At 50.8% G+C, this 285,024-nt stretch overlaps 1 protein-coding gene, 1 non-coding gene and 1 pseudogene across 2 annotated transcripts; 2 read left to right on the top strand and 1 right to left on the bottom strand.

The window, feature by feature from the left end:
• Nucleotides 1–26,727: 26,727 nt before the first annotated feature.
• Nucleotides 26,728–26,837, top strand: LOC123391524. Its single transcript, XR_006606233.1, has one exon. It is a non-coding gene; the product is annotated as a small nucleolar RNA SNORA48 (small nucleolar RNA).
• A 25,737-nt stretch (nucleotides 26,838–52,574) lies between these two features.
• On the top strand, nucleotides 52,575–235,794 carry ZFAT (zinc finger and AT-hook domain containing). Its single transcript, XM_004743593.3, has 16 exons — nucleotides 52,575–53,214; nucleotides 83,949–84,125; nucleotides 96,852–97,103; nucleotides 119,426–119,614; nucleotides 121,394–121,544; nucleotides 127,385–128,832; nucleotides 129,635–129,867; nucleotides 145,022–145,109; nucleotides 146,868–147,017; nucleotides 148,389–148,562; nucleotides 166,549–166,637; nucleotides 191,853–191,991; nucleotides 202,325–202,443; nucleotides 209,203–209,329; nucleotides 211,841–211,971; nucleotides 234,909–235,794. Exons 1-16 carry the CDS (start codon nucleotides 53,196–53,198, stop codon nucleotides 235,146–235,148), a joined length of 3,726 nt encoding a protein of 1,241 aa, XP_004743650.1. The 5' UTR covers nucleotides 52,575–53,195; the 3' UTR covers nucleotides 235,149–235,794.
• LOC123391474 lies at nucleotides 132,045–132,444 on the bottom strand (annotated as a pseudogene).
• Nucleotides 235,795–285,024: the final 49,230 nt, after the last annotated feature.

The raw sequence follows: 285,024 nt of genomic DNA, 5'->3' as shown, positions 1-285,024 counted from the left end.
ATTGTCCACTTGATCAAAAAGATGTAACTCACATTTTCTTCAAGTAAAGAGTGAATTATTTACCAAACTTGGCCTTATGCTCAGTCATAAAACAAAACTCACCAAATTTCAAAAGATTAGAAGCCTTCAACATTCCCTAACACTGGTGGAATTAAGGTAGAAGCCAATAACAAAAAGATGACTAAAGAAACTCCCAACTTCTTGGAAATCATGTAATAGATTTCCAAACAGTCCTTTGGTTAAAGAATAAATCAAATTTCAAAATATTTTGAGGTGAATAATAATGAAGATACCGAAATTTTATGAGTTACAGCTGAAGCAGAGTGTGCAGGGAAATATATAACCTTAAATGCATATATCAGAAGAAAAGCAACGCTGAAAATGAATGACTTAAACTCCTAATCCCAAGAAGCTAGAAAAAGAACGGGAAATAATAGACAAAATCAATGAAATAACAGAGAAAGTCAACAAAGCAAAAAGGTCGGGTTTTTGGAGTCTAATAAGATTAACCACCATGGTCTAAATTTGAGATGCTAGCCAGTGAAATAACGCCTAGCAGGGCCACCTGGGTGGTTAAGCATCTGCCTTTGGCTCAGGTAATGATTGCAGGGTCCTGGGATCCAGCCCCACCTCAGGCTCCCTGTTCATTGTGGAGTCTGCTTCTGCTTCTGCCCCCGCCTTCCGCTCAGGCTCTCTCAAGTGCTTGCTTGCTCGCTGTCTCTCAAATAAATAAAATCTTTTTAAAAAAAGAAAAGAAAAAAAAAGAAAGGCCTAACAGAAAGTTTTGAAAGAAGAAAACACTGTACACAACTGGTTGTATGCTAAGAACTCTATAAACTAAGGGATTTATCAAGGTCATTGGATATAGTCAATATCAAAAAATCAGTTGCATTTCTAAATGTCGGAAACGTTGAAATTGTTAAGATGATACCATGTATACTAGCATAGAATATCAAATACCTGGAAATGATTTTTGAAAAAAAAACATGTTGAGAGAAATCTGAAAAGATCTAAATAAATAAATGGATATACATGTTGATGACTTGGAAGGCAGTTTTGTAAATTGTTCCCCAACTTCAGTGTGATTCTGTCACAACCCCAGCAGTGTGAGAAGAAGTTAACAAGCTGATGGAAATGCAAAGGACCAAGGCTATCCAAGGTGACCCTGAACAACAATAAAACTGAACAACTTTCACCAAAACTGTGGTTATAATCAAGACTGTAATGTTGGTTGGCATATGGATAGACAAATAGACCAATGTCACAGAAAAAAATGTTTAAGCACGAATCCACATATATGAGTCACCTGATTTGTGTCCATGGCAATGGACAAAGGGATCGTCTTTTCAATAAATAATGTAGAGTCTGATATCCATATGGAAAAAAGAGACCTCTATATCAGACAGAAAAAACAAAAACTTCCACGTGGAAAATAGTCTAAATGTGAAAGGGAAATAATGAAACATAGGAGAGTATCTTTAAGATTTGAGGCAGGCAACAATTTAAAGGACTTAAAAGCATAAAGGGAAAAAATTTTAAGCTAATTGCAGTGATAGAGTCAAGATAGAGGTTATCACTATGCTGAAAAGTTTATTTTTCAATAAAAAAGACAATTTGGTATCAGGTATCAGGAAAGAAACAAGATATGAGTAAGGGTATAGGTAATATTTTTTTAATGATAAAGCTATTGTGAATTTACATGGACAAATTTTAAATTTTAGGTATTTTAAATGTAGATAGGTGTATGTATATATATAAAAAAAATCACTGAATAAATCTGAGTCTGTTTTTTGAAATTTCCAAGTAATCCGGCAGATCTAGATGGTTTATATTGTAGTCTATTACACTGTCAAGAAACATCTTTGTAAATACTGTTCTAAAGAAAAGAAAAAATGGGAAAACCCCACTTTGATACCAAAGTCAAATGGGATATATGAGGAGGGAAAATGGGTAGGCCAGTCTCTTATGAGCAGGGCTGATTTAGCCTAAATATTAGCATTTCAAATTCATCAATTTATTCATTATGACAAAGTAAAGTTTATAGACAAAGTGAGAGGTTGGCTTAACACTGGAGAATGTCTTCATGTAATATGTCACATTATTAATAGATAAAAAAGAAAAGCCATATTACCATTTCAATGAATGAAGAAGGGGGGAATCCACAAAATGCAACACTCATTCGTGATTTTAATAAAAAGTAATTGAATGAAGCATCCCCTTGATAGATTATGAATAGACAGACAATCCCCTAATGTGGTAAATGAAAGTTTATTAAAGACCCATGGTTAACATCACAGCTTAATGATAACATTTTAGAGATGCCCCTTTAAAGTCAGCAATAGGACAAGAAGGGCTGTTGTGCACCTGTTCCACAGCCCCTGAGATCTTGGCCAGTGCAATAAGACGGGAAATAGACTAAGCATTGGAAAATAAGAAACATTTAGTGGGCAAGATCATCGGGTTTTTGTGTTTTTTTTTTTTTTTTGAAAGTCCAAGGGAAACTACAAAGTGCTATTACTAATACGAGATTTGAGGGTATTTGAATGTAAGACCAAATATGCAAGAATCAGTGGTGCCCTTTTCTACTCAAAAGTACTTGAAAGTAATATTTAGGAGAGTCTCATTCACATTAAAAACTAAAAGGTACCTAATAATACACCCAAAGTTAGTGGGGAAAAAACTCTACAGAAGAGGGCGAAGAGTCATAATATCAAAATATGTTTTTGGTCTCTAAGTAGTCAAGGAGATGTAGTTAGATGCCATGTCACAAAATATATAATTATAATCACATAATACCAAAGACGGGCACAGAGCTTGGAAAAACAGTTTACACTTCTTTTTAACTTATACTTTTTTTAACATCACTTTAGTAAAGATGAAGTCACACTTTGGTTATAACAACAGCACATATAAATATTTTTACAAAAAGTTCTGCATCATACTTAGGTTTAGAAGTCGTTGAACAGTGGAAGCTTATTATAGACGTTTGTAGCAGGGATCGACGATTGGATTGCTTTTTCCCCAACCTGGAAAATCGCATGGATGTTTTTATTGTAAAACAACATATTGGCTCTAGATAGAATGAAGTCCAATATTTTGTTTTAAATTCAGCTATATTTGAAGTTCCTAGCAGTAAGTACAGTTTGTGAACTACCATCCTCTCCTACATTGTTCCTATTTTGACTTCCCACAATTATCTAAAACATTTCATTACCATGACATTCATTCACATGAAGGTTACAGTTGAGATTAGGAGAAAACGTGTAATAAAACAGTTTTGATAAAATTCCTTTCTCAGCATATGTAATAGCAAAACACAAAGGTAATTTAGTGCTTATGATACTCAATGTTTAGTATTTATACTCAAAATTTGAAACTCAAATTTATTATTTCTTGAGACCTTTGCTTTAATATAGTATCTGACACAGATTTTATATTTAGTTCACTAGGTTGTAAATTCAGTTTTCTTACTAACAAAGGCTGAGATTTCGTAGTCCTCCATCTAAATGAATGCTTTTTAACTCCTAGTGATAAACATTATAGATTGATTTTATTTTAAAAAGAGTCACATGTTTTACATTTCCAAGTTCACTTTTATTTCTGAAGGAAGGTGAGGTACCTATGTCATTGTTCCCATAATGCATCATGTGTGTACACCGTAAAGCATGTAGGAGGTTATTTCCCTTGGCAGAGTTTGAATTAACAGGAAAAAAGAAAGTAACTTACATTTTCTTAGCACTAGAGTCTCCAGCCAAATCCAGTCCATGGTCCATGAACTAAGAATGGTTTTGACTCATGCGCAATGAAGGATTGACTTAGCAGGTCTGGCTTATTCAAATCATGCACATTCCATAGATAAGTCTGGCCCTGGACCAGCTCCTGGGAGATAACCTCTAAGCTCTTAGAATATCCCTTGTCATGTGAGTGAGTGCCTGTGTTTACTTGAGGCCTTGAGTCACACCAGATAGTTTATGATAACAATGATTTATGCAATTATGGGGGGGGATGCTGTACCATGCAGTATCAGTGTAATCTCCGGAGGAGCTGGGAACTGAGTGAGGTCAGCCTTGTGAGTGCTACATGCCTGTGAAACTGACCCCCAATAAAAACCCTGGACGTGAAGTCTCCAGTGAGTTTCCCTGGTTGGCAATATTCCATACATGTTGTCCCACATGTCTGGAAGAACTAAATTCTGTCCATGCAACTTCTCTTAGGACCATGGAGAGCTTGCCCCTGATCTCCTGGCCTCTTCCTTCTGTGCCTTTTATGTGCTGATTTTAAATCCTCTTTTTGCTATCCTAAATTATAACAGTCAGCATAAAGACTTTCCTGAGTTCTATGAGTAATTGAACTAGATGGTGGTCTTGGGGACCCCAACACAACATGTTTAAAGAATTATTATTATTACAAAAAAGAAAGAATATGCAATAGAAACCATAACGTGTCCCATGAAGCCTATCTGGCCCATGACAGAAAACTTTTGCCAACTCAGGCACAAATGCAGCAAATAAATAATCTATGTTATTTTCATACACTGAAATCATTAGCAGTTAAAATGGATGAATATCAATGTAAAAAAATCTCAAACTGTTTTAAGTGAAAAAAAGTAACAGAAGAATAATACAATATGATGCTATTTATGCAACTGGGGTTAGTGTTGTAAGTAAGTGTACATGAAAACCATACGAATCCCGTAGCGGGGATATCCGCAAACTTCAGGACAGTGATGAGCTCTGGGGGAAAAAGTGAATGGAAGGTAAAGCTTATTTGTCTCATTTTCATTCTTAAAAAGAGATTCAGGGGAAAACTCCGACCTCACAAAACAAGTGAAAGTGTTTTCTTTTACTAATTTTTAAATTTAAAATTAAAGTTTAATTTTTAAAATTAAAATTTTTTTTAAGATTTTATTTATTTATTTGACAGAGAGAGATCATAAGTAGGCAGAGAGGCAGGCATAGAGAGAGGGAGAGGAGGAAGCAGGCTCCCCGCCTAGCAGAGAGCCCGATGCGGGACTCAATCCCAGGACCCTGAGATCATGACCTGAGCTGAAGGCAGCGGCTTAACCCACTGAGCCACCCAGGCACCCCTAAAATTTAATTTTACTATTTTTTTAAGTCAGCTTAGAATTGTAGAACTGTTGTGCTAAAGACTTCAGCTGCTTCAAACAAATTTCTCAAGGCCTAAGTTAAGAAACTGGCCTTGGTAAGTGAATTGTCCAAGGTCATGCTCAATTCTTACATGTTTAAAGAGGCCATTCACTAGGAAGTATGTTAGTGCTGGCAAGGTTAGTTATTCTGAACTGTGGAAACTTGGAAGTTGGTTCTTTAAACTTAAATACATAGGGGGATGCTCTACATTCTAGAGACCTACCAAGTTCTCTTTCAGTTTTGTGAATCTGTACATTGAAGAACATTGAGAGATTCGGTGAGTAAGAAAGAAAGAGAAACTTCCTAAGAATTCAAACAACTAGCTTTTTTGCAAATAGTAAAACATCGCCTTCTCAAAGATTAATTTCCTGTGAGCTGGGGGCCACTAACTGTAGCTTTACAGTGTAGGCAAATTAATTAATTCATATTTTCTTTAAAACAAAACAAAACAAAAAGTCTGGGACTCCTGGGTAGCTCAGTTGGTTAAGCAGCTGCCTTCGGCTCAGGTCATGATCCCAGCATCCTGGAATCGAGTCCCGCATCGGGCTACTTGTTCAGCAGGGAGCCTGCTTCTCCCTCTGCCTCTGCCTGCTACTCTTGCCTGCCTGTGCTCACTCTCTCTGACAAATAAATAAAATCTTTAAAAAAATAAAAAAAAAGTCTGCACTCTTTGTAGCATAGAGATCATGCCAGAGTTAGTGTCCCATTGGTATCTTGAAGATTTTTTTTTTTAAGATTTTATGTATTTATTTGACAGAGAGAAATCACAAGTAGATGGAGAGGCAGGCAGAGAGAGAGAGAGGGAAGCAGGCTCCCAGAGCAGAGAGCCCTGAGCTGAAGGCAGTGGCTTAACCCACTGAGCCACCCAGGCGCCCCGGTATCTTGAAGATTTTAAGGGTATTAAAATTCAAGTACGTTTTAGGATTTTAGTAATCAAATCAAATCAGGATTTAGTAAATCAAATTTTAGTAATCAAATAAGAAAGTGACTTTTTAAATGCTTTGTGTGGACACCTCGGGGGGCTCGGTTGGTTGGATGACTGCCTTCAGTTCAGGTCATGATTCCAGGGTCCTGGGATCGAGTCCTGCATCAGTCTCCTTGCTCAGTGGGGAGCCTGCTTCTCCCTCTGCTGGCCACTACCCCTGCTTGTATGCTCACTCTCTCACAAATCAATAAAAATAAATAAATAAAATGCTTTGTTAACAGTAAATATGGGTAAAAGTCTTACCACTAATGTTTTTTTTTTTTTTAAGATTTTATTTATTTATTTGACAAAGATCAAGCAGGCAGAGAGGCAGGCAGAGAGGGAGAGAGGAGGAAGCAGGCTCACCGCCATGCAGAGAGCCAGATGCGGGGCTCGATCCCAGGACCCTGAGATCATGACCTGAGCTGAAGGCAGAGGCTTTAAACCACTGAGCCACCCAGGCACCCCTTACCACTAATGTTAAACACACAGAACTCAGATTTCTGGTACATAAAATTTAATGACACCTTTCGTACATACACTGGGAGTTATTGGGAGAATCAAGTGAGATAATAAACGTTAAAAAAATAGACCCTTTATAAACATTTAAATACAATGTAAATGAGACTTATAAAAAGTATTACTATCACCCTGTGATGACACTTGTGGGCTAATTATGATTGTGAACGGAAAAACACATACTCTTCTTTAGTTTCCTGAGACCGGAGGTGAGCTGTGTCAGCTATAAATAAGGAAAAGTGACATTCATCCAGCTTTTTCTTTGTAACCCAAACCAGGTTATATGAGAGATGAGAGAAAAATAAGACCTAGTTCCAGCCCTTTTTTCCCAATTCTACGTTTATTGAGCACCTACTATGTGTTAAGTATAGGGAAGCTAAGCATTTACATTAAGTGTCATCACATTTGCCTGACAAGATATTACCCGTATTTTTCATATGGAAGCTGAGGCTCAGAGAAATTATATAACTTAAATTCCAGTAGGCTCAGAACTAGCATTTGAACCCGTTGTTTCTGGCTTGAAAGCCCATGCCATACAAGAAAGCTAGTTGCCGAGTATTAACTTGTCTGGTCAGTTGTTGGTAGCAGGTAGTGGGAGGAGACGCTAGCGGGGGCCGCAGCAGGCAGGGGAGGCTTCCTGACAGAGGCCCTGAAGGACAGCTAGAATTTGGCGGGTGAAGACGAATGAACACTGTCAGCATGGCGAGGTTATAGCTGGTCACCATTTTCCGGGGTCCCTACCTCATTGAATGCAATGGGGTGTGTCTCAGAGATGAGAACACACTCCGGCCGTGCGGTCTCTGGCAGGCATTTGGTCCCAGGACAAGAAGTAGGGTTGGGGCAATGGGAGACCTACAGACACATGGAGGATGGAAGACGAAACCTGGAAATGATGGAGGATTCGGCTCCTTTCTAGAACTCAAGAACAAGACCCAACCCCAAGGCCAGGATAAAGGCTATGATGCAACATTTACAATTCTGTAAACACACCACATCAGAGAACTATTTGAATGTTTTCAGGTGGATGGCACCTGGACTTTTGAAAATCCTTTTTAAAGTAGGCATCGAGATAGGGTGGACAGCGGTTGAGGTCTTGAGACTCCAGGGATGGATTAAGAAGACTTTGTCCCCGAACACCATTTACTGATACTTGCATTTACATGAAATCATTGAGCCTCAGTCACCACCGAAAATTTTGGGTTGTGAGTATAAAATAATTGATACAAAAATTCTTTAAAAAAGACAAAAATTGGTATAGATTAAGTTTCATTTTCAAGCAGCATTGACATCAATACTACTGCGAAGATTGTAATAGGGAGTTTATCATAACATGTGCTCTAATATGGTTTTAAAAGCTTTTCCCCTAGCTTTGAAACACTTACAGAATAGATATTTATATATATAGCTTTTCATTTCTATTGGCAATGACTTTTAAAGAGAATTAAACCATATCCTTGTAGCCAGACTTTATAAATAAAAGTGGTAACAGAGCCAAGGGAAACCTTATTTGGGATACATAAGATACTGTGTTTTGTTTAATTTTCATATTTTTAATAACAAGATAAAAGCATAGATGTAAATTTCCCCCAACCTGCCTCCACCCTGCTGGCTACCAGAGTCAGGAGGGTATGTGAGGCGAGCTACCGATGAAATACGTTCCTGCACTTCAGTGCATCTCTGTGTTTAACTGCACAGCAGTGTCGGGCGGTATTTTAACCATTTCCCTCCAGCAGGTTTACTCAGCTTTCGTTTCTTATGGTCTGTATTGTTAAAACAGTACACAGGCTCTTCATGGTCTAAACTCACTCCTGGGACACCTGGGTGGCTCCGTCGGTTAAGTGTCTGCCTTTGACCCAGGTCATGATCCGGAGTCCGAGGATCGGGTCCTACATCAGGCTCCCCGCTCAGCAGGGGGTTCGCTTCTCCCTCTGACCCTCCTCCCTTTTGTGCTCTCGTAAATAAATAAATAAATAAATAAATAAATCTTAAAAAAAAAAAGTTTTTCACCAAAGCCCAACATGTAAGGCCCACGTGAGCCCACCTGCTGAGCTGTTCCCCAGTTACCCCAGTAGCACGTGAAGGGCACAGTTGGGAGGCTGTGAGGGAAGGCCATCTTCTTGACTCCCATCTTTGACCACTAGACTCAACAATTTCTCCAAGTCACTCTTCGTCATGTTTGCTTGTCCAGAAGATCCCGTTTTGTATTCCTGTGCCTTTCCATATGCTGTTCTTCTGTTGGGAAAGGTCACCCGTCCTCCTGACCCTTTATTTCAAAGGCATCTCATTGTCTTTGATAGGCTCTTTCACTAGAAATCTTCCCTGAGAACCTTGACTGGGCTTCCAGATCCTTCGTTTTATTCCTCTGTCATGAAAGTTATTACACCGTCCTAGTTAATTTATTTGTCCAACTCTCCCACACTGCAGTTATGGTCTTTCGGAGAACAGGAACACGTTTGATATTCTGCCTCCCGTGTGCGACGTGTGATTGATCCTAGAACTAATACCTCCTGGGTGGAGAGACAAGAAAGAATTTACCAAGAGACCAAGTTAATGAATACTTTGAACCAATATCTTGAACCAAAAAGGAAAGCAGGGGAACTGACAAGAGAATTCTCTTCACGCGGCTGCCTGGTTTGGAATTCGTCTGTGGGCTTAAGAGTGGACCTGACACCACTTCCCAGAAGGCAGCCATCGCTAGGTTACCCCTAGGGAACGTCCGACATGGGTCATGTGCCTGCTGCCCTGTCTGGTGCTGTGTATTTATAGCTAATGCTGGTAGGTTTTCACTTGTTAAACAGCAAAAGAAAAATGGCTGCATGAAGGCCAAACAAAACACTAATGGAAATGGTTTTAATAATTAATTTTTTAAAGGCTTATGAATGACAAATCAACTGGGAAGCTATAGAAACATTTAAGCTGAAATTTCAGCTAAAGAAACCAATCTCTGGCTTGTTCTGGGGCTAAAAGGGGGTAATTTAAAAGCTGCCAGGAAGACCAGTGATACTTTGTTTTGTTTGCTTTTTTTTTTTTTTTTTTTAAACAACAACCATACCCTTGAAAGGGAGAGTGTTTTACATTTAAGTGCTGCAAGATGATGAGAGTCAATAAAACACAGAATGGAATGAATTGATAGCTCTATTACTTAATATAATTTTACTGCATAGCACAGTTTTCAAAATCACTTTTAGATAACATCTAAGCGACCTGTCCTTCTAGCCTGGTTGGCACATTACTTCTCTCAGGTAGTTATAGCAGAGCAAAAAGTTCTATGGAGATTTTCTTACTTAAGTTTTTCTTCTCTCTATGTAATTCCAGTGATGGGCCTCAGTGAACTCTCAATAAACGGTTAGCAAAAAAAATTAAATTAAAAATGCAACAGTTCCCGTGGATAAAAGAGAGAATGGCACTTGGTTTATCGAACATCTACCATGTGCAGAAATGGCGTCGGGCACTTTTTCACATGGTATCTCGGGAAATCTTCACAATTAGCCTAAAAAACCACCCCCACTCTATAGATAAAGATACCGTCTTGGCAAGGTTAGCCCAGTGTCCCACCCACGCGACATGTGGCTCAGAGAGGGGTTGGACCAGGTCCATCTGACTTAAGTCTCTATTTTTTTTCACTTTTTCATTGCGTTCCAGTGACCATGCAGTAAGAAACCTTGTTATCAGAAGTAAAGTTAGGACATAAAGGGAAGTGCCCCTACGGGGTTCATGTCCTCCTGTCTTGTTTTTTCATTCTTTCTCCTTTTGGAGAAGATGAGCAAACCTCTATCCCTGGCTCCCCCCCTTCACTATTCTGTTGCGTGCCCAGATTGATGTTATAAAAAGATGAGGATTTACATTTGAATAGTAATTTCAGTTCACAAAGAGTTTGCAACATCCCTTTTCCTCTTCATTTTACAACAGAGAAAATTAAACTCCAAATAGATTTGTGACTTACCCAAATTCACATATCTAATTAACAGCAGAGGAATTTTAACTAGATCCAGAATTCCTGATTCCAGATACTCTGCGTTATATCCTCAAGTGAGAACATGTGTGGTTTTCCTCTACGGCTAGAGAAGATTTCACTCTGCGGAGCTCCATTTGCTTCTTTTCTTATCTTAAGAAAAGCTTATCCTTCTAAGGGATGAAATTTATTAGGGTAGGTACTCAGAAGCCTCTCCATATCCTGCTGTAATTACCCGGATATGCAGATACCACTCTCCGTTGAAAGATGTCAAAACATTCCACAAATGGGTGTAGAAAAACACATGCAAATGATTAGACCATCATTATTTATTCCAAATGATATGAGGGTGGTCCTCAGCACAGCAGCGAGAGAAGGCTTAGAATTCCACCCACTAAAAGAGAGCTTCCAGCCCACTTTTCTCCCCATAACTTCTTACATAACTGCTACAAAAGTCCATCAGCTGAACAGAGCAGAATTTTCCAGAAGATGTCAGAATAGAAGAGGGAACTGTAATGGTTATGTTGTCTCATTGTCTCAGTTTATTTAAGAAAATTAAGCTGGAGAAGGAGGGCTGGCCCTAAAACGATTTTCCCAAAGTGAGCAAGTAAAGTGACAGAATGGGAAGAACACTGGGGTTTGAAAGATCCCCAGGGCAGTCTGCTTTGCTTATCTGTATCAGGAGTACTATAATCCCATGATGCTGTTGAACATATTAAGTCAGATGATCGAGGGACAGAGGAACTCGTGTTTGTGTGTAAGCAGACAGAGTAGCGATCTAAGAAGCTAGAAACACATTTGTATAAGATCAAGAAGGGTGATCTGTCCACAGCAGAGAAGGAGGTAGAGTTGAGACTCTGAGGGGCTGGTGTAAAGATCTTCGGATTGCTGTTTTTAACCAAATGCTTTACTCAGGTTATAGCTTTTGCTCTCTCGTTGTAGTGATAAAGATGGCAGAACAAGGTGAATCTAAAATCTAGCAGCTCTTTTCTTCCAGGCCATTGATCCTCTCACTCCCTGTTGCTGCCCTCAATGTTGAACATGCAGACATTGATGTGTGGTTATACTTACTTTTTGTATAGAGAACAGTTCTTTATTTGATTTATTTAATTTTTAAAGATTTATTTATTTATTTTAGGGAGATAGTCAGGGGTAGGGGCAGAAGGAAAGAGAAAAAGTCAAGCACATTCCTCACTGAGCATGGAGCCCAATTCGGGGCTAGACCCCAGACCAGGAGATCATGACCTGAGCTGAAACCAAGAGCTGGACACTCAACCAACAGTAAGAGAAAAATAAGAGAAGCCAAAAGACACCACCCAGGTGCCCCTTTTCAATAATTTTCATCATTAAGTGTTCTGGGAAGAAATAATAGTAATAGAGGGATTTTTCTTCTTTTTGTAATTGAAGACTCATTGATTTTGACCAGTTTTCCTAGAGAAGACAAGAAAAAATCTGGACAAAAATAATGTTTAAAAACTGAAAAAGAATGAATAAGACTGTAAGGAATTCCCAGCCATGATCTGGGGAAAGGTGCAAACTTAGAATAGTAAGCTCAGTATTAATGAATGCTTTTGTCTTAGGAGTACTTGCCAAGCTAAAGAGGGAGCTGAAAGTCACAGCTACTATTCTTGGCATTCTGGGGCTACAAATACAGAGTCAATATTCAGGATTTATCAAGGTGGGCACCATCCTGTAAACACCCCACTTTGGTCTGGGACCCAAAATGTTTATATCCTAAGAACAAGAGGAAACCAGAAATAAGCAAGTCGTCAGTCTATTTAACCAGGTTAGGCTTCATGTCTGATGGGTGGCCAAGAGCACAGAAAATCTTGAAATTTGTAAGCATTCCCTCATGTCTACAAAACAAACAAAAATCCTCTTAAATATCAAATTATTTCTAAAAATAAATTTTTCAATTATAGTATACAGCACACAATCCCAAATAACCAGGTCCTAAAGCAACAGGACAGCATGAGTGAGAAGAAACAAAACAGACCCACAGGGACATATATTAGTATTATCATATATTAGTATTATCAAACACTGAAAAACAAGTGAACTGTGTTCTAAATAGAATTTTGGAAATCATTGGGTTTAGCAGCAGATTAGGCAGTTATTGAGTTAGTAAAGAGAGTTAGTGAATGAGAGGACATATTAGAAGAAATTACAGAATGAAGAATGTAACAACAAAATAAGGGGGGGGTGGGGAGCAAATAGAAGAGAGAGTGACAGTCTCAAAGATACCATGAGAAGTCTCATTACAGTTTTAATCAGAGTCCCAGAAGGGGGGGAGAGAAGAATAGGGTGGAGTACATTTCATATAAGGTAATACTTGAGAATTCTCTAGAAATGGTGAAAGACATCAGTCCACAGATTCAAGAGACCATATAAATGTCAAGCGGGCGAAACAAAAAGTAATCAATGACATAGTGAAATTGTAGAAAGAAAAACCAATGAGAAAAATCTTAAAGGCAGACAAAAGGGAGAACTTGCTTTTTAAAAAGTGAGATGTAGACATCTCAATAACAGTAAGAGAAGCCAAAAGACAGTGGACGAGGGCTACAGGAAATTAATTGTCAAACTAGCATTCAGCACTTCACAAAAATACTTTAAAGAGTGAAGGAGAAATAAAGATATTTTCTGATGATAAAATCAGGGAATTGATCACAGATAAACCGGCACAAAGGAAATTCTAATGATAATCTCCAAAGTGATAGGTTACTGATGCATGAATAAAGAACAGAGAAATTTATAAATATCACATGGAGTTAAAAATGTTTAGAGAGAGCTGAAATACTATAGCACTGGACTATAAATCAGAAAGAAGAAAAACAAAGTTAAAAGTTTTCTAAGGTCTATGCACTGAGAAGAGTGTAAAGGTATCGACCCAAAGTAGACTCTGATAAGTCAACAATGCATGTTTGACTTCACATGACCACTAAAAGGATAAAGATCATATTACTTTTAACTAATAGCCCCAAATGGAATGACTGAAAAAGACAGAATTCTAGAGGGTGGTGGAACCTAGGTAAGCCAAATAGGAAACATGATTTGTAAGAGTGGATTTAAATCTAAATATATCATTGATATCAAATGGAAATGGAATCAGGGCTCCAGTTACAGAACAAGGATTGCAAGACTAGATTTTTTTTTTTAAATAGAAGTATAAGCTATTTATAAGAGATACATTGAAAACACGTGAATACTCATAAAGTTTGAAAGTAAAACAACAGAATTATGTTCTATCAAGGTACTATTACCTAAAATAGGATCTAAGGCAAAAGGCATTACTAAGAATAAAGGTCATTTTATAATGATAAAAAGTCCAAATCACCAGCAGACCATACCATTCTAGTTTGTATCTACCAATAATATGTCCCCAAAACACATGAAGCAAAAATTGATATATCTATAAGAAGAAATATATAAATCTACAATTACAGAGATTTTAACATATTAAAATCCCATGGGCAACCCTTTCCCACTAGGGGATGAGAGCCAGTAGGAAGATTTCCACTACATGCACCCTCATGTGGCTGCTTGAGCCTGCTGTCTCTCTGAGAGTCCCAGCAGAACCACATCCCAATTCCTCTCAGCAGTGGTCAGCTCGGTAAAGCACCCTTGACCTGGATCGACCCCCTTCCCTGTTTTACTCTTCCCCATCCCTGTTCTTTTTCCTTGGGATCATAGCCCTAAATAAATTTTTCATGCCAGTACTTCTCCCAGCTCTGCTACTGAGGGACCAAAGCTGAAACACGTGGTACCACCAGTGGCCCTATGGACACTTTCCAGATGAATTCTGGTATTGGATCAGTCAGAGAGTGGTTAGGTCCCTGAATGTTGGTACGGGGGTCATGTTAAGCCAGGCATGCAATAGCATCACAGTTACTGAGATCTACACCAGTGGTGAGAGGAAGAAGGTGGACGATGAAGCTTTGACTTATGCGCTATGGCGACATTGAAAATATGTGGTTGGTGTTAATTACTAGAAGCATAGAATTAGCTGAGTTTGGTTACTGGTCTTGAGAAGTCTTGTAAAAGGAAGAGAAAATGGCCGGCTTGGTGAGCCAGCTATCAACCTCAAGAAATGCTGTGAAACCAGAGCCCTTCCTCACAGCATAGCGAACCCACCCTTCTTCCTACAACCAGCTAAGGTTGCTGAAATTCAGTCCTGTGGCTTCATTGTGCCCCAATGCTACAGAGTTACCAAGGAGAAAGAATACAGCCTTCCTGATCTCTGGTGCCAGTGTCAGGACCCAGATAAGGAAACACGAGACCTTGAGACGCTGGATAGGTATATTTGGATGGACAAATCTGAGAACCTTGAACACAGATTCCTCCGAACACCCAGAGAAGCAGAGCCCTCCCCGCTCGCAGAGGAAGGAGGACAATCTTCCTCGCCAGCAGACACCGCAAAGACCACCCAAGGCGGGAGCCTCAGGAGATGATGTTTGTCTTGAGATCGGTCTCTGCCTCCCTTACTTCCGCCAGAGCAATGGAGTCAGGCCAAGCACAGCCCACGTTGGGCAATCCAGCTCCTTCTCTAGGAAGAAAGATTGTATACACCCAGAGAATTGCAGGATTTGGTAATTTGCACTAACATGCGCCAAGAGACCTCATGGTGGAGTGGACCATAAGGAAGAGCAGAGAAAAGAACCCCTTTGCACCCATCTAGCTGACTTTACATGGTTGTAAGAGCAAATGAAGAAATTAATATTCACGGCAAACTCTCTGCTAGTCACTATATCAGACACTTCACATAAATTATTTAATTAGAATAAAATTAGATAAGTGTAAACACTCTTAGAAGTTATAATCTTGTTTAGAACACTTAAATATGTTATTTTAATACTGTGCCCTTGGAGAAACTCCGTTCAAAGGCTTGTGAAACCTTGGTGGGTAAGAGTCGAAAAGAAAAAAGACAAGAAGGAGTTGGGGGAAATCGGAGCGGGAGACGAACCGTGAGAGACTGTGGACTCTGAGAAACAAACGGAAGGTTTTGGACGGGAGTGGGGTGGGGGTTGGGGAGCCTGGTGGTGAGTATCATGGAGGGCACGGATTGCACGGAGCACTGGGTATGGTACATAAACAATCTTGGAACACTGAAAATAAATGAATAAATAAGTAAGTAAAATTTTAAAAAAAACTTTTTAAAAAAGAAGGAAAGGAATGTGACATTGCAAAATTACAGAACTATTAGAATATGGCTTTGAGAAAGTTATTTGGTTTGGGGCAGGGCGGACCACCTGAATAGTGTTTTAAGAAAACTAGCTGCTCATTGATCTTGGGAGAAAGCAGGTCAGGAGCAATTCTAATGCAGAAACTCTAGATAAGCAGTTGGGGCTTCAGTGGAGCAAAGTGAATTCCTGGGGCTGCCCCTCCCCCACACGAGGTCGCAGCCAGAGGTCCCCAGTCCGAAACCCAGAAGCCAGCCTTCTGTGGGCCTAGCGCCGCTCCACACCATGATCTTGGACTTCCCAGCCTCCAGACCTGAGAGAACTGAATTTCCAGGGTTTATCAGCCTTGGTGATATTTTGTTACAGCGGCCCACACAGACTAAGACATCCCCGTGGCCTTTGCACCTGCCTTTACTGTGGGCCTCAGTCAGAATACGTGTTTAAAACGTATGTTCCTCCTGCTGCCCTCTTGGCTTCTGAAGTCAGGGGCCTGTTTTATCCAACTTGTTTCTCCTGTGGCCCATACACAACAGCAGTTTTATAAATGTCCGTCAGTGGCTAGCTGGACGACTGAAGGAGCGAGAAAATAGATTTTTGATAAGAAAATGTGGCTGGATTTCAATTTGCTGTCCAAGACATTTTTAGGAAATAACATAGATACATAGTTACATAGAAGTCAACAACATGCCAAGGGTTGTGACACGGCAGAGACAAGGTCAAGACCTTTGGAGGGCCGCAGAGCATTAACTATAAACCAGTGTCGGGAAGTCAAACAGCAGCTGACCTATCTCTGCCGTCCTGTGTCCTGGTCGGCCTGCGCGGCCTCACAAAATCACAGCTCATTGGGTTCCCAGACACGTGGTGTTCCGGGACGCAGCTCTCAGGAGCAGTTAATGAAGCTCATTCGTTAAGCTCATTCTGATGTTTCAGAAAACTGTGCCTGTCTCGCTTTCACACTGTACCCAGGTGCTGGCAGCCAACTTTGTTTTTTCGTGCTTTTTCCTTTTTTTTTTAAAGAGCATGAGGGTGCTGGTGTTGGTAGGAGAAGGAAAATGATACAGGCTGCATGACGCAACTCACTTCTAACTTTCATCCGAGTGCAAGGTCTGAAACAGACCTGGGTCCCAGCCCAGTGTCTGCTGCTTGAACGTTGGATGATTTGAGGTCAGTTTTATAACCTGTCTGAGCTTCATTTTCCTCATTTGTAAAAGAAAGTTAATTCCAGCCTCCCGTGAACAACTGGTTCTCAGAGGAAAACAAAACAAACCAAAACCAACAACCGCCCTCGTTTGCAGGGCTTGCTGATGTCCATGGTGCGATTCTTCCCATCGAGGCCTGTTTCAAGGTGCCAGTGCAATGTCCATGGTCACAGAGTGGGGCAGAAATGAGCAGGAGAACCATCACAGAGCATTCCCACCCGGCAGGGGTCGGAGATGTCGGTGACCTCAGGGGCCTGCCTAGTAGTAAAACCTAGTGGAATAATTAGCAAGTGCTGAACTTTAAGTTCTATTACTTTTGTTTTCAGTACAAATATCTTTATATGTAATATATTAATATCTATAATTTGGTGTGCATCTATTTTGTTTTTGACAGAAATATCTTTACATAGGACATATTAAGACAATATAATTTGATTTTAATAATGGCTGACTGTGGAAGCCAGCTCACCACATTCCTGAAGTCTAACACTTGGCAATCATGAACCGTAGGTACCAGTTTCCAGCACACAACTGGCCGTCTCCAGCTCCGGGACTTCGCCAACGACACAGCAATGGCCAGATTGCTCCATGGTAGGTACCTACATCACGTGATCTAGGACTGGAATGTGACCCAGGATACCGCCACACTGGTTTTCCAGAAGGGCCATATCAACTTACCTCCCCGCCAGCAATGCCCGAGGTTCCCAGATCCCTCCGACAAAGTGCATCCGTGGAGGAGAAGTAAAATGTGGGTGGGCATCTCCATGCAGTGTTTGAAGCAGCGGCTGGGCATCGAGCCTGGAACCTGGTTGAATCTTCCAAGCGTAGCGCTTGCGGTAAGAAGTAAGAGCTGAAAGAGATTTCAAGCACAATGCTCTTCGTTTCCGTACATACAGAGCAGTAGACTTGTTTTCCAAGAACATACATGTTAAAAAGTGCACATCAAGTGTATCTGAGTGCCGCCCATGGAGGGAGAGGGTTCCTTGTGTCAACAACATTTATTGAGCACTGAGTGGTACCAGCCACCTTGTAAGCACCCAACACGGTCCTTACCATTCGGAGTCTTTTCTCATCCCTGGCCGACAAAAACTCTGCTGAGCTTATGAGCTGTATTTCACGGGTGTATTCTTATAGCCCATTGCCTTTAATGAACTGCACAAGGTTGCACGTTTAAATCATTTATTTTCCAGAAAACAATACATGGATCCTCTCTGCAGGGTATTTCTATAGTTAAGCAGTGTTTGTGGTACAGGAGCTACATACAGCACATTCATCAACGCTTAAAACCATCATGGCAGGAGCGCTCAGGTGGCTCAGTGGGTTAAAGCCTCTGCCTTCGGCTGAGGTCATGGTCTCAGGGTCCTGGGATCGAGCCCTGCATCGGGCTGTCTGTGCAGCAGGGATCCTGCTTGCTCCTCTCTCTGCTTGACTCTCTGCCTACTTGTGATCTCTGTCTGTCAAATATATAAATAAAATTTTTAAAAAAATACAAAAAACATAGTGGCCAAAAAACCCACAAGAAACAACAACAACAAAATCATGGCCGGTTTGATGCGGGCAGGATGCGTCGTAACAGCTGCAGAGAAACGAGCAGTTTCAGCTCTGTCTTATGTGCACTCTCACACTCAATCGTCACAAAAGAAAAGAAAAGAAAAGAAAAAATTGGAAGTTTCGAGAAGCCAAGTGTTTTGCCCAAGAGGAGAGAACCTGCGGGGACAAGGACAGCAGCTGCCGGGCAAATTCAGGAGTCAGCTGGGCCCCTGCTGGGACACCGTGCTGGCGAGGGACACCACAGACCTGAGCATTCCCCTCTCCTGCATTCTTTGTTCTGAGGCCAGAAGCACATGAGCAATTGTGATTAACTTATAACTGTGAATTATTTTGTATGTAAATAAAGATCAAGCGGCAAAGAACCTTGGACGTTGAAGAAATGTCCCTTGTGTTTATTGGCACGATTAGAATAACAAGGCCTAGAAAATGCAAGGCTCCTGATGTGCCCAGGCCCACAGAAAATTTTCCGCAGAGCCCGGACAGCGAGTGCTCTTTCTAGTTCTTAGACCAGGTGTGGTTTAATAGAATAAGAGAGCTTAGACACCTTTAGGGCCATTAACTAGCTATAAAGCCGATAAAGCTGCTGGATATTCCCAAGCTCCTCTGTCCTCCGTTGTTGCAAAGATCATCTGTTCATACATTTATGCCCTCACTCAATGGAGAATTATAGAGGCAACTTCTGTGTGCCAGTCACTGGTCTAGGCCCAAAGATCTAACAGGGAGTATATCAAAATCTGGGTACGCGTGGAGCTGACATACTAGTAAACTTAGAAATAAACATGTCAGTCAGTCGATCAGTCAGTGAGTAATGTAAATATATAATATTTGGGTTTTTTTTTACATGTAAAAGTATAATAAGGCATAGTAAGGATATAGAGAGTGACAAGAATGCATTTTACTTAGGGAAACCATCACTTCTCAGCATTCAGAATCTACTTTCCTGGCCCCAGGCTCTGCAGTAAGAACCAGCCCCTCCCCTTCGGATTTCTGCGGGGTGAGCCCAATGGCTGTCCTACTAGGTACCCCGGGCTCCCTGTGCCTCACATTGAACTCATTTCTCCTTCCAGTTCCCTCCAACTGCTCATTCTTCCCTTGATTAAGCTAGTCTTAGGTAACAGGACCTCAATCCTTCTGCCGAGGACAGAACATGGGTTTTGAAATCAGACTTAGGTCGCAATCGCCTAGCGTTTGGTTGCAGGAACTTTGGAAGAGTTGAGGAAACAGATCTGGTTGAGCCCCAGGTGCTCCCCGGAGCCATCAGGGGGGCTTCTGGCTCCGGAACCTCAGGACTGCGGTCCTAGCCAAGAGGGAAACCAGCCAAATCAGGAAGCAGCCACTGCCACTGCGGGTCCAGCCCCACAGCGCATCTGTGGCAAGTCACCCCCAGAACAGAACCCTGCTCCTTGTTTCATTCCAAGTGTGTGTCTCTGTTCCTCAGATCGGTGGTGCTCTGCCGCGGCCACCGACCCCACTGTCTTTCCGATTCCCGTTCTCTGCCTGCTCTAGAAGTGTTTTCCAGCAGGAGCGTGGTATCCTATCCCAGTTCACCACCAGTGGCGGTTTGCACCATCGCACCAGCACGTGCCAGGGGCTGTGAGGACATCCCCTACCTCCCGTGAAGGGGTCCTCACCGCTAGCTGGCCAGCAAGTGCTCCAGCTCGAACATCCGATGTTAGAGTCTGCTTCCCGGGAGCACGTCCCGCCCCGACCGCCCTAGACGGAGATCCCACACACACACTCGGAGGTGGGGAGTCACCTGTGGGAAGTTGGCTGGGGCATGTGTTCAGGAGATCGCTGCAGGAATTAGGGAAGGCTGGGAGGGAGAAGCTGCCCTCTGATGCAGCTGTGACTGGAGTCTCGGCCAACCCAAAGGCATCCCCCCTGCTCCCCTGCTCACCATAGATGCCTTAAGCACCTTCAGATCAGCTGGCTTCTACGGCCCACATTGATCTTGTGCAGCAGCTGTCCCCTTACAATGACCCTCTCAAACCCAGCAGATGCCCAGATTCTGCAGGGAGCTCTGGGGCTGCAGTGGCCTTCCATCTGTTCTGAATGGAAGCCAAGAGGCCAGTCAGTGGCCATGGGATATAACCTTGAGTGGGTGGGGCAGTCCCTGCTCCTGAGAGCAGTTCCTAGCGAGGGAGATGGCTGTCAAGGTCAACACCAGTGTGTACAGCATCTGGAGCAGAGACCCTGAGGAGGGGCTCTGGGGGGAGCACCACGGGATCCACGCACATGAACATGTTACTTAAAGAAGGACGTGGCCAGAAAAAGGAAGGGTGGTGGGTTTCACACGGGGGTCTGTGTTGCTGTCCTGCTTTCTGAGCTTACTCTGTTGAACTTATCTCCCCTTTGTGAACTTGTGATTCCTCCTTTGAGACATGGGTATGACGGTAAGAACACCTTGCCCCGCCATGACACAGAGCTAAACGTGAACCACACGAAAATCTGGATGTGAGAGCTCGGGGTGAAACTGTACATCCATGAGGGTCCCTGTTCGTATGGTCCGACTTCGAAGAAGCGCACAATGGCGGTGGTGAGCTCTGGAGCGGAGCTCCTTGAGGCTTGTGCCAGAGCTTTACAAGGAGGAGGGGAGAATTCCTTGTCCCTGTGCTTCAACCCAAAGAGGATCTTGTAAAGACAGGGCCCTCGAGGAAGGGGGAAACTTGGTGAGGAAAGGAACGAGGGAAGAAGAAAGCGATGGAACGTCTGTGAGGGAGAAAGAAAGGACACAGAATCCAACATTTGTTAAACCAGCTCCACAGGACCGGGAGCTCAGCTCAGCCTGTGTCCACATTCTGTCTCCACGAGAGAGGTTGTTCTATTAGGGCTCTCTGGGTAGCATGTAAAAGAAAACCAAAGTCAGACCCTCTTAAGGAAAATAGAACTCACTCTAACTTAAGACAAACAAACCAACAAAAACACAAACACAAGGACCGTCTTGGCTCAACAACCCAAAGGAAGGTCTGGCTTCTAGAACTTGATCCTGGGGCTTCAGTGATGTCTCCAAGGCCCAGTTTCTCTGTTTTTCACCGCACAGCTGGCCCTCTCACTGCGCTGGCTTTGCTCTCGTGTATGCGTCCGCCAAGATGGCAGCAGCTCCAACCTTTCCTTCTCAGCTTCAGATCCACTTTGCGGGAGGACCTGCTTCACTTTGTCCTCCATTCCTGCCCAGACCTCATCTCTCAGCACACGGGTCACACTACCTCCTGGACCCTGAATCCATGTGTGGGAGAACTTGATGTTGTCTGAGGGAATGCATGATTGAGAGAGACATGGCTAGAATGTGGTAGTTCTGGAGGCAGAGACTGGGCCCGCATGACTCTGAAGCCCGAGTTTCTCTTGCAGCGATGAACATCCCACCCCCACCGGCCCCGTACACCCCAGCTGAATCACCTCACCCCCTTGAACCTTGTCTCCTCGTCTAGCTCTGAGTTTGACAACTTCACCTTGAGGAAACCTATTACTGGGTGAGCTATAATGGCAATATCCAGTCCATAATGGCGTAACTCTTGCCAAGTACCCGGTTCTCTTTCTTTCCAGCATTTGTTTGCGATGAGCCTAAGCACGGATCGGCTCAGCCGTCATCATACTGCTCACGTTCTCTTTGGCTTCTTAGCACAGGGGCCCTCTTTCTCCTTCTGCGTTGGAGACGATGGGTACTTTGGCCCCAAGCATGGAGCTCATCGAACACACCAAGCCGCTCCTCCTTCACCCTGCTCCGCCCAGTTACCATTGTTCCGGGCTTCCCTGTAAGGCAAATCTTCTTTCCACCATACTGACCCCAAATATCTCATCCATTCACTCTCACTGAAAGCCAAGTGCTTTTTCGGGCTGTCTGCAAAGAAAAGCTAGTTGTGCAGCGAGCCAGATTACCTTTCACGGGTTGTTTTTTTGTTTGTAAAATGGCAGTGTCTTTTGTAAACATGGTATGTCAGTGCCACATAAATTGTGCCTCCCGGACTACTGGCGTGGTCGTGTCTATCTGCCGTTGCTTCTGGTTGGGCCCATCTTTGTCACTGTGTTTGTAGAGTTGCCGTGTTGTGTCATTATAATTTTATATTTTGTTTCTTTTGCCTACTTCAGTGAGTTTTCCATGCTATTAACCTGGACTTCACTGTTTTAATTGCTGCTTTATGTTCAGGAAGTATTTGTTGGTTCATTCAACGAGCATTTATTTAATAGCTACTTAAGTATTCCCCTGTGGGTTTCTCCCAGGTTTTATTATTATAGATAATGGAATAAATATCTTTGTGCATATACCTCTCTCTATTTTTTGGATTATCTTCTTAGGATAATTTCCCCAAATGGGATCATTAGGATGAGCGTCTGTATAGCTCTTAAAGCTAACAGCCGACTGCGGGTGCATGTCTGTTTGTGTGAATCTCTTTTCTCATAATCCTCCTCATTCAGAGGATGAAATCCATACATTTTTGTAATACAGGACCCTTCCACGAACTGTCTCTCCCACCATTTCCCAACACTCTCCAACTGTCCATCTTCCTCACTTTCACCCAAACAAAGTGCAGATGTTAGTTAGTGTTTTATGTATAGGGTATCTTGATTGGAACACGAAACGCCTGCTTTCACGGGCGCTAAATGCTAGACAAGCGGCTGGGTCACCCTAACAAATCATCGCCCGCTTTGCTCAGTGCTGTGGGCTGAATTGTGTCCCCCCCAAATTCCTATCTGAAACCTCTTCCCCCCTTGTGGTTGGGGGGGGGGGCATTGGGATGTGATTACGTTTTGATGAGGTCATGAGGGCAGAGTCATTGTACAGAATTAGTGTCCTTACAGGAAGAGAGCTTTCTCTCTCTCTGCCTCCCTCCTCCTCCCTCTCCCCCTCCCTTTGTCTCTCAGTGCCCTGTGAGGTCACAGCAAGACGAGGCCATTTGCCAGCCAAGAAGAAGGCCTTCACCAGGAACTGAACTGGCCAGTACCTTGATCTTCGACATCCCAGCCTCTAGAACTACGAGAAAACAATTCTGTGTTTAAGCCACCCAGGTTATGGTATTTTGTTTTAACAGCCCAACCCGACTGATATCCTCAGGATCCGTCAGTCTTAACATTTACGACATTAATAGATAATCAGTCGGTCATCTGGATTTCATTCTGGTTCTGCATCTGATTTTATTGACTTCTCATGACAGGCCTATAAATAGGCCTATTTCGTAGGAAATAAAGGTCAACAGGGACACTTGGGAAACTCTAAGTGGTTCAAGATGACTCAGGGGGGAGGGTGCTGTGGACAGGAAGTCACTGGATGGAAGGACTCCAGAGATGGTAGGGACCAAATCATGAAGGGCCTTCTCAGTCAGACGTTTGACCAACTAGGCTGGGATTTGGAAGGTTTCTAGAGAGGAGTCACATGGTCCGAATAACATGTTGGAGCGTGCTCTCACAGCCGTGGGGCGGGGGGGGGGGGACCGGACTGGAAGCAGGGGTCCCAGTTAGAAGGCCTGCACCAGTACAGTCTTTGAATGAGGGCAGCTTCCTCTAGAAGGAACCAGAGAGAGCTGATGGGACTAACAGCCACATTTGTTGTTTCCACACAGGAGCTCTGAACCATGCCCAGGCCTCTTCTAAGGACTTTAGGTTTTCCGGGAGTCCCTGGATAAAATAAATCAACACAAAATCGATAGCAAACCTTATGCTAAATGGTAGAACATTAGAAGGTTCCCTTTGAAAGAAGGGGCAGTTAGTACGTGCAGTCAACACTGTACTGAAGGTCCTAGCTGAGGCAACAGTGAAGACAAAGACATAAAAGGCACATAACTTGGGAAAAAAACCTGTCTTTTTTCTCAGATGCTACTACGTATACATAAAAAACAATTCTTGAGTTTTGGGGCGCCTGGGTGGCTCAATTGGTTAAGCACCTGTCTTGGGCTCAAGTCATGATCCCAGAGCCCCGCGTCAGGCTCCCTGCTCCCTGCTTCTCCCTCTGTCGGCCGCTCCCCCTGCTTGTGCGCTCTCGCTCTCTCTCTGTCAAATAAATAAATAAAATCTTTTGAAAAATCCTAAAGTTTTAAGCTATTACTGGAACAGAAAAATACATAAAAATTATATTTCTCTATGTTAGCACAATACAGTTAAAAATGGAATTTTAAAAGACATGAAATAAAGTATGATCTTAAAAACCACCAATTCCTTAACCATCACTCTATGAAAGATGTGCATGGATATTTTAGAATACAACTTCAAACCTTCCTGAGGAATACTGAAGAATATTGGAAGGGCAGCTATGCCTTGTTCTCAGATTGGAAAAATCAATAGTTTCAAAATGTCAGCTCTTCCCAAACTAAGCTATAGGCTCAGTGCAATCCCAATCAAAATCTTTGTATGTTTATTTTGTACAATTTGGCAAGCTGCTGTTTGCAGAAAAAGAAAAATGTAAGAGGACTTTTTTTTTTGGTCAGATAGCAAGACATCACAGTGTTTTGGTGAACAAGGTGGTGTGGCACTTATGCAAAGATAAAAAAAAAAAAAATCAGCCAGTGGGGGTGCCTGGGTGGCTCAGTGGGTGAAGCCTCTACGTTCAGCTCAGGTCATGATCCCAGGGTCCTGGGAGGGAGCCAGCATTGGGCTCTCTGCTCAGCAGGGAGCCTGCTCCCCACTCTCTCTCTCTGCCTGCCTCTCTGCCTACTTATGATCTCTCTCTGTCAAATAAATAAATAAAATCTTTTTTAAAAAAAATCAGCCCATGAAGGAGGACAGAGAACTTAGAGACAGACCTCACATGCACAGACTTGCTCGTGGCAGAGGCACCAATGGGTAAAGGACACTGTTTGAGTTGCATGGGATGTTAAAATCCCCATATTGGAAACAACCGAGATACCCCTTTCACACACTGTATGTAAAATCAGTTCCAGGTGGCCTGAAGAACTAACAGGAAAGGCCAAATACTGAGCTCTCAGAAGATACTACAGGAAAAAATGTACATATTTTTAAAGATTTTATTTTTAGTCATCTCTGAAACCAAGATGGGACTTGACATCACAACCCTGAGATCAAGAGTCGCACGCTCCACCGACTGAACCAACCAAGCTCCCCTGAGAAAACATCTTAATGAGTTTAGAGTAGATATCTTAAATAGGATTTAAAAAAAAAAAAAAACAGTAAGCATAAAGGAGACGAGATAAATTGAGTTGTACTAAAAATTTTAAGTCTCGTTCAACAAAAGATAAAAAAGAATTAAAATGCAAGCCACTAAGTAGGAGAAGATATTCATACCGTATGTGGCATTTTTCAAAAAAGGGGGCTAGTACCTAGAATATATAAAGAATCTAAAAAAATAATTGAGAAAAGGCAGGCAACCAGGTAAGGGAAAAAGGCGTGGAGATGTGAACATGGACCTCAGAGGGATAGATATCCAAATAGTCAGTAAACATGGAAAGTGCTCAACCTAATTGTTAACCAGGGTAATACAGATTAAAATCACAATGAGATGGAACTAACACCAATGTGACTGCTAGAATGAAAAAGACTAACAATACTAAGTGTTGGCTATGATGTAGAGATTTAGAAACTTCTGTTTCTGGTAACTAGAATGTGTCAGTACCCCTGCTTCGGAAAATGATGTTGCATCACTGAGGAAAGCGGAACGTTCCACGTTCCCTCCTATGCACGCTAAGATAAATAGAAAAGAATGTCCTTAGCAGGGTTTTTCCTAATTACCAAGAACCAGATGAAAACCGAATGTTCACTGTGTAGTGCACAGACAGCAAGAAAAGAAATATTTTAGAGGTATGCAACAATGTGGTGACTCTTGCTGTACTGAGCAAAAAAACAAGCAAAGTCACAATGAATAATACAATGGAGCTCCACTTTCAAACAGTTTAGAAACAGGTAAAAGTACGGATGCAGCTACAAGCAGTGAACCCACAAGGAAAATCTATACAAGTAAAGTGACCACTCTTGAGAGCAGGGTGGGGAGCGCTACCGTAAAGAATATTGAGGGGCTTCCGCCGGACCGCCAGTAGTCTACTTCTTGGCTCAGGGCATTGCGTGGGTGTTCACTTTACAGTCTTTTGTTAAACTTGTCTACATAATATATTTTAAATTAAAAAATGCTTTCTATTTTAAAAAATGCTTCATATTTTTCAAAAAAAGATTTGTAGTTGAAATTTAAAAATGCTTTCTACTTTTTAAAAAGCCTTATATTTTAAATTGAAAGAAAGAAAGAAAGACGCTTTAAAAAAAAAACTACCCAAGGTCCTTGACCTGGGTAACATGGCATCTGGTTGGTGGGACCGGCCTCATATCATCATTGTTTATCTCAGCTTGGCTTTTGGGCTGTGCCCATGCCTGGTTCATGCCATGGACATGTGGGTTTAATAAAAAAACAAACCACTACCCTAAACCCCAGCTAATTCTCAGATGCAATGAGTATTTGATATTGTAATGACATGGACAGGCTCTGACTATCCAAACACGCCTCTGGTGCCTGGCGAAAGCCCTGTGGGCTTTGGTCTTGATGAAGTCCAGAATCAACAAAACGTAAATTACAGGAATCAAAGTGTATTTCTGACAATAAGTGTGCACAACCAGAGAGGCTTCCAGTTCATCGACATCTCCTTTGGGCTGCTCGGATCTTACTATAAGGACGATGCACTCCTCAGAATAAAATGGAAGTAGGACCGTCTCATTCCAGAGCTTCAGAAACAGGAGGGGAAGATTGACTCAAAATAAGAACAAAGAAAAACAAGTGGCCTCATTTCCATCCCAGCTGACTCCAGGTCGCGATTTACCTGCCTTTCTTCTTCCCAGTTCCCAGTTCCAGAGAATATCTCACAAGCCTGGTATATTTAGCCGTCTTCGGGAGGCTCGTGGGTTATAAATACTAGCATCTGGGAACGTGGTTAGGACCTCGCTGACTTGCCGTTTTGGAAAAGTGAATTTTTTTAGAAAATCTGTTAGGAAGAATATTCATATACATCAATTATTTACATGAAGGACACTTGAGAAAGGATCTTTAAACGAGGTTCCCAAACACTCTAAAAGAGCTTCAGGAAGGGGAGGAAGGTGTATATTCCAGGCACACATCTAACAGCATCCATCTCCCAAAAACGCGAGGCTATGAATTTAGCAGACGGTTTGTGATCCTTAGTCCTGACTAAGAACCAGCAAGATTTTTCTGAGGAGAGATTATTTCTCATTAATCTCATTTCCATTTTTAAGAGAATGACTAGGTTCCGGATAGAGAGGGTGTCACAGCAGCCCATGTCTCGATTTTCACGAGGCATGGGCGCTCGTTCGAGGAAGTAAGTTCTTAAAAACTGTCAGATACTGACATTGTTATGCCAACCTCAAACACCTCAGTTCTTCAGGCTGTCCCTAAAACGCTTGATTCGTGTCTGGGTGAAAAGGAAGAAATTGTGCTTTTCAACTCTACAGATGACCCAGAACTGGAAAAAGAGTTCATGCATTATGCTGCCGACTCACTCATGAAGGGATTTAAACGCGTACCACAGGGGGAATGAAACACGATGAAAACCAGTAGGTTAAAAAGGTTCAGCAACACAAGTTCCGGATTGAAAGGATCTTGACATTTGTGTCATTGAAAAAGACAATGAAGTCCCCAGCTCGCAAGGAAGAGAATTCTGCCAAGGACCAGAATCACCCAGAGCCTCAGGTGGGAGCCCCGCCCAACCGACACCTTGACTCCAGCCTGTTGAGACCCAACAGGGGACCCAGGTAACCCACGCCCAGACTTCTGATCCACAAAAAGTGCAAGATAAGAAATTTGTGTTAGCAAAGTCACCAAGTTCATGGTCCTATGTTCTGCAGCCACAGAAAACTAATACAGGGAGGAGAAACCTTTTCGGCCCGATCCGTCAATGTCTCTTAGCAGCCTTCATTTTCTGTCACGTTGCAGTTAAATCCCCAATGCCCCTCCTTGCACAGAGAGGAGAGTCAGGTGTTGTCAAGTAGAAGCAGGTTAAGTGGACTCTGTTAGCATTACTCTGTTAGCATCGTGCGGAGGTCGAGGAAAAGAAGCAGGTTCTTAGCTCTAGACCCATATACCCTTCTAGTCTAGACCTAGAAGTTTCTGGGTCTAGACTTAAAAACAGCATTCCAGACTGGGATATGGCTTTAGGAGCCATCGGCATAGAGATGGTAATCAAATCTGTGATGAATGTTTCCGTCACCCAGGAGGAGTGTGTATAATGAGAACAGAAGATGTGGGAGAAAATCCTGGAAAACCTACATCAAACAAACAGCCAGAAAAGGGGAGCCTGGCAAAGACTGAGGGAACGTCAGGGGAGCGGAGCAGAAAACGGAGGAGACAGGAGAGTCGGTAAGGATGAGGGTGTGCCTTCAGGGGCTCAGAGCTCAGTTCTGCACCTCTTCTATTTTTTTTTCTTTAATAAATTAATTTATTTATTTTCAGAAAAACAGTATTCATTATTTTTTCACCACACCCAGTGCTCCATGCAATCCGTGCCCTCCATGATACCCACCACCTGGTTCCCCCAAACTCCCACCCCCCCACCACTTCAAACCCCTCAGGTTGTTTCTCAGAGTCCATAGTCTCTCATGGTTCACCTCCCCTTCCAATTTCCCCCAACTCCCTTCTCCTCTCCATTTCCCCTTGTCCTCCATGCTATTTGTTATGCTCCACAAATAAGTGAAACCATATAATTGACTCTCTCTGCTTGACTTATTTCACTCAGCATAATCTCTTCCAGTCCCGTCCATGTTGCTACAAAAGTTGGGTATTCGTCCTTTCTGATGGAGGCATCATACTCCATAGTGTATATAGACCACATCTTCCTTATCCATTTGTTCGTTGAAGGGCATCTTGGTTCTTTCCATAGTTTGGCGACCGTGGCCATTGCTGCTATAAACATTGGGGTACAGATGGCCCTTCTTTTCAGGACATCTGTATCTTTGGGGTAAATACCCAGGAGTACAATTGCAGGGTCATAGGGAAGTTCTATTTTTAATTTCTTGAGGAATCTCCACACTGTTCTCCAAAGAGGCTGCACCAACTTGCATTCCCACCAACAGTGTTAAGAGGGTTCCCCTTTCTCCACATCCCCTCCAACACATGTTGTTTTCTGTTTTGTTAATTTTTGCCATTCTAACTGGTGTAAGGTGATACCTCAATGTGGTTTTAATTTGAATCTCCCTGATGGCTAGTGATGATGAACATTTTTCATGTGTCTGATAGCCATTTGTATGTCTTGATTGGAGAAGTGTCTGTTCATATCTTCTGCCCATTTTTTGATATGTTTGCCTGTCCAAAACCTATGGGATACAGCAAAGGCGGTCCTAAGGGGGAAATACATAGCCATCCAAGCCTCCCTCAAAAAAATTGAAAAATCCAGAATACACCAGCTGTCCCTACACTTTAAAGAACTGGAGAATCGATAACAAATCAAACCAACTCCACACATAAGAAGGGAAATCATCAAGATTAGAGCTGAGATCAATGAGGTAGAAACCAGAGATACAGTAGAACGTATCAATGAAACTAGAAGCTGGTTTTTTGAAAGAAACAGTAAGATCGATAAACCATTGGCCACACTAATCCAAAAGAAAAGAGAGAAAGCCCAAATTCATAAAATTATGAATGAAAAGGGAGAGATCACAACTAAAACCAAGGAAGTAGAAACAATCATCAGAAGTTATTATCAACAGTTATATGTTAATAAGCTTAGCAACCTAGATGAAATGGATGCATTCCTGGAAAACTATAAACTCCCAAAATTGAACCAGGAAGAAATCGACAACCTGAATAGACCAATATCTAATAACGAGATTGAAGCAGTGATCAAAAACCTTCCAAAAAACAAGAGCCCAGGACTTGACGGATTCCTTGGGGAATTCTACCAAACTTTCAAAGAAGAAATAACACCTATTCTCCTGAAGCTGTTTCAAAAAATTGAAGCAGAAGGAAAACTTCCAGACTCTTTCTATGAAGCCAGCATTACCCTGATCCCCAAACCAGGCAAAGACCCTACAAAAAGGAGAATTTCAGACCAATATCACTGATGAATATGGATGCTAAGATTCTCAACAAGATCCTATCCAACAGGATCCAACAGCACATTAAAAAGATTATCCACCATGACCAGGTGGGACTCATCCCTGGGCTACAAGGATGGTTCAACATTCGCAAATCAATCAATGTGATACAACAAATTAATATGAGAAGAGAGAAGAACCACATGGTCCTCTCAATTGATGCAGAAAAAGCATTTGACAAAATCCATCATCCGTTCCTGATTAAAACGCTTCAAAGTATAGGGATAGAGGGAACATTCCTGAACCTCATCAAATCTATCTGCACCTCTTCTTCCCAGAGACTCTGTCTCTCGGCTCTCTTGGCCCGACTGCCCGCGCTCGCTGCCCATTGCACTGTTTTCTAACTGCTAATTTCATAGACTGGCAGCCCCCTTAGGGCAAGGGCTGTCCTCGCAATCTCCGTACCTCTCTGGAGGCTGGAGTCGGGGCACCCAGGGGTGAAGGATGCACGAGACTGACCTTCACGACACCCCTGCATGGGATTGATTTTACTCTCATTGCACAGATCTACAAACCAAGGCTCACGAAGGGGCTGTGGCCTGCTCAAGGGGACGTAGCTAATGAGTGGCAGACTCAGATCTCCCAGTCCCAAATCCTGTTTCTTCCATGGGGGGACAGCTGCCTGCAGTGTTCTCCGTTCCTCCCAGACTTGCTACCCCGACTCGAAGACAGGCCCCACCCCACGGACCTACCGTGCCTTGACTCCCAGTCTGCAGAGACTCCATACCTTTGACTGATAGCAAGGTGAGGTGATGAATAGGGGAGAGTAAGCTAACAGATATTTACAGGTTGCAAACCCACGGGGTCTATGGAGGAGGTCCTCCAGCAGCTTTCTGTGTCTCTGGACACTTGCTTCTCCCCGATGACTGAGCACAGAGTCTGGGCTTAAGTCTGAAGAGCGTCCATCTTTGGTTGAAGAAGCCGCTGCTCTGCCCTGCTTATTACCAGTACTGGGGCTTTCCCTGACCCACTGCACTCATTTCCATGACATAATAATTATGCAAAGTACAATGGAACTATGTTACTAGATTTAAAAAAGACGTTCTAACAGCAAACCCTTTTCATCAAATGAAATCTTACAGGAAACCTCGGGTTCGAGGCCAGTGAGGGCAGAACGGCTCACAGTGGAGGGTTTCCGGGGAAAGCGAGCGCTCTCGGATAATCACTTCACCCCACACATGGCCAAGCTGGTCCAGCAGAAGGGGACTCTGAAGAAACCGGGCTATCAGAGAAACAGAGCACGCAGGGTGTACCCCGAATGTCTGCTATGTGGAGCTGTCTACTTTTGCACACAGACAGTTGTCACAACGGTTGGTTTATAATTCACAGAGAAAGGACCCGTCCCCTGTGGGAAGGATACGTCAGCAAGGCCACCGGTGGCAGCTTGCTGGAAGGTCATTTGAAGGTGGTCGTTTGAAGTTTTTCTCACCCTGCATCGCTTCGCTCCCTTCGCACGATGTTCCCATCTTAATAATGGGTCCCAAGGCCGCGCCCTTCACTGTCACCCCACATCCTGAGGTGTTCTGAGGTCCGAGTCAGCAGAGCCCCGATCCCTACTCCTCAGTCTGCTTTTAGGGCTTCCTGAGACCTCAAGTTCCTTCTAGAACATGGGGCTGGGCCTTAACCTTACCTGTTCTGATGAAAGCTTGGGAACTTTTCCCCAGGAGAAATGCCCATGCTGACAAAACGCTGTGTATAATTTTGCTATGTTCCTCTATCCCCCAAGCCATGGATCTGGAAACAACTCCCGATTTAAAGTCTCCCCAGCCCCGCCCCTGGGAGGTGAGTATGAAGCTGATGTGTGAAGAACACGGGTCGGACGGCGTACCTTAATCGATCATAGAGGAGGGACAGGTGACAAGCAGACGTACCCATGTGACTTCGCTCCTACCCACGCACTCCAGCAGGTGACAAATGGCAGGACGGGGAGCTGCGGACAAACCCGAGGACAGAGCAGAGACAGGTGGAGGTGGCACGGGCCATGCTGATCTGATACGAGGGTTAGGTTTCCCTTCCCGCCTCCACCCCTAAAGCCGTCGAACTAAGCAGTTGTGTGGGCTCCCTCCTCGCTGGTAGGAAGGAAGCCGTCGCTCTGTCCAGGCAGTAGTCACGAACCCGCGCTCCTGAGCCACAGCCTCTTTCCAACATGCCGTGGTCCTTCGCACCCAGGCCCGTGCCACGCCCTCTGCCAGGAGGTCCTGCCTCAAGGTTAGGTGTCCCCTCGCTTCTCAAGAATCAGCCCTGTTTGGACTCCGAGCCGTAGCTCTGCTTCTGGGTGACCTGCCGCCTCCTGGGCCCTTCTGGCCCCGTGCCCACCTTCTCACTGTGCCCGGCACGCTGTCCTCCAGCTATCTGTCACATAGTCATCCTCTCCACCAAGAGGACCAGCTTCCTGGGGACAACGGCCAGCTTCCTCTACAGTGTCTGGCACGTAACAGTCATTTATAAACGTCTCTGGGGTGCTGCCGGTGGGTGACCTGTGGCCGACTCACAGAAAGAAAAGGGCCAACCTGCCGGCCCGCGTGCTCCCAGCCTGGAGCCTGTGACTTCGCTCCTGAGCCCTGGCAGCAGCTTTGGGGCAGGGTCCCTGCCTGTTTTCCCGAAGTGGCAAGGTGCCCACGGGGCTCCATCGGCCTTCCCACGCTGTCTAACAGGAATGAGCATCTTGAAAGTTGAAGAGTTTGGTGAAGGGGTCTCTTTTTCCAAATGCATCTTACAGACCTGCTGTTTGTTAGGCTTTTATTCTCTTTTTAGTTCAGCTTTACTGGAGTTCGCCTTACACAGTGAGTCCAGTAGGTCCAGCCGATCAGGGGAAGGAGCAGTCAGGAGCCCAGAGCTCCTCCCTGGCCCCAGCACCCCCGGGAGGAGGGCCCCGGAGGAACCCACTTGGAAAACCGTTACACTAAATTGCTGATCTTACCCCAGGCATCCCAAACTCGGAGGACCCCAAAGGCCAGATAGGCAACATGAAAGGGTGACACTGCCTCATTCGGGCAAAATTGGGGTGTTTTAGTAGCAGCAGCCCCAGAAAAAAGAAGCCATGCTTCTGGCATAGGAGAGATTGTTGCTGAACCCTAGCAGACCCAGAAAGCAGGCTTCGTGTTCCCAGATTTTTCCAATGAAGCCAGAAATCCAAACTTTTCCACAAACTCACCAAGTTCATCCCTAAAATAAATAAATAAATAAAATAATAATAGTAATAATAATAACAGACTTTATTTCTTAGCACAATTTCAGGTTACAGAAAAATGGAGTGGAAAGTATGGGGAGTTCCCATAGACTCCCAGGGGCAGCCCCATAGTTTCCCCGTCATTCACCTGCATACATCAGGCTGTTACAGGTGTTACAACTGATGTGCCAATATCGATGTATTGTTATTAACCGAAATCCCTACGTTACATTCAGTCTTGGTGTTGCACATTCTGTGGGTTTGGACAAATGTATCAGGACGTGTGTTCACCAATACAGCGTCGTCCTGAGTCCTGTCATGGCCCTAGAACTCCTCTGTGCCCTGCCTGGCCACCCTCTTCCGTAGCAGGAACCCTCTCAGACTGGCTTCTTAGCAATAAACATGTAAGTTTCCTTCATGTAACTCCCAATTTTCAACCTTTTTTTTTTTTTAATTAATTTATTTATTTATTTTTGATTTGAGAGCGAGAATGAGCGAATGAGAACAGGAACAAGGAAAGGGGCAGAGGCAGAGGGAGAAGCAGACACTCCACGGAGCAGGGAACCTAACATGGGCCTTGACCCCAGGACCCCAGGGTCAGGACCAGACTCTTCATGGACTGAGCCACCCAGGTACCGCCTTCCCCCACAATTTTCAACTCTTGAGAATGAATTGAAATGGTCAAAAAGTACTGGAAGGCAGACCTTCACCTAGTCGCATCCTCTTTGTCGGATTAGGAAATGTCTGCCCCCTGCCTTTTACAACAGGTATTGCAGGCAGAGGGCGGAGGTGAGGGACAGGAGAGGCAGGTGGCTCTTGCTGGGGTCGTGACTCCCGGGTTACAGCTCACCAGTCTTGTGACCCGTCTTCTGCATCCCGGCCTCACCCAGGTTCTCACCTTCCTCTCGCTTTGTCCTCCCCCACTCCACACCCTCCTCCCACTTGCTTTGGTGAAAAAACCCTAGGAGGCAGGTCTGTGTCACCCTGGCTGTGCCCATGCCCAGAAGCAGCCAGGACAGCCATCCCCTAATAAGATTAGCGGTCTTGGCTGCCGGCAGCGGAAGCCAGTGATAACTGGATAATATTTCTCAGCATGGGGCTTATCGTTTATTTTTACACTTGTGCCACGCTCATATAAGAACCATATTTGCATTTAAAGCCTGTGGAACAGCTTAAGAACATGGGCTCAGAATCAGACAGGCCTGGGACCAGATGACACTTTTGTTACCACTGACCAGCTGTAGGATCTTCCTTGAATTCATTTCCTCTGTGGGTCCCCATTTGTCTCAGCTGCAGAAATGAACACAGTAATTCCTTCCCTGAGAGCTATCCTGAGGATCGGTGGCTGTGTGCGGCTGTGTGCATGCTGCACGCAGGAATCGTGCACTAAGTATCAATCCCTTTTCCTTACTCGGAGCTGGGGAGCTGGGTTTCCACCCAGTTCTGTTATCCAACGTTGTAACCAGGCGCTGGTTCTAAATCAGAGACTCAAGAGCCAACAGCTGCGTTGCTCCTGTTTATGTGTAAACTTTTTATGGTGAACCTTTTCTTAAACTGAAAAAAAAATTTTTTTTAAGATTTAATTTATTTATTTGAGAGACAAGAGATCACAAGTAGGCAGAGAGGCAGGCAGAGAGAGAGAGAGAGAGAGAGAGAGGAGGAAGCAGGCTCCCCGCTAAGCAGAGAGCCCGATGCGGGGCTCGATCCCAGGACCCTGAGATTGTGACCTGAGCTGAAGGCAGTGGCTTAGCCCACTGAGCCACCCAGGTGCCCCTTGAAAAAAAAATTTATATGTACTCGGAAAGCACACATATCACAACTCTGTTCCTTGGTGAATTTTTGATAACTGAACATGCTAAGCACTGAGAACCCAGAGAAGAAACAAGGATTATCATGAATGATCTGCTGTGAACATCTCACGGATGTCTTTTGGTGAACCGGGTCCATCTCTGTGGAGTCTATTTCTAGGAGTGAATTTGTTAGATCATAAGGTAGATGTAAGCTTAACCTTGCTGGAATCTGCCGACTAACGTTTTCTGGCCTGGCTTTACCGTCACCTCTCCCACAGGCAGCGGCTAAGAGTTCCAGTTGCTCTCGATCTTCTCAACACTGGGTTTTGTTTTGTTTTGTTTTTCCCTGTCTTTATCATTTTAGTCATTTCTCCTGCCCCTGTGTTGATGTGTCTCTCCTCACTGTAAGTTCTTTCTCATTCTGTGCTTGGACATCCTCAGCAACACAGCACTCACTGCATCTAGGGGGACCCCTTTGGTCTTTGGACATTTTTGTTCTCTTAAGAAGCTCTTCTTCGGGGCGCCTGGGTGGCTCAGTGGGTTAAGGCCTCTGCCTTCGGCTCAGGTCATTGATCCCAGGGTCCTGGGATCGAGCCCCACATTGGGCTCCTTGCTCCAGGGGGAGTCTGCTTCTGTCTCTCCCTCTGCCTGCTGCTCTGCCTACTTGTGCTCTCTCTCTCTCTCTGTGTCAGAGAAATAAAATTTCTTTTAAAAAAAAGCTGCTAGGGAATACGGATCTCTATGCCCTCATCATCCTGCTTGCCTGGTGGACGTGCTTATCTTCTCTGGGCTTCAGTTTCCCCATCTGTAAAACGAGAGAGGGGACAGAATAAAAGATCTTTAAAGTCATTTTAACTCCAATATTCTGTGTTAAACGTCATCCTGGGAACTCCTGCAGAGACGCCCACATAGATCTCAAATCAGGGCTCTGGTCCCTCAGATGTCCCTGTAAACGTTTATCTGCTCACAGTAGAGAATGGAGACACTTATTCCTTTAATTTCTGCTTCTTCCAACAAGTAGCTACTGAGTACCAGGTCTGTCCCGGCTGCAGAAGGAGCTCCCGATGGCTGAAGTGGTCTGGGTCCGTCCTGCACTGAATAGCTCTGGTAGGAAGCAGAAAGGGAAAGTGGACTGCGTGCCTGGGGGACCCCGTAGCATCCACGAGAGGTTGTAACTGTGCCAAATGCATTTGAAGAAGACAAGAGTCATGGGAAATGTCCACGCTGATGCAGATCACCTGAGGCTGGAGCGCGGCTGGGGGAACGGAGGAGGTGCTGCTGTCTGTGCCCAGTCGCTGGGGGAGCGGGGCCGGGCATCGCTCCAAGAGGAGCTGGGGGAGCGCAGATTTGCCGCTCGACATTCTCAGGATTGACTTCTTTTGCAGCACAGAGCTCCCAGGCCACACTTCTTGTTCTGTTTCCTCTCTGACATAAGTGTCCATGGAGTATAAGGACCGAAGGACAGGTCAGCGGATCTGGGTGGCCAGCCCCCCTAAAATGTCCATTGTGCAGAGAGCAGCCTCACTTAACTGACCCAAACGCCGTCACCATGTGAACGCAGGGTGGAGAACATAAACATCCAGATTAAGTTTGCGAGATGCCAACTCTCCCAGAGCCTAACGGGAGCACTGCTTTGAACATATTAGAAGAAAATGTAGTATCGTGTGTTCATTTAAGCCTCACGAGAAGGCAGTGCAGCAGGGAACATCACTCTTGCTTGGTAAATGGGGAATCTGAGACACGGGAGGTCTCAGGCCTTGCCCGGGACACCCGCTTATGAGAGTGGGGCCGGGACCACGGACTCAGGCAGTCCAGCCTTGGACCTGTGCTCTTCCTCATGATGCTGCTCTAAGCCTCATAGAAAGGGCTTCCTGTTTGCAAGGAAGACCTTCCCTTGCAGTCAGAATCAGAGGCGCGACGGCTTGGCTAACTGTGGTGTTGGAAGGGTGAGCTATCGATTCTAATTTTCCTCCATTTTTACCAAGGGGCCCAGAAATGAGTGTCCCAGGGTCACAGAGTTCACGAATGCCCATTATAATGTCTATAGTCATGATATATATCTACCTATCTATCATCTATCTCTCTATCTACCTATCATATATCTATTTTTAAAGATTGGGTTTATTAGAGAGAGAGAGTGTGTGTGAGTGAGAGAGAGCACCAGAGGGAGGGGGTCAGAGGGAGAAGCACACTCCCGCTAATCAGGGAGCCCGATGTGGGGCTTGATCCTGGGACTCCAGGGTCACAACCTGAGCCAAAGGCAGATGTTTACCCGGCACCCCTGATAATCATGATATTTACAAAAATCACTCCAAGGGCAAGGAAGTTCCCTGAGAGGAAGCAGGACACTGTCACCAGGGAAAGGGACACACGAGGGAGTGAGTGCAATTTGCCCAGGGTCACACAGCCAAAATCAAATCCATCTTACATCAAAGCCCAAGGTAGACAGACTCTCACCTTTTTATAGCAGACCTGGAGTGGGAGAATCTCTGTTTTCTTCTCAGCCAAGTATGGACTTGGTCAGTGATTTAGAAAGCAAACTCTGGGGCACACTTAGTGCTGCCCTCTGGGTTCATGACGGTGTGAGCTGTGGATTGTGTCTTCGGTCCCCTCCTTCACCCTCTGTCCTGTGACTTTATCTTCTCGCACCAAAAAGCGGAGTATGTTTCCCGACCTGTGGATTCTGATGACTCTGGCCTTGTGACTTGCTTTGGTCGATGAGATACAAGGACAGACTGGGGAAAGCACTTGTGTTTCTACTTGTCCTTTTTAGCTTCTGCCATCCGCGTGACGGCGACATACCTAGGCTAACTCACAGCTCCTGAGGGCGGATGAAAGCCCCGTGGAGCAGAGCTGCCCCGCCTAAAGTGTCGCAGCCCGGCTCAGCCCAGAACAGAGTCCCCAGCCACCCTGCCCTTGCAGGAGCAGAGTGTCCCCTCCAGTCCCCCCTCTCCCCCAGCTGCCCCTGGCATCGGGCTCTCCTAACAAATGGCTGTTACTTGAGGTCACGGAGTATTGGGCTGTTTGTGTGCAGCAAAGACTAAGTGGGTCAGTTGTCCTTTGGCATCTCTTCCAGAGTGCAATGCACATATCCAGTTTCATAAATCGGTGTATCGTCCCGACCATTTCACTTGGTAAAAATCTGTCATCTGTTCCCTGTGGGGTATGGGACCCGATCCCCCCAAACTGTTCAGTGTGCATTGCGTTTTTGTGCAAATAAGCTTAGAAACACCGCAAACTGTCTCTCTTCTGTTTCTCATTTTTCATATGCCCTACATTCTTGTTAAGCTCATGTCCTGATTTTGCTGAGATAGAAAGACTGCTTGAGGTCAGTTCACCTCTTGCATTCATGTTTATAACTGTCTGTAAATTATAGGTCATCGTTCCTTACAAAGGTATTAGCTAAAATGGAGCTCTTACATGGAGAGATGTGTTTTCTCTTCTTGTAGTACAATTCTCCTATGAAGAATGTTTAAGGATTATCTTAAACTTTTAAATATGACTATTCACCTATAAAAAATTCATGGATTCCACAATTTCAAAATTGAAAAGTCATATATTTTATTTTACCTCCCATTTAATAAAATTCAATATCAGTAACTGGAAAAATGGGATGAATTTTTAAGAAACACTAATTCAATAAAAGAGAAGTATGTGACGTGTATAATTTACTGAAACTCTATAATAGGTGTGTGTGCAAGTAGATCTTAAGATAGACTAGAGCTATCAGGTTGGAAGGACTTGCTTCAGAATGACAATGTCAGGAGTGCTGCTACAGAAAACCTGAATTTCATTGATCATTGGCTCCTTTGTCACTGGTGTGAGTGATTCTGGATCTCGGTTTGGGTAGGTGTCCTGTGCAGGCGTACATGCGGGGCACGGATAGGGAACAGAAGCCCAGTGAGCCCAGCATCCACACCCTCTCCATGGTCCTACCCTGAATGAGAATCCCTTCCACCTTAGGGCAGGGGGTTTTGCTTCTGGTCCACGGAGAGGGTTGGCTAAACCTTGCTGTTCCTTTATTCATGTCTGCTTCACGTGGCCATTGCAGAGAGTCTAAGGGACAGAGAGTGGGACCTCACAGACTTTCAGGAAGAGTTTGCCTGCCTGCTTCTGTGTCTGCTTGCTTATAAATGTTTGCACCGTGCTTATAAATGCTTTGCACAATTTCATTTGAGACTTGCTTTCATGGGACACGCCACCTGGCAGAACTTCGCCTTCCTACCTACAGTTTGGAAGTCTGCCCAGATCTACCAAAGAGAACCAGGAAGTTGCGCAAGGCCAAACTGGCTTAGGCTTGGACTTTGGAGAATATTTCGTAAGTAAAAAACATTTTAATACTGGAATTTCAGATTTTATAGCATTGTACCACTAATTGTAGACACAGGTGGGGTACATGTCAGATGCTCCAGGTTCATTCCTCATTGTACCTGGTACAGCATGTCTGCTTCATACCAGGAGACAGGAGCACCCAGGAAGTATCCTGATTGTCTGGCCCACAGTTAGAGCTAAAGGAGCAATGTGTTTTGATTAATGATATTTATCATCATGAAGTAGATCAGGGGTCAGGAGCCAAATCGCCCTGTTGCCTGTTCTTGTGAATAAAATTTTTCTGGAATGTGGTCCTGCTCATTCTTTTAGATACCGCCTGTGGCTGTGGCACATACCCCACGGCCTGCAAAGCCCAGAATAATAACTATCTGGCCCTTTGCAAAAGATTGCTAACCCCTGACATAGACAGATAGCTTCAGTTTCTGGTCGTGCTTCTCAAAAAATCCCATTCATTTGGAAGTCATGGGACTAGCTTGACCTGTGTTTTTAGAAATTCTAAAATGAGTGTCACTTTTAAAAGCATTTTTGTTGGCAGTATGTTTTCATTTTCATTTGGCTTCAAATCTCAGAGTCTAGGAAACCCAAAGGAAGACATCACTCAGAAGAGGGGAGGAAGGGTCTTGTGGTGATCAGAGAGGAAGAGGAAGCCAGTGGGAGGAGACAGGGAACAGAGAAACAACAGGGCCCTTTCCTCTTCCTCAGAAAAAAACTGCCCTATTGCCTTTCTTTCTGCTGCTTAAACACATCAGCTTTCTTCTGACCTCAGGACCTTTGCACTGGCTATTCCCTCCACCTGGATCACTTTTCCCTCGGGTATCCACCAGGTTGGCTCCTTCTCATCATTCAGGTGTCAGGTCAACTGTCCCCTCCTTGGGGAAATCTTTCCTGACCATTCACACTGAATGACTCAGTCATCCCCCCTTTCTAAACATATACACATTTGAAAACATTACCGCTTATTTTATTTTCTTTATGTCGCTCCCTAACTGAAATGATCTCCTGCTTGTTTAGTGGGATCCACTCTCCACTCCAAGCACCAGGAGAGAAGGACTCTCGTCTGTCTCACACATCATGGTGCCCCTGGTCCTCCACAGTGCCTGGCGTGCCCCAGGTCCCAAAGGGAAGGAGTGTGGAGTGAATTAATAGACAATTAACAGCCATATGGTAATTACCGAGCGCTTAGTCTCTAGTCCTTTCCCCACGTGCCCAGGCTTGCGGTGGAGAGCTGAAGGCAGCGCTTTCCGCTACACAGAGAACAGAGGCAAAGGCTGAGGTGACAGCCATTCGTCACCTAATCATATCAGAAAGGGCTCTGTCCTACTAGCATCGTCCTCTTGGTCGCTTGCCTAGTCTTGTCCTTCTTTTATTTGTAGAACGTCCGCCCTTTGCCAGGCCCTTGAGCTTGCGCCCTTGGGGAACTTCCCGTTCTGGGGGAGAAAGTCATTACGCATGTAATAACAGTGTGTGGCCCGGAAACACTCAGGGAGGACACCTCGACTCCCCTGCCTCGTTGGGCAGGCATCTCTGAGAAGGGGGCCTCCTAGCAGGGAGCCAGAAGGGTGAGAAAGAAGTAGCTAAGCAGCAGCAGGGGACAGACAGGTGACAGTTTCTGCAAGCAGGGGAACATGGTGCTGCCTGGAAAGACCTGGGGAACGCCTTTGAGGACAGTGCTGGTGGAGAGGGGAGCAGGTGCCGTTGCCCAGGATCCCCGAGGGTACTGGAACCGTGCAGACTTCAGCCAGCTAAAGGAGGAGGGTGTTCACGGGGTGGGCTGGGATGGCTCAGGGGTGAACCCCCTCAGGGCCCTGCCGATCTGACTCTGCTCTGACCCTCTCCCTGTGGAGCGCTCTCAGCAGGGGAAGGAACCAGCGCCAGCCCTTGGCAGAGACAGCTTTCCGTCGAGGGTTCCCAGGTAACTCACAGGAGCACACAGGCCAGGACGGAGGAGGTTCCTGGGGCTCAGGCTGGGCCAGGCGAAAACCAGGAAGGTCCCAGATGAACTGAACCACTGAACGGGGACTGAGGTGCTCAACCTACCAGCAGGGCTGCCCTTCCAGCCTGGCACACGGGTGGTCACAGTGGTTCTTAAAGGCACGATACATTTCCGTACTTAGTGCTTCAGGAGCTAACGGTCCCCTGGAGCTCTGTGCTGAGGCTCCACACCCCTCTCAGCCCAGCCCCCCAAGATCCCCTGGGACTCCATCCCTTGAGTCCTGGCACAGCAGGGGCATTCTGTCCGACTGGCCAGCCCCCACGCTGTACCTACTGGCAGAGGGCAGCTTGTGTACCCCTCTTCTGTGGTCCTGACTTCTGCCATGCCGTGAGAGGCTTGGAGCTCGCCGCATCTCCCGTGCCTGGCGAGGTGCATGCCCTGAATCGGGAAAGCCGCTTCCCTCTCTCCTAGCGGGTTGGGGGTGGGGGGTGGGGGCTGGGTGGGGAGGGGAGTCAAAGATGCTGAATGGGAGCACAGCCCAAAGGTTTCCTCCCTTGTCCTCCCTCGGGAGCACCTACAAAGATGCAGCCTGAGCCTATTCGTGGAAAGTGGCGTAAGATTCTACACGAAGGGATGCTGAGCCGACGTGACCCCCTGACCCTCAAGAGCAGAAGTGAACAAAGACAGGTTGTAAATGCGTTGGGGAAGCAGCCCCGCAGCGCATCTTCTTGGCTGGCCTGACCCACATGTTGGAAAAGCTAACCGGCCACCTCTCTCCTGTCAGACTTTGTTTCGTAACCGTTGGCAATACTGCAGATGCTCAGGGCCACTTCTCTTTCAAGGTTCCCGGTTTTCTGCCGGCATCCCTCTCTAAGCCAGTTACCGCAGGAACTCTGTACATGTGCTCCGATGAGGAGTTTTGGTCGTCCATCCACCATTCCAGGTTGAAATACGCATTTGTTGAGCTGTTCCTTGCGCGTGAGGTTGGGGAGGTGACCATCCCAGAGGCTCCCGGGACGCACAGCACCCCCAGTACAGCGAAGGGGCTCTGTAGGGCCGGGGGAGGCGGGCATCTGTATTCACGCCTGTAGAACCCTGTTTAGCTCGGTCAGAATCCCTATTACTCTAGGAGCTAAAGAGCAAGGTTCATGCCTGGCTTCTCAGGGTGGTGTCCCAGTCTGCTGGGGCCACCATAACACAGTACTACAGACTGGGCGCCCTGAACGGCAGGAACACATTTCTTCTCAGCCCTGGAGACGGAGGTCCGAGATCAAGGTGTGGGCGAGGTTGATTTCCTTCTGCGGCTGCTCTCCGTCCCTCGAAGATGGCATCTTCTCTCTCCTCCCTGTGGCTTCGCCTGGCCTCCCCTCTCTGGGGGTCTGGGTCTTGGTCTCCTTTCAAAGACACAGTCATATTGGGTTAAAACCCACCCACATGACATCACTTTACCTTAATTAGCTCCTAAAAGTCTCCAAATACAGTCACACCCAGAGGTACCTGAAGGTTAGGGCGGCAACATATGAATTTTGGGGAGACACAATTGAGCCCATATAAAGTTGTAAGCCCCTTAAGGTTAGGGAGCGTGTCTTTGCAGCTCCATGTCTCAGGTGCCCGATTCCTGCTTCTGTCACCGTGCCATCTTAAACCAGTCCCCTCCCTGGAGGCTTTCTCATCTGTAAGGTGATAGGCAGCTCTCAGCTTGTGTCGGTCATTCAGGGGAATGAGGTGACATCATGCGCTTCTGTTTGCCTTTTGGGCCAGCTGGGCTCCAGCTCAGGCTTCAGGCACCTGTCTCCGCAATGTAAACTGCTGGTCACAAGGGCGATGGCCAGGTGTGCCTGAGTCATCTCTCACCATTGCTTGGGGCTATGGCGGGACAACTCAAAACAGCCACCTGAGTGATAGTGGCCAAGCAGAGTTACCTCTGAATGTCATAGGGTAACCTCTGCTTCCTTCTCTTCTTGCCTCCCAGCACCACCAGGCACCCTGGGTCCAGCTTACTGTTTCTGCCCCCCTGCACTTTGGTCCCAGCTGGCTGTTCCTTCTGCCCGGAGCAGTCTTCCTACTGAATGCCCCAACTCCCCTTGACTTATGCCTTCTAGGGGTCTTCTTTGACCCTCCAGGCTGGGCTGTGTCCTCCTAGTTATTAGTCAGTCCCAAGCCCTTCTTCTCTCTCTGCACGGTGTACCTATGACGCTCCTCTTCTAACACATCATTCCCTCTACTGGGTTATGAAATTCCGGAGGACCGATGCTGTGGCCACATTTGTGGTCTGTAGAGAACAATTGTGGCACTTGGTATGCACCCCGTCAATGCTTTAGGAATGAATGAATGACCTGACCTTTTTTCCTTAATGAATTCCTCCCACGTGTTACTCCGCAAACCTCCGTATGCTAAATTGTCAGTTTGCTACCAACTGAGTTAGCCCCGTGGGCTTGGATCATCTCCTGGGGGTGCAGGTGGACAGAGATGAGTCAGGTCCTGCTGCTTCGCCGTTCAACGGGGAAGACAGGTGCATTCCCGGGTACAGCGCAGCACATAGGAGTCATGGAAAAGGACTGTGAGAGTCACTGACTCTGCCTGGGGAGCAAGGACAGCTTCACAGAGGAGGGGACATTTGGTTAGGGTTTTGAAGGATGTAAGGGAGTCCGACAGGTGGAGAAATGTGGAGGAAATATTCTAGACATCTACAATGGCTGCGAGTTGTAAAAAGGCCCAGCATCTTTAAGAAATGGTGACAGGTTAGGTGAGGCTAAGTGTGTCTGGCTCAACATGAAGCCCATTCCTGGTGTGGCAAACACCAAGGGGACTAGAACTTCCAGGCTGTGAGCTTTGGGTTTGGGCTGAAAAAGTACATATGAGAATTTTGGAGAATTTTACTAAAATGGGAGGCTTCTGCCTCCTCTCTCTCCAGGATCAGTGACTGAGGTGAGGCAGAAGGCTGGCAGGCACCGTGTTGGCCCTTGACCTTGAGTCTGCCATCACTAGAAAAGCAGCCAGCCCCTTCCAGTGGGGCCCTGACGCTCAGCGGCAGGCCCAGTGGGTGCTCGGGGAAACCAAGGGGACATGTGGAATGCCCTGTGGTCGATCAAAGGCCAGCAGAGTGAGTGGAATGTGGCATCTCACAGCACAGATCTGGGCCAGGCAGCTCGGGCCCTGACCTTGTCCTGATTAGGCTTTCTCCCCCACCGCTGCTCACACACTCTTCTGGCTAAGCACACACCCCAGGGCTGCTCGTCCCACCCACCCCGCCTGCCTCTCTCTACACTACTTGGAGACTCACATGAAAGATGGCCTCACTCCACGTACCTTATGGGGCCCTTATTCCCTGGACAAGTCTTCAGAAGCAGAAGCGGGTGATAGAGGGGGCCACTCCGAAAGGCCCAATCCTGAGGTGACATTGGGTAAGTCCTTAATCTGGCTGCTCACTGTTGTCTCCCTGCCCTGTGGGATGGCAGCTGTGTGAGAGGATGAACATGGAGGGTGTGGAAAACTCTAGAATACTGGGCCCATGTAGTCACAATCATTTATTTGGTTTCATTTCCCCTTGTCTTGACAGCAAGAAGAGTCACCTCCATAGCTGTTCTGCCTGGTGACCGTATTTTCTGGGCCTTGTGAAAGTTAATAGAGAAGGCCCACCCAAGACGATGTGGGGGGCGGGGGCAGGGAGCCTGGAGCGTTCAACGTCAGTTACAGGAAGGAGCGTCAATCACAGGCCCAAGGGCAAAGACGTGTCATTGTCTCCCACGGAAGTGGGCCACCCCTGCAGTGTGGCCTTGGGAACCCCTCATCGAACCCCTGCTGCCTTTCTCCAATGGCCTTTCCTTCAACACAACCGCTTCCGACCTCCTCCTTCTCCATATGGTAGCATTCCTCTCCTTTGCTGGTGGGCTTTGCCTCTCCTTTTGCCCTAGCTTGCTCCTCCTGAAATGCAGTTCCTTGCTAATCTTGAATACTCCCATGTTTGCTGGTAAAATGTTTTACTTTGAAGGTTAACAGCCTCAAATGGATGCGGTCTGAGAGCTGCGCAGAGCAGCGGAACGAAGAGCGGCATGGAACATTTGACTCTGGGCTTCTTTGGGACTGCCAGCTTCCCACCACCTCCGCTGTTCCCTACGCGACTCCCCTCTGTGGTCAGCCTCTGCCCGGCCTGTCCTTCCGGCCGCGGCCTGTCCTTCCGGCCGCGGCCTGTCCTTCCGGCCGCGGCCTGTCCTTCCGGCCGCGGCCTGTCCTTCCGGCCGCGGCCTGCTCCTTCCGGCCGCGGTCTGCTCCTTCCGGCCGCGGCCTGTCCTTCCGGCCGCGGTCTGCTCCTTCCGGCCGCGGTCTGCTCCTTCCGGCCGCGGCCTGTCCTTCCGGCCGCGGTCTGCTCCTTCCGGCCGCGGCCTGTCCTTCCGGCCGCGGTCTGCTCCTTCCGGCCGCGGTCTGCTCCTTCCGGCCGCGGCCTGTCCTTCCGGCCGCGGTCTGCTCCTTCCGGCCGCGGCCTGTCCTTCCGGCCGCGGTCTGCTCCTTCCGGCCGCGGCCTGCTCCTTCCGGCCGCGGCCTGTCCTTCCGGCCGCGGCCTGTCCTTCCGGCCGCGGCCTGTCCTTCCGGCCGCGGCCTGTCCTTCCGGCCGCGGCCTGCTCCTGATGCTGCTCTCAGAGCCACCGGCGCACCTGTCTGCTTTGATCCAAATTCCCATCACCGGGAAGGCCCGAGCCAAGTTTCTTCTTTCTCCTCCAATAAATCTCCTTTGGTTGGAACAGCTTCAAATCCACCCAGAGACCTGTTTCTCTCATTCCCCTTTTGCTTCTGGGGAGCAAGCTTTAAAGACTCTACCTTCCCCAGACTGAGGCAGGAGACCTCAAACCCTTGGAGCTGAAGTTCAAGCTTCTTGCAAAGCAAAGTTGTGTGATCTCACGTCTGTTCCCTATTGCGGCCCCACGAAACCCTCCAATTTCTCACGATTTCCTGGGTTGAGTAGGCCTGGCTGGTGGTTCTCTGGTGCTCCATGGGGTAGCCAATGTCCCTCATGGCTGCATTGGCTAGAGACCGGCTGGAAGCTGAATGACCAGGAGAGTCTCTTGTCCATTGGATTCCCTCGCTCTGTGTCCTCATTGTTGGGTATTCGAGCTTGAGCTTCCCTACAGCATGGTGGCCGGCTTCCGAGGGGCGCACCCCAAGAGGGCAGGACCCAGTGTGAAAGTGCTGATCAGGCCTCTGCGTGTGTCCCCTTGGTCAAAGCAACTCGCAAGGTCAATGCCGAAGTCAGCGTAGGAGAGGGTTACACATGCATGGGGTGTCAGGGGGTGTGGCTCATGGGGGCCGCTGTTGTATGACTCCCTGCGGGCACCTTTCCTTTCTGCTGGCCTTTACGAGAACGACTAGAACCCAGCATATTGTGTGGTTCCAGGGTTCCTCAGCTCAGCCTCAGCTGCTCCTTTCTACAGGTTCCTCCTCTCCTCTGCCCCTGAGACCAGACCCCGTGCCTCCTGCCAGCTGCCCTGGGCAGATTTCTGCACATTTGCCGCTGAAAGTGATGGTTGTCTATCGCGAACTCCTCCAGGGGCTTTTTCATGAGTCAGTTATGAGAAGTTTCCAAACAATAGTAACGCTCTGTCATCCTCGCTGTTGACGTGGGCCTGGACAGCCATCTTGTTCCTCCCCGTTCCTCCACCGCCACACCACGCAGATCTCCAGACACTCTGTGCGCTCTCCTGCCCTCTCCTGGCTGCGTGTCTTTGCCCCAGGTGGATCAAAGAGATGTGACCCAGCACAGCCACCATGGTGTCCACAGAGCTTCTGAGCTGCTGCCCCGTTCCTCTGTCACAGTTCCCCCCACAAGCGCACATATGCAACTTGTCCAAAGCCCCAGAGCTTCTGTGTCATAGAACTAGGACCTCCCTCCCTTCCTTCTTTTCTTCTCTGGAAAGGCATTCTGTGCCCATGAAGGAACATTCAACTGTTTCTGAGGAACGTTCAGTGGGAACTCTAGCTCCTGTGAGCCCAGATCCCTCGGCTCAGACATCCTCACAAAGCTGTCCGCGGCCTCCGGCTCCCTTTCTGTCTTGCAGACTCCCTCTGCATGTATAATCGTGTTCACGCATAGCCTATAAAAAGTGTTTCCCAAACGGTAGCAAGCTCCACACATGTCCTGAACTCTGCTTTTCCCTCAGTGGTGTAGCTTAGAGTACACTCCTTATCAGTGCTTATATTTCAGCCTTATTCTTCTAATCATGCTTGGATGAATCAGCCCTCTCATCACAGATGCCCAGATGCCTGTGCTTTTTCAAAATCTCTCTCTCTTTTTTTTCCTATTATAACAGTGCTGTCCATGCAACAGCCGTAAAATTGTGATGTCGTTATGCATTGTTCCTTTTCCTCACCTCCTGGGTTCACCCCTTTCTCCACCCCCTCCCTTCCCCGCATAACTGTTTACTGGGCCCCAGTGATGAGCCTGGCACTCCACTAAGCTCTGGCAAGGCTTTTGTTTTTCCTTCTTGTTGCTGGGATCCGAGGCCACGCGCGCCCCTTCTCTCACACGGCCCAGTTACTCCTGCTTGCAGTTGGTTTCAAGAATGTTTATGGCACTTACAAATCCATTAACTTTTTTGGTAAACTATTCAAACACCACTGATAAAAACTTAAAACCTCACGAATCCTTCACCATTTATACACATAGTCAAACCACCCTGTTTCGATAGAACGATGCGTCGAATGTAGCATCTCTTGAATGCTTCCAACACCCAAACCCCCAAACTTTTTACTGCACCCAGAGCCTATTTGTAAAAGTCATAACTATTGATTTGATCCATTTCTTCGTTCTCGCTATAAAACTTATTTTTGTACTTTTCCAGGACGGCAATATCACACCCAAAAGTGAGAGAAGATCCCGTTGCCCAGGGACGCCGAAATCACAGCTTTGGGGTCATTGGCTCTTGGATTCTTAGCTGGAGCACAGAACCTTCCAAGGTGATTCAGCTGGCAGCCGGCGCTTGCTGGTTGGTACACCCAGTGTCATCACAGGTTCAACGGCCGTGTCAGCACGACTTACAAGCAAGTGCTTGTAGGCTCAATCACCATGTACAGTGGATCACAGATACCTCCCGTCCTGCCTGTTGACAACGAACTTCATGACGCATCATTAGCATTCCATTGTAATTGGCAGGGCCTGGAAGCTGTTGGATCTGTCAGCGGTCCTGGTCCTCCTAGGACATTCGGCTGATCCATTCACTTACGACACCATTTCTGAACCCTCTTTCTACCTGGTTATTTATGAGACTGCGGGTCTGGGCTAGCCCTTGCTGGTTTGGGTACGGTTTCTGCTCCTGCTGGAAAATGTTGACTTACTCCGAGTAAACTTACCCACTCTTCTCAACTTGTACAGATGTAGAGAACTTGAAGGAGGAACAGATCCCCATGTTCATCTAATGTACCTGCTTACTAAAATATTCCACTTTTACCCTTTCTCTGAATTACAATATGCTTTGTAATTATGTAATAACTTTTCCTCTTTTATGGTGAAATACTCATGCCTTTTGTAGACTCCGTTTAGAGGTCAACAGTGGAGACCTAGCTATTGTTGGTGTGGTGCAAGCTATCATAGCCTGGGAGGAGGGGGCCCCGTTCTCAGCTGACTGCTGCCTTCCAGCAACAGCCCAGCGCTTTTGCAGTATCCTGCTTTTCCGGCAAGAGCAAGATGTTTCGGGCTGTTCCAGTTTTTCCCTGCTCCCAAACACAGACTCAGCTGTTTTGAAGGAGTCCTGGCTACTGCTAAAGAAAAATATTATTGAGATCGATATTTGGGGGCTGAGGGTAGACGCGAGGGCCGAGGAAAAGACAGAACTCAGAAAAGATGTTGCTCCTGAGATCCTAATTTTGTTCACAGTGAGACTACTCATGTCGTTCTAATATTACTATCCCCTTTTCTTTTATATAATTTTAAATGGATTTTTCTCTGTGGTGTGCCTCTGTAGGTTTTTAGCACTTCACTCAGACTGTGATTATCCCCACCTCTGATTTTATCATTGCCATGTGCCTCCAGGCCCATTATTTTGAGGTCACCTGTGAATATCCTTTATCAAAACCTCCTTTCAAGAAAGTGCCTTATAAAATCATGTATATATTCTTTTTTGTCTAAGTGCGTATTTATCATGCAGCTATGAGAGGCAATTATAAAATTATTGACACAAATATATTCAATTAGAGTGTTTATTATATAACTAGAAGCCATTTCATGTTGATAAAGCTGTCGACACAAATTCTGTCACGTGCTAGCCTCGAGGGGCTGACCGCCATCAAAGGGCCAGCTGGGAAGATTGGTCTCCTCTGGGAACCACTGTAGAAGTAGGATGCAAATTATATTTAATTCTACCAGTGTACATTAGTTGAAGGCATTTTGAGATATTACAGGCAAATGAAAAGAATAAGGATGTTCGCTGATTGAAAATGTGTAAATCATTCAGCAGGGTGATGGACGAGCCAGGAGTGGACTCTGTTTCTCCATCTGCAAATCTGGTCCCATTGAAAGGGATGCTCTCTTGTCCTCAGACGCCTGTGGCCAGGGCAGTTTTCAGTAATGGTAAGTGTTCAGTGAACCTTCTTTGGATAGAGGAAGAAGAAATGCCATGGGAATAATAGAGAAAATTGTAGCTGTCCAAATAACTAACTCATGACCACCACGCATAATCCACAATTGCTTTTTTTTTTTAAATTCAACTTTGTTAATATGCTGAGGCAAATTTTAAATCGCTTCATTTCCAAAATTCATTTTGATCACAACATCCAAGAACAATCCATCTGCTAATCAATAGCTAACATTTATTGCTGCTGCAAGAAAGCAACCCAGCACAAAACCAATATTGTCAGCAACCAGAACTCTAATTTCCTGATAGAAATCGATTCACAGCAAAATAGTGATTATTGTAAATATTTATAGTTCTAAAAGGAAAAGCGCATCAATGCAGCTTTCTGGACGGCTCATTTCCAAATGAAATCTGTGATGGGCTCCACCTAGCCATCTGTTTGCAATGTAGGATGTTGTGGGTGCGTTGCAGGAACCCTATGATTACCTTGGACTTGGCTCTGTGGGAGGCACAGTGGGTCATGTGGACAAAACTCTGATGGTGATGGGGTAAAATGGGAAGAACACTGGGCATGGAGAGACCCTTTCCACACCTGGGTCTTCACTGGCTTGCTGTGTGATCTCAAAAAGCCACATAATCTCTCTGATTCTTCCTTTTCTCATCTAGAAAAGAACAATAATCTTATCTGTCCAATTTAACCTCCTAGTTGTCATGCTGATAAAATGAAACTATGGCGGTATCTCTGAACATATATCTAGTGGACTGCCCAAATTTGGGGTCTTATGACTCTATCTCCCAAGAACAGAACCAAGGAGCAAGACACAAGGCTTCTGAGAATTTCAATATGCCATCCTGAAGTGCAATGCTCTTGGGCGTTTTACTATGGAAACACAGGTGACAATGGGAACGAATGGTTTCATTCAGTAATACTACCGCGCACAACAAAGACCCATGTGGCATCTGTGTTTCTGGTCTAGCTCGGGCAGAGGGCTGTGCAAATACATAAACACAATCATGTGGGGAATGGGGCAAGGTAAGTTAAGAGCCAGAGCCAAGGGAACACTCAGGCATGAGTCCAGGCTGTCCCAAGGAGGTTACCTCAGGTTGACCAGCAACAGGGTGGAGATTGTCCCAGAAAAAAGAGACTTAAAAGAGGCAAAGACAAGCTTTTCAGAGGAACTGTGAAAACAAATCGGTGTTTCCCAAACATCTCACCTGAGGTTCCCTTTTATGTTTTTTCTCCTTATCTCTGGATATGTACCCTTTTCTTGAAAGCTGACTAGTTCTTAAAAATGTAAAGCAGTTGGGGTGCCTGGGTGGCTCGGTGGGTTAAAGCCTCTGCCTTCGGCTGCGGTCCTGTTCCCGGGGTCCTGGGATAGAGCCCCGCATTGCATCGTGCTCTCTGCTGGGCGGGGAGTCTGCTTCCTCCTCTCTCTCTGCCTGCCTCTCTGCCTACTTGTGATCTCTGCCTGTCAAATAAATAAATAAAATCTTTAGAAAAAAAAAAGTAAAGCAGTTGTGTTTATTTATTTTTATTTTTTTTAAGATTTTATTTATTTATTTGACAGAGAGAGAGATCACAAGTAAGCTGAGAGGCAGGCAGAGAGAGAGGAGGAAGCAGGCTCCCCGCCCAGCAGAGAGCACGATGTGGGGCTCAGTTCCAGGACCCCGGGATCATGACTCCAGCGGAAGGCAGAGGCTTTAATCCACCAAGCCATCCAGGCGCCCCAAGCAGTTGTGTTTAAAAACTATATTACCACCATAAATGAAAAACACCATCATTTGTTATAAACAAAAGATAGCCTTCAAAGTCCACGAAACTAATTTATTCGATAAATAACTGTCAGGCTCATTTCTAGTTTCTGGGGCCACAGGAGTGACCAAGACGAGAGGGAGATAAATTCATGTCAGGTGCTAACAGATACTGTGCAGGTAACAACAGAAAAGGGACTTAGCAGGGTTACTCTGGATGGGGTGGTGCGGGAGGGCCCCCTTGGAGATGTTAGTAGAGCTGAGATCTGAAGGAAGTGGCAGAGAGGATCCCCTTCACAACGAAAACTAACAAGGTCACCCCATCTCAAGCAGACACGCTCCCTGCAGAAGGCTGTGCTCCGGCGTTGGAGAGGCGGGCTCAGGCGCAGCTGGGACTTTCTGCAGGACAGTCAGGACGGAAGGCGTCCCCTTTCTCCAGGTGGCTCCAGGCTGCTGAATTCTGGCTGAACGACCCAGACTCGATGGAGAGCATCCCGCTTCGGGGAAAGTCTGCAGCCCTCGAGATGGAGGGAGGCAGGCTGTCCCCACCGCGACTGACAAATCAGTAAACTGAGCCCAGAGAAAGTTAAATCGCTGCCCCAGATTAGTTAGTAAAGAACAGAACTGGGACAGGAACCCAGAATTCTTGCACGTTTAGCCCGGGGAGTCCAAGGATGCGCAGGCGGGTAGATCTGCCGGCTCCCGGCCGAAACGGGAAGACTCCCAATCCTGCGATCCGTATTCCAGGCCTCTCGTTAGCGCTTTCCCGGAGTGGCTCAAAAAGTGGAGCGGTGGAACCAGCGGAGCGGGATGCAGAGCGCGGCCTCCGGGCTGGAGCATGCGCACTACGCCGCCCAGCCTAGACGCTCTCGGCGCTGGGGGAGGGTCACCCGAGGCTGACGTCCGCTACGCCGGCGTCAGCGCCCCGTGAAGAGGAGGGCGAAGACTCCATCCGCCATGTTGGATGCCGCAGATTCGCCATAACCTCGCCGGCTCTTTTCTTAAAAAAATAAAAATAAAAAGGAAAGCATCAGCGGGGCGCCTCGCCTTCGCGGTCGGCGCGGGAGGGGGCCCGGAAGGGCCCGAGGCTTTTTTTTCCTCCGCGGTGGGGGCGTTGCCATGGAGACGCGGGCGGCAGGTGAGCCGGGCTGGGGGTTGGGGTGGGGATGAGGTGGGGGTGGGGTGCGGCGCGGCGCGCGGGAACCCGTTTCGAGTTTGGAGTCGAGAAGAAGCGCGCGGGCCGCCGGGCGGCGGAGGGATCCGCGGTCCCGGGCGGAGAGCGGACGTAGCGGCGTCCTTTGACGGCACGTTCGGCCGTTGGTGGTATCCCGCCGCCTCGGGGTTTTATTTAAAAAAAGTCACGAGAATGCTGCGCTCTCAGGAGTGAGCGAGGGGAGACTGCGCGCGCGCGCGCGGGGCCGTTTCCAGGGCGACGGGTAGGGCCGGCCGCGCGCCTGCGACTGAGCGCCGGCGTCCTGGCTGGCGGGAGGTTCGAATCCCGGCCTGCCGACTCTGGCCTGCGCTCCCTGCCTGGGGCCCCCTCCTTGCCTGGCCTCGCCTTCCTCCTCTGTGAAATGGGTCGCTCCTGTGGACCCATGGAGGAACAGGATTTGATTGCGCTCCTGAAGGACATTTGTGTCCTGTGGAGGGAGCCATCACCTCCAGGCCACAGCGCTGTTGCTGCCGCCGGTGACCGGAGCACGCCGTGATGGCCTGTGCTTTACCCTCTACCTGCCGCCCTGTTCCTCACCCTTTCAAGTTAAACTCAAATGGCACCTCCTCCAGGCGGCCGTCTCTGGTTTCGCCGCCGAGCCAACCTCTCTGCGGACCGCCCCAGTACGTGTTGGACTTTCCACTTAACACCGGGGCCAGGAGCCTTGACGTTGAGCTTGGGGCAGGTCACCTGTGGTCAACAGCATCGCCCGCGCCCTGGCACTGACCTCAGGCCGTCGGCCGCTCGGTTCTCGCAGCGGCGCTAATTTGCGTCTTTCACTGACGAGGGACGAAGGTTCAGAGGGGTCAGCGTCGTGCAGTTCTGAGAAGACAGCGCCGAGGCTCCAGCTGGGGATGCAGTCCAGACTCCTGCGTGCCCGGCTGTCCTCCACCCCCCGTTAGTGTCCCCCCCAGGTCGTGCTCCCAGCTGGGGATGCAGTCCAGACTCCTGCGTGCCCGGCTGTCCTCCACCCCCCGTTAGTGTCCCCCCCAGGTCGTGCTCCCAGCTGGGGATGCAGTCCAGACTCCTGCGTGCCCGGCTGTCCTCCACCCCCCGTTAGTGTCCCCCCGAGGTCGTGCTCCCTGTGCCGCTGGGGCGTGGAGGAATGAATGAACTAACATCTTGCCTCGCCTGTCTGGGTTCCTTGCAGAGCCCAGTGACAGCTGCCCCTTTCAGCTTCCTCTTCTGAGCCTGTCGTTTCGTACTGAAGCGGCCCTAGTGAGGGTCCCCAGCCGAAGGCTGGAGAAGACACCCAGAGCTGTGTGCTGGCCGTGGGACGCCCTCCCGCTGTGGCTGGGCATGGCCCCCCTCTCCATGCCAGGCAGCGGTCAGGAGCCGTCATCCCGGCGTGGTCTCCGATCTGGCGTGTGTGGAGTGTGTGGCAGAGCGGACCCAGAGCCCTAGCGATGGGTCAGGACCCCCGACCTACGCCCGCATGCTTTCTTAAGCTAAGGATAGGCCTGATGTGCTGCCTTCCCCCTCCCGAGTAATTCCACGGCTGCTGATCCGCGGGGCAAACGGCCCACCTCTCCTCTTCGGGAGTTAACAGTTTTAGGAAAGAAACCTGGGCATTTGTTGTAGTTTCAATTTCCAGTTGGAGTGAACCAGAGATCAGGTTTTGAAATGTATTATTGTCAACTCGTGATCAGCTAATTTCTGAGAAGAGTTTCCTGTTTTGCTTGGTTGTTAGGTTGATGGAGGGGAGCAGGGTAATGCGTGATGGCAGGACAGAGTCTGTAGGGCCCCGGCGTTAGGAGGTTAGCAGCCGTGACGGTCGTCACAGCCGATTAGAGATCTGTTACCAAAGGGCTCCCTGCTCAGCCTTTCTCATTTACCTGGGAAAATGGTCCCTATTCCTTTTCTCCCAGTGCGGTATAATTTGCAGAACAACTTCTCAAAGATAGCTGTCCTTAAGTAGAATTAAGTTTTTGCCTAGGGCAAGGGCAGTCAGGAATTAGGTTTATGGAGAAGACTCCCTTAGTTGCATTTCCTTTTATAGATAGTTTCACGCACGCGTCTCCCGTCAAGCTGGGCCGATTTAATTACGTAGAGGGGACTTAGCCTAGAGTGTAGTTTTCTCTTTGTTCTCAGCTGTTTATCCTGTTAAAATTTCATGTCTTTGAAATTTCTCAAGGGCAGGTGTCAAGTTTAAGGGCTGAAAGGATTGGGAGTGTGGAGAGAACAGGTGCTCTGAGTCCAGGAGATCTGCCCATCACCAGATCCCTGACCTCCGGGACATCACACCTCTTGGAACCCCTGTGCCCTCCCTCGGACATAATCCTGTTCCCTACTGAGGGCCTGGTGGCGCTGGTGTTTATCTCTTTCCGACCTGGTCTCTCCATACTAAAGCCTAGTGTATTGTCATCTACTTGCTACTTGAAAATATTTGTGGTTGGAAAGGTGGGGTAGACTTTGATTAATTTAAAGGAAAAAACAAAAAAGGAATCCAGGAGAAAAGCAAATAGATATATTAAACATTTATTACAGATTTGAAGTCGTCTCTCTTTTTGTCAAGGAACGGAAAATATATAGATAATTGAGTTTGCTTATAAAAAGATTATGCTTGGCATATTAACATAAAAAAGGATTTTAGATCTGGTAACAGACTTTTCTTCTTTTAAGTCAAGTAACAAATGGAGCTGCAAATGTTGAAGTCTGGAAGGGTGTGCCTTTGTGCCCCAAACTGGGTCGGGGCTGACACAGGCTGGGCAGGGTGGAGACCGGGCTTCAGAGCAGCCCCTGGCTTTGCTGGGGTCCTCAGGGGGCTGTGGGGACCCGCTCAGCCATGGTACCTGGAAAGGAGGAGCAGGGGGCTCTGGGAGTGGCATTCTGGAACTGGGGGTCTTGGACGTCCTGGCCTCCTGAAGGGCCTTGTAAGCCAGCCCCACGGCTCCCTGTGGGGTCCTTACTGGCTTCCTTCTCTGTGTCAGATCTTCTCTTTGCTTTTCTGCCACCAGATCTTGTCTTCAGGGGGGCACCACCACTTTTCTGCCCCTCAGGACCTTTCCTTTTCCTTCCTTCCTTCCTTCCTTCCTTTTTTCTGCCAAGCTGATTCCTGAGTTCACCCAGATGTTTGCGCCAAACTTTGTGCCAGGAGCTGTGAATGGAAGGTCAGATCTGACACACTGTTTCCTCCTGAGGCTCTGGCACCAGCCTAGCAGTGGAAAACCCGTCCCTTAGGAGTAAGTGCCCGGTGCTCTGATGGAAGTGAGCCTTGAGAATTCAGGCCAGGGGATTCTGGGAGGGCTTCCTGAAGGAGGAGGTGCCTGAACTGGAACTTGAGGAGTGAGCAGAGGTACACTGCAAAGGAGTCCGTGGTACCAACATCACCTGTGAGCCACCCACAGGTGTGTTTTATGTGACCTGGGTGGGGGTTGGGGCGGGAGGCAGGGGTGGGGGTCCTAGGGGTCTGTGGGGATGGTCTTTGGAACAGCAGGCAGCTGTTGGGGCCTTCTTATGAAACGTTGATCAATGAGAGAGGAATAGGACCTGCCAGTTTTCCTCAGCAGCTGCCTGAAGACAGTTTCTTTGAGGTGTGCTAATATATAGACTGAACTGCCCAGGCCGTGAATGTACAGTGTGACCCCCTGTATTACCACACCCCGGCAGTGTAGAGCTCTGTTCTCGCTCCAGAAAGTTCTCTCTTGCTGCTTCCCACCCAATTCTTCCCCTCTCCCCAAGCAACCACTGGTCTGGGTAATGTTAGCATAGATGCTGCTTTTTGTAGAACATCATAGAATTCTTTGGTGTCTGCTTTCTCTCACTCAGGTAGAGGTTCTGAGATCCAGGGTTGTGTTTCTTTTATTTTCCATTGTATGGATGTTTATATGACAAACATCTGAGCTTATTTCCGGTTTGGGGTTATTGTGAAGAAAGCTGCCATGACCATTTGTGTCCAGGGTTTTTCGTGGACCTGTATTTGCATTGCTTTTGGGTAGTGGGATGGCTGGCTTGTAGGGCAGAGGTGTATTTAACTTTTATTTTATTTTTTTTAAGATTTTATTTATTTGACAGAAATCACAAGTAGGCAGAGAGGCAGGCAGAGAGAGGGGAGGAAGCAGGCTCCCTGCGGAGCAGAGAGCCCGATGTGGGGCTGGATCCCAGGACCCTGGGATTATGACCTGAGCCAAAAGCAGAAGCTTAACCCACCGAAGCGCCCCTTAACTTTTACTTTTTTTAAAGAGTGAGAGAGCACACGCACATGCGCACGGGTGTGGGAGGGCCAGAGGGAGAGGGGGAAAGAGTCTTAAGCAGGCTTCACTCTGAGCGTGAGGAGGGGCTCCATCTCACCACGCTGAAATTAGGACCTGGGCTGAAATCAAGAGCCAGGTGCTCAAGTGACTGAGCTACACAGGTGCCCCAACTTTTAAAGAAACTTCCAGATAGCCTCCTGGAATAGTTGTACTGTTTTGCACCTGTCAGCAGCGCAGGAGAATTCCACTTGCTCCACATGCTCACCCAGCTGGCCTTGTCAGTTTTTCCTTTGATCTGTCCTAGAGGGAATGCAGTAGCATCTCACTTAATTTGCATTTCTGTGATGATCAGTGATCCTGAGTACTTTTTCTTGGACTTTATCACCCATTTGTATATCACTTTTGGAGAAATGTCTGTTTCAGTTTTTTTGCCTATTTTAAACATTGGGTTGCTTTTCTTTTTTTTTTTTTAATTGTTGGCTTGTAGGAGTTCTATATATATATATATAGTTTGAATATGAGTCTTTTGTCATATATATGTGTTGTAAATATTTTCTTCCAGTCTCTGCTTGGTTATTAGTTTTTATATTCTTTTGTTCAGAAGTTTGTAATTGTAATAAATTCTGGTTTACCATTATTTTTGCTTTTATAGGTAGTGCTTTTTGTATCCTAAGAAATGTTGTTGGGGCGCCTGGGTGGCTCAGTGGGTTAAAGCCTCTGCTTTTGGCTCAGGTCATGATCCCAGGGTCCTGGGATCAAGCCCCGCATAAGGCTCTCTGCTCAGTGGGGAGCCTGCTTCCTCCTCTCTCTCTCTCTGCCTGCCTCTCTGCCTGCTTGTTATCTCTGTCTGTCGGGTAGATAGATGGAATCTTTAAAAAAACAAAAACAAAAAAACAACAAAACAGATACATAGGAGGACATTTTTTGGAGAGTAAACATGCAGGCCAGAGTAAGTCCCATCATTAGGTGCCATCATAGGAAAGCCCAGGGTTGATGGCACTCATCCCAAGGCAGTGGCTGTGGGAATAGAGGTGAGAGCAGGTTCAGAGAAACAGTTGAGAGGGGAAGCCCATGGGACTGGTGATTGATTAGGTTTTACCTTAGAGACCAGCAAGCCTTCCATCTGTGTTTGCTTTTAGGGAAGGGGGAGTGAAGAACCCAACAGGCATAGGGACCTGAAACTTCCAGGCTTCTTAGTGCATCTCTGGTCCCTAAAAAGCACAGCTCTGGTTCCTTCCTGCGGTGGCAGAGAGAAGGCCTTTGAATTCTCCCTGTTTTTATTTTACTTTATTTCTTTAAGACTTTATATATTTCAGAGAGAGAGAGACGCAGGAGCACAAGCTGTGGCAGGTGGTGGGGGTTGGGAGCGGGAGAAGCAGAGTCCCCACTGAGCAGGGAGCCTGACATGGGGCTTAATCCCAGGACCTGAGGATCATGACCTGGGTGAAGGCAGACCCTTAACTGGCTGAGCACCACGCCCCGCCCCCGTGCCCTTCCTTGTTTTTATATCTGAGCTTGGTCAAGACGCTGGGGCAGCACTGGGCAGGTTACCAGAAGCACCTCAGAAGACCCATCCTGGGGACTGAGACCCTGTCCCTGCCACTTTGAAGAGTCCCCTGGGGCCGACTGTCCGGTGCAGCCCTCCCTGAGGCCCTGTGGTTGGGAGCCTCTCAGGGCTCTGGGACTCCGTCCTGAGCAGGAGGGAGCCCTGCCCCGACATCCCTGCCCCTGGGCCACAGGTGGGGAGCCAAGCTCAGGTCATGCAGGGAGCGGGGGCCTCGGGTGGGAGAAGCAGGTGGAAGTCCTGGTCTTGCTTTCTCAGGGCTGTGGGACCTTGGCGGGTTGGGGCGTCCCTGTCACCTTGTGTACAAATCCAGCTCCTGTTGTAAGGATCCGGGAGAGGAGGCGTGGGGACACACCTGGTGTATGACAGGCTGCTTTCCCTTTTCCCACCATCCGTCTTTTCCTTCTGGCTCTCGAGCCTCGCCTTCCCCTGACCGTCTTCTACATTGCAGTAGTGTCCTTGAGAATTAAATACATAACGGAGGGATTTTGTAATAATACACAATAAAATACGTGAAACAGTGGCCTGACCCTTTACAAAAGCAGACAGTTGCTGTGGGGGAGTCAGCGGGGATCAGTCACGTGTTTCACGTCTTGTTAGTTTATTCCGCACAAAAGCCCTGCGAAGTGGCCAGGTCATCTCTGCTTTGCAAACAAAGAAGCGGAAGGTCAGGCTTGGTGACAGGGAGCTCCGTGGTCACTCAGTATTGGCACCGGCAGCCTGGCACACGTTGGGCCCTTGAGCCCTTAGGGAGGTTCCTTCTGGGCCGTCTGTTAGGACCTTGCCTGGTTTCAGAACCTGGGCTGTAGGTGTGAAGGTTTGGGGTCTGCTGTTGGGCCTGGCAGCTGGGGGAGACCTGGGTCACCCGAGATGAAAGCGTCTTCCTGCTGCTGCTGCCCTGTGTCCAGCCCTGCTGTGTGTGTGGGGTCTCGGCTGAGGCCTGAGCCTTCAGCAGCTCACACGGCACTCGAGGAAAGGTGCTCCCAGAAGCTGGACTTTGGGGGGCCCCAAGAATCCTGTTCACAGGGAACTAGCTCACAGCCATGGAGAAGACGAAATCAGTTAAAAGATGAGCAAAAGGGGCGCTTGGGTGGCTCAGTGGGTTAAAGCCTCTGCCTTCGGCTCAGGTCATGATCTCAGGGTCCTGGGATCAAGCCCCACATCAGGGTCTCTGCTCAGCAGGGAGCCTGCTTCCTCCTCTCTCTCTGTCTGCCTATGTACTTGCAATTTCTCTCACAAATACATGAATAAAATAAAAAAATAAAATCTTAAAAAAAAAAGATGAGCAGAATGTTTGAGAGAGGTTTTACAGAGAATCTGGTGCAAGTGGGTCCGACACATGGGCAAGGATGCACAACGTCATTATCACAGGCGAGATGTAACTTAGGATGTAACTTAGATGACAGGATGGCTTTTCACATCCACTAGTGGCTGAAACTGCAAAGACTGATGCCACCCAGGGTGGGTAAGAACGGGGAGTCCCCAGAGCGCCCCTGGGTGGGGGTGGGGAGGCAGGTTGGCGCAGACGCTTTGCAAATCCTTTGGAGGCAAGGTGTCGCACCACATGAGACACGCGCTCACCGTCCGACCCGGCAGTGCCACTCCTCCGCAATTGCCCCAGGTGAATGGAACGCGTGTCCATGCGAAGATGTGTGCACGTGCTCGTAACTGCTCTATTTGGGGAAGCCCCACGTTGGAGGCGCCCCAGGGGCTCATCACCCCAGGAATTGCTACACACGTCGTGTTCCAGCCGTGTGACGGAGCGTGGCTCGTCAGCACCAACGAGTGGAGTGCTGAGGCGGCCGCAGCGAGGATTCGCCTGAGAAGCCTGTACGTGAGGGGCGCCCGGCCGGCGCAGTCCGTAGAGCTGCGGCTCTTGACCTTGGGGGTTGGGCATAGAGGTTCCTTAAAAATGTAATCTTAAGGGGCGCCTGGGTGGCTCAGTGGGATAAGCCTCTGCCTTTAGCTCGGGCCATGATCTCAGGGTCCTGGGATCGAGCCCCGCATCGGGGTCTCTGCTCAGCGGGGAGCCTGCTTCCTCCTCTCTCTCTGCCTGCCTCTCTGCCTACTTGTGATCTTTCTCTCTCTGTCTTTCAAGTAAATAAATAAAATTAAAAAAAAAATGTAATCTTTAAAAACCGAAGCCAAACCAAACCACATTACGTGAAAGAACCAGGCACAAAAGAAGACCCACCGTGAGCACGTGGAGAAGCTGGAACCCTCGTGCGCGGTCGGGGGCAACGTGCAGACCGAGTGGAGGGGCCTCAGAAAGGGAAAACGAGAGTCCGTGTGGCCCAGCAGGTCTGACCCAGCAGGTCTGTGGGCCGCCCCAGAACACTCGGGCTCCAGGTCTGCGAGGTGTGCGGACGCCGTGTTCGTAGCGTTGTATACAGTGGCATCGGGACGTCCGCTGACGGGCGAGCGGCCGAACGGAATGTGGTGCGACGGAAAACCGGGCAGGATCCCTTCTTCCAAAGGAAGTTCGGACGCGTGCGGTGACGTGGATGAACCTTGAGCCCCTTGTGCGAAGCGAAGTAAGGCAGACCCAGGAGGATAGACCCCCAGCAGGTGACGGCCCTTCGGTGAGGCGCGTGGGGCGGCCAGATTGCGGGAGACGCTGCAGAGTTTGCTGCAGGCTCGGAGGAGGTCGGACTGGGGTGATTCATGGGAATGGGGGTTCACCTGGGAAGATGAAAGGTTCTGGAGACTGGAGACAGGCGGTGGGACCGACTGCCTAGCAGCGGGAATGTGCTCAATGCCACTGAGCTGTGCACGTAGACATGGTCAAGATGATAAATTCTTTATTCTACGATTGAAAACAACAGACTGATTTCCGGTTTTCAAAAATTCTAGAAAAGGCAGAACGACAGGGCTAGAAAGCAATCCACAGTTCCCGGAGCCATGAGGGGAGTGGCACGGACCGCAGGGTCCCCGGGGAGCTCTGTCGCGCGTGCTGGCCGGGGGGATGGCTCCGCAGCCACACGCTCGTGCAGCAGCTCGCTGAGGGCTGCGCGTGTGGGTGTGTGGACAGTGTCAAGGCTGCTGCTGCCTGGGGCGGGGGGAAGGCCTCCCCAGCGCCTTCGGGTGACATCAGAGCCGTGACCAGGGCGGCGGGAGGGCAGAGGGCAGAGCAGGGGTAAAGGCAGCGAGGGAGGCACGAAGGACCCCAGCAGGGTGAGCTGCCTGCGTGAGCCCAGGGTCCCTCCCTGACGGTCCACAGGGCCTTCCGTGTTCAGGGCCGGGCCCCAGTGCCGAGTCCGGACAGCCTTCCCTGGCCCTGCCTGTCCGCTGCCCGAGTCTGGGGCCCCCCGTCCCGCTGCCCAGCCATCACGGTGGGGGTCTGGGGGAGCCCTGGAGATGAAGGTGCTGGAGGGTGGCAGCAGCTGTGCGGCGTCAGAGACCTCGCCTGGAGTTGCGGCCCCACCATGCGGCCGTCCTCAGGGCTCCCTGGGGGCTGTTTCCATTTCTGTATCATGGGAGCGCATCCTCTGTGAGGAGCTTGTTCTCCGACGGGTGGAGTCCCGGGAAGGGTGACCTCTGAGGCTGGTGCTCAGGTGGGTGCCTTCAAGGGGGCCCTGAGGGCTTGGGGAGCTAGAGCGTGCCCAGCTGAGCACAGGGCCTTCGTGGGCTCCGGAGAGATTCTTGGAGTCCCTGCTGGAGACCACCGGGCTGTGCTGTTGGCCTCCAGCCCTGGATGCCTCTGCTTGCTGCCCGGCTGCCGCCTTGGCCCTGCAGTGGTAGGACCTGAACCTCACCTTGGCCGCAAGCTCCTGCCCCTGCAGTCCTGGCACCAGCAGAGGTGCCGCACTGCCTCGCTGCCCCGGAGGGGAACCGCAGCCTTCCTTTAATGGATCTTCCTGCTTTTCTGGCAGAGTCCAGAAGCGTCCACTGTTGGGGTTTTAACCTGCCCCGTTGCCTGCCGGAGTTTGCTGTTGGCCTGGAGTGGGGTTGCCTGCACTCGGGCGGACCCAGCTTTTGTCCTCACTTCCCTGTCTGCCTTGCGGGGCTGGGGGTGGGGAGCCCTAGGAGGTCCCTGAACTTTCAGGGAGATTGTGGGGTCCTGGTGGCCAGAGTGCCAGGAACCCTGAATGCTGGGCTCTGATTCTGCTCTTCTCATGCCTGTCTCTCTCCTCCGCTGCCTCTTTCTCCCCTTCTCAGTTTTTGGAAGGAAGTCATCAGGGAAACACTGCATGCTGTAATTTTCCTTTTGATTTTTCCTGAGTCTTGCTCTCTAGTCAGAGGCCACGTGAGAAGTGCCCACGTGAGAGGCATGGGTGGGGAGACCAGCTTTCCTGGCAGGAACTGGGCAGAAGGCACAGAAGGACCTCAGGGAGCGGGGACCACTGATGGAATTGGGGACGACTTCCTGCCTGGCTTTCGGGGACTGGGTCAAGGGCAAATGGGTAGCCAGGAGGGCACTGTGCCCTTGACCCCTGGTGGCCCCCAGGAGGCCTGTCCTGCTGGTTGGGAGAAGAGTCCTGGGCTGGACATGGTGCTTCCATTGACCTTTGGGGGTCCTGGCCAGAGTGGCTCAAGGGCGGAGAGAGTCTGGAATTCTCAGCTGTGAGGTGCACTGGTGGCATCAGGGTGTCGTTTGCTGTCGCTGCTATTACGTTAAACAAGAATTCCTTAGCACAGCCGCTCAGGTGTCCGAGCGTCGCACCCCGTCCCTCTGGCCGTCTCGCTGCCCCTCTTGAGGTTGCCTTCCGTCTCTCCCTCTTTCTCTGCCTGTTCTGCTGCTGCCATCAGCTGGGCGAGTCTCTGGGTCTGTTCCTGACCAGCCCCGGTGACCGCCTTATCTCCGTGGTTCCTAAACTGTGCCTGTGGGTGTGGTCAGAGCCACTGAGGGGGTGTGACATGAGGTCCTGTGGTTTAAGACTGGGCATGTTCCTGGTCGCTGGTGAGTTTCTGGACTGAGGACATCCCAGAACGGCCTCATGCCCTCCCCTGCCTCCTCCTTCCTCTCCAAAGCCCTGGATTCAAGTTGCAGCCGTAAAGCCCTTTGACCCGCTCCTAAATATTGCCAGTGTTCGTGTCCTCAAACAAGGACATTCTGCCACACAGCCGGCTTCGGTGATCAGAGGGAGACGGGAGCATCGACAGAACGCTCTTCAGATTTTGCCAATGGAAGTGCACTTTCCGCAGTTTCAACAATTCCATGTAAAACCCCTGGAGGCCGTGGCTCCGGCCCTGCATTTGGCTGCCATGTCCCTTCACCGCCTGAGCAGGGAGCGGTTCCTTTGTCCTTGTGTTGCACACACTGAGAGTCTTGAGAAGTATGGCCCCGTGATTTTGTAGAGCATCCCTCCCTCGGGCCTTGCGAGAAGTTTGGTCGTGATGGTGCTGGGATCCTGCGGTGTGGGTGTGAATACCACAGTCCTGACCCTGCCATCAGGAGGCGCCCTGCCCTCGGGCCCTGTGTGCCTGGGGTGCAGGCCAGGGGGTCAGCTTCTCACGAGGTACAGTACAGTTACTGTTCTTCTCCTTGGTAATTGGCTCACAATGCGGCATTTTGAGACCCGGTCCCTGTCCCGCCCCTCTGCATTTCTCAGACTTTGTTCTCCCCTCGGTTTAGCTTCTGCTGATGATTCTTGCCAGGCCCCGTTACCACCGACGCTTGCCAGGAGATGGGTCTTGAATGCCGTGATTTCTTCTGCATTTATTCCGTGTCTGTCTTTGTGAGCAAGAGCTTCCCATTTTTTTTTTTTTTATGAATCTGTGGACTCATGAATTCTTTATTCAGTGGTTTTTAATCCTTTACATTGTTGAATTTTGTGACCCGACTTCCTCAATATTTGGCTAGCTGAAGCCTCTTTGATGTGTCCCTTCTTTCTGTGAGAACTTCCTTGGTCTCTGAACAACAGGACATTCCCTCTCCAGCTCTGGAATCGGCTGTGTCTGGAGGAGAACGGGTTGAAGCGGAGAGTGGTATTGAGAATTGGAGATGTGAGAATAGGGGATCTCATGATGGCCAAAATGTCACTGATTGGTCTTCAGCACGGTGGGGAAATGGGCGCACGTGTGCACACGCACCATGCAGACGCGTGGAAAGTTCACACGTGGCCGACCCACATCTATTCTGTGGATCTTTTCCAATTCCAACCCAACAGCACTGGGTCTACTCTACTCTTCCCTTTCCATATCTATAACTCCCTTCTCTGACCCAAGAGACTGTCTCCCAGTACCCATAGCAAGTAACTTATTTGCTCAGTCCTAGGATCTACTAAAAATAGTTTCCAAATTGCTAACCTCTGTCTCTGGGAAAGAGACCCACTAACTCGAGTTCAGTATTTCATCAGATCTCTGTGTCTCTTTGACCTGGGGCCGAGGGGGTGTAAGCGCAGGCTTCCCTAGTGACCTGGCTGGCTCTCCCCAGCTCTTCCCTCCCATGTCAGTGCAGGTATGGTGCTCATTTTTTTTTTTTTTTTTTTGGATTTTATTTATTTGACATAGAGAGTGCACAAACAGGGGGACCAGCAGGGAGAGGGAGAGAGAAGCAGGCTCCCCACTGAGCAAGGAGCCGAATGTGGGGCTCCATCCCAGGACCCTGAGATGATGATTTGAGCTGAAGGCAGGGTTTAATCGACCGAGCCACCTCGGCGCCCCTATGTTGCTTATTTAAAGTCCGGTTCTATTCATTTGTTTCTGTTTGTATTTCATTTTAGGGATTATCCCCACACTTGCTTATTTATTATTTTTCTACTTAAATGCGTGAATATTTGAGTTGAGTGTATTTCTTGTATTTCAAAGAAAGGACTGACTTTTGCTTCTTTTTTGGCGGGGGGCACAGACCCGGGGAGCACAGAGATGACCGAGGGTGTAAGTTTCCAGGAAGGAGCTGAATTCCCTTGGAAGCTGTGCGGCTGAAGTGGGACGTCCCTTTGCTGGGGGGGGGGTGCCCTGCGCAAACCTGGACCCTGTTCTGTCTCACAGAGCATCTTACTTCCAGGCCCTTCGTCTGGGTCTGCTTTCTCTTCAAACCAGTGTTCCACATGCTGCATCTAGTCCCATTTTACAAAGTTGGAGACCAGAGCAGTGAAGTGCTTTCCCCCGGCTGGGGGCTGGCCGGTGGCTGTCCCACTTGGAGCTCATGGGTCTCTCCCCAGCACAAGGTCTTGACTTGTTTTGCCAGGAAGTGAGAATGAGGAATGAGGTGGTTAACATCCTCAGGTGAGCGCTCTGGACTCGTTCTAGTCCTCACAACAAAGGAAGTCAGCATCATTTCTCTGTTTATAGGTGAGTATCTTTATTAGCCCGTAGCATTGATCTTTTTAAGCTTATAACTGTATCTTGAATGAAATAAAATTGATGTTTTCAGAGGATACAGTCTATTAGGGGAGACAGAGGTTAAACAGACACGCCATTAAATACACGATCACACACTGTGGTAGTTGCTGCTAAAGTGAACACAGGGAGGGCGAGACTAACCGAGACCTAACTTACATTGAAGGGGTTTAAGAAAAGGCTGTCTGAGAAAGTGAGGTTGGAGCTGAGACTTGAAGAAAGGTTCTCGAACTAAAACAAGTCTGCTCGGCACACTGCAGGCACCTGCCAGCCCTCCCCACTTTGTAGAATTTCAAGCCTGCGGCCCTGAACCAGTGCTTGGACGCCAGTTCTCCTTTGCCCTTTATCGCCCCCTAGGGGACGTGTGTGTGTATAGACCTGCGGCTGGCGGTTTGAGAGACACTTGCAGGCTCCTGCAGGGGTGGGGGCTGTGGGCCACCCATCAGGTGTGGCTGAAGGGCTGGGATGCCAGCTTTGTAGGGTAGAAGACCCCCAGGACCACTGGAGAGCCTGTTCAGATATAGCTGGAGGGGCTGGCCTTGCCATGGTCACCCTCAGACTGCTCTAGCTGGAGCCAGGTCAGGGACAAGGGCAGTTGCCTGACCTGCTGAAGTTCCCAGCTGTGTGAACAGGAACGGTACCTGCCGGGACCCTGAAGGTGAGGGTCTGGTAGGGCTGTCTGTCCTGTGCAGACGCTGGCCTGGAGGCCGGATTCAGGCACCTCTCTGAGCTTTCCATAGCAGGAGTATGAAATTCGACCACAAATAAAATCATAGTCACTTTAAATTATTCTCATGAACAGAGTGGAAGGGTCTGTATCTTCCTCATTTCTAAATGTGCCCGGCATAATGTGTGACATACATTAGGCACTTACTAAATGTTGTTTTATGAAGCTAATGAACATAAGTTAAAAAGGGCTTTTTTTCCTAATAGCCCAGGCATTTGGAGAATATACCTAATACTTACTTCACATCTTAGTTCCTAGGAAGAGGGGGCTGGATCAGTCTGGTGGGGGGGGGGGTGGCTGGTGGGATTTGGAAAACTCTTTTCCTACTGGCTCTTCCTGCTTAATTTAAAGCTCTTCTGGAATTTGAAAAAAAACAAAAAGCAGAAAAACCAAAAAACAAAAAACTGTGGCATGGCTGGATATAAGAGGACAGTTCTTTCTCCAAGAATTAATTTTCAAGTTCAGACTAATTTATCACTGAGACTCGTTTCAGGCTTTCATAAGTAGCGCAGGCATTTACAATTTGAAGTTGAATTTGCATGTTTGCCCTGTCAGCCTTCAGTTCCTGTCCAGGCTTTTATTTTATTGAATCTCTTTTGATTATGACCCCAGGATCCTGGAGTAGACAGGCGGCTTCTCAGCCCATGACAGTAATAAATGAAAATACCCCTTTGTCTTCTCCCTCTCCTGTAACAATGTGGACGGGGTCTAAACGTGGTCGACAAGATCTAAACGTACTAATTTCCTGTGTAGGTTTTCCTAACTCAGTGGGTCCCAAAGATGTTGGGGTGGTGGAGGCCCTCTCCGGTCCTTCTGGATGCGGGGGAGTGCAATCCACATGCCACGATTCTCTGATCTGCAGTGGGAAAGTTGCCTGGGGTCTGGAAAGACAGTGAATCCTGGATTTGCGTCTAGTGCAAACTTCGGTACGTTGTAAGTAGAAAATAGATGCTGGGTTTCGAAAACTTGGTACAAAAAAGAAACAGAATGAAATTTCTCATCCATCTTTTACACATGGAGTATAGGTGAAATGGTAATATTTTGGATATCCTGGATTACAGGGGACATGTGGTTAAAATTGATTTTACTTGTTTCTTCTTGTGTTCCCGTGGCTTCTAGAGAGTTTGAAATCACACCGGGGCTCCTGTTCCTGTAGGCGAGCGGAGGCTTGCAGTCTTGAGCCCTGGCGGCTGAGCAGCTTTCCCTCCAGAGCCGGTCCTCGGGCAGGAAGAGTTCCTAACACATGACAGCACAGAACATGCGCTGAGCCCTCTCTAACCCCCGAGAGGCTGTGCTGACGAGCCCGCTCTACCCATGAGACTGTCCAGCCTGAGCCCGGGAAATGCAGCCGTGCGCTTCCCCTCTCCTGCCGCCTCGCACCCCTGCTTTACGTGGGCCGGCGTGCACTGAACTGAAGCCTAGCCCAGGCAGGAGAAGGGTTGGGCCAGAGCCAGCCTTTCTCAGGGCTTTGTGTTTGGGTTACCAGCGGTGGGGCGTGAGTAGGCAGCAGGAATGGGGACCGGGCAGGTGGCATCTTTGCTAATGGGTACCAGGCCGTGTACTTGGGGTGATGCTGGAGGAAGCTGAGTTCCTCTTTAGAATAATGTGGGAAGCAGAATGAGGAAACAGGGGCGGGGCAGGTCTAATCAGAAGACAGGCCCGGGCATTAAACACGGGCTGCGGTGACCCGGCATCTCCCGATTCCTTGGGTCCTGGCTCTTCCTTCCCCTGTGGCTTGGGGTGCCGCAGGGAAGACACCATGGGTAGAATCTGAGCTTCTGCCGGGGAGGGAGGAGGCTGGGGAACCCCACCAGGTTGTCTGTCCACAGCGGAGTGCACACTCTTTTATGGGATCCGCGTCCCCAGCTCCTGCCGTTCAGGTCCCCCAACCAGTCCCCCAGGCGCCGGTCTGCCTCAGACTCTGGAAGTGTGAGTCCTGGCCGCTCTGCTTCTTTCCTTGTTCGCCTGACTTCTTCTGCCCTCCTCGTGGTGCTTTCTCTTCCCAGAGCCGTGGGTTCTACTCCCTGTCATCATGCACGCGGGGTGGTTTATGTCCGTCCCTCAGAGAGCTTCTGAGTGGCCTGCATCGCATCTTTTCCTAAGGGAAGCGTGTGTGAGTGTGTGCATCTGTGCTACACGTGTACGTGTGTGAATAGCACGTGTCCACACACACATGCACGCACAGCTCATGCGTGCTGCGTGCATCTAATACATGTACATGCAGGTACGTGCTATATACACGTGTGCATGTTTGTGCCCGTGTGTGTGTGTGTAGGGCTCCCACGCTGGCTTCTCTACGGACAGTTCCAGTGCTAGGAGGGGAGCCACCGAGCACACGGTTCGTAGCTTTAGTCAACCAGCCCGACTGCCCTGGGTTTCAGAGAACCGGTTCTGTTCTGCATTTACACCGCTTTTTGCTGCCTGCAAAAGCCCTTCTCCCACCGGTTCCCCCATGACCCCCCTTCACCCCCCGCCATTGTCCTCATGAGGTCAGCAGCAGCTTCAGTGGTCCCCTTCTCTCACTGAGTGGCCTGCAGCTCTGGGAAGGGAAAGGCTGCCCCATCGCTTGGAAGCTGCGGTGTGGGCGGGGTTTGAACCCAGAGCTTGGGACCTGCAGCCCTTTCCCTTCAGAAGTGAGATAAAAGACTCCTCAGAAACACAAAGGAAGCAAAATAAACCAACACAACAAAAAAACCAAACACTGGGAAGTCAGAGGCCTGGTGGCTACCGTGGGCGTTGCTCTCTCCCTCACATGTCCTGTAAAACTCTGCAAGATGTCACACACTTCGTGTTTCATGTGGAAATGATCCCAGAGATGCAGTTGGGGCCACCTCCATCCTTTGCACGGGAGGGTCCCCGCCCCCCCGCCCCGTTCTCAGATCTTCGCACAGATGCTGGGCTGGAGAAGTGGGCTCTTGTTCACGTGTGTTACTTGTGGTGCCTTCCCAAGGAAGGGGGCCAGCTCTGCACTTCGGATTATGTTAAACGTGCATATACTCCATTGCCCGAGGCTCGCACTCGGGGAGTGCTTAAAAATAGCTTAAAAAAATTCTGCCAACTTCCAGCATGGAAGAAATGTGTATGCATAAAATTATAATGCAACTGTTGGCCCAGCGTTAATTATAGCTGATCCTGAGCATTTCGTATTTTATTTTGTTAATCCAGTTCCAGCAAAGGAGCACCCATAGGATTTCTCCCTCCCGTTGAATAAAACCTTAACTTGGTGAGTTACAGAAGCTGGTGTGTTCATCAGCATTTGTGAGAGGCATGATAATACCACAGATTAGGGTACGCCCCTATTGGAGCTTCAGTCCCCCATCCTTGGAGCTGGGAGGGCCCCTGGGAGATGATCTGTGGGTGTGGGGTGTGGGCGGGAGGGCAGGTGCCTGTAGGGCTTGCGGGCTGTAGTGGAGGCGCTGTGGGGTGGAACTGTGTTCACTCTCTTGCTTGGGCTCAGAGGGCGCTGTCATTGAGGCTCAAAGACCCCGTTTCATCTGAAGGCCACTTCTGTTCTGGACCTGTAGAGATTCACAGACTTCCACAGAATCTTTCATAGGGTCGGGGGGACCCAGTAGGGGATGGTGTATCCAGGCCCTGTCTTGGGCTGGTGCACTTCCTACCGCTGGTCTTTGAGGTGTTGGTTCCTGAACTGGTCCTGTGCGGTGCCGCCACAGCAGACGAGGAAACAGACCCTCAGGAGACCCGCAGGTGCCGGGGACGCACGGCTCCTTGGGCAGAGGAGGCTTCACGTCCGGGTCTGATCGTCACGGCTCCCTCTTTCTCACCTCCTGTGTCATTTTAAATAAGAGATCCACTTGCAAATCAGAATCTGCTTTTGTCCTTACATTTTTGTCCTTTAAATTTTGCTTTTTTCAAGTTGATACATAGCATACATGTAGAAGAGTGTTTATAGAATAGACAAGTCCATGAGTGTTCACAGAATTCCTTGTGGATCCAAGCAGAGCCCCACCATACCCAAGAAGCCCTCGAACCCAGCACCTGCCCAAGGGTAGGTAACCCCATCCTGACTCAAATAGTGCAAGAGGAATCGTGTTGCTTTTGTACACCGTGGGAATGGATGCTCACCTGTCTTCTGAGTCAGGCTTCTCCGGCTCAGCCGCATTTCTTTCACATAGAACTGTGGCTGTAAATGGGAGAGCACCACAAGACTTGAAAATAACTTTAATGCAGATTGAGAACTGGCTACGCAGTGGTTCTTTGTGATGAGGACAGAGAGTCCCTGGTTGGTGTTGGGTCTGATTCACCTGCTGGGCCGGTCAGGACTGGGCTGCCAGGACGGGTCCTCTTCCCACTCAAAAAGCAGCAGTAGATGTCACGTGGTGACTCATTTAGCCTGGGCACTGGGCCTGGGATGTGTTGGAGTGTGCGCCTGCTGCATGACCTGGCAGTCTCCTGCCCGGGCTCGGCGTACTCATCTAAAGTGGGGAATAGCAGAGGGGCTCCTGCGTGGCTCAGTCGCCTAGGTGTCTGCCTTTGGCTCAGGTCATGATCCCAGGGTTTTGGGATCGAGTCCCACCCTGGGAGCCTGCCTCTCCCTCCTGCTGCTCTTGGGCTCTTACATTCTTTCTTTCTGTCTCAAATAAATAAAATCGTCAAAAAAAAGGGGGGGGGACATCGGCCCCTTCCCTGCTGGATTTATGAGAAGATTAAGTGGGTGTGGGCAAACTGTGGTGCCTGCCAGAATTAGGGATCAGGAGGGGTTAGCCACATTTTCCTTGCGGTGCACTTCTGCCCTGTGCATGGAGGCTGCAGTGCCCTGATGGACCACCAGAGGGTGCTGCTAGCACGCGTATGGCGCCCGCTCCTTTCCTCCTGGGTGTTGGTAACAGCGCATGTTTTCGTTTTGTTAGTGTGTCTGTGAGCATGAGTGTGTGCGTGTGTGTGTGTGTGTTTTCTAAAAAAAAGCTCTTGGCCCTGCATGTGGTGGTCCCCAGTTGCCAGGCTGTGCAGCGGGCATGCTTACTACCTGTGTGGCCCTGGGCAGGGGGTGGCGCCCACGTCTGGTGCTCTTCTTTCCCAGCGTATGGCTCCCTGGAGTGAACTGCCGTGATGGATTATCACACACACACACACACACACACACACAGCGAAGTCCCCCTTTTGCTGTAGCTCCTCTTCCTAGTTGTAATTAATCCTTAGAAAAGTCTCTGTAACGGTGATGCGGGCTGTGGGCTGGGGCCCCGGGCTTGCGTTCCTCGCCTTGACTCGATGTTGTATCCCAGGAGATAAACACGTCTGTCTCAGCTCAGTGGTGGCCGCCAGGCGGGTGGCCCATTGGAAGGTCCTGGTCAGGTGTTGACTTTGTGATTTATCTGGAGGGGCTCGTTGGCAGCCCGCTAACTTCTCTGAGCCCTACCCTTCTCCTCCATAAACTGAGGATGTTGGCAATGGTGGTGGCGGCGGCTGGGGTGACACTCAGCTCCCTCACAGGTCAGGTGCCATCACAGACAGAAGGTCTTTGTGAGCGAAGGAGGCAGGATAATACTGTTCTGCTCCTAGGGAGTGGGGGGAGGCTGAGGCGGCCACTTCAGGCCTCCCCTGCTCGTGGCGGACATGTGGGAATGTTCCCAGAGCATCCGGCTGTGGGAGTTCCGGGGCCTTGTCCTGTCCGGCCTCCCCTGAACCCGGACCCTCTGCACCTGGCTCACCCATTTGAAGTTTTGGAATCTGGCACTTCATGCCTTGGCTCTCTGCACCCACCGGGCGGCTCCTTGTGGTGGGCATAGATCTTCTGTGTCAAGGATGCTTTTTCCTTATCAATTCGAAGTCTGAATCGATCTTGCTCTACTGGTTAAACCAATTCCCCCCCGCCCCCGCACCGTTCCTCCTTTTTGATCAGCTGAATACTATACGCTTCTTTTTTTAAAGATTTTATTGGTTGATTTATTTGAGAGAGAGCATGCACATGAACCGGGGGGAGGGTCAGAGAGAGACTCTCAAGCGGACTCAGCACTGAGCCTAGAGCCTGGCGCGGGGCTCGATTCCACGACCCTGAGATCGTGACCCGAGGTGAAAGAAAGCAGGAGCTGGACGCTTAACCGACTGAGCCACCGGGCACCCCTGAACACGATGCACTGTTGTTTGTGAGGCTAAGAGAACGGCAGGGAGGCATGAGGCGTAGTGACCCCAGCCGCCCTCGTCCACCCAGTCAGATGTCTAAACGCTGCTTCCAAGAGAAACACCAAAACCTCATCAGACACAGGAAACGTTTGTCCTGTGTTTGGAGTCTGTGTCTCCTGCTCAGTGTCCGCAACTGTGGCCTTCCTTCTTCTGGCCAGTGTTTGAACCAAGCTGCCTGCGATTAGTGTCTTCCTTCCCCAAGGGGAGACTTTATTTTGTCATGTACTCCCTTTATTTCTAATATCCGTTTGAGGGGGGTTTAAAAATCTCCCTTCTTTCTTGGATTACACATGTAATCACGACTGTGGAAGATTTGAAGAATCCCAAGCCTGTGAAGGAGAAAGACCTGATCTTCCTAATCCGCAATCCTCCCCCCACCCCCCGTCCCCCGCCCCAAGCCAGTCCGTGCTGCCGAGTGTTGGGGCCGGATGGTGTGAGCCTGAGCCTGGAGCCTGAGGTCTGTGTCCTCAGACCCACTCCCTGGCTTTCCCTTGCAGGCGAACAGCCGGTCCCAGTCACCCAGATGGAAAGCCTTTTCTCCAGAGTTCCAATTCAGAAGCCCTCAGGACCCACCCGTCTAACCCACAGACTTGACTTGTGTGGCAGGCTTCCATGGTGGGTTTTCCGAGGGCCAGAGGTGGCTGCCCACCTTCCGGAGGCATCCCCGTGTGGCTTCCTGCCTTGAATTTGTTCTCCCCCTTGTTACTCTCAAGGCTTTTCCGGGGTTGGGTTCTGCCCCCACTGGCTGGCTGACCTCTGCTCCTTTTTTGTGGAAGCTCCCTTTGGCCTCCTGCTGTCCCACCATCTCCTAGGCCAGATCCACTTCCCTCTCCTGAGCAGTCTTCCCCAGTTGCCTCAGCCATGGGATTTCTGTGTTCTCCATGTGCTCTCCTGTGGCATGTGGTGAGTATGTTCTTGTGTACACACATGATCACACGCATGTGCGCACAGCCTGTGATCCTTCCCAGTTTCTAAGTTTCTGAAGCGCTGACCAAGTAGCTTTGGAACCATGCAGGCCTGAATTTGACTGTCTTGTATAAGCTATAGCATCCTCATCTGTAACATGGGATAGCAGTATCTGTGTGGCTGACTTACGTAGCAGGGCCGCTTTATACAGCTGTGCAGGTTGTACACTGCTTCAGGGCAGCACATCTAAGGGATCTCTTTCACTTCATAGATTTGTATATTCCTTATGACAGTTTTTTGCAAATGGTAATAGAGTGTCTTGTTCCAAGAAAATCAGGATATTGTGACCAGTTCCTGACAGGGGGAGCTAGTGTCTTGAGGAAGGGGTGTGTTTCCCTTCCTCGAGGAGGTGTCTTACATGTTAGCGTCATCCCTCTCGTTAGGATTAAACGTGATGGAGTGTGAAAGTGCCTGGTACTCAGGAAACGTCTGCCTTTTCTTTCTGGAAAGCAGGGTTTCAAGTATGTCATGGAAGTAAGCCTGAATGCGGGACCCCCAGCCCGTGTGCGTTGGGGGTGCCAGTAGGGGACGTGGGGCCTTCTGGGATAAGAGCAAGGTTGGGAGTCAGGCTTTCCTGGGTGTCCACCCACCCTCCCCAATCCCGGGACTGAGCTGTGCTTCTCTGGGAAGCTGGAAGTGTCACCCAGTCTCACTGATTCAGAGACTCACACTGTATGGTCTCTAAAATCAGGAGGTATCCTCAATCTGTGTGATAAGAAACCAGTGTGTCTTATTTGGCAGCGTTTTTATCTTTTTGAATGGTATGTAAAATATCTGTGCCTCTTATAATAGCTGTTGTCTTAGATGTGACGGAATACAATAATAAACCTCTTTCTTAGATTGTTGTGAAGATCCAGGGCGCCCAGTGTGAGCCTGGTGTGGAGCCCCTGCCCTTCGAGGGTGTGGTTGACCGGAGCTTCAGGCTCTTCTACTTACTCCTCTTTGGAGTCCCTGTGTTTTGGTTACAGCAGGTTCTCAGGAATCGTGGTGGTGATGCTATATGTGGCGAATCCACAGCTGGCTGAAGGCTCTGTAAAATCAGCTAATTGGAAAATAATGGTTTGTCCTAACCCAGGCCCCTCTTCCTGAAGATGAATGAGAAAGGTATTTTAAGTTGCACTAAGCTGCACAATGAGACTTTTCTCATTACATTGGATGTGACAGCAATCTGGCTTTATGTTGTTAAAATATTTCCACTCCCATTGGGAAGCTGCCAGCTCTTATGAATTTAATAACTTAAGGGCAAGTGAAAAACAAGAAAACAAAAATTCTGAAAGAATTTGCCAGCCTGGTCTTCTCACGAGATAGAGAGTTTAATGGGATTAGAGCTTTGGCTGTTGGACTCTCTTCAGAGTTAATCAGTCCACGTGAAGATGGTTGCAGAGCAGAGGGGGGTGATTTGTACTAATCAAGGAGAGGAAGGACAGTTTTCTAAACTAAAGCTTTTAAATAGAGTTATCCAATAGTCTAGTAATGTAGCATTTTGTCTTCTTGTGGGTATTGGGTATTGATAAATGTTTAAGCGTGTTTGTAGTCCTCAGTCATCTAACATTTACTTATTGAGCGCCTACTGTGTCCCCAGCAGAGCGTCGCTAAGCGGGTGGAGGGGGGGAGGTGGATGGCATTGGGCTGGGGGCTCTGCAGGGGATGAGCGCATATGGTGTGGGACTTGCTTGATAGAGACCTGGGGTGCCAGCCTTTCAGAGCCCTCCTCGCTCCGCCATCCCCCAGCAGTGGGCGTGGGGATGACCTACTGCCTACTGCCTACTGCCTGCAGCGCTGCCTCACTCCACCCTTCCCGGGGCCATGTTCCTCCGCTCCCGGCAGGGCGTTTGGGATCGGATGGGGACCATTTTTAGTTGCATTGAGCCCATTTACTGTGTTGGGAGCTGTCAGCACCGTGCATCTCCAGACTGTTTTCATCGTCCCGACCCAGTGGTTACATCTCACCTAACTGTTGTGCAGTGTCCAAAGCAAGAGATCGATGCGGTATGGACGTGTGTGCCGAGTTTTGTCCGTTTTTATCACGTATTCGGATGCAGGTAGCCGCCCCCACAGTCAAGATGCGGAACCATTTGTGAACGTTTTGCCAGTTTGAGTGAGAAGTAGGAACATTACACTTTACACCCCCTTTAGCCTCTGTTTATAACACAGTTGTAAACGTTTCTTCCGTAGACATTGAGGACCGCATCAGGCAGACTTACTCTTTTTGCTTCAGCTGTCAAATAAGAGGAAAATTGGATGTATTTACCCATAGTTCTACATTTTCCTTTGTACTTTTCCCCTTTTTGATGTCCCCAGATGCATTGTTCTATCATTTCTTTCTAGTTAGAGAACTTCCTTTAGCTGTTCTTTGAGGTTCAGTCTTCGGGGCAGCAAGAGTTTGTAGTTTTCCATCCTCTGGGGATGTCTTGGTCCCTCCCTTTCTTTCTTTTTTTTTTTTTTTTTTAAGATTCTGTTTAATTTATTTGACAGAGAGATCACAAGTAGGCAGAGAGGCAGGCAGAGAGAGAGGAGGAAGCAGGCTCCCTGCTGAATAGAGAGCCCAACATGGGGCTCGATCCCAGGAACCCAGGATCGTGACCGGAGCCGAAGGCAGAGGCCTTAACCCGCTGAGCCACCCAGGCACCCCCCCCCCCCGCCTTTATTTCTGAAGACTCTTTGTGCTCGATGCAGAGATGTAGGGGGACAGTTGCTTCCTTGCTGCTCTTGAACAAAAGGCCACTTCCTCGTGGCTCCATCGTGTCTGGTGGGGAATCCGCTGTCACTCGAACGGCTTCTCACACAGAAGCTTGTTTTCCCGGTTCTCTCTTGGCTCTAGTTTTCATGTATTTGTTGCAGTGGGCCTTGGCACAGGTACCATTGGGTTCACCCTGGTAGGGGTTTGCTGACCTTCCAGAATGTGGGTTTGGGTGTTGTGCCAGATTTGGGAAATCTTCAGCCATTATTTCTTTGAATACTTTCCAGCCCCGCTGTCTTTCTCCTGTCCTGGGACACTGATGAGGTGCACGTTAGATCTTTTGTTATGGTCCCACGCGTCCTTGAGGCTCTGTTCAGTTTTTTTCTGTTTGTTTTCCCTGCTGTTGAGATTGTGTGCTATTTCTTGTTCTATCCTCAAGGTCACGGATTCTTTCTCTGTCTTTTCCATTGTGTTTTGAGCCCATCCGTTGAGGTTCTGTGATTGCATTTTTCGTTTCTCAGGTTCCCATTTGTTTTTTCCTTACATTTTCTCTTCCTTTGCTCAAGACACTGTGCCTTTGCATTTGTTACGGGTGTGTTCGTACTTGCTCATTAAACTGTTTCTGTGATAGCTGCCTTAAAGTCTTTGTCAAATAATTCTGATATCTGTATCATCTCATGTGGGTGTCTTGAGTGTTTCTTGTCATTCAACTTGAGATTTTCCTGATTCTTGAAAAATTACGAGGAATGATTTTTGATTGAACCCTGGACATTTTTGGTGTTATGTTATGAGAGTCTGGATCTTATTTAAATCTTCTGTTTTAGCAGACTCTTCTGACCCTGCCCTGGTGGAGAAGTGGGGTATGGCCTTGTCACCGCCAGGGAGGGTAGAAGTCCAGGCTCCCTTCTTGGCCTCTAGGGACGCCGTGGAGAAGGTGTCCCCAGCATGCTGGGCAGGATGGGCTTCAGGCTCCCCACGGGGCCCCTGTGATGTCAGCCCTGACTAGGAGGGGCAGGAGTGCCTCCATCACTGTGGTAAGGAGGTACAGAAAGTCCTGACTCTGTACTGGGTCACCTCTGACCCCGGCCCAGCAGGGAGTAGGAAGGGGGCTTCATTAACCACGTGGTCGGGTGGAAGTCCTGGCTTCCGGCTCGGCCTTTGCCGGCAGGGTTGGGGCTTCGGCTGTTGTAGGGCAGCTCATGTGCTGAGCTCAGTGCTGGGAGCAGGACCCCAGGGAAGGGGGTGTAGAGGGGCCAGGGCACGGGGGGCCCCCAAGGGGAGGGAAAGGGTGGGTGCGCACGAGGTTTCTCAGTCTCCCTGTCTCCCGGCAAAAGGTCTGGAGGGATACACACCAAACTGGTCAGTGATGCTCTTGTTCTAGAGGGGATGATAAGGAGGCTGTCTCTATTCTGTGGGGTTTCGTGTTATTTAGTGTTTTACGATGAGCATGTATTCATACGGTAACTTCTGTCATAAGTGATAGCAGTCACAAGCAGCAGCTCTGTTACAGGGCCCGGGGACCCGGAATGCCTGCGTCCTGCCTTGCTCTGGTTATTCCCCTTGACCTCCCAGACGAAGTGGACTTAGGAAGAACAACAGAAGGGACGGGCTGCCCTTGCTTGTGGCTGGGGCCAGGCCGCCCTGTGAGTTGGGTGGAGCACGTGGCCTCCACTCAAAGCGGAGCCGACCCTCTTTGCCTGTTTATCCGAGGGCCTGGGATTTTTTGGGGGGCGAGGGGTCCCTCAGGAGCAGGCCAGCTTCAGCTGACACATGTGCTGCCCGCTGCCAGAGGAAGGGTAGGACCTGTTGGCCCCCAGTGGCCCTCCCCGGTGGTGGCAAAGGGGCCTAACCCACCTCTCAGGACCTACGAGCCCCTTCATGACCTTCTTCAGGGAGTGGGGTCAGAGGCTCCCCCATCTCTGGGTCTCCGGGCAGGGCGGTAGTGAGCAGGCGGAAGTCAGAGCTCACGGGCAGGATGTAGTTCTTCCTGGCCAGGAGTATTTGCAAATCAGAGTTCAGAAATGAGAACTTGTTTATGCAGTTATTTTAAGATTATCCTTTTGAATAGTACAGAGTAACTGTTAAAAACTGGCAAATAGTTCATAGAAATGGAACACTCAAACTCCAAACTTCTGTGATTTTCCTTGTATTGAACATGTGGTTTTCTCTTTGAATCCTTTTGTTGAGGATGAGTGCACAGTAATTGGACCTAAAAATGCATCCAAATTATAGCATCTTTATCAGAATTAGCTGACAACATAATTATGATTATATTTCAGGGTATAAGATACATTTTTTCCATATTAGTCCCCTATAAAAAATGAAAAGAGCTCCTTTGATGTTATTTTGGTGGAATAATGATTCTTAATATTTGGGGAGGCAGACCGATCTGACACTTTCTTTGTCTATTCTGGAATTTTGCTGTTCACATCCTGCTTTATGGGCATCTCCAGAGAGTGCCCGGTTTCCCTCCTGGTCGGCGGTCTGGGGGACAGTCACAGATGATGTTCAAGGGGGGACACTGTGTATTCTGTCTGGACTTCTAGAACCAGCTGCCCTTAAACATACCAGATTGCATCGGGGGACTGGCTGGCTCAGTTGTGGGAGCGCTGTGTCTCTTGGTCTCAGGGTTGTAAGTTTGAGCCCCATTGGGTGTAGAGATTACTTAAAAATAAAATCTGGGAAAAAAAAAAAAAAACATAGAAAGCCAAGATTGCATGGCAGGTGGCAAAACAGAGCCCACCCACCCACTGGCCTAGCTCAGGGGGAGTAGTTGTGTGGTCCTGTTGGCAGTTACGTGGCTGTGTCCCTTACCAGTGCTGACCTGGGAAGGGCCACGTGGCACCACGGAGACCGGAGGCCTGGGTCCGGCAGGTCTGCGTTCCACCTTGACTTTGTGCTTCTCTGACTTCGGGGCCGGGGGGAGGCCAGCCTCTCCGCCTCCTGGGTCCCACAGGCTCACGGCCGCCCCCACCCTCAGTGAAGTGATGGTCCTCCTGGGTCACACATGTCCTTATCTCTCTGCCTGCCCCTGGGAGCTCCGGGTCTAGTCTCCATCTGCCTACTGAACAAGCTACGGGCATGGGAAGCGCGTGGCCAAGGCCAGGTGCCACCCTGGCCTTCAGGGGGTGTGGAATAGCCAGGTAGCAGCTGCCGGACTTACAGTGGCCTCCCATGCTTGCCTAGATGTAGACGTCGTCTCATTGATCTGGTCTCCAGACAGGGACTGGTGTGCCTGTCCCTGAGCCTCACACTTACGCTGTGGTCACTGGAAGTTCTGCTCTGTTCAATGTCACTGGATTTCCTTTCTCCCAAGAGCATCACAGAAGTCAGTACCGCGTAGTCTGTCAGGAAGTAGCTTCGTAGCCACATTTGATGTGGCTGGGGTGTGCTGTGTCCCTGTCGCCATGCAGCTCAAGCTGTGTCTGTGACGCGGGGCCTCTGGGGGGCCCACCCGTGGCCACTGCCCGGTACGTGCTGGAATGAGCACAAAGGAAACTGATGGCTGATGCGGGGGCTGTGTTCTTGGCGGGGGTTGTCACTCAGACGCTGTGGGCCACCACGCCGAGCGTTTTAGCCCAACCTGAAGGAGCGACGCGCCAGTGTGTAGCCACACTCAGCTCCTGTCGGAAGCAGGTGGCCGAGAGTCTGCTCCCTGCTCCCAGCCCACCGTGACTCGGGCGAGCCGCTCTCCTCTCTCAGGCTCTGTTTCCTTGCCCGTGGAAGGGGCTTTGCAAACCGTTTTGCCTTAATCGTAGAGTCCTTGTAGGGTCAGCAGGAAGCACATCGAAAACAACATGGCCTTGTATAAAGACAAGAATTGTTTCTGTAATCTCTTCGTGTTTGAACGGGAAGCCTTTCGGGTTCCTTAGGAAAAAAGCATTTCTTGGAGAAAAATAAAATATCGATCGGCAGTATTCATGAGAGATTTTCATTGATGAAGCAATGTTCTGCTTTGTTAAATTTCTGTTTCCGGTGTTGTTTGGTAGGGAGGTACTCTTGTGGGTCGTTACTCCACCTGCCTGTCCGCGGAGGAGGCCTTCCTTTGGGTCCAGAGGGGGACCTGGCCTTGCGGCCTCAGTGCCTCGTAGGGCTCTGTCCTCACTGGGGCAGCGACAGGCCGGCCCACTGCCTTTCTCTGTGGTCGGAGAGTTTTGCAGCAAAGAGGAAGAGAAAAATGGGTTGGGGGAGAGCAGGGGAGTGGAGATCAAGAAAGATTTTTGTTTTAAGACAGGAAAGATAAGCATGCAGCAAGTGGCAGAGGGGAAGAATTGGTGGTCTGGAGAGAGACGCAGAAGTTTCTAGAACACTGTCACTGGGTGAGAGGGGTTGGGGTTCTGTGCACCCAGGCCCCACGTATCCAGTGGCCATCCAGGGTGGGCTGTGGGTTCGGTCTTCCCAGGTGTAGGCACGAGGGTTGTGTTGTCTTTAGAGAATTTTAAAGCAGTAACGACATTTAAATGTTGGCCTGCCTTTTTGCTTTTTCATGTCCCTGAGCCACTGATACTAAACAGTATCAGTGATAAAAATGTTGCGTGCGGATGCCCGAGTGGCTCAGTGGGTTAAGCCTCTGCCTTCAGCTCAGGTCATGATCTCAGGGTCCTGGGATCGAGTCCTGCATCGGGTTCTCTGCTCATCGGAGAGCCTGCTTCCCCCTCTCTCTCTGCCTGCCTCTCTGACTGTTAGGGTCCGTGATCAAAGGAACGAGACTGATACAACGCGAAGGTCAAGCAAAGCTTTAATTCTCACCAAGCATCAAGAATCAAACTGACCGGTCAGGGCTGTCTCTTAGGAGAGGGTGACGACGATGACCCCGGCAAGTCCGCTCCCAACGTGGCTGCTCTGGACAAGGCCTCTCCGCAGATGAGGCCACTCCGGACGAGGCCACTCCCAGGATGAGGCTGCTGCTCGGTGGGGCCGCGCCCAAGAAGAGGCTGCTGTGGACGAGGCCGCTCCAGGACGAGACCGCTGCTAATGAGGTCGCTCCCCGGACAGGGCTGCTCCCCAAAGAGGCCACTCTGGAGGAAGCCTCTTCCCCCACGATGCTGCTCACTGGGGAGGCCTCTTCTCAGATGAAGCCGCTCCCCAGAATGACGCAGCTCGCGGCGAGGCTGCGGCTGGGGGTGGCAAGGTCCTTCGCGGCGACGTTGCTGGCGTCTAGGCAGTTCCAGGAGGCGCCGCTGCCGAGGGCCACGGTGTGTGGCGGGGCCGCTGGCGGCTTGGGGCCCCTGGCGTCGCTTATAGCTCTTAGAAGAGCTGTTACAGCTCTTCTTCTGCTCCCCCGACTCTCCTCCTCCTGCTCCCCCGACTCTCCTCCTCCTGCTCCCCCGACTCTCCTCCTCCTGCTCCCCCGACTCTCCTCCCCCTGCTCCCCCGACTCTCCTCCTCCTGCTCCTTCCTCTCCTTCCTCCGACAGCTCGCCTCCTTCCTCCTCCTGACAGCCTCGCAGACCAACCTTTATGGGGGTGGTTGAGCCCCGCCCCTACGCAGGCGGCCAATCGAATCTCAGTTCACCCCAGTGGATATACGCGCACCCCACCGATTGGCCGTCCGCACCCGGCCTGTCCCGCCCCTCCATCGCGGCCCCCAGGCAGGTTCCTCTGGGAGAGGCAGGCCCTTACACGGACTACTTGGGATTTCTCTCTCTGTGTGCCAAATAAATAAAAAAAATATTAGAAAAAATATATAATGCTTTAAAAAATAATGTTGCGCGCCCCGGGGTGGCCTGCCCCCACAGACCCCCGCCCCCCCACCTCCCACAACACACACACCTCCCGTGGCGCTGCAGGTGCGGACCCTCCTAGCAACAGGCGCCGGGCGGGGGGTGGGGAAGGATGCGGGGGTGGGCAGGCGTGGGGGAGGAGGCCCGTGGGGGCTGCCGTGGCGTGGCTTCGTGGGGCGCAGGAAGCTAGGTCAGCAGCCCGCTGGGGGGCTGGGAGGTGGGAGTGCAGCGGTAAGAAGCATTTGTCCACCGTCCGCGGAGAGCGGATGGCACAGAGCTCCTCCGGGATTGCCACGTGTCCGTCCGGCCTCCAGAGAGAGCAGGTGGCCCGGACACCTTGTGTGACTGCCGGTGTGATTCCCCGTGAGGCTGGTGAGGGTTGGGGGGAAGCAGGGAGTGCGGGTGTAGATCCCCAGCTGTCCAGCATGCTGGTGAGGTGGGCGAGGGTACGCGGTAGGGGGAGAGCTGGACTGACTCAGGGCTGTGGTGTACGGTGTTCCCGCTGCCCAGCGGGCAGGTGAGCGGCCTCTCCTAGCGCATTCCGGCAGCCCCGGGGTATTAGTACCTCCTGAAGATCACTGCACTTCCCAGCTTCTAGGGTCTGGGTTTGTTGGGCTTCAAAGCCACTGTCCCTTCCATCATCCGGTTCTCCTCTGCGCTCTTAAAAAAGAGCTAGCTATTAATTAGTTTTTTGATCCTGAATTTAATATTCCTCTATGTACCGACAATTATCTGAGACTCAAAAAGGAGCCTTTTCCCATTACGTCTTCCTGCCTAGTATAATGGGATGAAAGTAATGGGCTATTAGTAAATATTTGTGAATGGTGGTGATGCTTTCAAATAGGAATTAAGTGGCTTAAAAAATATCAACAGATTCCCATTCTTCTTGTTTTAAGTCTGTGTGCCAGCCAGTGAAAGGTGTCTTGGCTCTTGAGAAATGCTGTTTTGATCAATTTTCCCTTGTACCTAATTTGAGAGAGCCTAGCTAGCGCACTTAATTGCTGTCAGTGAGTTTCATTCACTTGAAGGTTGGATTTTGGTTTTGCAGTTTCCTACTTTTTTTTTTTTTTCCTTTTACCTTGCCATGTCATTGCTGGAATCTGGGACGTTAGGTAGATTTGGGTAACGGGGGCAGGGAGGGCAGGGTTTGCCCATACTAGACCCTAGCCAGGAGGACTGAAGAATGAATTTTCTGGTGACTGGGGCCACCTGAACTTAGAAGTGAGCTGCCTGGCCTAGAGGTGTCCACGAGAGGGACAGTCTATTGGAGGCCGGACACAGCTCAGAAGGGCAGCCTTCAGTATTTTTCTTCGGTGCTTGGAAGCAGTTGTTGTTTTTGTTAGGTTGAAATAACATAGTTTCTTTTTTTTTTCTCCTTACAGAAAACACAGCCATCTTCATGTGCAAATGTTGTAACCTTTTCTCACCCAACCAGTCAGAGCTGCTGTCCCACGTTTCTGAGAAGCACACAGAAGAAGGGGTTAATGTTGATGAAATCATCATTCCCCTCAGACCTCTGAGTACCCCTGAGCCCACCAACCCAAGCAGAAGCGGAGATGGTAAGGGGCTTTGGGGTTCCGGGTGAGGGGCCACGGACGTGCCCATTGGTGGCGATGGTGGTGATTTGCTCACGTGTACTTTGACGCTAGGTTTGTGTTTGGTGGGCCCTGAAGCCCGGAGCGCTCCCGTTTCCCACGTTAGTCCTTGTCCGGCTCTAGGCCCGCTCAGATAGGAGTGTGTGTGTGAGCGCACCGCACCCGGCCCCTGCGGGAGCCTCTCCAGCGCCTGGCTGTAGAAGGAGGAGGGACCGCGTGAAGGAAGGAGGGAGTGCACGAGAGGAGGGGTAGCCTCCCACCGTGTACAGAGCCCGAGCTGGTCCTCAGACGAGTGTGGCTCTCACCCGGCTCTGGGACCCGCGCGCTGTGTTCCCGGAAGCACAGGACGTGACTTCTCTGAGCCTCCCCGTGCTTACCTGACAAATGAAGATGGATGTGACTGTCACAGGCGGGATGTGCCTGTGGCACCAGATGACGCCCGGCACGGAAGACAATAAAGGGGAGCTATTCTAACATGCGTGATGAATGTGTAAGGACACACAACCTGAAGCACAGCGTTCCTGAATGAGCGTGTAAACCTTTGATCCGCACAGACTCCTCTGGGTCCGCAGGCAGCGTGCGGAGTGAGATCCCTCTTGTCCGCAGCATCCACATGTGTCCCGCTGGACGGCCCCTGGAGTGGTGGGTGGCTGGCCTCGAGGCGCCGTGGAGGCGTCATAATGAGGTCCCCGCAGACCAAGAGAATACGGAGTAGAGGAGGCATAGCTGCACACGGCAGTTCAAAAAACCCCCCTCAAAACCGTAACTATATGGTGGGGGACCCCCGCCAGGCCCCTGCGCAGAAGGATGGTCTGTTCCATGGCAGGACTCGTCAGCCACACGGATGACCGAGTGCTCGTGCCTGGGCGGATGCAGACTGGCGCTTCCCAACAGCCGCCTTATTGATCCTCTGTCCGACATCGTTAGCGAGGAGCGAGTCCAGACAGACAGTGTTTGGTTAATGAGTCCCTCTGGCCATTCCCAGGGAGCGCAGAGAAATACACCTGACCGAGGATTAAGTTGCTGGAGTTAGGCGAAGCTCTGTTGGTTACTGGGAATGGCGTGAGCTGAAGCTGAGGAAATCCAGCCCCGGTGAACCCGGCGGTGGTGAGTGAGGAGAAGTGGGCGTCATCCTGTCTCCTCACCTGCAGCCAGCTACGCTGGGCCCGCAGCGCTTCAGCCCTGGCACGGGCCTTGGGGCCGGATCTGTCCTCTCCCCGCTTTAGGAAAGCAGGTCCGAGGTGGGAAGTGCCACGTAATCACATCTCAAACCGATGGTGCCCATTTGAGTGTCTTTGCTTTGGGGAAGAGGAGGGGGAGGAAGGTCAGTTTGGCGTTAAGAATCTACCAAGTAGCCTGATTAAAAACAGGCAGAAGAGCTGAACAGACATGTTCCCGAAGAAGGCGTACGGATGACCAACAGGTGCATGAAAAGGTGCTCAGTGTCTCTAACCGTCAGAGACATGCAGGTCTAAACCGCAGGGAGCACGCTCAGCTCACGCCTGGTGGGAACAGCTGTCCTCAGCAGGACGAGATAACCAGGGTTGGTGGGGATGTAGAGAAAAGGGACCCTTGTGCCCTGTTGGCGGGAATGCGAACTGGTGCGACCACTATGGAGAACAGGATGGAGGGTCCTCAAGAAAGTAAAGATAGAATTACCACGTGATCCAGCAATCTCACTTCTGGAAATGTATCCAAAGGAAGTGAAATCAACATGGCGGAGAGAGATCTGCACCGTGTTCATTGCAGATTCGTTTACAATAGATAACCTAAGTGTCCGCAGATGAGTGGGTTCAGAAGATCTCTCTCTCCCTCTCTCTCTCTCACACACACAGGAATGTTATTCAGCCCTAACAAAGGAGGAAAGCCTGCCATTTGCAGCATGGATGAATCCAGAAGACATTATCCTAAGTGAAATAAGCTAGATGCAGAAAGACTAATACTGTATGATCTCACATATGTGTTGAATCTAAAATAGGTGAATTCACAGAACCAGAGAGTAGAACGGCGGTTGCCCGGGAGTTGTGAGAATGGGAGATGATAGTCAAGAGGTACAGACTCTGAGCTGGGTAGGTTCTGGGGATCTAACGCGCAGCCTGGGGTTTACAGTTCACAGTTGCTGACTGAGTAGATCATGAGTGTTCTCACCAAAAGAGAAAGATGGTTCTCCTGTCAATTGTAGTGAGCATTTCACAGTGTATATGTACATTAAGCCATCTTGTCGTGCACCTTAAAAAAACAAATCGTGTGACCTAAATATATGCAATTTTGGTTGGTTGATCATCCATTAGTAAAGCTGGAAAAAAAAAAAAAAAGAATCTGCCTAATGCCAGGGCCTCACAGTTCAGCCACCCCTCCCTCTGCCACTGAGTCTAGGGGTGAGTAAGGCCCATCTGTCCAGACCTCACTGGAGGACCCCTGATGATGTCCACGTTCCCTATGGCCACAGTCCTGCAGAGTGGTTAAGATGCATTGGCTTTCCAAAGAGTGTGGCTTAACAGACAGTTGGAACCAGAGCTTTAGTCAGGAACTTTGAGTGTTGCCTCTGGGGTTGAGCTTCTATAAACTCAGAAGAACGGATAAAATCTCTTATGTAAAATTCATATGGCAGATAGAAGTCACGTGGATTAATGGGCTGACAACGTTGAGAAAGGTGGTTACAAAGCTTTAATTCTGTTCTTATTCAGCTTTGCTTATTAAGATTTTTCTTCCAACTAACATGAAATGTGAATGAGATAAAATAATTTGAATTTTTCATTTCATTTATAAATAATGAGCAAGTGATGAGAGCGCAGATAGATCTCCTCCTGGAATTCTGCGCATCAGTGGTTTCTGGGACGCGTATGCTGACTTCCGTCCTCACCCTTGTTCCCAATGGTAGCGAGAGGTATGGCTGTCCGCTCAGGACACCACCCTGGGTCCCCTCTTCCTTGAGATCCGTCCTCCTCTTCGTCTCCCCGACAACCAGCTCACCAGGCCCGTCCCCCCTCGAACCTGCCCTGCGGCCATGGTCCGTCCCTCAGTGGGGATGGCCATGTGTTCTCTCTCCCCTTTGCTTCAGGAATGCACTGACTTACGTGGTTGGGTTTTCATACCTTGAACCACTCTTGCGTTCATGGAATACATTCCACTCAGTCATACTGCATAATCCTTTTTCATGTGCTCGTGGAGTTGGTCTGCTGGAATCTTGATGAAGAGATTAGGGCTTGTATTCAGAGATCTTATGGGGGCCGTTTCTCTGATGTCTTTGGTTTTAGAATCAGAATAATAGTGGCCTCACAGAACGAGCCGGGAAGTGTCCCTGCCTCCTCTGTTTTTTGGAGGATTTTGGAAGTGTTGGTGTTAGTTCTTTTTTTTTTTTTTTCTTTTTAAAATGACTTCCCCCTTCTCATGTAATTTCTTTTTCTTTTTTTTAAAGATTTTATTCATTTATTTATTTGACAGACCAGAGATCACAAATAGGCAGAGAGAGAGGAAGGGAAGCAGGCTCCCCACTGAGCAGGGAGCCTGATGCGGGGCTCGATCCCAGGACCCTGGGATCATGACCTGAGCCAAAGGCAGAGGCTTAACCCACTGAGCCACCCAGGCGCCCCTAGTTCTTCTTAATGTATGATAGAATTCACTGGTGAAGCCTTTTAATTCTGGTCTTTGGGTGGGAAGTTTTTGGTTTACCGATTCAGTTCTTGGCTTGCAACAGGTGTGTGACTATGTTCTGTTGCTTTTTGAATTCCTTTCAGTGGTATGTGTCCTCGGAAGTTTTCCATTTCATCAAAATTTTCTGCTTTGTTGGAAATAATTACTTGTTCACAGTATCCCTGAGAATTAAAAAAAAAAAAAAACAAAACAAACCTTTTTGTAACATGAGTGGTAATGTTCCATTTTCCACTCTTGATTTTAGCTGTTTGAATCTTACCTCGTTTTCCTTGGTGAGTTTAGCTAAAAGTTTGTCAGTGTTTTGATTTCTATCTTCTATTCTTCGTTTAATTTTTACTTTTTGTTCTTCTGCTTGGCGTGCGTTTGGTTTGCTTCTGTTTTCTCTGGTTTCTTGGGTTAGAGGAGTAGGCTACCGATGGGAGATCTTTCTGTGCCTCACACAGGCACTTACTTTTACAGCCTTGTGGACCTGTTCTCACTGCCTCCCACCTGTGTTTGCATGTCGTGTTTCCTCTTGATCGTCTCAGCGTTGTTTCCTGATTCAGTATCCTCTTTGACCTATTCATTATTTAGGAGCACCATTTAATTTCCATGTATCTTTGAGATATATAAATGTCTGTTCTTTTTATTTTTTTTTTTTAAGATTTATTTATTTATTTGACAGAGACAGTGAGAGAGGAACACAAGCTGGGGGAGTGGCAGAGGGAGAGACAGGCTTCCCATGGAGCAGGCAGCCCAATGCGGGGCTCGATCCCAGGACCCTGGGATCATGACCTGAGCCAAAGGCAGACGTCTAATGACAGAGCCATCCAGGCTCCCCTGTTTTTTCTTTTTTAAAACTAAATTTTAATTGGAATACATGTTACAATAGTGGCAGGGTGTATAAGATAGTGATTTGATATTCTTATATATTATGAGATGATTGCCGCAATGGCTCTAGTCACCATTTGTCACTGAAGTTATTATAATATTATCGATTATCTTCCCTATGCTTTACTTTTTTTTTTAAGGTTTTTAAAATTACTCATTAGAGAGCACGAGCGAGAGCAGGAGCAGTGGCGAGGGTCAGAGAGAGAGGGAGAGGCAGACTTCTCACTTAGCAGGGAGCCCCATGTGGGGCTCGATCCCAGAACCCAGGATCACAACCCAAGTGCAAGGCAGATGCTTAACCGACTGAGCCACCCAGGTGCCCCTTCTATGCTGTACTTTTCATCCCCATGACTTAGTTATTTTATAACTGGAAGTTTGCACCTCTAATCCCCTTCATGTGTTCACTCGTCCCCCGTCCCTCTCCCTCTGGCAACCACCTGTTTGTCCTCTGCTCTTGTGTTTTGTTTTGTTTTTTTTTTAAGATTCTGTATATAAGTGAAATCATATAGTATTTATCATTCTCTTTCAGACTTATTTTACTTAGCATAACACTTCCTGGGTTTATCTGTGTTGTCGCAAATGGCAAGATTTCATGATTTTTTATGGCTCAGAGACATTCCGGGGTGTGTGTGTGTGTGTTTACACAGACATAACACAACTTTTTTTCCCACTCATCTATCAGTAGACACTTAGGCTGCTTCCATATCTTGGCTATTTTAAATAATGCTGCAGGGGATGAAGATGTGTGTGTATTTTTTCAAATTAGTGTTTTCATTTTCTTCAATACCTAGAAGTAGAGTTTCTGGATGGTAGGGCAGTTGTGTTTTTAATTTTTTGAGGAGCCTCCACACTGTTTTCCAGAGTGCACCAGTTTGCATTCTTGCCAACAGTGCAGGAGGGTTCCTGTTCCTCCACATCCTCTCCAACACTTGTTATTTCCTGCCTTTTTGATAATAGCCCTTCTGACAGGTGTGAGGTGGTATCTCACTTTAGTTTTGGTTTGCATTTCCCTGACGATGAGTGATGTTGAGCATCTTTTCATGTGTCTCTCGGCCATCTCCATGTGTTCTTTGGAAAAATGTCTGTTCAGTTCCTCTGCCCATTTCTTAATTGGGTTTTTGTTTTGTTTTGTTTTTTGGGTTTTTTTTGGTCATTCACCTGTATGAGTTATTTATTTTTAATTTCAGCCCACATAGTTTGTATGTATTTGAGCCCTTACACATTTATTAAAACTTGATATATGGACTGACATGGTTTATCTTAGAGACTGTTCCCTGTGCGATTGAGAAGAATTTATAGTCTGCTACTGATGGTGGCACATTCGCATAGATAAGTGTTAGGTTTTGCTGGTCTGTAGTGCTGTCCATGTCTTCCGTTTCCTTACTGAAGCCCAGATTTTTATAACTGAGGAATATGTGGCTCAGAGACTGGGGGTCTTACAACCACCCGCTTACGGTGACCCAGTTCGTAGGTGGGAGAGTGGGGTTTGGCCCAGCTGCTCTGGCGGCTTTTGCCTGCTCTTGTCCTGCTCTGTGTATCATCAGATTCTTACTACGAAGCTACTTTAGAAATTATTTTCCTTTATTAACTAATTTACTTTTGACTTAAATTTTTCTTGAACACATTTCTTCTCTTTTTTTGGTGTGCACATATGGGAAGATTAGTTGCCTGTACAGTTTAATTTTTAAAAGTATTTAAGACTTTAATTAAATGCAGAGTCTTAATATGAGAACATTTCTTCAAAAGTCTTTCATTAAGAACTCCAAGTCCTCCTTTTTCTCTCTGTGAGTCTGTAAAATTCGAGGCTTCCAGAAGCTTAGTTTCTCTCTAATGACTTCTATTCAGGTTTAACCTTCACAATTCATTTTAAGTTGAGAGATACTTGAAATGGTTTAATTAAACCTTTAACTGAGTAGTAATTGATTTATTATTTTGGTTTCCCTTTGTAACAGGAAGGTTCCTAAATCCTTTGGTTTATTTTATAGCCTTTTAATCTTTTTTGCTCATGTAGGAAGTGGTCTGCCTAGGAACCTTTCATTTTCTCCTCTCTTCCCCATCAGATCTCTGGCTGCGGTCCAAGAAAAAATTGCCTTACAGAGAGAATGTGCATGTGTGTGGTTGTGTCTGAGAATGTATGTGGGTGTGTATTTGGGTGTGAGTGGTGGGGGAGCGTGCGTGCACACGTTCGTTCATCCCGATGGCAGCTGGGACAGGGGACCTGCTGGGGCTGGAACTCACGGGGGTCCCTGGAGAGTCTCTTTTGGGCTCTGTGATCTCCCCCTTCCAGACCTCCCAGTGGAGCTCTTCTCCTTTTATCTCTGCCTTCCCTCACGCCCCGTTTCTTTATTCAGACATCACGCACCTGTCAGATGCTTGGGCGCTCTGCTCGGTGCTGGGAGTGCGGGGCGCACGGGGTGCTCAGCCCGCCTCCAGGCTAGGGGGTCGCAGGCAGGCAAAGAGGCAGTTGTGCAGGGCAGCAGGGAAAGGACTTCTCTGGGATCAAGGACGGGATGCCAGAGAGGGGGGTCACAGAGTCTAGTCTGAGGGTAGAAGCTGATGTCCAAGTTTAAATCTCTGTGTTGTCCCTCCTGGACTGCTCCCACGAATAGGGTCATTCTGAGTGTACACAGGCATTGCCGTGATCTGTTCCAGAAACCACTGAAGCCTGAGCCCCCTAACCTCCTCGGGTGGCAGTGTGGGGGTAGTTAAAGGGCACCCATCCCGGACTCCGGTGGACCAGGTCCCAGTCCTGGGGCTGTCACCTCATTGCCTCGGCTGGGACTGACACACACTTGGCTTTCATGTGGGTTACAAAGAGGCGCCCCACTCTGGGCCGGGGAGGTAGTAGCCGGCTTGCTCTCTGGGTGAACAAGCAGAGAACGTGGTCAGGGCGGATGCAGCCGGCGCCCCAGTGCTCAGCTCAGCTTGTGGAGCATGGCCTGGGTACTGGACCCCCCACCCCATCCCCATGGTGCCTCACGCAGGGCTCTGCCTGCACCGCACCTGTGGAGGCCCTGCTTCTGTCCTCTGTCAGCAGGACACAAGATGCTTGCCTTTATTTTTTTGGAAAAGGTTACCTGATAAATGCATGTTAATACACGGTGCCTTCGTGCGTGGTTCACACGGTGCCTTAGTACGGGGTAAGCGCACGCTGCCCTTCAGAGCCCGTAGTGCCTGTTTCCTCGAAGTGGTCTGGTTCAGGAGTTGGATGGCACTGAGGCTTGTCGCTGGGGCCGCGGTGGTCCCTTTCCTGCGGAGTGTAGCGGAGGGTCCCGCAGTACTACTCTGCGCTCTGACGTGAGCTGATGTCAGCGTGAAGCCAGCGGGGGGCTCCAAGCCGAGCTGTGCCACTTACCTTTTCTGTGTCTCGGGCCGCTTGGTGAGTCTTGTCGCCTCAGCGTCGCCTTCCGTGCAGGGGCTGCTGCGGTGCTCCCGCAGGGACCGGGCGGGAGGAGCCCGGCAAGCGCGGTGCAGTTGCCTGCGCCGGGCGCCCGGTCCGCTTCCTCCGGGCTGCTGCTGGCGGGACGCGGCCGCGCCGTCTGGGGGACTCCGCGGGGAGCCGGCGTGGGCGCCTCCGGCCTCCCGGGGGCCCCGTGTCCCAGGGCCGGCTGCGGTCTGTCCCGGGGAGAGGTGCTGCGTCCCCCATAGACCTCCAGGGCGCTCTCCCTCGTTTCTGGTAATGAACTCCCCGTCTTCGCGGGGCTTCCGGAGCTCGGTGCGAGCAGATGTCGGGGAGGCGGACGCTCGGGGCCCAGCCGTGTTCGAGTCGCCTCCGTTCTCGAGCTGGAGAGACTGGATTGGGCTGCGGGGCGAGGGCTTTCTCCCTGGCCTCCAGCCTGGTGAAATGTGGCTGCGCCTGACTCCGCGCCGGCTTTCTGGGTGTGGGAGCGGCGTCGGGAGGAAGAAATCGAGGGACGAGGGTCGCGCAAGAGCAGGTGTGCATTCCGCCGCATGGCCGGGCAGCCCCCGGGGCGCAGGTGAGGGTTGCTCCAGGGAAGTGGTCCCAGGGAGAGTTTTAATGAGTGTGTCCGTAGTAACACGAGCTTGCCATTCAGTGATCCCCTTCCAAGTACTATGCTCAGCATTTTAATGGATGGCTTTTATTTATAGGGGACTATAAAACAGAGACAGTTTTGTGTTTATTTTTCATACTAGAGGCGGCTGCTTGGGGGGGATTTAACGCGGGGCGGCCTGGCTGGCAGCTGGTGTTCTCTGCAGTGCAGCACAGGCTCTTTCCACCGGTCCAGAGCCGACCCAGGGGCCACATCACCCAGCGGAAAGAGCCTGGCAGGGAGAGGGAACCTGGATCCTGGTTCTGGGAGCTTAGCAGCAGCTTCTGGAAAACGTGCCAAGCCCTTTGGACCTCCAGGTCCCTTATTTCTTTTCTTATTGAGGAAATTACATTTGCTGCATTCATCTCTGAAGGTTTTTATGGGGATAAAATGAGATAAGAACTGGGAGCGGGCCTTGCATACTCGAGTGATGTATAAATAAAGGGCTTACGTTATTAGATTTTTAGCAACGTGGAGCTGTTTTTTTGTGGTGCGCATGTCGTCTTTTGATTGAATTAAACCTTTGGCTGATTGTTCCTGTCCTTTGCCAGTTTTGGCCTTGGAACTGTAGGGATGGTTCTCTGACTGAGGAAGTTGTCCCCACACTGTGGTGTCGGGGCAGGGTTGAAAGATGTGGTGGCTTCCATCTGTCTTCCTTCTGGAATCTCTGGATGCAGGAAATGGCTTCTTTTCTTGCCATCAAACAATGTGTATTTACTAATTCAGTGTCCCCTTCATCTCCAGCTCTGTTTGTGATCCTTGGGCTCTGGGAATTCAACCTCAGGACGTGTAATGGGTGGGAAGAGAGGGAAACACGCAGGCTGGAGGCTGTGCCAGTGGCGTGCACAGCACGTGTACCTCACGCTGTCAGCACGAGACCAGCTGGGACGACCTCGTGGAGGAGGACGTGAGGGTTTGAATTGGGGCCTGGGGTCTGACTGGGGTGCAGGAGGTGGGCCCAGACAGGGGAGCAGTGCAGGTACATAAAAAGACTGGGATTATCTCTGCAAATTCAGGGAGGTCTGGAACATTGCCGAGCACTTGAGAGAGAGCACAGCTGTGTATGGTGTGTGTGTGTTGAACCATGTGAGGAAGGACCGAGAACACCAGGTCTGAGTGTTGTGAACAATGGAACGTTCTAGAGCGAGGTAGTGAGACAGGAGGAGGACGGGAGCAGGAGGCTGTGGTCCGGGGGCCATGTGTAGGGATCTAGGGAGTTTAGTGGGCAGATGTCTTTCGGACAAATCAGAGGTCCTGGACAGACCGAATCAAGGACTGCACTCAGGAGGAAGGGAACGAAGGGCAAGCCTATCCCAGGGTTTCGATTGAGAGGTTGCAAGGTTTCCCTTGCCCAGTTGCAGAGTTCTCAGCAGTTCTGTAAAATGTTTGTAGTTGACAGCAGCAACTCGTTTTCTCTGCTTTTAAATTATTCCAAGTTCATCTATGAATATTTCATTTTTTGCTAACTAATTGGTCTTGAGCATCTGCATTATGGATGTAGCAAGATGTAAGATTAGTTTTGTCACCGTCGTGTTAGAGGATTTCCAAATCTCTCAGGGCTGATTTTGTGTTTCTTCCTTGACAGCCACATTGTGCACAGCCCGCTGGTTTAATGCACCGAGATCGATTGGCATCTCCTGTGCAGGACACCAGTTTAGGTGCTGGGGGAGACAGAGAGTCAGGACCTGGGCTCTGCCTGCCGGAGTCCCCTGTCTGCGAAGAACGACCCAGACTGGGGCAGAGTCTCGTACCCTGTGGCTCCATGGTCGTGGTCACGTGCTCTGGCTCGTCTCTGAGGATAGAACGCCGGGTGTCCTGCCACAGTGTGTGGGCTGGACCCTAGGTTAGGGGCACAGTTGCCCACAAGACTGCTGACCCCAGCCACAAATTTGGGAGTCCCTGGGGCCACCCTCTCTCTGACCAGCTAGCTGCAAATTTGGGGACCCCAAGGACTCCCTCTGGTTCCTTAATTTGCTAGAATGATTCACAGAACTCACGAAAAGTACTATACTTGTGATTACCATTTTATGCAAAAAGCGTAGAGGTCAAAACCATCCAAAGGGAGAGATGCATGGGCCAAGTCTGGGATTGGGAGGGCTCTAGACGTGGGGCTTTTGGCCTTCCTTCTCCCCCTGTGCAGTCCTGGATGTTCTTGCTTCTTCCTGCTGTATTAGGTGACGGGACTCAGGTATTCCCAGCCAGGGATGCTCACCCCAGCCTTCAGTGTCCGGCTCGATGACACACGGCCACGTGGCTGGCCTTCAGTCCCTTCTCCCGTAGGTTCCGATGAACACCTTTGTTCTCCAGAGGTCAGAACGGCTCTGACTGGTCGCAGGCCCTGTCATAAATCATGTTGTTAGACTGTCGGTGGCCCCAGACCCCAGGCAAACAGGCAGTCCTATCAGGCAGGACCTTCTGGGAGCCTAGAGGTCACCCCAGTAGCTGAAGGCAGAGGCCACTGCTCTGGGTAAGGTTCCTTCTTCACGACCCAGCTGCACCCGCAGGCCTGTCTGAGGAGGAAGGCCAGTCTGCACGGCAGGGTGCAGAGGCCTTCGTGGTGGGTGGGCCCGGGCCCAGACTTCCATAACCATCACGCGGCTCAGCCAACGTGACACGCGGTAGGTGTTTGGGAGCCTTGTCGCTAATTCTGCTTCTCTGCCCCTCATTGCTGCTTCGGCAACTTGCGCAAGCACATGCCACGGGGAAGAGTAGCAGGGAGGGACGTTTCAGTGACTGTGAGGTCAGCGGTTTGTCCTTCCTCCGTATGTCCCTCTCCTTCCCCATCTGCCCTGGCCTCCCGTAGCTGTCGGCTGGGCCTTGTGTCTATGCAGCTGTTCCCCCCGCCCCGTAAAATCTAGTGTGGGCCGCGGGGTCTGAGCGTCTCGTTCCTTGTTTGTCATGTCTGGTCTCTTCTGCCTTCCTGTTAAGTACTTCCCCTCCTTTGCTCCCCCACCCGTCCCCAGGACGCCCTCAATAGCGCGGGAAGGAAGTCACCATCCGCTGTGCTGGCTGCCCTGGCCAAGGAGGGTTCTGGTTTGTCTCTCTTGGTCATTGTTGACCACCCTTTGGCCCTGCAGCTCTGCAGAAGCTCTGCCCCTACAAGCCCCCCCTCCAACCCTTTCCCCCATTGTAGTGCATGATCTCCCTGAGTTCTGGGGACCCCACGTCAAAGCAGGCTCCTTTGTCCAGAGCTCACGTGGTCCTCATTCTGGCGTGGCCCTTTTCCCAGGATGGTGCTGGAGCCCTATACCCCATCCTCTCCTCCGCTGCTCAGACTGGGAGGACTGCCAGTGCGCCCTACCTCAGCGCGTAGGCCCGTAACGCTGGGGTGTCAGCTAGATGGTGTCTCGGGGCACCTGTCAGGTCACATCGTCTGAGACCACGCCTCTCCACCTTCACACACCCAACAGCACGGTGTTCCCTGACCCTGCTTACCCATCGGAATTCCCACCTTCATTCTGGAGCTGAGTGCCTTAAAATTGAGTGCTAATTGAGAAGAAATACAAGTTGAAAAACGATTTGAAACTTGCTCTGATGCAGCTCCGAGCTTGCTCTCGAACTCCCTAGGCCACCAGGAAACGCGAAAAATACTGCTGTGCCCTTAGTCCTGTGGTTGGTAGACTTTAGGTTGTGATTATTTTTTCTCTGTTTTATCAGAACAGTTTGGCTGTGGTAATTATGGTGCTTTGAAATAATCCGAGTAGTTGTGGAGCTCATTAAGACCACGAGAAGCTAACAGCCTCGGCGAATCCTTTGCGAGGAAGTCCTTCAGCACTTTCTGGACGGGTGTAGGTGGGGTCAGCGGCTCACGAGGGTTGTGATCCATGAACCGGGGGGCTGCTGGTCACAGGTCAGAGCCATCCTCACTTTATGAGAGAAGATGTGCCCAGGTTCTCATCAAACAGTATGTCTAAATCAGGGTAGGAGGACGTTGATGACACGGTAGCCAGAGCAGCGCTCACCATACTGTTTGTAGCTGTTCATTTCCGCAGCTGCTTCAAACTTTGTTTTCCACAAAACATGAAACTGAGCACATTTGCACATTTGGAAGTGGGTGTGTGCCTTGCACCGTGGCTGTGTGTGACTACACTGTGCCCTCTTGTTTCCTCGGCAGAGTTTTCGGTCATGAAGAGGAAGAGAGGCAGGCCCAAGGGCTCCACGAAGAAGCCCAGCGCGGAGGAGGAGCTGGCCGAGAGCACCATGGGCCCGAGAGGGGACAGCCCGCCGGCCCCCGAGGAGGGCAGCGGCCCGGCCCCCGGCAGCCTGGAGTGCAGCAAATGCTGTCGAAAGTTCTCCAACCCGCGCCAGCTGAGGAAGCACATCTGCATCATTGTGCTGAATTTGGACGAGGAGGATGGAGAAGCAGGTATGACGCCCGAGGGCTGAGCACGGCTGTGTCCTAGGGAGACTCGTACGTACCGACGGCTTCATGGGGACAGTTACCCGCGGGGTGGCGCGTTTCTGTAGGAGGCTCCCCTGGCTGGCACAGTTCCTCTTTGGGCTATACGTCCTCTGTGGATTGAGGGTGTTGTGTGGGAGGTGGTGCCCATGGAGTGTGTGTCGGTGGGTTCTGCGGTTTGCAGAGAGGGTGAGGCGTGGCCTGTCCTGCGGTGCACTTCCGTTCTGGGTGGGACAGCAGGGTTGTCCAGTGCAGACTGAGCAGGGAGTAAACCCTCGGCGACGGGGAGTCGGGAGGGAACCTGGGATTAGCGGAGGGAGGATGTCTCAGCCGACGGATGGGGCTGCGTGAGCGTGAGTGCGGACGTTAGGATGCTCAGGGCCCCCGTGAGGGACCTCGAGGAGCCAACAGAAGCCGAGGGCTAGGTTGAGGCGGGCATTCTGGAAGCAAATAGAGTGTTGGGCTTCCTCCACACATGTTCTTTGCTGGACTTCAGCTCTGCAGCCGCTTCTCAATGAGGCTGAAGGGAGTGCGAAGGAATGACGTCACCGTGGCAGAGCCTGTCTTGTGGGTGACCTTCTGGGGCAGTGAAGAAGCACCACTGTCCTGGAGGGGAGGGCCTGTCCTGTGGGCTCTGCTGTCGTCTGGCGTTTGTGCTGCTTGTGAAGGGTTCAGACGGCCTGGAAGTTAAGGAAGTTCTTGCCATGCTTTGTGCCGGACTCAGGACGTCACGTGGGAGACAGTTCTGGCTGAAACTCGGGCTTTGGGATGTGGCTTCCTGCATATGAGTCCCAGCTGCTCCAGCCCTTAGCAGATTCCTTCTGCCTCCGATGCCTCATCTGTAAAATGGGAGTAAACCCAGCACTCTCTCCTATGGTTGCTTTGAGGGTTAAATAGGGCAGGACTGACAAAGTGCTCTGAACAGCACCTCCACATGAAACGTGCTCAGCAGTGTTAGCTGTCACTTCCTTCACAGCAGTGTGGAAACAGCACTGTGCTCCTCCTGCCGGTTTTATAGACAAGGGTAGGTAGACCTCCGGAAGGCAGGTCATTAGTCCAGGGTCCTTCAGTTAGCAGGGGGACCGAGCTTTTGAACCTCCATTCTCAAGTCCTTTACTATAAATACCTCCAGCGGCGAAACAAGACCATTGGGTGCAAAGTCCTCGCACAGATCGGGGGAGTAATTGAGAACTCATCACCTGATCCTTAGCGGACATCCAGGCTGGTGGCCAGGACTCATTGCCAACACCCGTGCAGACTGAGGAAAATACGAAATGTTGTTCTTTCCTTTGAGGAACTGCTCTCAAGGTGACTGTGTGAACCCTTTCTTGGCTGCATGGACTAAGGCACAGAACGGACGAGCATTCAGGCAAGAGAAGTCAGCGGGAAGGCCGCTGACCCACGGCAGGGCACGAGTCGCCACTGTGTGAGACGTGTAGGCAGGCAGTGCCGTGGTCTCCGAGCCTGATGCCCTTTGGCAAATAAAGAGACTTTAGAGCAGAGATGGTTGAGGGAGGAAGGGTGAGGATGTACCCCCTGCCCCTAAAGGGCTAATTTCCGGTGGCTTTGTCAGCACTGGCTCTGCATCACGGAGTTGCCCCCATGCCAGGCACACCCCCTCCTCCCTTTTCCTCACACAGATAGTTAATAGTGGTGGCATTTTTTTGTTTATTAAGTTTTTTACTTTAATCCCAGTACAGTTAACAGTGATCCTAGTTATAGGCATACAATATAGTGATTCGGCGAGTCCATACGTCACCCGGTGCTCATCACAAGTGCCCCTGCCGAGGACATCCCCATCCCCTCCCCGCACCTCCCCTCCCCCCCACCTCCCCTCCCCCATCAGTGTGATCTTTAGAGTTAAGGGTCTGCATCTTCATTTGTTTTATTTTCCTCCTTTGTTTAGTTTCTTAAATTCCACGTATGAAAAACCACGTGGTGTTCTTCTTTCTCTGACTTCTCTCACTTAGCGTCGCACTCCGGGGCATTGCAGATGGCGAGAGTTCGCTCATTCTGATGGCGGACACTCCGTTGTATGTATAGACCACACCTGCTTATCCATCCGTCTGTCGGTGGACGATTGGGTTGATTCCGTAGTTTGGCTATTGTAAGTAATGCTGCTATAAGCAAAGGGAGCGTGTATCCCTTTGAATTAGTGGAATTTGGGGGGCAAATACGCAGCAGTGTGATTACTGATTGTAAGGTAGCTCTCTTTTTAACTTTTTGGGGAACCTCCATGCTGTTTGCCAGGGTGGTTGCACCAGCTTGCTTTCCCCATGGTGGCTGCATTTTCATCAGGGCTTCAGCTCTAGCCTTCCGAGCAGCTCCATGGGTACCTCCCCGGGTCAGAGAATCTGACTCTCCGCTCGTTCAGTGCTGTCTTCTTGTGGATCTGCTTTATTTTTGTGCCTTTATGTGATTTATCCCACCAGACTCCTTCTGGGAGACTTCTGGGCGTTTTGTACAGTTCTGGTTGGAAATCAGGGATCTCTTTTGCAAAACTTTCCCACTGCTGCTGCTTCCAGAGGTCAGGCCTGGATCTAACTTGGACGCAGTCTGAGATGTTCACTCAGATTTGTGGGTGTTCTGCACTGTCCTCAGGGTTTCTTCACCCGACACAAAGTTTTTCAGTGTCTCCCCTTTAGAGTAAAGTGCATAGTCCCCTCCTGGCCATTCAAGACCCTCAACAAAAGGGTCTTTCCTTGGAGCTCTTCAGCATTGTTTTTCTGTGTCCTGTTGTTTGCGGTTGATGACAATTCAGTTATTTCTTGTCTTTTGCTGTTGTAAATACTGCTTTAATAAGTGCTTCTTTATGCATACGCATGTGTGTGTGTGTCTATGTATGTGTGTAGGTGTGTACACACACCCATATACATGTGTATTTGTAGACTTATACTGTTATTTTTATAGGAGTAATTCCCAGAAGTGTAACCCCTGGTATATTATATATTACCAAATCCACCCCACGAAAGCTTACACCAAGTCAGATTCTGAAGGTGTCTGACAGTGCTTATTGGATATTGACATTTTTAAATTTTTTAATGCCTGAGATGATACCGAAAATACTAAGAAGAAAGTAACAGTAATCAAGAATCTCACTGCCAAGGTATATCGACTCTTATGCTGTATAAAAAAGAGAAGAAAGATCCTGCTCAGTTGTATATTCATGCACGTTTTTTAGAAATGGGGTCATACGCATGTTCTGTACTCTTTTTTCACTCACTAACATGGCCAATAAAGTTTTCATGTCAGTATTTTTTATTCAGTGAGCTGTTCCATAGCACTTTCTGGATACTCTCCATCTTACAGCTCATTTAAGTCCCAGCAACTTGAAGAACTTGGCACTGGTGTTACTTCCACTTCACATAAGAGGAAACCGAGACACAGAGAGGTTTAGGAGCTTGCTGAGGTCACACAGCCTGTAGGCGGTGGGGCTGGGTTCGGAAACCGCCATAGTTCAGCGGCTGTGCTCTGCTTCCTGACCCCGAACAATCAGTAAGTGCAGATTTTTGTCATTTTTAAAGGCCACCCACATTTCACCATATGCACAGGCCATGCATTTTCCTTCATCAGTTTCCAGTCGATGGACATTCACGATTGCTTTTTATTTTTCTCCCTGATTGAAAAAAAAGAAAAAAACGCTACTCAGGTGACTCAATTTAGGCATGCATTTCAATTTTATTATTATATTTGTACTCCTGCTATTATTATCTTAGGCAAATACCTAGGCATGTAATTGCCGGGCTAATAAGGGCATATTTTCCATTTTGACACACGCGCACGCTGCCGAGCTACCCCGCAGTGTCTGTCGGTTACTTCCCTGACGCTGCCGCCCACCCGCCTGTTCCTCTTCAGCCTGCGTCCTGTCCTGTCAGTCCTCAGCCCTGCCAGGCTTCTGTGCCAGTGATTTCTTTTAATTATTTGAGTTAGCGGCTCTGTGGTCACAGTTAGACCTTGTGGTTATAGAGTTACCGGGAAATGATTTGTGTTTTGTGTGTAATTTGGGGTGTTTCTAGTTTGTGCCCTTTCCTTACTACACCTCTGGGTCACCGTAAATGCAGGAGGTATTTTCCGTAGTTTATCATTTGTCTTTTCATTCCATTTGTAGCCTTGCTGGAGTTTTAAATACTTGTCACTCCTGTCGAATGTCCCTTTTCATCATAGCTGGGAACGCTTGCCGATGCCCCCAAATAATAAAACACACGCTTCTGTGTGTCCTCTGTGATCTGTGTGGTCTCGTTTATAACCCTGTCTTTGGTCCATCTGGAAATCGTGGTTTAGTGAAAGTCGTAAAGTAAGATGGTTCTATCAGTAAACATGGGCAAAGGAATGATCTTAAGAAATGCAGTTTGGGAGATAAACTCTTTCAAATCCTAGGGTCCACAGAGAAAATAATAAGGGTCTGGCTCCAAGTCTCAGAAACCCTTTAAAAAGTAAAACTTCAAATTTTGAAACTAATTACAGATTCACAGCAAGTCGCAAGGATTGCATAGAGAAGTCTGGTGCCCTTAACCCCGTTTCCGCTAAGGGTTGCATTGTACGTGGCTGTGCAGCAGGACGTCAGAATCCGACACGGACAGAGGCACGTGTGTGTGCCACTCCTGTCGCGTCACCCAGGGGACACGCGCTCCTGCTGCAGAACCGCCCCACCCCCACCCTTGGCAACCAGAGATCTGTTCTCGCACTCTGTAGTTCGGTCGTTTCAAAAATTGTGTTTCCTCCGAATCACCTGGTACGTGACCTTTTAAGATAGGCTCGAAAGACCCCGTTTGCAGGCTCAGTTTCAGGGTTTTGCAGTCGCAGATGCTGACGTCCGGAGGTGCCGCTCATCCGGTCACGCACATGGCCCGGGCTGGGGTTGGGGTGCGCGCAGCCCCCCACTGCCTGCCTCCCGCCCCGTGGCCGGCCCTGCTGGGTGCCACGTCCATGTCTTCAGTCTCGTTTTCACCTCACGGACGTAGATTTTCTTCATTTCAGTGTACTTCTGTTGGTTTTTTCGCAAACCGTGTAAGAATCGAAGGTCCCACCCTGCGTGGTTACGACGTGGATCTTCTTCTCGGCAGTGAGGGAGGCGGGAGCCGTCCTGTCTCATAAGATTATCCGCTGCACCAGTAATAAGCCGTGGAGAAAATGGCCGCGTGTGCCATTGATTGGAATGACCTTAAAAGGATTTTAATTTAACAAATACCAAATGGAAACGTAGAAACTCTGGGAGTTTTTCCCTTTCAGGCCCCCGTGGAAGGCTCTAAAATAGGCAGCAGTGACCTTTTGCCCAGTTGCCTTATGGCCGCCCTCTTTGCAGTGCTTCCACGTTCCCAGGTTGCCAAGCACAACATTACAATTTGGAAAATTCTCGCATAATTGTCTTAATGCATGGTCTGTAAGGAGCAGTTTGGTGACATTTCACACAGTTGACCTTGACTCTGTAGCTTGTTAAAACAATTAAAAGAAAACAACATAAGCCTTTCCCTATGCTGAACCCTGGCAAGTTAATACTTTCGATATGTATTCAGCATTTATTTATTTTATTCTGAATTTGAATAGTAAAAGAAGCCAAGAGAAGAGATTTTTTGTGCTATTGTGTGGAACAGCTGGTGTTTCTGAAAAAACAGTTTGCAGCCTACAGAAATCAATATGTCAACTTCATAAAAGTGACTTCTGAACCTTTCCAAGCTTGTTATTTCTGGGGTCATCTTCTGCAAGGAGAGTTGCAAAAATTGGCTCTTACTATTGTTGAATCTGTCCTACAGAAGGCAAGGCATTTATTTAAGATCTTACCTAAGATGCACCTATAATTTTCATGGAGCTTTTTTTACAACAGTATTTCAAGTGCCTCACACTGTGTTTGTGTTAGCAAACAGTGGGTTTGGCTAATGCTGCTGTGACTGAAAACGGTTTGGGGCGAGCTGTGCTGGACAGTTTGTAGGTGTGGAGAAAAGGCAGTGTCAGTCTCAGAATAGAACACCTTTCTCCGTGGAGAGCTGTGTCATGGTGATGACGGTTTGCTTTTGTCACCTGTAAACCCTAATTTCACTGCCGGCCAGTCAAGTGGACGGAAGCCTGGAGGTCATGGGGTGCAGCGGTGCTCTTGCGTACCTGGCCTCGGGCCTACTGGGAAGAGTGGGCACGTGTCCTGGCACTCCCTTGTGCCCTGGGTGGTTTCCTGTCAGCCTCGAAGTGACCGCCATCATTTCTGCCCGTGTGTTTCATTGGCCAGAGCTGATGTCATGGCCCCACTGACTGCAAGGGGCTAGAAAGTGCAGCCCTGCCCTGTGCCCAGGGCGGCAGGGGGAGGGATTGCAGCTGTCTGCTTTCACTAGTGACTGCTGCCTGGCCCCTGTCCGCTTCCTTGGACTCACCCCCCAGCTGTGCTCCGTGATCTGAAGATGTCCTCCTTGGCCAGACTCTCTCCTGAGCTTGCGATTGGTAAGCGGCATGTTTTGTGTTGGGCTCATTGTCTAGCTCCTCCTGAATGCTCCCCCGCCCCCGCCATTCGACCAGCCCTACCACCCAGATGTCTTACCCTTCATGTCACTTTGGTCTCTTACCATGGTCAGTTGACTTTTTCTCCACGCTGGCTCCCGTTCTTACGGGTCAGGCCTCGTCGTGGAGGGTCAGGCCTCGTCGTCTCTTCTTGTGACTCCTTCTGGTCTGCCCTTCTCCCGTCCATGCTGTGTACACCAGTGATTTGCAGTCACATCCTGGTATGTATTCATTTAGTTACTAATAAGTTGCGTTTTTAGAATTTAGGAACTATCTTACAGAGTCCTTATTATAGGCCTACCACTATTCTGTGTGTCTTATAAATACTAATGTATTTCCTCTTCATAAAAATCCCATGAAGTAGTTACCAGTTTTGTCCCCATTTCACAGATTAGGAAACTGAGACAAGCATCCTGTCCAGTGTTAAATAGTAGTTAGTGCTGGACCTGGGCTGGGAGCTCAGGTATTTTGCTATAAGAACATGTTATAGACATTGTAAAACACACGTTAAAATCTAAAATTCCCAAGGATGAGATCAGAAAGGCAAAGAGGAATTCTGTTTACGTCCCACATATCCGGATGGTTTTACGCACGCCCTGGACGTGTGCACTCTGGCTCTCTCTCCCGTTGGAGCCGCCTCTCTGAAGAGCTCACTGGCCTCATCCCTCCCCTGAGACAGTCCCGCACACCTGCCCCGTTCACAGACATTCGGAGCTCCTCACCAACCTGCTAGATCATTGGTGTATAAACCTGTCAGCTGCCCCCCACACCCCCACGGCCCCAGGCCCATACCCCTCCCCCACTGCGCACCTGCAACTCCGGGACAAACTTTCTAAGGCCCCAGGACTCTGTGCTCTTTCTCTCTTGTGTGCTGTCCTTTGCCCGAGACTCGCTTCCCTCTGTCCTGTGAATAACCACACTCATCCGCAGCCCCTGAGCCTCGGGGCCCTCTCGTGTGCCAGCAGATTCCCACTCCCCTGCGGCTCCCCACTCCCCTGCGGCTCCTGGCTCCATCCCTTTGCAGGCAGGCTCGGAGTGCACGTCCTTGCTCTTGGCCTCTGCCTCCCAGCAGCCCAGGCTGCTCCCCCCACGCCATGCGAGTCTCCTCCTGTTAGGAGTGTCGGTCTATGTGTCTGTCTCCCTCCACACTGTTAGCTCAGCCTGCAGGGGCCCATCCTGTCCCCGGGACCTGGTGCCCTGCGCATGGCAGAGAAGCACTCCTGTTTCTCTTTTCTTTGCCAAAATCTAGAGCCAGCAGACTCTGCTGCTGTATGGGTTTGGCACAGACAGACTGCATAAGGCACTTTGTGTGGCTAGCTCTTTTCGCTGCTCTGTTCCCAGCGTTTAGAACAGTGCCCGGCACACAGGAAGTGTGGTAGGTGTGCGAATCCCCTAGGGACAGAAACTAGGGCCGCGCGGTGTCTGATGGGCAGCAGACTCAAGGTTAGTTTTTCTTGCTCCCCCGTGCATTTCTCTGTGGTGTCGGGCAGGTGACGTGGCTGAGGTCCCTGTACGTGTTGCTGACTGTCTGGCCATCCACGGCTGCTCATGGTTATTTCTGGACTTTGTGTTCTTTACATTTTGGGTTTTGTGCCCCCCTCCCCCCCACCCCAGCCCCTTTCCTGCCTGTATTTAATGGTTGCCTAAGAAAGTTACTTCTCACTTGCTGGTGCTTCTCAGTCATCAGAAATAGAACCTGAGTCACCCTGATTCCTCCTTGGATCTCACCCCAGGCCACACAAGCGGTCACCAGGTCCTGCTGGCTTTTGGCCCTGAGCCCTTCTGGGGCCCCTGGTCTCCAAGTCCTGCTGGCTTTTGGCCCTGAGCCCTTCTGGGGCCCCTGGTCCCCTCGCTGGCCGCCCTCCCTGCCTCAGGTCTAGCTTTCCAGGCACTTCCAGCCACAGCCCTTGGTTGGTCGCTCCACGTCTCAACTAGGCCCGAGGCCGCCCCTTCACAGAGAGGTGTCGAATGCAAAGGTGACCTGTCACTTTCCTCCTGCGCATCCCCCCATGGCCTGCCTGTCCTTCCCCCAGACTGGACTGTTCCTCTGGGTCGCTGCTCTGCCTGCTTGTGCCCACTTGTCTCCTGGCTCCTTTGGGGCAGGCAGCTGTTTCTTCCTAGCCCCCTGTGCCTGCTGAGCCCGCCTGCCAGCTCTCTCTTCAGGGCTGCCCCTCACCATGGAGGCAGCTGGTGAATGTCTGCGTGGTGAAAATACCTGCGCAGGACCTTCGTTGCTCTGGTAGCTTCTGATACTTGAAGCGAGGTTCTGATGGATGAGAACAGGATGTGTGCTCGGAGAGAAGAAGGTGTGGGACCTATGGCCTGGAACCTACGGGGAGCTCTAGGGGCCCCAGAGGTGGGTGTGCATCAGGCTGCTAACTTTTATAGATGCGTGTTTATGTGTTTGGAGAGTTTCTAGAGGCAAGCCAGTCCAGCACTTCCCTGCGTCTGCAGAATCCTAGACTCGGGTCAGCGGGACCGTGATGCTCACTGGCGCTGGCTGGGCTCCACGGCGATGCCGATGCGCCCTCTTCGTGGGGGCCCATCTGTGCCCAGCTGCCAGGGCGCCGAGGGTCTCCTCTGGTCCTCCCGCCAGATGCCAGGGTGGGGCCGCCATCTCACTGCAGAAGAGGAGAAAGAGGCTCTGGCATGTGAGGGAAGTTGTCCAAGGCCAGCTGGCCGTTACCTGAATCCCTTAGACCTCTGAGCTCCAGCCCTGGTCATATGGCTCGGGCTGTCTTCTTGGCTGCTGGTCCTCCACCTTGCCCCCTGCCCTGGTCCAGAGTCTTCTGAGCTAAAGCCTCCGGTCCTGTTGGGGATGATGTGAGACGCAGAAGCGGGGGGTAGATCTGACCCTGTGCACCCCGATCTCTCTGTTCCCGCCTTGCTGTGTCCCTTGGGTACCGGGGCACTCAGACCCTTCTGCTGCAGCGACTGGGGGAGGGGGCGGAATGGATAAGATCCCACCTAAGCAGGACTGTATGGCTGGACTTCTGAGTGAGGGCTTCCTTGTTCAGCACCTTGGAGGCCAGTGGGGGCCGTGCTGGCTGTTCGTGACGGTGTGGGGGAGTCTCTCCTTCCGTGTCAGGAGGCGGAGGGGGCAGCCCAGTGCTTGCGTCTGCAGTTCAGTGGGCTGCCTGCTGTGTCCTGGTGCGGAGGGCCCGAGAGGGTGTGATGGAGGCCACGGCACAGTGGGCTTTCACTCTAATGGATGCTTTTTCCCAGGACGGGGCTGCCTTGCCTGTGACCCCATTTGACAAGGAGTGCGCGCTGTCCAGTGCAAACCTGGGCCGGCGAGGAAGTTGGGATGAGATGAGTGGTCCACGGCCCACGGCCCGAAGCTTTTACAGCCACCTTACTGCTGTGCCTGGTGCTTCCAGGCTGCCAAGGGGGCTGCTTAAAGCTGAGGGCTGAGAGCCCCACAGCAGGCAGATTCTCGTCTCTTTTTCTCTCCTGATTCCTGGGCTTGTGCTGTGGTGGGGTGCCCAGCCAGAGTTGGGGGATCAGAGTTGAGTAAGGTGAGTCTCTTCCCTTGAGCAGCTGAGTGTCTGAAAGGGGAACGGCGAGGTGAATAGATAACAGAAGTTGGGGAGGACCACGTGTCTGTGGAGTACATCCCGGTGGGCTTCCTGAGGAGGGGGCCCGAGTGTCACGTCTAAGGGTGACTTGGCATTTGTGTGTGTGGAGAGAAGGTGAGATAGGCATTTCCTTCATGACAGTTGGGGCACAAGCCTGCAGGTGCGGTCAGGACACAAGAACACGGGTCGCATGGAAGACAAAGGCCTCGTGTCCCTCAGATGCTTCTTTTCATGGCTGTCACTCCCTGGGGTCACTGCTGGAAGCGGGTGCTTGCCTGGCTTTCCTTCGGAGCAGGACAGCCGGAATGATGGGAGAAGGCCTGAGGGGACAAGCAAAAGCAAAAGTGATGCGTATTCAGCAGGTCCGATGGAAGGAGCGTGGGCTAATAAGTTCCAGAAACTGCTGTCTTAGCAGTGTGGAGTGAATTGGTGCCAGAGTCCCAGAATATAATCCCTTATCCGTCTGCTGTTCTGACAACTGTTCTGAGCTTTTTATTAATGTGGCTGATAACACTTTACTCTCTGGGGTGTTCTGAGATTTAATTAGTTCTTGGGCAATTTAGAATAGGTACTTGAGAATATTAGCGCAGCGTTAATTATAAATGAGTGCATATGAGTTAATTTCTTCAAACGTCTGATTGCCTGTACGCTTAACTCTTCACCTGCCCTTGGCCGAGTCTGCCTGCCCGGCTCGAGTGTTAGTACCTGTAGGGGCTCTTGGAAGGCCCGTGGGGAACTCAGCGATACAAACGCAAACACGGATCCCACTGCTGAGTGTGGGGTCGGAAAACGGAACAGCATCCCTCCCAGAGGATCCCCTCTGAGACAGGAGGGGATGGGGAGCAAGGAACAAGGAGCTCTTTCCTCAGAGGGGCTTAGTTTTTCTTTGTAAGGTCAGAGGAGCTCCTCAGAGGTAAGGGGGGGGGGTGGTGTGTGTGTGTGTGTGTGTGTGTGTGTGTGTGTGTAGTTAGGGGTTGAGGAAAATAGGAATATTTTTGAGCTTCTGCCGTGGGTCATTCATGATTCGTGAGAAGTGCTGAGTGTGTCGACGCTGTCCGGCTGCCGGGCACATGGATGTTGCTGGCGATGTGACAGCAGGGAAGACAGTTCGTGCAGCAAAGTTGTTCAGAGCTTCGGGGTCTGGGCGGAATAATCTTAGCACTTCGAGGTAAGTGTGAGGAGCACCCGTAGTCGTCACAATGAAGTCTGAAGGGCTCGCGGAGAAGCTGCAGGCGAGGCAGCCTGGGAGGGCAGGGTGGTCTGGATGAGGGCCCACGTATCTGCATTCAGCAGTGGCCTTGGAAGTGGAGGGAAGCGGCCATATTCGAGAGCTCTGGTTGCCAGGGCCTGGGCAGAGGTTGGAGTGGGTGGGAAGCAAGAGGGAGGGAGTGGGAGCAGGTGTTGGTGTCGGCTGGGGTGCCGGCGTGGAGGGTGGGCCCTGCCAGTCTTGGGAACCCAAGGAAGAAGCAGCTTTGGGGAAGAGAGGACAAGTTACTTCTGGTCGTGTGTGGACTTTGGGGGACTGTGGGTGTCCAAAGGGATGTTATCTGCATGGACGGGAGCCCTAGGCTTGGGGCCACCCTTTGTTGAGGGCCCAAGTGGGTGGGGCATCCACTGGGCAGAGGCCCCTGCCGCTGAGCGTGCGGAGGGACAGGGAGAGCAGGAGGCTGCCTGTAAGGGGGAGCAGGACAGGCAGGCCTGGAGGTGAAGGGAATGGAAGCTGGGGTAGGGGCCGTTGGTCTTGGGAACGCGTGATGAGATGGGGGGTGGGAAGTGGCGTCATCTGGGGGTGACTGGAGGGGACTGGATGTGGGCAGGGAGCACATGGCATGCTTGAGTTGGCAGCTTGAGGGTTGAGGCTGGCGCTCGGGCAGCTCTCTTGTCCGGGCTCGCAGCGGTCCGAGACTCGAGGCACGGGAAGCCCAGCCCCAGGCCCGAGGTGGGCGTCCCGAGGGACGACTGTGCGTGCTTCATCGAGCCGCCTTCCAGTGCTCAAGCTCGCAGCATCTCGCTCTGCACGTGCGGATCGCACGCTCGGAGAGCTCTGGACTGACGCCGCTCACGCCGCCTGCTTCTGCCGTGGCTGCTCAGTGCGACCGTCTGGTTGGAGTGTAGTTGACTCGGCCTTGCCTTGGGCACCCTCAGCCGCCAGTGTTCGAGCTGTTTTCGGGGCCCTTCAGAGGTGCCTGCGGCTCAGAATGGATGGGTTGGGGGCGGGGCAGCGTGGGGAGGGGGACCCCAGCCACTTTAACCAGAGAAGTCATGCCCTTGTCACGATTGTTTATGCTGAAACTGCTTAAATGATTCAGTTGAAAAGTGTTCTGGGGCTAAAAGCATCGCAGAAGCGCCCTCCTCATGCACTGAGGGTCACACTGGGATTCCGTGATGCGACATGGTGTGAAGTGGGTGACCTCGGGCCCCTCCCTCAGTCAGGTTTCCGCTGTCCATCTCACCGAAATCACATCCTGTTTTCTGCTGGATCAGGGCCTTTTCTAGAGCTCAGTGGAGTTATTTTAGGCTTCTATTACAATTTGAAGACAAAATACTTCCTTAAAATTAATTGTGTAATTATCACTCGTACACAAAACAAGATATTTGGACGATGGTTTCCCTTAGGAAGAGGGTGTAGAAGCCTGTAGAAGCCTGGGCGCTCCCTTCCCCCAGCTGCCGCCAGCAGCTTTGTTTTCCACACTGGCTGATGTTCATTCAAAGACGCCAGCTGGGGCACCTGGGTGGCTCAGTGGGTTAAGCCGCTGCCTTCGGCTCAGGTCATGATCTCAGGGTCCTGGGATCGAGTCCCGCATCGGGCTCTCTGCTCAGCAGGGAGCCTGCTTCCCTCTCTCTCTCTCACTCTCTCTGCCTGCCTCTCCATCTACTTGTGATATCTCTCCGTCAAATAAAGAAATAAAATCTTTAAAACAAAAACAAAAAAATAAATAAAAAAAAAAACCCAAAGACACCGGCTGGCCAGCGCTTCTCATCAGGCTTGCTGTGTAGGCCCAGGGGGTCAGCTGGGCGGTCTCCGAAGCAAGGCTGAGTGGGTTATCCCAGCGTAGTCGGTGTCAGCCTGCTGTCAGCATCTGCCGTCACCGAAGGGCCACCTGTAGTTCGCCTTGTGCGTTGCCCGAGACCTTCGTCTGTCTCAGTGCAGGGAACATGTCAGCCTCTCCCTGTGTGACCGAAACCCAGACTCTGGTTTTCTTCACTGCCCAAGAATTGCCTCTCCCTGGCAGGGAGCATGGCTGCAAAGCAGGAGCCTGGGCATGTCACTGACCAGCCGTGGGGATTGTGAGTGCTCGGCCCCGGGGGCAGGGGGCTTGTGTGGCGATCAGGGTGGCCAGCTGTGTGGTCGATAGTGCAGTGGGTCTTAGTGTGGCAGGCAGGTGGGGGGCATGGGTGGCTGTTGGGAGCGGATGGCCTCTTGGCTGCCTGTAGGGTAGAGGGCAGTGGGCTAGAGGAAAGAAGTTGTTCAGGGCCAGTGTTTGCCCTGGGTAACCTGTCACCCAGCTGCTTTACCCAGGGACAGAGCAGAGGGGTGGCCACGCAGATCACTTCTGGGCCGTCTCTCCTTTCAGCCGTGGAGCCTGGGGGTTCAGGTGGGTCCTGTACGTGAACTCGGTGTAAACTTCTCTCCTGCGCCCAGCAGACGCAGGTGAGGGCAGTGGGAAGCCCTCGCTCTAACACAGACGGATGTCGGTGTGATGTTGGGTCTGCCGCCTACCGGGGGAGGGTCTCTCTGTCCTGTCGCTTCTCCGCCTCACTGAGCCTGATCTTTAGGACGGGCTGAGGGACAGAGCAACTTCATAAGTGCCCGGGGACCAAAGGAGGGGGTGACATGTGTAGCATGCTAAGGGTTGGGGCCGTGGTCTGTGGGTGAGCTTCAGAGCTCTCTGGGGGTAAGAGTGGGCCTGCTTCTTCCCTGGGTCCCAACAGCCAGACACCCAAGGGGCCTCCATTCATTCTCTGTTTAATGAAAGGCTGACTTTCCCGCCTGCTGAAGTGTGAGGTCCTGGCGGCTCACCACTTGATCGAGTCCCTAGGTTTCCTGCAAAGTGGACTAAATCCTGCGGTGCTTCACAGCACTCACTGCAGGGAACAGACGCGACCGAGCCATCAAATAAGTAAATAAGCCGCGTCACAGTGACTGTCCTCATCAGTAGGAAATGATTGTGTGAGTTGTGTTTGTTAGATCAGAACTAGAGCGCTCGAGTCCACACTGAACATTTAGACCTGCCCAGCTTCCAAGAGCCTGATTACCTTCAAAGGTACTATGTAATTTATCTGTTTATCATGTTTTAAAGATACTGAATGTCCCTACTAGCAGTACATTCCAGGAAGCATGGGTCTTTCTCTGGTATGCACAGTGTCCCCAAAGCCTAGGACAGTGCTTGGCTCTCCGTAAGGGTCTGTGGAACGAATTGTGACTACTAGAGAACCAGTACATCCTTAGTCCTTTGATAACACGAAGGAAATATTTATTTCTTTTGTGCAAAATGATGTCTGATTTAAGAAGGACGGACCCTGAAAAGATCTGGAAATAGGAGGAGAGTGAGACGTCAGTTTACAAAGAGAATATGTTTTATTAAGTGGTAGAAAATTACTGTTGAACTTGCTATTATAGAGAAATTCTGTTTTCAGAAGAGCAGTGCTTGACATGAATACTTAACCAGAGCGAGGAGGGTAACCAGCAAGCAGGCTGGCAAACTGGAGAGACAGGCTTTGAAGTCAGACCCACAGTTGCCTTGGCCCTCCCGAGTCACGGCCAAGTAGAGTCCTGGAAATAAAAGTGAATGTGGCCGCAGAGCCTGGCGGTTTAATTGGCCTCGGGTTCCAATAGTGTTGTGTCTGGAGTGAGCGTGGCCAAAGGACGGACAGTCGTGGGAGAGTTTAGGTGGCAGATGTGGACAGAGGGCTGGGACTTCGCAGGGGAGGGTCCTTAGGAGGTCAGTGCCGATTATTACTTTCACGGACTGGACACCAGACAAACCACCCCCTGCCTTGCTGCAGAATTGCCATGCACGTCCCATCCAGAAGCTCGGGGGAGGAGACTGGAGTGGAGGGGGACGGGAGACTTGAGCAGCAGCAGCCTGGGGGGGAGGCAGCGAGACACTCAGGTGTGCGTCATGCCGGGCTCCTCTTCTGTTGTCCCCTTTGCCCGAGGTGAAGAGGGGCCAGTCTGGTCACCCTGGAGTGTGGCTGTCTGCACAACACACTTCAGCTTGCGTTTCCTGGAAGACTCGTGGCAGTGGGTTTGTGCGTGGTGGTCATGGTCGAGATAGTCGAGACTGCCTGCGGTTTATTCTTTAAAGCCAACTTAGTAAGTCAGAGCTCAGGGGGCTCTCACGCATGTCCAGGCCAGACAGTTCCCCAGCAGGTCACCTCAAGCCATGTGTGGGGAGCAGGGAGAGGTCTGTGTTCCCAGACTAATTGCCCGCATAGACCGCTTGCCCTTGAGTTGGTAACGGCCTGAGGACAGGCAGCTGTGCAGTGACTCCCTACCACCATCTGCCCCTCCATCTTTAGGATCACCAACTGCGGTGGTCCCTGGACTTTCTTTGCTGTTGCTTTCTTGGCCTCCTGCTGTGTCATTGCCCAAGATGTTTTAAATTGTAATTGTTGCTAATGCTGGCGGAGCAAGTTGTGTTAGGTATTTGCTCACTTGGCATGGCAGGGCTGTTAAACGTCTTAAAAGCAAAGCCAAATCCAAAGCAGGATATCTTGGGAAGGATTCAGGTCCTCTCAGCAGAGGAAGGGGGCTGTGTTCCTTGCAGGAGCGTGTGGGTGAGGGTCTTCCTCCCATTGCTCTCCACAGAGGGCTGAGCTCTAGTTCCAGAAGGAGCCTGTGCTGAGAGGGACATCAGAAGGACAGACCAACAGATGCCCCGAGGGGACAGGGTTGGGGAAGTTTGTGCCTCAAGATTGCCTCTGGCTACCGACTCTGTTTCTTCTACAGGAGCCTGCTGTGGTCTGAGTGTTTGTGTCCCCAGGCCCCTTCCTTCCCTGGCACAGATTCCTGTGCTGAAATCCTGATCCCCAAGATGATGGTATCCAAGGGAGGACTGTTTGGGAGATGATTGGGTCTGAGGGCAGAGCCCTCGTGAACGAGGCCCCAGGTACCCCCTCACCCCCTCCTCCACGTGAGGACATACAAGAAGGTGCCAAGAACCAGGAACCTGACTCTCACCTGGCCCCAGGTCTGCCTTGATCCCGGAATTCCAGCCTCCGGGCCGTGGGGAACAGACTCTGCCGTTGGCAGGCCCCCGGTCTGTGGCGATCTGTGGCAGCTGCCTGAGCTGACTCAGACCGAGTCGTCAGAGCGGACTGTGAAGGCAGGTGGATGAGAGGAGTCTTGAGGGCATGCGGCCGTGTCCCAGGCGTTCCCAGGACAGGGTGGAGGCGATGGGTGTTTAATGTGTGTGGGGACTTGCACGTGAACTGTGTCATTTCATCTTCAAAGTCGTCTTTGTGGCCCGTGCCATTATTTTATTTTTTCTGAGGGATTTTAAATTGGAGGTGAAGTAGTTTCCCAAAGTCCCACTGGAAGTGGTCGAGTGGAGTCTGGCCCCAGGCCCCCCGACACTGGGGTGCGGGATGTCCCCACTGCCTCTGTCCTGTGTCCTCCAGCGGGCCCGTGTGACTCGCCACAGCCTTGTGCAGGACACACACAGGCACCTGCCGCGGAGCTGTTCAATTTCGGATGGAAAAAGCAACCAGGAGGAATGCAGGTGTTCGCTGGGATGAGGGGGAAAGTTGAACAAGTCAGTAACTCAGCAGAAGCAGGCGAGTATCTGCAGTGTGTCCGGGCAGGTGCGATCAGCAAGCCTCGGGAAAGCGCGCACCGGCGGGACCTCGGGGCTGAGCCCACGAGACCTTCAGTAGAAAAGAGACGTCTTCGAAGAGTACAGGGAGGGGGCCGGTGAGGCTGCGGGGAAATTCAGGCGCAGGCAGAGCTGCTCAGGTGTCACGTGGGAATGGGCACAAAATCACCAGCAAGGCTTTTCTTCAGCTCTTCTCCGTTTCCCTCCATTCTCCCTCCTTTCCAAGGACAGATGTTGAACACCTACTGTGTGCTCCTGCCATGGCGGGGCACGAAGACTCGGTAGTCGGAAGTCGCGCCGGCCGTGGGAGAGCTTTGGGGACTGTCAGGAGCTTGGCTCGCAGGAGCGCTGTAGACGGCCCCTCATTTCTCCGCGTCGACGCCTGTGTTTGTAGCCCAGAGTCTCTGGGTGGCGTCGAGGGTCACTGTGGGCTGTGTCTGCCTGTCTGTCTTCACCTTCTTGGCTCTCGGCTCTCACGCTTCGTGTTCTGCCTGGAATGATTTGCCGCTCCCTGAACGCACATGCTGCTTTTCCCACGGGAGCTTTGTTCTGTCCGTGCTGCTCCCTTGCTGAAGAGACCACGTCACACCATCTCCAAGAATCATTTCCAAGGCTGCTGAGGACAGTGCTTGCCATGTGGTGCCTGAGTCGGTGGGAAAACTTTGCACGGAGACTGCAGAAGCTCTGGAGAAGGGAGTGCAGCTGAATGGGCTGCGGTTCCACGTTGCATGAGGCCGCGGAGAATCAAGGCAGATTGTGTATTTGAGGCAGACTTTAATGGAAAGCATCTTAGCATCTGTCCCCCTGGGTGTGGCCGTGGCTGTGGACAGTTTCTGGGTGATCCGAGGAGGCAGGAGTGAAGGAGTGACAGGGAGGTGAGACAGGCCGGCAGGAGAGCCGAGGCTTCGGTATTGGCTCACGGCTGCCGTCAGCAGAGGTTCGACTCTTCTAGGATCCTGAAGGATCCTGAAGCTTCAGAATGACTTCCAGAAGTGTCCCCCAAGTCAGGAGCCCAGGGCGGTTACATGCTGGCTCCTGTCCCTCATTAATGGAGGCTCGGCCCCCATCATATTGAGTCGTCTTCACTTCTGGGCTCAGCGGGGACCCCGAAGGGCGCCATGTGCAGCAGAGGTGGGATGCTGGAGGGCATGGTCAGTGTGAGCTGTCCCCTGGAGCTGCTGCCGGAGGAGGGCAGGGGCTGAGGGGACACAGCCAGAGCCGCACTGGCATTTCTGTGGGGGGGTGGTCAGGACTGCACAAAGCACGAACTGGACTCTCTGGCCGGCAGGGAAGGAGGGAGGTGCAGAGTGGTCTGTCGCCCAGTGTCTTGCCCAGAGTTTCCCTTTACTGTCCCCTGTTGCTCATTTTCCTGGCCTCTCTTGTCCCTGCCCCCTGCTCTCCACGCCTGTTCCTCCAGCGAAGCGCCATCTCCCTGTGAGTCAGCCGAGAGTTCAGAGATACAGAGGCTGCCCAGTCTGACTCGCAGGTGGTGCCGTCTTCCCCACAGCGTCACAGATGGGATCCGAAGCTTCCTTGAAAACTGTCCTTGGAGATGCATCACTAAAGACTGCTCATCCCTCCTTGGACAGCTCTCACTGCTGGAAATTTCTTTCTCTGGCTGAAACCTGTCATGACTTGTGCCCACTGGTTGCAGCTGGGTTTCTCGGAGCACAGCACAGCAGGGCTTGTCACCTCGGATGGGCCCTTTCTCTGCTCCAGGCTTGTGCTAGGTGTGCAAATAACACGAAGACGTGGGCCCACCTTCCAGGAGATCACGGCACGGTGAGGCGTCTGAATAGAAAATTGCAAAGCAATGTGAGAAGCCCACCCATTGATACAGTGATCCGTTGGCCCATGCGTGTGCGTGCATAAATCGTGTATGTGTGTTTGTCTTTTGGAAAGGCAGGGTACGTGGGGTGAGGGTGTTGTGTGCAAGGTGAACGTCCTGGTGTTGGGTCAGCTCGTCATCCAGGGCCGTTCTAGCCCCAGGGAGTGAGCAGATGAGTAGTGGTGGGCGCGTGTGTGGGAGGCTTTCCCTTGACAAGTCAGGGGTCCTGGGAGAGAGGATTTATGGCGGATCCCCAGAGGGCTTTTTCTAGTCCTTTCTCCTTATGGAGATGAGAGGGAAGCCATGGAAGGGCTTTAAAGGGGGCCGGGACAGGGTCATGTTTCAATTTTGAACAGACTCACCCTTGGCTCAGGCCCAAGAGTGGTTTGGAGAGTGTGATAATCAGGACAACATAGCAGAGACACCAGCTGCACGTGTGTTTGAGCACGAGGATGGCTGTTCCTTTGGGTAACGGGGTCTCAGGACCGGCGGTTCCCGGGTGGGCTCAGCGGTGTAGCTGCCTTCAGGATCCCGGGGTCCACCTTTCCCTTTGAGACCCTCAAGGCATTGACTCGCCTTTCACTTTGATCTCTTGTAGTTTCTGGGTGTTTATCTCAGTTCCAAGCAGCGGACATGGTAAAGTCCTGTTGAAGAAGAGGGGGTTTCTTTCTTCTTAGGGAGAAAAACTGCTACCAGAAGACCCCTGGCCGCTTTCAGCTTGACCCGCTTCACTGCACTGAGGGTCTGTAGCCCCAGCTGCCAGGTGGGGGTGTGGGGGGTGTGGGACTGGGCAGTGTTCTCTGTCCCTGTAGCTGGACAGCACCACCCTTGAGGAGGCACGGGCACCAGCAGTGGGTTCGGTGGCCAAAGTGTGAGCCCTGCGGGCAGAGAGGTGGCATTCTCGCCCCATCTCCTCTTCTCCACCCGGGACAGCTCAGACGCTTCCAGACCTTTCTTGCTACCGTCCACCACTCTCACGCAGCCTGCTCTTCAGCGCCGTCCTAACTGACATACGATGCCTACAGCAAGGTCAAGGTCCCGTTTGTCCAGGGCCTGGCTGTGAGATCCCTGCTGCTGCCGCGGGCTGCTGCCGTGTGGATGCAGAGTTAAAGCCGCCGCCGTGTGGATGCGGTTAAAGCCGCCGCCGTGTGGATGCAGAGTTAAAGCCGTCTGGCTTTAACCGGGGTTCAGCTCTCGGCAAGCTCAAATTCTCAGGGCCCTTGTTTTTTTCTTTCCTTTTCTTTTTCTATTTTAATGTGAATGTATCTATTCCTGCTGTGTCGCCCACATACTGAATTGTATACCTGGGCGAGTTCTTTTTTAAAGTGGAACATCATTTTAAACAAAACCAAAAAAAAATCCCTTGACATGTTGTTTCTACCTCTTCAGAGCGTCCGGTATATTCTACTGCGAGTGCTTATACGCGTACCACCCACTGTCTAGGCCCCATAAAGAATTCTGTGACTCAGGCAACGTGTAGATTTCTTGAGATGTTTTAATATAGTCACCACAACATGATATAAAAAAATTCCCCCATTAGGCATAGGGCAGACCCAGCCTCACAGAACGTGAGCCCCAGCGGCGACTTTGCAGGTCACTTGTTTTGCCCTGTTCTTTAGCTCTGCAGGACTTGTCATGTTCCTCAAAGGATGGACCTGTGTGGTGGTCCTTGACTTTCCCCTTTGGCCTTGGAGAGTAGTAATGCACAGTCCATCTGATTCATGCTCTTATCTGCTAATTTTTCTATTTAGTTCAATGTTAACATGTTTCATGCTCACACTGATCGCCTGAGGACCCTTTCCAGCAATTAAATTCTCTAAGACTGTTTCCACCGGGTTTGCATATGTTGCAGGCACCCCCTGATTGCAGAGACAAGCAGCAGAAGACGTCATTGGTAGAACACAGAACGTTAGTGTATGTTTTGAGCAATCCTCCCCGTTAGCCACTTGTTTTCCTAGCCTCATCTTGAGAGAGCCTTCCTCCCACCGGGAGGCCTCCCAGAGAATTTGTGCTTCTTCATTTTATATTGTCCGTCCCCTCCCCACCCAGTTGGTCCATTATTGTGCAGGTCTGGCCATAGGCAGACCTGAATCTTGGCGAGCACAGACTTCCCGAGTTGCCCCAGGCACTCTCCCTTTGGTTTCTCCAGTCTTCTCTAGCTTCTGCCTTATTGCTGCGCGGTTCCAACTTCACCTGTGTGATGCACCCCCTTCCCCGCCAGTGCTCTCTGAACCCCACTGTCCGTCCGCCTGGCTGCGTGTCCCCCACTGCACTGTGATGAATGGTTCCTTCTGCTTGTCTGACATTCCAAAGAGGTGACTCTTGGGCAGTTTCTTTCAGGTTTGTGGTTGTGATTCTAAGACGGAAAATGCTTTTCCCCCTTCTCCCCTGTATTTCCTTCAGAATCTGGAGCAGCAGGCATTCAAAGGATCTCTTGCACTGTATTCTTCCCTTTCTGTCTTGGAGTGTTTCTTAGCCCTCAGGCCACTGCCTCGGTCTAGCCGTGTGAAGTTAGCATTGTTCCTTCTGTGGCTGACACATCCATTCTTTTGTGTGTTGATGTCTTTTGAACGCACTCAGTTCATCCTCCCCAGTGGTGGCACGGGTTCGAAGCACGGATGTAGGGTCGCCCCTCTCCCACATAACATGTTCCAGGGGCTCACCCCTGCCTCCCACAGCAGCCGGGGAGGGCTGTGGGTCAGGGCAGCCTCACACATGTTGTGCTTGGTTCTCCCATTGTTTTAAGATTTTTTTTAGATGAGTGTCAACCTTGAAAAATCAGAAGGTTTCATTTAAAAAAAAAGTCTGGATTTTCTGTCCTCTTTGAACAATCAAGAGATCTGGTGACTTTGTCCTCAGTCTTGACAGGGCGTCCTGGACTGGCACCGGGGCCTGTGCTCTCCCTGGAGCCCCACCCAGTGGCTTTGCTCACCCACGTTACTAGTCTGGTGTCCGTGAGCTCTGCACTCAGGGATGGAGGGTGCGGGCACCCTCAGGCCCTCTAAGAGCGGGCTGTTACTCCCTGCCCCAGTTTTATGTTTACCTCCCTGTGTCTCTGTGAAGCTGTTGCTATGCAGCAGGCAGAACCGATGGTTGTCAATCTTCCGTTGCTCCTCATTTCTGTTGGTGCACAGCTGACTGTCCTTGCCCGTTTCTCCCACCAGACTGCAGGGCTTTTAAGGATGGGGTCTGGTCTGTGTCTGCACCTTATCAGGCTTTATAGCCACCGTGGAAGGTAGCTAGTGGTTGTGGCTTGAATGGTTCTTCCTGGGCTGTAAATCTCGGAGGCTCTGCAGTCTGGCAGGCTTTGAGAGACCCAGGTACAGAGTTATGCCTGCTGTGGCAATGCCCCGATGGTGGCCTGTGGCGGCGGTGTGGGAACTACGTACTGAATCAGACGAGATCCCAAAGAACCAAAGACAATGGCGGAAGTGAGAGGCCCTCACAGCAGTGAGGACCGCTGTGTATGTATTCCATGTAGGTATGTCTTCTGCTGTCCCATGAAAAGGTCATGTGCAATCTCTAGTTCCGTCACTGATCTAAAAGGACACTTTATGCATCTAGGTACTGTTTGCTCTTTAGGTGATGAATCTGATCTCGAACTGGAAAGGAAGTATAAGGAAGATGATCGAGAAAAGACCCCCAGGAGGCCGCGGACACAGAGGACAGAGAAAGTCCAGAAGATCCCCTCAGGAAAGGAGGCCGGGCAGGTTTCCGGAGTGAAGAAACCCATCATAAGTGTGGTTTTAACGGCCCACGAAGCCATTCCAGGTGACCACAGCAAGCAGGAACGGGCAAAAGAGGCATCTTTTACTGAGTCTGTACTAGGCAGCCCGACAGTTTGGACCCTGTGGTCCGGGCAGCTGGCTTACCGATGGGGACCCGCACTGGCTACCCATTTGTGTGACACCATAGCGAGCCCGTTCCTGCAGGCCGGTTGTGGACAGCGTCTGAGGTGGGGGCAGGGGCGGGGTCCTGCTTCTGCCATAGGCCCCATAGGCACGTTTCTTTCCTCTGCTCCCCTGGCCCAGCCCGTGTCCCCGGGGTGCCCTCCCCTTACTGCCCTTGGCGGTGGGGTTCCTGTGGGAGACAGACCCGCTCTGACCAGACGGATGCCCCTGGTCCCCAGAGCCCGCACTCTCGTGGTCCCTCTGCCCATCTTTCGTAGGCTCATCACATATTGTATAATATTGGAGACTTCAGTCTCCGTTTCCTCTCACATAAAATAGAGTGGAGATATTATACTACCTTTTTAAAAAAAGGTCTTTCAGGAAGGGATACTTTGGACAAAAAGCAGATTATGATAGCGGGTTACAAAGTAATATGATGGTTTTTTCCCTATCCACTTGGTGTGATAGTTGTCAAATAATATTTAAAATCAGGTGCAGGATTTTAAGATTTTAAGAGCAGCTATAGCCTTTGAAGCACCTCTTTTTGATGGTAATAGTAGTCACTCCTTATTCAAAGTGGAAATGCCGGTGGGTGCCTCTTTATACCTCAGTGCAGAGTAGGATGATCAGTAGGAAATAAGGCATGGAAAAACACGTGTCTAGAACTTTCTGGAAAGTTGCTGTGTCTGCCCCAGCCTACCTCAGGGTGGTGTCGGCCCGGGAAGCAAAACCTTGGAGAAGGAACGGCTGTCTGTTCTTTGCCATCTCTAGAGGTTAGCAGTAACGTCTTTAAAATTGATGGCAGTCCTTTGAGCTTTCTGTAGTGGAGGCAAATGTGCAATTGATTCCTCTGCTATTCTAGAAATGGGGTAGACTGGAGCCTTTGCTTTGATGCACGTGTGTGTGCTTGTGTCCACTGCTATACAAGGTATTCAATCATTTGCATCCTAGAAGCGCACAAGCAGCCTGACCTTTGAGTTTTTGCACTCCACACCCTTCATCTGCTAGGGCGGAAACAGCCCCCACCCCCGCCATGGTAAGGTCATGTCGTATGTGGGACTGGACCCCTGGCAGCTGGGATTCCTGTTCACAGCTGAAGCCACTGCTTCGTAATCTCCTGATGCAGTTTTCCATTTGTTCAAAGTGGGACACAGGTGATCCTGTGGAAAACCCGCGAGTAAACAGGTGTATATATGTCCCCGTCTTGTTTTTTTTTTTTTTTTCTTACTAGATCAAGTGAAAATTACCCCAGAGGATTTTTGTTTGTTTTTTTAAAGATTTATTTATTGACTTTAGAGAGAGAGGGCAGGAGGGGCGAATCTCAAGCAGACTCCATGCTGAGTGCAGAGCCCGATGCGGGGCTCTGTCTCACCGTGCTGAGATCGTGACCTGAGCCGAAACCGAGAGTTGGATGCTCAACCAGCTGCGCCATTCAGGGGGCCCAGAAGGATGTTCTGCTAGATTCCCTTCCCCTCTGCTCCACAAACACACACAGACGCAGACATAGAAGTTAAATGTGTGAACTGCAGGAAAACCCATGCCTTGCCAGGGCGGCACATTGTGAAGACACACACTTCTGGGACTCTGCTCCTGTGTATGGGGGGGTCAGAGCCCCCTGTGGCGCCTCTTTAATGCAGGGTGCCTTGTACCTTCATCTCAGGTGCTACCAAGATTGTTCCAGTGGAGGCCGGGCCCCCGGAGACAGGTGCTGCCAACCCCGAGGCCACCACGGCTGACCTGGTGCCTCGGAGAGGGTACCAGGAGTATGCCATTCAGCAGACACCGTACGAACAGCCCATGAAGTCCAGCAGGTAAGATGTCTGTCTGTGTGCCTCCAGCCGGAGCTGGACTCCAGTGACGGCCGTAGCGGGCCAGAGGACCAGCATGTTAGTTTGTCGGGACTCTGTTTGCAAAGTGAGTTGTGGGGGACATTGGTTTCTTGATTTTCTAGGAGTCAGACCCTCTGTTATGGCTCTTCTGTGTTGACTGAGACTGTATCGCATGTGAAATGCGTGGCAGGTCCACATGCTTTTGGAACTGAGAACCAGTTGGCTTCATGGAGGCGGAGCGTTTTATTTAGGTGAATGTGTGTTCAACCTCGATAAAAGAGGCATAAACAAAGGCGTTAGTAAATGCGTTGGTTTTTAAAGCCACACATACATGGTGAGAAGAAAAATCCCCTGCCCTCCATACTTTTAAAAGTAACACCAACATCTTATAGAAAGTTCCAGCACTCCAGATGATGTAGGGCTAAAGTCATCCACAGTTCTTCTAGAGGTCACTACTATTGATAGTTTGGTCATAGGCCACCATAAGTTTTTCATGATACACTAAAATATAGCCTTTTAATTTTGTTATTGTTTTCTAATACAAAATAGCAAATGCACTGTTAGCAATTTTTTTTTTTTTAAGATTTTTATTTATTTATTTATTTGACAGACAGAGATCACAAGTAGGCAGAGAGGCAGGCAGAGAGAGAGGGGGAAGCAGGCCCTCTGCGGAGCAGACAGCCCGATGTGGGGCTCGATCCCAGGATACCGGGATCATGACCTGAGCTGAAGGCAGAGGCTTTAACCCACTGAGCCACCCAAGCGCCCCAGCAATTTTTTTTTTTTTTTAAATCTTTTCCAGTACTTATTTTCTTAAAAAATATTTTATTTATTTATTTGACAGAGAGAGATCACAAATAGGCAGAGAAGCAGGCAGAGAGAGAGGGAGGAAGCAGACTCCCTGCTGAGCAGAGAGCCCGATGCAGGACTCGATCCCAGGGCCCTGAGATCATGACCTGAGCTGAAGGCAGAGGCTTAACCCACTGAGCCACCCAGGCGCCCCCAGTACCTATGTTTTAATAAGCGTTTGCTATGGGATGGCTGCACTATAGTTTCTGTAGCCATTTTTTTCTTATGGACGGTGCCGCTCTCAAGGTTCTGCCACCTTCGTCTTTCTGTACCTCTTCACGACTTCCTGTGGCAGAAATTGCTGGAGTTGAGATTGCTGTCTCAAAGGGCATGAGAACTTAAAACTAATCAACACTGCAAACTGCCCTCCAAACACATTGGGTCAGTCAACACCCCATAGTGAATGAGTAGTTAATTTTCCACACCCTCCCCAGGGTCTCCGTCTCAGCTATGATCAGTGCTGCCCAGGTGGCTTAGCAAACTGATCATCTGAGCTCTGCAAACATTTTCCCAGCTGAGAGGAAAGACAATGAAAATGCCAGTCGCGGGTGGGGTTCACCTGTTTCTCAAAGAGGGGAAATGAGCTGTTCTTGAAGAGAGCATAGCTTTTGGTGCCAAACAGACCTGGCTTGGCTCTAGACTCTTCTACTAGGGCTCAGCTCGACAGATTAAATGCCTGTTACGTGCCAGACACTGGGGAGGAGAGCGAACAGGACAGACGCGGGTGTCGTCTGGATGAAGTTTTACTCTATTGTGTTTGACACAAGTGAGTTTGCCTCTGAGCTTCTGTTATATCAGGTGTAAGATTGTCTCTCATACACTCTGACTTCTTTTAGTGGTGAGAATAAATGATAAAATCTATGTCATGGGGATGCTTCGCTAATTTGTAGCCTCAACCCTGTATGCTTGCAGCTATAAGCAACGGAATTTATTGATGAAGTTGTAAAAATCCTCGTTCCTTTGGCAAAACTGTCATGGAATTAAATTTGAAGATATTTTGGTCTCCAGTTGATTTGTAGACCTTAGGTAACTGTCTGTGCACTCTTCCAGGGTCTGCTGGGGGCGGATTCAGCTAACTGGTCATCTAGGAAACAGGCAAATAGACACAGTATCCTAACAGCTGATTTAGGCTGTATTTCAGTTGTCATGTGTTCTGACAGTATTTTATAGTACCATTTACCAAATAGGAAAGAGACTTGATTGTACATGTTGATTTTGCTTTGTAAAATGCAGATACAAATTTCTAGGTTACAGCAACATACAAGGTAGGCTCTCACACAGGTAGGACATGAGTTGATTTTATGGAAAATTTGGAAGTCCAGGAAATTATAAGAATAAGCATCATTTGTAATCTCATGACTGTATTAGAGTCACCGTTAATATATATATATTTTAAAAGATTTTATTTATTTATTTGACAGAGATTACAAGTAGGCAGAGAGGCAGGCAGAGAGAGAGGAGGAAGCAGGCTTCCTGCTGAGCAGAGAGCCCGATGCGGGGCTCGATCCCAGGGCCCTGGGATCATGACCTGAGCTGAAGGCAGAGGCTTAACCCACTGAGCCACCCAGGCGCCCACACTGTTAATATTTTTAATGTGTCTCCTTCCAGCCCTTTTTGAGCCCGTTTATTTTATGGAATCGAGTTTGTATTTTATAATGCAGTTTTGTGCCTTGCTCTTACTGCACAGTCACTTTGCACATGCGTTCCTGCGTTACTCGGATCATTCATGGTCCTTCTGTAGTGACCTGTTACGTTGTGATGAGGATGCTCACACCGTAGCCGGTGAGATCTAGTACAACGCCTGTCTGGTTGTGCCCTTCAAGGCCTCAACCAGAGGTGTTAGGAGAACTTGGCCTGCGGAACCTCCTGGGGCCGCCACTTCTCCAGCTTTGCCTGCTCATCGGCTGCCTGTGGTCTCTGGGCTCCAGCAGGTACCCTCACCTTCTGGGCCCCTTGTATTTCTCTGCTGTCTCTTTGCAGGTGCCTCTTCCTCCTTCCCCTGCTTCCCCTGTCCCTGGCTTGCTTAACTCCTAATCGTCCTTAGCTGTCTGCTCTAATGTTCAGTGCTCAGGACAGCCCGCCCTACCCCGAGACTGATCAGTCTGCCCAGGTCTGGGGTCAGAAAGCATCATCCTGTCTTTTCCCGTCCCCACAGCGAGGCTGCGGTCCCTACCTGCCCATTTCTGTGGTGGTTATCTGGCCCGTCCCGTCCTCCGGAAGGTGGGCTCCAAGAGAGCACGAGTTGTGTTTGTTTTTGTCTCTATTGTGTCCCCAGCGCCTGGAGTCCTTTCTTAAATGAGTGACAAAAATAAAGTAAGTAGAAAAATAATAAATAAAATAAGTAGAATAACAAACAAACAATCAAATAAATAAATAAATAAGTAGAAAAAATAAACGTGCAAGCAAACTAGTTCCTTATGTTGGGACCTATGGGCAGCTTTCCACTCTTTTTTTTTTTTTTTTTTTTTAAAGATTTTATTTATTTATTTGACAGAGAGAGATCACAAGTAGGCAGAGAGGCAGGCAGAGAGAGAGGAAGGGAAGCAGGCCCCCCGCCGAGCAGGGAGCCCGATGCGGGACTCGATCCCAGGACCCTGAGATCATGACCTGAGCTGAAGGCAGCGGCTTAACCCACTGAGCCACCCAGGCGCCTGGCAGCTTTCCACTCTTAATAAGGCTGTGAGAAGTTGTGCACTGAGCACTTTTGTTCCAATTTTGTATGCTGATCTTCCAGTAGATTCCCAGATGTCGGATAACCACGTCATGGGTCTGACCTTTAAGAGCTCTGCCTGATCACTTTCTAAAATGCAGGGGCAAGAGTGGCTCTCTCCCTGCAGGGGAGCTCCCGGAGTGACACGACACAGCAGTCCTGTGGACGCTGCGCTCAGTTCACAGTCATCGCGAGCCGGGCTGGCACCTGACGGCCCGGCGCAGGCTGCTCAGCGTCTTCCTCACATTTGTTATCCTTGGCGAGAAACAGGGTACCGTGGGCTATATCAGGTATTTGCATAATGATACAAAAAAAAATACATGAGAGCAAAAGATTCTCCTAAGACCATTTAGATCTTGCATTAGAGGAGAAAATACCGTGATTTGTTTATTTAATTAACATTCTGAATCCAGAGTTTCTTTCTCCACTCTTCTTTATACCAGTGAAATCTATCACCTTCTGGGTTTCTTTGTCATTTGAGAAAGATCCAAATTAGTTTCCTGAAATTAGCCTTGGGTTTAGCATGCAGGCATAGTACTGACTTTCAGATTTGAATATTTTAATTACATTATGTGAACGGTACCCTCTGGTGTTTATGAACTACAATCGATTTAAGTATTTTTAATTTAAAGACAAAGTAACCCGTGTTGATCAAATACAGTTGTATGGATAGTTCCGTAAATATAGACTTTGCAGTTATGGAGGATACAGCTTAATGGTGTCTGATTAACCGTGCTAAGTGATGATCAGTGTTTCCAGGACCTTCGTGGACAACCTGGACATACGTCCAGAGGGAGCAGTTACAGAGGAGCGAAGCCTCACTGGCCTATCTGCTGATTCCCGTCCCTGCTGCCTGCTGCAGTACTTTGGGGACGGTCATTCTCTGATTCCAGAAACAAGGCAGGGCTGTACTGGGGCACTGGAAGCCCTGTACAGGGGGCCTTCTCCCTGCGTGCGGTCACACCAGGGAGGGCAGTGGCGGGCGTGATGTTTACAGGCCTTAGAGAGGATGAGGAGCTATGTGCAGGCTCTAGAGGCTCAGTCCACTTGGGGTCCAGTCCTGGCTTCACTGCTTACCCATTGTACAACCTCGGACAGAGACTTTGTTTTGTCATTCTTACAGTGGGTGTAACAATAGGGCTGGGAATAAATACGTAGCATAGGCTTGGTGTACCACCTGCTCAGTAATTGTGAGCTGTTCCGAGCATCTCGTACACGTTGCCATATTGAAAGGGAAAGGATCCACAAGGCAGACCATGCTTTTATTCTCCATCATGGACACAAAGTCTGACACAGTGCCTGAAACACATCAGCAGGTACTCACAAAGGACAGTCATTGATAAGTGACTTACGAGGTTAACACACGACAGTTGAACAGTGGCCCTCTTTGCCCTGTGTGAGTGCTGAACTAGCGGTGGGGAAGGGGGAAGACAATGGAGACTGGGGCATCAGCTCGGTTACTGATGACGTTGTGGGGGACGTGGCGGGGTGCACATCAACACATGCCCCACCCGCCCCAAAGTCCTTGACTGCTGCTGGCCAGACCCACGCATGTCTGCCTAGCTGAGCACGTGCCCCCACCTCTGCTCACTGCTTGCCAGAAGGGCAGACACGGAGCTCAGCACACCATGGCCGGGTCCCCAGTCAGACAGGCCAGTTCACTTGCCCTGGGAGGACATGGGGATGCGGGTCTTTCACTGATGAGTGGCAGCAAAGGGCGGCGGGATCCCCCCGACAGCTCGTTGAAGGAGCAGGCACGTGTGGATCGTTGCAGCAGTGGAACAGACCCGAGCAGATCGCATCTGGTCTGACGGAGCCATCGGAGTCATTCGGTGACATCTGGTCATATAGCCGGACTACGTCCGGGTCAGCTTTGGGGCACAGCGGGTTGTTGTGCACATTGTGAATGACGCCTCCCTCCTCCCTCTCTCTCTCCTCTTGCCTCCCTCTTCTTTTCCTGCAAGCCTTGACTCAGCTCCTTCAGCATTGCCCACCTGCCCAGTACAGGTTGGATGTCTCTTTCTCTTTGTCCCCCACGCGTGTTCCTGGCCACACTGGCCACGCGGGCATGCAGCCACGTGCTCACCTGTCTTCTCTCCCCCAGCCGGGCAGACCCTGAGAGCAGGGACCCACACTCGGCCCTGCAGTCCTGCTCAGGGCCATTTAGTTGACCGTGAGCCTTTGGTGTTTGGTCCCTAAGAAGGAACCCGAGGTCCTTAGGGAGGTGCGGCATCCCAGTGGTAACGGTGTCGTCTGTTTCTAGGCTCGGGCCCACGCAGCTCAAGATCTTCACGTGTGAGTACTGCAACAAGGTCTTCAAGTTCAAGCACTCTCTGCAGGCCCACCTGAGGATCCACACCAACGAGAAGCCCTACAAGTGCCCGCAGTGCAGCTACGCCAGCGCCATCAAGGCCAACCTCAACGTGCACCTGCGCAAGCACACCGGCGAGAAGTTCGCCTGCGACTACTGCTCCTTCACCTGCCTGAGCAAGGGGCACCTCAAGGTGCACATCGAGCGCGTGCACAAGAAGATCAAGCAGCACTGCCGCTTCTGCAAGAAGAAGTACTCGGACGTCAAGAACCTCATCAAGCACATCCGAGACGCGCACGACCCGCAGGACAAGAAGGTCAAGGAGGCCCTGGACGAGCTCTGCCTCATGACCAGGGAGGGCAAGCGGCAGCTGCTTTATGACTGCCACATCTGCGAGCGCAAGTTCAAGAACGAGCTGGACCGTGACCGCCACATGCTGGTGCACGGGGACAAGTGGCCCTTTGCCTGCGAGCTCTGTGGCCACGGGGCCACCAAGTACCAGGCGCTGGAGCTGCACGTCAGGAAGCACCCCTTCGTGTACGTCTGTGCCATATGCCTCAAGAAGTTCGTCAGCTCCATCCGGCTGCGCGCCCACATCCGCGAGGCGCATGGGGCCGTGCAGGAGACCGGGGTCTTCACCAGCTCCATCAACCAGAGCTTCTGCCTCCTGGAGCCTGGCGGGGACATCCAGCCCGAAGCCCTGGGGGGCCAGCCACTGGCGGAGGAGGAGTTGGTGTTCCAGGGGGTGACTGAGCCCAAGGGGGCGGCTGGCCCGGGAGACACACAGCCTGGGGAGGTACGGAAGGAGCCGGAAGCCCCTGTGGAGGAACCTGTCCCATCAGTGCCTTTAGCCGCCCGCCAGGCCGAGAGTGCTGTCCTGCCATCCTGCGAGCTGGAAGCCGCTGTGGACGCTGCAGACCTTCATTCCCACTCGGTGGTTTCCGATGGGTTTTTGCTGAAGAATGATCCCTCCTCTGCCGAGGCTTGTGCTGCTCCGGAGGAGACCGTGGGTACCCCGTGCGGAGCCTCGTCCCAGACTCGGGGCCCAGAAGTCCCACTGCTGCTGTCGGAGGCCAGAAGTGCAGAAACAAACCAGGACACGCAGGGTGCCGAGAGCCCCCCGAGGGTGGGGCAGGAAGCAGCTGCACCCGCCCCCGAGGGACCAGACCCTGATAGGTGCCTCAGGTCAAACCCAGATGAGGCCTCAGACCCTGCTCTGGGAGCAGGTGGAGGGGACCTGGCCCTGCCCCCGTCTGATTCTTGCACACCTGCCTCTGAGCACCGGGCTGGCATCAGCGCATTCATGAAGATCCTGGACGGTTTGCAGAAGAGACAGATGAACACCGGCTTGTGTGAGAGGATCCGGAAGGTGTACGGGGACCTAGAGTGTGAATACTGTGGTAAGGAGAGGCAGAGCGGGGCATGTAGCCGCTTGAGCTCCAGCCCTGGCAGCCCTGGCCGCACCAGCCCTCCCTGGCTTGTTTTGGGTCCCCTCGTGATTGATTCGAGCTCGTGTCTCTTTGCAAAGCGCCGCTTCTAAATGAGCTACCCTTTGTCATCTGTAGATAGCAACAGGTGGCCTCCTGCGTTACCGGTTTCCCACGTGGAGCCTCTTGGGGGCAGCCAGGGGGACTGGACAGTCAGCCACGCTGTGTGGTCCCACACGTGCAGTGGTTTATTGCACGACCTCTGCTGGACGGGACCAAAGGAGAATTGTTCTCCTGGCTCACGACAGGTGTAAAGTGTAGCTTCAGCTGTGGCCATGCCGTCTGTATGGCTCTCTGTCGGGAACTCCAAATAGAGCCCTTCTGGCTCATGGTGCAGGCCTGGCCTCTGAGTCTCCCAGAGAGCCGGTGGCCCCAGACGTAGGAGGCCCCGCTCTGGCCCGGGTGTCCGTAGAGCATAGAGGCTCTGACTACACAGGCGCACAGCCATCCTGGGCACTCCTGTTGGTCCTCAGAAAACACTGGTTCCCCCTCTCCCAGCTCTGATGTCATGCAGACGTAGCAGCACCCTTTAGGTCTACAGCCTCCTGCCTTTGGAAGGTGACTTGCAGACAGACGTGAGGAAGGTGAGAAGGTGACCTGAACAGGCTGGAGAGGGAGCTATATAGAAGAGTAGAAAAAAATCGTAACGGGAGAATTAAAATAAAATTCAATATAAAAGAGATTGCCTGGTTCTCATGTGACGATGTTTTTTTAGGCAAACTTTTTTGGTACCAGGTGCACTTTGACATGCACGTGCGCACCCACACGCGGGAACACCTGTACCATTGCTCCCAGTGCCATTATTCCTCCATCACCAAAAACTGCCTTAAGCGCCATGTCATTCAGAAACACAGTAACATCTTGCTGAAGTGTCCCACCGACGGCTGCGACTACAACACTCCCGACAAATACAAGCTGCAGGCCCACCTGAAGGTCCACACGGAGCTGGTGAGTAACACGGCCACGCCGGAGCGCGGCGCTCTCTCCGCTTGGTGCCGGGGGCGCTGACCTGCTTCCTGCACCGGCGCGTGAGCAGGCGCTGCGCCTCCCAGAACGCTTCCCCTGCGATTCCCTACGCAGGCATGGTCTCAGAGGTCGCAGAATGGTTCGGGTGAACAAACTTCCTCCCTGTGCAGATTTCTCAGCATCAGAGAGAAACTACAGAAGCCTGCAGAGCAGAAATAAAGCAGGGATTTCTTTCTTTCTCTCTGTCTTTTTTTTTAATATTTTATTTATTGATTTGACAGAGATCACAAGTAGACCGAGAGGCAGGCAGAGAGAGAGGGGAAAGCAGGCTCCTCGCTGAGCAGAGAGCCCGATGCGGGGCTCGATCCTAGGACCCTGGGATCATGACCTGAGCCGAAGGCAGAGCTTTAACCCATTGAGCCACCCAGGTGCCTCTAAAGCGAGGATTTCTTAAACGATGTTGTAGAGTGTTATCAGTGACAGAGGTGCTAGGAGGAACACGCGCTGCCGCTGGCAGTGGAGAGGCTCCGTTGGGTGGGGCATGGGCAGCGGCAGGCGGTGTGGGGTTCGCCGGGAGAGCGCGGTAAACGGTGACGGCCGCTGTCGTCCTCGGGGGGCGGTGGTTGTCGTCCGTCTGCGAGACATTGACTGCAAAGCATTTTTATTAAAAAAAAAATGATAATTTAATCCAAGAGGCTGTTAATATTCATACGGATAAAACTTGTTTAATTCTTTGGTGGAAGGTGATGTAACATAGTGAATGAATGTTTATTCTTACAAATTCTCACGTTACTCAAGGGGCCGACACCCGAGTGTGATTTGAGCCTTGTGCAGGTTCTGAAGGAGGCCTCCCTCCCACCCCGGCCCCAGGTGCCGTTCTGCCTTAATGGTGTTCCTTTTCATACCACAGCACAGAAGGAGGCTTTGGAAACTTGGCATACTTCAGCTGTGTTCTGGCACGGAAATCACTCACGTTGTGGCACTTTCTGTTGCTAATGGGTGGAGTTGGAGTGTTGCAGGTGCGGTGGGGAGGGTCAGGACCCGTGCTTCGGGGTTGGATGCCCCCCGATAGCGACTCTAGCACTTGCACGGGCTGTGGATATCGGGGCAAGTCACTTGCCCTTTCTGAGACTTGGCAGCCTTCTGTATGAAATACATATTTAAAACTATATGTTTGTCTACTACATAGACATGCCGTATATCTGCACATACATGCACAGACCCATGTACATGTGTGTGCACATGTTTGATACATGGTTGCAGACACAGTGTATGTTTATCTATGTGTATAGATCTCCTGTGGTCCTGGGAGGATAGAGTGGAATGTTCTGGCAAGAACCTGGCTCAGTGATTGTATTGTCGACCCTGTGCCCACTGCTGCCTGTCACACGTGTTTCTCTCTCTCTGAGTAGGCCACCAAGACTGGCTCTTCCCATTGCCTTACAGAATTGCTGGATTGGTAGTGCTTCCAGTATTGTCTCTGGCAGGGGAAACTGTGGCGGCAGAAATCATTACGATGACTTTGCTAGAAAAGTATATAAGGGCAAGAGGGAGGGAGACCAACATGGGGAGAGGATGCTGGGAGCAGACTTGGGGTGTGGCATATAGGACCAGGAATCCCGCTGTGGGTTTTAGTTCTCGCTCCCCCATTTGCCATGCACCTGACTTCAGGACGCGTCATGTAACTGCCCCGTGCCTCAGTTTACCCCCCCTTGGGAGGGTGAGGGGAGAGAATATTCGTAGATGTCTCAGAGCGATGCCTGACATGGAGTAAGCATCGTGTGCCGCTGACTATTAGAATCACTCTCATTTATTCCACTTACCATCTGGGGGTGTGCCGCTCTGTGTCGGGAGACTTGGGAACAGAGGCTGAAGGCTGACATGGAAGAGGGAGTTGTCAGAGCCCTTCAGTGTGCGGGACCGTGTTCTGCCACACCTGTTTTCCGTGCCCCTCGCGTGTGTCAGAGGGACCTAGGTCGAGTGCATGCATTTTCTTGTGTCTGGGTGCTGATGCTCGGCTTCCTGGCCACATCCCTGGTCCTCATGGTCATCAGGGCCTGTTGGGGATGCATCCTAAGACCTTAAGACCCAGTTTCACATGCTTTCATTTATCTTGGTAAAAGCGGCGTTTATTTATTTTTTCAGTCTTTTGTACAGTTTTATTTTCTCCCTTCAACCATAATAACATGATATCCGAATTTTGTCTTAACTGGTGGGTCTGTAAACACAGGCTCATCCAGGCCACTTACAGGCAAGGCAAATGCTGCTTCTTGAAATGGTCACCATGGAACCTCCGGTCCTCCGACCCAAGTCGCCCCCTTGCCTGGCTTTAGCTTCACTATACTGTGTGGCCACTTCATTGAATCTCCTCCCAGCCTTTAACTTTTCCATGGCTTCCATGATTTTCCCATGTTTTTCACACAGAATGTGTCTGACCTTTACCGCACTGCCACTACCTTTGGGACCCTGAGCTTTCTTGTCAGAACTGTCACTCCCAGAGGCTGCTGCCCCTTCCCCCCCTTTCCCAGAACCACTTTTTCCCTTGGGCGGCATCTTCGGAGCTTGCGGCAGAGCCCTCTAAAAGCGGCATTTAAAGACGTTTCTCCTCTCAACTTTCTGTGGTTGTGTCTGCATGTCGACACTTAAGAAGACATGCTGGGGACGGGGGGACAGTGGTGACACAGTTGGTTCTCCTCTTGCGGTCCTGGTCCCCCGTCTTAATTCTCATACCACCTCTGGGAGGTGGGAGTATTTCCTTCGCCTCAGTGCAGGCACGAGGTGGCTCGTCCCCGGTCACACTGTGGTCAGGGCAGACCGTCAGCCACGCCCTTCTGGCAAGTCTCTTGGACACCTGTGCCCTGTTGAAAGGAACGTGCTTGAGTCGACTTTGTCCCGTGAGAGCAGAGGCTGCGTGGATGCTTTCCGTGCTGTGTCTCGTGCTACACTAATGAAACGTCCCCGAGAATTCCCGCAAGAGAGGAGCAGGAACAAGGCAGTGTGACTCTGTGGGTTTCGTAAAAACAGGGTGTCCTGCTTCTCATCAACACTCACGTTTTCTTAGAGGTTGTTGTTGTGTGATTTCCCTCCTTGATGTTTGCATTTCTTCCATTGGAGGCACTTTTAAAGGTGAATGTGCTCTGGTGCCAGTGCAGGCGAGAGCTGCCATCCTCTGCGCGCAGGGCATGGTGGTTTCAGACATGGGTCTGACCCCCGGCTGCCTCCAGGGGGCTGTTTCCAGGGGGAGGGTGGGCGGCGAGAAACAGAGGGAAGTACAGCAATGAGGGAGGTAAGTGAGGCCAGCACACTTGCCCTTCTCCTCTCACACTGCCCCGGAGAGGTCAAGGTGAAGGGAAGGGAGGGCTGCCTGGAGGAGGGGTCCTGAGCTTGGGGAATAGGACTTGCCTAGGGAGAGGCGTTGTGGGGGTGGGGAGCTCGCAGGAGGGTAGGCAGCACACCCCAAGCGGAAGCCTTTTGTATTCACACCAGGATATTGAAAACGTTCCCATGAAGCACGCGGACTCTGTTGCTGATGTACTTAGATGGCATTTATGGAAGCGGGTTCCAGTATTTCGAGTTTAGACAACATTTGTCTTTTGAGCCTGTAATTTATTTCTGGAATGAAGCCGAAGTTACCAAGGAAATGTTGACCCGGTGGGGAGATCTTCCGTTAGCTAACATTGCCTCCTTACCCCTCCCCGAGCCCTAGGCAGTCGCTAATCTGCTTTCTAGTTCCATGGGTTGGCCTGGCTAGGGACTTTGTATGAAGGAAATCGTGCAATTACTAAATAATGGCAGAGTCAGTAAATACCCTGTTTTCTCAGGCTTGTGGTGAGGGTCCCACGAGAGAATCGAATGACCTTCGTGTTGTAAAGGTGCTGAGCTGAGGACTCTGGTCAGGGCAGGGTCCGCCTGACTTGGAAAAGAGGTGCTGTTGTGACCTTGGCCTTGGCCTGGGGCTTGGTTCCCTTATTTTTCCCCCCGAGAGATGGGCCAGGTGTGTGGAAAGTCTGGTTGGACTTTCACATTTCATCCAACACTTGCCTGTCCTCAACTCCAATTCCCATGCAGTGCAAAACAAAGGAAGTTTTAAATCGAATCCCTGCCCCATCCCAAATAGGTCTCCCTCCAGGTCCAGTCTAGTTGCGGTAAGGCCCTGGGATAATTTGGCTGAGTTGTTTATTTCTGTGACTCTTAACCTTCTCTTTGCTAACGATGTGCTCAGTGGTCATAAGGCGTGAGTTCACTCAATACAGTCTCTCCCCCACATCCCTCTCCTGAGGATCTAGGGGGTGTGACTTACAGTCCAGGCTGCGTTAGCATCAAGGAAAAGTGGAGAGCCAGCCGAGGGCAGTCGTTCATGCTGTTGCTGGAGCAGGCCCCCTTTTTTACAGCATTGCGCAGAGTTGGTGCGGGGGAGACGGGAAGACCATGTGAAATGCCGGGGCTTTGGGCTCTGGTGGGCTGTAGCTCAGAGCCATGTCCACCTCCCTGATCTTGGGCATTTGCCGAGTCTCCACTTTCTCATTTGTAATATGAAAACTGGGTACCATCTCTGGCCTCTCAAGGTCGTGACATATAAATTAGAAATTGTGTGGCATACCCAGATCCGCTTCTGCGGTCTGCGGGTCACGATCCATGAACTGGTTTAGTTGTGAAACAGTTTAGTTGGTCACAGCTAGTAAGTGCCTCTTAAAAAATGAAATGCCATAGAATAAAATAGAAATTACTAGCATTAGACACCTCTTCCTGAGGTTAAGTATTGTTTTCTGAGACCTTTGTTTCCATGTTTCAAGATTTATTTTAGAGAGAGAGAAAGAGCGGGCTTGGTCTGGGGAGAGGCAGAGGCAAAGGGAGAGCGAGACTCTCAAGCGACTCCACACCCCATGCAGAGCCCAGTGCGGGGCTCGATCCATGACCCCGGGATGAAGACCCAAGCCGAAACCAAGAGTCAGATGTTTAACCAACTGAGCCACTCGGGTGCCCCCGTTTCCATGTTTCCGTATGTTTCCGTATCAGTGTAGGTGCTTGTGTGTCCCAGACGGCAGTGTCAAATGACCTCCTGTGGGTCCCTCTAAACGAAGTTTTTGGTACTGACCCAGCTGATGTGATTCATGACGTCCTGAATGAGAATCACGTGGGGCTGAGAGGGCGCTGAGCTCATGCCTCCATTGTAATTCGAGGGGGACCAGGGAGTCTGCCCTTAGGTTCCTCCTGATAGATAACGTGAAATGGTAAGAAATGGACCGTAAGGTGGATGTTCACGATAGGTCAGTCTTTTCCCTTTCTCTCCAGCTTGTGTTCCTTCTAAGAAGACCTCACGGGTAACCAGCCGATCTGAGGGTACTTGTGGCTGTCACAAGCCCACCGTGGGGACAGGACATGTTTTGGTGTCACCTGCTAACTCGACCACTCATAGGGTATGGCTTCCTTTCCTGACTTCTCTGATACCTGGTCTGTGAAGCGCCTCTGGGTTGTTGGGTTGTTGTGGGAATTTAGTGAGATGGTGTTTGTGAGGGACTCGGTGCAGGTCCAGGTGCGCAGGGGAGCGGCCGGTCTGAGCCAGCTCGTCCTCCTCCTGAGTAGTGGGGGCGGCGGTGGTAGCGGGGCGTGGAGGCAGCACCCAGCCGTCCAGGGCGGCATGGTCTCTCAGCACACATTTCAGATTCCCTCTTGATCCCTGCCTTTGAAAACTGTGAGCTCTGTTTTTGGCTACAAGCGCACACACAGTTAAAACCTCTTACTCGTACTTTTTGGAGGTAAAGTAACATGTTGCCAGCAAAGCATAAAGTAGAGGGAGCTACCTCCGGTAGCTTTCTAGAAATTGACAGATTCGTCTTTTTTTCCCCTCAGTGGTCACAGATCAGTTGGTTTCTCTGTGGCCCTGTCTGGGTGCGTGTCCACAGTTCCCCAGGCCTCGGGCTCCCAGAGTTTCCTGTGTCTAAAATGCAGCTTCCCGTGAGCAAGGCCGGGGTCTAGGCTTGAAGGGGGTCACCTGGCAGAACAACGCTGCTTTCAGCGGACGGTGGGATCCTTGCATTCAAATCCCAAAGGGAGCATGTTTGGTTGTGTGTGTGTGTGTGTGTGTGTGTGTGTGTGTGTGTGTGTGGCGGGGGCAGCAGGCTTTTTTTCTAGCCTGTTCACATCAGTCCCAATTCAGTGTCCCCTTCTCTGCCTCTGTGTGGTGGCAGCTTGCAGTAGCTCACGGCTGTTGGAGGGCAGGCAGTGTCCCGTACTTCTGTCCTCGGGGCAATGCCTGGTGCATAGCAGGGCCCTTGGCCCCCATGACCATGCTTTTATTCCTGGGAGCTGGTTCAGAGTGGGATCTCCCACCCTCTGTTTTAAACTTGACATCACGTTTCTTATAGGAGTGGTACTTACGGGAGAGGTCATACACTTGGTGGCTGGGGGCAGGCTTGGTATTCTCCACCCACTGCTAATTTCAGACTTGAGAACTCCCAGTTGCTTTGGGGGCCAAGGCCCCTGACCTCCAGCTGAAGACCAAGGCGGAGTCCACCCAGACGTGAGAGCGGGGGGCCCGAGCTTGGGCCCTGGGCCACGCCCACCCCCACACTGTGGCCACAGACTCCTGCTGACACCTTTCTTCTTTCACAGGGTCCTTGGTCCTTTGTTGCTTTGAAGGCCATTTCCACGGGGCACAAACAAACTTGGCGGGCTGGGCTCCCTCACTGTCATTACTGTGCGGCCTTGTGCTCTCCGCCTCTGCCAGGAACTCTTCTCACAACCGCTCGTTTTAAGTTTGCTGTGGCAGGTTGGGTTTTCATCTCCGGTACGGAACTGAGGCTTGGGGAAAAAAAAATAAATGAGTCCTCAGAGCGCCCCCTCCTCCCACCGCTGTGTCCCACCGCCCGTGTCCTTCTGACGGTCTTCAAAGGCATCAAGAAATGAGGGCCCTGATAAGCTCTAAGATAAATTGCTTTCAGACTATCGGAGATTAAAAGAAAAAAAATCAAATAGCAAGGACTGAGGGGAGATGACTGTAAACTCCTTCAAAGCCCTGCTGAACGCCTCCATCATCTCTGCTGATGAGGGCACTGGGGGCAAGTGGGGGTGGTGAGAGGCCTCCTCCAGGACGCCCACCAGGCCCAGGGCGTCTTTCAGAAATGGTCTGTGGGCACGAGTTCCTGTGTGCAGGTTCAGGCAGTGATGGGGTGAGCGGGAAGGGTCGGGCAGCGGAGGACAGTGACGGGAGCACCTTGAGAAGGCGTGAGCCCCCGGCGTAGCCTGGCTGGAAGTCTGTGGCACTGGCTGAGCCACAGCTCAGGACAGTGTCACGAGAGCCGCCCGGACCCCTGCACGCCTGAGCTCGGCAGGAATCTCTTGGAACCCAGACGTTTTGTGGGACATGTAGGTGGACTGATGGTTCAGAGGGACTGTTGCTAGGTGTTGTTTTTGTTTTTGAATACCAAGTACCATTCTCCTAAGTGTGCTTCAGGCAACCCCCGTTCTGGAGATGTTCCGCAACAGCTGCAACTAATCTACAAGGGGCTTCGGAGGGTGCTCATGGAGACCCCCCTTCCCGGAGATTCCCGGCGTGCACTAGCCCGCAGGGGGTCTGTTATCTGAGGCCAAGCTGCATTAACAAGGCCACAGCCACTTAGCAGCATCTCTCAGATTTGTTGAGGGCTCCCTAGAGTCCAGGCTCTATGCTAACAAGCTCTTTATGTGTGTTGTCTCTTGATAAGCTTTATCTTTTAGGTTCGCTGCAGATGGACCAGAAGGTACAGAGATTTCGCTGTCCCTAGACAGGCACAACCTACCCCACTCCTGATGTCCCAGACCACAGGTGGACACTGACACATGATGAGCACCCATAGTCGAGTTTACACTCGGGGTCATCTTGGTGTTGTACGTTCCGTGGGTGTGGACAGACGTATAAATTTAGACTCGTGTCCGCCATTATTGTCATTGGAGAAGAGTTTCAGTGTCCTAAAATCCTCCTCGCTCCCCTGGTCATCCCTCTCTTCCCGCTACATTCTGGCCACTCTGGATCCTTCCGCTGTCTCCATGGTTTGGCTTTTTCCAGAACGTCATAGAGTTGGAGTCATACAGTTTGGAGCCTTTTCCCATTTGGCTTCTTTCACCTAGTTAACAGGTCCTTGATTTGTGTCTGATCTTAGTGGGAAAACTTCTAGCTTCTCAGCATTAAGTATGATGTTAGCTTTGTTTTTTAGATAATCTCCATCAAGTTGAGGACGTTCTCGCCTCTTCTTGTTTACTGAGATTGTTTATCATGAATGGATGTTGAATTTTACCAAACTCTTCTTACATTTCTGTTGATATGAGCATGGGGTTTTTACTTCTTATTCTGTCGGTGTGATAGATTTATTCTTTGGTTTTAGAGCATTGAATCAGCCTGACCACCAGGGATACATCCCATTTGGTTGCGTTGTTTGGTTCTTTTTACACGTTGTTGGGCTCGATGTGCTAATTTTTTGCTGAGGATTTTTGCATCTCTGTTCATGAGAGATACTGGCCTGTAATTTACTTTTCCTATAATGTCTGTTTTGGGTATTAGGGTAATGCTGGCCTTTGTAGAATGAGTTAGGAAGTTTAATTATTCTGTTTCTGTTTTTTAAAAGGAATTGTAGAGAATTGGTATAATTTCTTCCTTACATGGTATTTTGAAAGATTTTATTTATTATTCATGCGAGAGGAGCGCACGAGTGGAGGGGAGAGGCAGAGGGAAAGGGAGAAGCAGACTCCGCACTGAGCAGGGAGCCCAATGCAGGACTCGATCCCAGGACCTGGAAATCATGACCTGAGCCGAAGGCAGACGCTTAACTGATGGAGCCACAGAGGCTGCCCCTCTTCCTTATATGTTTGGTAGAATTCTCTTGGTACTTTTTGTTTTGGAAGATTATTATTATTTTTTTTAAAGATTTACCTGTTTTGAGAGAGAGTGCCTAAGAGTGAGGGGAGGGGCAGACGGAGAGGGGAAAGAGAGAATCTCAAGCGGACTCCTCGCTGACCGTGGAGCCTGATGCAGGGCTCAGTCTCGCGATCCAGAGTTCATGACCTGAGCCAAAACTGAAGGTCAGATGCTCAACCAACGGAGCCACTGAAGCACCCCTTGTTTGGCAACATTATTATATTGGTGCCATTTCTTTAACTAGAGATGGGACAGTTATGACTCTTTCTTTGGGGGTATCGGCAGATTGTGTCTTTTAAAGAATTGGTCTGTTTCATCTAGGTTGTCAGATTTGTGGGCATGGATATATTCATGGTATTCCTTTACTGTCTTTTTCATGTTCAGGGGATCTGTGCTTTGTCCCCCTTTTCAGTAGTATCTTCTCTTTTCCATTTCCATTTCTTTTACTAGTAACTTGTGGCCTCTCTTTTGCCTCAGGATTCATGATTTCAGTGATCTTTTCAAAGCATTAGGTTTTGGTTTTGTTGATTTTTCTCTGTTGATTTCCTGTATACCGGTATGTATTTTCAAATTTTTATTTAAATTCCAGTTAGTTAACATATAGTATGATATGGGTTCCAGGAGTAGAACTTAGTGGTTCATCACTTATGTACCACCCAGTGCTCACCCCAACAGGTGCCCTCCTTAGTACCCGTCACCCCTCTAGCCCAGCCCCCGCCCTCATCCCCCCAGAAGCCTCGGTTTGTTCTCTCTAGTTAATTGTCCCTTATGGTTTGCCTCCTTCTCTCTTTTTTTATCCTCTTCCCCTATGTTCATCTGTTTCTTAAATTTCACATATGAGTGAAGTCATATGGTATTTGTGATTTCCTATTTTTAATTTATTTGATTTCTGTTCTAATTTCTAATTTTTTTTTTCTGCTTAATCTGGCTTTAATTTACTCATCTTTTTTCCTACTTTCCTAAGGCGGAAGCTTAGATGGTTAATTTTAGGTCTTTCTTCTTTTCTAATATTACACATTTGGCATTATATAAATTTCCCTCTAAGTACAGCTTTCGTTGCTTTTCATAGATTTTGATAACTTGTGTTTTCATTTTTATTTAGTTTAAAATTAAAAAAAAAATTTCCTGAGAGTTCTTCTTCGACTTGTTCTTTTAAAAGTTTACTGTTTAATTTGTGCATATTTTGCAGTGGTCCAGCTATGTTTCTGTTACTGATGACTAGTTTAATCCATCAGGATCTGTGAACAGACTCTATGATTTCTGTCCTTTTCAGTTTGTTGAGGGGTATTTTGTGGCCCAGAATGTGGTCTATTTTGGTGAATGTTTTATGTGACCTTGAGAAGAATGTGTATTCTGTGGCTGTTGGATGAAGCCGTCTATAGATGTCAATTATTGCCAGTTGATTGATGGTGGTGTTGAATTCAACCGTGTTCTTACTGATTTTCTGCCTGCTGGATCTGTCCATTTCTTACAGAGGGGCGTTGAAGTCTCCAACTAAAGTAGTGGATTCAGCTATGTCTTCTTGGAGAATTGATCCCTTGAACGTTATGTGGTGTCCCTTTTTATAACTGGTAACTATCCTTGAAGTCTGTTCTGTCTGAAATTTATAAAGCTACTTCTCCTTTTTTCTAATTAGTGTCAGCGTGTTATCATTTCCTTTTAATCTGCATATGTCTTAGATTTAAAGGAGGTTTCTTACAGCCAACATATAGTTGAATCTTGCTTCTTGATCTATCTTGGCAATCTCTGTCTTTTAATTGGTACATTTAGATCATTGATAGAGTGATTACTGATATAGTTGAATTAATATTGATCATATTTGTTAGTGTTTTCTATTTGTTGCCCTTGTTCTCTGTTCCTTTATGTTCTGATCTTTTCTGTTGTTTGTAGTTTTATTTATTTATTTTTTTAAGATTATATTTATTTTTCTGAGAATGAGAAAGAGAGAGAGAGCATGAGCTGCGGGAGGGTCAGAAGGACAAGCAGACTCCTTGCTAACCAGGGATCTTAACAAGGGGCTTGATCCCAGGACCCTGAAATCATGACCTGAGCCCAAGGCAGATGCTTAACTGACTGAGCCACCCAGGCACCCCTCGTTTGTAGTTTTAATTGAGCATTTTATAGGATTTCATTTTCTCTCCTTTCTTAGCATTATTAGTTACACTTTTTAAATTTTATTTTATTTATGTATTACTTTTTCTAGGGGTTACCATAGAACTTGTGGTATACACTTATATATGATCCAAGTTGATTTTCAAATAGCACTGTTCCACTTAATGGATAGTGTAAGTACCTTGTAATAACAAAATAATCCCAATTCATTCTTCATACCCCTTGTATCACTGCTGATACTTATTTCACTTTTATATAAGCATATGTATACGGAAAACTTATTGAATACATTGTTGCTGTTATTATTTTGAACAAACTTTCTGTTAGAACAATTAAGATTAAGATAAATGGGGACGCCTGGGTGGCTCAGTTGGTTAAGCAGCTGCCTTCGGCTCAGGTCATGATCCCAGCATCCTGGGATCGAGTCCCGCATCGGGCTCCTTGCTCGGCAGGGAGCCTCCTTCTCCCTCTGCCTCTGTCTGCCTGTGCTCGCTCTCTCTCTCTGATAAATAAATAAAATCTTTAAAAAAAAAAAAGAAAGATTAAGATAAATGTTTTTATCTTACCTTCACTTCTTCCTTCTCTAGTGCTCTTTCTTTATGCAGATCAATCTTCTAGCTTTATCTTATTTTAATATTTTTTGTAAGACAGTTCTTAGCAGTAACAAATTCCTTTAATTTTTGTTTGTCTGAGGAAGTCTGTATTTCTCCTTCCTTTTTGAAGGATACTTTTGCAGGGTACAGAATTCTGCATTGGTGTTTTTCTTTTTTTCTTTCAGCCCTATAAATATTTCACTCTGTTCTCTTCTTGTGTGGTTTCTGAGAAGTTGGGTATAATTCTTACCTCTGCTTCTCTAGAGGTGAGGTGTCCTCCCTGCCAACCCTGGCTTTGTTCAGTACTTTTTATTTACCTTTAGGTTTACTGTCGTTCAAACAGGATAGGTTTAGTTTCTTTGGTATTATTCCTATTTGGTGTTTTCTGAGCGTTTGGGATCTGTTTTGGTGTTTGACATCTCATAAGGGAAATTCTCAGTCATTATCATTTCACGTATTTCTTCATTTCCTTTATCTCTTTCTTCTCATATTCTCACTACATGCATTTTACACCTTCTGTCGTCCTACAGTCTTTGGATATTCTCTTCTGTTTCCATCAGTCTTCTGTCCTGCCTGCTTTTCAGTTTTACAGATTTCTTTGGAGATACCTATAAGCTCAGAAATTCTTTCCTCAGCTGTGTCCAGTCCCTTACTCCTCCATCGGAGGCATTCTTCACTTCTGTGGCAGTAGTTTTGATCTCTAGCATTTCTTTGTTGGTTCTTTCTGAGAATGTTCATGTCTCTGCTTTCGTTATGGGCTATGTCTTTTGCCTCCTCTCTGCATCATCTAGTAGACCCTGAGCATGCGAATCAGAGTTGTTTTAAATGTTCAGTCTGGTAATCCCAGCATCCTTGCCTTATCTGAGTCTGGTTCTGTGCTTGCTCTGTCTCTTCAAACTATGTGTTTTGCTTTTTAGTGTGTCTTGTAATTTTTTTCTTCCTTTAAAGCTAGGTACAAAGAACTATATTAGGCCTTTATTAATGTATTGGTAAGGTGTGGGGTTGGGAGCTCATTCTCTAGTCTGTGATTAGGTCTCCGTCTCTTGGTGAGTCTCTGCCCCTGGACATGAACGTTTCCAGTATTTCTCGTTTTTTTCCCAGCTCCTTTAGGTGGGGAAGGATGGCTAAAGGGGTCTGGGTTTGGTAGTGTCCTTTCTCACACGTGGAAGAATGTAGTAGGTGGCTGGAGGTGGGTATTTCCCTTCCCCCAGGTAGCTTAATCTCTAATAATGCCCCAGCAGGTTAGGTGCTGGTTAATTGGTTTCCCCTGATGGCAGGCCTTGTTAAGAGGAACAGAATGCTGTGGTGTATTTCAAAATGCACCCCCTACCCCCAGGTCCTAGTTCTCAGAGAGCTTTTTGCTTGTGGGTTTGTGCTCCCAGAAGTCAGGATTCTCTGCCTTCTCTCCAGCTTGCGGGGCAGTGGCTTGCCCTATAATTTAATGGATCTAATGGATTAAGAAGAGTTGTTGCTTTTTCAGTATGTCCAACATTTCATTTGTTGTTAGGGTGGAGTGCAGATTTCCAAGCTTCTTATGTGCTGGGCCGGAAATTGGAAGTCCACTTTATGTGTTTTTAATTTCCTTTTTCCTCCTAGCAAGGAGGCTGTTTTTATTGCCATTTTATAAACGAAGAAACCAGGACATTAACAGGTGAAGTCACTTGCCCAAAGTTCCCCAGCTAATAAGTGGTGAAGCCAGAATTTGGACCTAGGGACTCAGAGCCGTGAGTCCATACTCCTAGTCACTGTCTTGTAGGAGCAGGAACTCTGGAGTACACAGGTCTGGTCTGGACACCTACCTCTGCTCTCTGGGGGTGGTGTGAACCTTGAACAGCTTCTCAGATGCCTTGTAGGATGTGGTGTGCAGAGCACAGCACTTTGCATGAGGAAGTTTTTAAGAAATGGTTGCTATTGCTGTCATGATTTATTGGTGTGAGTAGACTGCATTGTGGGGTGACTGACTCATTCACAAGACATGGAGAGCACTTGGTACAATGTCGAGCTCCTTGTAGGTGCTCATTCAGTGGTGGGAACTTGTCCTCCTGTACCTCAAGGTGAGCAGGGACTGTTAACGTCCTAGAACATGCAAGAGCCCGAAAACGTTCCTTGTAGCCACAGCTCCTGCCTTTCTTGTGGGCTCGTGCAGTTTAACATAGGTCACACTTCGCAGCTCGTCGTGGGTTCATGGTGTTTCTCCGCCTGGTGAGCTTGTGCTAATGCTGCCTCATTGGTGGTCTTCCCTGGTGGGGACGCTGAGGGCGGGTGGGAGCAAATTCGCACGCAGTGCCCTGTGCCGTCTGTCTGCCCCTCCCCCCATCCGAAGCACCTGTTGCCCAGGTGGAGGCTGGCTGTGTTCTTTCCCTTTGTCTGCTTGCCCCCTATATGAGCCCCTAGGGCCCCCTGCCTATGAGTGGGTTATCGCCTCCTAGTTCTGGAGGCCAGGATTCCAAGATCGAGGTGCCGGCATGGTTACTTCTTCCTGAGGACTTCCTGAGGGAGAGTCTGTTCTTTGCCCTTTCTCCTAGCTTCTGGTTTTTTCCAGCAAAATCTCTGTTGTTCCTTGGCTTGCAGTCTCGTCACCTGGATTACCTGGATTTCTGCCGCCTTCTTCACGTGGCATCCCCATGTGCATGTCTGTGCCCAGAGTTCCTTTTTTAAAAAATCGGGACACCAGTCATGTTGGATTTGCCACCACCACTGCCCCCCGCCCCGCCCCACCACCATAACTTCTGCAATGACCTATTTCCAAATAAGGTCTCATTCTAAAGTACTGGGGTTTAGGACTTTAATATGAATTTTGCAGGGGACACAGTTGAACCCATAACACCCACCCTTTGGGGGAAAATTGCCATGTGAAGTAGCCCTACAGTGAGCTGAAGGAAAAGGTGAGCAAAAGGTACAGCTTGACCATTCACAAGAGCCTCCCGTATAGTGAGAACGTAGCGTGGCAGTTAGCGGGGTCAGTGAAGCAGGGAGCAGGGCGGAATGAACTCCTTACTCGCAGCCTCAGTGGGAGGCGGGCCTTGGGAGTCGTAGGAGCTGTGGGGGTGGCGGGAGCATCTTGGGTTCAGAAACTGGCTCTTCCTCTCAGACGTGGGGCTCATCACCCTTGGCCTCCTGTCTTAATCTGTAACATGAACATCAGGATGCCTATCCATTAAAAGTGGTGCAAGTCTTAGTGAAATAACTTCTATGAAACCCCCCACACACCACGCAGAGAGCACTCGAGGACATAATACGCATTGCGTCGTGGAGCAGCGCTGGTCTGCACGGTAGACCTCGAGGCCAAGCCCTGCGCTCTGCCGGCCTGGCCACCTCTATCGGACCATCACCTGTAAGCCCCGCCCCTCCCTTCTGCTCTCCGGAGCTCCCCAGGCTGTGTGGGGCCAGGTGCAGGCGGCATGTCACTGTGTTTGCAAAGGTGCACTGTGGTCTAGCGGTGGTGGCGGCAGCCGTGGCGGTGGTGGCGGTGGTGGCGGTCTTCCCACGGAGCCCAGGTTTGAATGAGACACTCCATTGATTATGCTCTCTTTCTGTTAAGGACAAAAGGAGTTACTCTTGTCCAGTGTGTGAAAAGTCTTTTTCAGAAGACCGATTGATAAAGTTGCATATCAAGACCAACCATCCTGGTAAGGTTATGTGTTTTGGAGGGGGGATTAATTTGAAAGGGCTTTTGTTTACTTTGACACACAGCGTTCTTTATCAACGGCACGGAATGGGCATAAGGGGGGGAAAGGATGAGTGAACTCGACGGACGTGATTACGTTAGTTTAATGTTGGGAAGTTGTTGTAATTCCTTCATTTTATCCTTTCCTCTGGTCTTGGATAGATCCCCCCACACTCCCGTCTCCCTCCTCCCTTTGCGTGTTCACTGGGAATGCCTTTGGGTGGGTCACTTACAAGGAGGTCTGACCTTGACGCCACTCCCTGGGAACCCACGAGAAGTTTGGTGCCCACCATGGTGGTCCGGGAGGGGTGCGCGCTCACAGGCTGAGGAGCCTTGCTGAGCTGGAGTGACCGTCGCCTCGGGTCTCCCCACATGGGTCTCTTTGGCTACTCGGAGGTGTGAAGCACGGGCCGCTTGGGTATTCACGCCTGTCACACCTCTGTTTTCACCACCTGGGACACATTTCCTCCACTCCGCTAATTCCTGTTCATTCTCTATGTTCTTCCTTGGAGTCCCATCCTTGGGGAGGATTTGGGGGCTCCCCACCCTCTGTGCGCTGACCCTTGTGTTCAGGTCATTGGCACTTCTCCTGCCCTCGCTCCCCGTGAGAACCTTGGGGAAGGGCCGCCATTGTTATGGTCTAGCCCCAGGTCCCCAGCCTCCCATCGGGCAGGCCCGAGAGGACTATGTGTGGTATAAATGAGGAACAGGTAAGCCAAGCACCTTTCCCCGCATCCGTGTCCCCTTTGTATCTGCTCCTGGGCTAGGACACCGACTCGCTGATTATAAGTGATATGGAAGAAAAGTAAAGAAATAACAGAGTTCACCAATACTCGTGTTTTATCTGGGACCAGATGGAGCCTTAAGACCTTCATCCGTGTGGGAACACATAGATTATGGGATTCTCTGATGGCCTCATTCTGGCCTGTCACCGTGTGTCCAGTGTGAGCCCAGGACACTCATCTAAACCGGCCACCCTGTCTCAGGAACCTATGTGAGGTGTGCTTTGTCTTTGGTCTGAACTTCAAATATATACAAAACACAGAATAATACGAGGAACCCCCACAGGTGCCATACTCATGTGCATTCTGTCAGACCGGTTTCGTGTCTCAGCCCTCCAGACTTTTTGTTCTAGAATATCTTAAAGTAGGTCCTGCACTTAGATCATTTCCCTGTAAAAAGAACTTTGGGATGCTAATCAAGTTGTTTTTGGAGTATAAGCAAAACAAGCAGAATTAATTGATGGTGTTTCTTTATTACTCCCTAGCATTAGTTCATTTAAAATTTCCTCAGTCAGCACAAGACTGTGTAAATCAAGACCCAGGCATGTTGCTTTTACTTGTTATGTCACTTGAGTTTCTAATATCCTGTGGTTCACCACACCTCACGTTTGTTCCCGTGACATCCATTCCTTGGAGGGACCGGGTCGCTTTTCGTACATGATTTCGTGTCCTGCATTTGTTTGAAGGTGCCTCATGGTCTTGTTTCTCCATCCCTCACATTTTATGCTCATGGGTATTTAGATCTGAGACATGATCAGAGTCTGGTTCAGTTTTCAGGCATGAGTTCTGTCACGTGACTTGGGGGGGGCACATATCGATCGGCCACGTGAGCACTGCTGGGACCAGCCAGGGTGTTGGGGTGCGGTCACAAGGTTCCCGGACGTCTTGGGGGGACCGATCCTCTTTGGCTTCTGATGATGCCCCTTCTTTCCTTCTAGAGGTGTCCATGAGCACTATTTCCGAGGTGCTCGGGCGGAGGGTTCAGCTGAAAGGTCTGATCGGGAAGCGAGCCATGAAGTGCCCGTACTGCGATTTCTATTTCATGAAGAACGGCTCCGACCTTCAGCGTCATATCTGGGCTCACGAAGGTGAGTACTCCTCTCCCAGGTGGACCCCCATGTGCGTTTTGTGCCTCCATTCCCCATGTGGGCGTACTTGACAAGGAAGCCATCCTGTCATATGCCCGGCGGTTAGACGTCCTTCCGCTTCCTGAACCTTCCTAAGAAATGTGTCCATTGGCCGGCGAAGCTCAGGGCGTTCAGTCGCTGCCCGTTCGGGGGCAGCTGCAGTGAGCGGAGGTGTGTGCATCTCTTGGATGTTTGCTGAGCTCCCACCTATGACTTAGGAAGCTGGAGTGCTGCAGGCAGAGGGCTCCTGGAGAGGACAAAGGATGACGTGTTTTCTGCCGGGAGGACTGAAACACCTGTTCTCAGGCCTTGGGGGAGGCACCGTCAGGGAGGGAGAGGCGAACAGTTCAGTAAATGGTGGAGTAGGGACCCAGCCAAGACAGAAAGAGCAGAGCCCAAAGCCAAGGTTGGGAGGCCATGTTTATCTACCAGGACCCAAGCACCTGCCCTCTGTGCGCCAGGCACACCCCGCAGCCTCGGTGAAGCCTCGATTTCCTTCACTGCTACGTCTTGGGTCTTGTAGACAAGGGGTGAAAATGCTGGGCGCGCAGTGTGTTGGTCCTCCCCGTGCTCAGGATTGGGCACCGTGTCCCTCCTCCTGTACACGTTTCTCTGGGTCTCACGTTCTTTTTGTTTTGCAACTCCCTCTGGGCAGTGACAGACACCATGGCTTCTCATCTTCAGAGCCCTTCAGGGAGTGAGTGCTCCAGAGGAGGCCCTCAGTAGGTGTCTGTCGAGTGAAGGGGGAGCAGCCAGGATGCCTCACAGTCCAAGCCGTTAGCCTACCAGCAGCACGTGTCCTAAGGCTCTGCTCTGTTTATGGAAATGTGCTTTCCCCGCTGATCCTGGGGGCCGATCCCATTGATTTCTGCTCAGGCCCTTGTTGACTCTCACGTGGGTCAGCTTCTCTCGGTTCAGTGCGATGTCATGGTTGTGGGCTGCAGAACACGCTCTGCCAGCGAGGAGTTCCGGGGCTGCTGGGAGGGGCGGGTGCCGATGACTCACAGTGCACTCTAGCGGCTCGGCTAGCGGGGCTTCAGGACGTGGGGACACTGAGAGGGCAGCAGGGGCCTTGGCTTGGGCAAGCCAGAACAAGCTGCACAGGGGGAAGTCCTGGCGGATCCAGGAGGACAGGGCTTGGCTGTTGGGCAGAGCAGCATGGAGGAGAGCGTGGCCAGGCCCGTGTGTGGGTTTTCTAGGGACAGGCAAGTGCATTGCTTTGTTCGATGTGGGTGTGCACACACATGCACACACATATGTAGGGTGTGTCTCTGTGTGTGTCCGTGTGATTTAATTATATATACATGTATGTATTTCCCCCTCCTCTGGTAGGTGTGAAACCCTTCAAATGTTCTTTGTGTGAGTACGCCACTCGCAGCAAGAGTAACCTCAAGGCTCATATGAATCGTCACAGCACTGAGAAGACCCACCTGTGTGACATGTGTGGCAAGAAATTCAAATCGAAAGGAACATTGAAAAGTCACAAGCTCCTTCACACAGCTGACGGTAAGTAAATGACTCCATAGCATAATTAGTTTTTTTTTCCCTCTCGAAAGTGGAGTTGGAAGCTGACATTCCAAGTCTAGCAGAAATAGCGCATGTGTCCGCAGGCAAGAAAGAGCTGGGTCTTTTAGAATTTCAGTTCTGAAAGAACAGAAAGATCTCCCTGCTTCCTCTTGTCCCATGCTCAGGACTAGAGCCCTGCCTGACCTCCCCCAGTGCTGGGTGTGTGTGCACGTGTGCGCGTGCTTGTGTGCATGCGTGGGTGGGTGTGGAGGGGATGCTGCTTCCAGAAATAAGGTACCCTCAGGAGGCCTTGATCTGGAAGTTTTAGTCCTCTTCAGCCCTCCATCCCCACCTGAACCTGAGGACCTGGAGGGGCAGCCATGATCACATCTGACCTGATGTTTCCTAGTGGACGCTTATCATCCAAGCCACCTCAGGGTTTTTACTCAGTCCAGAATGGGGCTCAGTGTAAAATACGAACAATACTTGGGCAGATTTGATCTCAAGATCAAATGTGAAGTACACTTGAGTAGATTTCTAATTTCATTCATTCTTAAGAACTATTGATTGAGTTCTTACTATGTCCTAGTCCTCCCTGGGGTATGGGGTCAGTAAGGAACAGTTTCTGCCACCAAGGAGTTTATAGCCTAGTGGGGAGGAAGAGAAGTATGCGAGCCATGATTAAGGGGGTTGCTGCAATGGAAGGGGCTCACCAGCCTTGGGGAGAAGGGTGTGAGTTGCTGGGGGCAGGAGGGGTGGTGGGCAGTGGTGACAGTGGCCAATGGAGCAGGGGCAGGATGGAGGAAAGGAAAGCAGGATTATTATAGGAAGATAGGCATTTAGGTTTCTAAGATCTATGAAGAATTTATCAAACTCAAGACCCAAAAAGCAGATAATCCAGTCCAGAAATGGGCAGAAGACATGAACAGACACTTCTCCAACGAAGACATGTAAATGGCCAATAGACACCTGAAAAAATGCTCTGTATCACTAGTCGTCAGGGAAGTACAAATTAAAGCTACAATGAGGTACCACCTTCCACCAGTTAGAGTGGCTAAAGTTAATTAGACAGGGAACAGCAAATGTTGGGGATGTGAAGGAAAGGAACCCTCTAACACTGTTGGTGGGATCGCAGTCTGGTGCAGCCACTCTCGGAAACAGTATGGAGGTTCCTCAGGAAGTTAAAAATAAAGCTACCCCATGATCTCACAATTGCACTACTAGGTATTTACTGCATAGTTACGATGTAGTGAAAAGAAGGGCCATATGCACCCCAGTGTTCATAGCAGCAATGTCCACAATAGCCAAATTGTGGAAGGAGCTGAGCTGTCCTTCAACAGACGAATGGATAAAGAATATGTGGTCCATATACACAATGGAATATTACGCAGCCATCAGAAAAGATGAATGCCCACTGTTTGCATCAACATGGATGGAATTGGTGGGGATTAAGCTGAGTGAAATAAGTCAAGCAGAGAAAGATAATTATATGGTTTCACTCATATGTGGAACATAAGGAATAACATGGAGGAACGTGGGGGAAGGGAGGGAAATCCAAAGGGAGAGAAATCAGAGAGGCAGACAAACCGTGAAAGACTCTGGACTCCGGGAAACAATCTGAGGGTTTCATAGGGGAGCCCTGTGGTGGGTATTAGGGAGGGCACATGTTGTGATGAGCACTGGGTGTTATACACAACTATTCAATCACTGAACGCTACATTAAAACTAAAGATGTGCTGTATGTTGGCTAATTAAATGTAAATTAGAGAAAAAAGGAAGACAGGCAGCTAAACCATAAAAGCTGTTTTAGCATTTTTTATTTTCCTTTAAAAACCCCAGTTGTGGGAAGGTCTGGTTATTATTTTATGTAATAATATTAGTAAATCATATTTATAAATCTATTTCTATTTTAGCACAATTATTTACAAAAATTGGAGTTCACTCTAAAAATTGGATTGATTTCAACAATTATTTGTGATTTTAGAACTTACAGGATGATAGCCATTAGGTCATACCTGTATTTTAAGAATGTTCTAGGGAATCCATCCTGTTGTTTGTGCATCTGGGTGAGCTTGAGGGGCTAATGGAGAGGCTGCGCGCTGAGCTAGGCTTCGTTAGAACTAAAGATCCAGGGCTTGCCTAAGGCTCAGGAAGGCCAGAGCTGTAACTGTTCAGACCCAAGCAGTGTGCCGTAAATAAGAAAATCTGTAAGCAAAATAATTAAAAATGCAGTGACAGTAAAGCAGTCTTACCCTGAGTAATGAAAGCATTAAATCATGTAATTGTTCATGAATTCTGTACCTCCACAAACAATAAGGCTTACTGGTATTTCTTGACTTGGAAGCAATGATACACTGAAATCCCAGATAATACAGTGCCGCTAATGGGAAGTAGCAGTTGTCAGCGCCAGGAAGTCTGGGGTGTCCCCTGGGCTGTGGTGGTGGTGTCTGGGGGGCATCTTGGGGTGCTGTGGCCTCATGCCTGGCTCAGAGGTCTGGGTTCTGGCCTGGAGGGATTCAAGAAGATTGTGTGTCTAATCGGGGGCCTGGACTGACTGCTGTCAGATGTGGAGGGAGGGCTGAGGTGACGGTGACACACGCAGCCCGTCGACCTCTCACTTCACTTGCTTCCCTGAGCCCTTCAGCCGGGAAGGGAACTCAGATGGGCACTGATGGTGTGTCCTCGAAACGGTGAGACGACCCTCCAGAAGGAAAGGCCTTGCAGACATGAAATTTTTTTTTTAAGATTTTATTATTTATTAGACACAGAGAGAGAGAGATCACAAGTAGGCAGAGAGAGAGAGAGGGAGAGGCCCCCCGCTGAGCAGAGAGTGGATGCGGGTCTCCATCCCAGGAGCCGAAGGCAGAGGTTTTAACCCATTGAGCCACCCAGGCGCCCCAGACATGAAATATTTTTAACAAAACAGGAAATTTGGATTGATTCTTTTCTTTTTTTTTTTTTTCTTCCCCTGACATTTTTTGGAGTTTGAGGCATCTATAACGTCATGTCTTGTTTTCAGACACTCACCAGTCTGGCAAGAAAGGCATCATGTATTAGGTGCCATGAGAATAGCACCAGGATGGGGGAGTCCTGCTGCCTTGGTGCACCCCCTTCCTGCCCCACGTGCGTCCGAGTTTGGTGGGACAGGATAAGGATGCGAGATCTCGACAGCCCCTGGGTCTCTCTCGGCCCATGCTCTGTGACATGGGGCATTATGGCTTCACCCGGCGGTACCGGCTTCCCCAGGGCTACCAGGACTTCCCTTGGTCTCGTGTTTTCTCGAAGGCCAGCTGGATACGTGGTTTGCCAGCCCAGTGTTCCAGCTCCAGGGCGATCTGCTCTTCAGCTGTAACTAAACCGCTGGCCCTCCTTTTTCTTTCCAATTTTAAAAAAGCTTAGAACAAAAGCTTAGTTCCATCTCCTACCCACATTTTTGGTAGCACTCACATTGTATTTTGAGGATTCCTAAAAGCTTTCTGTATCTCAGGGGTTTGTCATATTGTGTAAATATTTCCCTGTAACTTAAAATTTGCCTTTACGTTTAATTTGACACATCTTTTTATAAAAAGAAGTTAAATAGCCTTGCATATTTAAGCTTATCAGTCCTATCCTTTATTATTGTTATTTTACATAAGACAGTCACAATTATTTTTTATTTATTTTTTTATTATGTTGTGTTAGTCACCACATCATTAGTTTTTGATGTCGTGTTCCACGATTCATTGTTTGCATCCAGTGCTCCCTGCGATCCGAGCTCTCCCTCGTATCCACCACCAGGCTAACCCATCCCCCCACTCCCTCCCTTCTAAAACCCCCAGTTTATTTCCCATGGTTTGTCTCCCCCTCCGATTTCCCCCAATTCACTTTTCCTTTCCTTCTCCTCATGTCCTCCATGTTATTCCTTATGCTCCACAAATAAAGCGAAACCGTATGATAATTGACTCTTTCTGCTTGACTTATTTTACTCAGCATAATCTCTTCCAGTCCCGTCCATGTTGATATAAAAGTTGGGTATTCATCCTTCCTGATGGAGGCATAGTACTCCATAGTATATATGGACCATATCTTTATCCATTCACCTGTTGAAGGGCATCTTGGCTCTTTCCACAGTTTGGCTATTGTGGCCATTGCTTCTGTGAACATTGGGGTACATGTGACCCTTCTTTTTACTACATCTGTATCTTCGGGGTAAATACCCAGTATTGCAATTGCAGGGTCATAGGGAAGCTCTATTTTTAATTTTTTAAGGAATCTCCACATTGTTTTCCAAAGTGGCTGCACCAACTTGCATTCCCACCAGCAGTGTAAGAGGGTTCCCCTTTCTTTGCATCCTCAACAACATTTGTTGTTTCTTGGTTTGTCGGTTTTTGCCATTCTGACTGGATTAAGGTGATATCTTGATGTGGTTTTGATATTATTTTTTTTCTTCATGATTTTCTGTGTTTAAAGAAACCTCCCTCATCTTAGGAGAAACTTCTTTTGTACTTTTTCAAGTTCTACTTTTATAGTTCATAACATTTATTAAAATTAATATTCTTCAAATTTAATTTGGTATGTGGTGTGTGGTTTTGATATATTTTTTAAACAATTTTCAGTTGATTCAGCGTATTTGGTAGGGAAGTCAGTCCTTTTCCTTTTATTTTGGAGCCAGTCTCTCAAGATGCTGGGCATGTTTTGAGATTTTGGTCTGTTCAGTAGTATCTGTTCTAGTATATTGTTTTATTAGGTGCTTTTTTTATAATAAATGTGATCATGTACACATGTTACTCCTTTTTGTTTTTTATGGACATTTCTTAGTTTTTCTCATTTATCTCTTACTCCTTTGGATAAACTTAGAAACTGGTCAAGTAAAAAACAAAGCAAAACAAAACAAAATAAAAACCTTTCGCTCCGCCAAAGGAGAGCATGATCACCCACACGGGGATGCCCTTGTGAGCTGTGTGACCATCACATGGGCCTTGAGTTCCTCAGGGACAGTGCTGGTGCTAGGGGTTTGGTTGCTTTGATGAGGCTGTTAGCCTCTAAACGTAGAATTAGCTCTTTATTTGGGAGGACTTGGTTTTTAGTGGATCTGTTGTACTGGTAACAGTTCAACAGCTTGTCCCACAGAGAAGCGATGTGGGGTAGGCAAGGTGACAGAGGCCCGAGTTTTGTAGTCTTGCTTGCCACTGCCTCATAGGGTGGCCTTGGTCAGGTCACTTTGCTGAACCTCAGTTTCCTTATCAAACAGGGATCAGTATGGCCCTGTGCCTGACGGCCTTGAGGATCCAATGACAGGAAGTGCCCCCTACTCGCTTGGGCTCCGCTGCCGTTTTGGCTGTTCCTTCTTGGTCTCCTTTTCTGGGACCGCCTTAGCTGTGACCTCCCGCTCTCTGAAGTCCGCACACTTCTGTGCTCGTCCGTCCTCTAGCGCCTGTCCGCGTTCCCCCCGTGCTCACACACTAGTTGCGGGGAAGGCTTCCCGGCTTCCGCTGCCAGCCCCGTCCTCTCCCCCAGGCTCCACCAGCCCAGCTGCCCATTCAGCATCTGCACCTGCACGTCTAAAGTCACCTCAGACTTAGCCTGTGCAGCGTCAGCTCCCCATCTGCCCCAGACCTGTGTCTCCTGCGGGCCAGGGGTCACCAAACTTGGGGAAAAAATGTAAGAAATATTTGAGATTTTGACTGCCACATGTGGTTCCTGCTGTATTGCCTTCTTTTTGATTTGTTTTTTTCCCATAAACCTTGAAAAATGTAAAAGCCATTCGGCACTCCCAGCTGCACAGAAACAGGCTGGGTTTGGCCCTGGGGGTACCAAGGTTGGCTGACCCCTCCCGTCCACGTGTCCGTCAGTGGCCACTCCTTGACGGTCACCTGGGCCAGCAGCTCAGGTCATTGTTGACTGTCTCACTCACACCCTGCCCATGGCCTGCCCGTTAGCCCCTTCTGCATGTTCTCCTTCAGTTTCCCCTCCCAGCGTCCTTGTGGAGTGACATTTGTCAGTGCCGCCTCAGCCTCGTGCCTCCTTTCTTGCTGTTGCCGCCCGATGCTCTCCCTGCTTCTGGCCTTGCCCCCACGGTCAGCTCCCAGACCGCGGCCAGAGCGACGGGCCTGACTGAGCCTCCCCCTCACCCCTCAGTCTCCACCCTCCTCACTGTGGCTCTCCTCTGACTCTCTCCTCTCCAGAGGCGTCCACCTCTTTGCTGTTTTCATACTCGCCAGGTCCATGCCCTTCTCTCTTTCTCCTTAGACCTCTCTGCCTCTCCTGGGCATTGTAATTTCCTTGTTCATGATTTTCCAGGTCTTCACTCGACTGTAAGCTCGTCACGTGGGGACTCTTGACCTATTGCATTTGCTTCGTTTTGTACCCCAGCACTTCGAGCGACGCCTGGCTTACAGTAGGTGCTCAATAAATGTTTGTGGGCTGAACGAGTGAAGAAAACGTAAAGTGCCTTGTAGACAGTCGTTGGAATGTGGAAGCTCTTGAAAAGTGCAAATTCCTTTTCTGCCTCTCCGCTTTCAGATATTGTATTACATCATATGCCTGTGAATTGGGTGTTTTAAAATATGGTGGAGGAACTCACTATTAAATGAATCTTCCTGCTCTCAATTAAGTAAAAAGGAACTGAGTGACCGTCCTGTCCTTTCGCCTGCGTGTAGATCCGTGTTTTCACATTGATGGGCTTCCTTGAAGGGATGTGCTCCTGTTTATGCACGCTTGTTTCCCAGAGGAGCTCATTACTCTGCTTTAGAGGGGAGAGGTCAGGATGGGCGGAGGTTTCCATTAAAAAGGTTTGCTAGTCTATATGTACAAAGAGACGCATAGATCTCGTAAGGGCCTGATTAAACCCTTTGCGTGTATGCCAGCAGTGTGAGAGAATTTCAAGCAAAATCATGCTGTAGCGCATTTTTCCCTTTTTGACGTTAAAGAGGGCCTCTGCGTGTGTGGTGTAGAGGCTTTCCCAGGATTCTGCTGCCCCCAGCACGTGGCGCAGGTGAGATGGCGCAGTGTTTTCCTGTTACGTAATCCATCGAGAATCCCCTAGTCATGAATAAAAAGCTCTTTAGCTCAGTGTTGATTCCTGTGGGTCCTCCCCGGCCCCATCCAACCTGCCCTCATACACTTGAGTTAAGTTTTCTGGTAAAACTTACAAAGAGGAATTCTCCGAGCTTCAAGCACTCTTGTGTGCATCATAATTAGACAAGTGGAGAGTCGAGTGTGGAACTTAGGTCTGAGTGGAGGAAGTACCATTTTTCCCCAGGCTCCTTCAGTTTCTAATAAGAGATCCTATGGCTACATATGGAAATATTCTAGGTGTAAGTATGGTTATTTTTCTCCTCCTTCCTCTACAAGCAGAGTCCTTGTCAGATAAAGTAGCCCCACTTACCCGTGGTCTTTTTACTTCTAAAAGCATGCACTCTGGAGCCAGGAAGCTCTTCAGTAGAAGATGGTATCTGAGCAACCAGGTGGTCCATCCTTCCAAGTTCGTGTATGAGGCTTCAGCGAGACTGGTCTCTGCACAGCATCCTTGTCCCTCTTACCCTTCGGCCAGCTCACCCTGGAGTCAAGGTGAAGGGGGCATGGACATGGTGGATGTCTGAGGCTCACCGTCCCTGCAGGTGTCTGGGTGATGGACAGCAGGGGGCGGGCTGATGTTTGTGCCACGCTCTGGGTGGCACCCTGTCTGGGTCTACCTGAAGTTCTTCTCAGGTCTTTCTAAACCATGAGAATGACAGCCCCTGGGATAAAACGAGCCATGCAGCTTCCTGAAGAGTCAGCTTAGACTATAGATCTGACTGTCGCAGAAGGCTGGGTGACCAGAAACCTCACCGGGGTGGAGGGCTCTCAGCAGCAGGTTGCAGACGCCTGGACCAGCATCTGTAACCTCGGTCCTGTTCTTTTCTCTGGCTCTGGGCTGCCTTCTGTCTCTTTCCATGCCTGATGTTGATGCATTCCTCCTTGTATCAGAACTGATGGCTAATTACAGAGAACCGTCTGTCTCTTAAGTCTGCTGTTGCCTGAAGTTCAGCCCTTGAAGAAAGCATGGAGGCTTCTTTAACTGTATTTTTACTGCCGTGGCTATTTCTGTCCTGATTTGCCATTGTACAAGTCCCTGCAGATGGGAGGGCTGTGCAGACGGGGCTCCGCAAACTGCCGGCTGCTGCGCGTCACGCTTCCTACGGGAGCTCTTCTTACCTTCGGCAGCACGCCCCGGTGGGCTGGGCTCTGTGGAGAAGCGGCAGACCCAGGTTGGAACCGCTTCCTGCCTGTATGACCTTGAACCCGTGCTGCATTGTCCCCGTTTGTTTCCCGTGGCTGCTGTAACAGACGACCACATGTTTACTGGCTTAAATCAGCACAGATTTGTGATGGGACCGCTCTGAACTTCAGAAATCCAAAATCAGGTTGTCAGCATGGCTGCCTTCTTTCCGGAGGCTCTAGGGAAGACTCTGTTTCTAGCCTGTCGAGCTTCTAGAGTCTGCCCGAATCTTTTGGCTCTTTTGAACCCCTGCCTCCGTGTGCAAAGGCAGCGGCAAGGCCTTTTGGACCTGGCTGTCCCTCTGCTTCCATTATCACATCTCCTCTGTGACATGACCCTGACCCTCCTGTCTGTCTCCCCTAAGGATCCTTATGATTTCACTGAGCCCACCTGGATCACAGAGGATAATCTATCTCAAAAACCTTAACCTGGTCACGTCTGCCAGATCCCTCTTGCCATGGAAGGTAATAGGCTCTGTGGACTGGGACCTGGATGTCTTTGTGGGGAGGGTGTTACCTACCATAGTAGGGTTGTGGGAAGATTACTTGGGGTCATATTAAGTGTGTTCATTCTAAGTGTTGGGTAGATGTGCCTGTCTCCCCTGGGGTCGGTGTTCTCTTGTTCTCAGCAACTGTGGACACAGCACAAGGATGGATGGTTATAGCACTTAATCTATGTCATCTACGTCATTTAGGAAAGATCCGTTTCTTTTCTCTCCGAACTCTCTCATTAGGAAGACACAGTGCAAGAGTCAATGCTTGAAGAATATCGGTGTTGAAAAAGGTGAAGTCAGTGTTCTGATAAATTTACTTATGCAGAGTGTCACCTTTTGCCGTTAAGGCTGGATCAGCAGTCATCATGAGATATTTTCACTTTAATGCCTCTAGATATTATTACTAGTAATAGTTCCAATTTATGCACATTTGTTTAAGTATTTTAGTGTTCCTTCAAGTTTGAGGTCCATGTGAAATTTGATTTGGCAGGAGTGATTTAACAGGTTTTTCCAACAAGGTGCCTTAAGTCAGAAGCAGTTGTCCGTTGCTCTCTTTCTTTGTGCCGATGGACTCCAAATGCCAGAAGACAAAGGGCGTGGTTTCGTTTTCACAGGATGGTTTGTGATTTTCCTACCATTGCACCTGCTCCTGCTATCTTGTGGAGCTCTAGAGTAACTAAGCAGCTGGAACAGTCCTCAGGGAAGTTTGTCGAGCAGAAGAGGGTGTAGCGAGACACAAAGGAAGCCGACAGCTGCTGTGCATTTTCTTTTTTTTTTTTTAAGTGTATTTTTCTAGTTTGAGATGTAATTGACATAACATTATGTTTGTTGAAGGCGTGCAACACAGGGATTGGGTATAGTGTATATAATGTGCATTGGTCGCCACGGTAAGTGGAGTTAACCTCCATCACGGCACGGAGTTATAGTGAAGGCGTCCGACGCGTGGTCTGCTGCGGAGTGACACTGCTGTTGTCGTGACATTCATCCCGTTGCATTAGAGTACAGTGTTGTGTGTTTACATTTTACTGTGCATTCGCCCACTGCGGCTTATTTACTACTACTTGTAGGTTTGAGCCCTTTGACACCTGTTTTTACCCCCCCATCCCCCGGTAGCCACCATTTTACTGTGTTTTTTGTTTGACATTTTTCAGATTCCACAGAGAAGGGAAGATAGCACTTGCCTGTCTTTATCTGACTTACCTCACATTGCATAATGCCCTCCGGGTCCATTTCTGTGGTGGCAAACGGCAAGATGTTCTCCTTTCTCGTGGCTGGGTAATATTCCGTGGTGTGTGTATGCCACTTCCTCATTATCCATTCCTGCATTGATTGCATTGGCTGGGTTCCAGGTCTTGACGATTGTGAGCAATGCTGTGATGAAGCTGGGAGTGCAGATGGCTCTGTGAAATCTTGTTGCTTTGGGTGTATACCCAGTAGTGGAATTGCTGGGTAGCCAATAGTAGATGGTAGGGAAGATCTGTTTTTAATTTTTTTGAGGAACCTCCATATTGTTTTGCATGGTGGTTGCAGCTTTTTACATTCCCACCAACAGAGCATGAGGGTTCCCTTTCCTCCACACCCTCACCAGGGTACCGTGCATTTTCTAAGGGCTGATCAGCAGGCTGGGGGTCAGCAGGAGCCCCCCACCCCCCAACAGCTCCCGGCAGGTGTGGGGTAAATGCTGCCCCCGTGTCCTTGGAATGGCTTCTGCGTGAGCACAGACTCTGCAGCAAGGCCGCTGCTCTGCTGGCTCTCCTGGCCTCTCTCTTGCACATTCATCTTTCCATCCAAAGCAGAAAGAACTTCAGCAGGGAGGGCAATCTCATGTCCCTTGGGGCTGGTGACACCTCTCTCCTCGTCTAACTCAAGGCAGAGTGGCAAGGACCTTACTTCCCACTAGCTCCCCCCCTCCAGATCCTGTCCTCTCTATGCTGACATGCCAGGCTGAGTAAGACCTCAGTAAAGGGTACAGCTCAGGGTCACTGGACACCAGACCCAGTTCTTTCCTTTCCTGTCTGGTGCTACTTGCATTCAGGCAATGTCCTGGTCCTGTCACCAGGTCCAGCCAGGGCTCCAAGGTCAGGGGTCAGCTTGTTCCATCAGCCTGTCAGTTGTGGAATGAGGGCCGAAGAGCTCACGTTACCAGAGAAACAGACTCCTGCCGAGAGAAATGGGAGGACGGAGGGCTGTCTTTGAAGGGGAGCTGTACGGGATGATACCTTTTGAGGAACTAGAAGCTGGTGGTAAAACATGGTGCTTCCAGAGCAAGCCGCAGTGTCTGCCATGGGAAGTCTCCAGCCAGCCTGGCTCCCAGAAAGATGCCGAACTGAAAGTCTCAGGGGCAGGTGATTGGGTGGTATCTTCTTCCTTACGGCCTGCAGCCGCAGCCGGGTAATCCACGGGCGGTGCTCAGCAACCCCTGACTTTCTCTCTGAACCGCCTGATGCGTCTTTTCCTTCTTGAACTCATTAGGCACCAGTTCCTGAGCCCCTTCTTGGGAAGGTAGCCTTTTTTGTTCTTGGGGTGGTGGTTTTCTTTTCTTTCCCCCCCTTACCTTTTTAAAATTAAAGTATCATACACATGTAAAAACACACAGCTGACCGGTTGTCATAAAGGCAGTTCACCGACATCGCCACATCCCAGGATCAGACACAGGACACTGCCAGCCCCTCTGCAGTCTGCCTTACCCTCCCCCCAGCCATCTCCTCTCCTCCTCAGGGTGGCAGCTGCCCAGATCTCTAATGCTTTAACTGGATCTTGCCTGTCTTTAAACGTCATGTAAACTGATTCACATAATACGTGTTCTTTTGTGTCTGGCTTCTTCCCTTTAACATTATTTGTGAGGTTCATCTAGGTTGTTACGATTCTGACCTTTAACCTCTGGGCCTCAGGGTCAAGTAGGAGTGTCCTGCATAACAGGGATTGTAAATGCTGTGGCCTGTGGCCGGGAAGACTTTGTCCCTGCAGTTTGCCTTCTTCACCGTGGCAGTGTTCTTGTGGTCGCTCGGAGGGCTCTCCTCAAGAGTGTTTCTCGAGAAAGTGCTATGATTCTTCTCTCTCTTGCCCTCCTCGCTCAGAATGACTTCTGACTGTTGGCAAGAGTTCAGTCTTCCCCAAGAAGATAAGAAATGACCACCTCTGAGATTAGCCACCAAATTAGGCCACTGTCTTGTCTTTGTGAAGAAGATGGGCAAAGATGCCTGCCCAGAGGGAACAATTGTAAATCAGCGTACAGCTAGGCAAGGCTGGGGCAGCACTTTAAAAGACCATGAACTCTCTTGAACATCAAGTTCAGGAACCGCTGATACCATTGTATGGCTCCATGTTGAAAGATCTGTCTTGGTAATTGTATGTCATAGGAGATGGGCTGGAACATCCCAGCCTTTCAGAGATGGTTGCTGATTTATCCAAAATGCTATTCTGTTGCACAGAAAACATTAAAGCAACAGTTGGAAAGATCTAATTCCTTTCTGTAATTGTGCCCACAATTCCATCACCCAACATAAATTTTATTCTTTTAAAAATTATTTTTCGGGGCACCTGGGTGGCTCAGTCGGTTAAGGCTGCTGCCTTCGGCTCGGGTCATGGTCCCGGGGTCCTGGGATCGAGCCCTGCATCGGGCTCCCTGCTCGGCGGGGAGCCTGCTTCCTCCTCTCTCTCTCTATCTGCCTGCCTCTCTGCCTACTTGTAGTCTGTCAAACAAATAAATAAAAAAATTAAAAAAAAATCATTTAAAAAATTATTTTTCGGCGTGCTTGGGTGGCCCAGTCCATGTAGCGTCTGATTCTTGATCTCAGCCCAGGTCTTAAACTCAGGGTCATGAGTTCAAGTCCTGTGTTGGGTTCCGTGCTGGGCGTGGAGCCCTACTTTTTTAAAAAAAAATCTTTTTCAGGCATTATTTGTGTTCCTACGAAACGATTGTATAGTTGTAGTTAAAGCATCGCTCACATTCTTCCAGCCTTAAAATTAATGATTGTACTTGTTGCCACAGGGCCCATGAATATTACATTTGGGGGTTTGTAATGTCTCACTAAGGTCGTGGGCCATCCATGAGCTGCATGACCAGTCCCTTACTTTTGGACAGTGTATTATTTTCTGTTTTCTCCTCATTAAAACTTACTCGCAAGGAGCCCTTTCTTGAATATGAACTTCTAGTTGCCTTTGAATTAATTCCTTAGGACACATTTCCAGGAGCAGGATGGCTATTTTGTCTCGGTGGTGTTAATCATGGGTTATATTGCCAACTTACTGCTTTCAGGAAATTGTGCCAGATACATGGAAGCACTCCAGCTTCGCTCGTTCAACGTTTGGTGCCTCATGTTATTAGAGACGGTCCGTTTCTTGGTGTAATGTGTGTCAGATCTCACCATGTCACTGTCCTTTGTAGTTTTCTGATAACTCGCAATTGAACAGGTAAATTCGAGGGTTCAGTGGATGGATGGATTAATCTGCATTTATAGAACATTGGCTGGTTCATAGTGTTCGATGTAAGTGTTCGATCTGGTGGACTTTTGATGAATGAAATTAATTAATCCCCTCTCGATGAGTTGTTGATGTGCTGTTTTTCTCTGTTTGCTTTCTGGGGTCTCGGTGGCTCCCACTCGTGCGCTCACTGATTCATCCAACATCTGTTGGGTCTCTTTCGGCTGCACTTGACAGAAACCCTTTGGCAGTTGCTGGAGCAGAAAGGGGGCCTTTGTGATCACGGTACTGTGGGAGCTCCCAGAGAGACTCAGGGTCTCCGTGTGTCTGCTTACTTCTTCCCAGACTCTTCACCTCCTCTTCATGTGGCTTGGTCTTCCCCACTCTCCCGTCTTACCTTGACTGTCACTTCCTCACAGATGCCTGTTTTCATTCTGTTTCCTCTTGCGGTGGCTGTTACGGGGAGAGAGGGGACGTGGCGGGGCAGTCACCCCATTGGGGCTCTCCTGTCACTCACCGCTAGCCCTGCAGCCAGCGTGTGCTCCCTGCTGGACCCAGGGAGGAGACCCAGGGACCAGAAGGAGAGGTGTGCCATCCCTGTCCCCAGGGGACCCACAACCCAGCGAAGGTGCCAGACCGACCCGCCAGAGGTGAGGCGATGAGTCACTTGGAGACAACAGGAGAGGAAGCAAGACCAGCAGAACGAAACTGCAAACCCCCGCTGTTGTGAAGCTAAATGATAAGATTAATCAGTAAAATCTGTGGCACGGTCCAGTTGAGATGTGAAAATAGCTCATACTGAGAACCTTGAGAAAGGCAAAGGAAAATAGCAATATGAGACAATTCAGTCTCAACGTGAAAACGTTACGAGGTGAGGAATTCTGAACGTGAGTCTCTAAAAGCGACTCCGGTTATAAACGGGATGGTGGGGAGTGGGCGGGGATTTGGGAAGGCCTCCCAGGCCAGGGGGCAGCCGGTGCCGAGGTCTGAGTGGTGGCCTGCTGTGTCCTCAGAGTGGAGGGCGGGGGCAGGGGCATCGCTCGGGAGCTTAGAGAAGGAGCCGGGAATCCGCCTTCAGGGCGCCTGCCGGCCGTTGCAGGGCCCACAGCTTGCTGCAGTGGAGGGAAGGCCAGCGAGATTGCTGGGGGGCGAGATGAGGAGGGCCTCCCGTAGCCTCTTTGCCGTTATACTTGGTCATACTTTATCCCTTTCCCCTGTTCTTAGTTTCCCTGGTTAAGGTTTGTTATTTTAGGCTGGCTTAATTAGACTCATCCCTGAATTGTCCCGGAGAACACCAGGGAGAAACCAGAGATAGGGCTGGAGGGGCGCTGCCACAGCTGTGCCGAGTGGCCTTGGTGGCGAACCCCCCCCCCTGCCCCCTGCTAGGTCACCTGCATGTGCCCTGGCCTCATCTCTTCAGGGCTGCTTTTCAGGTGCTTGCCACCCGCTGTCGGAGTCCATACTTGGAGCATGACCTCCCCATGCTGAAGCCTCCGAGCTGCAGAGAAGAAAGCCCAAGGTCACTCAGATCCCACTTATTCTCCAAGTCTGAAGTGTGGGGAAAACGTCCCGTAGCCTGAAAGAACGCACTTCCGTCGCCAGTGGCCCTTCTTGGGCACTCCTTTCTCGTGGGTCACCATCCTGTGCGATGGCCTTTATGGTACAGACCCATTCACACTGTTATAAGTTGTTTGTTCCCTTTGGGACATTGATGTCGTGCCCTTACGAGCTGAAGGCTTGTTACATGGCTCTGAATGGGGACTTGTCCGCATCCAGGCTCCGCCACGGATACTTCATAACCCCGCGGTTACTCAGATTCACGGTCCAATCTTGTTCCTCATCTGTAAGAGGGCTTAGCACGGCTTGCCCCCCCAGGCTCAGGGGTGTGTGGCTGAGGTCATGGATGTCAAGTCGGAGCCCAGCCACTGCTGGACAGTAGCTCGCTGGGTGGAGCTAGCCAGATAGGTTTGTGAAAATGGATTCACTTCTTACCAGGACTGCCTCTTTTTTCTTTTGTAATCATTCTTCTCTTTTCCTGGGCTGCAGTGTGATCCGGATACAGACATGGGTCGGCCAGCCCTTGACGGTCACTCTAGCCTCGGGCCAGTGCTGCGTTTCCTGGTCCTCTTTCCCTGCCGTCCTCAGGAGCGTCCTGACAGAGATCAGCTGACAGTCACCAGGCATTGCTCGTTCACGACGAGTCACGGGTCCCCATTGCATTATTTTAATTAGGCAGCTAAAGATTATGTCAACTCTCCCAGGCCTGTTTGATGGGGGCTGGCAGGTTGCTGAAACATTTGTAGTATTTATTGCCGGGTCTCTGAGGCTTCTGGCGGGGTAGGAAGCGTGGCTTTTAGAAGCTGTGTTCTTACTTTGTGTGTCTATAGAAGGCTGACTCTGCATCTCAACTGACGTGATTCCATTTATCCCTTGCAGGGGACCTTTTTAGCCCTTCGTCTTTTGCTCATTGAGTGATGTGTATTGGTAATGAGTGAAAATATTTATCAGTTTGGAGAATAGCTGTGTCGGCCTTTCTGCCCCTGCTAAGACAGTGGGGAGCCCAACACCGTTTTCCTCAGGCTCCCTGGCCCAATGACGATGCATGCGTGTGGGTCAGGAATTGGTGAAGAAGTGGGGGGGGTGGGGGTGGGCAGCGGTTATCTCTAAGACATGCGGAAATGTGTGGCCCTGTGAGAAAAGATGAGACTCTATTTATAAACACAAGTGTCCCTTGGTCTGTAATTATGACGCGTCTGCCTTACATGTGAAGACGTTTTCCCCACACTTCGGACTTGGAGAATTAGTGGAATCTGGAATTTGGGGTTCTTTTATCTAGAATGATGGTTTCATGGTATTAAAATACTTTAATTTCCATTTTGCTGTTAACTGTTGAAAGTGTTATTCATGTAAGATACACAGAATTTCCTTTCTGTTCCTTGCCCAGGTCAGTAAAATGCACAGGATACGTTCAGCGTGAACCATGCCTTCAGGCGCTGAGGATGTGGGGATGAATGAGATGCGGTCCCTGTGGGCAGCCGAGGCAGCCCCAGGCCTGTGAGCAGGCAGGGGCGATGCTGCAGAGTCGGGCACCGACAGGAGCATGTGGAGAAGGTCAGGGGGAGCACGCAGAGGGCTCACTCTTAGCCCAGTTGCCAGAGATGTCATTTAGCTTGAGTTCTAGTGAAGACGGGCCAGATGCCGAAAGCCAGTGCCCACCAGTCGTGCAAGATGTTAGCAAAGACTTGCCAAAGTGTCGCCCGAACTGAAAGATTTCTGTGTTCCGGAGCCTGACAGAGGGAAAGGCAAACCGGAAGTCAGAGAGAAAGGTCAGGTGCGGGGAGTTAGTTCAGTTCTTCAGGGCCTCTGGATCATGCTCCGGCTTCGTTCTGCGGCTGGAGTCCTTGGCGGGTGTGCAGGCAGGGCTGTGGGAGAGTTCACGTGTCAGATCATCTGGATAGAGCATGGGGCATCCGCGTGGATGGACGGATGATGGACAGAGGGAGCGGGAGGGAGACAGAGCGGGCAGGCGAGTGGCTGGGTGGTTAGTGGGTGGGGATGCATGGTTGGGTGGACAAGTGGCAGATGGATGGGGGAGTTACCTGAAGGTGAGCAAGCCAGGCCACAGGCTTTTGCCCTTGTCCAGAAAAGAAATGAGGAGGGCCTGAACCAGTGTGGAGGTATTGAAACCGAAATAGGGAGATACCTAGGAGGTGAAATCAGGTGCTGAAAAACCGAGGTGACTGCAGTTGGGGTCATGGGGATGTTGAGGAAGGCCGTCAACTCTCCGACTTCACGATTGGGTGGCGAAGAACTGGACGTCTGGAGGTGGGACCCGTTTGGTGGGGAGGATAGAAAGTCCAAATTAGTACATTTGGGTCAGCTAGGCAGAGGCCCCGCAGATGGTTGGATACTCAGTCCCAAGATCAGGGAGGGGCAGAGGAGGTAGAAGAACGAAGTGGTCAGTGGGGGAAGGTACCGATTGTGGCATTAAAGGTTTACAGAAGTCCACAGAGGAAGGTTATATGCAGGGATGCTTCTAGAAGGAGAAGAATGGAAGTGTTGACCACAGAACTGTGGAGTGCCCGGGTATGACAGGTTGTATAGCACAGTAATACCAACCCCGTGTGCTAGCCCCTGTGCTAACCAGGGCCGGGGGAGTATAAAATGCAGCACCCGCATATGTCCGTTCATTTGTTTTAACAGGTGAATTATGGGTCTGCTCATCCCAGTAATGGATGTGCCTGTTGCTACCTCACCCTCCCAGAGAGCCGTGTTTTCCGTCTCTGTTAGTGCCTTTCTAGCAGCCCCTCACCTCTGCAGGTTCCACGCCTGCCAGGGTCAGGCGTGCCCAGCGCAGATCTGCCGCCTTGCTGAGTGGTCTTCTGCCTTCCCCTGGCTCTCGGGACTGCGCAGTGCTCTTGGAGAGATGGTCCAGCAGCCTCTCCAGGGCCAGAGCCTGCCCCTCTCTAGACCTCAGGCTGCGGGTCCCAGAAGGAAGCCGCAGCCGCTCCAGTCCCCACCTCTGTGCTCCCCAGATGGGCTCCTCTTTCGTCCGGTCAGTGGGCCGCACCCTGGCTTACTCTCAGAGCCTGCTCGGTGGTGTCGTTCCTGGGGCCTCCCCAGGCAGAGCTGGCTGCTCTTCTCTCTCCGTGGCGAGCCCTCTTCTGTCACTGGTTGGCAGGGGTCTGGGCGTGGGCAGGCCGTTCCCCTAGAGCTTCTGGACTCGCACGTGGCCAGGGGATCGTTGTTCCTCTGGCTCCGGGCCTGGCACCGCATTCACACGCGGGAGCTGCTAGCCCAAGGACGCTCACCTTCTCTTCTCTCCTTTCCAGGGAAGCAGTTCAAGTGCACGGTGTGTGACTACACGGCGGCCCAGAAGCCCCAGCTGCTGCGGCACATGGAGCAGCACGCCTCCTTCAAGGTGAGAGGACGTGGCGCATGGCGTGCAAGGGCGCGTTGGAAGGGCATCGCTTGTCCCAGTGAAGCTGTCCTTATTTTGGGGTGTTCCCCTCACTTCCGGGCCCCTTAGCTAGTGTGCACAGAGTCCGAGGTGTAGCGCACTTGGTGGTGTGCTCTCTCCTTCCAGAAGGGTGGGATTTCTCTGTCCTTTGGCAGCCAGGTCCAGGGACCATGCATGACTAGAGAGGCGCTTACTGCACACACCTGGAGGGCATAGAGGAGAGGATGTGAGCTCTCGGGACAAGGGGTGCGCTTCCGCATCCCAGATGGCCTCGGGTCAGTCCCCTGGTACTACAGGCATGATGATGCCCAGCGAGAGACCTGGAGATGGTGGGCGCGGGGTGCCCGCTCCAGAGGCGGTGGCTGTCCGTATTCATGTCATAGCCAGAGCTGAGATCCCCTGAATGTGGATGCTGAATATGTCCTTGGCCGCGGCTTCTGCCACAGTTACTGACAGTAGGACCTGTGGGCCAGTGACTGTGTTTGCTAGAAGCTTCTGTCGGCGCTGGCAGCTTGCTGCTGCTGCTGCTGCGTCTACACGTGAGAATGGAAGCTCGGTGCTCTAGCACGTTTGTCGAAACTGTGTCCACCGCTGTACCCCAGAGAACGTAGGAGGGGGGTGGGCTGTGGGTCACCACACTTGCAAGTTGCATTTATTGAGCACCTACTGTATGCCTGCCCCGTTCCGAGAGTTTCTCTCCTGTCAGCTCTCCCCTACCCCATAGTAGATCCCATCATCCGTCTCTGACAGATGAAGAACTTGAACCCCAGAGAAGGTAGCCGATCCCCTATTAGGCTTGTCTGCCATGCCCACAGCTGCAGCTTTCAGTCACTGTTGGATTACCGACCAGGCCATGTTGTCACCACTTTGGAGGGGACTTGGACTCCACCACCAGCAAGCTCTTTTGAGGCTCAGAACAGCTCTGTGTGAGATGACGTCTCAGGATCTTGCCTCAGGTGGTTAAGAAACCACATGGCCCAGAGGGTTAAGGGTTTATGTGCTTTGAACATCGAGGAAGGTTGACTTTGCTCCGAGTCCGAGGTGTGGCCTTCTCTCCGCGTGTCTGCTCCTTACTCCTCGTGGGCAGGGAGAGGCTCACGGGGAAGACTGAGGGGGCTGCACCTGTTGCTTGTGTTGTGGCTTCAGTATTGCTGCGGCGGATCTGTTTCTCTGTCATCTTGAGGGAGTGGTGGTCTGTCTGTGGGGAGCTCTTCGGATATCGTGCAGATTTTTACGTGATGAAAATGAAGAGCTTTATGTCGCGTTGCACAGCCACAGGCGTTTCTTCGGGGGAGCGCAGACTTCGGCAGACTAGGGCAGGTCGGGTGCTTGGGAACAGTGAGCCGAGGCAGCTCTCGCTTCGTCTATGAGGAAGGGGACCTGCCAGTTCTTTATCGTCCTCTCCGTCCCCCGTCCCCGGACTGGAGCTAGACTTCCCATTCATTCCTGGGCTTTTAGCGGGAAGCGTCTTCCCTCCCCAGCAAGACACAGCCCTACAGTCCCTCCGCTCCCAAATCCTCACTGTTCTCTCTCCCAGGTTTGTGGAACCTTCGGCTTCTGTGCAGGGGAAGTGGATTTGGGGGTGGTTTGAGCTGCCATCAGGCTGCTGCGGTCTGCTGCTGGGGTCTCAGGAGCTCCCGGGCGCAGCTGTCCCTGGGGTCATGTCTGCCTTCTCACTGGCACCTTCCGTACCGAGCGGTGTCGCGGCTGGAGTGGGACCCGCTCAGTCCGACCTTGGCCTCTCACCTCCTATGGGTCAGGGTCTCTCATAGCATGAGTTAGTAAGTGACACGACACATGACGGGGACTGACAGAGCAAAACGAAGTTGGTTCCCGCCAACCGCGCGCATGCTGACAGGTGAGGACTCTTCTCTTCTCTCTTTCCTTCTCTTCTCTTTTCCCGAATCTCCATCACTTTCCTGTTGCTACTCTGATACCACCAACTCATAGCTTCAAACTACACAAGTTATTACTGAACACTTGCTAATTCCAGCTCGGGTCTCATGGAGTTCAAGGCAAGGCGATGGCAGGGCTGTGTTTCATCTGGAGGCTCGAGGACAAAATCGATCTCCGAGCCTTTTCCGGCTTCTGGAGGCTGCCCGCGTTCCGTGGCTCTTGGCCCCAGCCCTCCATTTTCCAAGGCAGCAGCATAGCATCGCCTCTCTCCCTCCGCTGCCTCGCTTCTGCCTTTCCCCTGGGGGGACCCTTGTGATTTCACCTGTGGGCCCATTGGATGGCGCAGGAGAACGTCCTTACCTTAAGGCCAGATAGTTAAGAACCTTGACTCCCCTATAATTGCACCTTTTTGTCATGGGAGCTTCCAGGTGTGAGGACGTGGACGTGTTTGTGGGGCCGTTACTCCGCCCGCTGCTGCTCCTTCTTCTCTTCCTTTCACGTCTGCTCTGTGGCAGAAGATTCTCATCAGAATCCAAAACTACATGGCACCCACGCTCGCACGCTCCCTCTGCATACCAGTGGCAAATATGACTAAGAGTCTAGCCTCTCTGTCTTACTGATGCTACGTGAGACCCCACAATCATCGCACAGACACGGCTAGTCTGTCGCCGGCGGCTTGCCAGAGGAAACCAGTCTGCTTTCCGAGATGCAGATATATAATTTGCAGTTTGTGTCAGGAAGCACTGTAATAAGGACAACCTCTTGTATTGCCTTTTAAAATGACATGGTTTTATTTATTTATTTTACAAATAAAATTAATACGTGTTCACTCTGTAAGACTTAGAAAGTGCTTTTTGTTCTCTTTCTTTGCAAAATTTTTGGAAACGGTATTTTTTTTTTTAGACCTAATCGAGGTCATACTGTAAACGAGCATTTTTGGGTGGAGGTTAAAACTTCAGTTTTACCACAGATAAAGCTCTGTTAGATAACGTAGCTTAAATGAGTGGCCAGATGGTTTGCCAAGAATACTTCGCTTTTGAGTTTGAATAACCTCCTAGTGGAAGGGCTGGAGAGCCTCCTGATTGGAACATTATAAATATGGCCTTTTTGAAAAATCAGCGTTCCACTTTTTTTTTTTCCATTTCATGAAAATATACTTACTGTAAAACTACTTTTAATGGCTGCTTTAGGATGAGTATCCTAGTTTAATTACCCATGGCCCTCATAATTGGACAGTTTGGTTGCTCCCAGTTTTGCTGTTACAAGTATATCTGTGAAGGACATCTTCATGCCAAAAGCATTTCCAAGTCATCCTAAAATCGAAAGGACTGTAAAACGTGGGGGGAAGCCCATCAAACCACTGAGAATTCACGAGCAGTGAAGGTGTCTGTGCGCCTCTTGCAACTGTAATTAAAATGCGTTCCCTAGGGTGGAACCAACGCCATCAATCTTGAGCAAGTGCCAGAGAACACACTTGTCCCAGAGGAGTCTGTGGAGCCAAGGGCCTCCAGACTCCATGGACTTGTTCCTTCCCTCTGGCTCTTGAGCTCTGGCTTCCTCACAAATATGTAGGCTCAGACTCCACTCCATGCGGCAGGGTGATCACAGGTGGGAGTCACCTCACACGGCTTTCTGTCTCTCTCTGTTGGGCTCCTTTGACCCCACAACTCCGTTAATAGGATTGTTCTCGATTACGTAGGCTGGGTGGCTCAGTGGTAGTCTCCCTACACATTAATAAATGGGGGCTTTATCTCATTGAAAACAGTTTTATTTTAAAATAATTCTAAACTGTATACAGTCCTGTGGATTTCCCAGGTACCCGTCCCCCATCTTCCCTCAATGACAGTGTCGTCTTTAACCATACCGTATTATTAAAACCAGGAAATTGACTTTGATATCCTACTGATAACTAAACCATGGGCCTTCCTTGGGTTTGACGTCTTACCTAATAAAGTATTTTGAAGATAGTTTTCGGTTCACAGCGAAATTGAGAGGAGAGTAGACACTTCTCCTATGTTGTCTGGCCCTGCCTCGCACGCACAGCCTCCCCGTTGTCAGTGTCCCCACCAGAGTCAAGCATTTGTCCCAATCCATCCCATACTCCTAGGTCATCCTGACCCTAGGCCTAGTCTGTAGTAGGGCGCCATATTGGTTTTCTACCTTCTGCGGGTTTGGATAAATGTATCGTGACATGTATCCAATGTTATCGTTACCATGCAGAGCCGTCTCACTGCCTTGAAAGTCCTCCGTTCATCCCTTCCTCTCCTGACCCCCCCCCCGTCTCCCCTGGCAACGACTGATCCTCCTCCTGTCTCCATAGCTTTGCTTTTTCAGAATGTCCTAGAGTTGGAATCATACAGCATTTGGCTTTTTCAGATTCTTTATTATCACTTAGTAATAGACATTTAAGGTTCCTCTGTGTCTTTTCATGACTCGATGATGCATTTCTTTTTAGTGCTGTAGAATATTCTATTACCTGGATGTGCCACAGTTTATCCATTCACCTACTGAAGGACATCTTGGTTGCTTCCAAAGTTTTGGCAGTTAGGAATGAAGCTGCTTAAACACTGTGTGCAGATTTTTGTCCCGACCTAAGTTCGCAGATCCTTTAGGTAAATACTAAGGAGTCCAATTGCTAGAGTGTATGGTAGGAGTGTGTTTAGCTCTGCAGGAGCCTGCCACTCTGTCTCCCACAGTGGCTACACCATTCTGCGCCCCCACCAGCAATTTGTGAGTGTTCCCTGTGCTCTGCATGGTCACCAGCATTTGGTACCGTCAGTGTTCTGGATTTGGGTCATTCTAATAGGTGTGAGGTGATACTCATCCTTGCCTTAATTTGTATGTCCCTGATGAAGGCTATGGAGATCTTTCAAGTGCCTACTCATCATCTGTTTATCTTCGTTAGTGATGTGTCTGTTCAGGCTTTTTGCTCTTTTTCTTTTTTTTTTTTTAACTTGGGTTATTCATTTTCTCAATTTGTTGAGTTTTACTAGTTCTTTCTGTATTTTGGATTAACGTTCCTTTATCAGATACGTCTTTCCAAATATTTTCTCCCAGTCTGCAGCTTCTCTTTTTATTGTCTTGGATAACTTTATTTTTAAATGAAGTTTTATCTTTTTATTTAAGAGGATGCTTATAGAAAGGGGGCACTTGTTTTTGCTAGCCCTGTAGGCATCATTACATACTAAGTGTGAGGGTTACATGCTTATTTCACTGGGGTTCATACAGCCTGTGAAACTGGATTGTAATTACTGATTCTGAAAAACAGAACCTTGCTATTTTCTTTCGTGTCGTGAAAGTCATTGAGGTTGGGGTGGGCAGTTCTGATAGAGAAGGGGGAGGGGAGGAAGGAAATGTTCCACAGATCCCCTGTTGGAGCTAATTTGGGGTCACTCAGCTTCCCTTCCTAGCTTGTGTGCTCTTCTGATGGACTCACCCTTTCCTTCTAGGAACTAGTCTAGATTTCTCGTACTTGTTAGATATCAAAGCCAGAGAATGATACTTTAAGGTAGTATTTTTCAAAATCAAGAAGGAAAATACTGATTGAGCAGCTGGAATTCTTTTTTTTTTTTAATGTTTATTTACAAACTACACAAGTAACCAATCTATATAAAAATTATTTTCAAAGAGTACAGAAATACATAAAGTTGGGGCGCCTGGGTGGCTCAGTGGGCCAAAGCCTCTGCCCTCCGCTCAGGTCATGATTCCAGGGTCCCGGGATGGAGCCCAGCATCGGGCTCCCTGCTCGGCAGGGAGCCTGCCTCCCCGCCCACCTGCGATCCCTGTCCGCGAAATAAACAAATAAAAATCTCTAAATCAGCCCTTGTGTTTCACTGATAGTTTATGGCAGGTCTTGGGAAGTGATTTCTTTTTTCTGGCCACAATAACTGGTCTCAGATCGGTCCACACATAGGAAACCTCAGGATTTTTCTTTGATGGTGTGGGCAGCTATGCTCTTTCCCTTTCCAATTTAAAGAGAAAGCATAAAATTTCAAATACAGACATCCCGCGGGCTGCGCGGACCCGGCCGCGGTGGCAGCGACCCCCGCCTGGGTCATGATCCCAGGCGGGTATGGCAGGGGTGTCCGACCGCCGCCGGGGCGAATCTCTCCGTCCGCGGCCGCCGCCTGTTCCTCTGGGGCTGGGGGAGTGCGGGCCCAGGCCCTCCTCTCCCCCCGCCCCCGCCGCCTCTTCTTGCGGCCACCGCCGCCACTGCGAGCCCGAGCCCTCCGAGCAGCTGGAATTCTTATGCTACTGGTTTTTTAACATTTGCTTGATTTTCATGAATACCTTCTATTAAAAATAAATTGCTCTCTGCATCAGAATTGAAAAATAGGTAAAGGGAACAGCTGTCAGGGATATCATAACGTGCCTCACCTCACTGATAATTTAAAAACAAAATAAAGGGAAAGCATGCAGTGATACCATTTTTTGCTTATCAGTTAATTAATACTCACAAGCTTGATAGCACAGTCTGTTGGTGAGGCGTGTGAGACCGTTCTGTACCTGGCTGTTGGGAGATAAATGGTCCCAGGCCCTGGGGGGGGGTGCAGTTGGAGAACCTGCCCCATTTGCAGGTGCACCTGCTGTTTGCCTCAGCCTGCCTCTTGTAAGAAGCGATCTTACGGATGCACTTGCTGATGTCCAAAATAAGGACTTTGCAGTGTTATTTATTGGAAACAATGGAAATGTTTGTGGATAAAATAAGGCTTAAATAAACCAGGGGGCATCCAAACACCAGTACACTGTACAGCTACCAAAAGGAGTAAGGAAGCCCTTTACTTACTTCTTTGGAAAGGTATATATATATATATATATATATATATATATATATATATATATATATGGAAAAAGCAAGATTTAAAACAGTCAAGTACACTGCCTCTGAGGTAGGAAAGGGCAAAGGTAGATTTGTATTTATTTATGTCTACTTTAAAGCCTCTTGAAGCATAATGCACAAAATAAATAAACTGAACGGTTGGGCAGCGAGGCCTGGGCCTGGGTAGATAGGAGGCCAGGGCTTAGAGTGAGACTTTTCCCATTAAGTTTTGAACTGGGTGAACTGAATGTTTTTGCCTGTTCAGTAAATTTAAGTAAAAAGCAAAACTAAACAAAAAATGATATTTTAGATACTACCCAATGTCAAAGCAGAATGTAAACTTGTTCATCATCTCTGATATAGTCCTGGGAAAGCAGTGACAAATTGCCCTTTGAAGTTCATTGGGATTCTGTTTTGCACTTGAAAATCTCTGAGACCAATTAGGTCTTGCAGGAGAACACGGAATTTAGAATTAGATAGACTCAAGTTCAGGCCCTGACTGTGCCATTTGTAGTCTGTTTAATTTAACCTCTTTATGCAATTTTATTGTTTTTGCTGATTATAATATTTTTGTCTGCTGTTAGAGATACTCAAAGCAATACCATTTGTATGAGTAGTGGGTATGGTATGTGGTAAATGATCAAAAATTTTTGGTTCTTTTTCCCTCCCCAGTCTTTAAAACTGACTCGTTTCCAAAAAAAAGTGACCATGGTTTATTTTCTTTTTAGTGGGCTTAAATTTACGTTTGCAAGTCACTCATAATATTTTCTAGATACTCTGTTTTCTTCACATGTCTTTATTTTTTTCTTTTTTAATTTAAATTCAATTAGCCAATGTATAGTACATCATTAGTTTTTGATATAATGTTAAACGATTCATTAGTTGCACGTAACACCCAGTGCTCATCACATCATAGGCCCTTCCTAAGCCTGTCTCCCGATTACCCATCCCTGCCCCCACCTCCCTTTCCACAACCTCAGTTTGTTTCCTGGAGTCAGTAGTCTCATATGGTTTGTCTCCCTCTCTGATTTTTTCTACATATGTCTTCAGATGTTGGAGTTATTTTACTTTTGTTGTTGTTATTTATGGTTTTGGAGTTGGGGAGATAAGGATCAAACTCTCGATGCCACTAAATAACTAGGTGACCTCTGAGGATTTTTATCTTTGCCTTTTTGGGCCACTGCCTCCTCATTGGGAAAATGGGAACAATGATGTCATTATTTCAGAAGGAGGGGTTGATTTGAGGGTGGAGACCAGAAGGAATATATCCTCACAGCTTGGGGCAGACTTGGATCATCAGCCCTGTACTGGCCACCCTAAGGGGGAGGTGCTTGGAGGATCTCAGGCTTCCTGTTTTGTTAATGGGAGCAGTTCTGGCCTCCAGCTACTCTTCCCACCAGATCAGTTCTTACTCAACTTCAGAGCCACCTTGAGATCTTACCAGATCTGGAGGTAATGGATTCCCAAACCCAGGAGATGCTTTTGTGATTTCATTGAGCCTAAAGGTCATCACGCATCCTTGACTCCCATACATTCTCCTGTGGTTCTGATGAAGCAGGCCCATGGACCATAATCTGTCAGCCACCACACTGGGTTTTGAACTCTGAAGGAAACGTCCTGAGTCTTTATATTTATAGTGTGTTCCTGTTAAATAGCATATAGCTGGATCTTGTTTATGCTTGTGTGTGCACAGCCAGTCTGAAAATTACTGCCGTTTAATTGGAGTGCTTTTAGTCCATTTACATTTAATGTAATTTTGATATGTCTCATTTGAAAAGTACCATCTTGATTTATTTTCATTTTCTTTTTAGTGCTTGCTGTACATGTTATACTATGCATCTGTATTATAACACATTCTAGCTAGCTCCAGATATACTATTTCATGAATAGTATAAGAACCATGAAATGCTGTAATTCATATTATTTCTCTTCTACCCTTGGTGCTCTTGTAGTCCTGTGTATAACTTCCATTTGTTATAAACTCAATGCAAAGTTTATAATTTTTTTGCTTTATACAGTCAATATTTAAACATATATATCAAAATGTAATTTTTAAATCATAAAATATATTTACATATATTTATATAAATACATTTTAATATTATGTATTATATATGTATTTTATATATTTATTTATATTATATATATATGTATGTAAAAATATATATTTAAAGACATTTTTAAAAGGTTTTATATTTGCCTTTGTATTCAGCCTTTCTGGAGTTCTTTATTTTTTCCTTTCAGGCCTGGCTTTCCACCTGATGAATTTTCCTCCTAGCATTTGTTATGTGCTGGTTTGCTGGAGTTAAATTGTCTCAGCTTTTGTCTGTTTGGAAATTCTTTACTTTGTGTAAATTTACTTTACTTTTGATGACTGTGGATTTCTAGGGGGACCTTAATCTAACGACATTGTTCTGTAATGTTTTATACTTCGTTATTTTTAATCCTTATCATTTTCCCCTGTGTGTAATGCTCCTTTTTCCTCTGTGTGGTTTTAAGTTTTTTCTCTCTTTCTTTGGTTTTCATCATATTACCGTCAGTAAGCTTAGGTATGGCTTCCTCGTGTTTGCCCTGCTTGGGGTTTGCTGAGCTTGTAGGTCTTGTGGGTTGACACCTTTCCATCAGTTCTGGACCAGTGTCTTCTTAGCCATTGTCTCTTGAATATTACTTTTTCTCCATATGTTTTCTCCTTCCCCTCCAGGACAATACTGTGTCATATGTTAATCTGTTCGGTATCTCACAGCATTCAGGTGATCTCTCTCTCTCTCTCTCTCTCTCTAATTCTTCTTTCTCTTTGTGTTTCAATTTATATGACTTCTATTGATCTTTTTCCAAGATAACATTTCCTTCTCCTAACATCACATCTGCTGTTTCGATACTCAGGTGAATTATTCACTTCTGATTCTTTTTTTAATTTCTAGCATTTTCTTTTGGGTCTTACAGTTTTTATATCTCTGCTAAAATTTATCATCTGGTCACACATGGTTTTCATTAGAGCCTTTAACACATTTTTCATCACTATTTAAATGTTTATATCTAATAATTTCAGTGTCTGCTCTATCCGTATTTCACTTCCTATTTATTTTTTCTTGATTTGGGAGCTCATTTTCTTGTTTCTTTGGATGTCTCAAAATATTTTACTAAATGCTAGATAATATGTATGAAAGAACAGTAGAGACTGAGCTAACTAGTAATTGGCCATGGGAAAAGTAAAGTACCTCTTTTCATATCAGGCCAGTAGTGTGGGGGACTGTCCGGAGATACCTAACAGGCAGGCCTAACTGTGTCCTGTAAAGATGTCCTTGCAAGCTTTCTTCTTGGCTGGCATTTGGGACCTTGGACATGAGAGGACTTCCCACAACCATCATTGCTAAGAGGAGTTACAGTGCCTAAACTGTCTAGACAGCACGGCGTGTGCCGAATATCTGCTTGCTTCTAAGAATCTGGAGCCTTGATCTGTGCTTTTGTGATTAGTCGAGTAAAACCCTGGCACTGAGCTTCCTGCGAACTTCCCAGGCTGGTACCATTTCACAGGTGTCATTCCAGCTTGTTGCTGGGGAATTAAGCTGCCCTGTGGAACCCCACTGGGAGAGGACTCTTGGAAACTTAGGCCTGGTTTCCCCTGGACTTGGCCCCACATGCCTCTTCCCTTGGTGAGTTTTGCTTTGCATTCTTATGCTATAAGGAACTGCAGCTGTGAGTTTGGCTGTATCATGAGTCCCGTGAGCCTTCCCAGACTATCATCGAACCTGGAGGTGGCCTTGGATCCCCCCAGAAGCTCATCTGGGGTCGAGCTGAATCTGGGCTCTGTTGCAGCTCCAGAACGGGTTCTCCACTGTCTTCAGATGTTTTGAGAACAGGATCAGGACTTTCCTTGCAGCAAGGCTGGGCATTTGAGCACAGTGAGACTCCAGAACTCACTTTCTCTTTCACTGCACAGCTGCTGCCTTTCTAGATGGTGCGCGCTTTCTATCAGCTTGTAGGCCGGTGGCCAGCTTCTCGAGTTGTTGGCACGATCCTTTTTCTCTCCAGCTTTCCACTCCTTGGGGAAGCTCTCTCCCCTCTCTGCCCAGCCCCGCCTCAGGAGAGCCTCTGCTCTTTGTGACGGTCTTTGTGGCAGAGGACTTCCTCTTCGCTTGCTCGCTCTGGGCCAGGAATCCTTGCTGTTGCTGCCTTGTGTGCAGTGAAGACCCAGGGCCCCGAGGGCTGGAGTGGATCTCTCTCTCCTCTCCTGGCCCAGCCCCCAGCCCTGCCTCCTCGTACCTGAGGCAGTTCCCCATCTCACAGAGCCATGGATGAGAGCAGCCACGGGTCTCTTTCCTCTTGGGCAGTGCTTACTGGCTTCTAGAATTTGGCTCACTTCGTCTTCTTTGTGTCCTTGGCAGTCTGGTGGATTTAAATAAAGATGGGTCCTGTTGTTTTTGTGGGAGCAACAGCCCCTTGTGATTTCCTGCACCCTCACTGGAAACAGAAGCGCCCCGCCGTGGATTTGACAAGGCCTAACAGGACGCCTGCACGAAGCATACATGTTCTCTTGACTCCCTCCCCTACCCATTCTGGACAGGCAGAGATTTGGCTGGAAGTGAGGAGCAAGGAGGGCACTTGAGGCAGCCGACGGCTGCTGTCATGAGTAATCTGGGGGGAGCCAAAGTCACCGTGAGCTCCGCCAGCTCTCGGCCGAGGGTGTTCTCCATTCAGCGGCTCACGAGTCGGGGTGGGAAGACCTCGGGCTTCACAGACCCTTGGCACAGTGTGCCGGCGGGAGGAATAACAGCATGCGGCTTCGGTGTAAGCCCCTGACGGCTCTTCTGTGTTGACTTTATATGTCATGGCTTCGTGGGCAGACGGTCTTGGAATCCAGCCTTGCCACTTACTTCTGGTGTGGCCTTGGGCAAGACACCTAACCTCTGTGACATGGTGATTGAGCAGCACATCTTGTCACTTACAGGTTGTGAGCCGTACGTAGGTGCTTACTGGAGGGCTCGACACCCTGTTCTCAAATGTTCGTTCCACCCAGACTCCTGGTTTCTTCCTCTCTCTTTTCATCTCAGGAGTGTAGTGTCTGCATGGTGGTGTCCTCTCTGTCATGCCTTTATTCAAGATTCTTGGTGCCTCTGACGTGTTCTGTTTGCTCATGGAGACACAGTCACCTAATTCCACAGATTTATGCATTCCTTTACACCCTGCTTGATCACAGAAATACATCACTCAACACAGAACCTCCTACCGGGTGCATTTCCCAAGTAGAGCTACTCGTGCACTCGCCTTCTTCTGACAGAGGGGGCTGTCTCTCCTGAATGGTGCTGCTCAGAGCCGCTGGACCTGTCCACAGTATCACAGAGTCTGACTGCCCTGAACACAGGGCCAGCCCCGCACTTGGCCGCGTCCTTCTCTCCTCGGCTCTACTTCCCACTCGTGTTTTGCGTTTACGCTGAGACATGTCACCGGCCCCAGAGCCGGAGGGAGCTTGCACTTAGGGTCTTTGCTTCGCAAGGCTCCAAGTGCACCACGAGATTCCTGACTTCTTTAAAACAAGTCAAAAATTTGGTGCATGAATTTGCCAAGTCTGGAAAAAAAAAAAAAAGGCCAGTCTAAAATCAGCAGTTTTCAGAATCTGTGCATTTTGGAAACTGTTCGGTGCAACTTACTGATGACCCTCCTTTAGACTTCTTCATTCCTGAAACGAGGCCTGTGTTTGACAAATGGCCATGATCGCTCCTCTGCCCTGGCTTTCGGAAGGTGAGGGCTGGCCTTCTCTCTTGTGGCCATAAAATTTTTAGATGTATAGAAGGATATTTTTTAAAAAGGAACCAGCCAGATCATAATCTTAAAAAGACACTATTAAATTTAATTTATATTTGATATGTATCTAAAATGAATCCTAAAATATTTGTATTAGGAAGCCTAAGGAACATCTTGTTTGTTGTCAAATTAAATTTTGTATAACGGAGAAATCTTCACAAAACTGTGAGGCGAGGAAGATTTCGGTAGTTGATTTCATTATCATTGATGAGTTTTTCCTAGGTATTTCATCTGGAGTGTATCTTACCACAATTTAACATACAGAATTTTAAGAGACAGGGTAGGTATAAGAGGCACTAAATTGCATTTGAATTTTTGATGCAAAACCTGAAATGTTTACTTATTCCTTTAACACCCCTTTTCTGCGTACCCGCTGCGGGCCAAGCACTCTGCCAGGGTCAGGGGATGTCAGGATGAGGCCAGGCATCTTGTCTGTCAGCCTCAGGAATCTGGGCAGAGACCTATGTGCATAAAAAGTAGCAGTAAGTGTATGAACTACTACAGGAAGGTTGTGTACCAAATGCTCTGAGAAACCAGAAGAACAGCTAATTATTCCATCATTTTGTAAAAGCTGTGTTTCAATTGGGTTAATAGACTATTATCCTACCATGTAAAACCTAATAGCTTTGAAAAACCTATAGCACCAGAAAGTTCTCTGGGTGACTGATAGCCATAAACCAGAGGGAGTTAATGTCCTCTCTCGTCACATTCCTGATAGTGCAGTGGGGCCCAAAGATGTTCCTCGTGTGTCCATATGAAGCAGAAACGAGTAATAGGTGCAGAAAACACCAGGTGGCTGAGCTCATAGAGCCCATAAGGGGCTTTGATGCTAACTTGGCCAAAGCTGGTGTTTGGATGAGGTCAGCCAGGATGTGGCTGTGTAAGTAATTTACTCCTGGTTTCCAGGCTAAACTTCGCGAGCGGGAGAGAACAAGCAGGGAAATGATCTCAAACGGGCAGAATGTTTAGAACCACACATTTACAAACCGTCCTGATCCATCCTCAGCCTGAAATTCTGAGTGTCCCTCAGAAAGCTGAGTCATCTGGCGCGGCGGGAGGCATCGTGGCTTTATTTCTACTGTCACTTCTCCTGTTACCCGGGAGATGGTTTCATCTTTCCATCAGGAAGTTCCAGCAGGAGGTTGATTGTTTAAATATCTAGTGCCAGAGTAGAGAAGGCAGATGGACTGGTCCCTTTTGTAATCATCATATTTTGGGCATTACAGTCGGTATTTGAGGTATGCTTCTTCTTTTTTTTTTTTTTTTTGGCCCTCACAGCCCTCTATAATGTAGGTATTAATATTCCCATTTCACAGATGAGGAAACTGAGGCCTGCCTCCAGCTAAGTTACACACTCAGGAATAATGCCGTCAGTCCTTGGTGGAGCTGGGATTTTGATCCCTGTCTCTTGGTAGACAAAGCTGCTCTCTGTCCAGGACTCTGACCCTTGCTGTTATCCCAAGAAGAGGCACATTTTTGCCTCCTTGCCCTCCCCCCACTTCCCTGCACTGCTTTGATTATATAAGCCTGCAGTTAACGTGTGTAGCTACCAAAACTCAAGGAAAATCCTTAAGCTGTCCGTGCATGAACTAAGCAGGAGGAACATTTCCCAAGTTTAGTGGAAATTACTGAACCATGGGGCACAGAGGGAAAGGAGTGAAGTGTAGGGTTTCTGTGGGTGGTGGTTGTTTTGCTTTTTTGTTCTTATTTTGCATGAAAGAGAAGAATCTGAGATTATACTGCTTTTTTTTTTCCTTTTGGTTTTGTGTTTTCCTTCGTGTGTGTGTGTGTGTGTGTGTGTGTGTGTGTAGGAAGAAGCGTCACCGTCACCGTGGGGTGGGAGGTGGTCAGCCATTCATTAAATTGTTGGAGCTAACATGTCTGCTAAAAACCTGTGATTTCATCTTCAGCTTCCTTGTATTTTAGATTTTTTAAAGTACTTCCAGGAAAAAAAAATGGAAATTGGATTATCCGACGTTAAATTAAAATCCCGTCTAATAGTGAGCGGTATATTCTTTGGAAATATTGCATTTTTGACAGCACAAGTGATTACAAACAAATCAATAATCGGTGAACACTGAAGAGTCTTCCAAGCTCTGGCAGGAAAAGCAATTAGTGTGGATTGATTTACTGTTATTTATTGTGATGAGGTAATTGCCTCCGCTCGCGCTGTTCTTGAACTTGTGGTACCCCACGGTTTAAAAACATTTATTCTTTTAAATTGTTTAATTTATCTCTGGCCTTATTGTAGAACAGAGATGGCTTTGCGCTTAACTCATGTGAAGACCTGGCTTTCCTCTTTAGCTCCCTAACCCCAGGCTGGGTTTTGTCCCTGCTGTGGCTGAGCCCAGAATGAAGTCCCAACCTTGTGCGCCCAGGCTCATAAATCCTGGAGAGATGCGGCCAGAAACAAATCATGGGAACCTCCTCCCCCCCGCCCCCACACAGGTGGTGGAGGGTGGCCTTGCCTGGCCGTTCACATGCAGACCACAGTGTGGGGCACCCGACTGGCCTGGATGGTGCGTCGCTGGTGGGATGGGGGCGGGGTACTGATACTCTCACTCACACTGATAACATTGCTTTGAAATCCCAGCCACAGACCGCTCTGAAGGCTGACTGTTGGGAACATGCTTGGCCCTGCTGCTCCTTGGGGTGCGTGCCTTTCCTTTCTGGTACATGTCTCTCTGCCTCTTATCCCTCTTGTCTGTCCCCTGTGGCTATGCACCATTACGCTTTTGTGTGGCCGTCACTTCGGGGCAGTTTCCCAGTCTGCACCCGTGGTTTGTGCTCACTGCTGAGCTTGGCTGGAGAAGGACATGAGGGAGTGAGTGTTCCAGATGCAGATGGTCTTTGAGAATTTCCCTTATGAGCCTCGCCATATGTCTTGCAGTCTTTACAGGCCTGGTCCCTTAAGAGCACGCATACGCATCTTTTTCCTTCTGAGTGGCTCATGTCCCGGTCTCGGCATGCAGGTGCAGCCTTTGGCGCTGGACCCACGCTGTATTTCTCGTGCTGCCGGGGGAGGGTCTGCTCGGGGCCCTGCTGAAAATGATTCTCAGAGAGCAGGCTGGGGGGAACACTTGAGTCTCCCAGCTCATGTCCTCATCCAGAACGTTCCGGAAGGGCTGCTGGCTTTGCTGGATGACCCTGTGTGGGTAATGGGACTTGGCAGTTGAGAGATTCCATGTGATGAAATGTCTCTGAGTGGAAGTTTCTCGTGGGCACGTTCACCACCGAGCAGGGAGTCGAAGGCGGCAGCCAGCGTGCTGGAGGTTTTGTTTTCGCATGTTCTAGTTTGTGAGTCTGTCGTGCCCAGTACTGCTGTGGGTTGCAGTGGGGTGTAAGCCGTGGCGCCTGAACTCGGGAGCTTGTGGTCGGCCTGGGAGGTGACACCGACGCCCCTGGGGGTGGAGGGCGGAAGCTCTGTTCTCCGGCGTGTGCTCCTGGGAACACGAGTTCCTTGGATGCTGTAGGCGTCGTGCGGAGGGGATACGGCAGGCAGGGATCCGCAGACGTGTTAGGCCCCAGGAGCCCCTCCTCTCCTTTCCCCAGTGGGTCTCACAGCACTTAGGTTTTGTGAAACAACTTGGTAAATACTGGTTATCAGAGAATCCAAAAGTAGAAAAAAATGGTTTATGAACCCTGCGAACAGCTGTCCCTCCCAGGGCTCCTGAGCGGCCTCAGAGTGACCGCTCAGACCTCTCGCCTGCCTCCGTGTGGCTGCCCCGCTGGGCACGAGGCTTCCTGTGCTGTGCCCCTGTCCTCTGCACACTCCCCGCCACACGCAGGGCTCTGCACACCACCCCGGCTTCACACCTGCTCCTGCTCCCCCCGCCGCTCCTCTCTCAGGGGCTGGGCAGTTCTCTTACCTCCGCCTGGCTCGGTTCACAGGCTTTGCTTTTCTCCCCGACGCTGGAGCTGGCGGGTTATGTGTGACCCGTCTGTGAGCGAGAGTGCGAGCTCCGTGACGCGCTGGGTTTAGTTTGTGTTCTCTTCCCAGCACGGAGGCGGCACGTAATAAATATTTGTGGAGTGACTCGATGAGTAAATGAGTAAATGCTGCAGAATGTCAGTGGGACAGATGCGTCACGGAAGACAGCTAGGTAGAGCTGGGGCTCCGAGCTCCCGTGAGGCTTGTGGCCCCAAGGACACGTGTTCAACAGCTCTTCCATCACGGGGCGGCCCAGCTGGGGTCTCCGCTCTGTCCTCGGTTCGCTGGGTGGCCTTGAGCCCGCAGGGCTTTCTTTGTCCCGGAGCAGCGCTGGGCAGTGAGGTTAGAGAGAGCCCAAACACGTGTCATTGCTTCTAGAGGGGAGACGCTCGGTCCTGGGGCAACCAAGTGGGGTTCCCAGGGCAGAGGATGCTGTAGACCCCCTGCTGGGAGGTGGGCGCTGGGTGATGTGCAGCCTCCATCAGCCCATCGGGAGTCGTCTCTGCGAAGAGCAGGTGCAGTAGCTGTGAGCATATTGTTTCTGAAAGTCGATGCCGACAACCTTGCTTCGTCGTTGTGCTGTGTTCAAGAGCTGTCTCCGTGGAGGTTCCTGTCGGAGGGAGTGCGGGTGACCTTTCTCCAGTGTGTTCTCTGGAAATCTGTAGAAATGCAGGCACAAGGGTTCTTTGGTAGGCGTGTTGTTGACTGGGCCTAATGCAGAGTTCTTGCGGGGAGCAGCAGGTAGCAGGCTCTGCCAAGGGCCGTCCACATAGGGGCTGTGTAGGGCCGGGTAGGAATTTTGGGGAAGCCAGGGGACGACAAGGGGAGTGGTTTGGGCTACCAGAGCTTGTCTGTGCTGGAAATACGACCTTGACAGCAGTGCCTTCTTGTTGATCCTGTTATTGGCAACAAAGCCATTTGCAAAACTGAAAATGTACAAGGAAAAGTTGCAGAAACGGTTTGTCCAGTTCATCTACAGGGAGACGGATGACCCAGAAGGGGTGCCTGTCTGCCACGGGCCTGCGGGCAATGCGCCCGCTGCCCAGGAGATCAGCTGGCGTGTGCGCTTCGGGCTCAGATGGACCTTTGCTCAACACCCTGGGCTTGACTGGTGACTGGGTCTGTGTACTTCTGCAAGCCACGTAGCCTCCCGGGGCTTCTGCGTCCCCATCTGGAAGATGAGTGCTGTGTCCTCCCATGTGGCTTGGGAGACCTCCGTTGGCAGACGCCGTCGAGGCTCTGATTGGGTGGAAGTCTCCTTATGTCCCAGGTGGAGCAGGGATCCCGGAGCCCCGAATGCTTACTGCTCGGGGTGGCCAGGTGCTGGCTTGCATTCTGGGGAGTCAGTGGCCACCTTGGTCATTAATGAAAGTGACTCCATCTTCCTGTCGGGTTTTCTCCGTGGCACAAGGGCTGCCGTAAATCTCCTAGGTGTCCCGGCGCCGAAGCCCCAGGGAGGCTCGTGTGCAATCCTGTCTCTCCCCCGCGTCACTTGATTTAAGGCCGGCAGTGCTGGAGTTATACTTAGTATTTCCTCCGGCCTGTCATCAGGTCTCCGGTGAGACACTCAGGCTCCACAGCAGGCTTCTTGTTGGACATTTTCGGTCACAGTCAGAGTGTCCGAACACTGGCCCAGTTGTGGTGTCACTATACTCACATAGACGAGACACTGTAAACCTGAAAATCCCGCCTTCCGTGGCAGGGGGTGAATGTCGTCCTTACTGTCGTTCGTATGACGTATGGCTCCCGCTTGTTGGATGCTGTGTGTCCTTCTCGGCACCTGCCGGTTTCGATAACCATCAAAAAGCTTGTGAAGAGGGGTTTTTATGTCACATATTTACCCATTTAATCATCTGTTATGTTTACTTTTACTATCCTGAGATGGAATGTATGTCCAGAATATTGCACACACGTGAATGTGTGGTGTGACGGGTGATAGTGACGTAAACAGTGACGTGAACACACGCGAGCCGCTGCTCAGAAGGGACCGTTGCCTGTAGTCCGGTCCCTCCCTCCACGGGGCCTTCCTGAGTGCACCCCACCTGTCTCCCAGAGGCGACCACTAGCCTGCCTTCTCTGACAGTGACTCTGCTTTCTCTGTGCTTTTACCACCCGTGCGTGTGTCCCTATACAAGTAACGTAGCATGGCACGCCCTTGAACTTGATGTTACAGCTGTCCGTGGATCTGTGTGTGGGATGTATGTTGTTTTGCATGTTTGTTTGTTTGGAACTTGGCTTCTTTGCTGAACATTACGTTGGCAAGACTGCTCGGAATTCTTGCCTGTAGCTCTCCCTCGCTTTTCTGTGGCATCACACTCTACTGTGCGAACGGTCCCCTGCCTTGTGGCCCTTTGCGCATGCGTTGCCTTCCTACATGGTTTTGTTTCGTTTTCATGATCATTAATGAGGTGGAGGCCCTTTTCATCTATTTTTTGGTCCTTTGGATTTCTTTCTCTTTCTTTTTCTTTCTCTCTCTCTCTCTCTCTCTTTTTTTTTTTTTTTTTTGGTAGACCATTCAAATACTTTTCCATTTTTCTATTGATTGGTGGTGTTCTAATTTGTTTTCAGGAATCCTTTATATACAGTTGACTTTTTTTAAAAAAATATTTTTATTTATTTGAGAGAGAGTGAGTGAGAGAGAGAAAGAGCATGAATGGGGGAGGGGTAGAAGCAGAGGGACAAGCAGACTCCCCGCTGTACAGGGACCCGGACGTGGGACTCGATCCCAGGACCCTGAGATCATGACCTGAGCCGAAGGCAGATGTGTAACCCACTGAACCACCCAGGCACCTCCGACATAGAGTTGACTCTTGAACAACATGAATTTGAACTACACAGTCCACTTACATGCAGAGTCTTTTCAATAAATACAGTACTGTGAATGTGTTTTCCTTATGATTTTAAGTAACATTTTCTTTTCTCAAGCTTGCTTTACTCTAAGAATGCAGGATAGTGTACTTAGACACAGCATGTGCTGCTCAACTCTGTGGAACCAGTAAGCCTTCCAGTCAGCAGAGCCTGCTCCTAGTTAAGCTTTCAGGGAGTCAGAAGTTGTGGGTGGACTTCCGGCTGTGTGGGGTTGGCGCTTCGGTCCCCCATTGTTAAGGGGTCGGTTGCCTGTATTTTGGGGGTTACATGTTGTGAATGCAATGACTTATTCTGTGGCTTTCCCCACTCTTTATAACGTTTTTAATTAATTAATTAATGTATTTATTATTATTTATTTTTTAAAGGTTTTGATTTATTTAAGTAATCTCTACACCCAGCATGGGGCTGTAACTCAGTAACCCCGGGAACAAGAGTTGCGTGCTTCATGCTTCTCCAGCTGAGCCAGCCCTGCCCCACCCTTACAGTGCCTATTAATGTTCTCGAGTTCAAGGGCCGCCTAGATGGCTAAGCATCTAACTCCTGGTTTTGCTCCGGGCGTCATCCCATGGTCATGATCCCAGGGTCCTGAGACAGAGCCCCATGTCGAGCTCTGCTCTCGGCGCAGATTCTGCTTGAGATTCTCTCTCTCTCTGCCCCTTCTCCCCACAAGTGCCCTCTCTCTCAAATCTTTTTAAACCACGTTCTTAAATTTAACATCATTTGAAAAAAGTCTTACCCAGATTTTTAGTTTCTGTTGTTGTTGGGATGGTTTGCTGGACTGACCTTACATGAGTCACTAACAAAGAGAAAGGGGATTTTTCTTTCTCATTTAGCTGCGCGAGTGTAGTCAGGGCCCACCATGCTGGGCCCTGCGCTGGCTCCAGGGACGCACTGACAAGCATGTCCAGTACAGATTCTGTTCTCAAAGGGCCACAGCTTGTGGGGATGTGGCCGTGCTGGTAACAGTCATGCAGGAGCAAGATCAGAGCCCTGGGTGATCTTGCTGGGGTGCTGGGGTGGTGGGGGTGGACGGTGGAGGAGAAGGAGATGCCCATCTTCCTGGGACCTGGAGAAGGTTTCAGAGGTAAACGGGGTGGGGGCTGGGAGTAGCCTGTGAGCTAACCCTTCTGAAGAAGACATAGGAGCTTCTCTGGTGAACATTTCCCTTTTTATGACCTACAGGACAATGCATGGGCATCTTTGCTCACTTGGGAATAAAGGAAATGTTGAACTCATCAAATTTGGCTGAAATCTGTGAAGCCTAGCACGATTGTCTTCTCTCAGAGCAAAGGGGACGCTGGGGAGGGGGTGTATATTCCTTTGTATCATCCCGTGGCTCACGCTTTGGGGATCTAGGATTTGAGGCTGTGCTCAGAATGTGCTCAGAATGAGAGGATTGGGGCACCTGGGGGGCTCAGTCGGTTAAGTGTCTGCCTTTGGCTCACATCATGACCCCAGGGTCCTGGGATCAAGCCCCACAGGGAGCCTGCTTCTCCCTCTGTCAGCAGCTCCCCCTGCTTGTCTTTTCTCTCATTTTCTCTCTCTGACAAATAAATAAATAAAATCCTAAAAAAAAAAAAAAAATGAGTGGATCAGCAGCAAATACAAGTGGATTGGTCTGCTCAGTCAGGACAGCCTGGTTCGCACACACGATGTAGGACCTGCCACACGAAGACAGTCACATCTCCTCTTGTTCTGGTTCTTGCAGTGTTAGGATCGGTCGCTTCTTTCCAAGGTAGTTGAGAGGGGCCAGAGTCTGTCCCAAGACACTTGGGTAGAAGGAGCACTGGGGAAGAGAGCAGAAATGGACGCCTCCTAAAACACCTGGAGGGGGACCCACCTCAGTCCCAGAAGTTGTCCTGGTGGTTGCCCCAGTAGAGGAAGGCAGGGTGGGAGCGTTGTTAAGGAAGAAGGAGGATCCTGACAGCATGAGAGGAAGCCAGAGGAATGGAAAGGTTGGGGCAGCTGACTCAATTGAAGCGAGGTGGCAGGTGAGGTCCTTGGTGGCTCTGCGCACTCTCAGGAGACCCGCAGGGCCCTGGGGCCGTTGATGCAGACACTTGTTCCAGTAATAGACCCGTCAGGGACTTGAGTTTGGTCCATGGCTGTGCTGCCCTGGGACGGTCTGCTGGTGGGCTTTTCTGTCCAGAGGGCAGACTGAGAAAGGAGTCCGTGCTGTTGGGGCCTAGTGATGCGGGCCGAGCAAGAACAGGGTTGTGGTCAGAGGAGACGCAGGCCCCAGCAGGGGGGTGGCATGGGCTCTTTGAAGTTTAGGGCAGTTTGAGCAGCGACATGACAAGGTCCGTCTGGTGTACAACTTTAAATCATCTTTCTCCGGAAGGAAATGCAGACAGGTCAGCAAGGAGGTTTGGGAGACCAGTGTGGGCCATCTGGCCATCCCAGTGGCTATGGGATTTGGCAGGAAGCAAAGTCTGCAGACTCAGGCCTTGAGCCGAGGACACTGAGCCCCTGTGCAGGCGCTCTCCTTCCTCATGAGATGCTCTTGGGCAGAAGTCAAGCTCAGGGCCTGGGGTCAGTTTTGTTTGGTTTTGTTTTGTTTTTATCTTAACCTTTGCATGTTTCTGATTACTTAAAACATACATTCTGTTCTAGAAATCCTGAAAAACGGAAACATGAAGACAAGTGAACGACGTATATGTAACCCTAGTCATGCCCTCTGCTCACTCTTTGATCTTTCCTTCCAAGTTCTCTCAGGCCTGCGGGGATCCGGGAGCTGGCGGCCTCTGCCGTAAAGTGCTGGTCCCGAGGGAGTGTTCTTGGGTCAGCTCATTTTAAGTCCTGAGCTTGGTCCCTGCATGCTGGTCCAGGTGCTGGAGTAACAGTGATCAAAAGAAATTGTGCCCTCCTGGTGTTTGTATTCTCATGGTGGGAGTAGACCATAAGCACAAGTAAATTGCATGTTATATTAGAAGGTAATAAATGCCGTAAGAAGCAAAGCAGTCAAAAACTGTAAGGGGTGCCCGGGCAGGGAGAGGGGGGACCTCACAGGAACAGTGACTTCAGACCGTGACCTTGGACTCCATGTTGCCTACAATGTCAAGGTAGCATGCGCCCAGCAGAGCTGGGGATGTAAGCCAGTGAGTCTGGTTTTCTGGGGCTCTTTCCTGGGAGGTTACTGGGTGGGAAAAGCCCACAGAGCGGTGAGCTCGATGTCACCGCGTGCCGGTGGTGGTGATGACAGAGCGGACTTTCTGAACACTTGCTCACCATCCGTGTAACCTCTGTGGGCCCCCCAGTAGTCGTGTGCCATCAGTATTTTCCCTGCCTCGATCTCCGAGGAGGAAACCCAGAAGCCAGAAGTTCCGGTGTGTGCCCGAGGCTTCGGGGATAGTGGATGGTGGCCAGTTGTGCTGGAGGAGTTGGACCCAGCTGTCCCAGCAGCAGCTTTGGTTTGGGATTGGTCCTCGCTCAGCCTTGGTCGGTGTTTGGGGACTGTGGTGGTTTTAGCTCTTGGAGAGGGCCCGTGTCAGGAGCCCCTGCTACCCCCTGACCGTCCTTATGCTCAGAATGTTTTCTGAAACTGCATCTTGCTCCTTCTGTGGTTTGGCCCCTGCTGTGTTTGATGGCCCGTTTCCTACTTTCCGGGAGTTCCCCTTTGGCCTGTTCTTGGCCTGGCATCCCTGGCCGTGCTGTCCCCAGGAGGGAAGCTGTGGGATTTCAGCGTCCTCGCCCCGGGCACCCTGGCCTTAGCAGGCAAAAACCTTACCGTCTGCACTTTATTATTCTTTGTAAATTTTGGGGAGATGTAAATCCTGGAGTGTTTGCTTTTCACGGTTACTTCTCTGATTTTTTCCCTATCATTTTAGGCTATAATCTTTGACTCTGAAAATGACCACAGGATGATAATAGTCAACATTTACAAGACGCTGTGGGGGGTGGGGCAGCCTCCAGCCTCAGACCGGCTGGATGCATCCCTCTGTGTCCAGGTTCCTTGGGGGAGGGTCACAGGCTGGGCCTGGGACCCAAAATCCAGTGACTTTCACAAGGCAGCTGATCTGCGTGGCCCCGGGAAGGGTGAAGTTGTCCCTGGAGCCTGGAGTTAAGTCTGTAGGACCAAGAATCACTGTGGCTGCCCCTTCCTGCCTCTTAGGCTGGCTGGCCACTCAGCACTGGCATTAGAGCATTTTCTTTGTTCTTTCTGATTGTGTGTAAATGCCAGTGTTCCAAAAATAATGTTATAATATTTGCCTATTTAGGAGATGAAGGCACTTCGAAGTGTTCTAGCTTCTATTTTAACTTGGCAAATAATCACATCCTGGGGTTTTAGACATCTTGTTCTCTGCTCGGTAGGTAGATGAGAGAGCCTGGTTAATTTTTGCCTTTGTCCCAGGTCCTTTTGTTTAATCAGTCCTTGTGGGCTAAGCCACGGGGCCCAGTGTAGCACGTGGAATGTGCTGCAGAGTGTCCCGTGAGCAGAGAGTGGCCTTGTAGATGGTGGCGTCCCCAGGGAGCATCTCAGGCTTTGTCCCTGCGTTGACTTCCTGGCGTCTTTCTCTCTGAGAACGGCCCTCAGGGGAGTAACGCGTTTCCTTCATAGGCTGGGATGGAGCTTTTTTCTGTGCTGCTTTGACAGACTGGGGAGCAGGGTGAATTCTGGAGCGGTTTCTGAGGAAGCCTGGACAAGACTGTATAATTAGCTGAATAGTAAAAGGAAAAGTGTAGGATGGTGTTCAGGTTTCTGCCTCCGAGCGATGAGCTGATTTTGCAGAAAGCGAGTTGGGAATTGTGTGTGTTTATTTGGAGAGGCCTGGAGAGCTTCCCTGTAGAGATACCTGGAAGGTGGTGGAGAATTCCTGTTTGTGGTTTGGGAGAGATCACCGCTGGATATAGATCAAGCTGGCGAAATGATCATTGGAACCACAGCAGGAGAACAAACAGACCCAAGGACAGAACCTTGGAGAAAGCCAGCCTTTCTCATCGTCCCACCCCCATCCCCTGTACTGAGACTTGGGGCCGCCATGGACTGCTCCTTCTCTCCTACTCCTGCGGGCGGCCAAGCTGCTTGTGTTCCCAGATAGGCCCCAGAGGCACACCTTGGATTCATGTAGCCGTCTGCTGGACGGTCGGAGAGCATGTGGCTCAGAGGGATACTGATAATGCCCTTCACTGGGAGTCAGGGCGTGGGATGTCCATCCATCACTCATCTGATGGCCAGGTCCCACTGGGTTCCCCAAGGGGCCTGAGCAGCCACCCCTTTCCTCCCCACCAAAGCAATGCAAGGTGGCAGCAAGGCTGCATGGCGCATTGCATCCTTACCTTGAAAGCGCTTGCCCTGCGTGGGTGCAGGGGGTTGGAAGTGAACTGACCAGGTAGATTTCCCCAGTGGTGGACAGCTGTGGGTGGATGCGTGTGTATATGCGCGCGCTTGCAGGTGCATGCTGTGGGGGAAATGACTTAGTTAAAGAAGCAGGTACATCGGGGAATTAATTGTGAGGGGAGCTACTTTGAAAGACATTCACTTGAACAACAATAACAAAAAAAGTAAAATGATAAATTACTGTATTCCTTTCTTTCATTGTTTTTTTCTTGATCAAGAACAAAGGTCAAAATAAGACAAGAACTGAAAGCAACCAAACTGAGCAGAGACCCTTCCTGCTCTGGGGATGCCTTGTGTGGTCCTCGTGGAGGGAGAACTCCGCATCCTGAGCATCATCCCTGGACCCCGTGCCCCGAGCCTGTCCCCAGGGGCAGCCTGCGCATCACAGGCTTTGGGGGTGTCAGACACACGGGGTGGGAGAGGAGCAGAGGAGGACATTGGGATGAGTCCCGCGTCGTCTTCCTTGGGGCTCCATCTTCCCTGGGGCTTCCCTTCCCTAACCCGTCCTCTTTGTCCCTACAGCCTTTCCGCTGTGCCCACTGCCACTACTCCTGTAACATATCCGGCTCTCTGAAGCGACACTACAACAGGAAGCACCCCAACGAGGAGTACGCCAACGTGGGCACCGGGGAGTTGGCGGCCGACGCACTCATCCAGCAAGGTAGGCAGCGTGCCCCCTGGCCGGGCTGCGGCATCTTACAGCTCCGTCCCGATGCCTGGGCGTGTTTGGTTCATTCTCCGTGGTCACGGCTGTGCTCCACCCCGCACCCCCTCTGCTGTGTATCAGCATTCCTTCTTGCCTTGCTGGAAATCTGAAATGAAAGAGGTCATGACTACGCACAGATTTTACTACCCACCCCACAGCGTTCAGTATTGCCTTCAGTTGTTTGTCTCTGTGGATCTTTTTGGAGATGAAAGTTCATGGCTAAAGTGAACATTTTGTTTTCTTTTGACACGTGGTCTCACTCATTATAACTCCCAAAGGCTTTCTGGGATCCAGCATCCAGTGGCAGGACCCCATTTATTTGGCCGCGCTCCTGTTGGACACTGGAGGGTTTCCAGATTTTCCCTTTATTGCAGTTATGAATAAAGCCATGACAAACACATCTGTAGGTGAGGTTCTTTCGATGATCCGGAAGTATTTATTGTGTGCTCAGGTTACTTACTCATCCTGAAAAGGATAAACCATTTAGAACATTTAAACTGAAGAGAACAGATGAGGGGCGCCTGAGTGGCTCTGTTGGTTGGGGTCTGACTCTTGCTTCTCACTCACGTCATCCTCTTGGGGTCCTGAGGCGGAGCCCCGCATCGGGCTCCACAGCGAAGGTGGGGCCTGCGTAAGTCTCCCTCCTCCCCTTCTCTCTCTCTCTCAAGAAAAAAAAAAAGAAAATAGAGAAACAGAAAAGAGAATGGATGAAAACTGCTACTATTTTTGAAAAGTATGGGCGATTTTTTTTCTCTGCCTCTTTCAGGGAATGATCACATATTCCCATTTGAGGAGGTTTAGCTCATGTGCTGTTGCCACACAGGGAACTGCCGTCGTATTTATATCTGTGCTTCACTAATTCAACTAAGAAAATGATGGCCGCGTACAGTACAGCAGTTTTTACTACTTCCTGAGTCCCGTGACTCTTAGAAACCAAGGACCGTTTTAGAAATCCGCCCCGCAGTGAACATGGCTGTGGGGCGGTTAACCCTCCAGCTGCTGCGGGCTCCGCTCCCTGGGCTCGCCATGCAGTGCATCTCCATATAAAACAAATGAATTGACTGAATCCTTCAGCCCTTCCGGTGACAGGGCTGATGTTTGGAAATAGGTAACGGCATCAAACATTAACGGCATTGGGATAGTTTTAGAGCCACTCATCGGGGCTAATGGGGAGTGTGTGCCTTGTGTTTAAGTGACTGTTTCCTGGAGCTGGAGACCATGCTGGCGTCATGGGGGGCCCTGGCTCTTCTCTTTGCCCTCCTCCCTTAGCTGCGCATTCCGGCGAGTTACCTGGCCTCCCCAGCTCCGGGCCTTCACCTGACAATGGAGCTGATGGGGCCACCTCGTGTGACGGCGGACAGGGTCAGAGGAGGGAACACCTGAGTGGCACTCAGTGTGTTCTCATTCTCTTTCTCTCTTTTTTTTTTAACCCCTCCTAAAAACATCTAAGATTTCTAGAGCCATTGCATCATTTTTGATGACCCCCATCCTGGAATCACAGAGGAGAGAACCAGTTGCCTTCGAGTCACCGTAGATTGCTGGAGAAGCAGGCTAAGATATTCCTTCTAACATTTCCTTCACACTGTCGGGGTGGATTGGCAGGAAATAGACCTTGGCTGTGACTGTTGGGACAGGCGCGGGGCTCTGATTGATGATCCTATCACCGCTCTCTGCCTCCAAACTTTCATCATTGCCTTGCAGTGCCAAACTGTTGCCTGACCTCCGTTTTCAGTTAGCTTCCTCAGACGGTCGTCTCTTGGCCTTCCCTGACAGCGTCTGGCTTTAATTTTCATCTTCGCGGGGGTGTGTTTGGTCTTTTTCACGTGTGCACGCATGTGTGTGTGAGTGCGTGTGTGTATGTGTGTGTATACACATACATATGCATTTCCTCTGTCTGTGTGTGTGTGTGTCCACATACATATGCATTTCCAGGGCTCCCTTTGGGAGACATAGTGAGGAAGGAAACACCGGCACATCTCTAAACTCGTAAGAGACGTTGATTGTGCCATTGTGTTGTGGCGGGAGGCTGGTCTCCGGAATCAGAGAGCTGGTTGAGCAGGAACACAGCGCAGGAGTCTCCAGAGCATGGAGCTGTCCCCGTTCCCCTGTCTGGGAGAAGGAGCGGGCACGGAGGGGCAGAGTGGGAGGGATGCGCTTACGGTGTGTGGGATGCTGGGTCCTCGGGGACCACTGGAGTTCTTCCTTCTCTTTGGATTAGTTGCAAGTGATTCCCCGCCCCCCACCACCTGGTTTTGTGTTTCTCTTCTTCTCATCAAAAGGTAGGTTCTTGGGACTTTGTAATTTCTTGTTTTGATACGGAGGAATATGTGTTAGAATAACAATAACAGACCGTGAACCGAATGCAGTTTTTTCTCCGAACGATGTTACGGCTTTCCTACACCACATGTGGGGATCCTTGCCCGTGCCCTGATTTCAGTGCCGTCACACTGGGATGCAGGCACAGCTCTCAGCTGTGGACGAAGGTTCTCCCATGCACAGTGCTCAGGGGTTTGGGAAGGATGTCAGTGCCCAGTGTTGTGCAAGAGGTAGGGAAGGGGGCCTACAAGGCCAAGGTGTTTCTGTTCTTGTAGGTTTCTGGGGCATGGTACTGTGGTGCTCTCAAGGAGTCTGGGTTATTTTCTGTGGGCTTCCAAAGCCCCTTGGAACGGCGGCTGCTCAGGCATCCACCAGCAGTGTCCTGTAAGTGTTCACCTCCCACGAGCAGGGAGTTTCCAGTCTCTGTGGGGGAGGGATCTCGACTGTGGCCCATTTTAAGCTACCAGTGTGATGTCACGAACTGGGAACAGGCGGGCACAGCTGGCCTGGGAGCTGTTGAAGCCAGCTCCAGCGCTTCTGGCCCTCAGGGCGCAGGGGTGACAATGCCAGCGAGGTGTCCCCTGGGCCCCTTCAGGATGCACCCGTTCTCGAGAATCTGGGGCTTTCTGGTCATTAAACTTCTCCTGAATGGTGTGTCCGTGCTTTATTCCCTGCTTTTATTTGATGTACTTCTGATCATTGGAAGGCAGGTCAGACAATCTCTTATCTTGTTTTCTCAGCCCATCTCTTGTTCATTAATACAGACCGAAGGCATTTTCTCACGCAAATGCACGTTTTCACGTTGTATTGCTGCTGTGGGCCTGCCCATTTTTCCTCCTGAGATGCGCCTCAGGAAGCCAGCTCACTCACCGGTCCCCTCAATCACGGGGTGACAGGCACAGGATACTTTGGCGCCAAGCTTCTCACACTATTAGCTCACTCCTGAAGCTCACAGCAGGACAGAGATGGCACTTAGCAGGCCGCTCATTCCCCAGTGACCTCAGAGGGACCCGTCAGGTCCCTCCAGATTATCAGCATGAGTGCAGGGATGGGGTCAGGTGGGCCTGGAGCCGGGGTATCTGATCCCTCTGGCCCTGGGTGACTTCCTTAACTTCTCTGAACCTTGGTGTTCCTCATCTCTGCAGAGGAGAGGCTCATATCTGCCCAGCAGCGGCGGCAGACATTCAGACTTACTCTCCAAGGTCCAAGCCTGTGCCCGACACGTAGCACTTCATAATTAGCTCGAATTTACTTTTCTGTTGATTCCCGTGTTCCTATCTCTTGTGCTCCTGCTGTGCTCAGCATCGTGCTGGACGCTGGGGTATGGTGGGTATATCTCTGCTGTGGCCTGGGCTGGGGACTGGGGACGAAGGCTAGGAAGCTCCTCCAAGGCTCCGTATTCTGACTGTAACAGAACAGGTGTGTTCCTGCCAGCGGCTCCCACATTGCTCGCGGGAGGAGAATGCGAGGCTTCTCCCCAGTGCTGACCCTTCTCCCAGCCCCGACAGAGGGTCACTGAAGCCAGCGTACTGGTTGGGATGGGGAGCAGTGGGAGGAGTAGGCTCAGAGAGAAGTCTTCGTTTGTGGCATCTGCTAAAATCTTTGCATCATTTTGGGGCCCCTGGGTGGATCAGTTGGTGAAGCGTCTGCCTTTGGCTCAGATCATGATCCTAGAGTCCTGGGATGGAGCCCCGCATCGGGCTCCGTGCTTAGCAGGGACCCTGCTTCTCCCTCGGCCCCTCCCCCACTTGTGTCCTCTCGCCCTCTCCCGCAAATAAATCAATTTAAAAAAATAATAAAATCTTTGCATTATTTTGAGCTACCCTATGAAAGGAATATTCGTGTGTGTATGTGTGCACCTTGGATGTATATCCATATCGTAGCTTTTCATACCAAATTCAGGAAAAGTAGCACAGAAGGAAATCCAGAAACCGTCAGCTAACACAGAAATCATTTATCTGATGTTGGGACATTTGAGTTTTAGAACTATTTATATTAAGGCCCAGATTCTGTACATTACTGGCAGATGCTTGCTGTGGTGTGATGTCATCATTGGTTGTTATATGTTAATTTCTCTCTTACAGACGCCCTGTGAGGTCATCAGTCCTTTTTTCTTTCTTTTTTTTTTTTTAAAGATTCATTTATTTATTTCAGAGAGAGAGAGCATGCAGGTGCACACAGGTGGGGAGGGTGAGAGAGAGCGAGAATCCCAGGCTGCCTCCCCGCTGAGTAGGGAGCCCAGTGAGAGGGTTGAACTCAGGAGCTTGAGAGCCTGATGTGAGCAGAAATCAAGAGTCAGATGCTTGGGGCACCTGGGTGGCTCAGTGGGTTAACTCCTCTGCCTTCGGCTCAGGTCATGATCCCAAGGTCCTGGGATTGAGCCCTGAGTCAGGTTCTCTGCTCATCAGGGAGCCTGCTTCCTCCTCTCTCTCTCTACCTGCCTCTCTGCCTGCTTGTGATCTCTGTCTGTCAAATAAATAAATAAAATCTCAAAAAAAAAAAAAAAAGAGAGAGAGAGAGATGTTTTCCCGACTGCACCACCCAGGTGCCCCTCATTGTTCCTGTTTTAAAGTGAGGAGACACGGAGTGGGGGGCAGTGATCAGCCCAGGTGACAGAGTGTGCAGATGGCCGAGCCACACCCAGCTCTGGATTCACAGTCTGGATTCTTACTGTGGCGGGGCTGATGCCCCCTGAGGTTTGTCTCAAACATGAACTTACTGAGGAGGGAGAGAAGGAAGTGGCCTAGTGCTGTTCCGGAACAGCCATCGGTTCACATGGGCTAGTGGTCACCTGCTGCTCTGTTGGAAGGTCACACACATGGGGTGCTGTTGACTTTGTCTTTTGTCTTTGTCTCCGGGTCTAGTTGCTGGTCTGACTCAGGGCTAACTCTGCTTGTCTGGAGGGTCTCAGATGACAGGACTTTGGGGGGCATGTGAAGGGACCCAGAGGGATGGTGGAGACTTGCTTAGGGCTCTTGTTTCCCTAGTGGTCCTCCATGGGTTTGGGGACACCAGCCTGGCTAATAATAAAATGCACTCTGTTGTTTCTCTGCTCTGTTCCTTTACACTGTTTTTTCTGAAGGTCTCCTGGGAAGCAGAGCTGGGGGTTGAGAGAGGTTCCGAGGCTGTCTGACAGCTGCCATGTGACCAGGGCCCTCCACCTGAGACTCCCACAGGATGAAAACGACGATCCTGCTTCTGAGCTGGGGTTCTGAGTCCCAGGACAGGCACCGAATTAAGACAACAAGAAGTGAGAACGTTCACAAAGTCCAAGTCCACATTTTACTGCTTTATGTTGTACAATCGCAGTGCTCCGAATCTGCTTTCCTTTGATAATTGAGCTCCTTCGTTCAGTGGCACTTTAGGGCCTGTATGAGTCTCTTACTGCAGCTGTAGTAAATGACCAGAGACGTGGTGGTGGTTTAAACCACACAGATTTATTATCCTACAGTTCTGAAGGTCTCAGTGGCCGAGACAGGTCTCACAGGCCAAAGTCAGGTTTGCTGACAGATCTGTATTCATTCCGGACTCTCCAGGGGACACCGTTCTCCTGCCTTGTCCGGCATCCGGAGGCTGCCCGCATGCCTTGCCTGGAGTCCCTTCCTTCCCCACCCTCACGGTCTTCCTCCGGTTGCTTCTCGGTGACCCGCCTTCTGCCTCCTCTTTGTCAGGACCCTTGCGTTTCCACTAGTCCTGCCTGGACCACCCAGAACAATCTCCCATCTCCAGATCCATGGTCAGGCCCAGCTGCCAAGTCCCTTCTTGGTGCGAGGTAACACTCCCCTGTTGCAGGGATCAGGATCAGAACAACATTTTCTCTTTTTCCATGTTTATTTACTTATCATTATAACAGAATCCCCCATACTGTTTTTACTGTTTATCTATGCCCACTCCATTCCCGACTGGCAGCTCCTGGGGGCCCGGATCCCCAGCTCTTTCAATAGAGCCCAGTCCGGTTTGCAAACAGATCCCCACTGCTTCCCACCCCCGACCCCGCCCGGCGTTACTGAGATGTCATTCACAAAGCTGCAAGAAGTTTTAGGATTCTCATCCTCCAGTCAGCTCCTACACTGGTCACCTCACACATTAATCCTCTCTCGCTGTTGTTGAGAATGTTTTAAGTTGTACTCTCTCTTTTTTTTTTTTAAAGATTTTATTTATTCATTTGACACAGAGATCACAAGTAGGCAGAGAGAGAGGAAGGGAAGCAGGCTCCCCGCCTAGCAGAGAGCCCGATGCAGGACTCGATCCCAGGACTCTGGGATCACGACCTGAGCCGAAGGCAGAAGCTTTAACCCACTGAGCCACCCAGGTGCCTCTCAAGTTGTACTCTTTTCGAGAACTTCAGTTATAAACGATTGTCACTGTATTTCACCGTAGACCCTCAGACCTTACGCGCCTTGTAACCACAAGTGTGTACTCTTTACCTCCCCTGTCCTCCAGCTCCTGCCAACCACTGTTCTACTCTGTTTATGTGAGTTCAGCTTTGTTTTTTTGCCCGTGTTAGTGATCACCATGCAGTATTTGTCTCTGTGCCTGACTTACTTCACTGGGTATATACCCTCTAGGTCCATCCATGTCGAAAATGTCAGGATTTCTTTCCTCTCCGTGGCTTACTAATATTCCCATGTATGCGTGTGTGTGCTGCACATGTGCGCGCACACTGTGTCTTCTTTATCCATCATGTTGGTGGACACTGAGGTTGTTCCAGACCTTGGCTACTGTGGATCGTACCGCAGCGACCATGGGAATACAGATAACGCTTCGAAGTTCTGTTTTCATTTCCTTTCAGTAGAAGCTCGGCAGTGGAACGACTGTATCATGATGGTTGTATTTTTTGAGGCCCCTCCATACTGTTTGCCCCGGTGGCTGCACCAGTTTCCATTCCCACCAGCCGTGCACGAGAGATCCCTTTTCTCCAGGATGGGACTCTCTGGAGGTCCAGTATTCTGCCTACTGGAGTACCTTTTTTTGAAAGATTTTATTTGTTTATCTGAGAGAGAGAGCACAAGCAGGAGAGGGGCGGAGGGGGAAGCAGGCTCCCGCTGAGCAGAGACACTCCCTCCACCCCCACCCCCCCCACCCCCACCAAAGCAGGGCTCTATCCCAGGACTCTCAGATCACCACCCTAGCCTGAGATAGCTGCTGAACTGTCAGAGCCACCCAGGTGCCCCTGGGGTGCCTTTTTTTTTTTTTTTTTTTTTTTTTTTTAAGATAGGGGCTTTAACATTTCCCCCAAGAAAAAACAAAGCCCTTAGAGTTTTAGGAAGTGGCTCGCGGATCCCACAAGCAGGGTCCAGATTCTGGGATCTGATAGCCCAGCCCTGTGCTCTGTGCCGTTCCAGGAGTTATGTTGTTGGAAATGAAGTTGGATTTTCAGTAAGGTCACCCACCACAAAGGATCCAAAGAGATTTTAATGCCAAAAACTCTTCCAGAACACTGCATGCCAAAATGAGCAAAAAAGATGCCACAATTGACTTTTCAAATTGTGCCTAAAGTTCTGTGCCTTTGCCTGCTTCTCATGCCTTCTGAGGAAAGTGTGATCTGGGGTTTACGGTTCTTCCGGTGTGTGTGCTTTATGTCAGTGCCATGAGTAAATGCACCAAGTCTTCCCATGACCTCTATTGTGCATTGCCTGAGAGTGTAATGAATTGAACTAGAAATTAATTTTCTAGCTTTGGTGTCATTTAAGTGCATAGTTCTGCATTTAGTCTAGATTACGTATTTCCAATGTGTTGTTCTTTAATTAAAAGCCATGTGGCAAAGGTTGAAGTTTTAATTAATGTGGGGCATTATCATATTAATTTTAATTTAAACAGAATATAAGGATGTTTTTCTCCTTAAATTGGTTTCCATTAAAGAGTCCCACAGAAGGAGTCTTTAATTTCACTGCCTCTCGTTAAGTCATTATAGAAAGAGCTACGTCAGTTGAACCAAATGAGAAGGCAGAGGTTTTCACACCTTGGAGAGTTTTAAAAGATGATCAGAGGAAAATACATAATTTTCAATGATTGATAAGTGATAATAAAGGAAGCTAAAAACTACGTTTAATTATTGTCTAGGCGGGAAAGAACAAGCCCATTTGATTTGGCCTAAAAAAAGAATGCAGAGTGTGTAAGTTTCAGAAAATAAGCATCCGTTTGAGCTGCCTCCTCTGTGGAATGTTCTGGAAGTTTATGGTGTTGCCAGTCTTACTGCGGATTCTGTCCCCTGTCTGTGTCGGACCCGCCATGCTCTCTTGCGCCCTGCTAGCATGGCGAGGCTGTGAAACAGTGAGCTGAAGGTGTGAGGGGTGCGCTGTTGTCCGTCTGGGTGGGCGTCCTTTTCTGCTCATGACTGTTTGGGGAGTCACTCAGCACCCCGGGTGACAGACAGGAAGCCCCGCCTACAGAGCCGTGCACTGTCAGATGCTGACGTGGATCTGAGTCAGGAGATCTCACACATCCTGCTTGCTCTGGGACATGCTAACAGCGCGTTAGGCATCCCTATGAAGTGTGCCCGTGGTGGTCTAGTTTGTCACGACAACCTCATCTTCCGGACAGAATTCTTCTCCTCCCTCTCCTTAGGGCCCCAGTGAGCAATCTCGGGCCCTGGGAGGACACAGGAGCGCACAGCAGGTCTGAGAGAGGGGGGCAGAGGCAGCAGAAAGACGGGGGGCACACCCCCCAACAGCAGGCATGCTGAGAAGGGAATGAGCGTGGTCAGTGCCCGAGGTGGGGGAATGGTGGGGAGCAGGTGGGAACGAGGTCACACAGGGGTGCTAGTCGGTCTCACGAGCCACAGCAGGGAGCTGAGATTTTATTCTGGGTCTGATGGGAAGCTGTTGAAGGGTTTTACACCTGTAAGAGATGTGATGCAGTTTGTGTCTTTATTTTATTGATTTATTGACTTATTTTATTTGAGAGAAGGGGAAGGGGGCAGGGGGAGAGGGAGAGAGAATCTCAAGTAGCCTCCCTCCAAGCGCGGAGCCTGATGTGGGGCTCGCTGCCGTGACCATGAGATGGTGACCTGAGCTGAAAGCAAGAATCGGAGGCTCAACCAGCTCAGCCACTCAGGCGCCTCTGGTTTGTGTTTTTTGAAGTCCCGACTGTGTGGCATGTGGCGAGTAGACCGGTAGTGGCCACCGGGAGACCAGTAGTGCCCGCCACGTGGCCCCCCTGCCCGGCGCAGGGTGGAGGCCTCACGGAGGCGGCTGATCGTCTGTGTGGGTTTGGAGGCCCGCGACCAGGACGCCTCCCCTGGCGGTTGGAGGTTGCTTCTGAACTCACAGCCCAGCAAAGTGACTTTTGTCCAGTCACTCATTAGCTGCTGTTCCTGATAGGATTTTAGAAAGATAATCTTTTGTGTGATTCTCAGGTTTTTTTCTGTTTTTTTTTGTTTGTTTTGTTTTGTTTTAACCTGGAGTTTTACGTGCTCTTACATCCACACACCTCCCAGAACACATATAAAACATAATCAGCTCGATAAATAGTGACTTTTCAGGATGTGACCAACTTCTTAATCTGCCCTTTATGGGGAAATCCCAATGGGAATTTATAGAAACAGCTCAGCTTTTGATGTGAAGGAGACGGAGAGTCTGCCTCTTAGTCTTAGTATTTTGGGACAAAGATGATTGAGAAAAGCAGCCTGGCATTGAGTTGTTTGCTCTTTTCAAATGAAAAAAATGAAGGAATGACTTAGGCCACCTATTCACGTGGCCATGGGAATTCTGTCGCCACCGCACCTGGAATGTCACGTACATTAGACTCTCTGCAAATGCTCGTTCAGAAATGAAAAGAAAATCATTAAGCTTTAAAATCTCTGCCCTGAGACACATCCCTGCCGACGCTGCTGTGTTCTGTCATGGAGGGAGGCTGGACCGAGGTGAGCGCTGCAGACAGCGCTGTGCTTTCCCCGGGACTTGAGGTGTTTGGATGGCGGGGAGCCCGGGGCCACAGTCACTTTCCTGTCCTTTTCCCTCTGTGCCTTCAGGTGGTTTGAAGTGTCCTGTGTGCAGCTTTGTCTATGGTACCAAATGGGAGTTCAACAGACACCTGAAGAACAAGCATGGCCTGAAGTTGGTGGAAAATGAAGGAGACCCCAAGTGGGAGGTAAGTTTCTAAAGCATGGCATTGATCTTGACCTTTCCAGGTACAAATGACAGACCGGGCAGTCCCGGATCCTGGGCACAGACAGCGGCTCCTCAGAGAATTGGGATTTCTGGTTGGGAAACTAGGAGATCTTCCCAAAGCCTGTCTCCTGTGGGAGGGCTGAGACCAGGGCTGTGCCTGCGAATTCTTACCCTGAGTTGAACTGAGAATGTCCGTATCGGTCTCTCCCTGGCATTTGCACTTCTGTGAGTCACCATTCCAGAGTTTTAGCTATTGTATCCGAGGGAAGGATGCCAGGCAAGGGGCATGTTGTAAGTTTTCACGAGAAGAACCGGGAAGGGCTTTGTCTTCTGATTCTAGGCCCTCCTGTCCTGCTGCTGAAGGCATGCACTCCCCCCTGCCATCTTTGTTTTACCCCAGGGTGTTAGAACTAGTCCCCTGGCTAGAACATATCTGTATGATCAAAGCCAGTAGCTGTCTCTATCTCCAAGTACCAAGTGTCCCCACCACAGACGAATTGCAACTTACATAAGGCGGGGTTTCGCAAACTCAGCACTGCTAACATTACGATCTTGGATGTGATAACCTGTTGTAGGGGCTGTTTGGTGCATTTTAGGATGTTTAGTAGCATCATCGACCCCCCAAATCCCCAACCCAATATCAGTGGGACTCCCAGTTGTGACAACCAGAAATGCATGGATGTTGCTGATGTCTCCAGAAGTCCAAATCACCCACAGATGAGAACCATTTATCCAGGCACCTTCTAGAGCATTAGCATACGGTAATTAAGGGTAAGGGCTTTGAAAAAATCCCAGAACACTTGAAAAAAATAATACATCATGACAGTGTGAGGATGATTCCAGAATGCAAAGAAAGGGTGGCTCAGTAGGAGGAAGTATTTTGATATAATCCATCATCATACTAGAACTAGGAAGGAAAAAGAAATGATTATCTTCACACATTCAGAAAAGGCACTCGACAAACTTAAGCATCTGGTGATTAAAAGCAGTCAGTAAGGTACAGCTGGGTACATATACCCTTAAGATGGAAAAATGCATCCATGCATCTCCGCCTCAAAACCAGGATCTTACCTGGGGGTGGGGGGCGCTGGGTGTCTTGTTGAGTCGGGAACAAGACGAGGATGCAATAGGAGCTCTGCTCTCGAATGTCACTTGGGAGGGGCATCAGGCAGAGTAAATAGTGACATTAAGGATTGGAAGGGAAGGGGGCACCTGAGTGGCTCAGTCGGTGAAGCGACTGCCTTCAACTCAGGTCATGATCACAGGGCCCTGGGATCGAGGCCCGCATCGGGCTCTCTGCGTCCGTCTTCCTCTGCTGCTCTACCTGCTTGTGCTCTCTCTCTCCCTCTGTCCAACAAATCAATAAAATCTTGAAAAATTAAAAAAAAAGAATTGGAAGGGAAGAAATAAGGTATTTGCGTGAAGATGGCAGGATTCTATTCTTGGCAAATGCAGCAGAAGGAATGAAAAACTACTAGCATGATAAGCAACGGGTTGAAACAAATATAAAATAATGAGCAGCTTGTGTGTGTAGAGAGAGGCAAGAGCGAAAAGATCAGAGATTTAAATGTAAAAACAGTGACATTTTAGGAATACCAGAAGAAAAACCCTAGTGAACGAATTCATTTCTAAAATCAGACTGTGGAGAGCTTGTCTAACTATATGACTCAGAATCCAGATTCAGGAAGGAGAAAGATTGAGAACAATTGACCACAAGAAAAAATTTTAAAAAGTCTTGTGGAAAAGAGCTCATAAACAAGCTCAAGAGACAAATGACAGCAAAATACCTGTGGTCCTACGGTAGAAGAAGGATGAGTATCTTGACATTACGGAAGTCTTGTAAAAGATAGTGATCAACAACCCCATAGGAAAATGGGCAAGAGATCAGAAAGGTTCCTAGAAGAGAAATGCAGGTGACTTCGAATATCTGAAGACATGATCAGCCTGACACGTAGCACATGTTGATGGAAACTAGAGAGAGAGAGAACTTCTTACCTATTAGAATCCAGAATCGGACGTCCTGTCTGTCGGAGAAGCTGAGGGGAAAACGCTCTCGCATGCGCTGCGGGGGGAAATTCAGAATGTTACTACCACTATGAGGGGGCATTTAGCAGCATCTAGTAAAATTACTGGTGCACTTCTTCATCCGTTAACTAAACAGTCCTATTGCTAGAAAAGTACCCTAAAGTAACACTCACAGAAGGAGAGAAGGTGCCTGCACTATGCTGTTTATCACAGCCCGATTATGTATTATGGTTTTACATAGAGGAATGATTGCTTGTGTGCTAAGTCCAGACATGTGCCTGTATACAGTCTGTGTACCTGTGTTTCTCAGCCTTTTGTGCTGAGAGCCCAGAAGCAGTGACTCTCAGTGGCTGTGAGCATACCTGTTCCCCAGATCTCAGTCTCTAATAGGATTCTCCAATAAAAGGAACTCTGGGGTCCTTTGGAAAGTGTTTAATTCCAGGGCTCTGGCAGAAAGTTTGTAAGATGATCCTATGGTATTTTATAGTCCTAGAAAATAACAAGATGCTTCACCCCCAACAACACCCCGAAAGATGGAGGTATATCAAAAGGACACAAGAGACAACCCAAAAAGTTCCTAATGGCCAGACCCAGAACAATTTAAATACCTAAATAAAGAATGATTGGCATGCTTGGGTGGCTCCGTTGGTTAAGCATCTGCCTTGGGTTCAGATCATGATTGCAGGGTCCTGGGTTTGAGCCTTGAGTAGGGCTCCCTGTTCAGTGGGGAGGCTGCTTCTCCTCCCTCTGCTCCTCCGCCTGCTTGTGCGTGTGTTCTCTCCAATAAATAAATAAAATCTTTAAAAAATAAAAAAACCAACCATGATCATGTTGTACTACAACTCAAAGAATAAAATAAGTATCAGTGACTCTGTACTGGAATGAATGGTGGGGAAGGAACAGATCTTGCACACAGAAGAATGCTGAGGGGTGTGCGTGGGAAGAATGAGGGAAATAGAGAATTCGCATGAAAGCACCATAGTGATCATGGCTGCAGGCAAATCCATCAGGGGGCGCTGAAATTAGAATATAAGGAGAAACAGAATATTTACATAGCTCAAAATCTCTCCCCGCAGATCCTCACTGGATCACAGAGGGAAAGTAATCACTGTGGGAGAGGCATCGGGCCGACCCGCGCTAACCGTGCAGCCAGAGGTTAGCGTCCCTGGTAATACGTCATGGTGCCGTCATGTGCCTCCTGCCGTGATGAGGAGAGGGGCACGCTCCTTCCCCACCATGGTATTTTTCAGAAAGGCCTCATCCTCCGTCTGCTCCATCAGATGTAGTGAATGATGTGTGGTTAGATACCTGACCAGGACTCCTCAGAGTGTCACACTCACAAAAGGCCACGAAAGCCAGAGGAGCTGTCCCTGGTAGGAGGAGACCATGGCGACTTGGTGACGGAGTCCCTGCATCCAGCCCTGGTCCTGGGACAGAAAAGGGACATTGGGGAGAAAGCTGCTAAATCTGGGTCACGTCAGTGGTTCCAGCGTTAATGCTGGGCTTTGATAATCGTACGCCAGTCGCATCAGATGTTACCGAGAGGGGAGGTTGAGTCAAGGGTGTAGAGGAGCTCTCGGTTTTATCTGTGCAACTGTGCTGTAATTCGAAAAATATTTCAGAATAACACAGTCCTGCAAAAGACGGGAGCATTTCATGAGGAGAGGTGGGGCCGCACCCAGATGGGGGGATGAAGAGACAAGCCGGGATCTCTTACTGGTTGTGCAGATTTGATTCTGAAACCACACATATACTTCATATGATACTAAAAAAAACACTAAAGTTTAAAAAATGCAAGCCCTGAAAATTGAGAGGAGAGCGAAATAAGTGGTACTAACTGTGTATCTGTATTAACTGGCCTAGCGACGCAGAGGGACTGTTCCCACAGACCTGAAGATCGGACTTTGCCCCTCCAGAGTGGGGTGTGAGCTAAGGGCAGGAAGAACTGCAGAGACCCGGACTGTCGTCGGTTGTTGTGGGGCTGGCGGGGCTGGTCTCTGAGGTGTACCCCCAAGGCTGTTGCTCGGTTCAGTAAGCACAGTGAAGCACAGCAGGAATATTTCAGTCCGTGGGTTTCTGCTGACACTGTGGGGTGGGGGGGACTCAGCCACCTTTGTAGGGTATTAGCGCATCAATTCTGTTCAGTAAAAAAAAGGCCAATAGTCAAGTAGTACCTTTCCTGAAAACAAACTGTACCTCAGTATAACCAAATATTCGGTGAGGAGAAGCTTCTGTTGATAGACATTTTCCAGCTAACAAATGAAGATCAACAGTATGGCCATTTGCAAGCCCCCCATGGTCACAGATCCAGCAGTGGCCACCCCTTAACCTGCCGATGGCAGAGAAATAAGGAAGGCACCCAGACGTCCTGTGTCTCCTGTTAGAGTAGACCATATAACTGAAGCGTTCTTGCCAAAAAGGGAACCAGTATCTGATTGCATCTACCAACTTGCAGGAGACGCGGCGGACAGTCAGTGGTTCATAGCGGTGCCGTCAGCCACGTTCAGACCGTTGGAAACTCTGCCGACCAAGCACTATAAGTCAGGTGGGGGGGTCGGAGTCAGATCAGAACCTGCAAATAGAAGTCTTATGAGGCACGTCAGTCGGTGCTAATACCTGGGTTCAGTGACTTCAGTTTGATTTGAAGGGTCAGTTAATGGGAAATACGATACTGGAGAGACAAGGACGTGGCCCGGGGGGTGGTCACGTGAGGGACTTCCTGTTCTGTGTTTGATGTCACGGCGTTGTCGTGCTTGCGTTTTGAGAGGGCTTTATCTCTCGGAGTTAACCTTCTAAAATAAAGAGAAGATGCTATGACTTTTGCATTTGCTTCACAGTATTCCAAGGGCCGGGCACGGAGTGTGTGGGGGTGCAGAGGGGAGATAAGGTTGGTCACGAATTGATAGTTACTCAAGTTGGGTGATGTGTACATGGAGGGATCATCCCCCTGTTGTGTGTGCTGGAAATTTTCTCTAGGAAAATGTAAGAAGTACGCGCATTAGAGTTTGACAGACTGAATCCTGGTGCTGTCCTGTGTGAATGGCTTGACTGGGAACCATTACCTCTTTGACCTCTGTGTTCTCCGTCCTCTGACCGTACGGTGAGGCTAATAATACCCGCAAGACAGGATATCAAATTGCCGAGGTCCATAGCCAGTCCCTGGTAGGCCCCCAGGACCCCCAGCGTCTGGCAGCAGCTATGATTATTGGTGGTGGAGAAGGTGACATCAGTGTTACCTCCTCATCTAAGGGAAAACACACAGTCCTCCGGTGTCCAAGTTCATACTGCAAGGGTTCGCTCTGTATTAACAAACAGACATTGCAGTGCCGGCTCTTGACCTAACACCCCGCGTCTCTCGGCCAGTCGGTGCTTTCGTAAGTGCGTGTGACGCACCACCCTCTGCTCTGAAGGCCTCGCTTCCTGCGGATCCCAGCGCGTTAAGGAGGAGAGCTTCGAACCCAGGGAAGGCACTACTCACAAAGCCATGTACTCGACTTCAGAAGTGAGACAGCCGAGCAGCCGAGCAGCTGGGCTCAGGCGCTTGGTCACCTGTGGGGGACAGACTGCCTCCTCCAGCAGCTTGGGCTGTCATCAGGCTCCCCAGAATGCCTTGCACAGCCCATCCTTCCTACATGTGACCATTACAGGGTCCCCCCTTGGGAAAGAAGCAGTTCTGTGTGTGCCGCTTCTCAGAGGCTCACATTCCTGGGGCCCAGTCGGTGTTGGGCAATTTGTGGCTTCATGGTACTTACAAGGAAGTAGGGTTTGTTGTTGTTCATGTATGCATTCATCACCTTTTTATTGGGTGTCTACTATGTGTCAGGCTGGGAATCTTGAAAGGTGCTTGGCCCCTTGGCTGTAAGAGAAGAAATATGTGGCGTTCAGAACTGTGTCCATTACCGATAGGTACTCACAGGGCATCACTTCGGCACCTGTAAATTTTGTGTCAAGTCCTCCTTTCTATTCTTTATTGGTGATGTTCCTGTTTCCTGCCTCTAGTCCCCGCTCACTCCCTGTCCCTTCCAGAAAGAGGGCAGTATCCATGCTGGTCTTCCGCGACATGCTGAGTTCTGTCCCACCTCTTTTCTCCAGTGGTACGAGGCACCTGAGAATGTCGCTTCAGCCCTTCGTCCCTTCACAGCTCCTGATTTCGCAGATATGTTTCCTGTGGTCCTTTGTTTATCATCTCCTTTGTATACAAACAAGAAGGGCTGGAGTAGCCAAGGTTGCCTGAGCTCTTACTCCATGTGGGACGTGTGCCACGAACTTGACACGGGCGATAGAGTCGCCCACCCCTCTCCCCCCACCTGCAGCTGTGCCGTGGGCTCCCCCCAAGCAGCCCCAGCCCTGGGTCCCATGAGGACAGCGCGGGCAGCAGCGGGAGGGGACGGCAGCCATTAGAAGAGCACATGCAGGAATCTCTGTGCGTGTCTAATCCCTAATTACGGACCGTACACTCTGGTCCCTAAGGGAGGAATATGGCAGGAAGCTTTCTACCAGAGCTGCTTTGAAAACGTCTCAGTATTTGCAAAAAGTAGTTTCCATTTGGTAAAGTGTGTTTTTATGGGAGCAGCTGATGTCTCAGGGATGCCAGGTAAATGAGCTGCTGTAGAGGGTTGCTTGTGTGCGATTGTCTGTCTCCATGCGTTATCCTGGGACTTGTGGTAACGGGTGGTCTTCTAGAAGGTCACTCAGATGGTGTGTTTTTGTTTAGCCAGCCACAGAAACCCCCGAGGAGCCCTCCACCCAGTACGTGCACATCACGGAAGCCGAAGAGGACGTTCAGGGCACACAGGCAGCCGTGGCCGCGCTCCAGGACCTGAGATACACTTCGGAGAGCGGTGAGGGGGGACACCTTCCGGCCACCTCCGAGCCGGTTCCTCGTGAGCGTGCTGAAGGACTGAACGTGTGAATGCGTGCTGTCCCCGCGTGGGCTCCGCCAGCGTGGCTGCCCCAGCATTTGTTCGCCGAAGGTCCCACACTCAGGCTTAGAGGCCTGACGTCCCCCGACGGGAGCCGAGAGGAGGCTTAGTAGACGCAGAGCTCTGTCGCATGTGGCCAGCCCTCCGCACGTGCTCTGAGCAGGGGCTTACCACTCTCCGTGGGGGCGGAAGGCGCTTTGCCGGAAGGACTCAGCTGAGTGCCAGAGCTGGTCCCGTGGTCTGGGTGTCCGTCCCCGTCCCTGGCTTCTGGGCCTCTCTTCTGGAGGGGGGCTTGTCTCTGCTCCACGGACAGTGGTGGCCCAGGGCCGCCCTGCGGAGCCTTGAGCCCAGCACGGCCTGCGTCCCAATCTTCTGAAAAGCCCCAATGCAGGATTTTTATGTCATTTTCAAGTGTTAGGTCAATCTTAAAGTCAGACCACTGTGCCAGCCGAGCGGTGATTGGGTCTTACACTGAGAAATGTTTTCTTAGTCCTTTTCAGCACCTGGAAGGAGCCCCAGTTCGTGCATGACCACAGTCTGATGGCATTAGGTGGTGGCAGGGGTAGGAAATGGCCAGTGTGGCCATTAGAGCCCAGGTCATCAGCCCCCTGAGCAAAACTGTCCTTTGGGCTGATGACCTTAGGTCTGGACTCACTGGACTGCGGAGCTCGAGTCCAGTGAGCGAGACAGCGCTTCCCGGGTGCGGCTGGTTAGAGCGGCAGGTCGTGCGGAGGGAGTGGCCCGGCCGGGGCTGTTCAGTGGGGCATCCAGAGAGAGGCCCTGTCTGAGTCTCTGCTTCCTTCGTGTTTGTGGCTTCAGCGACTGCTCAGGCCCTGTGCCTTCATCCCCCACGCGCACACACATTCTCTTCCTGGCTTTTGGGATAAGGCGCAGGCTTTGCAGCCCATCGAGCCAGGCCTGCCCGCTCTGGGTTCTGGCTCCCTGCGCCGCATCCATTCCCACCCCGCCTCTGAGGTTGCTCTCCCCTGCAGACTCCACAAAACCTGCACTGCGGGTGTGATCTCTGGGACACGGTCTGTTCCTTTCCCCACACGCTATTCCTGGCCACCTCCCCTGTACGTTCAGCGTTCAGATCGCATGTCATCTGCCGGGGACTCAGCTGACTTTTCTGCAGCGTTCCCCTAATTGCTGACTTCTCTGCAGCGTTCCGCTGATGGCCTCCTGAGACGGGACCAACCTGGTGGGTAATAATTTGCTTACAAATCTGTCTCCTGAGTCCTGGAAGGAGGAGAGAGAGTGTTGGGTGCAGGCAGATCTCGGTATTCCCGCTGGGAGCCACGCGTCTGATGACAGGCTTGATAAATGGCCCCCGGGGGGGTCAGTGCAGGAGGAATCAAACCTTGCTCAGCTCAGTATGTTTTTAAGGTAAAGGTTTTGTTTAGTCTTCGGATGTTCAGAGTGGTTGGCTGCAAGGCACAGTGGATGTACGTCCCTTAAGTAGAGAGAGAAAGAGGGTGAGTGTGTGTGTGTGCGGGGGAGGGGAGCAGTGCCAGAGTGGTACGGAGGGTATGCAGGGCACTCACACCGGCCTCTACTGACCCTCATGCCACACGCTCCCTGCTACAGAGAACGCATCACGCTCCCCTTCTCCGTCTCTTCCTGAGCGACTCGCGTTGGAATGTGGCCCGTGGAAAGCCGGTCCACAAGGATGCAAACATTGGCAGAGGCTTGGTGATATTACGCTAACACAGAGATCACGCAGGAGTTTCCCTTTCAGTAAATTAATGACCAGGGTCCGAGGGCCATGTTCCGGAGAGTCACAGATGGTCAGGCAGATGGTGCGGCCCGGTAGGGCAGGCTCCGTAGCTGGCCTGAGGCTGTGGATTCTAATCGTTTGAGATGATTAAAATTGGTTTGGAGTTCCAAGTCGCACTGGTTCTAATAATTGAGACATCCTCGGACGTTTAGTCCGTAGCTTGTGTAATTGATGGGGCCGGCTCTCATTGGCCGCCTCCCAGGCCTGTGCATACAGGACACCAACTTTGCAGGTTAGTGTGTTTGTTGGTACTTCTCAGGGCTTCTGACCTGAGAAGCAGTCCTGGGTCATCAAGTTTGGATTCAGAACACTGGGGTCTGAGCTCCGGCTTCGTGCCAAAACTGGTTCCAGGTAAGTCTCCTGTCTTTTTTGTGCAGAGGTGACCAGTCTGTGAAATGGGGGTGATATCACAATGTCTTCTCCTTATAGGATAATTTGGGCTTTGGAGATGTTCCTATAAAAACTGCTTTAAAGCCAAAAAGTGCCATGCAAATTATTCTGCTGTTGGAATGAGTGATGGTGGAGAATCTGTGCTCCCCCGCCCCGGGGTGGGGTGACACCCCACAGTGGCCTCTAGTAAGGTCTGGTGTTGCACTCAGTGCCCCTCAACCCCTGTGGGCTTACTGGTGTCCCGTTTGCTTCTTCCTTGTAAGGTGACCGCCTTGACCCCACGGCCGTGAACATCCTCCAGCAAATCATAGAGCTGGGCACCGAGGCCCATGACGCTACTGCTGTGGCCTCTGTGGTCGCCATGGCTCCAGGGACGGTGACAGTCGTGAAACAGGTAAGGGCCCTCCCAGCACCTTAAATATCCTTTCTCCACACTGCCACATACCCCCTTCTCTCTCCTGCCCTGGAGGTTATCAAGGCTGAATTTCCCTGAGGTGGGGTTGGGAAGGAGGTTGGCTTAGGCTTGCATTTTCTTCCTCTGCCTCTGATTATCATGTGAATGTATCTTTAGCAGTTCCACAAGTGGAGGTATATTTTAGGGGAAAGATACAATAGATTTTTTAAAATTCTGGAAGCCTTTCATTCATTTCCCTTCAAAGAATCCCATTGTGAAAGTGAGCAGATGTGGACACACTTGGACACATCTGTCGTGCAAAGCAGCCCTTGGCTGGGAACTGTGGAAGCAGCCGGAGGGGCTAGGAGGGCTTCTCCGTGGATTGACCTCGTGGTTTGCACCGCATCACCTGGTCGATGCCTGAGTGGATGGGAAGAAAATGATGAGTTTTTGAATAAAGGTTACTCGAGTTAATTGATAGTTAAACTCTTTGGCTCATTTCCTCCTCTTCTACCCTCCGAGACTTCACCAGCTGTAAAATGCAGTGTGGTTGGTAATGACATCATCCTTTTTCTCTGTCTGTACCTCTCTCTACTATCTCTTGCTTCATTTTACAAAAGCTTTGGCCTGGCTTCCACAAATACTTAAAAAAAAAAAAAAAAACCCCAACAACAACAGTGAACACATCAGACATGGGCAGAGTTCAAGTTCACGGAGAGAGCTGAAGTGCAGACTGTAGAGTTTTACAGCTGCCCATTCTTAGAATCATTCATTCAGGAAGTACTTAGTAAGTGCCCACTCCTGCCAGCAGTGTTTCTGGGGTTCCAGGAGAGAACCATCACCGTGGTCGCTGTGTAGTGGGGAAAAAGGTAAAACAGAAACGAACAAGTGAGGCACAGGGGCTCTCCAGTGGTGACCAGGTACAGTGGAGGACAGGAAGGCAGGGAGGGGCTACGGGTCCCAGAGCGGGCTTGGGGGACATTTTATAATATGAAATGATATTTTATCTGTAATATATATACATATATCAGGGGCAGCTACGGTTGTTGGGGGCAGATGGCTCATGTTTGCACAGAAGTGCATCTTACAGGAGGCGTGCCAGTTTGACTCTGCAGTGGTACAGTTTTATAACCATAAACCACGAAATGTGGAACCGTGAACTTTGCAAAGGGAGTAGGTTTTCTTGGCACCAACAATGAAAAGTATGTCTTAATGTGTCTCCCCCATGAGGACCCCTGAATGCTGTGTCCCCGGCGGCATCCCTTTGATGAGTCAGAAGTAGACTTTCCAGGCTGTCTCTGCAACTGTCCACCCCAGGTGTACCCACAACACAATGCAAAGCCTGAAATCAGGCTAAGTAATTCTCTGGGGAATTAGTGCATTCTGGTTCAACTCTGGACTTCATGATCCACGGACAGGACTTAGCATGTCTAGAGGAATGTTGGGACCGCGTGTCCTAGAAACGCTCCTCCGTTACTGTGGTTTGTCTCGAGGAGAGTCTGGGTAGCAGTGCCACCGTGGGACGTGGTGTCTTGGTCTTCAGTGGCCTCTGCCCGTTGGTTGGGAACAGACTCCTACACGTGCTTCCCTTTGTAGTTACTAGGCTGCGGTCTTCGCCTCGTCTTACTAAATCTCTTCTGAAACAGCTTCTCTGCGCTGTGACCTGATGAGTCCTGAGCCGGACCTGACACGTCAGGAAGGGTGTGATTGGACTGGTGTCAGGAGAATTTTTTGCGTATTTCGTACCTGCCAAAACCTTTTGAGACTTGCAGGAAGGTGCCAGCTCCTGTGATATGCCGCTGCTCAGGGCCGTGATTTATCGAGCATCACAGACGGTGCGGTGACACGTGAGGTTGCCGGCTTGGGATTCAGCTTCAGTGTGCTTTGAGGCGTTAGGCTGACAGCACCACACGGGATGAGGCAGAGAAGCATCCAGTCCGACCAGCATAAACAGGTGCCGTGTGCGTGAGGTAGCAGAAAACGGTGGGATTCTTGAGAGAATCTTGTGTTTTTTTTGAAAACGCAGGACAAGGGGGAGTCTTGGTGTTAACATGGTCTAGAGCAACTGTGTTCGGAGGTGTTTGCTGAGAGCGGTGTCCTTGTCATCATCCGTGGGCCTGGCCCAGCACCGGGCTCCCTGGGGCTGCTGGGACCTGCTGGATGGGGGGTGGGCGGAGGGACCAGGGGCAGGTGGACAGCAAACACCCACTCCTTCGGCAACGGGGTTGCATTGTGTGAAAGAATGCCTCCGAGTTCAGTTGTCCCGTCATTTAAATGTAAAGACAAGTAGGTTTTTTGTTTGATTTTGTTTTAAAATTTTATTTATTTGAGAGAGAGTGAGCATGAGCAGAAGGTAGCGGCAGGCAGAGAAGAGGGCAGGGAGAGGGAGAAACAGACTCCCACCAAGCAGGGAGCCCGATGCGGGGCTCGATCCCAGGACCCTGAGATCATGACCTGAGCTGAAGGCAGACACTTAACTGACTGAGCCCCCCAGACACCCCATGATAACTTTTTATTAGAGAAATTCATTTTTAGTTTTGATTTTTTTCCCCCTCTAATTAGACTCTGGCTTAGGAATTTTCCAGTAGAGGGATTATGTCTACTTAGTGAGGGTCCTTGAGCCACTCGAGTGTGAACTCTCGGGTACCTGTTGGCCTCGAGTGGTGCTCTTCCTTCACTGTGGGAGGGCACTGGGTGCTGGGGATTTTGTCCTCTTCCAACCAGAAGAGCTCACGTGCTAGTTGCTCTGGAGACGTTTCGTTACATAGGATGGAGCGTGCTGTGGCCTTCCTGTGTGGTTTCTCTCATTATGTCCCATAAGACGGTACTGGAAAGAAAAAAGCAAGGAAGGACATCTTTCATAAAACACTTAGTATGTATTATACAAAAGAAGTTTTTCATATTACTATTGGATAGTCTATCTTGAGATCTTCTGAAACTTCCCAGTTTTATACATACTTCCACGGGGCTGAAAACAAATTCTAGGTGTGTATGAGAAATCTTAAAATTTTAAACATCCAGAATCTGAATTCTGGATGTTTAAAATTTTAAGATTTCTTTCCCATGTAAAACAACAGTAATATGCTCTGTTCATAATTTTATTTCTTCCCGATGTATTAATGTTAATTGAAAAGGATCTTTTTTTTTGTATGAAAATTTATCAGTGATCGTTGTAAGTGATTAGTTTTCTAGTCGTTTTAGGTTTTCAGTTTCCAGGATGACACTAATGCTAGGCCTGGTGGGCAGGGTGGCGGTGTTGGAATCAAAGAGCTGAGAAAAAATGGTTCTTGGAATACTGAAAAAAATAAAATTAAATTAAAAATAAATAAATGAAATTATGTGTCAAGCATTCGGGGAAAAATGGTTCCTTAGGTTGCTTTCTTCCTGTTTTTAAATGAGACATGAAAGGCTTGGGCCATAATTCAGGCTGTTGAATTTTCAGTTGGACACAGAACCATGTTCTCAATGATTTTCCATCATGTCACTTTCTTCAAGTGTCAGCATTAGAAGCGGATTTCTGGGGATGGGGCATTTTGGAGTGTTAGGGAAGGCGAGTCCTTGTAGGCCGTGCCCCAGCTGGCCCTCAAAAACACTTGAGAGCTTTGAGTGCAATTAATCATGGATTTCTGAAGCCCAGACCGTTTTCACGAGATAAATCAGTTTCCTTTTTTTCTTTTTATTCTATCTTGCTTTAGGGTTGTATGTGAGGAAATTTATCTTTGATTAAGAAAACTGCCTTAAGTAGAGGAAGTGTAAGACCTACCAGGGAAACCATAGCCTCTCTGAGTCAAAGTCAGTTGTTTTAGAGGAAAAGTCTAACATAACCACTGCCACCGTCATGGCTCATGGCTTAGGCGCCTCTTTGCTGTTCTTACTGTTTAAGATTTATTTTCAAGATGAAAAGTAGCATTTTCTTTACTGGCTCACAGCATTTGCTCCGCTGACTCCCACTGCCCCTCCCTCCCCGTGTGCTCCCTCTGGGCTCTGCGGCATCTGCAGCAAATTCCCACAGACTTGGTGGCTCGAAACCACGCAACTTTCTTGTCTAACAACCCTGGAGGTCAGAAGTCTAAGATGAATTTCAAAGGGAGCTAAAGTCAAGGTGCTAATGGCTGCATTCCTTCTGGGAAGGACTCCTTTCTCGAATTTTCCAGCTTCTAGAGGCCCCTGGCGTCCCTTGACTTGGGTTCCCTTCCCTCCATCTTCAGGGCCAGCAGGGGCAGGGTGGGGGCTCCTCTCACACCCCAGCGCTCTGGCCTCTGCTTCCTCGCCTGCTCTTGGCCGGACCCTCTGGTCTCCCTCTCTCCCTCTGGACCCCCGTGATTCCGTGATGTCCCCCTGGATAATCTGGGACAGTCTCCCCGTCTCAAGCTTCTTAGTCACATCTACAGAGTCCCCTTCCTCGTGCAAGGTAACATTCGCAGATCCTGGGTATTAGGACACAAGACCTCTTCGGGGTTGGGGGCCGTTCCTCTGCCTGTCACGCTCGGTTCTGGGGATAAGACCAGTCCTGGTCTCAAGAGGCAGGTAGCCCGGTGAGGGGAATTATCGACTCTTTTATTCAGCAACCCCCCCCTGAGCTGCGTCCATCAGCCAGGTGCTGTTCTTGGCTCTCAGGATATTTCAGTGAACAAGAAGGGTGAACAGCTTAGTAGCTGACCTTTCTCTAACTGGGGGTGACGGCCGACCCACACACAGCTGATAAATAACATGGTTTGTTAATGGGGAGAGGGGGAAAAAGAACCAGCGGAACCAGGCAAGGCCTTAAACTGGCTGCTCTAACTGAGAGTAATGTGGGTTTTGGGGAGGTCGACCAGTGTCCGAAGGGTGCTGTGGGAGCCCCAAGGGGCTGCAGAGCTTGAACCAGGGTCTGGGATGGGGCACGTGGTGGACAGGGACGCTTCGTAGATGCCGTTGGTGCCCGACTGGAGTCCTGGCCGGTAGCTGGGAGTTGGGTGGGGGCAGGACTCCAGGCAGAGGCAGGAGCTGGAGCTGGTGCTGGGTGACTGGAGGCAGGGGGAGGTGGCGGACGAGGCCCCACTTCAGTGAAATGCTGGGCCCTGCTGTGACCACCAAGCGTTGACGGGGGAGTTGCAGCCCAGAAGGCACTTTAGCCGGGTCTCTGCCTTCCCTGCCCCTTCCCTCTGCTCAAAGGCCAGTGGAGAGAGGATGAGTCTGGACAGCTCGCACGTTCCTGTCACTTCTCAGAGTCAGATGACCTTTCGCTACAGGCTTCTCGACCTATGTAACCGTCTCAAAGGTGTACTGGCATTTTTAAGAAATCAGTTTCTAGGTTCTTCGATTTAGTCACAGGACCCAAGTAGAGAGTCTGCTCTGAGCCTTCCTGCCATTGGATGGATGTCCAGCAGAACAGCCTGTCTTCCCTGAGCACGTCGCTGACTGCGGACACAGCCCCGGGTCCTGGGTGCACCAGGCCCGCAGGGGCACCGCGTCCCTTTCTTCTGCTTATTATTATTGAGAGTGGCCCCTAAACCTAAGTTGGGGGAGCTGGGCACATTGTGGTGTGCAGCCTCTGGGGGTGAAGGTGGATCTGTCTGTGAGAGGAGCCCCCACCCTGCCCCTGCTGGCCCTGAAGATGGAGGGAAGGGAACCCAAGTCAAGGGACGCCAGGGGCCTCTAGAAGCTGGAAAATTCGAGAAAGGAGTCCTTCCCAGAAGGAATGCAGCCATTAGCACCTTGACTTTAGCTCCCTTTGAAATTCATCTTAGACTTCTGACCCCCGAGCTGCGGGGGAGTTCATGTGTCTTACTCATTCCTCCGTTTGCTTTTGGAAACCAGTTGCCTTTCAGTCCGCATGCCATGTGTGAACTGGCTAGGACGTTTCCCTGCGTACTGGGCCCAGCTGTCATAGGGTTAGTCCTGGTGAGGCTGTCCGGTGACATGCAGTCGACCACACTCGCCTCTCAGTGACTCAGTTACCGTTTCTGCTCTGCTGAGAGCTGATGAGAAAGCATGTCGTGTTAGTGCCCAGAGAAACAGAACCAGTGTGTGTGTGCTGTGTGTTTGTGTATGCACACATAAACACGTATACGGAGATTTATTTTAGGGAATTGATTCACCAGTTATGGAGGCTGACAAGTCCTGAGAGCCACAGTCTGTAAGTTGGAGACCCAAGAGCTGACAGTGTGGTTGCTCTGAGCCTGAAGGCAGAGAACCAGGAAAGCTGATGTTCCAGTTGGAAAGCCAGTAGGCTCAAAACCCAGGAAGAGCCAGCGTTGTCACTGCTTTGTCACAAAGGCAGGGGGAGAAACAAACAACACAATGTTCCATCTCCAAGGTAAGCAGGTGGGAGGAATTCCCTTCTTCAGGGAGAATCGGCCTTTTTGTTCTGTTCAGGCTTTGACTGGTTGGTTGAGGCCCACCTGCATCGGGAAGTGCAGTCTTTTACACAGTCCGTTAATTTAAATGTTAATTTCATCCAGAAAGGTCCTCACAGAAAGCACCCACAGTAACGTTTGACCGAATATCTGGGCACCCGTGGCCCAGTGACGTTGACACATGAAATTAACCATCACCCATGTCCATGTGTATTTCAGAGGGAAGGCCTCTTTGTCGGTGGAAGGTCATTGTTTACCTGGGTAACTGTTTACTGAGATAACCAGGTGTCACAGAGGTGACTTTGGTTTACAGATTTCAGGGAAATTTGGCAGCTTCTAGAAAGCACATGTATTTCGGTAGATGTGTATTTCTCTCACAGTCAGTATTTCAGTTCAAGGTGCCAGAACGAGCTCCGTCCTGCAGGTTCTTGAGGGTCCATGGTTGAGAAGAGGCTGGCAGCACCACACCGACCCCAAGAGTCCTGAGCACAGCACCCTACTTTAGTCTCTGGGTCAAGAGCGACTAGATGGTTCTTACTCTACCTCCTTCCACTGAGTGTTTTCACTGGTGACTGGTTAGTGGCTCTGTGTTGGCAGGACTGTGCCTCTGTCCACACCAAGCATCTTGCTTACAGCCCAGGAGTCCTGCTTTGGAGCTGGATGTGGGGTGCACCCACTCCTTATTCCTGGTTCTCTGCAACCCTGGAGTAGCCTCTCTTCTGTTTGTTATTTTCCCTTGATGTGCTGGACACGTCCAAGCTGTCAGCCACCGCCCCAGCAGCAGGGAACAGCTGAAGGGAGCCACAGAGACAGTCTCAGACCTGCAGGCACCCTGCCTCCTTGCCCTACGGCAAGCCCTTGGCCTGGCGTTGCGCTGCCATCATCTTGCTCAGGATCCCCAGTGCTCTGACCGCGTGCTAGCGCTGTTGATTTAAGAAACAAACCAAAGTAGAAATTCCAGATTTGCCCAAAGCTGTCCCCCTTCTCCCAGCTCCTTCCCCATGCCCTTTGGCATCTCTGGGCAGGTCCCCCCGTGGTGGTTGGCACTGGAGGGGGAAGATGACGTGTCCTGTCGGGAGGAGAGGAACATGTGGAGCCTCCAAGGGCTCGGCGCGCAGCACTCCGTCTGAGAGCCAGTTTCGGAAGCAGTTCTTGCTGGAGGACATGTCGCCAGCCAGCACTAGAATTGCTGTTTGTCATTTGCAGTTCATGATTTTTTGCAAGGAAACACAGTCCATAGCTATGGCTGACCATGCACACACTCGCCTGTGTGCAAGGGAGCGCAGGTCCAGCCTGTCCTGTTCTGGCCATCTGGTCTCCCTGATGCCCTCTCAGATGTCTGCGTGCACCAGGTCATCTGGTGGGAGAAGCCGCTCTGCAGAAGGCGCTTCTCCAGAGCAGCCTCTGGGAGGGAGAAGCCTCACGGCCCGTGTTTCTGCTGGTAGGGGAGCCCAGAACTGGCCTCCTCCTCTGGGATGTTGAGCCTTTCATAATACTTGTGTCAAAATTCGGGGGAGGGGGGCGTCTAGAATGTGACTGATGTGAGGCTTCAGTATCTGTTTCCAGCGTTCTTTTCAAACAGTCACTACATTCTGTCCGTTTGATTGTTGAAGTGCACAGCCAGAGACCTGACTGTAGAATCGCATTGGCGCCAAGGCTCTCGGAGTCCTCAAAAGGTCACAGAAGGGACCAGCGGTCTGCATTGTCCTTGTCACAGAGCAGGACTAAGCTGAGACCTCTCCCCTTTTCTTCCCCCACACAAGGGATGAGGAGATGCCCTTCTGTTTTGTTGTCCATTTGAGTCAAATAATTGGTGAGTTAATGCATTTTTCTTGTTCCTGCGGGAGACACCTTCTGACCCCGATGGTGAGCAGACCTTCCCCTGAATTCAGCGCCGCCCATGTGGTAGAAATCACAGAGCTTCTCCCATCTTCTCTCTGTCCTCGTCTCCCCTTTTGGCACCTGGTTTGTCTTCAGGTCGTTTGCCGCAGCGCATGAGACGTTATAATAGGGGGTTTCCTTCTGCGTCACAGTGAAACCCTGCCGTCTCCAGTTGTCTTGTTGCTTCTCCTTTTCCCGTCACGGTGGTTTTGCCATCGTTGTGGTTCATGTGAGGCATCTTCCCAGAAGATCAGGAATAGGCGTCTATGATGTTAAAAGAAGGGCTGGTAAGCGTAGCTGTTTGTGTATTGTGTCACTCCTCACTGTGTGACGGGAACGCCGGCTCTGTGCAGTGCGTACTGGTTCTGTAGGGGAATTATAGTCATGAGGGATTCAGATGCCTTTGGAAGGCCTGAGTGAGGCAGTCCTAGGTCTTTCGTCGGCAATCCCATCTGTGGCATGTTGCAGGGGCCGAGGGCATATGCCCCATGGATGGTCTAACACCAGACGGTGTTAAAACACTGATAGATGCTGCCAATCCAGACGGACAGGTTTTCTCTTTTATACCCAGTCCTTTTGAGCTTTATGGAATTATGTTATTTATTTATTTATTTATTTATTTTAAAGTTTTATTCTTTTTTTTTTTAATATTTTATTTATTTGCCAGAGATAGAGGGAGAGTACACACAAGCAGGCAGAGAGGCAGGCAGAGGCAGCAAGAGAAGCAGGCTCCCTGTCGAGCAAGGAGCCTGATGCGGGACTCGATCCCAGGACCTTCGGATCATGACCTGAGCTGAAGGCAGCCGCCTAACCAACTGAGCCACCCAGGCGTCCCGAGCTTTATGGAATTATGAAGTGGCACGGACTGCTTGCTTTGTTTTTTTCCTGTTACCATCTTGCTTACTGTAACAGAACCGATTGTTAACACGTTTTGGTTAGTGAGGTTTGCCTCTTGCCTACAGAACTGGGCGGTCCAATTTATTTCATCCTGGCACCCTGCCAGCTTTGATTACCTCACGCTCCTAATCACGCACCCAGGTAGCCTCCTCTCCAGTACTCTTGGAGCTCGCATGCCTTACAGAATGTCATTCTGCTGCTGCTGAACGGCGACCTTTGCTGTGTAGATCCAGGGACGAATAGATCATTCGGGGTCCTGGCAGTGGGTTACTCTCCCTTGTCACTTAATGCTAACTCTTGTCCTTTGTAAGCCTTCCTTAGTACTCCCGTAGCCATTTGAGTCTTTCTTTCTTTTTATTTTAAATAAAACTTCCAGAGACGTCAGTGCATCCTCATTCCTGTCTCTCTTATTACTTGCTGAGCTTCTTTATCCCCTTGTAGTGATGGAAAATTCCACTTCTTTGTGAAATTTTAAAGGAAAAATAAGTGCCATGATCTTCCTCTGGCCATGTGGGAAATTGTCTGAAAAAATAGTGGATAAAGGTTTCCCAGTTTCATTCTGGCCCTCTTGTTATATAGAGCATCTTCAGCCAGCCTGGAGGGGTCAGTCCATTGAACTTTTCTTCTCTGTTCTCCTCCTTTCCCTAAGCTCTGATTTTCCTGCCGCTGGGCCCCAGGAAGCTGTAGCTTTGTTGGTGCTGTTTGCAGAATCCGACTTTGTTTGAGTTTCCATACCGTTGAGTTGATTGCCTTTGGCCGGTGCCTAGTTCCCGATCACAGCCTGGGCTGGGGCAGGTGGATTTTACGACTCCTCCCGTCTCTGCCGCTTGCCCTGGCCCGCAGAGATCACTCACTCTGCCTCTGGTGTGTGGCAAAGGCAGGGCTGCAAGAACCCTGATACGGGGAGCCAGGGCTGGGGACCCCCTCCGCTGGAAATGTGGCCCTGGCCTTCCTGGAGTGTGTCCTGGGGTAGTGCTGCCGCCAGCTGGGTCCGCTTATCATTCCCACTGAAGCAGTGGCCTCCATACTGCTCAGAGGGGTTCCCCCAAACAAGCACTTGGGACCTCAGAGCCCTCCCTCCCCAGCTCTCTCAGCGCCCCCATCCTGTGAGTGCACGCTCTCCACTCCAGGGCTCAGGCCGAAACCCGGGCGTCTGCGTTACCCCCACACGTGATTGTCAGCATGTCCTCCCCTTGTCGTGGGATCTCCCCCCACAACACATCTCACAGATCCCCATGTCCCAAGGCTGCCACCTCTATTTAAGCAGCGGCTGCTCCAGACTTGGTCCCTGGGCCAGTGGCCTTAGCTTCAGGGAGATTGTTAGAAACACAGAGGGTCTGGCTCCAACCCACACCCCCATGTCAGACTGCACATTACCCTGGCCCTGGTCACCCTTGATTCATGTGCAAGACAGAGCCTGAGAAGCTCCCCCCAGCCTGGTTTAGGGACCTTCTCTTCACCGCTCTCCTTTCCTCCACCCCTGCTGCTGTTCCCACGTAGCACACGGAGTGAGCTCCTCCAAAGGTAAGCGAGATTCCAGCATCTCTCACTTCAAACCACCAGTAACTTGGAAAGTCTCCAGTAGACTGGGAATAGGACTTCCCCGTGGCCTCCCATAGCAGTCTGGCGCTCCTGCCTCCCTCCACCCCCTTGCTTCGTAGGCACCTGCCCACCGGACTGCCTGCTGGCCCTCTGTTCCCTTCGTCCCTCTGCCCAGAATGCCCATCACCTGCCTCTGCGACGCTCACTTCTGTTGCTTCATGTCCGCTTCAGGGCCATACGCCCCACCCTCTCCGATCTCTCAAGTCCACGTCGGTATTCTCCGGAGCCTGGAGATGGGATGAGCCCTGCTCCTCTGGTTGTGCTGTCAGCTGACTGCTAGATGGGAGGAGTGGCCAGGTGGGCCTGGTCTAGTCCACTGAGCCCTTGAAAGCAGAGAACCTCCTCACCTGGTGGCAAACTTCCCTGACATTAGAAGCAGAAGCATTTGTATCTTTGTGTTTTGAGCCACTCCCTGTGTGGTCCTTGGTTAGGCGGGGATAGGAATGGAGCCCCGTGGAATGCAGAGGAGGAGTGAAGGGCGGCTCACGTGCGGCAGGCCAGCCGTGCAGCACAGTGGGGGACTCTGCTCAGAGCTCAGGTCCACTCTCACCGAGCCTCCCCGCCTGTGACACAGAAGGCAAAGCCATGAATAACAGGCCCCAAGAACGGTAACGAGTGGGGCACCCCCCCCCCACACACACACATCCCAGTTTCTCTTCTGCTGGAGGACAGGAGAGCGCTGGCCCCCACCCAGGTGCAGCCCCTGGATCCTACCCCCTTCCTCATTTTTTAACTGGGGAGGAAGGTGGACAGTCGGACCACCAATTCAGGGGACGGGCCCTGACAAGCCCCCAGTGTGAGTCCTGCTTTCCCGTGGCGGCCATTTCTCTCAGATCCCCCACCTCCCGCCAGCTGCAGATGGCAGGAGTGAGGAGCGAGCCCGGGGCTGCTCCTGGGGGAAGCAGGAAGGCCATCGGTACCTCCAGGCTTCCCCTCTGACCGGAGTAGGTAGGACCTAGGGGCCGCACCTGGGTGGGAGAGCTCTCCTGTCCTCCAGCAGTGGAGAAGCAGGAGGTGTGTTGGGGGGTGGGGTGCCACACTCATTACTGTTCTTGGGGCCTTTGTCACAGACCACAGTGTCACAGGCCCGTATGCACACCTTTGCCTTCCGCAATGGGGGGCTCGTGGAGAGTGGGATTGGCTCTTCGTCCCCGTGGGATCTCCAGCACTTGGCTCAGGGCCTGGCGTGTTCGGAGGCTTCCTGAGTGCTGAGAATCATGAACAGAGGATCCGATGTTGGGTGTCCAAGCTGGGTGGGCCCAGGGTGGCTTCCCCATGCCTTGTCCTGAGCAACCTCTTGGGCGGCAGCCGCTGTGGTGCTGGGCTTCGGGAAGTGCAGGCCTCTGAGACGGAGGCCCCGCATGCAGGGCGTCTGCTGGGCAGACCACCTCATAAGCGTCGCCCTGGCCATGTCACACGGGTGGAGGAGGAGCCCGTGCGTGGCAAAGCTGGGAAGGTGACACATGGCTAAAAGGGAGCCAGCCTGCCCCTTACTGGTATGTGACCCTGGACAACACACTTTCCTGCTTTGAACTTCTGTTTTCTTCTCTGTAAAATGGGAAATACTAGCACCTGCTCCATGGGGCTAACGTGCAGATCACATGTGATCACCCGCGTGGACTCTGAGGGCGTCTTCAGTACATCCTCGCTCGCGTCCTGGGAGTGCCGTAGCTCCTTATCCCCTTCCTGTGCATGTCGAATTCAGTCATACTTGTTCCTGCTTCTGGAAGTTTCTGTCCAAACAAATACTAATATGACTCTCGAGGCCTTGTGCTTGGCGTTAGGAGTCCCAGGGTTTCATAGGAGCATCCGTTGCTTGGTCCAGACAGGGAAACAGACAGTTGCATCATGTAGACAAACATGGTTGTGGCTGGAAACAGTCTGACCCCCTTCCCAACCCTGCTGCTGAGCCCTTCTGAGGAGTTCCACCAGAGAGGGCAGGGGGGGTGGGGGGGGCGACTGGCATGGAAGGGCCGAGGACATCCTACAGCCACTTGCCCAAAGTAAAGGGGAGTTAGGGAAGGGGTTCTGCGCCAGAAGGGGCACAGACAGGAGAGCAGGCAGAGGGAGGAGGGCGTTCCAGGGAGAGCCAAGGTTGGCAGACTTTCATAGAGACGAGTATAAATGGCAAAGAAAGGGGCGTGTGGGTATCAACACTGCCTCGTTGCTCTGAGGACGATGGACCCACAGTTCCTGTTTCTGTTCTTGGATCCCCTCTGCTACTAATGAACATACCCGGGTACATTTGACGAGTGATGGAAACAGTTTAAGACTTGTTGTGGTAAACATTCTTGAAGCAGAGCGTGGAAACACTGCACCCCTGGGGGTCTGACCTCCTCCGTGGGGTCCGTGGCTCTGTGGGGTGCCCGGGAGGGGCACGGCAGGCTCTTGCGGGCTCACTTCCTCATCTGCTCAGGCTCACGGAGGCTGCAGGTCCCTATACAAAAGGCCGGGGAAACTGCTAGAGGCCACGGGCTGTGGGGAGTGCATCCGCTGACAGAAGAAGTCACATGGTTCCAGCACAGAGGGGGGCCCGCGGGATGGCAGAACAAGGCAGGGGGCGGAAGCAGTGGGGGTCTTGCATGTCACCACGTCTTTGCCGAGCCTGTCAGGGCAGGATCGAGGAAGGCCAGGGGTGGTTGCTGGGGGTGGTTGTGAGAGAAACCAAGGAGGGTGGAGGGCTTGTCTTCTGAGTGACAGGCTGAGGGAAGTGTTCTCCAAGTGCCGCAGGGAGGTTTCGGTGAGAAATGTGACCCGGAGAGTTGCCATCTGTGGCTGGGCCCACAGGCCGGGGTGGGGCCTGTGAGGAGAAGCCAGTCTCCCGGTGGGAGGCGCCCGGCAGGGAAGCACAGCGCCCTGGTCAGGGCCTGGCACTAAACAAAAGTCCAATACATGTGCGCTTAAAGGTCAAGAAAGGGAAACATTATGCACAATAAACTTGTCTAAATATCAAAAGATACTCACAGGCGGTGGGAAGCTGCTGCGTTCCTCCTTCCCTGTCACCGGGAGTGTGTCTGCTTCTGTTTGAGTTCAGCTTTACAGTATTTCCTGAATAATTCAGCTCAGATGTGTGTCACGCGCCGGCTGTGAGCTGGGTGCTGTGCGGGCACAGTCTGGAAGGGGACATGCACGGGCATCAGATACCCGCCCCGGGGGGATGGCACCTTCTGGTCGTCGTGAGCGCCACACGAGACCACCTGTCCTGCCCAGGCACCAGCCCCGTCATCCTTTGCTTCTCCACGTGCTTAGAGAGGACATTGTACACCCCATTTTGCCGCAGTTTCCAAGGCAAGGATTCTTTTTGCCTCACTTGATAGTTGAGGCCACACTAAACTGTGCTTATTAGACCCTTGAGAAGTTCGAGAAAGATCGGATGTCTTAGCCATTTTCGCTGCCCTGATATCTATCGTTAGATCCATTCTGCAGGGTGAGCCGGTTTGGCCAACACACAAATATCCTCGTCCAGTGATAGACATGGGGCCAGTAGGGCCGTCTTTCCACGTGCCCCGTCACAGCAAAGAGAGTTGGCCCTTCCCTTCTCTGCAGGTGGGCCCTCAGGACCCTGTGGACAAGGGCGCTATGTGCAGGAGGGCTCCCATGCCCTGGTGCCTTGGAATGGGCCTGCCGCGGGGTGGGCCCCCCAGATCCCGCAGCGCCTCTGGGAGCCAGGACGCCCTTGGGGATGGCAGCGACTGCCTGCAGCGAGCTGTCTTTACAACCTGTTTGGACTTTGGACTGTTTATAGGATCAGTATTTTCAGAAAAAAAAGAACATCTACTGTCTACTTACAACCAAGAGAAAAATAGGGCGGAGGCGAAGCATTACGCCGTCTCCCCAGGAAGGATGAGTCACGGCCTTGCTCCCTGGCTGTGCATTTTGTCCTTTTTGAAAGGCTTTAAATCTTCATTGATGCATGGAACGGTTTCTCCCTGCCCGTGAATATCTTTCAATGTTGCCACAAGTTTCTTGCTCATAATACCCTTCTTTTGGTCCTGGATCTACATACGTATTTCTGGAGTTGGGAATTTACAGGGTTTTCTTATAAACAACATCCATTTGTACCTCTTCTTCCTTCTGTAAATTGGGACAGTGTTTACCACCGTCCCTTTGTCTCTGACGCAGACAACACCACACCTAAGCCCGGGTAAACGTGTTTGCCTGCCAACCCCGTGAGGTGGGTCTGCCAGTCCCGCTTCTGGCAACGCTAGAGGAAGCTCTTGCTGGTTATAATTTCAGCAGTGAGTGAAACCTCAATTACTGGGAAAAATGAGACTTCTTCCTCAGAGCTTAAACACGCACAGAGGAATGTTTCACCTAAAAGAATCGACTGCAGGGCTCTCTGTCATTCTTGTCGTTTGGTTGTATGCGACTTTTTATGTGCAGCGCTCTCTTGTTAGCACACTGCGGAGTCTGAGAATTCCTGCAGCGGAAGGGACCTGGGGAGGGGTCCGCCCTCTGGGCCTTGCATGGTGTTCAGGACCAGGGCCAGCTCCTCTGGGAACCCCACCCGGGCCACAGCCTCCACCTGCCCGTGGACCCCTGAGTGCGGCAGGACCCACACAAGGCAAGGGCCCTGGCCCTGGCTCTGAGCTGAAACGTCCGAAACGTTCCCTTTAGTGCCGTGTGATGTGGCCTAGCGTGCAGTGGCTGCGGTAACACCCTTGGTGACGCTGTGTGTTGGAGACACAGGCTTTTAAGGGGCCTCACCCATGTCCCGGGCTGTGGCTCCTCTCCGGGACTGGCACCCTCTCAGCTCTGCAGTGTTTGGTGGGTTGTTTTTTTTTTTTAGCAAGGGTGGCACGTGTTGTAGACTTTTGCCCTGTACTCATTTTTTCAGTGAGTCATCCAAAAAACAGGGATTCGCTGTTTACTGTCTGCCAGGTATGGCTAAGCTCCTTGTGATGGAGGTCAGCTCTGGGCATGTTGGCTCAGGGCGCACAACTGGTTCTCAAGGGAAAGATGGTCGGGGGTGGGGGGTCTTCACCCAAGTGAAACGGCAGGGGTAGAGGTTCAGGGGCAGGAGAGAACATTGTGTGCTCAGGAACCCGAGATGAGCATGGGCAGTGGGGGAGAGGTGGCGGGGGGGCAGGTGCCAGGGCAGGAAGGTCCTTGTCTCTCCCCCTCGGGAGGAGGGTCACAAGAAGCCACCAAATGCTAGACAGAGGTTGTTAGAGGGTCTTACCTGATTCCACATTCCAGAATCACCTGTTACTAGCTGTGGGGTCTCATACACTTGGGGAACCGCTTCTCAGAAAGACAGGGCGGCAGTCGTCTCTGCCCTGCCTTCTTCAGAGCACTGTGTGAGAATCAGTGAGGTAAGGACTCTGGAAAGGCTCTGGGAACAGTAAAGGGTCGCCTGTTACGATCACTCTGAGAAGTGACAGATGCACAAGGAAGGAAGTCATGTCGTACGGTGCTGGCTGAGAGGTATAGCAGGAAGCGTCAGGAAGGGCAGAGGAGGAGCATGACACACGTTCAGGGGCCTGTGTACGGTCATTCCACACCCAAACCCACACTGTAGACACAGGCACACACATCCTGCCCATATACATGTGCACACACATGCATGCAAGATATATGCACACCCACACATGTTTTTGCACTTGTGTACGTATACAGATTCACACACCTGCCTCTAGACACAGGAATGCATACATACGTGCACGGCTGTATATATGTACACACGCCTCACCCTCATGCATGCACATGTGTGCCCACACTCATGTACACACACACACACCCTGCCTATGTACACACACACACACACACGCACAAATGCATGCATGTACGCATCCACACTCCACACATGCATACGTGGCCTCCTCCAGTTTACCTCCTCCTGGGAGCTCAGCTGTTGTTCTGGATCTTTCGCGTCTCCCATGCCTGGCCTCCGGCAGCCCTGCCCGTCATGGTGCTCATCACATCCTGTGATTCGACGCTCTGGACAGTGGCTCTGCCGTTCTGATGGCATCTGTGTCTCATCTGCCGCCTGCAGCGCCGTGGGCCCGGGATGCTGCAGGCTCTCGGCAGGTCCTGAGAACCACCACGGTGCCAGCAGGAGGAGAGCGGGTGGGCTTTTCTGCTCATCACCTGGCCTGCAGCCCTGGGTGTCCTCCCTCTCGAGGGTGTTAGCGACATCTGAGAAAGGGCTGTGCCCCCAGACTCGGTCTAATAAATAAGAACATGGTCTGGCATATCTGAAGATGGCTGGGAGGTGTGAGGGCTGCGATCTTTCCTGCAGTGGCAGAGGTGACAGGGGGGTTTCTTCCCCCTAAAAATGCAAAGGACCCCTGCCCTAGAGACCCCCAGACCAAGTCCCCCACTGAAGGTGTGCATGGCCTTCCCCACACCCGTGCAGGGCAGCAGGCTTGCAGGACAGCCCTGGCCTTTGGGCAGCATCCTTGTGGAGCTGCTTTGGTGCTATTTTCATTCCAAAGGGTCCTCAAGTGAACAGACGTAAAGCAAGGCCATCTGATAGGTGTCTTTTTGGTTTCTTTTCATTTTAGGGCCTCTCTTAGTTTTACATCTTTCTTTTGCTCCTCGTCTTTTATTTCTGAGCTGGGAGCCAAGTTTAAATAATGCGCTAGGTTCAGTGGGGCCCAACAGTTGCCTGGGAATTCTGGTGCCCGCCAGCGCTGACAATGCAGGGGTCTTTTGAGGTGGTCGGGCTTCTGAGGAGCTTCTGTGGCCCGGAGCCCCTCTGACTGGCACGAGCTTGGGACACCAGGAGGTTGTCTGGGTGGGAGGCATGATGCGCTCTTTGTGGTCTGGTGTGAGGCCACTTGGTGCAGGGCAGAGAGTTTTCAGACCAAAAGTCAGAAGACCCGGTTTCTGGTTCCAGCTATGTGTCCTGGGCAGCTTGTTTCCTCTCTGAGCCTGGTTCCTCTCCTGTGAAGTAAGGAGATGGGCCGCGGGGACTTTGGGACCCAAAAGGGGTCCTTCCGTGGACAGTTTGCCTCTTGCCAGCCCCCCTGTGCTTGGGGTGGTCTCCTGTCTGACAGAAACAAGGGCCAGCTGTGGCCTGGCCTGGAGGCGGGGGCAGTGCCAGGCTCTTCTGTCTATCGTGGCTTCCAGGTTCCGCCCACGGAATGCTGTGAAGGTACCACGAGTGCCCCCCGTGGGCCTACCAGTACTGTGGCACTGGGCTGGGACCGAGGAGCCTGTCTTTGCTTTCCAGAAGCTGCGGGTGTATCGAGGAAATCTGTGCAGGGCAGACTGGGAATCAGCACCATGTGAGCTCCGCTGGGGCGCCGCACACATGTGTGGGCAAGGGAACCCCTCTTCCTTAGCGAGGGGCCCTTCTGGGGAATTTCTTGAATGTTGAGGAAGAGGTTTGCCTGCTTAGGTTCGTTTTTGCAAAGAGAAGTGAAGAGGGTACTGGAGAGGAAGGGGAGCACGTAGGGCAGGCAGGGGAAGAGGGAGGAAACAAGACAGCGAGACACCGGCCATGTCTCACGTTCCCAGTCTCCATCAGTGTTTGCCCATCAGCGGACAGGGAGGGGGCTGGCAGCCAGAAGGGGGACCGGGCGTCGGCAGACGAATGCTCCTTAGCGAGAATGGAGCCCAGCAGAGTGCCTGGGCCTGACAGCCATCTGGTCTCGATTCTAGAAGAACACTTGAGGTGGGCAGAGCTGCAGAACTCAGAGCCTGATTTAGTGAATAATTCGTACAGTCCCCTGGGTCAAGGCTTTCTATCAAGCTATCTATGCTGCTCATAATTTCGCTGGAAGATACGTTAGATACAGCGTTAGAGGAAAGTGGAGCACCCATCTCAGGGGATAATGACATCGTGAAGCCGTAGTATTTCTACTGTGGGGAACAGTTTTAAGCTTGAGCTAATAGTTTAAGCAACCAGAGAGATCACTTTGAATGGAGGAAATGGTTGAGTGCTCTGCAGGCAGCTGTAAAGGGACTGGATTGCGTGAAGTAATGATTTAGCCCAGTCAGTCGGTGATCTGCGACGTGTAATCACATCCGTCGCTGTCACACCACACCAGCCGAGTCGGGTCTCTAGATGAGCGGTCACCCAGTCCCGCTCTTGCTACTTTCCAGCTGTGTGACCCTGGATGAGTCACTGGCCCACTGGCGGTTTTACTCAGAAATGCCCAGCACGAGATGCTGTGCGAACACGGCCAGCACACGTTCAGTGAAGGGCGAGGGGCTGCGGGCAGGGGGATGCTGGGCTCCACGGATGGGGAAGGTCCATGGTTTGCAGGAACATGAGCCATGGTATGTGTGAGGGTGGGGAGGGGCTCCCCCTGCAGAGCCTCACAGACCCCATCTGTGGAGCGAGCTTAGCCCCCCACCCCAGTCAGTCTTCCTCTTGCAACATTCTCTCCCCCGTGGCAGCTGGAGGGCCGGCAGGGCCACTCGCCCATGAAAGCTCATGAAAATGTAAGCACTGCCCCATGGCCGGTGACGGCCAGGCTTTGGGGACCCTGTTAGCTGTTGTTAGTTCTGTTTGGGGGACTCAGTAAGGTGACCTGGTACGCCTGTGCCTGCCGAGGAGGGTACTCAGTGCGGGACGTCTGTGGAAGGCACGTGCACCCTCGTCTCCATCACTCTTTCTGCTGAATTAAGCCCTAAGGTATACTGTGCTCTTATAATTAGCAGTGGACGGATTGAATGGTGATTCATTGCACAAAAGCCTGGAGCTGAAAATTGGGGAGGGGGGAGGAGAAAGGATTATCTTTTCATAGACTTCATACTTAGAAAGGGTGATATGGACAGATAAACATAAATATTTAAAGGGGCAGTGAGGGAAGTGTAACACTCAGTGAGTTTTAGCCTTTCACGTTAGGTGAGTTTCCATCGGCAGGTGCTGTGGAGCCGGTGACGCAGGCCCTCCTTTGAAAACTGTCCGTGTTTTCCTTTGTAAATGAAATCTCAGCCCGTCACCTGGTGACAGGGGCTCTTCAGGACCTCGCCTGCCACTCCTTCCCAGCACTCCCTCTGTCCTGTGACTTTGGCACATTGGACAAATGTCCCCAGGCCCCCCCCCTCGTTCCCCAGGAGCAGACGGCTCTGTGGTCCGTAGCTCGATGTCTTTGGCTCAGCCAGGAGCAGAGTGTCGACGCAGAGGGGTCCAGAGAGGAGCCTGGAATCTGCGAGAGGGCTCAGAGCCCAGGGGAGGGTTATGGAAGCTGGGGAGGGGTCTCAGTGATGAAAGCTGAAGCTGGCCCAGCAGTGGGAGATGGTGGAGAGCCTTCTGGAAGGGGGGAAGACAGCACTTTGTCCAGCAGGCGTGGTGCTTGGGAGGTGGCCGGCAACTTTGGCAGGACCGGGGACACATGCCTGCTCTTTGTTCACGGTCTGCTCTCTGCCTGCAAAGCCTTTTCCCACCATGTGCAGACAGCACCAGCCTCCACGAAGCAGCAGCCCCTGGGCTCTGATGAACCAGAGGAAGCACGTGATCTCCCCTTATTTCAAGCCCAGTGGCCTCATCTTGGTTTCTGCCTGTCTTCCTCCCCATATCTGTGGGCAGCAAGCCTCCCGGTCACCTCGAAATCCCACGCTCCTGTCCCCACTGGGTGGTATCTGAGAACTCGGCTGTCCTGGAAACAGGAGGCCGCAGCGCCTGCTCACAGAAGGCCAGCGCAGGGTCCCCTCGTTTGTAGACGGCTCTCGGCCCTTGTCAGTATGGGGCCCACGTGGTGTTAGCGTTGTTCAGAGGGATGGGAATTTTAGCCAGTGGGAATTTCTGTTGTGACTGCTTCCTTAGCTCAAGCTTCAGCTCTGATAGCAGTCACAGCCCTCTGATCATGGTGCACGCCCTGGAGCATCTGTGTCTCAGAGCTCAGGTTGTCTGTTTATGCCAAGTGCAGCAGGCTGGCTTTGCACGTGGGGGGTCCTGGGACCTCAGCACAAATTGCCCATGGGGCAACTGGGTGGTTCAGTGGGTTAAAGCCTCTGCCTTAGGCTCAGGTCATGATACCAGGGTCCTGGGATCGAGTCCCACATTGGGCTCTCTGCTCAGCGGGGAAGCCTACTTCCTCCTCTCTCTCTCTCTCTGCCTGCCTCTCTGCCTGCTTGTGATCTCTTTCTGTCAAATAAATAGATAAAATCTTAAACAAAACAAAACAAAACAAAAAACAGATTGCCCTGGCCCCGCACCTTTTCCTTGGTGCAGAAGTTCCTGATACTTACGAGGAGAAATCTATTCGTTGTGTGTCCCTCCAACCCTTCCCCAGCCTCCTGGCAGGCACCCTCTTTCAGTGTGAAATAAATCAACATTTACTTCCAAAGCCTTGGTTCACAGTACATTTTCCCATTTAAATGAAATGGAAACAAACACTAAGGGAAGAAAGAAAAAAGGTCCTGACTCACTCTGGAGAAACAAAATCAGGCTAAATGTGTTCATAGTTTCCACTCAGGATAGTTCTCTGGTTTCTGGTGAATTCTTTCAGTCCAAATTAGAAGTGCCTTCCAATCCATAGCTGTGTGTGATACCCGCTCCAGAGGTGCCTTTCCATTCTTCTCTCAGTTAAAGATAACCCCCCTGTTGACACAGCCTGCCCTGAATGGTATAGCACAGGGCTAGAGGGAGGCCCACCCCCTCCCAAGAAGCATGGAGTCATGGGTGTTTCAGACTGAGCTGACTGGCCTGGGGGTTGGGGTGCATCCTGTGCCAGACACCAGCTGGGAGGGAAGCCGGAGCGGAGGGAAGCCGGAGCGTCAGCAGGGGGCGCTCACGGAGGCCACCTGAGCACACCCACCTTTGCTGGCTGTCCTAGGAGCCCTTGGTCCTTCTGCCCGTCTCCTGGAACCCATCCCCACTTCTCCTCCGGAGGCCTTCCCTGCTTCCCCAGCCCTGGATGGGAACATCTCAGCTCTGCTCCTGGCTCTTTCCCACCAGGCCACTCCCGCAGTGCCCGTCACAGCCGCCAGTACCTGGCAGATCGTCACTCAGCACTTTCTGAGTGCTTGTGTGTGCGGCCAGCCTGGCTCCGGGAAGGAGCGGTGCCAGGATACCGCGGGCCCCGTCTGCACAGAGCTTAGTCTGCTGGGACCTTTTATGATGACAGAGGCTTGGCAGCATGGCCAGACTAACGAGGAGCTGACATGCAGCGCACCTTTCAGCTGCGCTGTTCACGAAAGTACCGTTCAATGAGTGCTGCGGGCACTGGAGAGGCGGCGGTGTTCTCAAGCACCCACTCTGCATGTAGAATCTCCTTCACCTTCCCAGCCATCCTCCGGAGCGCGCAGTCGTCCCTGTTTTACAGATGGGAGGGAGCAGCGTGCGTGGCTGGCCGCCCCGCGGACAGTGGTGAGCTGCAGTCCGAGCCGTGCTCCGTGCAGGACGGGGCATGTGTTCCTCCCACCTTGCCGTTCGGCCCCTCCCTGACCTCCCTGCACACACCTGAGGGCTCTTCCTCCCCTCCCTAAGCCATCGCAGACCCACTTCTGGGCTCCTGCTCTAACCCTTACATTATTTTTACAGCTCCGGGCTCTCTGGTCTTCCCGAGTCTTCCCCATGTTCTCTCGATTATTTTTCTTCTGAAGATCGAAGACGGTTATTTAAAATAGGCCAGAGCCCACAGGGTCGGGGTGCGGGGCCTCGGCACTAGCTGGAATTGGCTTTGTCTGGAATCTGCCTGCTTGGAGCTGCAGAGCAAGGCCTGGCTGTAGAATTCAGGTCCCCTCCACCGACAGATGCCCCCCCAGCCCCACGGCAGGTCCCCCCAGCGGGCCACTCCCGCCATGGCTAAGGCACGGGTGTTGATGGACAGCAGCCGGGGGAAGTCATTCTTGCGGGGAAATCTACTCTTTGTTAATGTGAGACTCATCTTCAGGCAGGCAGTTGAGCTCCCACAGTGTGTGGAAGGACAGAAAACCCAGGATAAACCTAGGCCCTTCCTCACTGCCAAACGGACCAGCTAGGAGTTTCCAGGAGCCACCCAGCTAACCTTCCACACGGTTACAGTAAATCACCCGCACGCTACCTACCAACCCTCATACCTTTGGCAGCCCTGGCAAACCTTGGAGGCAGCTTGGCGTCAAGAGAAGAGCTTGGGCTTTGGGTTTCGACTTGGGCTTTGCCACTGAGCTTTGCTGTCTCCATCCGTGAACCAGCGGGGAGAGCGGACATAGAGCATTGGCGTGCAGTAGGGACAAGCTCCTGGAACGTACTAGATACTCCATAAGCGGTACTTGTGATTCTCATGTTGTGGCCAGACCCAGAAGCAGGACTTGTGTGACCTTTCTCTTGCCCTCACGCAGGTGACAGACGAGGAGCCCAGCTCCAACCACACGGTCATGATCCAGGAGACCCTCCAGCAGGCCTCTGTGGAGCTGGCTGAGCAGCACCACCTGGTGGTGTCCTCTGACGACGTGGAGGGCATCGAGACGGTGACTGTCTACACTCAGGGCGGGGAGGCCTCGGAGTTCATCGTCTACGTGCAGGAAGCCATGCAGCCCATGGAGGAGCAGGCCTTGGGGCCGCAGGCCCAGGAGCTCTAGAGGACATGCAGCGTCAGATGGGCACCACGGATGGGCGCTCTCCGTGGCTCCTCTGCCGTACCTGCCCAGTCCACATGGGTGTCTTGTCCTACCTTGGGTGGGCAGGGCGATTGGCATCACCAGCAACACAGGGCCCCCACGTCCAGCACAAATGCATACCCCCCCCATTCTGTATCCTCTGCTTCTGGAAAGACTTTTGCAACCACCTTCCACATGGCCCACACCGCATTGCCCCTTTGCTCGGAGATTCGTGCGGGGACCCAGTCCCCATCAGCATCTGTCCCAAGTCATACCCAACTACTGACCCTGTCCAGGTGCCGAACCTTCCTCTGGGACTGCTCTGCAGCCTGATGAAAGGGAGCCAGCCAGCACAGAGAAAGTGACCTTACGGTTTTAAATCACCTCCTGGGGGAAGAAGGGGAGGGGGTCCTGGCTTTATCTACAAGATTCTCCCCTCCCCACCCCCGAATCAAGGGCACTTGTTACCGGGTGCGGTAACCGCAATTGATGACCCTCCCACTCCCGTGACAGGTGGGGGCTTAGCTTATGTCTTAGAGTTCTTTTGCTTAAAAAAAAATGCACTTTGTACTATTCCCCTCCCATTCTATGAGATGTGGTGGGTAGAATAAAACCGTTCTCTGCCTGAGTTCTCCGGTTCCTCTGTTAGCTTGGATGGTTTGCGCCTCCCCGTCTGAGTCAAGATCTTGGGTTTAGGTCCCACCCAGAACCTCCCCATCCAAGATCCAAAGCCTTAACACGCAGACAACGCCGCCCCTCCTCCCGCAACCATGTAGGGTTTGCTTTGCGGCCCATGGTTGGAGGGGAACGGTCATACTTTCATTTCCGGGAGCCTGGCACCTGCTTTGTTGGAGCCGAGAGGCTTGCACCCCCGCTTTCTGCTTTGTCCTTGGGGGCAGCAGTCGGCAGACAGAAGCCTTCATGTCACACTGTTTGAGGGGCAGTCCGGGCGCCCCGGCAAACCCATGCCTCTGCACAGTATGATGGGGGTCAGGGCAAGTCCTCCTGCACCTTGCCCAGCCCTGGCTCTCTCGACACCGTCACCTACCATCTGATTCACTGGGGTCGAGGTTTGCTTCCTCTGTGAACCCTGCACGTGATGTCTTCGGGTGTATGAGCAGGTGACCAGACGGACGTGGTCGTTGCTCTGGTTGAAGAGCAGCCGGAGTCCGCTGCCCCGTGCACTTGACCCTCGTTGTTCGGGCCCTGTCGTCCCACCCCAGCAGGGCCTGAAGGTGCACCTCTTGGGGGATGCGTAAAGCTCTTGCCCGAGGCAAGGAAAGGAGTTCAGGGGAAGGACGGACATTCCCCCACTTGGGGTGAGTTGGGAAAGCTCCATGGCGGAGGAGACCTGTGATCCGGCCCTTACAAGCGAGGTAGGTTTGCACTTGCAGGACTGGGGCGGAGGGACTCGGAAGGTAGCAGAAGGAAAGAAGAATGACAGCGGAGCCACGTCCGGAGTGGAATCGCACGGGGGGGGGACAGTGAGCCTTGGATGCCTCCATGTGGGGGTTGGGTAGCTCCAGGGGGAAAGGCAGAAGGATCAACTAGAAGCCAGAACCTATGCAGTAAACCACGGGCGGAGGTAGTCACGAGTGGTCTCGGCGCGAAAGGCACAGTGGTACTCCAGAGAGTGACCAGGGCCATGCATCAGGGTGGGCTCTGTGGGGGCGGCTGAGCATCCCGATTGGAGGCAGAGTACGTGGGCTCCAGCCCAGATCCATCGCTTCTTACCTGGTGACACATTTCTCCATGCCTGGCTGAGTTTTAGTTTACTCATCTCCGAAATGGGTCTGAGGATAATTGCTGACTTCTCTCGTGACGGAGAGGGTTCAGTTTGCAAAGGCCTTGGAGACAGTAGCATAAATGCCAGTTACGATTTGTGTTCCTGGGCATGGGGGAACCACACCTCAGTATCCCCCAGACTCTACCATCTAGAGGGAAGAGAGGGGACGTGAACACTCAACAGGAAAAACTGGAAGGAGTGTTCTCAGTGCTTTGAGTGTGGTTGGAGGGAGGAGCCCGCCCTTCCTGACACGGGGCCTTTGACCAGAACTGATGGGGACACAGGAAGCTGAGGAGCAGGTGTCCAGACACGGAGCAGGGGCTCTCCACAGCCTGCACAGCTGTCCACGTAGCCGGGGCAGGGTGCCTTCGGGGCTGGGCCAGTTCTGCATGCCGTTCGCCTCAAAAGTTGGATCCGACTATTTCTGGATGCGCCCCCAGCGTGGGCCACTTCTCTGTGTCATCAGTGACCCGGAAGTCATTAAAAAGTCTTGTTCTCATTTGTAGGCTCCCAGATGAGGAGGTACCTTCCCTGGCTGGTGTTCACTGTGACCACGCCGGGAGCTGGCCGGCATCTGAAGTCCTTGGGGGCTGCCCCACACACACCTGAGGGAGAAGCGGCTTAGTGTCCGGCGGTAGGTCACGAGGGCCTTGTGCCTGGGCAGGGAGGTTTGAGTCAGATTCCATACTTAGGATGTATCGTGATGTTGATTAACCTTTCATCTTTTGTAAAATGGGGTAAAGGATGGGCCCCATTTGTCTCGTGGGTTTCAAGGCTATCCCAGGATCCCAGGGCAGTGCTCCCAGCCTGCTGTATTGCACGTAGTAGGAACCCAGCAGACATGTACTTCCTGCTGCTGACAGTGGGGTCCTAGGAGAGCCCCGTAGCAGGTGATGACAGCCGCTGGCCAGGCTGTCTCTTGTCCTCGCCTGTGAGCAGAGTTGAGGAAGGCTGAGCCCCGTGGTCCGCGGTCTCCCCTCTGCGGGCCTGCCATGGTGCCCAGCACACGTCCTTCACTCACAGAGTCGGCAGAGGCCAGCTGGCTACCTCCAGTGGCCCGGCACTGGGCTATGAGCTGGGGACACAAGTCACCAGTGACACGTGGTCGGTGAGGGCTCAGAGACTCACCGCTGGGTCACAGGGTGGACAAGTGAGCCGTGGCCCACGTGGAAACCTCTGCAGGAGCATAGCAGGGGGTGCAATCTATAGCCAAGGGGGGCTGCCCCCTCCATGAGCCCGGGGCCGGGCGGGGTGGCCCTGGGAACTGACATGGGCCACCCAGGAGATGGCAAGTAATAACGACCAGAAGCCCCCGTGGGTCAGCCCAGCCTAGCCCCGCACTGGGCCGCCCTGCTTCTTGCTGGGCCCGTGGGTGGGCCCTGGTGCGTCTAACCCGTCAGGACCGAGGTCGGAGGTTAAGAAGCTTGCCCAAAGTCAACCTGTAGTAAGGGGCGAGGCAGGAGTGAGAAGCCGGCTGTCTGACTTGGGAACTCGTCCTCTGGCCGTTTGTCCACGTTGCAGCTGGAGCCGTGGGAGCCTGGGGCATCGGGCTGGGAGCCGTGACCCCGCGGCAGGGGCCAGGGAGCAGGGACACCTGATGGTGAGACCTGGGACCGTGCTCAGCCCGGAAGGGAGGAAGGGGGTGAGGGGAGGGTGGGTGGCGGGAATGAAGGGAAGGATGTTGCTGTCTAATGAGCTCTCTGTCTTCTTTTGTATCTACAGCCCGTTTCCCCCATGGGAGTCATGAACTCATTCAGCGCTCAGCACGCCCCTCGCACGTTCGTGGGGAACCTTTGTTCAGAGCAAGTGCTCTGCACCCCAGTGTTTGTGCATCCCAGCCCGCCACCAAATTACAGCAGACACAGAGAGCGGGTAACACACCCCTGGGGCTGTTGGGTGGGGCCGGGCAGGGGGCTGGTTCTCTAAAGTCCTTTCCTAGCTGATGCCGGGCTTACGGCCCCGGCTTCCCTGAGCCTGGTCGGGTGTTCAGGCCTCCTTAGTCCTGTGACTGCCCCTGGCTGTTCTACTGGAACACTTCTTGCTCCACACTGTGTTTTGTGCCAAGAGAAGTGAGAGCTTGGGCTGGGAGGCGGTGGGCTCCTGCCTTCCTGCTTTACTCTGTGCGATAAAGACCCACCACGTGCCAGGGACTGCACGAGGCAGCCCGCCACGCGTCTCTGTGTTCAGCCTCGCCGTCCGCCTGTGTCTGTGGAAGATGGGACAGCTGGTCCTTCTGTGGTGCTTGCTCCGTGCCAGGGTGAGGGTGTTCTTGCGGATTTCCCACCGCGGGGTGAGTAAGGTGCTAGCCTTGGAGCTTTACTGATGGGGACTGTTAGCGTAGAGACGTTAATAAGCTCGCTCAAATCACATAGGAAGTAGAAGAGCCAAAATTTGAGCTCAAGCGAGACCGGCTCTCATAACCAAAGTACCCTGTGCCAGGGCTTCTCTACCTTTCACAGCTGAGGAAGTGCGCTCGGCAAGGAACACACCTCGGGTGACATTTCCAGAAATCATTGTGGGGGACTGGAATCCAGTGGGAATGTCCTGTTTCCTCAGCTGCCTTCTGGACTCCCAGGGGCATGCCGCCTCCCCTCTTACCTTCCAGCCCTGACACCAGAAAGGCAGCGTAAGAACACGGTGTGGAGCGCAAGGTCAAATATCGGGGGACAAGGAAGAAGAGATTGAGAGGCAAGAGAGCAAGGTCCCCTCCATGGAACAAAAGCCCAGGAAGTGTGTAGCTGTGTGACGAGTCCAGTGTGAGCAGGAGGCCCAGAACCACCTAAATCCAGACATGGAGTCAAGAGAGGGACCAGCCCAGGGGGACCTGTGACGTTGGGGCTGGCCTGGCCCTTGAAGACCCCGGCCCTGTAGCCCTCACGCGCCCCCGCAGCTGGTCATGTCTGCCCACAGCTCAAATGCCAGCATGCACCTGGACGGGCTCGCTCTCCCCCTGCGGTCTGTCACGGTAGGGCCACACTCGGAATAAACAGTGGATGTTCAGGCGAGACCCACCTGGGTCTACTCCGTTGCTTAGAACTTGTGTAACTGGAAGGTGATGTTACCAATTGAACTAACGGAGGTAGAGAATGGTCGCAGGGCAGTTCTCTAATGGGGACAGGGAAACTGTCACAGGGCATTAACAGCTCCCGGGACAGGGTCTGCAGGCAGTCCTTGGGGCAGCTCTGGGAGGCGTGGGGATTCCCACCCCATCACAGGACGAAGATGCCTCAGGGAATGTTTGAAATAGCCCCAGAGATAGTGAGATGAACGGTGATCAGGTGTGTGACGTCCTTAACAGTGTCTGCAGTGGAGGGACAGACAGCTCTGGCCCCCTTGAGATAGTGCTCAGTGAGAAGGCGTGGCCTCCCAGCGAGCCCCCCCCGCCCGGCGAGGCCTCCCAGCGTGGCCTGACTGCAGCAACTCTGAGCCACCTTAGTTGCTCTGAGTCTCACATTTTTGAGGAGATGGTGACTCATTTTATAACCTGTATCCGCGGGGCCAATTTGGCAAATTAATTTTTCTTGTAATAAGGATTTAAAATTCATTAGCTGTTGTCACTGATGATTTTCCCCTTGTTCTTCGGCTCCATGTTTCAAGGCTGGAGAAAAAAAGGCCTGTTTGATTAGGAATCCATCTCCCCCCACCCCTTGTAAAATTTCAAAGTGAACTGTCCATCTTGTCCTTGGAGGGGACCCAGGCTCGCATCCGTCTCCCCTTGCGGTAATGGTTTTAAGTCGGAGCAGGAAGTCTTTTTGGGAATCAATTAAGTAGACGAATACTTTGCTGGAGAAAAAAAAAAAAAAAAAAGCGTGCTGAAGGGGGACTTAATTTACCATGCATCACAAAATTTTCTAAGTAAATTATTTTCAAGTCAACTCGGCCCCTCTTAGCCATGACGGGGACACATTTGCGTTTGATTTTAAAAATTCGAATCTATCACTGTCACTGTTCCTGCTGCAATTTAAGGCTTGGGTGGTTTGTGGTAGATAACAGTTGTTACACTTCCTGCAGGCTAAGAAGGCAGTGCCGGTTTCGTGTATTAACTATCACAAAGCAGACAAAAGGGAAAAAGGAAGGTCTGTGTAGACAGAAGAAGGACGTGTCAGGCCAGAGTCGCCCGTGGCGTCTGCTGCCTCCCTCAGCACTCAGTCCTGGCCCTGCTGCTCTGCCTGGCTCTTGGGACTGTTCCAGAACCAGACCTGTGAGTGACAGAGCCCTGTCCCCGCGGCAGCCCCACCCCCAGGGGCTCATGGTGCACCAGGAGAAACCGATCAGTCCGAGCTCGCGGCAGAGCCACCTGTGATGGGTGCATAGGTCCCATGCCTCTTCCCAGGTGCCTGGACGGAAATTGGTCTTGAAACACAGGTTCTACAGGCCTTGAAGGGAAGCCAGGTCAGCTGGTTTCCGTCTTTTGCAGGTCATGGCATGTCGACTGTGATCGTCGGTAGCGCCGGCCCAGTTGGGGTCGGGGGGGGGGGGGAGGTCCCTGTAAACCTATCAGCTGACACTGTGGTGGAGAGGGAGCATGCATATGTTTTCAGCAACTGAATCTTGGCTGTATCTGAGGTCAGGTTCCTGGGTTGGAGGCATGGGTTACCATGAGCCACTTGGGGCATCCCACAGTCCCCCTGACCCATAGTTCTTTCATCTCTGACAAGGAGATCATAGCAGCACGCTCCTCACCCAGCCTTGGGGAGGCTTCTGAGAGGTGGAACACACCCATTTCCTGGCACACACAGGCATCGCACCAGGCTTAACTCCTGAGCCCTTAACAATGACTGTCCTTCTCCGCGTCCCGTGAGAACCATGTTGCGTGCTTGCTGTCAGAGCAGCTGGAGGGTAGATTTTCAGCAGAGGAGCCCCAGCAGCTGGGGGAATCCAGGGGAGACGCCCCGGTTTGCATGCTGCAGAGGGACCATGAGAGCCATGTGGACGCAGAGCAGAGTACAAGCAAGGCCCGGGTTCCAGACCTGAAGGGACTGGAGGAGGACAGTCAAGCAACCTCATTTTCCAGATGAGCAAACGGAGGGCCCGAGAGAGAAAGGGACTCCTCCAAGGGCACCAGGCAGGTGAGCTGTTGTGCTCCATTGTTGAGGGTAACGTCCCGAGGAGGACAGAGGTCCCCGTTGCCCTCTGAGAAGGCTTGTCTCCGCTCGCTCTGTCCCGACAGCAAGCTGAGGCTTTGCTGCTGTGGACCTCGCCATTCAGATCTTTTGTCAGAAGGGGGAGGGGAGACAGCTGGGGATCGGCCAGCCCCTCCCACCATGGGGTTCCCAGGAAGGGGGCAGCCGTCAGTGAGAAGAGGGTAGTGAACCCCACCACCGTGTGTTGACAGCTCAGTTCTCTTTCCGTGAGGTCCGTGTGATTCAGACACAGGGATCCCCTGTGCCAGGAGCCCTGATGGCCAGCAGAAGGAAGAAGCCCTTAGCCTTGGATACCGCAGAGCTGGAAGTCTGGTCCTGGCCCACCCAAGACCTTGAAACTCGTCCTAAAGTGTCTTGTTTTGTGGCAAACAAAGCTTTCCTTGGGCTATTTGCAAACCTAAAGCCGCTTGCTCGCTCATCTCCCTCATGCCTGTTCTTCATGGTAAGTCTCTGCATCAGGAGGTCAGTAGTGAGCTCTCAGGGTAGGTGAGGAAGAAGTGGGCGACGCATAACTTCCTGCTGGAGGACAGGCACACGTCATCATCCTGACATAAGAGCCATTTCCTGGGAAGATGCCAGATGGTAGAGTGACAGGGCCTCAGCCTGCCCGTTCCACAGAAACAGTGACATGGTAGCCACCCCCGGACAAAGTGCCTTTGCGGGAGCCTTGGGACCCAGGCAGGAGGTTGAGCTTGTAAACAGGGGTGGAGTCGCAGACCCAGAAGGCCTGAGCTGGGGAGGCAGGCCGGGGCTCTCTGTGGGCGCATGGCCAGGGGGCGGCCCCGGCTGCAGACCCAAAGCAGCCCCATGCCCCGTGGACTCAGCTCTAGGCCCCCCTTTCCACACTCTTCCATCAGTCCTGTTCGCCAAGGGACCTGGGAGGAGCCACACCAGGCAGTGCCCCTGGTAACAGGCCCACCAACCATGGACCTGACTGGGACCAGCTCCAGCCCCACTCAGCCAGGGACCCAGCAGGAACCATGCCCACCCGTACCCTCCTACCTCAGCGCAGAACAGGCCACAGCCCCGCACCTCAGCTGCACCCCCTGCCCCACGGGCCCAGGCATCAGGCAGGAGAGGCCAGTCCATGAACACAGGAAGGACGTCTGCTCCTCTAGGTGCACACACACCGACCAAAGGCCGTGAAGGCCCCCAAGAATCAGGGCAACGTGGCGCCACCAAAGGCTCCAGCAACCGACTTCAAAGGCACGGAGATGCGTGACCATCTGACAATGAATCCAGAATGATCGTCTGCCAGAAGCGCAGTGAGCCACGAGGGACAACAGCACACTGAGCACACGAGGCGGTAAGAGAAGTTGGTTCTCCAGTCGGGGTGCTCACACGGAGGGCCGAGATGGCTGCCATCCTCGGGTACCCCCGTCTCGATGTGTCCATGCGGCAAACGACTCGTCTCCTTAGGCACTACGGTGTTCCCAGCATTTCTAAAACATAACGGAACTCTTCGCGGGGCTGGAATTGTGTGGTTGGAGTACAGGGCATGGGGCAGGTCTCTACAGCGGCACGCCCTGCGGACTGCCAAGGGCCTGGGATGCACCAGGGGTGGTTGTGTCTGGCCACAGTCCCTTCCGCCCACACGGGGTCCTGCTCCCTGTTGTTTCAGTCCAGAGGAAGATCGGGCTCTGGAGGAATAAAAGATGAGACTTGGGCAAACCCCAGACTTCCCACCAGATGCCAGGGGACAGGGACGGAGGGAAAGACTTAGGGCACCCCTCTCCCAGATACAGAAAGATACAGCCTTTCCCCCTCCCCCAGTTTCAAAAAAAAATAAGCAAGAACCACTCTATCCCTTGGAAACACAGTTGTAAAAAGTATCAATGAGACTAAAAGATTCAGAACACCTTTATATATATGCCGCACGTGCACTGCTGATCAAAACATCAAAACATCTATGGGAACGGAATAGGTCTGTCAGCAGCTGTCCTGGGGAGAGCCTGTGGGCGACCCACTGTTCCCTCCAGGTAGATTCCTGTGGTAAAAAAGATCAGATGTCCGGGCTCTCTGCTCAGCAGGGAGCCTGCTTCCTTCTCTCTCTCTCTGCCTGCCTCTCAGTGTACTTGTAATTTCTCTCTGTCAAATAAATAAATAAAATCTTTAAAAAAAAAAAAAAAAAAAAAAAAAAAAAAGATCAGATGTCAGCAATACGTTTTTAAAAGGCTGACAACGGGCCAAGTGACAGTTGCATATATAATTACACGTCACCTGTGTAATTACAAGTTATAGTTACAATTATGATTGTGCAGACACTGGAAGCCAGTGCACGGGGCGGCCCACCTGAGAATAGTGGTGCTTTGTGGGGCCACTGAGCCCTTTGGGGGTACTGATGAAAGCCACAGACCTGCTGCCCACCGCCTCAGTGCAGTTGCAGGGGGCTCGTGAGGCCCCATTTAAGAGAGCCTTTGATCCGATTTAATCTCCTCCATTTTCAGGATGGAGTGAGCCAGACAGAGTGGTTGGACATGGCTGGTGTGACCCCGTGAGGGGCAGAGGGGTGGGGCTGGGGGCCACCGCCGCCCCCACAAGGCCAGTGTAGTGTCCTCCCCCCGCCCCCCTCACTGACTACAGGGGTGAAGGGTCACAGTCTGGGGCTGTCTGTTGACCATCCAGAAACACCCTCCACGGGGCAGATGGGAAATACACGGGCCCCAGCTTCTCCCTCGTAGGGTGTTGGGAGACCAAGGTTTGGGACGGCTGGAGAATTTGCCCGAGACAGGGCAGGAGTCTGAGCTGTCAGGATGTGGCCTGGACACCAGGGGCTGTGGGAGGTCAAGGATGAGAGGGCAGAGCCGGGGAGCTGAGGAGCCGGCCTCCCCAGGGGGAGGGAGGGTCCTGTCCTGGGTGTGCCGGTGGCTCCTGCTGCGGGGCCTCCTGGGCGACATCAGGAGCGAAGGCAGATTTAGGAGAACGCGTTGCTTCTCCCCCTTAAGCCCCTTCCCCCCCTCTTGGCTGAGGAGCCGTTGGTCTTTACCAGAGGGTCTCCCCTGCCTCTGGGCCATCTGGTTTGCCTTTGCCATCTTGAGGCATCGTCAGAAAGACGGGTGAGTGAAGACATGGTGAAGGGCTTGCCCCGAGAGGCTCGACTCCGCCTTGTCTCGTCGCCTGGGAGAAGAGGAGGCTGGTGGGAAGACCCCGCTGGAGGGAAGCGCCGTGTAGGTGTGTGGGTCTGGCGCGCGGAGAGCCACAGCCACCAAGGAAGGGGGGAGCGTGTCTGTGGAGGCGTCGTTCCTGAAAGACGGGTGGAGACCTTTGGCTCACGCTAGGTTGCCCAGCAGCTGGAACGAGCTGCGTGCGAGACTGGCCCCAAGGCCCCAGCTGAGCTGGCAGAGACCCCTGCCTGGCATGGGCAGTGGCGGGGGTTGGGGGCGGACAGGACTTGGGGTCTTTGACATCAAGCACAAGGGTGTGGACTCAGGTGCCTAAACCTTTTCCCCCCGAGTTTGGTTTTCTGTTTGGGAAGGACATTCAGAAGGAGCAGGAGGGGCCCTCTGCCTGCCCGGAGGCCGCTGCGCTGATTCCTGGTGGCTTGGTTTTTGTGCAGGACCATGGGGGTGGCATGTACAGCCCAGGGGGTTTGGGTGCAGACGGGTGAGCAGTGGGTGTGGAGGATTCAGGAGCTGCGCTGGAGAGCAGACACTGGTGGCCCTTCTCTGCTGCTCTGTCAGCCCTGGTTCACTCTGCGGCCTGGGGAGGTGGGACACCACAGACCTCAGACTCAAGGGCCCCTGTGCCTTTGCCTCGGCTCTACAAGCTGTGTGCTTTGGGACACGAGCCTTTCAAGTTCTGAGCCTCTGTCGCTTTTATCTGATAAATGGGGATGTTGAGACTCGTGTCCGTGTCGTCGTGCAGATGAGTAGGTCTGTTACTGGCCTGGGGCCTCACCGGACTCGGAACGGGTGTACCGTCAGTCCCTGCTGTGTGCAGCCGAAGCTCAGCCCGGGGGACGGGGGGTGAATGGAGCTCTGCGGAGGGAGCCAGAAGCCGTGGACCCCTTCCCCATCTTCGCCACACACTGTCCAGATTCTCCTCTGTTGTCTGAGCCTCAGTTTCCCTAGCCTAGGGCCAGGGATCAGGCCTGCAGGACCTCTGAGGTCACACCCAGTGCTCATGCACGCTGGCCCATGCCTGGAGAAAGAAGGTGTCAGCTGTTCGTGGATGGGCCTGACATTGGTTGGGGCTGGAGTGAGGCTCTGTGGCTTTGGACAAGTTCCTTAGCGCGCCCCCACCCCGAGCTTCAGTGAGCCCCTCCGTGTTTGGGGATATTATTACCCAGCTGCAGGGTTAAGTGCAAGGATTAAGGACGGCAATATTCTGAGACTCGTCATCTGGTATCCTTGGCACAGAGCGTGCACTCAATATTTGATAGCCGTTGTTACTCTGTTTGCTCTGGGATGGTATTTTGGTTCGTCTGGCCCTTGAGGATTCTTGATGGAATGATGGGCTTCTGCAGCTCTGTGGGACTTGGCAAACGTTTTTTGCAAAGAGCCAGACAGTTATTTTAGACCTTGTGGGCTATACGGTCTGTTGGAACTCTTCAACACTGCTGTCGTAACCTGTACGTAAATCAATATGCATGGTTGTGTTTCAATAAACTTTATTTATAAGAAACAGGTGGTGGGCCAGAGACCGAAGCGTACTGACCCCTGTCCTAGGTGCCTGGGTCCAGAGGACCAGTTCACAGAGCCTGCAAAGTGATTAGTGTTTTATTTTGATTTCTAGCAGCCAATCACCTTTAATAATCATAATTTAATTTTCACAAATTTCATACCATTTTAAAGGGAAATGAACTGGGGTCACCGGTTGGAGATTACAGCCCTTGGTGGAGCTGATGGAGGGGGACAGAAGGGGGCGGGTGTGTTACTATCTGAGCCTGCCACGGATTCCTGTGTGGCCCCGAGGATACCCCTGCTCCTTCCTGGGCCTCGATGTCTTGCTCTGTATAAGGGGCCTGGGCGTGGAGAGTGGGAGTCGTCCTGTTAGCTCCCTTCTGTCCTGACGGGGAAACAGACCTGCATTAGGGGCCCCTCATTCCTTTAGTGCTGCTCTGAGGAACGTGGGACATTATCGCAAGGGGGAAGGTCCTTTCATGAAACTGCCGGGGAATTAGGAGGATTGAAGGCTTGAAAGCAGAGGCGATGCCGGGCCAGGCTGCTCCCGTGGGTTAATAATGAAGCCGCTCAGCTCCCCGCTGGCCACTGTGGGCGCCAGAGGCTGGGACCCCGGGATCACTTAGCAGAGCCTGTGGCGGGCGGGGGGGCTCACGCTCTGCCCCGCAGCCCTTCGGCCGCCAGGCTTCCCTCCTGCCTCTCACTGCCGGTCACTTCCTGCGGCTGCCGGTCACTTCCTGCGGCTGCCGCGCCGGCAGCGGATGCATGTTCCCGGGACGGGCGATCGTCATTAAGTTGGATGATCTTTCTCCAGCTTGTAAAAGCAACGATTGCTTTCCGCCTTAGCCAGGGTGGGGGTTCCGTTTGGTTCAGCTGCCCCTGTTGGAGAGGCTGGAGAAATGTCGTCCCTGAACACAGGCTTTCTCTTGCTGTCCCCCTCCCTGTCCCGCAGACCCACTGTACCCCCAGCTCCCGTCAGAGTGGAGTGTGAACTTGGACCCAGATTCTGGGATTTCATTAAAGCCAGGAGTGGGTTCCCCCGTGGTCTGGTATCTTTGCGCTCCGCCCAGGGCCTGTCTCTGTCCGGGAGGCTTTCTGACTCTTAAGTCCGTCTGTGACATCGCGGGCTCAGCACCGAGCCCCTCGGTGTCCCCTCTGGCTGTGCAGCGATTGCTTCCTGCAGCTGAGGTGCTCTGTCAGCTCCCCTAGGACGTGAACGCAGGTGTCCGTTTAGCATGATCTTGCAGAGTCTGGCATATTCAATCCAAGCTGTTGTTTTGATGGACCCTGCGTCACTCACCCCGCCCTGCATCCTGGAGGTGTGGGGGTGAGCGGGACTCCATCCCCTGCCCCGGACATCTCCCAGTCTGATATCAGGCAACACCAATGCCAAGTTGCTAAAGGTGTTGCCAGCGGCGGTGGGGACGCTGCGGCCGGGCCTCCTCGGGCTGCTGGGCATTCTGAAGCCTCATTCTTCAAGTTGTCCGCACTTCAGCCGGACGTGCAGTGTGGCGTTTAGCCCGACCTGGAGGCCAGTGAGAGGATGGCCCAGGGGACGCAGAGGGAAGGAAGGAGCCAACACGTGCCTGAAGAGGCCAGAAAGAAGTCAGACGAAGGAAGGCGTGTCGGGAGGGAAGAAAGGAAGAAAAGTGGCAGGGACCACAGGGCTCCATGTCCCCCGAGGGATCAGGAAGCAGTGGGGTGGGCTTTGCCTACCTCCTTCCTTCCCTCGGCCCCCAAAACCCCCCAAACCTGCTAGCAGCCCCTCCCTTCTCAGCCCTGACTAAGGATGGGCTTTTGAGGGGAGCCACAGGGCAGGGCTACTGGGGGGACAGCATGGGTCTCAAGGCCTTTTCCCAGATATTTATTAATGTTTAATTTCACAAGCAATCCATGGGCACATTCTCGCTGTAAAGGATCTAGACCTTACAGCTAATGCTAGCATTCCCTTTGACCATCTTCTAGAATAGTCCTGGTCTCCTCCCAGGAGGCAGCTGCTAGGCGTGCTTGGCTGTATATCATTCATTCACTCCCTCAGTTAATATTTCTGGCCAACCGGCTGCATGCCCGGCATTATTCGCCATCTCGGGAATATGGCATCGTACGAAGCTCAGAGTGTGCGTTCTAGCAGCGGGATCGAGCCTTGAGCACACATGCCATGAAACTACAATACAGTAGGTGGTGACAAGTGCCCTTTGGGCTGTGAAGTCAGGAAAGGGCAGAGAAGCATCCTAGGAAGGCTTCTTGTGGCTGCAGAGTCAGAGCCCCTCCCCAGGAGGAGGTTCCCCAGGAGCCCTCTGGAGTGAAGGCAAGAGGTGGGTGGACCCAGGGGCCAGCACTGGGAGCGACAGAGCGGGTGTGGCTCTGAGGCCAAGGCAGCAGGAAGGCACGTGGCTGCGTACCCCCATGGTTTCGGAGAGTAGCTGGAGAGCACAGAGGGTCTCGTGGGCCACGAGAGCTGCTGGTGCTCTGGGAACGAGGGATGGCATGACTTCATTTATTAAATGCTTTAAAAGGACTGTTGGCAGCTCTGTGGAAAAAGGGTCCTGTCAATGCTTTCTTACGCCCTGACGTTCTCCGTCTAGATACGTCACCTGTAAGAACAGATGCCAGACAAGGTATGAGCGTGAATTTGTGTCTTTTGTGTTTTTCACATGTAAGGGTCCCTCCCCATGTGTTGCTGTGCAATGTGCTTCCTCACGTCTGCGTGTCTTGGAGAACTGGAGAACTTTCCACATCCACGTTTGGACCCGTGTCATTCCTCAGCAGGTGTGTGGTCTTTCACGGACCGGTCCCGTGGTTTATGGGGCCATCCCCCTGCCGATAGATAGTAGGCTGCCCTGTGGTTTCCCCTCGAAGCCACAGGTCTCTGCGGGCTGGGCCTTGCTGGTGGAGGTCGGTCCGTGGGAGATGGCGCCGCACTGGCCCGTGGTGGCCATCCTGCACCTGTTCTCGGACCGGCGGCGGTGGTCGCGCGCTGATGCAGGACACCCAGGCTGCCGCTCGCGCCCGACCCCGTGTTCTATACTGGAGCAAACACTGGAGTCAGGCCCAGTCCGAGAGTAGATGCCCATTCTGGGCTTGACTCAGGCCCGTTGCCATGCACGGGAAGGGCCTCCGGCGTCTCCTGCACGAGGAGCGGGGCCGGGGAGGCATGGCTGCCACCGGTCCCCTGTGAGTTAGAGCAGAAGCCATCAGGAGCATCTCTGCTTCTTCCTGCTCACTGCCCCACCCTGAGTCGGTGCACGAGGCGGGGCCTCGTGTGACCCCTAGGACCGTCCCCTTGAAATCCTCCAGATGGCTCGTCTCTCCCCTTCGGCAGTTGTCTCACGCACACGAGCCGATCGGAATCCTCAAGAGGGTTGTGTTAACTTTCTATTGCGGCCATCCCAGAGTAGCACAAGCCCAGTGGTCTACACCTCCCAGATGCATTGTCTTCTGGCTCTGTAGATGGGGAGTCCAAGCCAGGTCTCTGGGGGTGCAGATGGAGGGGTCAGCAGGTTGTCCTCTTCCTGGAGACCCTGTTCTAGCTCCAAGCTGGAATCTTCTAGATCCTGGAGGGGAGAATCTCTTTCCTGCTCACTTGGGTTCCTGGCAGAACTCAGATCCTTGTGGGCCTCCATTTCCGTGGTGGCTGTATGCTGCAGAACATTCCCAGCTCCCACAGGCCGGCCACACGTCCTCTCACGGCCCTTCCCCTTTGCCAGAGCCAGCAGGTCTCTCCTCCTTCCGTCTCCTGCTCTGACACAGAGCAGAGGCCCAGAGGCGCGGGGGTGTGGAGGCCACAGGGGGACAGTGGTCAGGACCCACTTCACGGACAAGGGCAGGATCCTGGCCGGCCTGGCCAGTGCGGGCCATCTGGTCGGCGCTTGTCTCCTGGGTCCTCCCACGTGCCCCCAGGGTAGTCGTTCTAGACGCACATGTTCATCAGTAGACACATGGCTCCCCTCCGACCTCTGGGCCCTCTGCACATCTGGCTCGTGCACACCCCACTCCCACGTGGCCCCACACACCATCTGAGTTACCAAGGTAAAGCCAGAGAGGTTGGTGTGCGGCAATTTTAGCCGCGCCAGCCCTGGGGACCCACATCTGCAACCACAAAACACACATAGACGGCACACAGATATACACCTTACGTGGGCACCTCCACACTTACCACACATTTCACATGTGCACCATATACACCAGGTAACACACACACCACACGTACACACAGATACACACTAGTCCTACCAGACACACACCATAGTGCAGACAGAGACATGGTACGCTTACCACACACTATACACAAACCATACGTCCAAACCCCACAAACAGATACACATCACACTCACATGCATACTACAACCACCATACACACACCACACCACAGATATACACCACACCACAGAGAGACACACACTGCATCCACCATACACACAACACAGATACATGCTACACGCACCACACACAATACACACACACCACACCACAGACAGAGACACACTGCACCCACCACAAACACACCACACAGACAACACCACAAATACATACTACACACACCACGCTACAGACAGACACACACTGTACCTGCCATACACACAACACACCCACAACACACCACAAATACATACTACCCACACACCACACACACCATGCCACAGATACACACCACACCCATCACACATACAACACGCACTATACCACAAACACTACACCCACCACACAGACACCACACACAATACACACCGCACACCCACCACCATCCCATACATAACACACACAGAAAACACATAAACATTCAGAGACACCCCCCTACACACCACAAACCACAAAGACACACACACCACACACATCCCCGCCCTCCGTACCCAATCAGGCACAACCTGAGCAGGGAGAGCTTCTTTCCTGAGGCGCATCTCCGCACACCCGACGGCATGCTAATTGACTCTGGCTACAGGCCTGTTTATCATCTTTCCCCAGTGCCCGGGCACCAAATGAAGATAGATTCCAGGAAGCTTTGAAATGTTCCCAACCCGGAAGCCTCAGACTCCCATGCTTTGAAGATGACAATAAGTCTTAATTCTCCTGCCCCCACCCTGGCTTTTTAATTAGTTTTAAAATCTTCCTCTAAAAATGCTCTGCACCCCATGATTTTAAAAGCAATATGGGCCGCCTCATGCAACTCTTACTATGTGCCAGGATGTGATAAGCAATTCCCCCCTTGGACCTCCCTGGGTCCTGGTAACAACCCACAAAGGGAAGAAGAGGCAGGCATCGCGGTCATCCATTTCACAGATGAGGACGTGCGGCCTCGGATCACAGCAGGTGGTGGGGCCAGTGGCCAACCAGGCGGCTCCGCCCTGGAGCCCAAGTTTGGAAAGCTCGCGTGGCCGTGCCCCTGACCGCGCCCCTGACCGAGACCAGGTGATCTGCAAAGCATGGAGAGGAGCGAGGGGGAAAATACAAATTTCTCGAGAACCGAGCGCTTGGCATTTTCGTGGGTTTACTCTGAATGCATTTATGTATGTTTACACGTATTTTATTCTCTAAGACAGGGTTACGTTTTCTAAACGATTCTGGGTGCAGATCCTTCCCACGAAATTGCTCCTTTTCAGAGACTGAGACTGAGGGAGGGCAAGAGGAGACGGAGCGGCCGAGGGCGTGTCTTCGGGTCCGGGAAGCAGGTGAGCCCGGGGAGGCCTTTCTGTTCTCGGACCCGGAGGAACCCTGGAATTTTGGGTCTCGGAGGGCATGGTGCGAATCCCGCCCCTGCCGCCGGCTGTGGGGCCGTCCCCAGGCCAGAGACGCTACAGGCTGTCCAGGCCCCCATCTGGGAACTGGGTCTGGGGGCCCCCTCGAGGCCTACTTGTGCGGACTGGCCGAGGGGGTCCGTGAGGGCCTGGCCTGGTGCCTGTACGCGGCAGCCCCCAGCACGGAGTTGTTGCCCTGCCTTCTGCCCATACGTACCCCTTCGAGAACAGTAGAAGTGACACGCGCCCATATCCAGGCTTGTCCCGTGTATCGGGGCCCAGGATTCGTTTGCCTCGTCCGGGGGAGGGAGCCGTGAGCAGCAGCCGGTGCTGTTCTTCTGGGTGGTGACGGGGGCACGTGGAGTCGGCTGGGAGGAGGGATTCCTTACTCAGGGCACACTCAGCCCGTCAGCGGACCCTCTGCTCACATCAGGGGAAGCATCTGGAGCCCGGCTCCTTCAAACCTTCCCGGCCACCGGCCAGGCCCGAGCTCCATTACGGCCGGATGTTCTGCTAACCCCGCCGGCTTCGCTCCACAGTCCTCCACCCAGCAGCAGCCCGAAGGGCCATGACAGCACCAGCAGGCCAGGGGCCGCTCTGCTCGAGACCGCCCAGTGCTTCCCTCCTCCATCAGAGCAGCGTGGTCCCTGTGGTGCCTCCACTGGCCCACGACGTCTCTCTCCTCATCCCCGGCCACCTCCTTCTCCACCCAGCCTCCCAGCCTCCTGTGGCGTGCTCCTGCGTCAGGGCTCCGTGCTGCCCTGCCTTCTTCTAGAGCATTCTCGGCCCTGACAGCCACAGGCCCTACTCCTTCCTCTCCCAGGCCTCGGCTGCGGAGTGTCCGCGCCGCCCCTGTAGGAAATGGCAGCAGCCCCCACGACATTCCCCGTTTCGGCCTTGTTTTCCTGCATCAGTCAGTGTTGGCGACATAGGTCTGTGTCCGCTGTCTGTCCCTGTCCCCACAGCCACACCAGCTGTAATACACACCCCCCACCCGCACACCCACAGGAACGTAAGCTCCAGGAGGCCAGGGGCCGGGTTCCGCTCACTGTTCCTTCCCCAGCACCTCACGGCCGCCTGACGGACTGCAGGCGCTCGGTAAATAGCTACTGGGTGGGGAAATGCGCCCGCGGGAGGGAAATGCGGAGAGGACACCGATGCCTCGAAATAACCGCCTGCGGGCAGGTGCGTGACGTGTGGGTTCACTGTCACCTCGATGTCTCCTGCCGTCTTCGGTAACCCCTGTTTCCTACCCCTGCCCTGCGCCCTGGGTTTTATTCACTCTGGGCTGTGTTGAGGTTCGGGTCCCCCTTTGGTGGCTGTGGGGGGAGAAGGGGCGTCCCCTGGGGGCCGTAGCCCTGTCCCAGCGGGCCAGGAGGGCCAGAATCACATCTCCACCTCCTTCCCTCGGGGACTGTGTGGTCACTGCTATGATAACGGGTCAGGCCACTTCGTAGAATGAGACAGGACGGGGACACAAGATGTCCTGAAATCCTTTCAGCCAAGGAAAGGGACCATCTGACGGAGAGTTGCAGGGACAGGGAGCACCGAAATTGGGTGAGGGGGCAGGAGGCAGTAAAATGTGCCTCTCAGTACGCCCTTTCCGGCCCAACCAGTGCCTCTGAGAAGCATCTGGACATCTCGGCACGCTAGTCCCGGGTCCACGTTCTGGCTCGCGCCTGCTAGGCAGCTGCAGGGGGCGGGGGCCGCGGGGAGCTAAAGCCTGTGTCCCAGGGTACCTGCCCAGCTGGCCCGCAGCCCCTGAGGGGCAGGGGTGATGCTGAGGACAATGGCAGGAAGGATAAATCGCCACATTGTAGCCCATTTGATTTGGGGAGGGTGGAGGGGAAGCTGAGGGAGGATGTCAGCATTTGTCACGGGCCTGTCAGGCGCTGCATGACGCCGCAGGCAGGCGCCTCTGGTCCCAGGCGGAGAGAGGGACGGGCGGCCCCCCAAAGGGGTCGGTGGCAGGGAGCAGGTGCTGGCGGCTGGGGGAGGGTGCTGTGGACGCCCTGCTCCCTTGTCATTTAGCTACAGCATGAATTATGAATGGACCGCTGGGACACACGCGCGCGTGCACACATACACACACACACACACACACAGCTGAACATCATTTTGTCTTCGTTCAGCTCCTGCTCTGCTCTGTGCTGGCATGATGAAGTGCCATTTGATCAGAGGGTCGGAGTGACGCCCGGATGACCCCCGTTCCCCCTGTGGATTCACCCAGGAGGCCAGGAGCACAGTCTGTGCTGGGCTCACAGCCTTCTCGGAGCTCTGATGTCAGTAGTGACCCTCTCTCCAGCCTTTTGGATTTTCCTTTCTTCCAGCCATTCTCTCTTCTGGAAGGAGGGGTTGGGGGCCCCTCCCTGCCTGCTGTGCCGGCAGCTCCAAGTCCCACTGCTCAAGGCTGACGAATTCCAAAGCCTGGGACATAGCACCTAGCATTGGTGCCAGGAATTGAATTTCCAACTTTAATCTTTCTTGATGTAGTCAGGGAAGTGGGGGAAGAGAGAGGAGAGTTTCCCAGCTCAGCCACACACGAAAAGGTGTGTGGGGGTCTATAGACTGTTCTGGAGGCAAAATTCCAGGACATTCTCAAGCATTAGGGCTGTTCCTGCAGAAGAAAGATTGGAAGCGGAGAGTTTCCCATATGAAGGCTCAGTTTCTCAGTTTCCTCTTGGCTTCCATGGACTGATCCCTTGTGAGAGGAGGGTGTTCCATTGTTGAGGTCGTCCATCCTTCTGGCCCCTGGGTCTTTGCACCTGCAAGTCCGTTCACATGGACCTCTATTCCCCCCACCTTTTCCCTCCAGAATCCTGCCGTCCTTGTAGGTCTCCGTCCAGCCCTGCCTTCTGGATCTGCCGAGAGAGGAGTGTCTTCCGGGTCTTAGACCCAGAGCCGTAGTCAGGTTTACTTCTCAGAGATGCCACATCTCAAAGCCTCCCGAGTGTCCTGGACTCAGTCACTTCCCTGTTTGGAGGCCGATGAAGTAGAAGCTTGAGAGGCTACATAACCCATCCAAGGGCATTCGGCTCCTGAAATGCCATTGCAAACACACGGCCCAGACTAGAGTCAAGCGGGGGGAAAGGGGGGATTGGAACCTTGGCATAGTCAAGACTTATGTTCAAGTCCACCCCAGCTCCCTCTAGAGGCATGTTGGGTGCCTCTGGGTTTGGTCAGAGAGGCAGCCAGTTGTCGTAGCGTTCTTGGAGTCACCCATAGCTTTGGGACATTCACATCCCCCTTCATGACCTGTGGCCCAGGGGGGGTGGGGAAATGGGGGCTGCATTCGGACCTCCCCATCTCCCACCTGTCCTTGGACCTCACACCCTCCAAAGGCCAGAGGGACGAGCCTCTCTCTTCATCTTCCTCTCCAGTAGGGATTTTCCCTTGGTTAGATTCTCTTTCCAGGGTGCAGGGCAAGAGACCAGCTTAGCCCAGTGACCGTGAACTCAGGCGCACATCCATGCTGCTCCAGCTCCAGCTCCAGGCCCTGGCCCAGCCCCGAAGAGTGTGAGTTCTGGAGCCGGACGGACCTGCACTCAAACCGCCTTCATTCATAGTCCATCGGGTGGGTCCTGTGCCAACCCAGATCCCTGTCAGCTTGGCACCGGCGGTCTGCTCCGCTCCTCCCTGCCTCATCTGTACAATGCAAAGAATTCGCCAAACTCCTAGGCCTCCCGTGAAGATCGGATGCTCCTGGACAGGAAGCGCCTCGTGTGCAGTGAGCGCTCCAGTTACCGCCATCGTTAGTTCTGGATCTCGGTCTCGTCTGAAGGTGAAGAACAAGGACCTGCCTGAAAGGGGCGTGTGAAGCCTAAGGAGGGTGATATACTTAAAACTGAAATGGTGACAAAGAAATACCTACACTCCCGGGGCACCTGGGTGGCTCAGTGGGTTAAAGCCTCTGCCTTCGGCTCAGGTCATGATCTCAGGGTCCTGGGATCGAGCCCCATATGGTGCTCTCTGCTCAGCAGGGAGCCTTCTTCCCTTCCTCTCTGCCTGCCTCTCTGCCTACTTGTGATCTCTCTATATATATCTGTCAAATAAATAAATAAAATCTTTAAAAAAAAAAAAAAAAGAAAAAGAAATACCTACACTCCCGTGTTCACTGTGCCATGATTCAGGGTAGCCGAGATTTGGAAACAACCCCACTGTCCAGTGACAGACATATGGATTAAAAGAAATACGATATGTGTATGTATACGTAATGGAATGTTATTAACCTTTAAAAGAGAAGGAAATCCTGCCATTTCTAATGACATAGATGGTTCTGGAAGACATTATGTTCACTGAGATAATCCAGTCACAGGACAGGGACCCCTGTGCTACAGACTGAGTGTTGGTGTCCCCCAGTCCCAAATTTAGAACTTGAAACCCTAGACCCCAGTGTGATGGTATTTTTAGGTGGAGCCTTTGGGAGGCGCTTAGGTCTTGAAGACAGAGCCCTCATGAATGGGATCAGAGTCCTAATAAAGGACTCCAGAAGACTCCCTTGTCCCTCCCACCGTGTGAGGACATGGGGACAAGACAGCCATCTTGGATCTTGGATCCGTTGAATGGGGACTTCCAGCCTCCAGAAATGTGAGAAATACGTTAGGTCCTGCACTCTGTGGCAGGTTGTTATCGCAGCTCGAGCAGACGGAGACGGCATGATTCCACTCACAGGAGGTGTGTAAGATTGTCAGACGCGCAGAAGCGGAGGGGACAGTGGTGGCGGTTAGGAGCTGGGGCAGTTATTGTTCAGTGGGGCAGAGTTCCAGTTAGACCGGATGAGTGAGTTCTAGAGATCTGCGGTGCAGCGTGGAGCCTGTGGTTAACGTGTCGAGCTCATGAGACATGTCCTTACCACAGAACAGAAGCAAAACCGGTGCCTGGGTAGCTCAGTCGGTAAAGCGTCTGCCTTCAGCTCAGGTCGTGATCACAGCGTCCCGGGATCAAGCCCCACATGGGGCTCCCTGCTCAGCAGGGAAGCCTGCTTCTCCCTCTGCCCCTCCCCCAGCTTGTGTGCATGTGCACGCACACTCTCTTTCTCAAATAAATGAAATCTTAAAAAAAAACAAAAATCAAATAAAACAACAGCAGCAACAAAAGCCCATGGAAATACAAGAAGTCTTTCGGAGACTGTGGGCCCGTCTGTCACCTTGTCTGTGGTGACGGTATCGCGGGTGTGTGCGTGTCCAAACTCATCAAGATGCGTACGTTAAATGCGAAAGACTTTGTGAACGTGAAGAATGTCTCAGTAAAGTGGAAAATAGCTTCTTGAGAAGAATATGGAACGAGAGATGGCATCGGCCTGAGAGTCCCAGCTTGGGTCTCTGAAGCCCCCGCCCCAGGCAGGGTGGCACCAGCGGGGGCTCAGCTGCCCAGAAACAAAGAGGTCAGGCTGAACCCCAGGAACCTAGAGGACCTAGAGAGCTTCCTGAACCCCCTTCCCGTGCCGTTTTATGACACTGTGTGGCATCATGTGGCGTCCCTGAGCGGAAGGCCCTGGAGACCGCCTATCCAGCTTCCTTGTTTAGCCGTGAGGAACCCGAGGCCCAGAGAGGGGAACTGACCCAACCACGGCCCCCATACGGGTGGAGGCAGGGCAGGCCCAGCCACACCTCCCTAGGGCCAGTTCTAGTAGCTTCCAGTTTATTCCGCTGCCCCCCTGCCTTCCAGTAAAATCCAGATCGGGGGGTGGGAATGATCTGTGGGCAGCGTGCAGGCCTCCCTGGGACTCGCCAGCCGAGGATTGGACTCGGGGACCCTTCGGGAGGCCCCGACGCTGCTCTCACAGAGGGCCCTTGGCATGTTCCCACTCCTCGTTTAAGAAAAGGAAAGATATTTATGTGCAAAGCCACTTATCTCTGCAGCACCTCCAGGTAAATCTTGTAATTTACGGGTGAGTTGACACCCTCAGGAGCCCGAATCAATGTATGTCCCTGTAAATCCACGCTGGGCCTCGGCATCGACTCCCACCAGCCACACGATGGCCTTCACGTTTGCCCTGGACTGACCGGAGCACGAATGGGGCAGAACCTGGTGGAGGGGTCCTGGGAGCCATGGTTTGGACAGAGCCTTCCAAGTTAGCAGTCTCTGTCTTTCCCCCTGTTCTGCTCACCAGTGTGAGGTCCTGTTTGGGTGGGATTCACTGATTGATCACCTACTGTATGCTGCTGTTCACTGTGCTTGGGGTCCAGGGGCACGTCCGCCCTAGGCCTAGGGGTGCTCACGGTCTCATCAGGAAGACAAACACAAAATTAGATGTCACAAGTGCGTCGGGGAGATTGGGAGCCCAGGGGCAGCATCTGTGTCAGCCCGAGAGGTCACGGCGGGCCTCCCCGAGGAGACCCAAAGGCCACTAAGAGGTGGCCACGTGAACAAGAGGGGAGGGAGGACGCCCTCCGTTGTGCCACCGGGTTCTTTGGCTGTCAGCTGCCGAGAGCCGTGCAGGCCTCCGTAAGAAAGCGCAGGATGAGAGAAGGCGTGCAAGGGCTTGCTTGCTCCGGGCCTCCCTGGAGTCCCCAGAGCCAGGAGCGGTGAGTTGTTCCTCGTATGTTTGTCAAGATGCGCTGAATTACGTAGTCGCCTTTGGCCATTAAGATAAAAGTATCTTGTGTTAGGACCATCCCGAGGTCCTGTCCATGAGGGAAGTCACGCACTGATTCCAGAGGCTGGATCAGACCCGCGGCGACCCTTGTCTTTGAGGATCCTGGAGGCCAGATTTATCCGGGAAGCGTCGGGTCTGTCTTGAGGGGAGCGGGATGCAGAAGGAGTGGCCGCCATTGGGCCGTCTCCGTCCTGCCCTCTTCCCCGGCCTCAGCCACGGACGCGTCCCAGCCACCGAGGACCCCAGCTCCCAGGGGTGGCTGCTGACTCTGCTCCGCTAGGTCAGCTGGGGATCCCACCGTGTACTCAGGCCCCGTGTCCCCAGGTCACTTCCAACCTGTCTGGCAGATGAATATCCTTCTCAGGCCAGTGGCGAGTTGGGGCTGGGAGTCCTCAGGGCCCTCAGCCCGGCTTCGGGTGTGCCAGAAATGAGTCTGGCGATCACGTGTGCGCCAGCCTGACTCCCTCGGCTCCATCCCAAGGTTCATGCTTTCTGTAGGCTGGGCTTTGCTGCAGTTCCTGTGTGTTTGCTGCTTCTCTGCTCACTCTTCAGCCCTGGCTTGAAGCTCTGCAGTCTCGGGAGAGGCCGGACCCCCTGGCTAGCCGTGGGAGCCCCTATGAGCCGAGGTCCCCTCTAAACCACCACCACATCCTCGGCCCCTAGCCCGCATCCCTGGGCAAGAAATGTTTGTTGAGTAAATAGATGAAGAGAGGAAAAGGGTTAGAATGCCCCGGATTCTAGAACCACCGAAGCATGGGGTGCTGTTGGTCTTGCTCAGTCTTTCTGGGATGCCAGCATCTGTGTGACTCCTGCCCACGTTTTCCAGGCTCTTTGGATGCTGCAAATGGGATATCTGGCTATTGCTATGGCCATCTTTTTTAAAGTTTTGTTTATTTAAGTAATCTCTGTACCCCACATGGGGCTCGAACTCACGACCCTGAGATCAAGAGCCATGTGCTCTTCTGACTGGGCCAGCCAGGCACTCCTCCTTAGGGGAGCCAGTTTTAACTCCACCCAACCCCTGGGGCTGGTGTAATTGGTGTCAGCCTCCTGCCTTCCCCAGTTGCCCTGTGCTGAAGTACCCACCTGCCTCAGGGCCATTGAACAAAACTATGCTTTGGTGCACAAGACAGCTGGGCAGCAATTGCACAGGCCACAGTTCTGTTGCTCGTGGGGCAACAGAATATGCCATACACCATGTCCCCATATGCCCATGGGCCAACATAGAATTTCCAGGGTTTGTACACACAAATTTGCCTGGCAGTGTCATTGCAGGCCTCTTGCTCTGGCACAGTTATTACTGGAGTCCCCCTTCACCCCACAAGTGCCCTGTTCCGGAGGATAAACTTTGTGGTCATGTATTTATATCTGTGCACATGGGGGGATTTCCCCCATGGGGCCCCATCCTCTAGTTTCCAGAGGCTCTGAGCTACAGGGTTCTCTCATGGCCTCTTCCAATCTTCCCTTTAAGTCTGTGAACTTCTCCAACTTTCACAAAGGCATTGGAACGGAGAGCTTTCCTAAAAGTGTTAGAACTGTAGCGGCTGGTTCTGGTCAGGGAGGTGATTTCCCAGCCTGGTTCTGAGTAAAAGCCTTCCGTTCTTCCAGGCCCTTTGACCCACTGGCTGCCGTAACTGTTTTGCAGACATTTCCCGCAGCAACCAGACTGGACAACAGTCAGTGAGCCATCGATCAGAGCCATGTTCCAGCTGTACAAGTCGGTCTCTGAGATCCCAGCATTTGTCATTCAATTTAACTCTGCAAACATCGACCGAGCACATGGTTTAAGCAAACACTAGATGACTCCAGTGGTCGTTTGCCAATTTTGAAGCTTGTAGCTTATTTGAATTTAAGCTGCCATGATCGGAAGGGCTGTGGTTCTATTAACTCGTTGTAGCAGGTGTCTGTTGCTGAAGGCTCGCTTCTAGTAACTGGGGACTCATTTGAACCAAAGCGACTCTCCTGCTAATAACAATTTTAAAGTTTGGAAAGGTGTTTTCTTTAAAAACCTCATTATATGAAGGCCTTGGAGAGTGACAAAAACAGGCAGGACTGAAAGGGGATTTGACACCTGAAGAAAGAATCATTCTTGACTAAATTTCCCATTCTTAGAGTTTTGCACCTGCAGAAAGCTTTAGTTGTGGCAAAATTTCACAGAGATGCCTGAGAACTTGCTACAGGATCAAGAGACCTGAGTTTGGGGCAACCACTGTATCTCCAAACCACTGTTTCTCCTGCGCAGAGGAGAAACACGAGAGGGCAGCCTCAATTCTATGTACAGATTCTGCCTAAAGTTCTGTCTTCAACTATGCATTTTGGAGGTAAATTCCAAGTGGTCCAGCCGAAAGGAAGAGCACTGAGCAGAAATTTTATTGCTGGCTACTAAAGGGGAGACAGAGTTTGAAGTTTGAGCTCAGCCAAATCAATTGCCTGTTAACATGAAAATCTATAAATTTGAGAAGAGTATAACAGAATTCAGAGGCTTTATAGGATATCGTTAACAATGTCTAGAATACAACTCCAAATTGCTAGATCTATGCAGAACAGGGAAATGGGATCCACAGCCAAGTTACCTTTTGCTACAGTACTGTGTGTAACAAGCCAATGGCAGGAGCTCGGTGTAACATACAACAATAACATTTGGGTTTGTTTTCACATCTACAGATCAGCGGACTGCTTCTGCTGACTTGACGGGGCTCACGCATACATCTGCGGTCAGTTGAAATTTGGCTAGGTAGCTTCACTCATAGCGGCTGAATCCTCTTCCGTACCTTGGGGCTCAATGTGGGCAACAGGGCAGACTTGGTTCTGCTCCAGTTGTCTTATCCTTCAGCAGGAAAACCGAGCATGTTCCAGCGGTTAGGACTGAGAAGGAAAGGGTGGAATTGCCCAGGCTTCTTGAAGCCCGGGTTCCGAGCCAGCACACTGACCTTCCCCTACCTTCCATTGATCAAAGGCAGCCACAGACGGATGGGAGGAGCTGTAAGGTCACACGGAAAGGGCTTGGATACGGGAAGAGATGAAGAACTGGGAGATTTTTGTCATCCATCCATTAGAGCCATAAAACTATGATTCTGCCTTTGTTTGGTGTGAGATGACCCCAGGATGTACCAGCAGGGAGTAAGAAAGGTGAGCCAAGGGAGGGAAGAAAGCCAGTCAAGACGGGCCGAGCAGATTATTGCTGAATGGATCCGGTACGTGATTCCTCTGGAGACCTCAGGAGACAGTGAGAAACATGCTTCTCAGAGTTTGCCTGCCCAGGGCCTGAGGAAATGGGGCTATTTTTCCATCAAACCTCATTCATCCCAAGGGTTGCTTCCATTGATTCCCCACCACATTCTTTTTGACTCTTGGTATTTTGCCTGATGGACTGTCTCTTGGAAAGGAGTGGAAGGTGGGTGGGGTTTCTACCCAGGTTAGGCCAAAGCTAACCCAAGACAACAAGCATGGAAGTAGAAGAAGTGAACTGAGTCCACCAGGAGGAAGACGGGGCCGGGATTCATTAGAGGTCTGGGGACGAGTCTGGGTACACATACTCCATGCAAAAGGATGTTTAAGGCCAGTATACCTACATCTCTAGTTGAAGAAAGCCCTGAGTGGCATCTGAGTTCATAATTCTAACACAGAGTTCTCAATGGGGCAGTAGGGAGGCCTATAAATATTTTCAGAAGTGCATTTTCTAAATATCCATGCCCGCCTCACATCCCCTGTGAATTAGATCTAATTGACGCTTTTCCATTGGTGTGCTGGTAAATGTTTAACAATTGGCTCCATGGGAAAAATGTGTGCATGTATATGTACATACATAAGCTTACTATAAATTTTACTTACATTAAGTACGTGTGGCACACAATTTACGAGTAACAAAATATACAGTTATTTTTACTGTAATCTTTATTATATCTTTCATATACTAATAGATTCTCATAGAGTGCGTTAGTTCACGTTTACAAATTTGTATTGCTTTTATCTATAGCCAACCTATCATTGCAATTGATCAATAAGCCGTTACAACATGCATCTCGGTTGGTAGTTTTGTCTATGTTAGTAAGAGGAACAGGAAACCATGAAATCATGCGTCAGAATTCCACATTTGTCAATGATGTGAGCAATGTCTTTGCTGAGTTTGATAGTTTTTGAATACTAGACTATTTCCTCAGATTTCTGTGCGATTCACCATGTGGTAGTAACTGATACAATATACTTTTTGTATTAATCTGCATAATTGGCATTTTGCTTTATCACTTTCTTGTCTAGAAATCCACAAAAAGAAAGCCAAGCACGGATGGGAAGAATTTGCTGATTTTCGTGGTGTACATACTTCCTCCGTGGTGAATTTTTCCGTGTACAGACACAATAACAACAAATAACCTTACGCGCCCAAAGAGGGTAAACTGTAGTGAAATAATTACCAAGTGGTGAGGTTTTAGAATTTGTTATTTTTGGTACTAATGTAATTTATTATAATTTTACATAATATAATGTTCAGTAATGGCTGGGTTTAGCAATCAGCTTGCAAAATTTGTGAAAATGTAGCAAGGTGTTTGCAGACACGTGTGAGCTGACTCCCAGCGCACCAGCATGTCTCTTCCCTTCCCGCCTACAGGTAGGACTTCCCAGAGAAATTTCTGTTTCGCCCACAATTGTATGCTGAGACCCCGCCTGACTCCTGGACCAAGGAGTGCCCTTTATAACGGGTCCCTGAGTAAATAAAACCCTGGGTTCTTTTTCCTTGGAAGAACCCATGATGCTAACGGGCTGTTCTTCCACTCCTCCTCCCACTCTGCTGTGCGAGGCGGTGGGGTATAGACATCAGGCCTGCCTGACTTTGGATCCCAGCTCTGCTGCTGACTCGCTGTGTGACTTTCAACCATTATGAACCTCCCCATGCCTCAGTTTCTCTTTTGCGATATAGGCGTACTAATACGATTTCCCTCCTAGAGGTGTAATTGTGTTGTTTCAAGGGCTAAAAACAGTACCTGGTACCTAATAGGCCCTAAGTAGGTATTTGCTATTATTATTGGTAGTAGTAGTAGCAGCTGATCATTTATTAGGCATCTGTTGCATGCCAGGGGCTTTCCATGCTTTGTCATGTTCTAAACAATATCTTACAGATGAAGTAACTGCGGTCCAGAGGGACGCTGTGGCCCAGCGAGCTGGGGCAGAGCTGCAAATGTGACCCAGGCTGCTAGCTCCAAAGTGCACATTCCACGCAGGCCGCGAGGTCGGGGGTCCATGAATCTCCAATACTGAGTTTTCCTTGTGCATCATTCAGAATAGCTGTTATAGCTCTAGACCCTTCACTTGGATTTATCAGTTTATCTCAAGGGTTTTGTTTTATTCTTTTTAATTGAAGGTATGTGTGTGTGTGTGTGTGTGTAGAGTTGAAGAACAAGGAGGGATGGGGGTCCGTTTGCAGGTGGGAGCCTGGGAGAAGGGGAGTGATGGCCACAGGCTGACACTCAGGCAGGCTGCGGAGGGCGCGGCCCCTGCGTCACACGGAGTGCCCTTGACCTGCACCTGAGGATGGGGGCAGGGGGAATGCCGGCCATTACCCCCAGCCTGCGTTTCTCAAGTGCTTCCAGTCCTGGGATTGAAAGGTGTGAGGACCCCCGAGGACCCCAGCGGCCTCATGTGCCGTCTCAGCACAGAACACGTCAGTCCTGCATCCCTGAAGATGGGGCTGGAGCTTACGTCCACCGGGCCATTTCTGGAAGGACGCCTCAGAGTGCGCTCCGGACACAGCAGACTTCTGGGGCTCTCCGGCCCCCTCACACTGAGGCTCCCCGGCCTGTGGTCATTCCCTGCACCTCTGCCCGCCCCCCTCCGTGGGCCCCCCAGCCTGCAGCCCCACTCCTGCTCTCCTCTCTGGGTCCAGTTCTTTTTTGTCTGTGTATTTTTAAAATGCTTTTTATTTGAGAGAGAGAGCGGGACTCGGGTCTTGATCCCAGGACCCTGAGATCATGGTCTGAGCCGAAGGCAGATGTTTAACCGACTGAGCCACCCAGCCGCCCCCTCCCTTTTTTATCTGTTTAAAGTATAATTCACACACTGTGCGTCCGTCTGTATCAAGCGTGCAGCTCAGGGATGCCTAAGAAATTCAGAGAGATGTGCGGCCACCACCACAGCTAATTCCAGAACATTCTCACCATCTCAGAAAGAAGCCCCATACCCTTTACCGATCAGCAGCCTCCATTGTCCGGCTCACCCCACAGCCCCAGGCAATGCGGAAGCTACCCTCTGCCTCTGCCTGTCGCTCGGCGTCGACCTCCCGCTTCTGGGGTCAGGTCCGGTCCTTCCCTTCACCCATCACTGGACTCTGCACGGCAAGGGAGGCCTCCTGTCTCCCTGGAAGATGTGCCCCCCCCCCCCGGGGGGAGCGCTTACAGTTTCCTGTCTTTCCCCCTCTCCGTTGTCATCCCTGTACACAATGACCTCCGATCGGATGTAAATTAAATTAGTGCTCTAATAGAGGCATAATTGGCAGGCTCTGCAGACAGATGACTTCCTCTGGGGAGGACAGGCCAGCTCCTGTGGGGCTGGAGCGGAGTTGAGAAAGATAAAGAAGGTGTCAGCAGGGCAGGAGGGGGAGGAATCTTCCTGAATGAGGGAGCATCGGGAGCAGAAGACAGACGCTTCCGCTGGCGGATGGGGGCCGCGGGGGAGAAGCGCGGGCTTCATGAGGCCGGGGAGTGGCCCGCAGGGGCCAGGCAATAGGGCCGGAGAGCTAACGAGAGCCTCTGTTTCCCGTGGCATTGCTCAGCATTTATTTCAATATTGCCCCCTGAAGGAGACAAACTAAATTTAAATCTAATTTCTCCCTAACGAAAGAAATTAAATCATAAGGAATGCGATTTTGTCGAGTGGGGTTGAGCTCTGGAGGGCCGCAGACTCTCGTAAAATGCTTGTGTTTCCTGGGACTCCATCCTGGGCGCTCCCTTCTGTTCACTCCTGTGCGCTCTCGGGACAGTAGCCTCACCCCCTCCTACGGCTCGATGGCCGTGTGCGTCCCGGCGGCGGGAGTGTGTCTGGGGAGGTGAACCACGCTCTTCCCCATGTTCTCTTGTCCTCGCCACCCCCGTCAGCGGCACTCAGTGTCTCGGGGATGGATGACAGAGTCAAGCACAGAACAGACCCGGCAATTTCCAAAGCCAAGACTTTTGAGTTCAGAGAGGAGGGCCTTGGAGGGTCTCAAACCTGGGTCTCAAAGACTTGGGACCTAAAGAAGTATGGCGTCAAGTCCAGGTGTGTAAGGAAGGAGGGAGGCCAGACTTTGCCACACTCGGGCCAGATGGGGGCTCTGTGAACCCCGCAAGGAGGGACAGGGAGGCGAGGTGCTGCCGTGAGTTCCTGAGACCATGCAGCCCCGCTTCCCCAGCCCTGGGCCAGCCCCGGGACTGGAGGGGAGTGGGAGCCAGAGGGGCTGCAGGGAACCCCAGGGCATGGGGAAGCTGGGCTGTCCCGACGAGCTGTCGGGAATGTGGCAGGGCCTGGCGGGGACGCCTCCGCGGGGTGTGGGAGCAGAGAGGAACTGGCTGCCGTGGGTCACCCCGCAGATGGCCTCCGGCAGCCCTGCACACCCTCGTGCACCCGGCCAGGCTTGGAGAGCAGCTGCAGACTTCTCCCCCTGCAAGTGGGCTCCAGAAGGGCTTAGACCACGGCTTGGAGAGTCACGTGCGCACCAGCGACCACAGATCAGCAGGACCAGGAGCTTAGAAATCGCTCTGGGGCAAGAGGAGAACTGAGGGTACATTTTCGTTCCCCTGCAAGGTGCAGCCTGGTGCTAGGACGTCAGCCGTTTCTGGAAGGTGGGGGAGGCTCTTCCCTCGGGCACCGTGCTTCCGTGTGAGCTTCGTCCTCACCACGTTCATCTCCAGGACGGGCCTTTCCCACACATCAGACACACGCAGGCAACCACGCTGTCCGCGTCTCCACTCGCAGGCTTCTCAGACACACCAGACCCGGCCTGGCCAATGGCGAGCTGCCGGCCTCTTTTGGAACCTTCTCCTCCTCCTCTGCTCTCCTCCTCGGCTCAGGGAAGGGCACCCCTAAAGGCCTCATCTCCCTGAGGGGCACTAGGCCACCTCCTTAGAGCCTCTTCTCTGTCCGCATCCTTCCCTTCGACCCTGAGATGTGGGACCTGATGGTCCTTCGCCCATCCCCCACCCCGAATCCCGCTACAGCGTCTTCCTAAACTGCATTCTCCCTTTCGTCCCTCTACTGTCTCCTCCACAGACTGGTGATAACAAGGATAAAAATAACATCATTATTACTGTTAACAGCTCGCATCGATTGGGTGCTTCCTCTGCACTAATTGCTTTTCACAGTATCTCATTTAATCCTCACACCCCCGTACTTCTGACGCTAGCATCATCCCTATTTTGCAGACGAGGAGAATGAAAGTCAGGAAGGTCCAGGGCTTTACCAAAGGCTCTGAGCAGGGACACGCCAGGGAAGGACTGGAATGAGCTCTCACACTGTGCTCTTAACCCGGCACTACCTTGCTCTGTCGTTGGCTTCAAATCTTTTGATTACTGTGTTGTGTTTTTATAGGTGTTTGCTATTTCTTCCACTATCTCTGGGGACACAGCTATGTTCCAGGTGTCTGTTGAGGAGGCCTCCCGGGTCTTTTAGGAGCTGCCTCACTGCGTTTGGGCCCAAGTAGGCCCCAGAGGACCATTCGGAGCTGCTGACAGTGATGTTGAAGGAGATGTGGGAGTTCGGGGCAGGTGGGAGTGGGAGCAGGCTCTCGAATGGAAATTACAAACAAAGAACTCTGTTTTCCAATGTCTTTTTCTTGTTCCAAGTCTTACTGACTGTATTAGCGAGGATGCTTTGGGCAGTAAGTAATGGAAACCATGACTCCCGCTGGCTTTTCTGCGAGGCTGCTGGGTTCTCATCTGTGGAGCCCCAAGGGGAGGGGGCCGCAGGGTTCACCCACCGAGCAGTTCGGCAATGTCAGAAAGTACCTGGACTCCTGCCTCTGTCTCCGTCACGAGCAAAGTCAGCTTCCTGCTAGCAGTGGCTTTCCTGGGGGCGGACTCGTGCCTGCTGGAAGGGACAGAGGCTCCTTGCTTCCTCGCTCACGACCAAAGAGGGGATGAAAACCAGCATGGAGGGAGAGTCCAACAACCTTCAGTCTTGAGGCCATATAAGCTCAATACAGGAACAGTAATTAGGGAACTGTCATGTACCAAGTGGCCAAAGGCTGCTTTCCTGACCCAGTTCTATACATTACATGTATAGAATTGCTATACGTGCTATACATTGTATCCCACAGTTGTTCCTGAAGCTGCTTGGAGAACCTTAACAGATATCTACAATATCATGGATAATTACGAGCATTACCTTCTTTTTTTTCCCCCCCAGTAGTCTCTATATGGGCATGGAGTCCAACATGGGGCTTGGACTCACGCCCCTGAGATCAAGAGTCGGCCCTTGAACTGACCGAGCCGCACAGGTGCCCCAGCATTAACTCCTTTTACTGGTGCAGAAACGAGCCCAATGACTTGCTGAATTACTGAAGAGTAAATGGTAAGGTTGAGATCTGAACCCAGATAGCCGGCACCAGACACTCCCAAGAACCTTCCGCGCTGACGCTCTGCTCTCCTTGAGACGGTTCTCTTTAAACGCTGCCTGTGTCCTCCAGGAGCGGGAGACACCTCACACAAACGCCCCAGTTACTAGGAAGACGCGTCTCATTTGTCAGCGTTAAAATGTCTTTGAGCCACACATTTACGGAGCTGAATGAAGGCGAAGAGATCGATACGATTCCAGGTCTGATTGGTATCTGTCTGTCCAGGTCCAGGTCTGTGGATCACAGTCTGCATTAGAGACCCGTTTTGGTGAGACAGTATTTTTGATGCTGCGAAAGATCACTTTGAACCCTTTGTGTGCGAGCCAATGGGTGGGGCACGGATGTCCCTTGGCTGCCCACACTTTGTCGGGCACTTTGCCTGCATAATCGCCTGTCGGAAGGACGCTTCCTATGTCTCAGGGTCTGCGCAGACTCGGGCTGGACCTCCTGCCAAATCCATGAACTGTGGAAATCCAAGGGTCTGTAAAGTCCACCGGTGGGGGCTTTCACCTCCGGCGCCAGGGGTCCCTGAGTGTTGACTCCCTCCATGTGCAGCTCGGCCCCTTTTGGCTTCGACTGCAAAGCATTTATGAGCTTTGGAGGGATGAGGTAGGGGCATGGTTTATGTTGTAACCGTTCTCCAGCTCTGGTGTTGAGTCGGAAGCTCTGGGAGAATGAGCCAAGGGCACGGAATGTGGGCTCGATGAAGGATATGCTTTGGACTTTTGCAGTTTAACCAAATTCCCCAGTTGATTCTGATCCTGAACAAACTCTGAGAATCCTTGTATTATAGGAACAGAAACCTTGACGGGGAGAAAAAGAGGTATTGTGGGCTCTTAAGAACTGGCCACATCGTTACTGTGGGGTTTGGCCAGACCCACGTGGTCCCAGACTCGTCTTTTCTTCTTGGTCCTTTTCTGCTCTTCTCCCTTTAAGAAAATATAAAAATTTTCCAACTCCCCATTTACTGCCAAGAATTTTATGGGCCGTTTTACAGACGGCGAGCCGGGCTCTGAGAAGTTACGTTCTGTATGCAAGGTCACTAAGCTAGCGAGCCCTGTATCTGAGGGTTGAATCTGGGCTTCTCTGACTCCAGAATGTACACATTTTCTGTTCTAAAATAGCAGCCATGACCGGAGTTAAGAAAGCACACCCGGGCATTCAGACTGCTGATGTCGGCTCCGGACTCCTCACCCAGATGAGCACGCGAGGCGGTCTAACAGGACGGGTAGAGCGGGGAGGCTGGTGGTCCGAGCTTAGTCCACTAGGGAGTCGAGCTTTGACCCTGCTTGGCTGTCTACCAGCAGCTGCAGACTTTGGAGAGTCACTGCCCTGCGCGGTGCCTCAGTTTCCTTAGCATAACCTCCTGTTCGCCCTCAGTGTCACCTTCAGCCCCGTGCGTCTGCTCTCCTACCCCCTAAAGGAACAACCCATTTCCCCCTGGGCTCTGGAACCACTGCTGGCTTTATATACTTCCGTGCCCCTCGGACTCCATCTCTGAACGTAGAAACCAGGACTCTATCCGTACTCGATTCCCTTGCCTTCTATTTGTTCCTTTATGCCCCTTGCAGCCCCAGACAGGGTCAACATGGCCACCTGTCGTCCCAGCCGGGGTGTCCCAGAGTGTATACTGTCTTCTCTTGTGCTGCTGCTCTGCAGGGAGAGGGCTTTCAGCAGAGATGGCTTCCTTGTGCCTCCCGTGGAGCTCTGTGTCCCCTGCTTCTTACAGTTACACCCAGTGCAGGGACTTCCCGCTGTCAGCCGGTGCCTCCCACCATGACTGCATTTTTACCGAGAGCTTTGGGGCTCACTTCGTGGCACGTGCCCTCAACGTCAGGAAGTGTATTTTTGCCAGCTTTTCTGAGATAGGCGGCTGAGGTGTCTGTTCCTCCTCCCTCTTGTCTATCTGCCTGCTTTCGCAGCCCTTCGACCATGTTGGAATCTGCAGTTTTAGCTGTATCTTCGTTTTAGGATACAAAACTCACATTATTGAGGTGCTTGGGGGGATCTGTTGGTTAAGCGTCTGACTCTTGATTTCAGCTCAGACCATGATCTCAGGGTCGTGAGATCGAGCCCAGCATTGGGCTCTGTGCTGGGTGTGGAACCTGCTTCAGATTCTCTCTCTCCCTCTCCCTCTGCTCCATCCCCATTCTCTCTCAGGAAAAAACCAAAAAACAGAAACACCTCAGATTATTAATGTGTCTCACACATCCTCTCTGCTTTCATCCCAACCTGCCTCTCTAGCATCATCTACTCACTGGCTGTTCCCACTGACATTCTATGTGTCAGACATACTTGACTTCCTTCTATTCCTCTGATGTTCCAAGAAAGCATCATGTTCCCTCCCACCACAGGGCCTTGGCACATGCTGTTCTCTCTGCCCAGAATACTCTTTCTTGCTCTCTTGCTTAACTCCTGCTATGTCTCATATCTCAGCTTAGTTCTGCTTCTCAGAAACCTTCCCTGACCTTGCTGCCTTGATTGGATGCTCCAACTCCATGTCCTCCTGGGCCTTCTTTCTTCATCAAACTTCTCAGGGATGTCATTTGCATTTGTCACGTGCTTCACAGGTGCTTCCCCATTTGGGGATAGACTGAGTGGCTCAGTGCTTGATCTCAGTTTCTCCCAGTATGTTGTCCATAGTAAGGACATTCAACAACTATTTGTTGAAAGAAAGGGGAAAAAAAGAGGAAAGCAAGGAAGATGGGAAGGAACCAAGGCCGGGTAGACGGCTCACCAACGCCACAGTCAGGAATGGCCTGAACGGGGACGTGCTCCTGGGTCGTTGGCATCAGAACTCTTGTTCTTTCCTCTCCATAGTAGCTGCCCCCTCCGTCCCAGCTCTTCGGGTCTCTGGCCCAGGCTCTGTCCGGCCTCCCTTCAGGACTGGCTTCCTCCCCTGGCTTCTCCAGACGGCATCTGAGACCTCTGATCCCGTTTTTACTCTGTGTCTTCCTGGTCATCATTTTCACCGCCGGCCGATGACACTTGATCCCATCATTTTAATCAAGGAGTTCATTGCATTTGTTTCCCCAGGCAATTTTTAAGAAAAGGATGTGATTTTCTGAACACAAAAGAGGTGATAGAAGGCTACCCCGAGTCCTGTGCCTGCGGCGGTGGTCTGCCCACTCCTCACCCGGGTCAGGTGAAAAGGTGTTGCTGTTCACTCCTCACCCCGCTGGCTGGGGGAGCCTGGGTTTCTCGGTCACTTGTGTTATTATGGAACCTGGCACCGGCGACTGGATGGGGCTCTTCTCTGCCAGACACGTTCACTGATTCCTCTGGCTGTGTGCACAGTGATGGAACAGTCTGGGCCGGGCGGGGGCCCCGCCTTTCACCCCTCAGCTCTGGAGAGGGGCGGGGTTCCACAAAAACTTTCAGATTTTTTCCAACTCTAGGTCTACCACACCTGTGAGCCCTGTGACCTTGAGCAGGTAACTTAACTCTGTGACTCTCCGTTTCCTCCTCTACCAAGCAAATGAAGTCTACCTCTGGGAGGCATTGGGGCAGGTACGAAGGCTGCTCAGGGCTGAATGTGCCCCTCCCCCCACCAGATGCCTACCTTGAAACTCTAACTCCTGATAAGATGGTATTTGGAGACAGAGCCTTTGGGGTGTTAGGTCATGAGGGCAGATTCCTCATGACGGCATTAGTGTCCTTGTGAAATGGACTCCAGCGAGCTCCGTGGCCCATGTGGTGACTCAGCGAGAAGGTGGCCATCTGGGAGCGATCAGATGCTTCTCACCAGACACGGAAGCTGCCCGTGCATTGATCTTGGATTTTCCGGCCTATGTGACTGTGAGAGATGCATCTCTGTGGTTTCCAAGCCCCGTGGTTGATGATGGCTTATTACAGCGGCCCAAGTTGACTGAGACAGCAGGAGTCTGAAGCACCTGCCCAATGCCTGGTCCAAATGATGAGTTTAAAGCATTTCCTGTATGTCATTGTCAAAGAAGGTGCATGTGATACACCACAGTGGTGTTGGGGGAGGTCACTGAGGGGATATGAACGCCAGTTGACCTGTGAGCTGGTGATCGGAGGCCTCTTACTCCTGCCCCTGTCATTGGAATGTGTGTTCTGCTTGCCTTCCCGGCTCCAGAAGCTGCCCAAGATCAGGGCCCTGAGACAAAGATGGGGTGCTAAGACCGTCTGGATGGTGGACCTGACTGAACCCCATTAAGGCCTCTTAGTAAACTTAAGACCTGCAGGCAGGCTGTGGTGTCCAAGACAAGCTCCAGCAGTAAGTTCCGTTGCTTATCCCACATACCCCCTACCGATCTGGAGTGGCCCTCCTGTTCCTTAAGTCTCTCCTGCCCTCTGTGGGTAAGGGGACAGAATCAGATCACACCCAGGAAGCTCTGGAGGATGCTGGCAACCGACGAGGGGATTCTGTCACTCGCCAGTTAGGTGACCTTGGGCATTGATCCCATATGCGCCTCAATTTTTCTCATCAGTGTAATGCCCTTAATAACTCCCATTTTCCCTAATTCGTAAGTTATTATGAGGTGATGGAATCAGGAGACAATTGTGAAATTGGTTTGAAATGTGCATTCTAGAAGCGACTGCCTCTTTTCAGCTGTAATGTGTGGTGGTTTCTGTAGATCCCTGATGGGTTTGGCTAATTACATAGAAGTGTTTTCCAAAGCCCTTTGGAATGACATCCCTGAGGCCATGAAAGTATACGTTCTATTGTAATTCAGCTCAAGGAACTTTTACTGATTGCCGGCTGTGTCCCAGACACATTTGTGTGCTTTGTATGCCTTAAAACAAAAATCAATAAATGGTCCATGGAGCATTAAGTAGGGATTAGATGTGGAGAAATCACATTTCTATTTCATAAAGGACTTTAAAGTGTCCCCATTCTCCCATGACAAGCTGTAGCTGAAGAGCGTCCCCCATCACTGAAGCTCTGGAAGGTCTCGGGGTGGCCTTGCCTTGGCACGACTGTTTGCTCATGGAGCCTTCACTTCTCCCCTTCTCACGTTGTTGCCTTTCCGTCAAGGCTGAGTCCCTCCCCTTCGGCTGCCTCATCACACCTTCCTCCCACATACGGAAGCCCTTGGGTTGTTTCTGAGAGGCCCCAGCGTTGTCCGGGACAGTCCGGGACAGCTCCTGCACACGACCCTCTGCTGGCGAGAGCAGCTCTGAGCCCGTTGGTCTCCATCGGCAGAGCCTTCTGGGAAAATACGTGAGCTTCTGCCATGGGGAACGTGCTCTGGTGCCTTCCCCGTGGCTGTATGGCTCGGTCCCGTGTTGGTGATGAGCTGGTGGGAAAGTGGCCCACTGTTTCTTTACGTGGACCCCCTACTGAATCTCCTCAGTTCCACAACAGAGCTGTGAGGTGGGTATTTTCATTATTCTTGTTTTACAAAAGGAGACTAAGGTCCAGTTTGGTGACCGCTCCTGAGTCAGGAGCCAAGCTGGGGTTCCTAGTCCAGCAACCTCAAGTCTAGGCTCCTGGCTTAGCTTGTCTCACACCCAGATAAATTCACCCTCTTCCTAGAACACCGTAGTTGTCTTGAATGCAGAGTGCACATGTGCGCGTGGAGCCTTCCGGAGGGGCGGCCTCCGTGTGTGGGCTTCTGTGACCCAGGTCTGTGTTATTCCCCCCATCTCCAGGTGCGCCGTCAGAGCCTGGACAGGTGACTAGTTCTGTTAGCTCTTTCATAGTTGGAAGGCCTAGAAGATATGATCCTGCTTGATTCCACTTTTATTAAAACCCTAATCCCAAAGCTTTTTCCTGACGTTCCTAGCCTACATCCAAGGCCTGGGCAGAGAAATCCTCCGTTGGTTCTAAATTTGCCACAAATGTGTCAGGTAGGGCCCACTCTGGGCTAATTCTGTGATTTCCCTTCTTTGGGGGAGGTTAAACTGATACAAACTCAGAGCTCTGGACAAGACCAAAGGAGCATTTAAACCTTGCCTTTAAAATTTACCTCTAGGAATCCTTGGAGGAATCCATTTTTGTTTGTTCATTAATTTATTTATTAATTCTTTCAACAGATATGTACTTGGGCCCTGCACTTGCTACCATAGGGAGACAGAGATGAATTAGGCATTGCTATTGCCCTTTTCTCCATCATATTTTTGGATCATCCTGCTTCTAGAATGATCCTTAGTGTAGCTCTCTCTGCCTCTGAGAAGTTAAGTCCTAGGTCAGAGGTCACCCAGAGACCAAGCGACACAAGGAGGGGCTGACTCCAGATCACCAACTCACCTCTGAGTGTTTTCCTACCACGCCAGACCCCTTTTCATGTTTAGACTGAAAAAGAGAGATTAAGAAAGAGAGAGAACTGGTGATCCTTCAGTTTGGAGAAAGCCACCAACCACGGTCATGGATTCTTCCGCAGTCCTTCCAACCCTTCAGCGGTTCCTGCTTTACTGAGCATGCGCACTGTCCTGGCAGGTGCAGGAGCTGTGGCCCCGCCCCTCTCACCCCGGACCCCACTGAGGGCAGGGGGAGCAGGAGGAGCGGCAGATGGTCGGCCACTGGAAGGGGTCCTGCAGCTCCGGAGGACCGAGGCAGGTCCGGACATGGCGCAGAACTAGCTCGGACATACTTGGCCCCACGGTGGGCCCGGTGGAGGGCTGACCACCAGCTGAGCTTTGAAGTGGGGAGAAGGTGAGTGAGGGTGGCCGGTGGGTGGAGGCAGAGACCCCGCGTCCCCACATGTGGAAATACAAAAGAACTGACCATAGTGTCCCTTGGTCGGCCCGAGCAAAGCCCCTGTGGGGGTGGACAGGCCAGGGTCATAAGGGGCCCATGTGCTGCCACAGGGAGTTTGAGCTTAACCCTGCAGGAGATGGTTCTCAGGGTGCGGTGGGAAGGCAGGGGCAGGTGCATCACCACTTGAGAGGGTCGGGGTGTTCTTGGGGGATCTTTGGGGTGAACCTGAAAGGGTGAGTAGGGTTAGGAGGATGGAGCATGGGCTGGGAAGGGTTTGGGGAAGGACTTTGTACAGCATACCACCCTGTGCGTCCGCTAATGCACAACTTAAGTTTGTAGTTTCCTTTTTCCTCCAAGCGGGTCCTCCTCAATTAATCAATGCTTGATTCAGTGAAGTCCAGTAGTAATCAATACAGGCTCATGTTTCTCAAGACCTAAATTGTGTGGAAATGCTAAAAAGCCGTGTTGTCCAAGACTTTCTAAGGCAGCGCTGGTTCCATAGGGTGTTAATGGCTGTCACGTCCTGAAGGGCTGCTGGTCACATAAACTGGGGGGAGTGCTAGGATGCAAATACGCGGAGGTCTGGCCGTGAGGCTGCTGCTCCCAATCTCTGCCCCAAGGAGGTTAGAGCAGGTACACGGCAGCCTTTGCCAGATGGGAGGCCCTGCTCCCAAGCCCATACTGCCTCACCCCCGCCTCAGGCCGAGGTAACTAGGACATCATGGTACCACTACAGAGCTTGTGTTTTTCTCCGGTTCTGGATCAGCAACTTCTTGAGGGCCTGGAGTCTGGCCCCGAGTCATCCCTCATCTGTCAGTGCATAGCCGGTTACCTGGGGCTGCGACTTGGCCCGTCTCTGATCATTTGCTAGGCCTGGAGTGTCCCTGGACATAGCCCGGTCCTAGGCCATACCAACTTCCCATTCACCGAGACCCCTTAAACACTATCTGGCTCTTGTCGGTGACCATTCCACCTTGGGACCATGCCCACACCTGGCACAATTTCCCCTGGACTGGTCCCCCCAGATCCCTGTTCTCTCTTAATTCTCCAGGGCCACGGGCTCCAGCCCACTTTGGTTATGCAGTTTGCGACAGAAGCTGAAGTCCAAAGGATGTCCTTAGGAGGCAGAGGGCAAGACCCAATCCTTTGACGGCTGGCCAGAGTCCTCTGTGTGAAGCACAAAAGAAAGGGCATGTGGGCAAGACGCTGGGCTGATCATGTATCCTTAAAATAGCTGCTAGAATAGCACTGTGCTGTGATTATTAAAAGCTTGAGTTGGCAATTGATTTCAGACTGAGAGATCAATGGAAAAGAGATTGCAGTGCAGGATTATGAAGAAGCCATCCGTGACCCCCACGCTTATGAAGCTGCCACGTCTCCCTGCCCCCAGCACCTTATTGTGATGGTGAGTCTGCTAGACTGCAGCACCATGAACTCCTAGAGTTCAGGGGCCATGTGGCTCATCTTAGCAGGCTCACGGTGGGTGCTTGATTTACCATGCTCACAGCACACCCTTCTTGGTAATCAAGAAACAAAGGCATAGCACAGTTGTCTTACTTGGTCACAAGTAGAGTCAGGTGGAAGAATGGGGATTTGAACGAACTCATCGAAAAGTCTGAGTCTGGAAGTGTTAACGGGAGTCCCTGTATGCATGTGGGCTTCAGCGATGTCCCCATGTGATTCAACCGCTTTACTCTGGGGTCTGGGCAGTTCTAGTGTCCTCTGGTCTTAGAGGCACGCGGTGTTCTGACCTGGATGCTTACAGTCATCATTGTCTCTGCACCGGATTTGTATAAGCCCTGAGATGGAGCCCCGCATCAGGCTCCCTGCTTGGTGGGGAGTCTGCGTCTCCCTCTCCCTCTGCCCTGCTCAAACACGGAGGCTCTGGGACACGGGGCTTGTCTCTGATGCATTGCAGGCTGCCTGTGATGAATGTGGGGGCCCTGAACACCTCACAGGTCCCGCACCACCCTGCACGGAACGGGCCGTGCGTACTGTTCCCAGTCCTCTGCCGAGCTTGCTGTGGCCACACGGCCCCTTGAAGCTCCCAGGGATGATTAAATGAGGAAAATGGGCAAAATAGCATTGGACTGATTACAAATTTTCAGGATCAAAAGATTTGGGGCAAACCCCCTGGGACACTGTAATTTTACCTCTTCAATTAGTTGGTTTATCAATGAGCGAGGCCGCTACAATGAGTCTGACAATCAGCTTTCCCAGACTGGCAACAGGATCCTGAAATAGAACTTCAGATCTAAATCTGGAGCATTATTTTCCCACGAGATCGCCGCCTTCTGAACACGCGTCCACTCTGATTGGCTGTTTGCTTTGTCGTAAGAACCTGGGAAGGAAAAGGATATAATCCCATAAAAATCTATTTATTTATACACACAGACACACACACACACACACACACAGACACACACACATTTAAGAGTTAAAAATGATAGTTTAGAATGAGATTTAACTAAAGAACTTTACTTGGATTCAGACACAGTTGCCATTTTCAACAGTAGTTTTATTTTTTTATTTTTTAAAGATTTTACTTATTCATTTGACAGAGAGAGAGGGGGGAGAGAGAGAAATCAGAAGCAGGGGGAGAAGCAGGCAAAGGGAGAAGCAGGCTCCTTGCTGAGCAGGGATTCCTGGTACAGGGTTCATTCCCAGCACAAGGCTCATTCCTGGTGCTGGGCTCGATCCCACGACCCCAGGATCATGATCTGAGCCAAAGGCAGAAGCTTAACAGACTGAGCCACACAGGCGGCCCTGAATGCTCATAAACTCCATCAGGCAGGGTCCTAGTTGCTGTTGCTCTTCCGGCTGTACTATCAATGCTAGAGTGAATCGGCAGGACCTGTGGCCCTTGGTATGGAGCTGTTGACCTGCCCGATGTCTTTCCCCCCCATATCTATGTGCCAGGACTGCCAGAAGCAGCTTGCTCTTCCCTGGCGGGGCCAACAGCACCACATCTCAAGTTTGCCACGGGGCTACATCCGCTCTCTTGAACTTGGTCATAAAATGGTACATGAGCTTTTGATGATCCTGACATTCCGAAAACACAATACTGGTGTGTTCCATCGATGGCATGTGCTGAGTGCAGCTGGGCTGCTGGAAGTAGCAACTCCCTCCTTAGGGAGGTAGAAGTGAATGAAAAGGTAGAAGGTAAACCCTACAAAAGTCGAGGTCCCTTCACCTCGGAGGAGTTTCTGAGGGTTTCCTGAGCTCGAGAATGTGGAGCTAGCCTTTCCAAGGTGAAAAATGTGTTGCTGACTCTCACTCCACCTACTGTGAACAGAGCAGTACACTTTGCAGTTGGACCTTCGGATGCTCGTGAAAGATTCACGTGTGCTGCTTTGACACGCATGCACAGTCATCTGGAAGCTGCCTGTGCGGCTGGGCGTCAGAGCAGGAGAAGGCTCTGCGGCAAGTGCGGGCCACGGTCCAGGCTTCTCTCCCACCTGGTCTCATGACCCAGCAGATTCAGTGAAGCTCCAAGTGCCTGCGCAGAGGCCCTGGTTGAAGCCTCTGGATGGCAGCACAGAGAATCAGGGGCACTTGGGGGGCTCAGCCGGTGAAGCATCTGACTTCGGCTCAGGCCATGATCCCTGGGTCCTGGGACTGAGTCCCCTTTGCTTTTCCCTCCCCTTCTGCCCCTCCCCCTGTACTCACTCACTCTCTCTCTCAAATGAATAAACAAAATCTTCAAAACACAAAACAAACAGAGGGTCATCGTGTAGGCCTCTAAGACTTTGGAGCAAATCCGCCCCCTCTTCGGGAAATAACTACTATCCTCTTGAGAAACAGTGTCTGCTTTGCTCCTGGACCTTGGCAGACACTGAACCTGTAATTAGGAGATAATCCGGCGACTGCGTGGGTTGAACCTCCTATTATACATTAAGCGTTTCCAGCCCACCTAGCCGCAGGTCAGGAGGACACGGCAGCCGTCTGTCATCTAGTGGAATCAAGCCATGAGAGACAGAGCTGGGGCAAGTTTGGAAGGGGCGAAGAAGTTTCTGGAGCAGATGGCTCAGATTCCCTGAACGTCCGCTCCCTCTGCTTTACCTTCCTCCCCTCCCTCTGTGGGCTCAGCCACGCGGACCCAGCATTACCGAGACTGACTGAGCTAATACTGCCACTTAAGTGCCTGATTTTCCAGATGCAGAGAGCGCCAGCTAGCCCCTGGTGTCCTACCAGTCCCTGAGGGATCGTCCAGCCACCCACGGCGTGTTGATTACCCTGGACCTCTTCTGTCACGAAGGGGACAGAGATCCATTCTTATGGGAACAGACACATATTCTTGGTATAGCTTTGCCTTGTCCTCCATTGGGTTTTTCTGCATTATCTCTGAGCAAAGAGCACATTTCACAGCCACGCAGGTGCAGCAGCAGCCGCACGCCCGTGGAATGATGAGGCATTGCTCCATCCTTCATCAGTCACAAGTGTCTGACCCAGCTGAAACGGGGAACGGCTTCCTGAAGATGTACTCAGTTAGGAGACCACACTTTGAAAAGTTGGGGTTCTCTATGACAAGAAGAAGTATATATTTTTTGAAATGGAGATAATTATGTGGTCCTGTCTTTTCTATAGCCAGAATACACAGTGCTTGGCACTTTGAAAGGGGTAGGTCTTCAATAACCCACTGCAGACTTTTTGCTTTCCATCCCTGAAACGTCAGATGGTCTGGACATCTTAGTCTCCAAGCAGGGGGATTCTGTCACTAGGAGACACAACAGTGGGACACTCTTACCCATAAACAGCAGGTCGTGTTACTTAACCTCATATACCCTGACTGCAAGCGGCATGATCTCATGTCTGATGCCCTCCTGGGGGAAATAATGTCACAGGGAAAACCAACCACACATCTGAGGGACACAGTCGCTATAAACGAAAGGCAAGACTATGAGATTCAGCTGTACTATAAAAATAAAAATTAATGGTCTAGACAGGTCATAAATTCAAAGTAAGGATAATAATTTTTCCCCACAGAGATAAAAGAGGATATTGGTAACAGGAAGCCAGAGCAAGAAGTTAATAAAACAGAATCAAATTGAAATGCACGGTGAGAAAAGCATTTTAAAATAAGGAACACAATGATGGCCTGCACGATAGAAAGTGTAGAGTCAGGAGCAAAATAGCTGAAAGCCAGCGTGAGGATCTCTCTCAGAAGGACTTGAGAAGGAATAAAGAGTTGAGGAAAAGTCAATAATCTTATACTCAGAGGGAAAGGCAATAAATGACCAGGAGAGAATAGTTGAAGAAATTGTGACTTTGGGTTTTCCAGACTTAAGGAATGATGAAAGATATTGATTGAAGATCTTGGAACAGAGAGTGGGAGACAGAGTGGAAAAGGAAAAACAGACCCTGTAACTGTTAGAGAAGAATTTAAGTCTTCACTTAAGGAAAAGGGCACGTACAGCCATCCACAGCAGGTAACATGGACGGAGTGTTGTTATCAGGTAGGGGCTGTCCTAAGTCTTCACCAGGATGAACTCATTGAGCCCTTGTAACAATTCTAACACGTGGGGGCTCTTATCATCCCTACTCGTACATGAGGAAACAGAAGTACAGACAGTTGAAGTAACTTGTCCGTGATGTCAAGTCAGGACACGGAGGAGAAGGTTCTGGAAGCCAGAAGTCTCTCGCTCCAGCATATCTGTTCTTAAGCACCAGGCTGTCCTCCTTGAAAAGTCCGTAGAGAGGGAAGACAGATCAGTCCGGAATATAAATCAGCCCTTGGCACTACACATCTCAACGGTTCTGGGCGGGTCAAGAGGGCAGGGGAGAAAGAATTTCAAAACCTTATCGGAAAAAATAACTTGTAACATAGAATTAGCTCAACCAGATGTAAAGGGGTTAAGTAAACTGCGTGAAGAACTACGTATAGGAACGGGAGAAGCGGTCTTGGCTGTGGTCCATTAATCTTTTTAAGTACTGCCTCTGCTAAATGCTGGGAGAACTGTGGCTCTGACAGCCACTTTCTCTGAAAGTCTAATTGCCTGCACGGGAAGGAGGGCAGAGGGTAAATGGTGCTCCCAGGTGGGCTTTGCACGTTTACCCTCCCCGCTTTTCAGAGCTGCTGAGCCGGGGCCGTGGGGCCAAGAGCTGAGGCCATCGCTAATGTTTGATAAACCCAGGCACCCCCCGCCCCAGGTTGGAGGACAGAGATAAATGCAGGGAAAGATCTTCTGGATACATGAATTTTATGATGCAGTCTCTGGGCAGTAAAAGCCACAGCCTGGGTGCTCTCGAAAGCTCTGAGATGCTGATAAAGTCAATGATTGAGAGTCATCTCTACTCGGAGGAAATATACTCAGCTGGGTTTGTGCTGACCAACCTTGACACCAGATACGTGCAATCTTAGTGTTTGCATTAAGGAGGTGTCATTAAAAAGTTATCCGAGGGCAAATTCGCTCGTTCTAGAACCCATCAAAGGCCCACCCTCATGGAACATGCCGTTTTGAAATAGAATGGCGTTGTTGACTAGGTTCCTTAATTTTTATACGTGAGAAAACAGAGACTAGAGAAAATGTGTGATTTCCCCCCCGCAAGGTCATCCAAATAGTAAAGCCAACACTTGAACTTACATGAATTTATTGATTCCAAGTGTAGGGTGGTTTTTTTTTTTTTTAGATTTATTTATTTATTCATTTGACAGACAGAGATCACAAGCAGGCAGAGAGGGAGGGGGAAGCAGGCTCCCTGCTGAGCAGAGAGCCCAATGGGGGGCTCGATCCCTGAGATCATGACCTGAGCCGAAGGCAGAGGCTTAACCCACTGAGCCACCCAGGCACCCGCAAGTGTAGGATTTGAGAGTGTATCCTATATACGGCAGACACAGTCCTGGGTCCTGGTGTTCAGCAGCAAACAAGACAGAGGTGGTCTCTGTTTCCATTCTAGAAAGGAGACAGTGAGTGTAGGGCGCAAGCCAGACAATGCTCCCAGTAACGAAGGTGGGGACAGGTGTGAGCCAGTGGGGTTGGAGGCGTAGAGGAAGTGGAGGACACGGCCACAGGCGACCACAGACTGAGACGACAGGGCACCCTTTTTGAAGACATGCTGTTTGAGATGAGATTGGGTTTTTTGAAAATGTGGGTTGAGGGGAAAACAAGACAATGGCCCCAAGGCACGTACACATTTAGCCTGTTGGGGTGGAAGGAAAGCGGATGTGAGTGAGGGGATAGGTGCCCTTGGCCACATTTTGGTAGGATGGTTGGGTTTTATTCAGTAAGCAGTGGAAAGCCATCAGAGGGTTTAAAGCTAAATGATGTCATGATCTGATCTGTACTTTTCAGAAAGATCACTCCGGCTGCTCCATGGAGGTAGGTTTGTCATGGCGCAAGAGAAGAGGCGGGCGGGTCAGGGAGGGGAACTGCCCAGCGGCACACACCGCGCCTCTAGCTACTCTTGAAATCCTCCCCCCAACCCATTATCCCGTGATGGTACGAGATTTATCCAAACCAACCCAGCTTCAGTCTTCTGATTTCCGGTCAGGTTCACCCCCACTGTGATGGCTTCCAACCATCTTTCATGGTACTGAAGTGCATAAAGCAAAAAACAAACAAAGAAACAAACATGTTAATTTTAATTGTTTACTCACATTAAAAGAAAAAAAAAGAAAGAAAGAGAGCTTTGCTTGTGTTCCCCCTCGGTATGAGGCTCTCTGCCAGAGAGCGGGGATGAAGAAAGTAAAGACGGGGTCCCCGCTGCGGAGCAGGGCGGAGATGACACGTGGGCGGTCGAGCGCTCTGTGCACAGAAGGGGAACTTGTAACTTGGATGCAGCCTGCATCGTGGGAGACATGAGACCTGTGTCGGAGCCTTGGCAATGCTTTTGAGCCTTGTGTGGTGAATAGGAATGTACTTGTCCAAATGGGAAGGAGGTTGAGGCAGGGGGTTCAGGGAGGCGTTCACGTAATCGTCAGTCCTTCGGCTTGGCTGGAGTGTAACAGAGCGTAGCCAGGAGAACATCAGGGACAGAAGTGTAAGAAGTTAAAGGTGGTGGGTGAGCACCCGGCCTCCCTTCGGTCTGAGAGACTGTTCCGACTCCCTGCTTTCAATCTAGGTCGGGATGCATTAGGACTCCCGCTTGCGAGAAAAGAGACTGACACTGGTTTAACCAAGTAGGAATGTTTGTTATCCTGTGTCAGGGGTAGGTCATGGATCCCCAGGGAGGGACCTAGCTGGGCTTCTGCTAGGAGCCCAGACCAGGGTTTGTGGAACTGTGAAAGGGTAGAGGTCTTCTTTCTGTACGTCTGCTTCTCGGTCCTCAAGGCCACAGACAATTCCTGAATTTTTATCTCCTATGTTCGGGAGAGCAGACCGCGTTGAGCAAAATTAGCAGACTCAGATCCAAATTCCCAGGAAAAGCATTACCGTCAGCCTGTTCCGAGTGAAGTGTTCGCTCCAATCATCTGTTGCCAGGAAGGTCAGGCCAGGTGGCGAAACATGGCTTCTGGGGGCCACCCTTGTACTCTTGTGGCTCATGAGCTAATTTAGATAAAATCCTTTGCAATATGCCTGGCATGCGTTGATTGCTCCATAAATGTCATTTCCACGAGGGCAGAGCTCGGCTGGGGAGGGCATCAGCAGGATCCCGGGGAAGACTGTGTTCAGTAGTGTGAAACGAGGAGAGGCTGCCCAGCGCCCTGGCACCCAGTGGAGGATTGATAAACAGTGTGGGTTGTTACTGCGTCAAAATGATCTGCTTATGTTTTTGTCTTCCCTCTGGGCCCATTGGCTTCTTGGCTACCATGACTGTTTGACTCACGCCCGTATTCTCAGCCCTGCAGACAGTGACCCATGCTCCTAGCCCTTGGCTGGGGTCTTCTGCCCAAAGGAACAGCTCATTCTCTCCTGCCCACTGCCCATTCTCAAGCCTCATGGTGAGGCCCAGTATGGCCCTAAACACTACACCTTGGACCCCCGGCAACCCTCTTTATCCTTTTTCCTGCCCATGTGGAGAACATTCCAGCAAGCCTTGCAACTGGCCATGCCTGGGTTCTCTCAATGCACAGACCCACTCGCTAGTGAGCACATTTTCGGCTTTAATTAGACGAGCGTTGACAAGCTCCAAAACTTTGTTTTCTGATTTTTATCTTTGGGATGATTAAAAGCACCATAAAGCTGCATAACTGTTGCAGGCAGGTCACATACTCCCTGACATCCATCTGCTTCCTCCGAAAACTAACTACCCAAGCTTGGAACAGAGCATGGAAAGCAGACGATAAAAAAAGAGATTACTATAGGTTAATGCCTTTTCTCATGGCAAACATTTTGGTTTTTGTTTTTGTTTTAATTTTACTATCTCTTCTGTTCTTGGCAGTACACTTAAGTCACTGTTTTGACCTTCCTTTTATTTCCGAGCAATCAAAAATAATTCCCACACTCATATTTTGGGCTTGTGCCTTTCAGAGAAAGTGACTGTAGTTTGCATTGGTGCCTGCGAGTTCACAAGGAAAACTCATGTGAATTGTCTCATTTACCACAAAGCCAGGAGGCCAGGAGCAGCGCCCATTATTGGTCCCATTTTACAGATTAGAAACCCGAAGCTCTGCCAGGTTTGGTGGGCACTGCGAGGTCAGTGAAGCTTCCAGAAATGCGTGTTTACTGAGCATCCACTTGACGGCCTCGGGCAGCGAGAAGAAACCACAAACAATACAGAAATACTTGGGACTTTCCTGGCGCATTGTCTCTCCGGAAGCTCTGGGCTTCCCTCCCTGCTCTCCTGTCTCCT

Source organism: Mustela putorius, unplaced genomic scaffold, assembly GCF_011764305.1.
Source record: "Mustela putorius furo isolate JIRA1106 unplaced genomic scaffold, ASM1176430v1.1 tig00000228_pilon_pilon_pilon, whole genome shotgun sequence".
In the NCBI taxonomy this organism is placed as follows: Eukaryota; Metazoa; Chordata; class Mammalia; order Carnivora; family Mustelidae; genus Mustela; species Mustela putorius.
Note: the sequence above shows the minus strand (reverse complement) of the source record. Positions and strands in the feature narration are given on the sequence as shown.

Coding starts and splice junctions, on each gene's coding strand:
- ZFAT (XM_004743593.3), top strand. Junction 121,545..127,384: donor CAGCCCATGAAGTCCAGCAG/GTAAGATGTCTG, acceptor GTCTGTTTCTAG/GCTCGGGCCCACGCAGCTCA. Junction 191,992..202,324: donor CGACGCACTCATCCAGCAAG/GTAGGCAGCGTG, acceptor CTGTGCCTTCAG/GTGGTTTGAAGTGTCCTGTG.